General features: G+C 36.2%; 1 protein-coding gene and 1 pseudogene across 4 annotated transcripts; both read left to right on the top strand.

Annotated features, from left to right (window-relative positions):
- Window positions 1-125,755: 125,755 nt before the first annotated feature.
- On the top strand, window positions 125,756-267,951 carry PPP1R12A (protein phosphatase 1 regulatory subunit 12A). 4 transcript variants are annotated; one of them, XM_088025280.1, is made up of 26 exons: window positions 125,756-126,225; window positions 170,794-170,924; window positions 192,003-192,121; window positions 199,536-199,695; window positions 203,781-203,925; window positions 210,212-210,286; window positions 210,944-211,032; window positions 211,184-211,341; window positions 215,807-215,928; window positions 223,496-223,612; window positions 224,004-224,219; window positions 226,119-226,213; window positions 226,643-226,747; window positions 227,648-227,815; window positions 228,207-228,383; window positions 235,164-235,254; window positions 236,413-236,613; window positions 236,850-237,018; window positions 239,070-239,191; window positions 247,626-247,691; window positions 252,380-252,396; window positions 253,418-253,553; window positions 255,642-255,746; window positions 260,503-260,550; window positions 263,181-263,231; window positions 265,766-267,951. In XM_088025280.1, the coding sequence occupies exons 1-26, from the start codon at window positions 125,989-125,991 to the stop codon at window positions 265,850-265,852; spliced, it is 3,207 nt and encodes a 1,068-aa protein (XP_087881406.1). In that variant the 5' UTR covers window positions 125,756-125,988; the 3' UTR covers window positions 265,853-267,951. The 4 variants fall into 4 exon arrangements, with proteins under 4 accessions (XP_087881406.1, XP_027961316.1, XP_027961317.1 ...); XM_028105515.2 differs by lacking the exon at window positions 223,496-223,612 and having other exon boundaries at window positions 125,757-126,225; XM_028105516.2 differs by lacking the exons at window positions 223,496-223,612; window positions 228,207-228,383 and having other exon boundaries at window positions 125,758-126,225.
- A 7,336-nt stretch (window positions 267,952-275,287) lies between these two features.
- On the top strand, window positions 275,288-278,696 carry LOC114211028 (large ribosomal subunit protein uL15 pseudogene; annotated as a pseudogene).
- Window positions 278,697-288,358: the final 9,662 nt, after the last annotated feature.

Raw genomic sequence — 288,358 nt, 5'->3', positions numbered from 1 at the left:
GTCTAACACAAAGACAGGCCCACAAAACTTGCTGAAAAATTGTGATTTTGCTGTTTTCATTCTTGTTACACATTTCCGTAGATGACTATTTTTGAAAAGTTACTTAATCCAAGTAAATTTTAAATTATGCCTAATGATTAAATCATAATTATCATATTTCTCATCTCTATCATGGATTGAGCACATAGGATTTCTCACATGCTGCATTTAGTGCTATGTCTGTATAATTTCATTTTAATCATTAAAAGCACCCTAGAGAAAACTGATACAAAAAACTTAAAGTAACTTTTCAAAGTCATAGGTCCTAAGGGATGGAACTGGATTTGAATGCAGAAGCTCTTACCCATTTCAAATATTTTCCCTTTTAAAATCAGAATGTTTCTTAAATTCTCTGTAGGAGAGAAGTTATAATAATAACTAAAACTTAAGTGCTTGGTCTGAGCCAAGTACTGTCTAAGTAACTTGCATTGATCAATATATTTTATCCTCATAGCAAGTTTAAGAATTCAATGGTGTCTTCCTTCTGTAGGTAAAGACACTGAGCCCTGGAGAAGTGAAGTAACTTGCCCAATGTCGCCTAGCTAGAGAGTATATAGCAAAGCCAGGATTCAAATGCAAAATGTTCTTCCTCCAGAACCTGGGGTCTTAACCATTGCACAATACTGCTTTCAACCTGAGGGTCTAATTTCTCAAACTGTTACTATATAATGACAGAAGGAAACTCTTTTATTAAAGATATAAGTAGGTTTGTGACTTATTAATCATAAAATCAACCTTATATGTTTGAAAAATAAGCAAAAGTAAATGTGAAAGATACCTTGTTTATTCTATGGACACATGACCATAGAATACATGTGACCAAGGACAGTCCTGGTTTCTCCACCACTGGTTGACATGTGCTTCAAACTGAATAGAACCTGATAGAACCAGAACAACTAACCACAGCTATTGCAACTGCATGATTCTGGGGTCAAACAGACCCAGGCTTGACTCTCAGCCCCACCATTTACTAGGTATGGAATGTGAAACAACTAAATCACCTTCTAGGGTCTCATTTTTCCACCCTTCTCCTAAAAATTACTATAATGCTCTCCAGCTCACACACTTGCTGTGAGAAATAAGATGAAATACATGAAGAACCTAGCATAACAAACAATAGGTAATCCATAAATGTAGGTTCCTTACCTCCAGGAGACTCTCACTCCTTTTCCACTAACATCAGGCACCTGAAAATCAAAGCCAGCTCAAATCAGGGAAGAGCTCACCCTTTTATCCCTGAGATTTGGATTGCTGGCCACTGTCATAGCCACATTTTCACAGGAATGGTTTCTGTTCAAGTACAGTAGATCACCCCCCCCCACCAACCCCCCATCCACCATTTTGCTTTCCCCAGTTTCAGGTGGTGAACCACCGGCAGGATGCAGGTGATCCTCCTTCTGACATATCTTCAGAAGGTCAGTAACAGTTTGACGCTCCGTGAAAATGCCCGTGTCATTTCCCTCACTTCATCTCATCATGTAGGCCATTCATCATCTCACATCAGCACAAGAACAAAGGGGACTACAGTACAAGAAGGTATTGGACAGAAGGTCACATTCAGATAACGTTTATTACAGTACATTTTTATGACTCCTCTATTTTATTAGTAGTTATTTTTGTCACTCTCTTACTGTGCCTAATTTATAAATTAAACTTTATCATGTTATGTGTTATAGGAAATAACATAATATAGATAGGGTTCAGTACCATTTGCAGTCTCAGGCACCCGCTGGGGGTCTTGGAATGCAACCCCCATGAACAAGGGGGACCACTGTTTTCTAAAATTGATTGTGATGATGGTTGCACAACACCATGAATATACTAAAAACCACTGAAGTTTACACTTTAAAAGCATGCATTTTGTGCTATGTGAATTCTGTATCACCAAAGCTGTTCAATTAATTTTAAAGGGTAATTAAGTAAGTAATCAAGGCCTTACATTTCTAAATCAATAAATGATTTTTAAATCTTTTCTTTGCATTAAACCCCCAAAAAAGTGAGTTGAAGATAAGGAAAGAGAAATAACTAAATTAGACATCAATACAGCACTTGTCTATAAAGGGTATGAGAGATGGGGTTACAACTGAAGGGTGGTGAAGAGAAGAGCCATATGCCTCTTTAGAATTTTAATACAAGACAAGACATTTAGCTGTTTAATGAAACAGCTCTATTCAAACAGATCCTCAGTGTAAAAGCACACCTAGAGACAAGAGAAACAACTACATAATATTTTTAATTTTCCAAAGATTGCTTGTTTTTTTAACTAATATTCATCTTTTTATCTTTTCCAGCATTGCAAAATACACTATGAACTCATAAATATTGAGAACCACTGGAGTAGTCTTGTTATGTCATGGTACCCCTCAGAGATACTACATTTCTGATCCTGAATCCTATCTTGGCACCTAGAACCATATCACTCTCCTAGGCCAATTCTAAGACACTAGAATACCAAGTGCCACCAACTCTGGATCACCCAGTCCTGGTCTCCAGCTACTTACTGAGATAATATGACTCATATTCACCTTTTTCTTACTGTCAGTTATTTATCAGACCTATGACCGAAATTACAACTTCTCCTTCAACACCGTATTTTGTTCTCTAGGATGAAATTCCTTTGTGCACAGCAGTTGCTGGGGCAATTCTTCCAGCAGGGAGTAGGTATAATTTCTGATCCAACTCCCACCACAATCTCCATCCTATCTTAATTAACTAATCATTCCAAGAAGAACGCCAGGATCTACTTAATGAAATTCCTGTGTTTACTACTTAAACTCAAAAATTCTCAGGTATCTTGGACTCCTTATTATTCACAGTTGATCAGTGAGTTAATCACTGTGGAAGTTATTTCTTCTGGTTGGCAGTACTCAGATCTCCTCTACGCCCAGCCACACAGAACAGCTGCATTCCCCTATCTTACGAAGTGAGGCATGACCTTGTTGTTTCCTTATGTCGATAAAAATGGTAGCAAAAGTTACCTTGCAATAGAAGTATTTAATTGCTAGTGCTGGACTTTCTAGCTCATTCCTCTCCTGTCACAGTGATCATAAAAGTGCTTGTTGATATGGATGAGTCGTAATATCAAAGAATCTTGTAATGCTAAGCCAATACATGCAGGACAAGGGCCCTGAAGAATCACCGACATCTGCAACATGCCTAAACAAGAAATGCATATTTGTTGTAGCAGGTACCTGAGACTTTAGGTTTGCTTGTTAATGAAGCATAACTTGGCCTATCCTAACTGATATAGTCACCAAGTTCTATTTAACTGAATATATACAAGTATATTTATTGCATATGTCAGTAATGATGAAAAACTAGAAACAACTTCAGTATCATTAGCAAAGGGTTGGTTTAACAAATTACAGTACAATGGAATAGTGTGCAGTCACTGTAAGGAAACATGTAACGACACTGAAAGATGCTCAATACAAAAATACAGATTCAAAGGGGTACAGCTCCCGGATGTTTATAGCAGCTTATTAATAATAGCCAAACTATGGAAAGAGCCCAAATGTCTATCAACTAATGAATGGATGAAGAAGATGTGGTTTATAGATACAATGGAATATTACTCAGCCATCAAAAAGAATAAAATCTTGGCATTTGTAATAACATGGATAGAGCTAGAGTGTATTATGCTTAGCAAAATAAGTCAGTGAGAGAAAAACAAATACCATATGACTTCACTCATATGTGGAATTTAGGAAACAAAACAGATGAATACACAAGAAGGGGCAAACAAAGACAGCAAAACAAACCATAAGCAACTCTTAAAGATAGAGAACAAACAGGGTTGACAGAGGGAGGTGGGCGAGGTGATGGGTATTAAGAAGAGCACTTGTTATGATGAGCACTGAGTGTTATATATAAGTGATGAATCACTAAATTATGTTCCTGAAACCAATATTACACTATATGTTAACTAACTAGAATTTAAATAAAACTTTGAAGAAAAAAATAAAATTAAAAATAAAATAAAAATTCCAAAAAAAAGAAAGATGTCCAAGATATACTATTAAGATGAAAAAGAAAAGTCAGTTACAAGGCAGCATATATAATGTGATAATTTTTGTAAAAGGAAAATGTTTGTACATAATATGTATAAAATAAATAAAATATGTGCATGAAAGTATGGATGTAGGCTATATTCTATTCATGCTACTATATGCAGAGGGAAAATCTGCAAGAATATTTTACAAACTGAATAGAATTACAGGATACTTTTGCTCTTTAATATGTTTCTGTATTGTTGGAATTCTTTTATAGGGATCACAGTTTACTGTTTTTTTTAAAGATTTTATATATTTGTTTGACAGAGAGACACAGCGAGAGAGGAAACACAAGCAGGGGGAGTGGGAGAGGGAGAAGCTGGCTTCCCATGGAGCAGGGAGCCTGATGTGGGGCTCGATCCCAGAACCCTGGGATCATGACCTGAGCTGAAGGCAGACACCTAATGACTGAGCCACCCAGGTGCCCCCAGGTTACTCTTATAAATAGAAAAATATATAATTTTTTTTAAGTAAGCTCTAGGCCCAACATGCAGCTTGAACTCAAGACCCTGAGATCAGGAGTTGCCTGCTCTACTGACTGAATCAGCCAGGAGCTCCTATAAATGTTTTTTAATATAACATTCATGTTTACCCTCCTCTTTATCTCACCACCTTCAAGAGTTAACACATTTCCCATAGGCTTAAAAAAAAAAAAAAAAAAAAAAAAAAAACCTAAGTAAGAACATATAGTGTTTTGTGTTTTTTTTCCTTTTCATTCCATTTGTTTAAAAATACCTATTCACCAGCAGAACAGACATAATGTTCTACTTGTTTATTTCCATCCTTGAATTCTATCAGACAATTCAAAATTACTTTGTTGATATATTTAATGCTTTCATTTTAATGCCACCTTATTTAGTTGTTTGGCTGGTCTTCTTGAGAATTCTTTTCTAGACTATATGAAATATATGCATTCCTGTGTGCTTTTGGCATCCAACATTGCAATGCTTCTGGTTAGTGTTTTAATTAGGAACAACTTCAAGCAAGAGAGGACTTCACTACACAGCTGATTGTTCATTGTGTCCAAAGTGAATGTTTAAAAATGCAAATTTTTGGGGCGCCTGGGTGGCTCAGTCGGTTAAGCGTCTGCCTTCAGCTCAGGTCATGATCCCAGGGTCCTGGGATCGAGCCCCACATTGGGCTCCCTGCTCAGCGGGGAGCCTGCTTCTCCCTCTGCCTCTGCCTGCCTGCCTGCCTGCCTACTTGTGCTCTCTCTCTCTCTCTGTCAAATAAATAAATAAAATCTTAAAAAAAAAAATGCAAATTTTTAACAAAATACTAGAATAGATTTAATAAAGAACAATTGACTCATTTAATTTTCTGTGTAACTTTGATTTGCCAAATTTATGTAGTTCTCTTTTATTAAGAATTAGTATTCTCAATTACTGTCAATTTAGCAAATAGGAGAAATAAATGCCTTTTTATATACTTCATTGGCAGAGATGTTTTCAGTATTTTAACATAAAAAGTAACACATGGGAGCCTTATTTAAGCTACTAACTATGTAAGAAATGCAAATTGAGAAGGGGTCATTAATGGGACAGAAAAATTTGTTTACTTGTCCATATTGGTCCAACCAGTGAACTATTTGGGGAAATTTCTCAGGCTAGAGTCACAAGAACAGGCTCCACAGTCAAATTGCCCGGATTCAAATTCCAGCTCTGCCATTCACGGACCACGTGACCTCAGGCAAGCTACTCCATTTCTTTGTCTGCGAAATGGGGATAAAACTAGTACCTAATCACGCGGTTATGGTGCAGATTGAATGAGAAAATCCAGATAGAGCAGTTAGCATGGTGCCTATCATTTGGCAACAACTCAATAAATATTAGCTGCTGCTAGTTAGTATAGTGGATAACGACATTGATACTGAAATTGCTGATGCTTTATTCTGTTATATGTTGATTTTTTCCATTGGAATATTTCTCTTAGTGGTATTTCCATCTAGTAAGAAACTAACAATATCAGTTAAAAGTCTAATTTTCTGATCCGTTTTTTTTTTTTTTGGTTTTCTCACTTAGACAAATAAAGTCGATAATGATCCTAATAGAAAATCAAGACTTGAGTATCTTGCTAAATGTTTAAGAGATGGTACTGAAGATTCATTTTACTCAGCAAATCTGAGTTTACTCTTGGTTTATTAAATTCAGTAACAAGAATCAAAACTGAACATGATAAATAAGAACTTTAATAAGTCTTTAAAATGCTTAAGAATGATACCTGCACTATACCTAACATCTCCTTTTAAAACTGCTGGAATATCGTCTTTGTAAATTCATGGCCATTTAGAAAATTACATCAGCTATAAAATGTCCATAATCAGCAACATTCTTTCCAGGAAATCCACTTTATACATTTTTTTCCTTCAAAGTGTGCATTCTTTTTCTGCTCCACCACACCTTAATGACTAGCAGACATTTTCATAAATGTGTTCATAAATTTTAATAAAATGGATTTAAAGTACATCTATAGTATTGGAAGGGAAAATTCTGTAAATCATTTTTTCTCAAACTCATCCTTGGGAGTTTTTTCAAGGGCCTGAGAGTGCTCTGTGGATATTTTCCTTAATGTCCTGTGTTCAGTTTGATGTTCAAACAGCACAATTAAAAAGAGATTGTGGAAGGTTAGAATAATCTTATAGCTGGATATTGTCACTCACTTTTAGGGCCTGTGTTGGTGCCTGTATTTATGAGTCCACCATCAACAAAGGGCACTGCTTTAATTGCCACTAGTTAATGAGAAAAGAACAGAGATCGACTTAATAACTAAATGATGAATCTGTGCCAAGTGAAGACCAAATGCTATCATGGCATGCTGTACAAAGATTTCTTTATAGCCCGAATTATAAACATGGTGACAAAATGAAGTGATCCTAAAACATGTTATACTACAGACAGAGCAAGATCGGCAGAGCCTGTCCTATTAAATAGTCAGTATTCACATAACAAGGAACAATTTCTTTTCAGCAAAACTTCATCCATCACATAAAATTAATATCACTAATATATATTTTATTGGTTTGGTAGTTTTGTACATGAGTGTTAGTTTTGTTGTCATTTAAGAACCGTAAGCATTGGGAATTTATTTATTTATTTATTTTAGCAGTGGGAACTTAAACCTGGCTTCAGATTGATACATATTTAAATAATGAGATAAAAATAGTAAACACTAAAAAATACTGAATTTGAATTTTTTATTTATGTTTGAGGATATTTAAAAATACTGGTAGTTAATTTGTCTTAAAGAAAATGAAAACTTGGGGCGCCTGGGTGGCTCAGTCGGTTAAGTGTCTGCCTTCGGCTCAGGTCATGATCACAGGGTCCTGGGATTGAGCCCCGCATAGGGGCTGCCTGCTCCACAGATAGCCTGCTTCTCCCTCTCCACTCCCCCTGCCGTGTTCCCTCTCTCGTGTGTGTCTCTCTCTGTCAAATAAATAAATAAAATCTTTAAAAAAAAAAAAGAAAATGAAAACAAGTTTTATTGATTCTTATATTTTCTTCCTGATGTTTGAGTTGAATCTAATATACACATAAGAGTATTCATAGCACCTATATTAAGTTGAGTGTTAAATGTGCATTTGTATATTGTTAGCCATGGTGGAAACGAGTAAGTAAAGCAAATAGGAACATGTCTGCTTTCTTCTTTCTTTGTAAATGTAATTAACACAGAAATGTATCAAGTAGAATCTATCTTTAGCAATTTACAATTACTTAAACAAATTTGACTTTTGATAGCATTGCCCCCATCGTTTAAAAATAAGTGATCATAACCATACAGTTATATATTTTTCTTATTTAGAATTAAACCTTGGGGCACATACATGGCTCAGTTGGTCAAGCATCTGTCTTCAGCTCAGGTCATGATCTCGGGGTCCTGAGATCAAGCCCCACATTGGGCTCCCTGCTCAGTGGGGAGTCTGCTTCTCCCTCTCCCTCTGTCCCCGCCCCCGCTCCTGTGCTCATGCTCTCTGTCAGATAAATAAATAAAATCTTCTAAAAAAAAAGAATTAAACCTTGTTTGTACTTTCAAAAATCTATAAAATTTTGAACGTGATCCAAAAGGATACAGTTTTGCAAAACTGATGGCCTGTTTTCTTAGCCAAAAATAATATTGGCCACATCTAATATAGTATATGTAATGTTCAAGAATTAAAAGTTTTAACCACTGCAGGCTTATAAGAAATTTAATATGGAGACTGTGCTCATTTTAATGCTGAAGTCTCACCTTTTATCTTTAGTAAGAATGACTTACAGAGAATTAACACACACGATACAAGGGAAGCACAAATAATTTAAATGATTCAGTAATCTCTTTGTACCAAATGGCATACATCTATAAAAGCAGAATTGTTATCCTGACCTATTAAAAATAAAATACATTGTTTAATTAAGGAAAGCATTTGAGTATTATTATCCAAAGATAACAAAACACCACCGTGTTTTTAGAAATATTTGTGTGAGTATATATACATTGATGGATTAAGTATGTTCCTCTTCTCAAAAAGAGATGAATAGAAAAAATTTTTCATTAATATCATTTCTGGTATTCATTCAAAAATAATTTGAAATAGCTATGCATTCACAAAATTTCCCAAAGGTTGAATTATCATTATTCTTTAATTCCAGTAAATGACAGAATATTCTTCCTTTCTTTTGGCTGTGACAAATTTATAATAAAATTGACATTTTATCATGGGTTTCTTTTTTTTGCCTTTCTTTTTTCTTTGCTAGTAACTATAATCACAGTTAATAAAACAAATTAATAGAATTATTGTAACAGCATATTTAAGGACTTTTTTATAGTCTCATTTCTCTTATTCCTACAACCCTTTCTCATCTTTATTATCCCTATAAAAACAAACTGTAAGGACATTTATGATGCACTTAGAACACTTTGTACCTTTATACATGGTTTTTATCAATTATGTCCAACTTAATCTTGCCTTAAGATCATCCATTATGCATTCTTTCATTCATTGCAGAGCACAGTTCCAGGTAAGGGAGATCCACAGTGAATATGACACCTTCCCTCCCATTCTCGCTGTGATGCTATCTCAGTAAAAAACAATAATAACCACAACTTATCGAGCACTGATAGGTGAAGTTCACTGTGAGATGTTTTTGTTTTTAATTCCAGTATACAGTGAGGTGTCTTTAATAGAATTATCCATTTAATTCTCACAAATTGACCTGGCAGGTAATAGACAGTATGGTAGAGTTCCACTCAACTTCTAGGTCTGCCATTTACTAGAGATGTGCCTTGGGTATGGAACTTACCCTCAACTTAACTAGGCCTAAATTTCTTTTCTTTTCTTTTCTTTTTGTAAAATTGGGATAATCATAGTATCTTCCCTTTAGCTATGAATCAGGAATAGTACATAATAGCACCTAGCACAAGGAATTCTTGTGACTGTTGCATTAGTTCATGTATATTAGGTGCATAGAATGGTGCCTGGCTCAATAAATATGAGCCATTATTATAGTTGCTGTTCTGTCAACAAGGAGTCTGATGGATTTAAGTTACCTGAACATAAGTGGCACAACAATCAAAAGACTAAGGCAGGATCTCAAAACCCTGGCCTGACCCCATGGATATCCAAGTGAAGTTATAACTGTACCAACTACCAATCTGCAACAGATTTTGTGCTCTCAGGAAAAATGAAATATATAAAAAAAAGAAACAATTACCCTCAAATGAAGCTGAAGAAACAAGAAATTCTTTCAAACAGTTTAGTTTTCTCAAGTACAATAGTGAGGAAGGTACCAAAGATTCTCAAATAACTTATTGAAAGGAAGAGAAGGAATGAAAATGACAGAACATTTAGAGTTACAACGAAAGTGAATAACATAGTGGCAAGAAATTCCTGTCATTCGCTGTTTACTGCTTTGAACACAGGTAATGTTAGATACCTATCACAACATGCAAAATTAGAAAAGCAAAATCATGAAATCATGGACTGATCAACAGACACAAGTAATTCAATCTACACAAAAACAAGCATGGTCAAAGCCTAACTCTGGCTTTTTGTCAGTAAAGCCGTCTTGAGCCAGTATTTTAGCATTTAAAGAAAATGAATCAGTCACATATTAAATCAATTTATGAAATTTATCACTTCTTACCAGTTCGTAGAATCACAGTAAATGTGAATGTTAAGCTTAGTTTTAGAAGGTGAAAAGTGATTTCATTTTTCACTTTCACTAGAGCCATGTTATTCTACATTATTCCTATAGAAAAAGAATTTATGGAACTCTGAATGTTGACTGCTTATGTATTACATCACAATGCCTCTATATATGTTTTTATTTGAGTATAGTCGCTGCACAATGTTACATTAGTTTCAGGTGTACAACTCAACAAATGGACAAGTTTGTACATTATGCTATGTTCACAAGTACAGCTACCATCTGTCCCATTACATCATTATTACAGTGTCATTGACTGTATTCCTTACACACTGCTTTTTATTCTCGTGACTTACTCCCATGCCATAACTGGAAACCAGTATCTCCCTTTCCCCTCACCCATTTTGCCCAACCTCCCACTCCCTTCCCCTCTCGCAACCATCAGTTTATTCTCTATATGTATAGCCCTGATTCTGCTTTTTGTTCATTTACTCATTTTTTAAATTCCATTTATGAGTGGAATCATAGAATATTTGTCTTCTCAGTCTAACTTATTTCACTTGGCATCATACCCTTTAGATCCAACCATGTTGTCTCAGAGGGCACAATGTCATGCTTTTTTATGGCTGTGTAATATTCCATTATGTATATATACCACATTTTCCTTATCCATTTATCTATTGATGGACACTTAGGTTGCTTCCATATCTTAGGTATTGTAAATAATGCTGTAATAAACATAGGGATGCATGTATCTTTTTGAATTAATGTTTTCGTTTTCTCCAAATATCCAATAGCAGAATTATTGGATCATATGGCATTTCTGTCTTGAATTTTTTGAGGAACTTCCATACTGTTTTCCACAGTGGATGTACCAACTTACATACCCATCAATAGTGCAAGAAGGCTCCTTTTTCTCCACATCCTCGCCAACACTTACTTCTCGTCTTCTTGATTTTAGCCATTCTAATAGGCATTAGAATATATCTCATTGTGGTTTTGATTTGCCTTTCCTTAATGATGAGTGATGTTGAGCATCTTCTCATGTATATGTTAATCATCTATATGTCTTCTTTGGAAAAATGTCTATTCAGGACCTCTGCCCATTTTTAAATCAGATTGGTTTTTGGTTTTTGGTTTTTTTTTTTTTTGGTGTTAGTGGTATGAGTTCTTTATATATCTTGGATATTAACCCCTTATTGTATATATTATTTGTAAATATCTTCTCCTATTCAGTAGGTTGTCTTTTTGTTCTGTTGATAGTTTCCTTTGCTGTGCAAAAGCTTTCTATCTTGATAGATTCCCAATAGTTTATTTTTGCTTTTGTTTCCCTTGCCTTAGGAGACATATCTAGAAAAATGTTGCTGTGGCTGATGTTAGAGAAACTATTGCCAGTGTTCTCTTCTAGGATTTTTATGGTTTCAGGTCTCATGTTTAGGTCTTTAATCCATTTGGAGCTTATTTTTTGTGCATGATGTTAGAGAGTAGTCCAGTTTCATCTTTTTGCATGTGGCTGTCCCATTTTCCCAGCACCATTTATGGAAAAGACTGTCTTTTGCCCTATTGTATATCCTTGCCTCCTTTGTCATAGATTAATTGACCATATATATGTGGATTTATTTCTGGGCTCTGTTTTTGTGCCAGTGCCATTCTGTTTTGATCACTATAGCTTTGTAGTATAACTTGAAATCTGGAATTGAGATACCTCCAGTTTTGTTCTTCTTTCTTAGAATTGCTTTGACTATTCAGAGTCTTCTGTGGTTCCATACAAATTTTAGTTATTATTTGTTCTAGTTTTGTGAAAAATGCGTTGGTATTTTGATAAGGATTACATTGAATCTGCAGATTGCCTTAGGTAGTATAGACGTTTTAACAATATTTGTTCTTTTCATCCCTGAGCATGGAATGTCTTTCCATTTGTTTGTGTCATCTTCAATTTCCTTCATCAGTGTTTTATAGTTTTCAGAGTACAGGTCTTTCACCTCTTTGGTTAAGTTTATTCCCAGGCACTTAATTTTTTTGGTACAATGTCTCTATATTAAGGTAAAGCCTTCATTCTCAACAAAAGATTATTCTTTCCCAAGAGGTTAAAGATCATAAACTATGTATTTCTAGAGCACTTACTTAAAAACTACTTACTATTACATATCTATTAAATAAGTCCTGAAGATCTAACATACAATATGGTGAACATAGACAATGATATTATATAATCATCAAACTTGCTAAGAGACTCTAGACCTTATTTCCACAACAAAAAAGAAATGATAATTGTGTGATGTAATACAGATGTTAACTCTCACTACAATGACAGTCATATTACAATATATAAATGTATCAGATCAATACATTGCACACCTTACCTACATAATGTTTTATGTCAAATGTATTTCAAGAAAAATTATCTATTTTTTTCTTTATTGGTTTTTTTTTTTTTTTAGAGAGAGAGAGAAAACGCAGGTGATGGGGGCAGGGTAGAGGAAGAGGGAGAGAGACTCTTAAGTAGGCTCCATGCCCAGAGCGGAGACCTATGGGAGGCTTGATCTCATGACTCTGAGATCCTGAGCTGAGCCAAAATCAATAGTTGGACGCTTAACCAACTGAGCCACCCAGGCACCCCAAAAATTATTTATTTGTTTGTTTGTTTATGAGGAGTCCCATGGAAGAAGAATAAAACATAGATGATTTTGTTCCCTGCCTTGATAAACACAAGAGTAGGAATGGATGTCTTGGCAAGTCTTCACTTGATAAAATGGGTAGAAGAGACAACTGGATCATGAGTGATGCAAGAAGTAAAAAGTCAAACACATGAGGATATTATTCGGGCCATTTTTGCTTGCATATATTCACATACCATTGCAGCTGGGTAATGCTGGGCTTTAACTTATGCATATCTGTGGGATAGAGGAATCTCTCAAAGAATGAAGAGAGACTTTATTCAAAAGCATACAGTGGAAAATTAATCCTCACAATGGGCTTCCTTTATAGAAAACCACTGGGTTAGCAGTATGTATTCCATCACATGTGATTTTCTAGGGTTTGATTCAACTGGGCCAAGTAGAAATGACAATTAGAGCACTGTGCAACAATCATTGCTTGCTGTGGCACTGAGTACTTGCTGTGGCACAGAGCACTTGCTGTGGCACTGAGCACTTGCTGTGGTACGCATCACTTGCTGTGGCACTGATCACTTGCTGTGGCACTGAGCACTTGCTGTGGCACGCATCACTTGCTGTGACACTGAGCACTTGCTGTGGCACACATCACTTGCTGTGGCACTGATCACTTGCTGTGGCACTGAGCACTAGCTGTGGCACGCATCACTTGCTGTGGCACTGAGCACTTGCTGTGGCACGCGTCACTTGCTGTGGCACGCGTCACTTGCTGTGGCACTAATTGAAGCAAAATCCCCACCCCACCTCATGGAAAGATGTTTAAGAAAAAGGATGTGGCTATTAATCTTTAAACCATGTCCATGAACAGTGTTTAAACGTGGGCAAATGGAACAACACAATAATATAGCAACTTCGAGCTGATATGCCCATGCCATTTGGATAAGAAAAAAGAGGACAAAAGCACATTTGAAAAAAATTTTACTCAGCCCAAGATTCTACTTTGGGGGTAAATGAAGGAGATAACATTTTCAATTAATATAATAATAAATTTTAAGACAGGAACAAATGAAAATATCTCCATACATATAAAAATTAATTCTGGGTAAACGGTGTATATAAGGGATATGATCAATAAACAAAGAAAACCTTTCTATTCTACTGGGAAAATAATAGGCTTATTTTGGACATATAGGATCTGAAGCAGTCAATCATTAAGATAAAATTAGTTGGAAAAATCATTGGTTAGTGTCTATTAAAACCAACATAGGGCGCCTGGGTGACTCAGTTTGTTAAGCATCTGCCTTCGGCTCAGGTCATGATCCCAGGGTCCCGGGATTCAGTCCCGAGTAGGGCTCCCTGCTTGGTGAGTCTGCTTCTTCCTCTCCCTCTGACCCTTCCCTCTGCTCTTTCACTCTCTGTCTCTCTGCCTCTCTCAAATGAATAAATTAAAAAATTTTTAAAACAACAACAAAGAATACATTTTTCATGAACCTCCCTGCAGGACTAACTTAGAGCTAATTTAGAATATCTTCCATGTTTTGCTATACAGTATAATCATAATGAAAATCTGCATTGGACTCCCTGCTCAGTGGGGGAGGGTCTGCTTCTCCCTCACCCTGCTCTTAAGCTCTTGTTCATTCGCTCACTCTCTCTCTCTCATTCTCAAATAAATAAAATCTTTTTTAAAAAGAATTTATAAATATATTGGTTCACTCAATATATATTTGTTTTATTGTGTGCCAACAATGTGCAGGAGAATGTATTGGACATTAGAGATACAACAGTCCTTATCTTCCTTAGCATTTATAATGCAGTGAGTATGATAGACTAGAACGAAGTAGTCACACAAACAACTGCAAAGCTATAACTATGTCAAGAGAAGTCAAGATTGCAATGTTACAAAAATTGAAATTAATCTAATGGATGAAATGATGTGGTCAAGGAGGTCAGGGAAGGCTTTTCCTTCTCTGAAGATGGGAACTTTGACAGAGTTCCAAAGGATGAAAAAAGAAAAACTCGCCTGGCAAAAATAAGAGCCTATAAGAGCATTCTGTGGTGGGAGGTTGTGTGGTATGTAGGAAGGACTGAAAGACCAGTTTGCCTGCAGTGGAGTGAGCCCAGAGGGGCTATGACGTGATGAGGGGGCAGCAGAAGCTGGACCATGCTGGGCTCCATGTGCCATGTTAAGGTGTTTGGTCTTTTCCTTCAGAGAAATGCAAAATACTAAAGGGTTCTAAGCAGAAGGAACCACAATCCAATTTGTAGTAACTCCTAAGTTTAACATCGATTACATTTAGATTGCCAATATATTATTCACTGAATTATCTGTGGAATAATATATGTGTACAGGCCATCTGTACCTTTTACTTCATACTATGTCCTTAAATATAAAGAGATATTTTGAAAATTAATTTTGATCCCATAGCCATTTTGAGAATGAGTAATTAATTAATTAAATTGAATTTATTGAAAAAATTAAAATAGCTTTGCTTTTTAAATATTGAAACAATCTTGGCCAATGAAGGATTTTAAGAAGTGAAGATTAGTATTTTGAATGTAGATTAATAGAGGGTGAGACCAAGGAACAGAATGATGAGAATGTGTAGAGGAGAAAGTGAAAAATAAAAGATTAAGCTTGGGTTTCAGAAATATAAAAAGCATAAGTGTAGGTCTGGGCATTAAAAGGTGATGTTTAGTCTGAATGCAAAGGAGATACTTGGAAAGTAAAATAAAGAAGACAAGTGACATGCTTTTGAGTTTTCCTTTTTATTCATTTTGTCAGCCCTGCATCTCTTCCTTTTGGATAAAGATTCCTACATACACTGTTAGTCCATGTGGTTTGAATGGAATCTATTCCACCCATCGGCTCCAGAGTTAGCCAATCAGAGTATCCATTACCTGGGCCACATGACTGAGTTAAGGATGGACCTGTGATCCAAGAAGATAAATAGGAGTCATTTTTGTAATAATTTCTGAACCTAACGGAAAAGATGTGCTCTCTTTTTGAGGGGGATGGCTATGTAACAATGGATTAAGATTCAAGTATTCTCCTTTGCCACCAATAAGGAAGAATTTTCCCGAAAAAGAAGACAACAGAGAGGAAAGCAGAGTCAGGAACTAAAGAAAAAGACAATGACAGTGGTTAACCCCTTGGAACCAGATATACTTTGAAATTTCCAGTTATATGGCCTGATCAATTTTCCTGTGGGTTTAAGCTGGTTTGAGTTGGGTTTTTGTCATTTGAAGCCATGAATCTTTCCTTTGCACCAAACTTTCAAAAAACTCGTATCTAGATCACTCTAATCATCAATCATCTTTATACACCTGGGATCTTAAAAATAATTGTAGAGTCCTTACAAGAATAGTTTAGAGTTGCAAAGTTGCAAAGTACTGCTGGAGATTACATGTGCTCGCTTCGGCAGCAGATAAACTGCTGGAGATTACATGAACTAATACGTTGGTGCCATGGAACAGTCATGGTTCGCAGCAGAGTTGGGGCCTCAACATTACTTGGCAATATTTTTTTTCTGTATCTCTGGTTACCGTGACTCCCATTTTACTCAGCAGTTTTATTTTAATTTCATTTTTTTAAATCTCTATCTTACCAATTCTACCTTTACTCTCAGCAGATGATATGTTGCTTTTTACTTCACTGAGAAAATTGAAACCATCCGGTGATATTGTCTCCCTGCCTATCAATAGCTCAGAATCTGCACTCATCCTTTCTTCTTTTCCTCTTGGCACACAGAAAGAAATGTCTTTACTCCTGCTCAAGATAATTCTCTTTGTGCTTTGGTTTCCATTTTCTTCACCTCCTTTGGGACCTCACTCTGTTGATCTTCCCGTCTCCTGGGTTATCATTCTCTGTCTATTGGTTCTTTATGTATAGTTTCACCAATTAAAAATAATCCTTAATTTTATATCCTTCTCTTCCTATGGCCCTTCCTTCTTTCCTTCCATCCTTCCTTCCTTCCACTTCTTAAAAGAGTTAGTTACATATCTCCATTTCCTCACCTCTCCTCTGTGCTTTGACTTACAACAGTCTGACTTCTGTTTCTACCTTGGTTCAATCCGCTCAGATGGAAGTCACCAATGATTTCCATATTGCCAAATCTTTGCTCTTCCTGTCTTCCTTGAGCTCTCTGCAGTATTTGACATTGTTGATGGCTCTTGCTTTCAAATGGTCTTCTTCCTTATCTTGTGTGCCCTGAGGCTTCTTTCTAGTGATGCTCCTGTTAGCTCTTAAGTTTTTTCTTCTATAGCTCACTACTTCATGGCAAATTTATTAAATACTTATTTTGGGCCAGGCCTATTAGCATATGTAATTGTAGGCACTATTTATGTTTTACATAATTATTAGATAAATAATTACATAATTATTATATTTCCAATTTTACAAATTGGAAAGTTGAGGCTAAGAAGCACCCCTATTTATAAATTCTTGATATAAAAAATAAACTCTTTTCAGTTGATTTCTTAGCTTCCCAAGAAAGAAAGACTATACGATAAACTAAAAGAATTTTTACTGAGTTCAAGATTTTATTTTGGGTATAAGAAGAATAATAAATAAGTATTTACTAACATTTATTTTCTAAACATTGGTTGTTTGCATATGTTCAACTAGATTTTTTTCTAAGCCCTTTGAGAGACAAAATGATGTGACATACTTGTCTTCTGTCCAATATCACCAGGGAGTTATTCACAATAGAAAAATAAAAATTCATCCATAATGAAAATTCTAGACTTTGGTCACTACTTAGCATTGTCTGATTTATATGCAGTATTATTGTCTATTTGATAGCAGATGTTATATGTATCTTGGCATCTACATTATTGTTTACATATTACTGATTCTCCATGAAAAACGTCTCTTCACCTTGTACCCTAGAGGACTCATTATCTCTCCAGGGGCAGATGGAGATTTATATATAAAAATTGATAATGACCCTCTCTGCAAAATTAAAGATGTTGGCCAACTCCTCCTTTGGCAGCTGTCCAACTTGCATAATTGCATTTGCCTTTCTAAATTTCCCCTGAAGCTTCAGTTGAATAAGGTGTTCTTTTAAATTTGCATTTTAAAAAGGCTTAATCATGCAGCATTATCCAGCTGCCCCAGCTGCAGTTCAGACCTGGTTGGTATTGGTGAACTTTGTGTGTTAGCAAATACTTTGAGAATTTTCCAGTCAAATGAAAGCCATTAGTATTAGTGCACTTGTATGAACAAAATGTTTAGATTTTGTGCAATGTCAGTTAACTGCAGTTAACATTCCTAAGGTAATTTTCCTACTGTACTCAATCAGAGTTAATAGCACATTCAACAGACTTGCTTATTAAGGATTTGCTTAAAATGGTACTACACATAAGAGTCAGTAAAGAGAAGGATGGGTAAATTTGATTCCTCTTATATCCACCAAAGACCGATCTAATGTCACCTAATCTCTAATGTAAATAAACTAGAAGTCTAACCTGGAGAAGAGGTTCTCAGTCTCCAAGACCAGTTGTACCCACAGGCACCTTCTAAGAAAGCAATCACATGTAACTTCTAATTCAAGGTTGGTTGGGGTTGGTTGCATGTGATTAGACTACATATACCTCAACCAATTTCCTCCCCAGAAGCAACTGATAGGATGAACTAAGAGCCTGGAATAAAAATTTTACATGATGGACTCCATATTGAATGGCAACTAATAATCCAGTCAGGTGTTCTAGCTTAGGACATAGTTATTCATTCAACAAGTATGTATTGAAAACATACTCTGGGCCAGACAGTACACTAAGTACAGCAGACTTCAAAGAATGGACAGTGATTTTCTGTACTCATGAAAGTTACTAATGGAGAAGTCAAATAGTAGTCAGATAATCACATTAATGAGTATACATTTACATTCTAACACATGTGCTAAGAAGAATTGCCTGACCCAATATGAGAGGCTTAAGGAAGGCTTACCTGAAAAAAATGAGGCTTGAGCTGAAAAATGGAGAAGAGCCAACAAGCTGAAAAATGAGAGAGGAGTATTATTAGTAGAGAGAACAATATTTTAAGACTCTTGTGAACCCACTAGAGAAAATTAAAAAGTAAATAATAAATCAGTGCCCCTGGAATGCAGGGACTGAGGATAAGAGTAGGTTGAGGTTAGGCTAGAGACACAGATAGGCACCAACCACAGAAGCCCTTGAGGGCTATATGCATTATTTTGGTCTCTCCCTAAAACAACAATGTTAAGTCCCTCAAGGTATGGATTTCAGGCATGGAGAGCAGGTAACATATTCAAAATTGAACTTGAAAATATTGCTCTGGTTGCAATATAATAAACTGATGAAAGAGGTAGAGTGGATATGGGAAGACCAAACGGAATGACTTTGCAGGAGTTTAGCCTAGAGAAAATGATAGTGTGAGCTAGAGCAATAGCAGTAGAAAAGGAGAGAGGTGAATAGATTCACAGAATATTAAGATCTGTTATGGGATTTAGACATACTGAGCCTGAGAACTCTTTGAGACACTCAAGTAGAGATACTGACTAGGCAATTCAGTGTATGGTCTGGTCTGGTCTGGACTGAAAGTATAAATTTGAGAATCATTAGCCAATAGATGAAAATGAACCATGCATACAGAAAATACTGTCCAAAGAGAAAATATGTGATAGACACGAAGATATATCACTCACATCTCCCAACAGATATTTTTCAGCTTTCAGCTCCTTCAGCATCTTCTTCAGCTAAGAGAATCTCCTTGAAGGACCTCATGTCTTTTCTGGGCACCTCACTTCTGGTGAATGAGTAAGGCAGGTGTATGAAGGCTCAGCCATTTCAATTTAATGGTGGGTGAGTCCATGATTCAGAATGCCCCCATACTCATTCCTAGATTGGCCAAAGCTTGGTTGGGACTGTGTCAAGTTCAACTTCTTTTTCACATCTCTGCTTTCTTTCCACAGATGTTGGTTCGTAATGAACAGCTTGTACCCCAAACTCTATCACAACAACATCTGATCTAGAGAACCTAACCTACAACAGAATATAAAGTGGAAAAGGAAAAGTGCTCAGAACACACTAACCAGAGAAGGGTGTATCTTCAAAGTAATAAAGAAGGAGATGCTAGAAAAGTAAGAAGGAAAACCTGGATAGCATTGTGTCCTGGGAGCCAAAATTAACACAATACAAAAAAACTCAGAGTGGACAAGAGTGCTTAGAGATCAGAAAAAAATTACTGGAAAACACCCATTGGATTTAATTTATGGAGGTCATTTGTGGCCTTGGCCGCATTTGTTCTGGTGCAGAGCTAAAAACAACTGTTATAATGGAGAAAGTTGAGGAGGTGAAAAAATGGACTCACCAAATAATGAAAGCTCTTTAGAAAATTCAGATTTAAAGAAATGGGAAAGATTGAATGGAGTTGGAGGGGAAAGTGGGAGTCAAGAAAAGGTGGTTGTTTTTAAGATAGGAGAGACATGAACAAGTTTAAATGTAATTGGAAATAATCCAACTGAGAAGGATATGTTGAATACATAGCAGAGTAGAGGTGATGAGGAGGAATGGATAATGTAGGTCCCTGATAAGGCATGAAGGGATGAAATCCAAAACACAAGTGGTGAGATTGGCCTTAAATGAACCAAAGAGGGCGCCTGGGTGGCTCAGTTGGTTAAGCGACTGCCTTCGGCTCAGGTCATGATCCTGGAGTCCCGGGATCGAGTCCCACATCGGGCTCCCTGCTCAGCAGGAAGTCTGCTTCTCCCTCTGACCCTCTTCCCTCTCGTGCTCTCCCTCTCTCATTCTCTCTCTCGAATAAATAAATAAAATCTTTAAAAATAAAAAATAAAAAAATAAATGAACCAAAGACTACATCCTATGCTAAAATAGGAGGAAAAGAGAAGAACATGGGTACAGATGGAACTGTATGAATTTGGTAGCAGGAAGCTGAGGGAGTTCCCATCTGATCCCTTCTATTTTCTTCAGGAAGTAGGAGGTGAAGTCATCTGCTGAGACTGAGGAGGAGCTAAGAATATTTGAGGTTCAAATAGAGTGTAGAATGTTTAAAACAATTTTTGAAAATAGAGGGAGAGAATTTACCAGGGGAAACAAAGAATTGGCAGACTTAAAGGGCCCAATGTATTGGCACAAATCTGCCCTGATGGGTGACTTTTTGTGACAGTGCCAGGTTGTTCAGTCATAGGCATAGAGAGAACATAGATGCATTCATTCAGAGTTTGGCTTTTATCACATAAATGGGGGGAAATGCTTAAGAGACAAAGGGACAGGGAGTTAAGACTTGGTGAGAGTGTCATTCAAATAATGGACTGTGGGATCTAAACTAAATAATGACGGTGAAAGAATGAAAACAAATGAGAAGGTGGGAGCAGAAGGGCAGGGAGAAAGTTAAGCAGTTAGCGCATTGGAGAAACACTTCTCCAGATCTGAGGATCTTGTTAGTATACAGGATATGATTCAAGTCTGGAAGGGGGATATGAGATTCTGCATTTCTAACAAGTTCTCAGTTAATGCTGATACTACTGGGCTGAGGACCAGACTTTGAGTAGCAAGGTATTAGAAGTTCAAATAAGATCCAAAGTAGTTTTGAATTTGAGAATGAGAGAGAGGAGAGAATAGAAGTAGGCAGAAGCAGTAGGAAAAAAAGAACAGTGGACAATGAGTCAGAAAAAGACAGAAGCAGAAATTAAGGAAGGCTGAGACATAAGAATTTGAGAGGAGCAATGGATGCCCACTTCTGAGGGCAGGCAAATGACCAGGTCACCAAAGATGCTATTAGATCACTAGAGCTACAGTAGCTGGATGCTGAACAATGACGAATGGGATCTCATGAAGGACACCATGTTAAGGTGTTCATCCCCGCATGTCTTTACAAAATATCCCGATTTTTGTGAGGTTACCTGAGTGACCCTGTGTCTTGGCCACCTGAGAAGTCTAACTAAAGGAGATGCCTGGTCCTGATCAGGTAGGTTGTAGTTCAGTATGAAGGGTTACTCACACTATTACTAGGAAAGCAGAAAAGGCAGGGCTATTTTTTAAGAATAACTCTATTGCAGTTGGAATTTTAAGATGAACTTCCAACACATGCCAGAACCTCAAAAGACAGGGTACCCCAATCTGTAGAGTGATTTTTTTAAAAATATATGGAGGGCTTTGAGCTTGAAACATATGTGAACTGGGGTAACTGGGTGACTTAGTCCGTTAAGCATCCAACTCCTGATTTTGGCTCAGGTCATGATCTCAGGGTTATGAGCTGGAGCCCCTTGTGGGGCTCTGTGCTGGGACTGAGCCTGCTTAAGTTTCTCTCTTTCCCTCTCCCTCTGCCCATCCCCCACTCCCCCCTCCAAAAATATGTTTACAGTAAGGTAGGGAAAAGGAAATTGTTAGAACTCCTGGAAAGAAAGAGCTTACTCTGACTTAAGGGAGACTCTTAAATCTAGATAGCTCAAACAGGATTACCTAGTCTTAGGCTCAGGTGATATAGATAGATCCACAAAGTCCATTTTCCTACCCATTCTATGAACCATACCTTCCCAAGAAATTGCAATATGCCTTCTAATTCCTAAGCAAGCAGTTAAAGATTTCCTCAAATGTTGAATGAAATCAACCACCAAGACTTGTATTCAAACAACAAAATAATAAAAATGATAAATGAAAACATTTGTAATTCAAGGTAAATTGATCCAACTCAATTTGAGGAGAAAAAACAAACTTAGATTAGACAAATATTAATAATATCTAGTTTTATTGCTCACTTTTGTGCTTAATGTTTGATTCTCTTTAAATCTTGTCCATGTGACTCTTCCTTGGAAATGTAGAGATTAAACAGTAAATGTTTTGAAGGAATTCTAACTTTTGGAAGGGAAACAACAGTTGAACAGAAAAATCAACTACAATTATAACTTCAAAAACATACTTCAAAAATTAAACTATCTGGACCACAAACAAGCCCCCTTACCGAGGCACAGGTAAGTATTAAGTAAGTAATAAGTAAGTATGTAAGTAATAAGTAATAGGGTCATTAAGTCTTCTGGCAGAGTATTCAGAAAAGAGCAAGTAGCATTATGTAAACCACCCTTGCAAACTTGAAATCTGTAATGACATGACAAATGGCACAAACGTAAGAGGATTTATTTGCTGCTATTCAACGATAGCTTCATTACATCAACCTGAATAAATCAGAAATATTATCTTTTCAACACCTGACTCACTGGCAGGGAAAGCATGAGGAGCAGTAGGTTTTTCTGGTATTCTACAAATCACATAAATTAGGCAAATGTCCATTCCATGGTTACTCTTGTACAAACTTGTACATTTGGGGACAGAAGATCACTATTCAGTATAAATCAGAAATGTATAATTCAAGAAGTATAAAAATGCTTTTTATATTCTGGGAAGAATATCTGCAGTAGTTGGGCCAAAAGAACTGATCACCTAGATTCTTGTATACATGAAAAATCTGTTTCTCATAACTACTCAGTTCAATTTAGGAAGGAAAGCTTGTCAGTATCATCCCAAAAGAGTTCTTTCTTGAATTGGAGAAATCTTATAGACACCTTACATTCTCAGTGCTGTGTTAGTCACTGTGTAATGGCATCACTCAATTCCAGGGTATTCCCTGATACAGAGTTTTAGCCAAAAGAAATTTATTTAAGGGAAGAAGTCTGGCCTAAAATGGAAAAGTTGCAGGTTTAGTAGGCTTGGAAATTTTGGACTGGAAAAGACTTGCACTAGGGAGAAAAAACATAGAATGCTCTCTCTCTCTCACTCTCTCTCTCTCTCCCCACTTCACACATACTATTAAAAATAAAAAACGTGTTTTTGGTTTTGGTGGTGTTTAGTTTTTAACCTCTTAATAAATTACCTGATGCTTTAGCTCATCCTATACCCAAAATAGCAGTCACAAATTAAAATGCCTACAGGGGTTAGGCAGATAAGGTAAAGGAGTGAAATCATCTCTATCAAGTTTAAGAAAATGTGCAGTGGTGAGAACTTGGCAACCTGTAAAGTACTTGACCCACTGAAGGGTCTTAGTATTTACTTACCTCCACTCAGTTGTCTTATGCAGAAATGTAGACCGAGCGTTGCCAGATGTTACAAATTTTCAAGATAAACTGTAAAGCTGAATTTTTATTTGCTATCTCCTAGATTTTAAATTTGGCAATAATTTGAACATTGTTTGGAAGTGCGTGGGGACTCTTAGTCAAGATGGTTTAGTGAGTTCATAAATTACCACGACCTTTCTGTTCCAAACCCTCAGCCATGATTGGAAATGTATACAAAGATAAAAGCCCAATGACATTAGCTGGGTACAGAATCAAGATAAAAATCTCCATGGACCAGAAACAGAACAGAAAGGCAATGTAGTGAGCAAGGAAGGCTCAGGCAGTTGAGTAGCCAGAAGCAGGCATCCTGCCTGAAGCTGCAGCTGTGTTGGGACCACCATGAGCATGGAGGAGGCTTAAACAACAATTCACTTGATGATAGGGACTGTGGTTTATTAGGAAGTTGTGGACCTGAGAAAGTAGGAGAAAAAAATACAATCTTAAGAACAGAATTGATCCAAAGACCCCCTAGCACCATAACTATATCAGCATTATCTCCAACATTACCATGGATCAGGAGCCCCCAAACAAAGCAACTTTAGAGATTTTATAGATGTTTTTTACCAAACCACTATAATACCTAATCATGCAAACTTTTTCATTAAGCAACTCAGTTATTTACTCAACAACTATTTATTGAGCTGAACTACATGCCAGGCAGCATCCTAGGTGCTGGAGAAAAATGAGCAAACAAAACAAAGTCCCTAATGTATTAAGGTTACATTATAGTTGCAGGGATGGGGAAAACAGAATGAGAAACAGATCACAAATAAACAAGAGAATGCATAGTACTTCAGAGGATAAAAGTCCTAGGAAGAAAAAATAAAGTAAGGAGGAAGAAGAGCACAGAAGTGGAAGGAAGGATGCTATTTTATAGACAATGCCAGAGAAGACTTAGTGAAAAGGTGTTATTTGAGGGAACCAGCCACATAGATATGTAAGGGACAAGTGTCCCAGGCAGATGGTACAGGGAGTTCAAAGGCTTTGAGGCAGGGGCATTCACAACACATTTAAGGAACAGCAAGGAAACAGGAATGGAGTAAGCAAGAAGAGTAGTAAGAGCAAAGTCAGAATTGTAGCAGAAGGCCAGATCACACAGAGCCCTCTAGGCCATTTTAAAGTCTTCAGCTTTTACTCCCTATGAGGTGAGAAGCCACCGAAGGATTTTGAGGAGACAAGAGACAAGATGTGACTTACATATTGAAAAGATCATTATGACAGCCTGTTCAGAAAAGACTGGAATGAAATGTGAAGAGCAAGGAAAGGGGCAAGGAAACTAGTTAGAAGTCTATTCAAGTAGTCCAGGCTAGAGATGATGATGGCTTAGACCAACATGAAAGCAGTGGGGGTGGTAAGAAGTGGTTAAAATGTGAATAGAGAGAGAGAGAAGAGGATTACTGTTAGATCAAATGGGGAGTGTGAAAGAAAGGGGAAAGCCAAAAATAACTCCAGACTGTTTGGCCTCTGTAGCTGGAAGAAAGATATTACCATTTACTGAGACTGGAAAGTATGTGGAGAGGTCAGGTTTGAGGTTGGAAGTTGGGTGAGATTCAGAGTTGGAGGTTTGGGACATGTAAAGTCTGTGATATATAGAAGATATCTCAGTGGAAATTTCAAGTAGAAATTCCAAGGAAGAGGCCCAGGCTATGGATAAAACTTGAGAAGTCATCAGTGGAATCATGAAATTTAAATCCATGAGACTCAATGAGATGAGCAAGGAAGAGCACGTAGACTTACCCATCAGTCTAAGGAGCATACTCCAACCATATAACTTGAGAAGAGTCTAACAAAGGGTCATTTAAATGGTGTGGCAGAGTTTAGGGTAAAACATAATGGGGTAGATTCACTACCCCAATAGCAGGAACCTAAAGGGGTAAGAGGAGATAGGAGTTCCTGAGAACATAGAGGAGGTGGCTGAATGGAGGGGGCTCCCTGACAAGAGCTATAATTTTTAGTCAAGGGAAGCAACACAGCAGTTAAGAGGCTAGAGGAAGAAATTGCCCAACTTCACCCTCTTCCCAATGACCAACAGGAAACACAAGAACAAAGGAATCTGTTGATACAGTGTACTCAAATCACCTCTTAGGGCACAAATCAAAGAAGAGAAGGGAGAAAGCAAATGTGGAGAAGCAAAAGATATTCAGCATAACAGACAAAGGGACACAAGAACTGACTCCCGAGTCATTACAATTTTAGAGATCAGACAGATAAGGAGTACAGTAGACATAATTATAAGATGGCTCCTATGATTTCTACCTCTTGGTGTTTCCTGCCCTGTAGAATCCCCACTCTTCAAGTGTGGGCAAGACCTGTGACTTGTTTCTAACCAATACGATATGGCCAAGGTGAAGGTATTTTGATATGTAATTTTAAGGTCTCAAATCAATCTGTTCTAAGTTAATCAAAAGCAAGACTATCCTGGTGGGCCTACTTAATCAGGTGAAACGTCCTAAAGTAAAGAGGGCTGAGGTCAGAGACTCTCTTCTGGGTCTTGATGAAGAAAGCAGCCTTGTTAGAGAAGCCCATATGGCAAGGAATTGTGGTGGTATGCAGGATTAGAGCATGGTCTTCAGCTGACAGCTAACAAAAAGCCATGACCTTCAATCATACAGTCAACGTAGCATCCCAAAACTGAATTGAAAATATTTCAAGAAGGGAGTTATCATTTAATCAAATGCTTCTGAGAGTTCATGTAAGATGATAACAGAGAGTTGATCATTAGAATTTAACCATGTGGAGCTAACTGGCAGCTTTAGTGGCTAAATGAGGACAAAGCCTGATTAAAATGGATCCAAGAGGAGCAATTGTGTGGCTCAATTGGTTAACTGACTCTTGATTTTGGCTCAGGTGATGATATCAGGGTCATGAGATCGAGCCCCACATGGGGATCCACGCTCAGTGGGAAGTCTGCTTCTCTCCCTCTGCCCCTCCCCTGCTACCGTTCTCTCTCTCTCTCTCTTTCTCTCAAATAAATAAATCTTTAAATAAAATAAAATGGATCCAAGAGAGAATGAAGGAAAAGATGCTGGTAACCATAAATAAATTTTTCAGTAAGTTTTGCTATCATGAGGAACAGAGAAACATGGTAGTTGCTGGAGATGAATGTGGGGTCAAGGGAATGTGCTTTCACAGTAAGAGGCATTAGATCATTTTGAATACTTATTAGAATTATCAAGGAGATAGTAGAGAGGAGAAAATTATTAATGTAGGGAAGAGAGGGAGAATTTGTCAGAATTAAGTCCTTAAGTAGGCAGGAGAAGCTAGGAATTAGTGCTAACGTGGAATTAGATCTGAAGAGAAACAAAGACAGTTCATACATAAGAGAGAAGTCAGATGATTCAGGTTCAGATACCAAAACTAAATAAAGACTGTGTAAGAATAGAAAAGCAAAAAACAATTTCACTCACAAACATCTATGCAAATATCCTGAATTAAATACTAGAAAGCTAAATCAACCATGCCTTTTTTAACATTTTTTAAGGAGATGTAATTCACATATCATAAAATCCACCATTTTTAAGTGTATAATTCAGTGGTTTTTAGTACGGTCATAAAGTTGTACAACCTTTCCAGAACATTTTTATCACTCCAATAAGAAATCCCATATCCCTTAGCAGTCACTTCCAGTCCCTACCCCCTGCACCTAAAAGCCACTGATCTAAATTTCTCTCTGAATTTTCCTATTCCAGACATTTAATGTAAATGGAATCATATGATACTGATCTTTTGTGAATATCTTCTCTCCTTTGGCATGTTTTCAAGGTTCATCCTTATTGTAGCATGTGTCAGTCCTTCATTCCTTTTTATGACTGAATCATATTCCATTGTATGGATATACCACCTTTTGTTTATCCAGTCATCATTTGATGAACATTTGGGTTGTTTCCACATTGGGGGTTTTATGAATCATGCTGCTATAAATATTTGTGAACAATTTTTTTGTGTGGGCATGTGTTTTCAATGTCTATAAACCTAGGAGTAAAATTGCTGGATCATATGGATCATATGGTAACCCTTATGTATAACTTTTTGAGGAACTGACAAACTCTTTTACAAAAACGCTGCACTATTTTACTTTTCCACTAGAGATGTACACATGCTCAAGTCTCTCTACACCCTTGTTAACACTTGTTATTGCCTATTTTTTTAGTATAGCCATCCTAGTGGGTGTGAAGAAGTATCTCACTATAGTTTTGATTTGCATTTCTCTAATGACTGATTTTGAACATCTTTTTAAGGGCTTGCTAACCATTTGTGTATCTTCCTTAGAGAAATGTCTTCAAATCTTATGCCCAATTTTAATTTTTATTGTTGATTTGTCAGAATTCTTCATGTATTCTGAATCTAATCCCTTATCAGATACATGATTTGCAAATATTTTCTCCCATCCTGTGGTTTATCTTATCACTTTCTTGATAATGTCCTTTAAAGCTCCAAAGTTTTTAAGTTGTGCTGTCTCTTTAATTTTTCTTTTGTTTCTTGTGCTTTGGGTGTCATATCTGAGAAACCACTACCTAATTTGAGGTCATAAGATTTATTTCTGTGTTTTATTCAATGAGTTTTTAAACATTTTTAGTTAATTTTTGTATATGTTGTAAGGTAGGGTTCCAGTGTCATTCTTTTACATGTAGACATCAGTTGTCACAGCACCGTTTGTTGAAAAGACTATTCTTTCTTTATTGAGTTGCATTGACACTGCTGTCAAAAAAGCAATTATCTTAGGGACACCTGAGTGGCACAGTTGGTTGTGTCCAACTCTTGGTTTTGGCTCAGATAGTGATCTCAGGGTCGTGATCTCAGAGTCTTGAGATCAAGCCCCACATCCTGCTCTGTGCTCATCAAGGAGACTGCTTAAGATTCTCATTCCCTCTCCCTCTGCCCCTCCCTCTCTGCATGCCCCCTCTCTCTCTCTCTCAAAAAAAATATATATATATGTATATATATATCTTTAAAAATAAAAATAAATAAAAAATTTTTAAAAATCAATTGATCTTAAATGGAAGCATTTATTTCTAGATTCTCAAGTCTATTCCATTGATTTATGTATCTATCTTTATGCCAGTACCACAATGCATTAATTACTATCGCTTTGTAGTAAATTTTGAAATCAGGAAATGAGTCCTCTAACTTTGTTATTTTTCAAGATTGGTTTGACTAGTCTGGGACCCTTGCATTTACATATAACTTTAGGATTAGTTTGTCAAATTCTTTTTTATAAAGGCAGCTGGAATTTTGATAGGGATTATTTTGCATCGGTAGATCAGTTTGAGGAATATTTCCATCTTCATAATAAGTCTTCCAATCCATGAACAAGAGATATCTATTTATTTAGATCTTCCTTAATTTCTTTCAAAAATGTTTTTTAGTTTTCAGTGTATAACTTTTTTTAACCTTATTCTTAAATATTTTCTTTTTGGTGCTACTATAAATAGAATTATTTTCTTAATTTCCTTCTTAATTGTTCATTGCTGGTATACATAAATACAATTAATTTTTGTATCTTGATATTGTACCCTGCAACTTGGGTGAATTTATTAGTTCTCATAGTTTGTGTGTGTGCATGTGCACACATGTGTGTATGCCTGTATGAATTCCCTGGGATTTCTTTTTCCCCCCCTAGGATTTCTATATACAATATCATGTCATCTGTGAGTAGTTCTATCTCTTCCTTTCCAATCTAGATGTCTTTTTTTTCCTTTTTATTAACATATAATGTATTATTTGTTTCAGGGGTACAGGTCTGTGATTCATCAGTCTGACACAATTCACAGCACTCACCATAGCATATACTCTCCCCAATGTCTATCACCCAGCCACCCCATCCCTCCCACCCTCCACCACTCCAGCAACCCTCAGTTTGTTTCCTGAGATTGAGTTTCTTATGGTCTGTCTCCTTCTCTGGTTTCATCTTGTTTCATTTTTCCCTCCCTTACCCTATGATGCTCTGCCTTGTTTCTCAAATTCCACACCTCAGTGAGATCATATGATGCTTGTCTTTCTCTGACTTATTTCAGTGAGATCATATGATGCTTGTCTTTCTCTGACTTATTTCGCTTAGCATAATACCCTCCAGTTCCATCCACATCAATGCAAATGGCAAGATTTCAATTTTTGATGGCTGCATAATATTCCATTGTGTGTGGGGGGGGGGTGTGTATACACACCACATCTTCTTTATCCATTTTTCTGTTGATGGACATCTAGGCTCTTTCCATAGTTTGGCTATTGTGGACATTGCTGCTATAAACATCGGGGTGCACATACCCCTTCAGATCACTACATTTGTATCTTTGGGGTAAATACTCAGCAGTGCAATTGCTGGGTCATAGGGTAGTTCTATTTTCAACTTTTTGAGGAACTTCCATACTGTTTTCCAGAGTGGCTGCACCAGCTTGCATTCCCACCAACAGTGTAGGAGGGTTCCCCTTTCTCTGCGTCCTCGCCAACATCTGTCTTTTCCTGACTTGTTAATTTTAGCCATTCTGACTGGTGTGCAGTGGTATCTCATTGAGGTTTTAATTTGTATTTCCCTGATGCCGAGTGATGTTGAGCACTTTTTCATGGGTCTGTTGGCCATTTGGATGTCTTCTAGATGTCTTTTATATCGTTTTCTTGCCTAATTGTCCCAGCTAGAACCTCCAGTACAATATTGAATAGAAGTGAACCATGTATTTTTAAAAACTCATTATGAAATATGACACCTTGGGAACTTAAAAGCTATTCAATATAATAATATAAATTAAAGTAATATACTGAATGAGAAATTTCAAATGAGCAATTCGATCTATTATATAAGGAACATTTATATCGTGCCTGCTGTGTATCAGATAGTTTTAAGCATTTTATGAGTATTAATTCATTGAACCTTTACAACAACCCTATGATTAGGTGCTATCATCCCCTATATTACACATGAGAAAATCGAGCCAGGGTTAATGTATCCAAAATAATACAGCAGTATGTGACAGAGCTGGAATTTAAACCCAGGTAAGTTGGTCCAGGGTCCTTGCTCGTAACTATTTGGAATGCTCTTCATCAAGTAGCTTAATGATGAAATTTGAGAAGCATTCTTTTAAATGTCAGGAAAAAAGACAAGAACACCAGCTATCACTACTTCTACTGAACATTTTAGTGTAGGTTCTAATAAATGCAAGCCAATAAAATTATTTGGCATAATAATTGGAAAGAAAGAGTCCTAACTGTCATGTATTTGTGGAAAATATGGTTGTCCACACAGAAAATTTAATAGCCTCTAAATCCAGCCATTTCAATTTTAAAAGAGTCAACAGATTTATGTCTAAAAGGGCTACGTACAAAAACCGATGGCATATTCTTTAAGTATGCAAGTTTATTTTTTTATTATGTTCAGTTAGCCACTGTACGGTACATCATTAGTTTTTGATATAGTGTTCAATGATTCATTAGTTGCATATAACACCCAGGGCTCCTCACAACACATGTCCTTAATACCCATTACCCTATTACCCCAAACCCTGCTCTCCATCCCCGCTCCCTTCTGAAACCCTCAGTCAGCCAATGGCATATTCTTAAGTACCAGTAATAATCCACTGGATACCATAACAGAAAAAAACATTCCACTCAATGCAAATACCATAATATACATAAAAATATGTCTAACAAAAGATAAACAAGTAGGAGAATGAAGAGTTGAAAAGAAAAGAAAAGAAAAGAAAAGAAAAGAAAAGAAAAGAAAAGAGAAAAGAAAAGAAAAGAAAGGAAAAGAAAAGTAGACCAGTGTAATGATTGTATAGGGTTTCTGCAGGGAGGGTTCAGAATTTGGCCAGATTAAAAAGGCTTGAATATATACTCCACAGAAGGCTTTTAAGCAAGGAAGTGTCCAAATTAATGTAATAATTAGAGAAATTCATTCTGACACCAGTTAAATAGAATCCATTAGTCCAAGCAGGCCAAAAAATGTGGTGCTGGCATTCAGTTAGAACCACCTCCCCAGCGGAGATTTTTATAACTGGACCATTCTCAATAAAAAGCAACATACTGCTACTGGCCCAAATAAAAGAAAAACCAATATTTTAGAACTGACTCTCTTTTTCTGTACAGTAAAACTGAAAAGCAGAAAACACTGCTTCAGTGCTGCTTGTCAGATAAACTCTGTTTGGCCCTCATATTTTCAATATGAGGTCAAATGATGGAATCTTGAGTCATCCAATGGCCTGGTTGATGACCAGGTCTTCTATCTAATGACTTATGTTGGCATTCAGAAAAAAAGACTAAAAATATAACTGTGATCATGGGCAGAATTCACTTATTTAAAAAATGAGACTCCAGACTAGTTTTATAAAATTGTAATGAAACAATGGTAATAAAAGACAGTAACTCTAAGGGTTAAAGCACAGAGTAAGATTTTCACATCAAGGTGGCACCTGGGTGGCTCAGTCAGTTAAGCATCTGACACTTGATTTCGGCTCAGGTCCTGATCTCAGAGTCCCGATCTCAGGAGGTCCTGATCACAGGGTCAAGAGATCGAGCCCCGAGCCTCTCAAAACAAAACAAAACAAAACAAAAAAAATTCACAAAATTTCATCAAACTCTGATATTAGTTTGGCACTAGATGGGGGGTCTCAGTCCCCAACTAACCTATTCTTGCTAAACATAAGTAAATATATTCAGGCCCTTATCTTTTCTGACTTCCCATAACATTTTCTTTTTTTTAAGATTTTATTTATTTATTTGACAGAGAGAGACACAGCGACAGAGGGAACACAAGCAGGGGGAGGGGGAGAGGGAGAAGCAGGGTTCCCGTGAGCAGGGAGCCCGATGCGGGGTTCGATCCCAGGACCCTGGGATCATGACCGGAGCTGAAGGCAAACGCTTAATGACTGAGCCACCCAGGTGCCCCTGTATAACATTTTCATTCACCAAATATTTATTGGGCACCTGCTATGTATGAGCTACTGTGCTAAGTTTTCCCTTGCCTCCCTCGTCACAGTCTCCTTTTGTGGCTCCTATCAGTTGCACCTAATCCTCAGCTCCCCTCTCTCCCAATATTCTTCTAGAGCAATCTCATATACTTCCACTTTTTACTCCATTTATCTAGCATAATTATATATATATATATAAATGTATATATCATGTCTATATATGGATTTCATGTACATGGATTAATACATGTGTAGATGTGCAACCTTCTGCCAAGCACCATTCTAAACATTTTGCAAGTATTAACTCTTGCAATCCTCATACCCATCACTGGAGGTAGGTAATACCCTTTTTCCCATATTCCAGATGAGGAAGCCAAGGCACAAACTGATTAAGAAAGTGGCAGAACCCGCATTTGAACTGAGGCAGACCGTGCCTTAAACCACTCTGCCACGTACACTTCCATGACCTCAGACCACATATCGATGTCTCCTTCATGTAAATCATTAAATCAGAACCTTCCATATTCAGTTTCTTTTTCTTACAGCTCCCAGATATCTGGACCTGAACTTTTCTCAGACAACTCCGAATCCATGCATTCCATTTCTCAAATCGCCTTTCCTTCATGCTTTTACTGTGTTCAGGTTCCTTTCCATTTCCTCTTAGAACAGCCCCCTAACAGGTTTGGTTCCCCAGCAGTTTCAAGGAATGATCCAATATAATCCGGGAGTACCTGAGACCATTCCCCTGGGCTCACAAGGTCAAAATTATTTTCATAGTCATACTAAGATGCTACCTGCTGTTTTCACTGTATTGACATTTGCACTAATGCTGGGGAAAAAATGGTGATGGTACAACCACTGACAACTCCGTGTGAATAAGGCAAGGGCAGCAAGCTAGGCTAGAATACTACTGCATTCTTCACCACCATTACCGAAGACTATCTTTGATGAAGCAGTAAAAATTCCTAATTTTTCAAAATCTTGACTTTTGAGTACAAACCTCTTAAGGATTCTGTGAGATGAAATGGAAAGTACACAGAACGCTTCTGACATATTGAAAAAAATACTTGTCTCAAAGAAAGGCAATTATGTCAATGTTTGAGTTGCAAATTGAATTTTCAAAATCTTTATGGAATATTAGAAGAGCATAATATTTATCCAAATTAAAATATTAGGAAAATTAGAATTTTGGAAATCTGGTATCTGATACTGTAACCCTGACTGTTTCCCAATACTTGATTATTTTTCTGTTGAGGTCAGTGACGGTATTAACAAAATTTTTAATATTGTATATTGAAATGTATCCATATTTGGAATATTTACACGGCTTAGGGAAACAATATTTTTCGATGACCAATCTATAATGTCACAAAATCATACATGGGTGCAGGATTCCTCCAAAATGCAAGATAGACCAATTGTTTTTAGTGCAACATAGTAACAAATATGGGTACCGTTTCTACCTTGCAACTAAGCTTTATGAAATTACTATTTATTGAGTTTTGATTTTCAATCAAAGAATATTGGGCACCGTAAGCTTAGAGTTCCTCAGCCATGACACAAGCCCACTGCACGCGGAACACCCCCCTGAGCCCCTCTGCATCCCCCCACCAGGGGACTTCTGAAGTGAGGACAACCAGTGCAAACATGAGGCTCATGCTTTTTGCTGCACTATAATGACCCAGGAATGTCATGTCTTCTGCCAGCATCCATGAAGTAGTGGTAGGCTAATCTGTTAGATTGCAAGTGAGGTAAAATCTCAGACTCCTCACAGTTCTTGACGTACACTGAATGATGAGAAAAATCTTTTAACTAAGTGAAATGATCATGTGAGGCGATCCTGGGGAATAGATGAAAATGATTAGGATAGAGATGATCTGAGAAGGACCACGATCTACAGATAATAGGCAGCTTCTGATAGTGTTTAGCATAAGTAAAACATGTCAACATGTGACTTTAATAAGATTACTGTGACAGTGGTATGCCAACTGTCAGTGTAGAGCTGGAACTAGACCCAAAAATACACAGCCACAGAAATTAACATTTACTGAGTGCTAATCGAGATAAAGGTGTTGTGATACAGATTGTATTTAATCCAGTTACAACTGAACAAGGTCATTATAATAAATATTAACACTTAGATAGTACTTGTTACGTGAATAGCTTTAAACACGTGAACTCACTAAACATGCATCACACACAACCTTACAAGATAGACCTACCTTTACCACCATTTTACGAATAAAGAAAATAAGACATCTGAAGGTTAAGTAACTTGCTCCAGGTCCCAGCAAACCACAAACAAGTTCTGTAAATCCTGTAGAGGCAGAATTTGACCCTAGAAAGTCTTTTTTCCAGAGACTATGTTCTTAACCATTAGCTTATACTACCTCTCAGGTAAGTCATGTATACTCATTACACATATTTTAAAGCTGTGTAAAGTATAGCAAAATAAACCAAAGCAATAAGGCCAATAAGTGGTGAAACCAACAGAACTCTGCTTAATACTAGAAGATGGAGGCCATGTACTCAATTATATAAGTTCAATTCATACTTATTTAGGTTCTTTTAAACTAATCCTTTGATTGATTCTTTATGTACACAATATGATTACTATGTAGCATGAGCTAGTACCTTTATCATGTCACATAATTATAATTCCTTTTTGTGTTGAGAACAGTTAAGGACTAGTCTCTTAGCAACTTTGAAGTTTACAGTACAGTATTGTTAACGATGATCACTAGGTTGTGCATTAGATCTCCAGAACTTATTTATCTACTAGTTGCAAGTTTGCCCCTTTAAACAACATCTCCCTAATTCCCCCACCCCATGTTGTCATAAGTGGCAGGATTTCCTTCTTTCTCTGAATAATATTCATATATACACACAACTTGTTCTGATTTAAAGGGATTCCTTTGAAAATTGTTACAGAAAGGAGCCCAACCTACACTTAAATGGGACCGGCAGTCATTACCCTGCTGCCCAAAATAGGGAAATGGGGTAAGCAATGTCTCACAGGATGGCATCACCTAACTTAGGACTCTTTGACTAAAGAGGATAATTCCAAAACTCAGGGTCAACAACAAAGGGAACTAGGTCCTCACTCTCCCTCTGTCTCTCTCCCTTTGGTATCTCCTCCTCTCTCTGACCATTGCCATCATTCTCACAATCAGATTTTCTCCATGAAGCTGAAACTATGGATATTAGCACCTCCATGCTCACATCTTACTAGCTTCACCACCAAAAAGAGAAAAAAAATAAATCCCCAATTCCAGTTCAAAAGATACTCAGGAAAGTACTCTGTCTAGCCTGACCAGAGTCATTCCCTAATTATGATTGATCCCTGTGGGCAAGAGGGTGATAGGCTGGAATAACCCAGGTCGCTTACCCATCTCTGGATGGGGGCAGGGTTGGGAGAGTATAAAGAGCAAGTCAGGAAAAAAATGATCGATTGTCCCTCCCACAGCCATGTGACTGTAGCTGAAGAGCTACTCTCCAAAAGAAGTAGGCAGAGAGGGTGGACAGTGATCTCAGGCAACCAGGGGCAATAGATCTTCACAATATTGGACAGGCACTCTTTCTACTTGGCTTTGGCACCCTTTCCATTTGAAACACATTTTGGAATTCAGTACATAATTCAATTCAGTACAAGGCTGGGTATCATTGCTTTATTCATGGATATCTTGATTTCTCTAATGAGATAACAATCTCCTTGGAGAAGGAGACTGAGCCCATACTGGGTATCTCCATACACTTAGTAAATTCCTGTTGAAACAATGTCCAGCCAACCTTTGTTGTCACACTATAAGTATGAAAACCTTTCTTTGGCTTATAGAAGCAGTAGTTTTAGAAAGACTAGTTGTTTGAAATTCTTCCTCTCTGATGTGCAGCTGACACAAAGTTTTGCTCCCAAAGAGATGGTCCACACATTATTTTGTCTTCATAGCACTAACAGCTCACTGTCACTAACAGTTCAATGTAACCAAATTAAATGCCCACTGATTTGACTCTGTGATGGTACTTAACACGTTCCAGTTTTTTCAATGTTTATAATACACTCTTAATACACTCTTAACACACCCAGTTTTTAAACTTAAAATAGCATCTACTACTTTTTAAGTACTTGGTTTGGTGTTTTTATATATCTTAGCTGATTTGACAAAGAGCATTTACACACACGTGCACATACACACAGTTAAGAGGATCAAAGAAGCTGAGGTCTAAAGAGGTTAAGTGATGTACGCAAACTCAGGATCCTTGTATGTTATGCAGCTAGAGATCCCATCCAATCTGTCTGATTTGCAAGTCTGCCTTATGGCACTATGTGGCCGGAAAAATCACATCCTACTTGCATCCCCACCTATTCCACAGATATGTTTCCTTTGAAAAAATTCATGTACATTCAGTCCAAGCAAAAATGTTCACCTCCTAACATAGTGACACTTTCCTCTCCACATATCCAGCATGGAATTTCCAAACATTCATAATCATTTCATGTTAAGCTACTTATTTAGAGAAGTCCTCATCTTGAACACTTTGGGCTGTCAAGAACAAGGACAAATTTGTGTTCTCATGGTACAGAGATGATTTTCTAAAATTATCTTCAGAAACAAAATCACCACAAAGATTTTGGATGGTGAGGGAAAAACTCTTTTTTAAAAAAAAAAATTGTTTGTTTTCTCTCACCAAAGATATTTTCCTCACATATTCTAAAAACCTCATTTGGGGCAGAAATCAAACAAAGCCAGCTTCAGTCAGGGAAAAAAAAAAAAAAAAAAAGGAGGGGAAAAAAAAGATGTGAGCAATACAACTGCTAGCTAACGGCCTTAACACATCACTTATGTGTCAACACCCTCCCCTTCAGGTAGCCATCTTGGTACAGTCACCAAGAGAGGAAAAAGAAAAAAATCTTAACTGAGGCATGTGAGCCCAGCAGGGACTGAAGAGAATGGCAAAATAGTGTTAGTAAGTGGGATAACTGTGGTTAAGAAGGGGGCCATGTGGTCAAACACCAAACTCTATCTATTTCACTACAATAGCTCAGAATTATGTGGGATAAAATACATTGGTTACCAAAAGGGAAAATGTTTCTCCTTTCTTAATTATAGCATAAACTGAGTAAACATAATCTGAATCCAATAAGATTATACCACAGAGAGAAAGAATTCCCTAAATTTTTCTCTGAAACTAAAGGAACCCAAGGAGTTTGAACAATGCATGTTTTGGTTGTTGGGTTTTTTTTTTTTTTCCTTTCTTTTCTTTTCTGAAAGAAGTTAGAATTTATCAGCTGATGTGCCTGACATACCTTGAGGAGGGAGAGGAGATAGAATTTTAAAAAAGGAAGTAAATTTAAATTGGCATTCTCTTGCCCTTACCAGCTGGCTGAAAAAGTATTCTTCCTAATAAATTGGAGACGATTCACAGCCTACCTGTAATGAAAGGAAAGCCCAGTGGTAGCTTAAAGAAATGTACAAATAATATTAATGTGATGATTTTGATATTGAATCCTTATATTTATCTGAATATTCAAGCCCATAGACTAACATGTTGTCTGTATGTTGTGTATAAACATATATATTATAATAACTTTATTTTTTTAAAGAGCTATTTATTTATTTGAGAGAGAGAGCAGGGGAGGGATAGAGAGAGAATTTTCAAGCAGGCTCCAGGCTGAGCACTGAGCTCAACGCAGGGCTCAATCCCACGACCCATGAGATCATGACCTGAGCCGAAACCAGGAGTAAGACACTCAGCTGACTTGAGCCACCCAGGTGACCCATACTCTAATAACTTTAAAAATAACTTTATGTTTTTTGGAAAGAGAGAATTTGTTATATATATGGTTTTGAATTTGGGATGTCTGCATGTGTTTGTAAGCCATTCTTTTTTTAAGATTGATTTAATTATTTTCGGTGGGGAGGGGCAGAGGGAGAGAGAGAATCTCAAGCACACTCCCCACTGAGTGAGAAGCCCCCATGCGGGCTCGATATGACGATTCTGAGACAAAATCAAGAATCCGACGCTTAACTGACTAAGCCACCCAGGCGACTCTGTAAGCCATTCTTTAAATCAAAACTTTCACATATCCACACAATAACATGTTAGGAAATACAATGAAAGAAAATCACATTTATAATAGCGACAGTGAAAGAAAAAGTTCAAAGGAATAAATATAAATAAAATTTGCAAGATCCACATGAAGGGAATTTTTTAAACACTGAAGAAGAGGCCTAAAGAGGACTTGGACAGTTGGAAAGCCATATCATGTTCTCAGATAGGAGCACACAGTGTAATAAGAATACCAATTTTCTCTACTATAATTTAAAAATTAACACAACCTCATTAAAATGGATGTAGGATTTTTACAACTGGACAAGCTCATTCTAAAGTTAATATATAAAATAAACATGAAAGAACCAGACAATTCTGAAAAAAAAAAGGCATAGAGTGGAAGAAATAGCCTGATTAGATATTTAAAACATATTATAAAGCTGTAATAATTAAAACAATCTGTACCTGCCCATGACTAGACAATGGAAGGCTATGAAAAGCCCAGAATTAGGGTCAAATACATACCAGAATTTGTATGTAATGAAAGTGGCATTACAAATGGTGGGGAAAAATGGATTAATAACTGATGTTGGAAAACTGGGTAGTCATCTGGAAAACAAGTTTATTCTATCTGTAGTACCAGTAACACAAAATAAATTTTAGACGAATTAGAAGAAATTATGGCGCATTTTTAAAAGTACAACCTTAGAGTGTGGGAGACTTTCTAAGTATGACTGAAAACCTAAAAGTATAATTGAATGAATAAATACAACTCTAAGAAAGTAAAAATTTCTGCATAGCAAAAACTATTATAAACAAAATGAAAAGACAAATGATAGACTTGGAAAATATATTTCAACAAGTATTACAAAGGGTTATATTAAGGGTCCACACAAATCAAATAGCAAAACCATCTACCCAAAAGAAAAAAAAAGTAGGAAAGAATACAAATAGACAGTTCATAGAAAAGGAAATAAAAAAAAGAGAGAAATGCAAATAAACTTCACATTGAAATATCATTTTTTACCTATCAGATAAGCAAGACCCAAATGATTTATTGCATACTGTGCTGGCAAGCATATTGGGAACACACACTCCCATGCATGTTGAGTGAGTATTGGTAAAACCTCTTTGAAGTATAATAAAGTCTGTCAAAGCTAAAAGTATGCATACTCTTTAGCCTAGCAAAGATGGTCCTGAAGATATACTTGTGCATCTGTGTGAAATATGAAGGCATAAGATTATACATTGTAACTTTTTTAAAAAGATTTTTTATTTATTCATCTGACAGAGAAAGAGAGAGCACAAGCAGGGTGAGCAGCAGGCAGAGGGAGAAGCAGGCTCCCCACTGAGCAGGGAGCCCAATGCAGGACTCAATCCCAGGACCCAGGGATCATGATCTGAGCAGAAGGCAGACGCTTAACCGACTGAGCCACCCAGGCGTCCCTGTAGTTTTTTTTTTAAATAGCAAACTATTGGACAGCTTAATATACTGCTATAGGGACTGGCAAAATCAAAGTTGGTATTGTCTACTTTACTCTGCTAACTTCATACAATTCCAAACAACAAAGAAATAAGCAAAACACAGGCACAACATATTTATGATGACTCAAAATCCCAGTTTCTTTTTTTTTTTTCATGAATTTTTATTTGTGAGATCAAAGTCCCAGTTTTTAGGGCAGCCTGTATTCACACTTTTTGTCCTGGTAGTCCATCCAATTAGCACTGCCTTCTCCTCGAAAAAGTGGCCCTGTCTGTGTGAGAAATGATTCAGTTGCCCTAAGTGTAATTCTTGGGAGTGAGGGAAAGGAATAGGGGTGAGGTGTGGAGCAGAATATGGAACTGGATGAAAAGGAAAAGAAGGCAAAGACAACTTGATATTCCCCAGGCAACCCAGTCTTACTACTCAATTCTCCTTCTCTTAGCCCTTTCAATGCTGGAGCCAGGTAGCCTGAGTTCAAATCCTGACTCCACTACTTTTAAGCTTTATGACCTTGACAAATGCCTTAATCTCTTGCTGCCTCAGTTTCCTTACCCATAAAATAGGGACACTAGTCCCCATCTCATCAGATGATTGGGAGGATTAGATAAGCTAACATATATATAGCACTCAAGGCAGCTACCGAGTAGTACAGACAGATTTATATTACTGTGATTCATAATGCTTCTGTGTGGCTACTGCAGCTAGACCCTGACAAAGCCAACACACAGACTTAACTCGGAGAGTAATCACATTTAAGATCTAAATATAAATGGAATTCACTCATTGAACAATTTTTCATTGAACACTTATATTTAAGGCTCAGAGCTAAGCTCTACGGGAATGAAATTATGTAAAATTATATAAACACAGTAGAAAAATAAAATGAGTTGGCATGTCACCTACATGTGTAAGATGACACTGTTTTATTATAAGACTTATTGATGATAGCTTTCACTCAGTTAAATTCAGCAAAATACAAATGTTCTAGTTCCCAGTAATTTGTTAATCTCTTGATTATCTGGCAATCTTCATAAAATTTCAAAACAGAACACAAACTTAATAATATAGACCAATTAGCTATTACCAAACAATAAATGAGGATTTAAATGTACTCTCATGGTCAAAAACTAGACCTTTGGAACCAAGATTGACTCAGGCTTAAAACTGGTTCTGCCACTTTCCATGTGCAACTTTGGGCAAGATACTTTCTATCCCTTAATTCTTCACATTTAACATGAGTAACTCTTTCTACCTCCTTCTAATATAGCTTTGAGGATTAAATGTAGAGCATTTACCTAGTACTTAACACATAATAGATGCTTAATAAATATTCACTAGCATCATTTTTATTTCTCTGACTTTAAATAAACAGCACTTACTCTTCTATCTACATTACATATTCTCTGCCTGATTTGACTCCATTTATCCTAAGCAAAAGAGACAAAAGAGAATTTGTTCTTGTTAGAGTATTCAATATTTTAAGTGTATTTTCAAAAACCAGCGACTGGCTGATACTTCTCATAGCGGGAGTATAAACCAGCTCTCCTCCTGGGAGTCACATTTGTTTAGGTGATTTCTAGATTTCCTATTTAGGCAAGGCCTTCATCGGCAGACATACTTCTTCTAATCCTGCTCTGAGTGATGGAGCTATAAAGACTCCCTCCTCCTCCCGCACAAATCATGTTATCTGCAGGATGAGGACCCAGATAGTGGGACTTCACTTGTAAAACACACCTGTGAACCACTTCTTGCTTCAGCACCCAACCGTAGCACCAAAAATTTTCAGCTACACACCATCTAACTTATAATTACATTCTAAGCCAAAAATTTTGCTAAGTTATTTGTTTATAGGCATTTAATTTATCATGTTGTAGTATTAGTACGAAAGCAACTTAAGATTATTTGAAGATTGAAATAGAAAAAAAATTGATGAATTACTGAAATGATTACTAAGTGCATCTTAGGAATTTTAATGTCACATGTTCCAACAGGAAAAAAGCATGTTTGAGATCCAAAAAGATTAACTGAGAACTGAACTCTGAGGCAGGTATTTTTAGGAATCTTTGGTAATGTTTTAATGTCAGTTAGCTTAAGAAACAAAGTGTTTGTTTCTTGTAGTTGCTAGGCAACATATTGCGTTTGACTCGGTTTCTAGTCATTTTAAGTAACAGTGCCATGATTATAATAATAATAAAACAGACAGTATCACCTTCTTTCTCAATTTTATATTAAAATACTTAAGAACAATCAGCTTTGGGGAAGTCATTATTACTTAACAAATTTTTTTTCATTGTTTTCCAAATCCTTATTCCAGAATTCTGGAACCACACACTGTACTCTTAAAAGAACATCTTAAGTTCCAATTATGCATTAGGCTGTATTTCTATTTTAGACTAGAAATTCACGTAAAATTCAAGATACTGAACTTTGTAAACTTTCCTATAAATTTCTACATACTCTAATCATTAAATTACTGAATCATCAAATAGTTTCTTGTTAAGGTGAAGGAGTGGTATTTCAATAGTTGAAATGTTGCTATTGAAGCAGGATAAACTTCAGACATTTAAAAATGAACCCACCTATACAAAAACCTAATACTCCAACCAAACTGCAAATATTAGTTGTCATTATTAATGTCACTATGCGTTTTTAACAGAGATGACATTTTTTGTTTTCTTATAAAGCTAATATACTTTTTAATTATTTAAAAATCAGACATTATAAAGTAGTATGAAACGAAAAGTACCATCCCTCTTTTTACTCCTCCTCAAGTTCAATCCTACTCCCCAGGAATCATCAGTACAAACATTTTGTGACTATGTTTTTAAATTCTCCTTGGAAACCAGCATTTTAGATCCTGACACCCAACTCATGTATTGTTAGAGCTTGAGTGTAGTCTTTGTTACCACCCAACCAAGAGTTTAAAAAAAAAGAAAAGAAAGAAAGAAAAAAGCAATTTTTGCCGAAAAAAAAATGACATCTCTGGACCCAAACCTTTCCCTTCTGGATCATCTCTGAGAGCACCACTTTATCCCCCTTCCATTTCTGGACAATGTGCGCACGCAGGCCAAGGACGCAGCTAACTTACCCTATTGGATGGGAATTTCTGGGTGTGCGTTTTTAAAAGATTAATGTTCCTAAAGTAGTTTCCCAGTACTTAGCTTGGTCTAAGTTTAAAGTAGCAAACAATCTCTCTCCCTCCCTTCCTTTCCCCGCCTTTCCCTCCCTCTTTCTCTTTATCCCTCCCCGCCCCCAGCTCTGCCATTTCTCTATTTCTATTCACTTTCTTTTGTTTGCATTTTTTATCTCATTTTTATTTCACAAAAAAGTCTGGAGGGCTTGAATGATCCAGGTCCCTTAGAGCTAGAGTGGATTTCCTCTAGAGGGACAGGTACAAGTTCAAGCTGCATGGAACTCTTAATAGCACTTGTTACACAGGCACCCCTGACATCCGATGGCTTTTGCTCTAGGTCCTATCCTCCAGGTTCAGTTTTCTGGGTAGTCTAAACAATTTCCATCCTCCAGCCCTAGGACAACCTACTGTTCTCAGACCCATTTTTGGTATCTGGAAGATTAGTTTCCTTCCTGTTTAGGTCTGGCTTCTTCTATAATGAGAATTCTGTATTCTCCTCTCTCTCTCTTTCACACACACGCACACACACACACACACACTTTGGAACCTCTACCATAAGCTGTTTTTCCAAACCGTTCCTCGGCAACCATACTGTGAATTAAAACCGCCCTAGGCATTCGGCTTACTGCCTGTCATCAACACATTTTAAGATGCTTGTCCAGCTCACGCCCTCTGCTCTGAGCCCTGCATCTCTGTACAGTCCCAGCAGTTTATACCACACAACCTCACCCCAGCTTGGCCAGCAGCTGATTGGATCACCGGTGGACATCTGACCCCTGTGCTGGGTCCCACCAGATCCCCTCACTTGAAAACTTGAACTAAGAGTTCCCAGAAACTGGGAATCAGCTAAAATTAAAAAGGTACTGTCATGTCAGGACCCAGGGTGGCCATTTAGATGTACTTGTACTGATGAAGAAGCAGAAGGAACTCGATTTCAGAGAGAAGAAAGTGAAATAAGAGACATTCAGAAACAGGCAGAAACATGAGGCCACATGACAAGAGAAAGTGAAAACAAGACCAAGAATACAAGACAACAAATCTTTCTTAATTACTGACAACTTCCCATTTCTTCATGAAACAACAGATATATTTTCTGACCTGGGATCCTTTAAGATAGCCCAGAATTCTTGGAATAAACTCACCTTGCTTTAAGCGAGCTTAACTGGGCCTCTGTGTCTCATAACCAAAAAATATCTCTGATTATGATCTCCCTTACTCTCTTTTCTTCTTCTTCTTTTTTTTTTTCCCTTATCTTCCTTAGTTTTCCCTGACCCAGTGGATATTTTCTCTTAATCTCTGAATTAGGCCCAGAAATTGCATGGCAAATAATCAATAAATGTTGATAGACTTTCACAGCATTGGAACAGAAATGGTAGGATCAATTGTACAATACAACCTAAGCTTCCATTTCTTAGTGCGAAATTTGAGGCATAACAGTAGGTACTTTACAGTCTCTTTCTTTTTTTTCTTTGTCCTGCTTGAAATACTTAAGTTACTTTCTGTTCCTAGGACTTCCTGATATCTGAGAGGTAATCTAAGAAATAACTCTAAAACACAAAATCAGAGATTTAACATTTGGATGGAGGATTAGACACAGGGAAAAAAAAACGTATTGGGTATGATATAGTATAATGGACGGTCTCAGGGTTGAGGAAAGGTTTTTAGAGACAAAGGACACTTCAGTATACCTGAGGGAAGATATTGGAAAAGAAAGAGGAAGTTTGAAAATATATGTTAAGTATACAGAATTTCAACTACTTATTCGCCCTGAAATCAGCACATTATGGACACCTTATTTAATCGGGATGCGTACTGCATGTTATAGCCAAAACCAGAAACTTAAATCCGTCAAATACTGTCACTTTTTTTTTTTTGGCCTATAATGTTATTTTTTTCTTGGTGCATAAGTACTGCTAGTAGAATCTAAATGTGTTACACAAATATAAATGATTCATTATTGTTATTACTATTATATTCCATATAAATGTTTGAACTCAACATTTTTGAGACACTCATAAGATATTGGCAATACAGGGAATTAGTCATCAACTCTTCTTACAGCAACCATTCAAGGTGAGAGGTACTGGGCTCTTTTATAGATGAGGAAATAGGAGTCTGAGAACTATATAAAAATAATACTACCCAAGGACACATGGATAACATGCTAGAGTCAATGTTGTAACCCCAGTTTTTCTGACTCCCAAATAAACTCTCTACTACACCAAGTCCATATATTTCCATATACAAGTGACCCTTGGACAACAGAGGTTTGATCTGTATAGGTCCACTTATAAGTGGATTTTTTTCAATAAATACAGTAATGTAAATGTATTTTCTCTATTTTTGTTTTTCTCAATATTTTCTTTTCTCTAGCTCACTTTATTGTAAGAATACACTATATAATACGTATAACATACAAAATACATGCTAAATGACTGTTTATGTTATCAGTAAGGCTCCTGGTCAACAGTGGGCTATTAGTAGTTAAGTTTGGAGGGAGTCAAAAGTTATATGTAGACTGCATGGGGGGACAGTGCCCCGAACCCCTGCATTGTTCAAGGGTCAATTATATTTTGTTTTTAAATGCAATATATAGACTTAAAGAACCTCCATCTCCCATTAAAGTGCTCACAAAACTTGGACAAGAAATGACAAAACCAAGAAGTCTTCAGTGCTCTTGGAGCCAAAGAAACAATGTTGTACACAGCAATAAAAAACAAGCAATGAATGAGTTCTGTACAATTTCCTCAAGATGAAAAAGTTTCTAGCTCATGCTATAGAGGACATTAGGGTCCATGTTCATAACCACTGTGCCACACCACTCTTTGTCTATGTAAACTGTAAATCTATTCTTCAGTGTGATTCTAGTCATTCTTAATCCATTGTTTTGTCATTATTAGTTTTAAGTTTAAAAGAATGAACTCAGGGACACCTGGGTGGCTCAGTCGGTTAAGTGTCTGCCTTCGGCTCAGGTCATGAATCCTACAGTCCTGGGATCGAGTCCCACATCGGGCTTCTTGCTCAGCAGGGAGTTTGCTTCTCCCTCTGCCTGCCGCTCCCCCTGCTTGTGCTCTCTCTCTCTCTGTGTGTGTATCTTTCTCTCTCTGACAAATAAATAAAATCTTTGGAAAAAAAAGAATGAACTCATTCTTAGTGTTGCTATAGGTCATATCTGGATCTAAGTTGGCTCCATTTGACATTTGTAGACTGATGTGGTTGCCACTCTCTGCCTTTACTACTCAAAACTTGCCCCTCATTCATGACCACAGGACCTGAATACAAACCAGAGGCAAGAATTCCTTGCCTTTAAAGAATCTTTAAAATTATTCTAGCCCCGCTTCTGGTCCTTTCTCATTGTCACTGATGACTATACCTCATTTTTAATTCATGCCTGTTTAGACCTTTCTAGGTTCATTGGGGAGGGGTGGAGGAGAGGTGGTGCAGGGGGAAGACATAGGTAGGTAGGTAGGTAGATAGATAACCTATCTAGGTTTTGGACTATCTTCTGAGCTTTGGCAACCAACTTTTGGCTATCGGATTTGAGTTAGCAGTTAAGTTTCAGTTCCATGGACTCTCAGTTTTGTTATAAGTCACTAATTTTGTGTGTTTTGGTTGGCTTGATTTCTATTTTCCGTACTTTCTGTTCACATATGACCCATTCTTCCATTTAGACAGCAGTTTAGGCAGTTTAGAATAATAAACAACAAAAGTGTCAAATTTTGTAACTTTTTAGTTTCTAGGACCTGGGCTTTATAACTTCAAAAGTAGCTAAATAAAGAGCTTAGGGGATAAATATGTGCTATAAATATATCCTTGTGAGATCATACTATCAACTAGAGGCAGTGTTTATGGCTCACTTTGGAAATCAGGTCTGAGGAAGATAATGACTCAGAGAACGGAAGACAAGAATGTGGATTCTGGGTCTCTACAGGAGTCTCGTGCCCTGACATTACCCACAGACCAAATCCAGAATTTGTGGCAGAGGAGTGAGGGAGATAGATAATGAGAGATTCTCGGAGTTCCCTTTCTCAGAGGTTACACGGAGATGCTGAGATCCAGGGCTCAGTAAGGCGCAGCACCAGTGGAGTAATATTGGCCACAGGGAATGTAGGGGCAGAGAGAGGCTGAGAGAACTTGTAGAGATCCCATGGCCACAGAGGGGACAACTAGCCACCAAAAGTTTCTCTTTCCCACTAGACCATGATGAGCAAGAGATAGTTTATTTTTTCGTTTGTTTCAAATTTTTATTTAAATTCTAGTCAGTTAACATACAGTGTAATATTGGTTTCAGGAGTAGAATTTAGTGATCCATCATTTGCCTACAACACCCAGTGCTCGTCACAACAAGTGCCTTCCTTCATACCCACCACCCATTTAACCCATCCCCCACCCACCTCCCTCCATCAACCCTCAGTTTGTTCTCTATAGTTAAGAGTCTCTTAGGGTTGAGCAAGGGACAGTTTAGCTGCAACCTGCAAGGATTGTTGAACAGGACCAGATAGATAATGTCCATCTCGGCATATTCCTGGGTGAATCGGTCAAAACAACCAAGGCAAGATGTAAAGTATCCACACTGCTGGACTCATACTCCATAAACCATGATAGAAATTGGCCACAAGCTTGAGGAAATGATGGTGAAACCTTGAATTGACTTAGATGATGTTTCAGCTGCTCTGTGTAACCAGCCCTCAAAATGGATATTAATTTCAATCAGAGAAAAATGTTACAAGTTCTATTTCTTACCCACATGTACTTGTGACCTGTTGCTGCTACCCTGCTAGCTCATCTTTTCAGTGCATGCCTTTATGAACTGTGAGTACTCTGGGGCACTACTCCCCCCACCCAACTCCTGGATCTAACAAGCATCCACTGCTTTACCACAATTCCAAAAGAAACCAAGCAATACTTTTAGTCTTACTTCTTCGAGTATTCCTGAAAATCTGGTATCCAAGAATGTCCACCTATTCTTTTTTTTTTTTAAGATTTTACTTATTTATTTGAGAGAGAGAGCAGGGCAAAGGGGCAGAGGGAGAAACAGACTCAGCACTGAGCAGGGAGCCTGTTGTGGGACTCGATCCCAGGACCCTGGGATCATGACCTGAGCCGAGGGCAGACGCTTAACCAACTGAGCCACTCAGACACCCCTGTCCATCTATTCTTTACTAGTCCTAAGACTAAGAATGGATTCTAAAGAAAAAATATAGAAAAGTGAACTTTTATTCAACTGCAGAACATCAAATATTTGCATATTTCTGCATCATGAAGTTATAGCCATTGTTTGCATTTTAAATGCATAGGAAGGAAGCTATACAGGGGTTAAGAAAATTTGCTGTGATTATAAACAACAAATTTTCAACAAGATTAAGATTTTTTTTTTTAAGATTTTATTTATTTGACAGAGAGAGACACAGCAGGAGAGGGAACACAAGCAGGGGGAGTGGGAGAGGGAGAAGCAGGCTCCCCGCCAAGCAGAGAGCCCCATGCGGGGCTCGATCCCAGGACCCTGAGATCATGACCCAAGCCGAAGGCAGACGCTCAATGACTGAGCCACCCAGGCACCCCGAAGATTTTTATTTTTTAAGATAGACTTTTGTGGATGGTTATGTGGTACACCAGACCAGAGGAAGGTCAATTAAGGCAGCCTTCTGGATAAGGTGATCTCAATCTACTACATATAAGGTCGAATCAGAGGGTGGGGCATGCCCATGGCAGACCTGGGGGGGTTGGGATGATCTTGTTCAAAGCCCCGAGGGTAGACTGGATTACCAAAAGCCAGCAGGTTGTCTAAAATTGTCTAAAAATGTCTAAAAGGTCAAACACACACACCAAATCCAGGCTTCTAATCCGCACACCAAGCCTAGGGGTCAAGGGGGTAGTTGTACAAGAAGACAAGTTGACCCAGCCAGGAGTTGAGAAAGGAATAATGCCAGTCAGATTGGATTTGGGCCCACTCTAAGGATTTCATTTTAACTTAACCACCTCTTTAAAGGTCTCATCTCCAAATATAGTCACAATCTGAAACACTGGGGTTTAGGACTTCAACATATGGATTTGGGGAGGAACACATTTCAGCCCATAACATGGTCTTCTCTAAAATTAGACTACCAGCAATAACCAAAACAGAATGGGAAAAAAAAAAAAAATCACAGTCCCTTAAGAAACGGATCTTCCTATGGTTGATAAAGTGTTTTAGGAAGCCATACAGAATCTTTTGGATTAATGGTCTCCTATAGAATACACAGAAACATTATATCACACTATCTGAACTAGCTACACAGCTCCCTAAGAGTTCTTAGAACCACAAAATGCTATATATCTTGAAACATCTGTATCCTTTAAAATCATGCTTGCTTTGAACATTGTACGTTATGAAATTCGGTATGTGCTTTATAATATAAGCTCTCCTTAGCTCTCTTTTGCCTCTTAGCCTGTTTTACTATTCTTTCATTCGTTTTTGCCTTGGGCCCCAATTGCGAGGAATGGACTGCTTTTTCTAAAACATATGCTCTCTTCCTCGGGGCTAATAAAGGTTGACTGATAGAGAATGTGCTCTTTCATATTCTCTGCTTGCTCGTCAATTTATGATTTCTTCAAGGCCAAATTCTTGTCACTGACCTCACTCCAGTGAAGGTCAGCCCCAGGGAGAGGTTCCATGTATCCAGAGAGGTCGTGACAAGACCGTGGCATCCACATTCTCTTTTCTACACTTAAAAACAATCTCAGTGCCACAGGGCATCAGTGTAGTCAAACCTTTGTTAGAAGACAGATTCATTTTGTATAAAAGCATTCACTGGAGAGTATCGTTTCACTTCTTTTTCCTCCAAAAACTTTTTTCCCCATTACTTCTGATAGAAAAGCAGCTATTAAAAATGATTATGTTTTAAATTCTTAATGCCTCACTCCATGTTTCATGCTATTTAATGACCATAATTCCATCAGAATGCATATTGATATTGCATAAAGGATCCATATACTAAAGTCATAATTGTTTAAAATATAAATAAAAGATTCTCACCAGGCATCTGACATTCTACATAGTGAAATGGAAATTTAACCTTGTAATTCTCAGTGGTCCCTGCAGTTTTTATAAACTACTTGATAATTTAATTTACTTTTCTCATCGTTAACCATGCTTCAGAAAAGTAGACTATGGAGGTATAACATTAATATATTTGGGCATTGTCAACACTGCTGCAAAGGAATGATACTGTACATATTTAAGGCCACTATCCAAATATTCTGGAAAGCTGAACCACATAAATATAGAACACTTTACACCAGTCACTACATAGTTGGGAAACTATGCATCAGTTAAACAAAGAAATTAAACACATAGGGCCTGCTACATTTAAATATTTAAGTGCCATATTTTAAACAAATCATATTATTGTAGGCCAGAGGATTTCCAAGGCAAAAAGTAAAGTCTGAAACTTTTATAGAACACCTTTTTTTTTCTTGAGATTTTGAACTTCACACAATAATGCTTTTCATTTCTGTACTTTCTCCAAATGTTTTCAACTTCTTAGAGGCTACATTGTTTTGTAAGAATAAACTGTAGGTTTTCCAAAGAGCCTCTCTCTCCCACTCAACTGCCCTGAGGGAATTAGAGCCTGTGCGCACAACTTATTTTAATTTCCCTCACCCCAAAAATGATCAAATAAGGACTGTTTCCTCACCAACATTTCTAGGGTGAGAGGCTCTAACAAGTGCAACCTTTATCACCACAAACATCTCTTCTCTTTCCTGCTCTGGCACGTCCAGAGAAAAAGGGTTTTTAACACACACCAACCGTGTTAGAATCAGGGCCCCGACAATCACAAAGACGCGAAAGGTGAATATACAGCTTTAAGCCTTTGAAAAGTGGATCTGTTGAGCATCCTTGGAACCCTGCCACTAACAACCGGGAAAGTTCCAGCAATGCAATAGAATCAGTGCGGTGTCTTCAGAATCTGCCCCTGCTTGCCACCAAAATAGACACTTGCTGGCTGCACAATTCTCAGCATCCTGGTTCAAATAAGGATACTGCATATTACATATTCTTTACTATTTTGGAGTTGCCATGGCAGAGAAGAGAAGAGATATTTTTGTTGATGGAATGTCTCTTAACAGAGCTCCTTATTTTGGCCTGCTTGACTTTCTGACGCAGTTTTCAGATTTACTTAAAAATCCTTCTATGACTTTCTTTAAAAAAAATATTTGAAACAATCAACATTCCAGCATCCCAGAAAGTAGAAGATACATGGTTAAACCTGCAAACAGGCAGATGATTGGGATTTAAAGATATGGAGTTCAGATGAAAAGAATGAATAATCTGTCAAAATTTTAATGAGCTCTTTAACTTTCAGTCCAAACTCCTGGTCCTTTCTCAGCTTTCCTTTTCCTTTCTCTTTCCATTAACTCTTGTCTTCTAGTTATTCACTGCTGCCTTACCATTTAAAAACAAAACTGGTGTCTCAGATTGGACGAGGTTATGCTTTAACTTGAAAGAGAATCTTAATGGCTTGAAATAACAAGTCTTATTATTTTTTCACATGCCGGAAATCCTTTGCAGATCAGTTGGGGGCTTTGCTCTGTGCTATTCTCCCCTGGGAATCAGGTTTATGGAGTAGCCTCCATCTAGAACAGGGACCAACAGACGATGGCCTATAGACCAAATCCAGCAATTTGGTAAAAAGTCGTGAACATATGAATTCATAATGAGTTAGTAATGATGCTTTTAAAAAAGGTGGGAGGAACAGATGGACAGTAAAATAGAACTCATTAGATACTGTGGAAATTTGTAAAAGCACCGAATCATTACTCTGTAAATTCATAACAAAAGGGGTGTAATTATGCATTCTATCCTGCCTTTCTTGGATGAATTGTATTTCAGAGTAATCAAGTATCTTTGGTGGATGAGAACAGGTCATTCTATTCATCAAAAATACCAGTTAATAAATGCAGATAAAATGATGGAATTAGAAACTTGCCATTTACAAATCCTATTGAACTAAATGATGCAGGATATGGTCATCGATGGAGGTAATAACATTAGATTAATCGTTGATGGGAAACTACGAAATGAAGGGATCAGGCTATGACCACTTGCACCTATAGAGCAATCTTAATAATATCAAAGTGAGATGACCTCGCATGATATGTCATCTGATGTGATGTAATAGGAAATTCTACATGTGTCAGAAATACACAGAATTATCTATGGTGTTTCTGGCCAAAATAATTTAAAACTAATTCTAAGTTTCCACATTTAAATTCCATTCCATAGGATGGAAAAACAAGTTAAGGACATCATAGGAAGAAATGTGCCAAATGCAGAATTCCTCAAGACACCTTATCCAGTTTCCTTAACAAGTCAATAGCATGAAAAACCAAAGGAGAGAGGACCATTCTACATTAGAAATAAACTAAAAGATCTAATAACCAAATATGGTGAGAGTAGCTTGCTTGGATCTTAATTCAAATCAACTGCAAAAGAACACATTTTTGGAAAATTGGGGAAACTTGACTGTGAACTGAATATTAGATCTTAATAAAAATTATTTATAATTATATAAGATGTGATAATGGCATGGGGGTAATGTGAGAAAATGCTTTCCCCTTTTTGAGCTGCATATTGATATATTTAGGGATTGAAGCGATACGGTTCTGGGACTTGCTTTGAAATACTTCAGCAAAAGTAATTAGATGGAGGAGGAGCAAAATGGGGGAGGAGTAGGAGACCCAAATTTTATCTGGTCCCAGGAATTCAGCTGGATAGGGATCAAACTATTCTGAACACCTACAAACTCAACAGGAGATAGAAGAAAAGAATAGCAGCAACTCGCTGAACAGAAAGGTGACCACTTTCTGGGAGGTAGGATGTGCGGAGAAGTGAATCCGAGGTGATATTCGGGATGATAGACAGCAGGGAAGGAGGCCTCCATCAGCCACTTCTGGCAAGTGATAGAGCAGCAGAGCACAAAATCAGAACTTTTAGAAGTCTGCTCCGCTGAGGGACATTGCCCCAGTGTGGAACCCTTGCTGGGACAGTGGTCGCAGAACCCTCAGGGTCACAGGAAGACCGGGGGTGCCTGAGTGCAGCAGAGCTCCCAGGTATCGGAGCGGGGAAGCCGGCTGCATAGACGGAGCCGAGGCGCGGGCTCTCAGCTCGGGGTTGCCATAAACCGTGATCCGCAGCACAGTTGGGCCACTGCTCCTCCAGCAGGGACCCAACAAGCGACAGAGCTGGGGACACTCCCCTTCCTCCCCCGGGAGGAGCGGCGCGGGAGCGCACCGCAGGGATCTGCTGGGTTTGGAGACTCCACACCGAGTCGGGTGGCAGAGATAGAAACGCTCGGTCACAGGCCGGGTGAGCACGGAATGCGGCCAGAGACCGGGGAGACGGGAGTGATTGACTGCTTTTCTCTGGGGGTGCACTGAGGAGCGGGGCCCTGAGTTCTCAGCTCCTCCCAGGCAGAGATTGGGAGTCCACCATTTTCACTGTCGTCTTCCAAAGCTGTACGGAAAGCTTGCAGGGAACAAAAGCTCCCAAGCAAACCCGAGCAGATTACTTAACCCGGACCAGGCAAGGGCGGGGCAATTCCGCCTCCGGCAAAGACATTTGGAAACCACGGCAACAGGCCCCTCCCCTAGAAGATCAGCAAGAACAGCCAGCCAAGACCAAGTTTACTGATCAATGAGAATGGCACAACTCCAGCACTAGGGGTGTACAGCAACATAGAATTCGTGGCTTTTTCCCCCTGATTCTTTAGTCTTTCAAAGTTAATTTTTTTAATTTTCTTTTTTCTTTTTCTTTTTTTTTTGAATTTTTCTTTTTCCCTTTTTCAACCAACATCTTATCAATCCCTTTTATAAAATCTTTTATAATTTTCATCTTTATACTCATCTTCCATCCCTTCATTGTATTTACCCTTATTTTTGTACATTGTAAGTTTTTCTTTCTTTAAAATTTTGGGAGGCACTTTCTTCTAACAGACCAAAATACACCCAAAATCTAGTGTGTGGCACTGATCTATTCACCAGTCTGATCATATTTGATCATATTCTGTTTTGTGTTTTTTTTAATCTTTTTTTTTTCTTTTTTCTTTCTCTCTTTCTTTTCCCTGGGCTTCAGGTCTCTTCTGATTTGTTTAGTGTATATTTTTCTGGGGTCATTGTTACCCTGTTAGCATTTTGTTCTCTCATTCATCTATTCTCCTCTGGACAAAATGACAAGACGGAAAAAACCCACCTCAAAAAAAAGAACAAGAGACAGTCCCAAATGCCAGGGACCTAATCAATACGGATATTAGTCAGATGTTGGAAATAGAGTTCAGAATACTGATTTTAGAGATACTAGCTGGGCTTGAAAAAAGCATGGAAGATATTAGAGACCCCTTTTTGGAGAAATAAAAGAACTAAAATCTAACCAAGTCGAAATCAAAAAGGCTATTAATGAAGTAATCAAAAATGGAGGCTCTAACTGCTAGGATAAATGAGGCAGAAGAGAGAATTAGTGATATAGAAGACCAAATGGTGGAAAATAAAGAAGCTGAGAAAAAGAGAGATAAACAACTACTGGATAACGAGGGCAGAATTCAAGAGATAAGTGATACCATAAGATGAAACAATATTAGAATAATTGGGATCCCAGGAGAAGAAGAAAGAGAGAGAGGGACAGAAGGTATATTGGAGCAAATTATAGCAGAGAACTTCGCTAATTTGGGGAAGAAAACAGGCATCAAAATCCAGGGGGCACAGAGAACCCCCTCTCAAATTCAATAAAAATAGGTCAACACCCCAACATCTAATAGTAAAACTTACGAGTCTCAGAGACAAAGAGAAAAACATGAAAGCAGCTCAGGACAAGAGATTTGTAGCCTACAATGGTAGAAATATTAGATTGGCAACAGACTTATCCACAGAGACCTGGCAGGCCAGAAAGGACTGGCATGATATCTTCAGAGCACTAAATGAGAAAAATATGCAACCAAGAATACTATATCCAGCTAGGCTGTCATTGAAAATAGAAGGAGAGTTAAAAGCCTTCCAGGACAAAAACTAAAGGAATTTGCAAACACAAAACCAGCCCTACAAAAAACATTGAAAGGGGTCCTCTAAGCAAAGAGAGAGCCTAAAAGTAACATAGACCAGAAAGGAACACAGACAATATACAGTAACAGTCACCTTACAGGCAATACAATGGCACTAAATTCATATCTTTCAATAGTTACCCTGAATGTAAATGGGCTAAGTGCCCCAATCAAAAGACACAGGGTATCAGATTGGATAAAAAAACAAGACCCATCGATATGCTGTCTGCAAAAGACTCATTTTAGATGCAAAGACACCCTCAGATTGAAAGTGAGGGTGGAAAACCATTTACCATGCTAATGGACACCAAAAGAAAGCTGGGGTGGCATTCCTTAGATCAGACAAATTAGATTTTAAACCAAAAACTATAAGAGATGAGGAAGGACACTATATCCTACTTAAAGGGTCTATCCAACAAGAAGATCTAACAATTGTAAATATCTATGCCCCTAACATGGGAGCAGCCAATTATATAAGCCAATTAATAACAAAAGCAAAGAAACACATCAACAACAATACAATAATAGTAGGGGACTTTAACATTGAAATGGACAGATCATCTAAGCAAAAGATCAACGAGGAAATAAAGACTTTAAATGACACACTGGACCAAATGGACTTCACAGATATATTCAGAATACTCCATCCCAAAATAACAGAATCCACATTCTTCTCTAGTGCCCATGGAACATTTTCCAGAATAGATCACATCCTAGGTCACAAATCAGGCCTCAAATGGTACCAAGAGATTGGGATCATTCCCTGCATATTTTCAGACCACAATGCTTTGATACTAGAACTCAATCACAAGAGGAAAGTCAGAAAGAACTCAAACACATGAAGGCTAAAGAGCATCCTACTAAAGAATGAATGGGTCAACCAGGAAATGAAAGAAGAATATAAAAAATTCATGGAAATCAATGAAAATGAAAACACAACTGTTCAAAATCTTTGGGATGCAGCAAAGGCAGTCCTAAGAGGAAAGTATATAGCAATACAAGCCTTTCTCAAGAAACAAGAACGGTCTCAAATACACAACCTAACCCTACACCTAAAGGAGCTGGAGAAAGAACAGCAAATAAAGCCTAAACCCAGCAGGAGAAGAGAAATAATAGAGATCAGAGCAGAAATCAACGAAATCGAAACCAAAAGAACAGTAGAACAGATCAACGAAACTAGGAGCTGGTTCTTTGAAAGAATTAATAAGATTGATAAACCCCTGGCCAAACTCATCAAAAAGGAAAGATAAATTGACCCAAATAAAAAAAAATCATGAATGAAAGAGGAGCGATCACAACCAACACCAAAGAAATACAAACAATTATAAGAACATATTATGAGCAACTCTATGCCAGGAAATTAGATAATCTGTAAGAAATGGATGCATTCCTAGAGAAGTATAAACTACCAAAACCGAACCAGGAAGAAATAGAAAACCTGAACAGACCTATAACCACTAAGGAAATTGAAGCAGTCATCAAAAATCTCCCAACAAACAAAAGCCCGGGCCAGATGGCTTCCCGGAGGAATTCTACCAAACATTTAAAGAAGAATTAATACCTATTCTTCTGAAACTCTTCCAAAAAATAGAAATGGAAGGAAAACTTCCAAACTCGTTTTATGAGGCCACCATTACCTTCATCCCAAAATCAGACAAAGACCCCATCAAAAAGGAGAATTACAGACCAATGTCCTCGATGAACATGGATGCAAAAATTCTCACCAAAAAATTAGCCAATAGGATCCAACTGTACATTAAAAGGATTCTTCACCACGACCAAGTGGAATTTATCCCTGGGCTGCAAGGTTGGTTCAACATCCACAAATCAATCAATGTGATACAATACATTAATAAAAGAAAGAACAAGAACTATATGATCCTCTCAATAGATGCAGAAAAAGCATTTGACAAAGTACAGCATCTTTCTTGATCACAACTCTTCAGAGTATGGAGTTGATCACAACTCTACAGAGAACATACCTCAACATCATAAAAGCCATCTATGAAAAACCCACAGTGAATATCATTCTCAATGGGGAAAAACTGAGAGCTTTCCCCCTAAGGTCAGGAACACGGCAGGGATGTCCATTATCACCACTGCTATTCAACATAGTATTAGAAGTCCTAGCCACAGCAATCAGACAACAAAAAGAAATAAAAAGCATCCGAATCAGCAAAGAAGTCAAACTCTCACTGTTTGCAGATGATACCATACTTTATGTGGAAAACCCAAAAGACTCCACGCCAAAACTGCTAGAACTCATACAGGAATTCAGTAAAGTGGCAGAATATAAAATCAATGCACAGAAATCAGTGGCATTCCTATGCACCACCAGCAAGACAGAAGAAAGAGAAATTAAGGAGTCAATCCCATTTACAATTACACCCAAAACCATAAGATACCTAGGAATAAATCTAACCAAAGAGGCAAAGAATCTGTACTCAGAAAACTATAAAATACTCATGAAAGAAAGTGAGGAAGACACAAAGAAATGAAAAAACGTTCCATGCTCATGGATTGGAAGAACAAATATTGTGAAGATGTCAATGCTACCTAGAGCAATCTACACATTTAATGCAATACCTATCAAAACATCATCCACTTTTTTCAAAGAAATGGAACAAATAATCCTAAAATTTGTATGGAACGAGAAAAGACCCCAAATAGCCAGAGGAATGTTGAAAAAGAAAAGCAAAGCTGGTGGCATCACAATTCCAGACTTCGAGCTCTATTACAAAGCTGTCATCATCAAGACAGTATGGTACTGGCACAAAAACAAACACATAGATCAATGGAACAGAATCGAGAGCCCAGAAATGGACCCTCAACTCTATGGTCAACTAATCTTCGATGAAGCAGGAAAGAATGTCCAATGGAAAAAAGACAGTCTCTTCAGCAAATGGTGTTGGGAAAATTGGTCAGCCACATGCAGAAGAATGAAACTGGACCATTTCCTTACACCACACACAAAAATAGACTCCAAATAGTTGAAAGACCTAAATATGAGACAGGAGTCCATCAAAATCCTAGAGGAGAACACAGGCAGCAACCTCTTCGAACTCAGCCGCAGCAACTTCTTCCTACAAACATCGCCAAAGGCAAGGGAAGCAAGGGCAAAAATGAACTATTGGAACTTCATCAAGATAAAAAGCTTTTGCACAGCAAAGAAACAGTCAACAAAACCAAAAGACAACCAACAGAATGGGAGAAGATATTTGCAAATGACATTATCAGATAAAGGGCTGGTATCCAAAATCTATAAAGAACTTATCAAACTCAATACCCAAAGAACAAATGATCCAATCAAGAAATGGGCAGAAGACATGAACAGACATTTTTCCAAAGAAGACATCCAAATGGCCAAGAGACACATGAAAAAGTGCTCAACATCGCTCGGCATCAGGGAAATCCACATCAAAACCTCAGTGAGATACCATCTCACACCAGTCAGAATGGCTAAAATTAACAAGTCAGGAAATGACAGATGTTGGCGGGGATGTGGAGAAAGGGGAACCCTCCTACATTGTTGGTGGGAATGCAAGCTGGTGCAGCCACTCTGGAAAACAGTATGGAGATTCCTCAAACAGTTGAAAATAGAGCTACCCTATGACCCAGCAATTGCACTACTGGGTATTTACCCCAAAGATACAAATGTAGGGATCCGAAGGGGTACATGCACCCCAATGTTTATAGCAGCAATGTCCACAATAGCCAAACTATGGAAAGAGTCAAGATGTCCGTTGACAGATGAATGGATAAAGAAGAAGTGGTATATATACACAATGGAATATTATGCAGCCATCAAAAGGAATGAAATCTTGCCATTTGCAACGACATGGATAGAACTGGAGGGTATTATGCTGAGCGAAAGAAGTCAATCAGAGAAAGACATGTATCATATGATCTCACTCATATGAGGAATTCTTAATCTCAGGAAACAAACTGAGGGTTGCTGGAGTGGTGGGGGGTGGGAGGGATGGGGTGGCTGGGTGATAGACATTGGGGAGGGTATGTGCTATGGTGAGCACTGTGAATTGTGTAAGACTGTTGAATCATAGACCTGTACTTCTGAAACAAATAATACATTATATGTCAAAAAAAAAAAAAAGAAGAAGAAGATAGTAGGAAGGGAAAAATGAAGGGGGTGATCGGAGGGGGAGATGAACCACGAGAGTCTATGGACTCTGAGAAACAAACTGAGGGTTCTAGAGGGGAGGGGGTGGGGGGATGGGTTAGTCTGGTGATGGGTATTAAAGAGGGCACATTCTGCATGGAGCACTGGGTGTTATATGCAAACAATGAATCATGGAACACTACATCAAAAACTAATGATGTAATGTATGGTGATTAACATAATAAAATTTTAAAAAATCAAAAAAAGTAATTAGAGGATTGGTGAAACAAATATGTCAAAATGTTGTTGTTTGTTAAAGTTGGGTGGTCGGTAATTTTTCATAATAAAAGTTTTTAAAGGAAACAGGAAGTCCTAATGTCACAAATGTGCCAACATCTACAAATTGGTTTAAAAAGTCAAAGCTGGGGCACCTGGGTGGTTCAGTCAGTTAAGTATCTGCCTTTGGCTCAGGTCATGATCCTGGGGTCCTGGGATCAAGCCCTGGAGCTCTGGGAGAGCCCCTGCTCAGCTGGGGGTCTGCTTTTCCCTCTCCCTCTCCCTCTGCCCCTCCTCCTGCCTCTGCTCTCTCTCTCTCTCTTTCTCTCTCAAATAAATAAATAAAATATTTTTAAAAAATAAAAATAAAAAGTCAAAGCTATGATGATCAAAATCCCAAATGGGTTCTTGATAGTATTTGACAAAAATCACTTTAAAATTTATATGGAAGCTCAAAGGGTGGCATAGAGAAAAGACAGGCCTAAAATTAATAATAAGATCAGAGAGACCTGGGCGCCTGGGTGGCTCAGTCGTTAAGCGTCTGCCTTAGGCTCAGGTCACGATCCCAGGGTCCTGGGAGTCCCGCATCAGGCTTCCTGCTCCGCGGGGAGCCTGCTTCTCCCTCTGCTTCTCTCTCTGTCTCTCATGAATAAATAAATAAAATCTTTTAAAAAAATAAAAAAATATAAAAAGAAAAGATCAGAGAGACCTACCTACAAAATCTAGAAATTTCTTATAATGTTGTAGTAATAAAGACAGTGAGATATTGGCACAAGAAAAGACAAATACACCAGAGTGAAAGGACTAGATAGATTCCACATGAAAATGGATTCTCAATTTTTGGCAGAGCAGACTTTACAGAAGGCTGTGAAAGGAGGACCATTCCATAAATGCCACCAGGATAACTGGTCATCTAGTTATACACAAAGTCAAATCAAATCCAGGTTAAAATCTTAAAGGTGGAAGACAAAACTACAAACCTTTTAGAAAGACGTATGTCATGACAAATAGATCATTGTTTGTTTACCTAAGGAACCCCCCAGGTATTTCCAAATTCCTGAACAAACTGACAATATTTCGTGGCAATTTTTCTCTTTCTAGTTTTAAGATGTGGTGTTCATCTCTGAGGCCATACTGGGGAACCCCCAGGTCAGATCTGGAATGCACCAGGCAGCAAGATACCCTGTCTAGCAAAGAGCAATCCAGTGCCTACAGTAGTTTCAGCGGCGGAGACATAAAATCTGTTCTTAAGTTCTAAAAAATTTGACAACTACTACAATTTTTATGTAGGAAAATAAAGAAAATCTCTGAGCTTTTCTTTCTTTAAAGTGAAAAGAAAATCTGTAACTATGCCTTTAAATGGTCTTTTCAAGAAACAAATTGTCATCTATCCTCTTTGCATGTGTTTTGGGCTTTGATTTTAAGAGCTGCACAAACAGTGACATGTGCTTAAAATTTTTCAGACTTCAATTTAAATATCGTCTCTTTATGTAGTTATTCCTTTTTTCTCTTCCCTGTCCTGACCTAATCTCCATGCAGGATTAATATTACCATAATTCAATTCATCAGTCTTTTCCTTTGTGACTAGTGCTTTTCATGTCTTAAGAAACTCTTTCCTATCTTGAATCAGAAAGACATTCTATTATATCGGAGGTCAACAAATTTTTTATGTAAGGGACCAGAGATGAGACATTTTGGGCTTTACAGACCATTCAGTCTCTGTGGCAACTGCTCAAATCTGCCATTGGGACACAAAAGAGCCATAGACAATACATAATGAATGGGCATAGCTATGTTCCAATAAAACTTTATTTATGGACACTGAAATTTGAACTTTATATAATTTTCATATGTCACAAAATATTATTATTGGGTTTTTTTTCTACCATGTCAAAAGGAGAAAGACATTCTTAGCCTGTGGGCACACAAAAACACGTGGTAGGCCTGATTTGGGGTAAACCATAGAGTTTGAAGGATTGACCATAGAGTTTTACATAGAGAAGATAAAGGAGCCATCCTCTTTGGCCTGAGAAATTATAGGGAGAAGATTGGGGAGGAGAGGAGAGTGAAGTTATCAGATGTACGTTTCTCAATTTTTCTCTCTTTAAGCTCTGACTCAGCGAATGAAGAGGAGTTGTTATGTAAATGACCTAGGCCTGTGTTTATTGCCTCAGATCTCCAACTGAGACTCCATAAAGCAGTCCCTCAAAGCTTCCCCACACCAATAGGGCCCTCCTTAGTCAGCCTGATGGTACACAAAGAAGAAGAATTAAGACTCCTAGCCCAGCCTCATTTCTCATTAGGAGTAAATAGATAAGTACCATGGAGAACAATAAAGCACAGAAGATGGATAAGCTGTGTGAAGATGATTGTCATTTGAAATACAATGTCAGGAAATTTTTCACTGGGAAAATTTTGAGTAAAGGGAAAAAAGAACTGTCAAATGTCCCAGGAAAGAAACAAGTGTTTCAGCTCTGAGGTGTCTGGCATGTTCCAGGTACAGTAGGATGGCTACTGTATGGGGGCAGAGTGATCAGGGGGGAAAGTAGAACGAGATTAGCTGAAGGAGATAATGGGGGCTTAGACTGTTGTAAGGGGCCTTGGGTCAAAGTAAGAACTTTGAATTCATTCTATAAGAGATGGTAAACCATTGGAAGTTTTTATGCAAAGAAGTAATACAATCTAACTTTCATTTTTACCAGATCACTCCAGCTGCTATATTGAGAATAGACTAAGTATCGAGGACAAATTCCAGAAGACCATTTAGCAGGTTGTTTCAATAATCCAGGAGAGAGATGATGGTAACCTGGATTGGGGCAGTAGTGTGTGGTAAGAAGTAGTTTAGTTCTGGGTATATGTTGAAGGCAGGAGCAATGGGATTTGTTGACAGAATAGATACACGTTGTGGAAGAAAGATGGAAGTCGAAGACAAATCCAAAGTCTCAACCAAAGAGCAGCTGAAATTTGGAATCATTATTTTAAGCATCGATTCTTGTGTGCCAAGTAGTGATTCCTTCGATGCTCACTGAGACAAGTAGGATGTTTTCTACTCACTGACTTAACCGAATACTTCTATATCTGATGAAGCCCCTGCTTCTGCTGCCCACTTTCTCTGCATAGTGATTCTTCTTTGGATAGCCATCTTTCTTCTTAACTTCTTCTAACCTGGTTCATTATAAACATAGAAAGGGCTAACGTTTAACAGAGGACACTAGATAGCCTGCTTTGTGACATTTTTAAAATGGGATTTTACAGTTCGAAAATAGCAGGCTCTGTGTCAAGGGTGGCTCACTTTTGTTAGCCTCTCTGCAAATTAGGGAACTTTGTTTGGTTTGCTGCTGTTGTTTGGTTTCTAATTTATTTCTGAATTTGAAGCTGGGTTCAAGATTACTAAGGGTATTATAAAATGAACATGAGAAATCAGGGGTGCTTCTGTATGTATTTATGTACATTAAGTATGTAATGTAGCTCCACTCCCTTCATTCTCTTATCCTCATTCCTAGCTCTTAGTCCTCAAATATTATATAAGATACGTTAGGTGTGGTAAAATTTAACACCTACCTGATGGTTCTCAATGGTTCATATACATGCAAATCATTTGGAATGATCAATAAGATGCAGATTCTCAGATCTCACTCCTAGAGATTAAAATTCAGCAGATTTGTGGTAGACCCCAACTCCCCAGACCACTCTGCAGCAAATGGAAAATAGAGCACAATCTGGGAAACAGATATAGGCCATGCAGTCAAGATGGTGAGGAGCAGTATTGGCCCAGGATGACAGAACTGGAAGGAAACACTGAAGAAGGCCAGAGCAGGCTCAGAAAAAAAAAAAAAAAAAATGAGCTTAAGGTATCACCTTTGCATGCAACAGTTCTATCTAATATTGAATATGTTTATACTTTATAGTTGGACTGTGTTACGTGGGGACTTGGGAGTCTGCTTGACCTCTGTGTGAAGGTCTAAGAAGCCTACCAATTAATTATCACTATCTAATCTTGGCCAAATTACCTCATCCCTTAGACCTCAGTTTCCTCATCTGTAAATTGAGAAAAAAATGTCCAACCTATTGTTGAATAGACCATTTAACTGAATTAAAAGAAACAATATAAATAAAGCATTTACAATTCTACCCAACACAGAATAAACATTCAATTAAGGCTGATTATTATTATTAGAGGGTATAAGTAATACCTGTATAAGGTATTTAAGTATGAGTAAATAGCTTGGTGTACACACATACACATATTCATCCAACATTATGTAATTCTGTTCTCATCATCAGACACAGCACTGACATCTAAGGGTCTTTTTATAGATTAAAGAACTTTTTTTCAGTGCCCATATTCTCTAGTTTGTATTAATTTATAAAAATGGAAAATTTCTTACAGTTCCATCTGTGATTACAATCTCCTAAAACAAGGATCAAGGTCTACATGGATCTCTTTATATAGTACATTAGTATGTACTATTTACAATAGGGAACTTCATGAACGCCTTTGATAATCTTCATCTTCTTAAATACTTACAAAATGTGCTGTAATTGGAGTTATTTTAATAGACAAGCTAATTTGAGCAACTGACAGCAAAAGAGGTCTGACTCTATATTTCTAATTCATATCCTAATGGGGATAATAAAAAAGGTGAAAAAGCCAAGCAAAAAACATAATTGATGATTTGGTCATAGCGTTTAAGTTGACACATTACTGCAGCCTTGAAGAATGAGAAATTTTTGAATGGTGATAAAAGGGAAAAGAGTAATGACTTGCTTGAGATTATTCTTGGTTTTGTACTAAAAGTTCCAAGAGTCACAACCCAATTTATATTATTTCCGATGTCCAGAGCCCCTCACAAAATTGGAGGGAAAATGGTGTTGAAAGGTTGTAGGGAATGGGCTTTAGAAACACATCCCATAAAGCTGAGGAGTGCAGGGGACGAACACTGGAAAGCCTCCAAGGAGTGCCTGTGATGGATGAGTGCTGATGAAAGCAACCTGCAATGGGTTGCTACCTACTATCATCCCCACAGAGGTCAAAGGATGGTGCCAAAAGTACAAATTCCTAAGCCTATGAGAAATAACCCTGCTACTACCATACACTTACTTATAAGTGGCAGTATTTTATTGAGTAACATTTGATGTACATGAGCCTGATCTTCTCATTTTCCTTCCTCCCATGACAAGTGTGTTTTCCTTCTTCAGCACATCCAACGCCAGTTCTCAAAATAAACAAAGCCAGTTTATCAGGCCCCTTCTTCATCACCTCTCATCCTCAATCCCTCATCCCCATAAAGCTGGCTCCTAAACCCTTACTAAGGAGCCCCTAAGAAGCTGCTCTTTGCTATTTAATCAATAGCCACACCTGTGATGCCATGGTGCCTACTGAGGTTTGTGTTTGTTTGATTTTTTTGTTCAAGTATAATTAACATACAGTGTTTTATTAGTTCAGGCATACAATATGATTCAACAAGTCTATACATTCCTCAGTGCTCATCACGAGACATGTACTCTTAATCTACTTTATCTATTTCACCCATTCCCCCACCTACATCCCCTCTGGCAGCCACGAGCTTGTTCTCTATATTCAAAGGTGTATTTTTTTGTTTGTCCCTCTTTTTCTTTGTTCATTTGTTTTGTTTCTTAAATTCCACATACCAGTGAAATCATATGGTATTTTTCTTTTCTCTGACTGACTTATTTCACTTAGCATTATACTCTCTGATCCATCCATGTTGTTGCAAATGACATGATCTCATTCTTTTTATGCCTAGGTAATATTCCATTTTATATATGCCACAACTTCTTTATCCATTCACCTATCAATGGATAAATAGGTTGCTTCCATATCTTGGATATTATAAATAACGCTGCAATAACTATAAGGATGTATATATCTCTTCAAATTTGTGTTTTTGATTTCTTTGGGTAAATACCCAGTAAAGGAATTTACCAAATCATATGGTAATTCCATTTTTAATTTTTTGAGGACCCCCATGCTGTTTTCCACAGTGGCTGCACTGTGGCTGCACCAATTTGCAATCCCACCAACAGCGTGTGGGGGTCCCTTTTCTCCACATCCTCACAAATATTTGTTTCTTGTGTTGTCGATTTTAGCCATTCTGACAGGTGTGAGGTGATATCTCATTGTGGTTTTGATTTGCATTTCCCCAATGATAAGTGATGTTGAGCATCTTTTCATGTGTCTGTTGGCCATCTGTATGTCTTCTTTGGGAAAATATCTATCCATGTTCTCTGCCCATTTTTAGTTGAATTATTTGCAAGATTTTTTGATGTTGAGTTGTATGAGTTCTTTATATATTTTGGATATTAACCCCTTACCAGATACATCATTTGCAAATATCTCCTTCTATTCAGTAGATTGTCTTTTTGCTTTGTTGATGGGTTCTTTCACTGTGTAAAAGCTTTTTATTTTGGTGTATTCCCAATAGTTTAATTTTGCTTTGTTTCCCTTGCCAAAGTAGACATAACTAAAAAAGTGTTCCTACAGCTGATGTCAAAGACATTACTGCCTATGTTTTCTTCTAGGAATTTTATGGATTCAGGTCTTATATTTAGGTCTTTAAACTAATTTGAGGTGTGTGTGTGTGCATGTGTGTATGGTGTAAGAAAGTAGTCCAGTTTCATTCTTTTGCATGTAGCTGTCCAGTATTCCCACCACCATTTGTTAAAGAAACTGTCTTTTTCCCCTCATATATTCTTGCCTCCTTTGTCATAGATTAATTGACCATAAACTTACTGGTTTATTTCTGGACTCTACTCTGTTCCGTTGATCTATGTGTCTATTTTTGTGCAGTACCATCGTTTTGATTACTAGATCTTTGTAGTATATTTGAAATCTGAAATCATGACATCTCCCATTTTGTTTTTCTTTTTTAAGATTGCTTTGGCCATTTGGGATCTTTTGTGCTTCCACACAAAATTTATGATTATTTGTTCTAGTTCTGTGAAAAATCATACGGTCTTCCTATTTTTAATTTTTTTGCAGAAGCTCCATACTGTTTTCCACAGTGGCTATACCAATTTACATTCCCGTCAACAGATCCCCCCCTCAGCCTGCATCCAGGCATTGTCATAATTCTAATTTTATTTATTTTATTTGTGCTTATCCTTCTGGGATCTCTCTTTTTCCATACTAAACAGTATATTAGTTAGCGTGAGGGACACACACACACACATTTTCTTGGGTTATCCTGAAGAGCTACTAACTTCCAGCGAACTTATTCTCTGTCCACCTGCCCCAGCTCCATTTTCAGGGAAGCATATTTTCAAAACCAGAGAAGTGTTCTTTGCCCACACATCACACCTTCACTTTCTTTCTGTAACTAGAAATAGTACCAGATATTTGTGGATTCCTAAAACTCTGAGGAATCCCCACATAGCTCAGTTAGAAATTTAACACCTGTTTCTCTTCCCCCTCTCAACTTCCCTTGAGTCTACAAAGTCTTCTTGCATTTACATCTTGCACACTCACACTTAGAAACAGTACCTTTGGCTTAGCACCTGGTATAGGATACCAAAGGAAGGGACATTGACAACTGAATTCTGTTATTCTTGCCATTTGCACTCTCTTCAAAGAATATTTCAAAAGGATCATATTTGCCTGGAAAATGAATACAAATGATGTCTTGATCTATTGTTACCTTGTTGCTAATAGTTTTTATGGGAAGAGGTGTCCTCCTAACTTCACTGTTAGCACCTGCTGATATACTTTCTCACACACACACCAATGTCTGGAGAGCAATATACATAAGTCTCCTTACTTCACCACAAGGAAATCTTATTTAGAAGTTTGGACAAGTTAGTTGAGCTTTCATTTCTATATCTGCAAAATGGAAATAGTGATTCTTACCTCACAGGGTATTGTAGAAATTACCAAGTGGATGTGAAATTACTTTGTAAAGTAAACACATCATAAATTCAGGTAACAAAATTTTAATTGGGTTGGCAGTTCAAAGTCTCCCAGTTGGATGCCCTTGTTTTCTTAGTTAGGTCTCACTGATTACAAGCAACACAAACCACATGAACCAGATTAAGAAAAATGGGGAAATGTTTTATAAAAATGCCATAGTGTCAAAAAACAAACAAACAAACAAACTGGAGCAGAAAAACAGCAGAGCGTTGGAAGAGACTAAACCCTGGAATTGGAAGATCTCTGGTATTCTCTCTATCTTGTCTCTTTGTTTTATTAGTTCAATTTACCTTATTCTTCTCCAATAATGTCCTTAGGACCAGGCAAGAGGGACATCTGCCCTAGACTCGGAACTTTAGAAGGTCCCATGACCGGCCTCTCCCTGACTGTGACCTTCCCTAGGAGGCAAGTAGTCTGCGAGGTTCAAAAATATGTTCCCACATGTGTAGAGCCTCCCCTATGTACATGTGGGGGCAAGAAGTATATAGAAACTCTCTCTCTGTACCTTCTGCTCAACATTGCTGTGAACCTAAAACTGCTCTAAAAAATAAAGTCAATTTTCAGTGACAACAACAACAACAAAAACTGTGCCTTTCCAGAGTCCACACAGTCCCTTCTAGAACATGGTGGGGACACATGAGGCCCCAGAATTCCCTCCCTCCACTTTCAGTGGGCCTGAGTTTATTCCCAGAACCTGCAGCAGCCTCTTTCCTGGGTCTGTCTTCCCAAGGACAGACTCTTCTGCAAGTTCGCCCCTCTAATCCCAAGCAGGGTCAAGGCAGATGGTGATTAAATGATTTCCTGGAGTGTCCATGTCCATGCACTATATGGACACTTGGTGGAAAAAGGAGAGGTTACAGACCAACTGTCCCCTCAAAATCAGTTTTCCTTATAGAATTCTGAGGAGTTTTAGTATTTTAAAATTCCAAACCTCAACCCCCAGGTTGTTGTAAATTATATTTGTCAAGAAAGGAAGATAGAAAATATCTTATTTAATAATTTGTTTCTTTAATTTATGCCTTTCCAATACTTAAATACATGATATGAGAGCCGCCATTTGTACTCTTGCTCCTAGTGCCATTCATGTTAGGGATAAGCCAGTTCTTTCCCAAAGGTAGGCTGCATGCTCCAAAGTAACAAACAGAAGCCTTAGTCACAAGAGAGAACAAATTCCAGTCTCTCAGCTCCAACTCCAAGTTGAGTCTGATTAGCTCAGCTCACTTTAGGGAGGGGAGGAGGGCTGCAGCCTCTCATCTAATCATTTGAGTATTTTGAAAGTGAGACTTTCCATAGAAATACGACCATGAGAGGAGGAGACATCCTTGTGGTAGAATGCGCAATTCCTAGAGAAATTTAACTGGGTGGATTCCTCACCTAGTATCCAACTTCCCAGGTAAAATAAATTCAAGTTTTACTCCTTTTATTCCAATAGAAAAAATTGGCAGAAAATATGGAAAATCAATATAGTCCAGTTGGAAGACAATTCTACCGTGCATTATTAGTCTTTTTCATGGTTAGCTTTAATAGGAATAATTAATATGTACTATAGTACAGATGACATTTCTGTTAAATAGAAATTAAAGTTTTATTCAAATGATATTCAATCACCATCCTCATATATTTTAAAAAGGTGGTCAGTGTGCTAATACAAATCTAATACATTTTTCCTTATTAGAATATCAAGCTAAAAGGTTTTTAAGGCATTCCATTTATTTATTCTTCCCAATCTCCCTTCTTAAAAAAAAAAAAAAAAAACAGTAACAAACCTAATAAGGTATACAATGTTTCATTAGAAAACACTTGCCAAGCCTTCAAGCTATAGCAGAATGAATACAGTTCATATTTGGGAACTCCAATAGTCCTATTTGAAAAAATACAAAGGACTGGATACTAGTATTTGCTTTGGATACATGAAAAGCATCTGGAATAACAATTTTTCAGCAAGATTATCTCCATGTGACAGTATCAAATATGGAAGGAAGGAGAAAGTATACTTTCAACCTCTTCTGCAAGAAAAGGAAAGCTCATCCAAAGAAGAAAAAAGACAAGCATACATTGTTAGTTTCTTTTTTTCTTCACCTCAAATAACCTAATATTACTGTTTACACTTAAACTGAAAGGCTCATAGTTCTACCCAAGTTTGAAGCTTCACTTCACTGACATTAAATGGGTTGGTTTTTGTTTTTTTTTTTTCCCCTATAATCACAATCGTCTAAGTGTTTCATTACAAGTCTTCTGGTTATCATTAGTATTAGTCATCAATTACTGTAAAGATCATAAAGTATTACACATTTGCACTATGCTAGGATTGTAGGTGGAAGAGGGATAGTGAAAGAAAAAGTAGCAAAGGAGAAGTACAATGACTCTTGGCCATGGAGAAATTCTCAAGTAATTGAGTTTTTAGAAAAGATAAACATGAAAGTTTAAGATCTATAAACTGGCCCTCTTAAATTTATATGGGTCCAGGTACCCACAGGGAATTCTTCCTGTGCCCTAGGGATTGCACACCTTGGTTTAAGGATCTTTGAGCCAGATTAATTTATCTGAGGCTATGTTTACATAGTAAGCACATTCTTCTTACATAGATGGTGTGTGTGAATCGATAAACAGTAAAAGTTTTGTAATAATGCTTTTATTGAACATTGGAAAAAATGTATTATTATTTTTCTTTGGACTTGCTTGAGAGGCATGGTAGAGACTCATAAGGAACTGAAACCAACTTTTTGCCACTCCTGCTGCTCACAGCCACCTTTTATCACTGCTACAGTTTGGCCTGCAGAAGCAGTTCATTCTTCCAACCCTTCCTAAATTACTTCATGCCTAGTCAACCTAGATTGCTGGTCCAGGTGGAGAGATCTTCTCTTAGGAAAGTTGTATTGCCTTCCGTTTCTGTGGATCATTGACTCAATCCAATCTGAATCCATAACTGTCTTGAAAATTTTGCTGAAGGAAGTAAAGAAACAACTAATACATTCCGACATCCTGATTTTTTTTTTTTTACCTTTTCTTTTAGAGCTTTGGTCTCCCTAAGCATTTGGTCCACTTTTCAAGTGATTGCAGATGACAGCTTTCCAAATATTTTTCCACGGTGTAATATGGAAGCCAACTTTCCAGAATGCAACTGTGTTTTTGTACCACTCAGCCAATGCCTACTTTGAAGTAACAAATTTTGCATCTTTTAGAGTAGAGGTTCAGGTACTATAATAAAAGCCAGAATAATAGTGGTTTAAACAAAATAATCTGTCTTCATGTAGCAATCCAAGTTTTAACAGAACTGGGCTGATATGGCAGCTCCATGGTATTAGGAACCCAGGACCCAAGTTATCCTGATGCTCTGTTGTCCTAAGTAATTGCTCTCATCAAAGAAGTCTCTGTGTTATATCCATATCTCAGACAGCAGGAGGAGAAAGGAGATGCAGGGAAAAAGATGCTTCTTCCTTGCAAGACTCAGAAGCTGCACACATTACTTATGCTCATATTCATTGGTTTGATCATATGACCACACCAAGTGTCAAGGGAGGCTGAGAAATGCAATCATTTGGTAGATGGTCATGTGCCCCAACTAAATATTCAACCACATAGAAAAGAGAGGGAACTGGATATGGGCACCACTAGCAGGCCCTGCTACAATGTTTACCGGAAAAGCTGAGTACATATGTATACAATGACAAAGGAGTCATTCAGACCCCTTCTCTGGGTTAGCTAACCCTGGGTTAGCAATACCATAGCTGCCACCTGATCAGGTCATGTGAGGTTATCTGATCAATGGTTGTTTTCTGACTGATGGTCTGAGAATTATTAAAATAATAATTCAAACTGTGTAGGATTTATATTACAGCAAAAGAACTGCTGAGAGCAAATAGATCAATATTTTCTCAGAAGAACCATGACTCTCTTAAAAGGACACTGAAGAAAATTTTCCTCACATTAGGGTTGGTTTTTTTTTTTTCATTTGAATGTTATATCCAGAAAGAAAATTTCTTTCCCTTCCTCCTTCTTTTTCTCTTTCCTTCCATCTTTTCCTTCTTGGATTCATATTTAATAATTAATAAATATTAATATTTAATAATAGGTAGCTATAAACTACCTTATATATGCCAGGAACTTACACACACACACACACACACACACTATATAGATAGATAGATACATACACACACACACATATATATATACTCCTTAAGCATAGTGTGTGTGAATATATATATTCACACAACCACTATACACACACACACACACACACACACATATACATATATATATCCTCCTTAAGCCATACAACAATTGTATGAGGTAGATATTATCCTTAATTTATAAATGAGGGAGGGTGCCTGGGTGGCTCAGTTGTTAAGCATCTGACTTCGGTTCAGGTCATGATCCCAAGGTCCTAGGATTATGCCCCACATCAGGCTCCCGGCTTGGCTGTCACCCAAAGACTGCTTACTGTCACCCAATACAGTTCATTCCTTCTTCCTGAATAACAGAACCTCCAGTTTCACTGTGCACAAAGCTTCCCTCTCACCCTACGTATGTCCAAGGTAAGCAAAATTTTTCTGTACACCATATAGAAAGTATCCTTGAAGGAAAGGGGCGTAGCCTCCTTCTTCCTTTACTACTTCTGCAGGATGGAATGTAAATATGATGTTGGAGCCTGTTATGGGTTAAATTGTACCTCCCTGAAAACTAAGATTTGTTGAAGTCCTAACTTCTAGTACCTGTGAATGAGACTTTATTTGGAAATAGGGTCTTTGCAGATTTAATCAAGTAAAGATAAGGTCATGAGAGTAGGCCTTAATCCAGGGTGACAAATGTCCTCATAAGAAGAGGAAACTTTGAACACAGACATACAGGGAGAAGCCATGTGAAGATACATCAGCAGGCAGAGAGGGAAGGCAATGTAGAGACACCCAGGGAGAAGACGCACGTGATGACAGAGGCAGAGACCAGAGCGATGCATCTACAAGCCAAGGAACATCAAAGAATGCCCACAAACAGTGGAAGCTAGAAGAGGCAAGAAGGATTTTCTCCTACATTCTTTACAGAGAATATGACCATACTTCTTAATTTCACATTTCTAGCCTCCAGACTGTAAAACAATCAATTGCCATTGTTAAGCCAGTTCATTGTACTTGGTTTCAGCGCCCTGGGAAGCTAAGACAGTGCCTAAGCAGTCATCTTGGATCATGAGATGGCTTGCTACGAATGTCAGAACAGCAAGACAGAGGAGCCTGGGGCCTTGATGACTTTGTGAATAGAGTTCTGAACTACCTGTCTGTGGAGTTTTACAAGATAAAGAAACAAGTTCTAATCTTGAAGCAACTGTTGTTTTGAGGTTTTTTACTTACGGATGAACCGAATTCTGATACGAACCACATACCTCTCCTTCTAAGACGTACTACAAATCGTTTTGGTGTCTAATACCAGCCTTCACTGAATGTTCCGGTTCTCCACCCATTTTCTCAGTGGAAATGGTTAGGAGTGTGATAAAGCTAATTATAGATTCTAGCTTTACCAAGGAAGATGGTGAAATTAAGGTGGTTCTTTAGAATTGCTAAGAAGCAAACGGCTCCAGGGTTGAAATCATGGGTTATTTGGATTAAATATGATAGTAGCATAGCACAATGGTAAAAGAACAGACTGTGGCCTCAGGAGTCTTGGAATCCAACTCCAACTGCTACACCTTACTAGCTAGCAACATGTCTTTAAGTAAGTTATTTCACATCTGTACTCCTCAGGTTTCTCATCTGTACTATATATAAAAAAAGAGACATGTTAATGGTTGGCTTAACTCATGAAATCAGGAGTGAGAAGATAAGAATGACTTTATAAGATTGTTCAGGTTAAATGAGAGAAACACACAAAGTGCTTAACACAGTTCCAGACACACAGTAAGTTCCTTCCCACCACCACGTTTTTGCAGGTGTAGTTCTATTTCCATGAATTTTTCTTACTGTCATTAGATTCTAGTAAAAATACACTCTTCATCTGATTAATTCACATTCTTGCATTAGCCTCAGCTCAGACTTCACCTCTTCAGAAATCCCATCTTGTTCCCTTCTGCAACTAAGTCACAGATAATTTTATGATTTTTAATCAAAGCTCTTAGTAAAATTTGATCTAAGATAATCATTTGCATTATGAGTTGATTGATTTCTGTCTTCCCTTCTAGACTGACACTACCCAAAATAGGGTCTACTGGCCAGTGCTGGTTTGCAAACTACTACTCATTCTCCAAGAGATAAATATAGAAACTAAGATTAAATATTTAGAAACTTTTATAGCAATTTGATATAGTAATTAGGGCTTATATTTTTCATGTTTGATTTTTTGTTGTTTTCCTAGTAATTCACATTGATTTTTTAAAATTGTTTAACTGACCCTACAGAAAATAACTAACAAAATGGTAATTATAAAGTCTTCCCTATCAATAATTACTTGAAATGTAAATGGACTAAGTCTCCAATCAAAAGATGTAAAGTGACTAAATGGATTAAAAATTAAGACCCAACTACATGCTGTCTACAAGAAAGTCATTTTAGATTTAAGGTCATGGGTATTAAAGAGGGCACATATTGAATGGAGCACTGGGTGGTTATACTTTGCAAACAATGAATCATGGAACACTACATCAAAAACTAATGATGTAATGTATGGTGATTAACATAACATAATAAAATAAAATAAAATAAAAAATTTTTAAAAGGGGAAAAAAAAGAACACATATGAGATGAAAATGAAAAGATAGGAAAGTCGGTATAAACAATAACCAAAAAGGAGCATGGGTGGCAATATTACATCAGACCAATTAGACGTTAGTGAAAAATAGTCACAAGAGACAAAGAAGGACATTATATAATGATAAAAGGAAAATACAATAATTAGAAATATATATGTGCCCAGTGTCAGAGTACCTAAATATATTTAGCAAACATTAACAAAACTGAAGGGAAAAATAAGCAGAAATACCACAATGGTAGAGACTTCAATTCTCCATTTTCAATAATGAACAAGAACATCTTCACATAAGATCAATCAATAAATAAAAGGCTTGAATAACACTATCGAGCAAGGGGACCTAACACATATACAGAACACTCCACCCCACAACAATAGAATACACATTCTTCTCAAGCACACACAGATCTCTGTCCAGGTTAGATGACGTTAAGTCAAAAACCAAGTCTTAACAAATTTAAGAAGATTGAAATCATACCATGTATCTTTTCCGACCACAATGAAATGAAACTGGAAATCAATAGAAGGAAAATTCACAAAAGTGAAAATAAACAACCCTTGAACAACCACTTGTCCAAAGAAGAAATCAAAAAAGAAATTCCTGAGACAAACAAAAACAAAAACACAACATACCAAATTTATGGGACTTCACAAAAGCATTACTAAAGAAGAAGTTCATAGTGATGCATGCCTACATTAAAAAAGAAAAAAGATCTCAAATAAACAACCTACATTTACACCTCGAGGACCTGGAAAAAAAAGAACAAACTAAGCCCAAAGTTAGCAGAAGGAAGGAAACAACAAAGATAAGAGCAGAAATAAACAAAATAGAAAATAGAAAAACAATAGAAAAAATCAACAGAACTAAGAGTTGGGTTGCTTTTTTCGAAAAGATAAAATTGAGAAACACTTGGCTAGACTAAGAAAAAAAGAGAGAAGCTCAAATCAATAAAATCAGAAATGAAAGAAGAGACATTGCAACCGATGGCACAGAAATAAAAACAATCATAAGAGTCTACTATGCACAATTATATGCCAACAAATTAGACAATCTAGAAGAATGGATAAATTCCTAGAAACATACAATCTACAATGACTAAATCATGAAGAAATAAAAGGTATGAGTAGATGTATAACCAGTAAAGATATTGAATCAGTAATCAAAAATCTCCCAACAAAGATGGCTTCACTGGTGAATTCTACCATTTAAAGAATTAATGTCAATGCTTTTCCAAAAAAATTGAGGAGGAGGGCACCCTTCCAGCTCATTTCAAGAGGCCAACCTTACCTTTCTACCAAAGCCAGACAAAACGCCACAAGAAAAGAAAACTACATGCCAAATTCCCTGATGAATACAGATGCAAAAACCCTCAATAACATACTAGTAAATCAAATCCAGCAGCATATTAAAATAATTACACAATGTGACCAATTGGGATGACTTATCCCTAGAATACAAGCATGTTTCAACATACAAAAGTCAATTAATGTGATACACATTAATTGAATGAAGAATAAAAATCATATGATCTGATGGACATTGGGGAAGATATGTGCTACGGTGAGTGCTGTGAATTCTGCAAGACTGTTGAATCACAGATCTGTACTTCTGAAACAAATAACGCAACATATTTTAAGAAAAAAGAAAAAGAAGAAGATAGCAGGAGAGGAAGAATGAAGGGGAGTAAGTCAGAGGGGGAGACGAACCAGGAGAGATGATGGACTCTGAAAAACAAACTGAGGTTTCTGGAGGGGAGGAGGGTGGGGGGATGGGTTAGCCTGGTGATGGGTATTGAGGAGGGCACATTCTGCATGGAGCACTGGGTGTTATGAACAAACAATGAATCATGGAACACTACACCAAAACAAATTATGTAATATATGGTGATTAACATAACAATAAAAAATTTTTTAAAAAATCATATGATCATCTCAAAAGATGCAGAAAAAAACATTTGAAAAAATCTAACAATGCTTTATAATACAGACTCTCAACAAACTAGGTATAGAAGAAATATACCTCAACATAATAAAGACCATATATGACAAGCCCAGAGCTGACATCATACTCAATGGTGAAAAACTGAAAGCTTTTCCTTTAAGATCATGAACAAGGCAAGGATGACCCATGCTCACCTCTTTTACTTGCCATAGTACTGAAAATCTTAACCAAAGAAATTAAGCAAGAAATGGAAATCAAAGGCATCTAATTTGGAAGGGAGGAAGTAAAATGGTCCCTGTCTGCAGGCAACATGATCTTACATATAGAAAACCCTCAAGACTCTATCAAAAAGAGAAAAAAACTATTAGAGCTAATAAATAAATTCAGTAAAGTTGCAGGATACAAAATCAACATACAAAAATCAGTTGTGTTTCTATACATTATCAATGAACTATCTGAAAAGGAAATTAGGAAAACAATCCTATTTATAACAGCACCAAAAAGAATTAAATAACTACTTAGGAGTAAACTTAATGAAAGAAGTGAAAGGCTTTTATACTGAAAGCTACAAAACATTGTTGAAAGAAATTAAACAAGACACAGCACAAAGAAAGACAGAAAGATATCCTGTGTTCACTGATTGGAAGAATTAATAGTGTCAAATGTCCATAATACCCAAAGTGCTCTACAGATTCATTGCAGTCTCTAACATGGAATCTACAAGGGGCATGTGATGAATGGCTGAGCTGAGGTTGAAGAGCATGAGTGACAGGTGGCAATGATCCTGAGGGCAACAGTTTCTAGGGCTGAGTGTCCCAGGCACATTAGCCTGGAAGGAATGATTGTTAGATATATCCAAGCTACTTTCCTCTTTAAAAACCTCTGATGGTAAGGGGACCATGATTTCCGTTTCAAAGCCGCTCTAGGTCCACTGAGTAGACACCATGAGCAAAAATCACCCTCTTGAGTCGAAAAAATTTAAGGACAAGAAGTTAGCATTGAAATTGAACAGTAGCAGACCTGTCCAAGGAATACAGAGGGGATTCGATCTCTTTACGTGTTTTGTGATAGATGAATGTGTGATGATCACAACTCGGGGTGACTGAACAGCATTGGAATGTGGTAATACAGGGAAGCGGTGTCATCACGTCAGAAACCTTGGCGAATCTAGAAATAATGGCTGTGTTCAGCAGAGAAATCAATCATTTCTGTGTGTCCCCTCTCCAAATGGCCTGCTTCACCGAGATGTAAAAATTCAAGTTGTGAACATTTGCCATATTAAATTCTTAATTTTTTTGTTTTGAGAGTGTGAGCGGGGGTGGGAGAGGTGCAGAGGGAGAGGGAGGGAGAAAATCTTAAGCAGACTCCATGCTCAGCGGGGTGCTGGAGCCCAACCCAGGGCTCCATCTCCCCACCCTGAGATCATGACCTAGGCCAAATCAAGAGTCAGACGTGCTTAACCTACTGCACCACCCAGGCACCCATCATATTAAATTTTTATTAAAACCGAAACATCCAAAACGCTGCTAAGATCAGGTCCAAAATCCTCTGACTGACATAAAATTCTCCATCACTTGGTGCCAATCTACCTTTCTCATCACTTCACGCCAGCAACCCTTTTCCAATATGTATTGTCCCAGAGCCACACTAGGCCGTTCACGGATTTCCTCAGCCCGCCTGGCCTTTCCACAACTCCATGCCTTCGCTCTTGCTATTCTCTGCCCGTAATGCCTGTCTTTTCCTCTCCATCCAGCAAATTCTTATCCCCATTTGAAACCTGTTTATCCCCATTTGTGAAGCCTTCACGGCTCACTTACCTGGATAGTTTGTCTCTCATTCCCCTGCATTCGCCATTGCATTATATTCCAATTATTTGTTTGCATGTCTGCTTTTGTGCTGAGACAGGGAGCTCCTTGAAAGCCAGTTTTAATATTCTGGTGCTTAAGCAGAATTGGGAAAAATGCAAATAGCCTATGATTTTGCATTTAAAGCAATTATAGCAGTATTTTTTCCTGCATTCTTCCTTGTGACACAATTTCTTTTTTTGCACTTACCCCTTCCCAGCTGAATCTTTCATTTTGCTACTCTCAAGCCCAAATACAGGAGAAAACATCTCTCCTTGCAAGGTTAATAAGTTTATCTATAAAAAGGGCCAAATAAATGTTTCAATTGTGTTTTAAAATTAATGAATACACACACCACAATATTCCACAAGGAGAACTTTTCAATCCCAGGAGCATTTTCAGGGAAATGTAACTAGCATGTTTTAACTGACATTTAACTTACCAACAGAATGTACTTTCAGTTGTTATGTTCCAAATGGAACGCATTTCCTTAGGAAGACAAGCTTTCTATTTTCTTTTTTTTTTTATTTTTTTATTGTTATGTTAATCACCATATATTACATCATTAGTTTTTGATGTAGTGTTCCATGAACATTGTTTGTTCGTAACACCCAGTGCTCCATGCAGAATGTGCCCTCTTTAATACCCATCACCAGGCTAACCCATCCCCCTACCCTCCTCCCATCTAGAACCCTCAGTTTGTTTTTCAGAGTCCATCATCTCTCATGGTTCATCTCCCCCTCTGACTTACTCCCCTTCATTCTTCCTCTCCTGTTATCTTCTTCTTTTTCTTTTTTCTTAAAATATGTTGCGTTATTTGTTTCAGAAGTACAGATCTATGATTCAACAGTCTTGCAGAATTCACAGCGCTCACTGTAGCACATACCCTCCCCAATGTTTATCACCCAGCCACCCCATCCCTCCCACGCCCCACCACTCCAGTAACACTCAGTTTGTTTCCTGAGATTAAGAATTCCTCAAATCAGTGAGGTCATATGATACATGTCTTTCTCTGATTGATTTATTTCACTAAGCATAACACCCTCCAGTTCCATCCACGTCGTTGCAAATGGCAAGATCTCATTCCTTTTGATGGCTGCATAATATTCCATTGTGTATATATACCACTTCTTCTTTATCCATTCATCTGTCAACGGACATCTTGGCTCTTTCCACAGTTTGGCTATTGTGGACATCGCTGCTATAAACATTGGGGTGCACGTACCCCTTCGGGTCCCTACATCTGTATCTTTGGGGTAAATACCCAGTAGTGCAATTGCTGGATCGAATGGTAGCTCTAATTTCAACTGTTTGAGGAACCTCCATACTGTTTTCCAGAGTAGTTGCACCAGCTTGCATTCCCACCAACAGTGTAGGAGGGTTCCCCTTTCTCCACATCCCCGCCAACATCTGTCATTCCCTGACTTGTTAATTTTAGCCATTCTGATGGGTGTGAGGTGGTATCTCATTGAGGTTTTGATTTGGATTTCCCTGATGCCGAGCGATGTTGAGCACTTTTTCATGTGCGTGTTGGTCATTTGGATGTCTTCTTTGGAAAAATGTCTGTTCATGTCTTCTGCCCATTTCTTGATTGGATTATTTGTTCTTTGGGTGTTGAGTTTGATAAGTTCTTTATAGATTTTGGATACTAGCCCTTTATCTGATATGTCATTTGCAAATATTTTCTCCCATTCTGTCGGTTGTCTTTGGTTTTGTTGACTGTTTCTTTTGCTGTGCAAAAGCTTTTTATCTTGATGAAATCCCAATAGTTCATTTTTGCCCTGGCTTCCCGTGCCTTTGGCGATGTTTCTAAGAAGAAGTTGCTGTGGCTGAGGTCGAAGAGGTTGCTACCTGTGTTCTCCTTTAGGATTTTGATGGACTCCTGTCTCACGTTTAGGTCTTTCAACCATTTGGAGTCTATTTTTGTGTGTGGTGTAAGGAAATGGTCCAGTTTCATTCTTCTGCATGTGGCTGTCCAATTTTCCCAACACCATTTGTTGAAGAGTGTCTTTTTTCCATTGGACATTCTTTCCTGCTTTGTCAAAGATGAGTTGACCATAGAGTTGAGGGTCCATTTCGGGGCTCTCGATTCTGTTCCATTGATCTATGTGTCTGTTTTTGTGCCAGTACCATACTGTCTTAATGATGACAGCTTTGTAATAGAGCTGGAAGTCCGGAATTGTGATGCCGCCAGCTTTGCTTTTCTTTTTCAATATTCCTGTGGCTATTCGGGGTCTCTTCTGGTTCCATACAAATTTTAGGATTATTTGTTCCATTTCTTTGAAAAAAGTGGATGGTATTTTGATGGGGATTGCATTGAATGTGTAGATTGCTCTAGGTAGCATTGACATCTTCACAATGTTGGTTCTCCCAATCCATGAGCATGGAACGTTTTTCCATTTCTTTGTGTCTTCTTCAATTTCTTTCATGAGTATTTTATAGTTTTCTGAGTACAGATCCTTTGCCTCTTTGGTTAAATTTATTCCTAGGTATCTAATGGTTTTGGGTGCAATTGTAAATGGGATCGACTCCTTGATTTGTCTCTCTTCTGTCTTGTTGTTGGTGTATAGGAATGCCACTGATTTCTGTGCATTGATTTTATATCCTGCTACTTTACTGAATTCCTGTGTGAGTTCTAGGAGTTTTGGGGTGGAGTCTTTTGGGTTTTCCACATACAGTATCATATCATCTGCAAAGAGTGAGAGTTTGACTTCCTCTTTGCCGATTTGGATGCCTTTGATTTCTTTTTGTTGTCTGATTGCTGTGGCTAGGACTTCTAATACTATGTTGAATAGCAGTGGTGATAGTGGACATCCCTGCCGTGTTCCTGACCTTAGGGGAAAAGCTCTCAGCCTTTCCCCATTGAGAATGATATTCGCTGTAGGTTTTTCATAGATGGCTTTTATGATATTGAGGTATGTAGCCTCTAACCCTATACTCTGAAGAGTTTTGATCAAGAAAGGATGCTGTACTTTGTCAGATGCTTTTTCTGCATCTATTGAGAGGATCATATGATTCTTGTTCTTTCTTTTGTTAATGTATTGTATCACGTTGATTGATTTGCAGATGTTGAACCAGCCTTGCAGCCCAGGGATAAATCCCACTTGGTCATGGTGAATAATCCTTTTAATGTACTGTTGGATCCTATCGGCTAGTATTTTGGTGAGAATTTTTGCATCCATGTTCATCAAGGATATTGGTCTGTAATTCTCCTTTTTGTTGGGGTCTTTGTCTGGTTTTGGAATCAAGGTAATGCTGGCCTCATAAAATGAGTTTGGAAGTTTTCCTTCCATTTCTATTTTTTGGAACAGTTTCAGGAGAATAGGTATTAATTCTTCTTTAAATGTCTGATAGAATTCCCCTGGGAAGCCATCTGGCCCTGGGCTTTTGTTTGTTGGGAGATTTTTGATGACTGCTTCAATTTCCTTCGTGGTTATAGGTCTGTTCAGGTTTTCTATTTCTTCCTGGTTCAATTTTGGTAGTTGATACATCTCTAGGAATGCACCCATTTCTTCCAGGTTATCTAATTTGCTGGCATATAGTTGCTCATAATATGTTCTTATAATTGTTTTTATTTCTTTGGTGTTGGTTGTGATCTCTCCTCTTTCATTCATGATTTTGTTGATTTGGGTCATTTCTCTTTTCTTTTTGATCAGTCTGGCCAGGTGTTTATCAATCTTGTTAATTCTTTCAAAGAACGAGCTCCTAGTTTCGTTGATCTGTTCTACTGTTCTTTTGGTTTCTAGTTCATTGATTTCTGCTCTGATCTTTATTATTTCTCTTCTCCTGCTGGGTTTAGGCTTTATTTGCTGTTCTTTCTCCAGCTCCTTTAGGTGTAGGGTTAGGTTGTGTATTTGAGACCTTTCTTGTTTCTTGAGAAAGGCTTGTATTGCTATATACTTTCCTCTCAGGACTGCCTTTGCTGTATCCCAAAGATTTTGAACAGTTGTGTTTTCATTTTCATTGGTTTCCATGAATTTTTTTAATTCTTCTTTAATTTCCTGGTTGACCCATTCATTCTTTAGTAGGATGCTCTTTAGCCTCCATGTATTTGAGTTCTTTCTGACTTTCCTCTTGTGATTGAGTTCTAGTTTCAAAGCATTGTGGTCTGAAAATATGCAGGGAATGATCCCAATCTTTTGGTACCGGTTGAGACCTGATTTGTGACCTAGGATGTGATCAATTCTGGAGAATGTTCCATGGGCACTAGAGAAGAATGTGTATTCCATTGCTTTGGGATGGAATGTTCTGAATATATCTGTGAAGTCCATTTGGTCCAGTGTGTCAATTAAAGTCTTTATTTCCTTGTTGATCTTTTGCTTAGATGATCTGTCCATTTCAGTCAGGGGGGTGTTAAAGTCCCCCACTATTATTGTATTGTTGTCAATGTATTTCTTTGCTTTTGTTATTAATTGCCTTATATAATTGGCTGCTCCCATGTTCGGGGCATAGATATTTACAATTGTTAGATCTTCTTGTTGGATAGACCCTTTAAGTAGGATATAGTGTCCTTCCTCATCTCTTATTACAGTCTTTGTTTTAAAATCTAGTTTGTCTGATATAAGGATTGCCACCCCAGCTTTCTTTTGGTGTCCATTAGCATGGTAAATGGTTTTCCACACCCTCACTTTCAATCTGGGGGTGTCTTTGGGTCTAAAATGAGTCTCTTGCAGACAGCATATAGATGGGTCTTGTTTTTTAATCCAATCTGATAGCCTGTGTCTTTTGATTGGGGCATTGAGCCCATTTACATTCAGGGTAACTATTGAAAGGTATGAATTTAGTTCTATTGTATTGCCTGTAAGGTGACTGTTAACTGTATGTTGTCTGTGTTCCTTTCTGATCTTTGCTGCTTTTAGGCTCTCTCTTTGCTTAGAGGACCCCTTTCAATATTTCTTGGAGGGCTGGTTTTGTGTTTGCAAATTCCTTTAGTTTTTGTTTGTTCTGGAAGCTTTTGATCTCTCCTTCTATTTTCAGTGACAGCCTAGCTGGATATAGTATTCTTGGCTGCATATTTTTCTCGTTTAGTGCTCTGAAGATATCTTGCCAGTCCTTTCTGGCCTGCCAGGTCTCTGTGGATAGGTCTGTTGCCAATCTAATGTTTCTACCATTGTAGGTTACATATCTCTTCTCCCGAGCTGCTTTCAGGATTTTCTCTTTGTCTCTGAGACTCGTAAGTTTTAGTATTAGATGTCGGGGTGTTGACCTATTATTATTGATTTTGAGAGGGGTTCTCTGTGCCTCCTGGATTTTGATGCCTGTTTCCTTCCTCACATTAGGGAAGTTCTCTGCTATTATTTGCTCCAATATACTTTCTGCCCCCCCCCTCTTCTTCTTCTGGGATCCCAATTATTCTAATGTTGTTTCGTCTTATCGTATCACTTATCTCTCAAATTCTGCCCTCGTGATCCTGTAGTTGTTCCTCTCTCTTTTTCTCAGCCTCTTTATTTTCCATCATTGGGTCTTCTATATCACTGATTCTCTCTTCTGCCTCATTTATCCTAGCATTTAGTGCCCCCATTTTTTATTGCACCTCATCAATAGCCTTTTTGATTTCGACTTGGTTAGATTTTAGTTCTTTTATTTCTCCAGAAAGGGTTTCTCTAATAACTTCCACGCTTTTTTCAAGCCCAGCTAGTATCTTTAAAGTCATGATTCTGAACTCTAGGTCCGACATCGTACTAATGTCCATATTGAGTAGGTCCCTGGCTGACGGTACTACCTCTTGTTCTTTTTGCTGAGGTGATTTTTTTCGTCTTGTCATTTTGTCCAGAGGAGAATAGATGAATGAGAGAACAAAATGCTAACAGGTTTACAACGTCCCCAGCAAATATACTGTATACAAATCAGAAAAGACCTGAAACCAGGGGAAAAGAAAGGGAAAGAAAGAAAAAAGAAAGAGAAAAAAAAAGAAAAAAGATAAAAACAAAAACAGAACAATACAAAAAAAGCAGAATATGATCAAATATGATCAGGTTAGTGCATAGATCAGTGCCACACCCTAGATTTTGGGCGTATTTTGGTCTGTTAGAAAAAAGTGCCTCCTAAAATTTTAAAGGAAGAAAGACATATATGTACAAAATAAGGGTTGATACAATGAAGGGATGGAAGATGACTGTAAAGATGAAAATTATAAAAGATTTTATAAAAGGACTTGATAAGATAAGAAGTTGTTTGAAAAAAGAAAGAAGATTTAAGAAAACAAAGAAGGAAAAAGGGAGAGAATGTGATCAGGCAGGAGACTAGAACAAAGCCATACACTAGTGATTTAGGGTATATTTTGATCTGTTAGAAGAAACTGTATCTCAAAATTTTAAAGAGAGAACAACTTATATATATATATGCCAAAAATAAGGGTAACTACTATGAAGGGATAAAATATGACTCTAAAAATGAAAAATAAAAAATGCTTTTTTTTAAAAAAAAGGGATTAATAAGATGTTGGTTGGAAAAGGGAAAAAGAAAAATAAAAAAACAATTAACAAAAATTAACTTTGATGAACTAATGAATCATGGTAAAAAAAAAAACCATGAATTCTATGTGCAGTATTCCCCTAGCACTGGAGTTCTCCCGTTCTCCTTGATCGGTAAACTTGGTCTTGGCTTGCTGGCTGTTCGTGCTGATCTTCTGGGGGAGGGGCCTGTTGCTGTGGTTTCCAAATGTCTTTGCTGGAGGCTGAATTGCCCCGCCCTTGTCGGTCCAGGCTAAGGAAGCTGCTCGGGTTTGCTCTCAGGAGCTTTTGTTCCCTGCAAGCTCTCGGTACAGCTTTGGAGGACCAGGGCAAAAATGGTGGCCTCCCAATCTCCACCCGGAGGAGCTGAGAACTCGGGGCCCCGCTCCTCAGTGCGCCCCCAGAGAAAAGCAGTCACTCCCGTCTCCCTGGTCTCCGGCCGCACTCCGTGCTCACCCGGCCTGTGACCGAGCATTGCTATCTCTGGCACCCGACCCCGTGTGGAGTCTCCAAACCCAGCAGATCCCTGCGGTGCGTTCCCGCGCCGCTCCTCCCGGGGGAAGAAGGGGAATCTCCCCGGCTCTGCCACTTGTTGGGTCCCTGCTGGAGGAGCAGTGGCCCGACTGGGCCGCGGATCACAGTTTATGGCAACCCCAAGCTGAGAGCCCGCGCCTCGGCTCCGTCTCTGCAGCCGGCTTCCCCGCTCTGATACCTGGGAGCTCTGACGCACTCAGGTACCCCCGGTCTTTCTGTGACCCCAAGGGTCCTGAGACCACACTGTCCCGGGAGGATTCCACCCCCTGCTTAGCCACTGGAGCGACGTCCCTCAGCCAGCCAACTTCTAAAAGTTCCGATTCTGTGCTCCGCGGCTCTATCACTTGCCAGAAGCGGCCGGCGGAGGCCCCTCCCCGCCGTCTATCCTCCCGAATATCGCCTCGGATTCACTTCTCCGCACGTCCTACCTTCCAGTTAGTGGTCGCTTCTCTGTTCAGAGAGTTGTTGCTACTCTCTTCTTTGGTCTCCTGTTGAGTTCGTAGGTGTTCAGAATGGTTTGATCCCTATTCAGCTGAATTCTTGAGACCAGACGAAAACTAGGTCTCCTACTCCTCCGCCATCTTGCTCCGCCCCCCGCTTTCTATTTTCTATCAACAGGGTGTTGTTTTGCCAACTGAAACTTGAAACATAATAATAATAATATTAATAATAATAATAATAATTAAAGTGAATTTCTAGTTTCTTCAAAATAAGTTTTTTGAACAAATGTAGCAGAGTTCAGGGACTCTAGGTTCGTATCATCAGGGGACTACATGGAACCCAGCCTTTTCTTTTTTTCTCTCTCTTTCTCTCCCCCTTCCTCCCTCCATTCTTTCTTTTTCTTTCTTTCTTTCTTTCTTTCTTTCTTTCTTTCTTTCTTTCTTTCTTTCTTTCTTTCTTTCTTTCTTTCTTTCTTTTCTTTCTTTCTTCTTTCTTTTCCTTTCCTTTCCTTTCCTTTCCCTCTTACTTGTGTCATGTAACCATTGTGTTATTGTGTTGTGTCATGAAACAGTTTAATATCATAATAATATAATGTTTTAATTTATCATAATAAAAAATATTTTTAAACTATTTGAGGTAACATTGAACACACTCAAAAGTTGTAGTGCCAAAATGAAAGAGTTTGAATGTTGCAGTTATATAAACATCCTTCTGAACCTGACCTTTTGACATTTTATTTCATAATAAATCTTGAAGTAGACTCATTCTTCCCAAGTTTTTCTCACATAGAACAGTTACCAAGGTACAAGTTTTCCTTTTGTGAGTCTGACCCCCTAAACAAAACGACAACTGTGATAAGTGGTACTAATTTTCAAATGGACATGTTATTCAATGATTTCCTGAGCAAGATACTATGTTGGACACAGAGAAAGATAACAAAAAGTTAGTTTCATATATCTTGAGAATCCACAAGATAAGGTCAAGTTAACAGCAGGGAAATAAAGGAGAGGCTCAGCTCTGATAACAGGCTCATCCATGGGAGTGGAGCAGACATTTGAAAACAGATTCTGAGAGCAAGCCCAGCAAGAAGACAACACTGGTATCTGAAACATTGCAACAAACAGTAGGGGGTATCCTGGGCAAGTAGTCCAGCAAGTCACCTTTACAAGGAAGTAGGAACCCTCTTAACCATGACATGCCTAATGAGTACAGACCAGTCCTCCAGGAGCTTAAAGGAAAGCTAAGAGAGCCAGTTAAGTCAAATCAGTGGTAGACAGAATTGATGCGGTCACAAGCTAAGTCTCCAGGACCAAGCAAGAGTGAGGCAAATTGTCAGACATTCAGGGTCAAATTATATACAGTGACTTGGGCCCCAGGTTTTAAGGTGGGTGGCCCATTATTAGAACTGAGGCACAATGTTAGAAATCAATTTGGAGAAAAATCACAGCATTGCCTTGCAGAATTCTTTAGATTACTGTTACATCTCCTCTGTATTGGTCCTGAAGGGTTAGGGTGAAGTTGCATATGCTTTGGGGTTCAAGTGCAATCAGCAGTAGGGAGGAAAGTACAGCAAAATACAACAAATGGGGCTGGGAATTGGTCCCTGACCTCATGACTTACACTGCAAGAACTGAGAAGGGAACAGGGAAGATGGTACCCAAGAGGAAACATGAGTTACTATTTTACCAGAGGGAGAGTTCATAGATACTGAGTTGGCAAAACAAGAGTTTTTTCCTACTGTGAGTTTCAACATGAATAAAGAGTAGGAAGACTAAGGTACATATTCTGAAAGATTTAGACTATAGATTGATCGAAAACCATTAACTTCTGTGGGATTCCTGTGACTTTAATATGTTGGAAGGATTAAAGCCCTTACAGTTTGTTGCAAGTTCTAGGAGAACTTTGGACTGATGACTGAACCTCACATGTGAATGAAGTGTTGAACTTTGTTCTCTCTTAATTTCCTTCTCTCCAGCTATTGAAACCTAGAGTTATATTGTTATAAGCAGATACTTACAGCTCATAGTATGCAGCAAGTGCTTCAAGAACTTGTGACTATTCTCTCGGGTACTGTAAGGTCAATCCAGCTAATTAGTGACACCAAGAAGGAGATAACAAATGGAACCCAGGGTCATTGCCTACCTAGCTGAGGAATAGAAAGGGGTTGATTCAATGATAGCAACCACCAAAGCATCTGGGAATATGATCCCCAAATAATCCCCAGCTTCCTTTTATAGCAATTATGGGTTTTCATCATTAGTCAATGATATTTTTTTAAAAATCCTGCCTTTTTTTCTAATTGTGAGTTGAGACCCATAAGTGGGTTATAAAATCATTTCAGTGGGTTGGGGCTAGAGTTTTTAATTATATAGAAAATAATTAAAAAACTGAAGCATAGAGAAGATAAGCAAAGAGAAGAAAAAACTTTTAGTTATGTGTGTACGTGTGTGTGTGTTTTGAGTCCCAGTATAAAATACATTTCTTTCTCTGGCTTACAGTTTAAAAACTAGGTACAGACATAGGCCTAGATATGGATATAAATATGGAGATAGAGATATATAAAAGAAATATCTGGCAACGTCTCTCCAAAATGCTATCACCAACCCCATCGGAGGCACTCTCCACCATAATATTTATTGGCACTTACAAAAATACAATCATAATCAAATAGTTGTCTTTGGCAAAACCAAGTATAACAAAAACTTAAAACAGAAAGAACAAGTTACTTAAAGTTTGGAAAGCAAACTTCAAACTTAAGCTTAACTACTCCAAACTTAATTCTCTCGCGTTAAAAAAAAAAAAGTCAGGGTTGATTTAAAGAACATCTAGGCTCAGAATACTTGTCTATTCTATTCCATTTTTGTGTTCTGCCAACCCCCAATCTGAGTGTTGTCATTCACTTTCACCCAATTCTAATATGGAATATTTTTCACACAGAGTATTTATGATGTCTTCCTTATTTTAAGAAAACTTCTTTTTTCCACTATGGTATGAATTCCATTCAACAAAGAAAATGTAGAAGGAAAATCACTCTGGGGTCTAACGTTTAAAGCAAATAGTGAAGATTTTTGTAAGCAGTATAAATTATCCAATACTTTCAGAAAGATTTGCATTAAACAGCAAGAACAAGTTTAGAGATCACATTATATAGGGTCTTCTGTTTGACCTATTTTAAATATTTGAGTTGTACAGACTTATGCAAATGTACTTCCTGAGAAAATGAAGAGCAAGTCGGTATAACACTGCAGGGTCAGCCTTTGCACTGGCAGAAATACCCACTGATATTTTGGAGTGGGGGTGAACACTGGAATTCCTTTTAAACAGAGTACCAGCTGCATAATTCTCTGATCTCACACCCACTTGTGCTGATCTTCCTTTCTCCCTGCCCAGACACGGAGTGGAAAGAGATCAGAACAGCATTCTTACAGGGAGGCAGTCTGACCCTCCACTCCCATTCTGCTCGGACTCCAGTTCAAAGATAGAAATGAAATCCAAGCAGGGTGTGGTGACGCTGGGGGATGTGAGTTTGGCCAGAGCCCGAGCATTGTTATCTCATCTGTTTTACCCAATCCCTGAGCTTTCAAAGTCCTATCTCTGATTCATTCTTTCTCAACCCTCTGAACCTTGAACAGAAAAATCTGACATTTTAGAACGGGATCAGAGTGACAAGTGTCACCTAAATCCAGAGGCCTTACTGTGGTCCATAAGATGCTTCACCATCAGGCCTCTGTCTGCCGGCGACCCCCTCTCCTGCAACCCTCCCTTCCTTGCACTTCCTATCAGGTCTCCAACACTTCCAGATTGCTCCTGCTGCACATGAGTTTCCCTCCGCCTGCAAAGCTTGTCCTTGGGTTTCTGCCTGGCCTAATTCAGATCACTGCTCTACTTCTGGGACTCCAACTTTTCGGGTCCCATCACTCTGTATCCCATACAACTTGCTCTATTTTTCCTCATAGCACTTAAGTGCTTAGCGCGATTTCTTCTGCTACAAACATGGCTAAGAATCTTCCCTCTGCCCTTGCTCTGATCCTTAACAAATTACATACTCATACCTCTTGTTCTCCTTTCCCTTATTGGTAAAAATGAATTATTGCATAGTTCAAATGGAATGACATGTAGAAGCTCTGAACTGAATGCCTCCACATTAGAATGACATAGGATTTGTAGGTCTAAAGCTGGACTTAAACCTCCAAAACAGTACCAAGAATTGGTTTAATAAATATATTTAGAAAGAAGGAAAGGAAAGGAGAGACAGGGAGAGAAGGAAGGAAAGGGGACAATTATGTGCTCAGTCAATTTTAATTTCTGATCATAGTTACTTACTTTTTTCCATAAAGTGTCTCTGAAATGCTTCTATGAAAGAATACATGTATGATAAATGAATATATACCTATTTTCCTAATTCATAAGAGGTCCCACCTTCCTTCTTACCATCTGACTCCTTAGTGTTGTTCGGTCCTTATTTTTTAACATACCTGAAAACCAGCAAATAAAGTAAAACATGAGAAGTAACCTACCGAAGTTAGGATAGTAGTGCTCTAAGTCAGAAAGGTAACAGTTGGGACCCAGAGTCTAGCAAGACCTACCAAGGTAGGGCAGCCCATATAGCTAAACAAAATCCTGGAAGAAGTCCAGGCAAGCACAAAATCAATGTCAGGGAAATCTAACAGAGGTCCTCTGGTCAACTGTGAGCTTCATGGGGGCAGGGACTGTCTCTGATTATTCTCTTCCGTATCCACAATGCCTCACTAACTCCTGACATGTTGTGCATCCTCAATGATTGAGGTGTTCAGTGAATCAATTATGAATAAATTAAGGGTTTTTTTCAGTTGAAGGTAAAAAACCCCAACACAAATTCTCTTAAACAAAAAAAATAACAAACCTGAGGAGTCCAGGTTTAGATTTTACTTCAGAAGCAGCCAAATGCAAGGCCCAAATACTATCATCAGGATGCGCAGTCTCTCTTGTCTTTCCATTCTCAGACCACCAGCACTTCCCAGGGCTACATGCTTTCTGAGTCTCATCCAGCAGGAAAAGGGAGAAGTCTTTCACGTACATGAATGAGGGTGGGAGGGGGAGCATACAGCATTGCTTCTGCTTAGAACACACACCACTTTTGAGCCAATTACTGGAGTTAAAGGAATGCAAAGTGCTGAATGTCTGAAGCCTCTTTAAGAAGGGCATAAGGTCAGCTTCACAGTGGCCACCTGTACTGACAGAGATGGAGGGGATTCACCAAAGGGAAATCTGGTTAAGGTTATTTCTTAGAACAAGTGTGAGTGAGTGTTGGGCTCCATACACAACACATGTCCACACTGAGGCAGCAGGCCCAGGCATGAGTGGGCCGCCTTTAGTCAAGGTAGTCTTGCAGCAGGGACCAAAACATGAGGTCTAGACAAGGCTCCAGTCCCTGGGAGCCCTGATGGGAGTAAAGCAATGCTGGTGGACTGCAAGTACAGATTGGGGTAACCACAGAAGTGGGACTCAATCATGAACCAGCATGATTAGGAATTGCTACTAAAACTAAGGGGAAGGGCAAGACTGTGGGTGAAATTAAAATGAGACCAGCCTCAAGGCTGGTTTAATATGAGGCTCTCAAATACTTCCTTCAAATGAGATCATGGCTGGTTTTGGTGAAACCAAGGAGATGGTAGCATTCAGTGATGACTTATAGGATGTAGGAGTATTTAAGATGTTAGATGTATAAAGATCAGGATGATAATAAAGTTCAGAGTATCACCACCATGGGGCCCCATTTATTATCCTCTTACTCAACTAGGGCTTAAATATCTCCTCCAGAGATATTTGGATACCTCCTCCACTGGCACTTTACCTTTAGGCATGTTTCAGGCTCTTATATTAAACTGTATGTTGGACATTATCTACAAAGTGCCACAGGTACCCCAACTTCAACTTCCTACTTTAACTCCCACCTCTCCTTGCCTCAACCAGTACAATATTTTCCTCCAAATCTGGCTCTTCATCTATATTGCCTTCATCTAAGCCAGAAATCTATCCACAATCTTTATCTCTATCTATCTATCTATCTATCTATCTATCTATCTATCTATCTATCATCTATCTATCTATCTTTATCTATATCTCTACCTCTATTTCTCCTCCTGTCTAATCAATCATTAAATCCTGCTTCTCATATTTCCTATTTATTGCCACCTCTATCCCCTTTCCTCTAGCCCAAAAACTCTTGCCTGAATCAGGCCCATCTTTTGTGAAAAGTATTTCAATTGCCCCCTTGCTGGATTCCTTACCTTGAGATACACATTTCTGAAAACCATAGTCCACATTTCCTCTGTGTTCCCATAGCACTCTGTGCCTGCTTCCAACGTAATATTTATAATATCATATGTGGTTATGGGTTTATGTGTCTGTCACCCTTACCAGACACTGAATTTCTTAAGCATGAGAGTTCATCTTTGAATCCTCAGGACCTAACAGTGTCTATAGAAGTAGACCCAATCATTGAGTATTTATATCCTTAAAGACAAGACTGGATCAATAGATACTTCCAACTCTCTGTTAATCACATGAGCATATACACGAGATCGACAGTGGCTTGTCTTAGAACCATTGGGTAAAATAATTTTCCTTGGCACTTAGAGTGCAATCAACCAGACTGTTTTTTAGGATTGGTAGACAAAATTCTACTTTATTGGAATCTTTTGCTCTGATGACATGATTTACTTTCACCAGCAATTTGCAGATGCAATGGCCTGTGATTCTGTAATATGCATATTATATCTTTGAAGATGAAAGAAAACATTCCAACCTTGGGCTGTCTCTCTCAATTATAATTATAGATAGCCTACTTTGTACCATCATTCTGGATAAGATACAGAATATCTTTGGGCATCAATTTGAAAACTCTACTATAATAATCTAACCTCATCTAAATAATCAATCTAAAACTCCAAGTAGACATAGGGACATAAAAATCTTATCATGAATAATGAAATTTCTTCTGAATTTATCAATTAATAGATTGAATTATATGTGATCATTTTGGCTCACCAACTTAAATGATGCTTTGATTATATAAGATAGTGAAATTTTTAATCATGTTTCTAGGTTACCACATTTGTTTATCTTTGTTTTGATTGTGATATGTGACCTGCTTTAACTCTTCAGACAAGAGATGTTACATAATATGTTTATAGGCATATGCTTTATAGTAAAATTGGTTAGATGAATCTATGATAGGCTTTGATTCTAATAATGAGAATTTTTTGTAAGTGCCTTCTTCTTACTCTTCCCTGCAAGAAAGCTCAATTGAAAATTAAAAACTGTATCACTTTTTTATAAGATTTTATTTATTTATGTATTTATTTGAGAGAGAAAGAGAACACAAGCTGGGGGAGGGGCAGAGGCAGAGGGAGAAGCAGACTCCCCACTGAACAGGAAGCCTGACACAATACCCGATCCCAGGACCCTGAGATCATGACCTGACCTTAAAGCAGACGCTTAACCATCTGAGCCACCCAAGTGCCCCCAAATTTTATCACTTTTAAGAATTAAAGGTACTTATTGATATTTATGCATTCTTAGATACCATGACCAAGTTCCCTTCTTTTAGAAAAATAAGTGTCATATTAGAAAACATTTATCTTATAACTCCAATGAATAACTCAGAAGTAACACTGATGAATTTGCTCAAGACACAGCCTTAGTGTTGCGTGATGAAAAGGCTCTAGGTGACAAATGCTTGCAGAAACAAGTGATCTAAAGTTTAACCACAGTCAAAGGCAAAAAAAAAAAAAGGCACAAATTGGAGATAATGTTATTTTCCCCAAAAGTAACTAAATATGCAAAATTCATTGTCCAGTCATTCCAAAAGATTTAAAGCTTGGGTCTTTGAAAATAATACATAGCCTTGTGTTTACTTAATAAACACCCACTGGGTTATTTAATGATTTATGATTTCAAATAAGTAAAAATGCTTACTTTAAAAATGCACAACCTCTAACATATTTAATAAGCACCTGAGATGATGACAATTCTAAACTATACATACTCAATAATGAGAAAACTCACTATTCTTCATCTTCTGCTCAATATGCATCTTTTTAATTTATAAAAACAAGCTCATTCATTCATGCCAAGGACTGCCTGCTTCTATTCATGATCTAGGCTGTGCTAGCATGTACGAAGTTAAATGAAGATAAGAACAGTTGAGGCAAGATCACTTCCAAATAGCTGCTCTAATAAGTTCTGGAAGCTCTTATCATTTAATAATTTACACATGGGTTATATTAGATGTATTAGAGTTTTATTTGTAGACATATGGACCCTGACCCTTCAGATTTGTAATTACACAGTGACTTCTACCAATGCATATTCTGTTTCACAGTGCCTCGTGTGTGTGTGTGTGTGTGTGTGTGTGTGTGTGAGTGTGTGTGTGTGTGTATGATGAAAGAGAACAAGAGGTCAGTTTTCTTTTCCTCAGTGAGTCAGTGGTGTTGGGCCAGTAAAATTAACATACCTATCTCACTCATTAAGTGGAAATAAGTTCACATGTCAATGGGTGTGTGTGTTGATTATGGTGAAGCCTTTGCCCAAAATATATACACTAGTTTTCCTAATAAATACTCAAAAAAATTAAAGTGTGAGTTTTTCCTTATTTTTTATAATAACATGTTTTTATGTGCATCTGCCATTCAATGTCTTATGTGGCAGAGAAAGACAGATGAAAATACCACAATTTGGGGTTAAAATGAAGAGTCATAAATTGGTAGATCACAAAACTAATCTACCCAACAGGTATATTTTATTTGACAAACACAATGTTTCTAAAAATTATTTAACTCCCTGCATTAAGTGATTGGGAGATTTTGTAAAAAAAAAAAAAAAAAAAAAAATCTACACTGGAGTTTCTCTTGACAATCAAAAGATCTAGAAATTTTGGAATTCTCGTTATTATGTGAACTGAGTGGAGTACTGCTACTTTCTTTAGACTGGGTGTGAATCTTCAGCTTAAGAATTTTCTCCATGCTATACACAGTCTATTTCATCATTCATGTTATCTACCTGGCTCCTGCAAACATTTGAGGTTGCAAGTCCTGGTCTCCTTAGATAGTATAATTTAATTATCTGGTAAATAGTTTAATTAAAAATTTATTTTCCCTGTTTCCTTCCCACCCTATAGTGAAGGATACTGATATCTTAACTAAAGTATTCTGTTTATTAGCTTCAAAATGATTCTTTGTAAGGGCCTTATGATCCTTTAAACAAAATGAAACAAAACAAAATCTTTTACATTGGTTGTTTTAAAACCAGAAAGTCAAGTCTTTCTACTCAATGGATTACCAGTTTTTGTAAAAATGTATTTTTATAAGTTCAGATTTCTATACAATTATTTACCCCTTTACTAGAAAATCAGTCTTAATGATAGTTGACAAGCAACATTATCTTCTTATACAAAGCATGACATATGTCCATGGGGGTAGCCCAAGATCAAGACACTTAGCTGTCAGCTTGTGGATTTATTTACTGACTTTTATTTCTTTAAAAGTGTTATTTTTAGAAAAAGGTTTTTCCTGAAAGCATGTAGGAGAGGTTCTTGGTATTAAATGATGATGAGAAATTATTTTTAAAAAGTATTTTTCCCACTGACATTCATTATTATTATGATTATGACCACCATAAACTTTTCCTATTTGTTCAAATATTAGACAGGGAAAAACTGAGTATATGAATATTCCAATACATTACCCATATTTATAGTAATTTTAAACTCACAAACTTTAGGAAAAGTTCTGCTGAAAGATACATTGTTCAAGTTTTACCTTGAGGCATTTTCCTAGAGCTGAGCTAGGAACAAAGTTTTGCATGGATGGAAACATTGAGGTATCTTAGCTGATAGTGGATGCACCCTGATATATTTAAAAGTGAGGCATTTAACTTTTGTCTCTTTATATGGATGCAAGAGATTAACCTCCAAATTTTTTTAATATCTTCAAAATCTATTTAATGTGCACAAAAAGAGAGCTACATGTTTACGTGCTGATATAAATATTTAAATGAACTAATTTTACCAAATGAAGCATTTTAGAAGTTAAACAACATAAAAATTATAACAGCATTAACTTAAATTTTACTAATTTTCCTTGAGAAATTATTATGTATTTTTCTTCATAAAGGTAAATTTGCCTGAAGAAAACCCCCACAAAAACAACAGCTCTCTATACCAATTAAAACTTTGGGAAAGAATTTGAGAAATTTATCATTTATTATCTACTACCTCCTACAAAGATGGTTCTACCACCCACTCTCACTGGCCTTCAGCTATTCATCCAGAAATAGAGATGAACGTATAATGATCTACCAACCTTCCCCAGTGCCCCATTCCACCTGATACTTGATGCCTTGGATTGTGAGTGGGATGTAGACTGTGGCCAAGAACAAGAATAATTTATCCCATCTCACTAGGGAACTGAATCTGTGACAGAACTCCAACCAGCTGAGTCAACAGGGTAAGGACAGATAATGCTATATACACACAAGGTGCATAATTTAAATTTTCCTCTCAAACTGGATCATCCCAGTTCTCCTACCATCTCTCCCACTATTTCTCAATGCTCTTTAGTAGGTTTTATTTTCTCATAAAATAGAATGGGGTCTTCTTTTAATATTCTGAGTCTTTTTATTTATTTTTTTTAAAGATTTTATTTATTTATTTGAGAGACAGAGAGAATGAGAGAGAAAGCACATGAGATGGGGGGAGGGTCAGAGGGAGAAGCAGACTCCCTGCTGAGCAGGGAGCCCGATGCGGGACTCGATCCAGGGACTCCAGGATCATGACCTGAGCCGAAGGCAGTCGCTTAACCAACTGAGCCACCCAGGCGCCCCTGAGTCTTTTTAAATACATTATTTATTTATTTATTTATTTTTAGTTTTTTCAAGTTTTTATTTTAATTCCAGTTAGTTAACATACAGTGTTATATTAGTTTCAGGCTTACAATATATAGTGATTTAACAATTACATACATCAACTGCTGCTCATCACCACCTTAATCCCCACCACCTATTTCACCCATCCCCCCACACACCTCCCCTCTGGTAACCATCAGTTTGTTCTCTATAATTAAGAGTCTGTTTCTTGATTTCTCTCTCTCTCTCTCTCTTTTTTACCCCCTTTGCTCATTTGTTTCATTTCTTAAATTCCACATATAAATGATGTAGTATGGTATTTGTCTTTCTATGACTTATTTTGCTTAGCACTACACCCTCTAGGTCCATCAATGTCATTGCAAATGGCAAGATTTCACTTTTTATGGCTGAATAATATTTCACTGTATATATATATATATACATATATATGTATATACATATATAACTTCTTTACCCATTCATCAGTTGATGGACACTTAGGCTGCTTCCATAATTTGGCTATTGTAAATAATGCTGCTATAAACATAGGTGTACATGTATCCCTTTGCATTAGTGTTTTTGTATTCTTAGAGAAATACCCAGTAGTGTGATTGCTGGATCATAGAGTCGTTCTATTTTTAACTTTCTGAAGAACCCCCACAGTATATGGGTGTTCCTTTTTCTCCACATCCTCACCAACACCTGTTGTTTCTCGTGTTACTGATTTAGCCATTCTGACAAGTGTGAGGTAATATCTCATTGTAGTTTTGATTTGCATTTCCCTGATAATGAGTGATGATGAGCACCTTTTCATGTGTCTGTTGGCCATCTGGATGTCTTCTTTGGAGAAATGTCTGTTCATGTCTCCTGCCCATTTTTAATTGCATTATTTGTTTTTTGGGTGCTGAGTTTTATAAGTTCTATATATCTTGGATACTAAGCCTTTATCAGATATGTTATTTGCAAATATCTTCTCCCATTCCATAGGTTGTCTTTTAGTTTTGTTGATTGCTTCCTTTGCTTTTCAGAAGCTTTTTATTTTGATGAAGTCACAATAGTTTATTTTTGCTTTTGTTTCCCTTGCCTCAGGAGACGTATCCGGAAAGAAGTTGCTATGCCCGATGTCAAAGAAGTTACTGACTGTGTTCTTTTCTAGGATTTTTATGGTTTCAGGCCTCACATTTAGGTCTCTAATCCATTTTTCACTTATTTTTGTGTATGATATAAGAAAGTGGTCCAGTTTCATTCTTTTGCATGTGGCTGTCCAGTTTTTCCAACACCATTTGTTGAAGACCCTGTGTTTTTCCCATTGGATAGTCTTTCCTGCTTTTCAAAGATTAATTGACTGTATAATTGTGGGTTTATTTCTGGGTTTTCTATTCTGTTCCATTGATCTATGTGTCTATTTTTGTGCCTGTACCATACTGTTTTGATTACTACAGTTTTGTAACATAACTTGAAGTGTGGAATTGTGATGCCTCCAGCTTTGCTTTTCTTTTTCAAAATTGCTTTGGCTATTTGGGGTCTTTTGTGGTTCCATATGAATTTTAGAATTGTTTGTGCTAGTTCTGTGAAAAATGCTGGTGCTTATTTTGATTGGGATTGCATTAAATCTGTAGATTGCTTTGTGTAGAATAGACATTTTAACAATATTTATTCTTTCAATCCATGAGCATGGAATGTCTTTCCAGTTCTTTGTGTCCTCTTTAATTTCTTTCATCAGTGTTTTATATTTTTCAGGTCTTTCACCTCTTTGGTTAGGTTTATTTTTAGGTATCTTATTATTTTTGGTGCAATTGTAAATGGTTTTGTTTTCTTAATTTCTCTTTCTGCTGCTTCATTATTAGTGTATATCAATGCAACAGATTTCTGCACATTAACCTTGTATCCTACGACTTTACTGAATTTATTAGTACTAGCAGGTTTTTTTTTGGTGGAGTCTTTCAGGTTTCCTATATATAGTATTGTGTCATCTGCAAAAAGTGAAAGTTTTACTTCTTCCTTACTGATTTGGATGCCTTTTATGTCTTTTTGTTGTCTGATTGCTGTGGTTAGGACTTCCAGTACTATACTGAATACAAGTGCTGAGAGTGGACATCCGATTTGTCTTGTTCCTGATCTTAGAGGAAAAGCTCTGTTTTTTACCATTAAGGATGATGTTAGCTGTGGGTTTTTCATATATGACCTTGATTATGTTGAGGTATGCTCCCCCTAAACCCACTTTGTTGAGGGTTTTATCATGAATGGATGTTATACTTTGTCAACTGCTTTTTCTGTGTCTATTGAAATGATCATATCCTTTCTCTTATTGATGTGATGCATTACAGTGATTGATTTGTAGATATTGAACCACCCTTGCAACCCAGGAATAAATCCCACTTGATCATGATGTATGATTTTTTAATGTATTGTTGAAATGGGTTTGCTAGTATTTTGTTGAGAATTTTTGCACCTGTGTTCATCAGGGATATTGGCCTATAATTTTTTTCTTTAGTGTTGTCTTTAGCTGGTTTTTGTATCAGGGTAATGCTGGCCTCATAGAATGAATTTGGAAATTTTCCTTTCTTTTCTAGTTTTGGGAATAGTTTGAGAATAATAGGTATTACTTTTTCTTTAAATGTTTGGTAGAATTCACCTGTAAAGCCATCCAGTCCTGGACTTTTGTTTATTGGGAGGTTTTTTTGATTAACTTTGAAAAGATACATGGGATGACTTTGATCTTCTTGAATTTGTTGAGGCTTGTTTTATGGGTTAATATGTGATCTATTCTGGAAAATGTTCCATGTGCACTTGAAAAGAATGTATATTCTGCTGTTTTAGGATGGAATGTTCTGAATATATCTGTTAAATCAATCTGTGGCAGTGTGTCACTCAAAGCCATTGTTTCCTTGTTGATTTTCTGCTTAGATGATCTGTCCATTGCTGTAAGTGGGGTGTTAAAGTCCCCTACTATTATTGGATTATTATCAATTAGTTCCTTTATGTTAGTTATTAACTGTTTTAGGTATTTGGGTGCTCTTATGTTGGGTGCATAAATATTTACAATTGTTCTATCATATCTTCTTGTTGAGTTGTCCCCTTTATGATTATATACTGTCCTTCTTTGTCTCTTATTACAGCCTTTGTTTTAAAAGTCTACTTTTTCTGATATTGTACTCCAGCTTTCTTTTGACATCCATTTGTATGGTAGATGTTTCTCCATCCCCTCACTTTCAATCTGCAAGTCTAAAATGAGTCTTTTACTCTTAATCTCAGGAAACAAACTGAGGGTTGCTGGAGTGGAGTGGGGTGTGAGGGTGGGGTGGCTGGGTGATGGACATTGGGGAGGGTATGTGCTATGGTGAGCACTGTAAATTGTGTAAGACTGATGAATCACAGACCTGTACCCCTGAAACAAATAATATATTATATGTTAAAAAAATAAATTAATTAAATAAAATGAGTCTCTTTTAGGCAGCATATAGATGGTCACCCAATGTCTTTTGATTGGAGTGTTTAGTCCATTTAAATTCAAAGTAATCATTGTTATATATGTATTTATTGTCATTTTATTTATTTTATTTATTTATTCATTTTTTGGTTGTGTCTGAAGATTTTCTCTGATCCTTTCTTGTCTTTCTCACTTTCATGGTTTACTGATTTTCTTTAGTGATATATTTGGAATTCTTTCCCTTTATTCTTTGCATATTTATTAGTGGTTTTTGATATATGGTTACCATTAGGTTTGTACATAACATCTTCTGCATATAGTGGTCTATATTAAGTTGATGGTTGTTTAAAGTCGAACCCATTCTTTACTACTTTCCTCCTCATATTTAAGGTATATGTTGATATATTTACATCCTTTTATTTTATGAATTTCTTTGACTGTTTTTTTTTTTACAGAAATATTCATTTTTACAACTTTCGTGTTTTCTACCTTTATACTGTCACTTTTGGTCTCTCCACTCAAAGAGTCCCTTTTAATATTTCTTGCAGAACTAATTCAGTGGTCATAACTCCTTTAGTTTTTGTTTGTCTGGGAAACTCTTTATCTCTCCTTCTATTCTAAATGATAGCCCTCCTGGATAGAGTATTCTTGGCTGCAGATTTTCCCTGTTTAGCACTTTGAATATATCATGCCACTCCTCTCTGGCTTGGAAAGTTTCTGCTGAAAAATCCCCTGATAGCCTTAGGGGTTTTCCCTTGTAAGTTACTGTCTTTTGTTTTGCTGCTTTTAATTTTTTTTTAATCACTATATCTTGCCAATTTAATTACAATATGTCTTCTTGTGAATCTGCCTTTGTTGATTTTGATGGTGTTCTCTGTGCATCCTGGATCTGGATATCTGTTTCCTCCCCCAGATTAGAGAAGTTTTCAGCTATTATCTCTTCAAATAAATGTTCTGCCCACTTTTCTCTCTCTTCTTCTGGGACTCCTATAATAGGAATATTATTATGTTTGATGGAGTCACTGTTCCTTAAGTCTATTCTCATTTTGCATAATAATTTTTCTCTCTTTTGTTCAGTCTGATTACTTTCCATTTTTCTTTTTTTTTTTTAAAGATTTTATTTATTTATTTGAGAGAGAGAATGAGAGAGAGAGCACATGAGAGGGGGGAGGGTCAGAGGGAGAAGCAGACTCCCCGTTGAGCAGGGAGCCTGATGCGGGACTCGATCCCGGGACTCCAGGATCATGACCTGAGCCGAAAGCAGTCGCTTAACCAACTGAGCCACCCAGGCGCCCTACTTTCCATTTTTCTGTCTTCTAGGTCATTAATTTGTTCCTCTGCTTCTTCCAGCCTGCAGTTCATTCCATCAGAACTGTTTCTCATTTGGTTTATTGAGCCCTTTTTACCTCTGTTATGTTATTCATTATATTTGTGTTAAGGGTCTCACTCTTGTCTTCCACTCTTTTCTCAAGTCTGGTGAGTATTCTTATGATCATTACTTTCAATTCTCTATCAGGCGTGTTACTTATATCTGTTTTGCTTAGATCTCTGGCTGTGGCCTTTTCCTGTTTGTTCATTTGGGATAAATTTCTCTGTCTTCTCAATTTCCCAAGTCTTTGCCTATTTCGGTGTGTTAGGAAAGCCAACCACATCTCCTGTTCTTGAGGATAATGGCCTTATAAAAAGAAGTCCTCTAGTGCCCTGCTGTGTAGTGTCCCCTGTTCCCAAGGGCCTGATGCTTCCAGGAATGGCTCCGATGTGTGCCATGTGGGCTCTGCTATTTTATCCTGGCTGCCTTATCCTTCAGGCCTCATCATCAGAGGCTCTCTTTGCCTGTTGTGGGCAGTGTTTGGTCCCTGACCTAAATGTGGTGTGTTTTAACTAGGTGTGCTCTGGTCTGTTTGTGAAATAAGAGCTGTTGCCACCGCCACCAGATCTAAATCTCCACAAAACTCCTGCACCAGGAGACATGGTGTGAACAAAAGTTTGGGCTGATCTTCTTGTGGGGGCATGAGGGACTCACCACTCTGGGATTGAGGCATGTATGACTGGGAGGGGTGGTTCCACTGGAACACTGGGGATGGGGCTTGGTATAAGCAAGTTAGGTAGTAAATGTCACTGCTGCGCTGGTTCCCATAGGTGGCTTTGTGCTTACACTGAGGAGCAGGGGAGAGAAATGGTGCTTGCCAGTTCTTTTGTTTCTGGAGAGGTTTCTCTGTGAACATTATCTCTCTGAGACTCCAAGATGAGCTAATAACCTCCCCACTGTGTGCCCCAGGTGCTCTTTGGATTTGCTTTTTCCATGCTGTATGTCTGCAGGTTGTTTGCCTGCCTTCCCTCCAAGAACAGTGCAATGCCCTCAGGGCCACATCCCAGCCAAGTTCCCTGACCTTTAACACTCCATGTTTAAGTCTTATAACTTAGTCTTCCTCTTCAATCACATCAGGAGCTATTTTTTTCTACAAATACCTATGTCAATTTAGCCTCTTTGCCATTGGTTAACATGGTTCATTCACTCATACCTATAGACTCTAGCCTGGGAACAAAACACCCAGAAGTTGGGAAGACAGATTACAATAAGTGCTTGTTATAGCTTTATGTGTAAACTTTGTTCTTCCTATGTACCATATTACCACCTCAGGACAAAGATTCCTATATTACTTTTTTATGGACCACAGTACACAAAAGATGCTTAAACATGTGTGCTGACTTAATAAAGGAACATAAGGACTCTCATGGCTTCAACTGGTTCCCAAATTTTAGTATGCATAAGAAATCGTCTGAAGGGTTTATTAAAACACAGATTCCTGTGCTTTGTCCCCAGAGTTTCTGATTTAGTAAGTCTGGGTTTGGACCCAAATTTTTGCAATTTTAACCAGTTTCCAGATGCTGTTGATACTGCAAGTCTAGACATTACACATTAAGAACTATTAGCTTAAACCATAAGCTATTGTAAGACTATAAACTGTTCTATTCATGTGTGCAGTAAAGTAACCACTTTTCAACCATTAGCCTAGCTCTTATACTCATATATACAAGATAGAAGAGCTACCTAAAGTTTAACATTAATGTAGCAAGACTATAAAATAAATTGATTTCTCTAAACTATACAAGAACATGCATTTGATTATTATTTAATGGTAATGATGTGTGCTAACCAGTAGGGGAAGAAAATAGCATAGTTCAAAGAGGGGAAACTGAAGGGTGTTTCTGGGAGCAACAAGGGTGGATTTCCCAGTGGCAAAAATAGGGCAGTTGTGCTCAGAAGCTATGCTGTGTGGCAGCTCCAAAAGGGTGAGCCTGAGGTTTCTCCTCTCTCAAAAACAGAATGTAATGCTCTAACATCTCCCAATTCTCTCTCCTCTGAATCAAGAAGAGCTCATAGTCTAAACTCTCTGCATTCTATAGGGAAGGAAATGAATTGTGTGCTTCTCTGCCATTTCACCTAAGCCTAAGTATAACCTAAGAAAGGTGATTTTCAATGCCATTCACTAAGTCCAAAATGTCATAGCAGTGTAACAGCATCAACAAGAAAATGATCTAGTTAGCAGTCTAAAGAGCATTTTAAAAATCAATGTTAGAGATTAATTTGCTTTCATTGCAAAGAAGGCAAGTGCACATTGAACGAGAACTTAATGTAGCAAGCAGCAAAAAGGGATCAGCAGAACCAGGCAATCAAAATGCCCGTATTTAGACAGGAACAGTTTCTTCTTTTATTTAGAAAAAGGTCTCTGATTCTCAGTAAAGCTCACGGTTTCTTAAATTTGCATTGCTTCCTCATGTTAAAATTGGAGTTATTCTTCTAGATAGCATAAAATTATTCCTTTATATTTGAATAAAATGCTCAGGCCAGTAGCATTAACATGTTATCCTTATGAACAAATAGGGCTTTCAATAAAAGCCGAGGGAAGCAACCTCTGCTCATCTACCTTCAAAACCAAAAGGTTTTTCAGGCTTCTCTGACCAAATGGCATACAAAATATTGTAAATTAGTGATTTGACCTGCCTTCTGGTGTCACTAAATTTGTTCTTCTTCTTTTTTTTTTTTTTCTTTCTCTTTCCTGTAACCGGATAATTGGATCTAAAAACTTGGTTAGATTTAGTTTTAACATTTGTGTCATACTGACACTATAATCTTGTGACCACACCCAGAACCACATACTTCAGCTTGTCTATTGTGACACTAGGTTTGATAGCCATGCTAAGTGATCAGGTGTCTCCACCGTAAAAGCAAGGGGTTTTTCCCTTTACAATTAAGATGTAATTTAAGGACACACTCTGCAAATATATTCTTTTTCATCAGATTCTCACTTAATGATTTTGGCTCTATTGATTATTTTTGCCTGAATCAACTTTCCATTAAGGGCTCCAAACGGTGATTTTCCTAATTCTACTATTTCTTCCATATTAATGAACAGGCATTCTTTTGTTTGAGAAGTGGGAGAAGTTTTGGGACACCTGGGTGGCTCAGTGGATTAAGTGACAACTCTTGATTTTGGCTCAGGTCATGATCTCAGGGTCGAGAGATCCAGTTCTGCCCCAGGCTCTGCACTGGGTGTGGAGCCTGCTTACAATTCTCTCCCTCACCCTCCCTCTGCCTCTGCCCCTCCCCCAACCCCCTCCCCGTCTCTTTCTTTCTTTCTCTCAAAAATTAAAAATAATTTTAAAAAGAAAAAAGGAAAAGTGGGAGGAGTTTTTACACATTAACTGGTTTCAACACTGCTTTCAAAAAAGACATGATAAACAATTTCTTAATCTATTTCCAGAGTAAGTTGTTGATAATAATGTCACATCCACTGGTGGCACATGAGCCTCTCTCTCTCTCTTTCTCTCTCATAGCACATTATTAATATCTGCCGCTATATATTCTTAAAGTGATGTTTCTACTTGCTCATCATCTGTTATATAATTTTTTCTGCCCAACTATTTCCTCACAGTCACATTGCTCATTGGTCATTGGTCATATTCTGCTTTCTCTTCTTCACACATTATTTCTGGACCACCTGTGCCAGAGGCCTGAAACCATCTTCACTTGAGCTCTGAGAATCTTAAGAAACCAATTTATTCAACTCTACATAGCCAGCACCTAGAACTCCATCAGGGTTAGGAGACACTCTACAAATGTTGCTTAAATTGAATTGAATCCATTTAAAGGAAACGTGGCCTCACCAGTTGGGAATGTGTTAGCAAATTCCTTCCAGCCTCAACTTCCACAAACCACAGAACTTCTAATAATCTTTGGGTCCTTTAAGAAATTAAATCATGATGTTACAACTGAGTTGATAGATTTAGCAAGTAAAAATACAGGACACCCAGTTAAATTAGCATTTCAGAAAAATAAAATTTTTTACTATAAGTATTTCCTGTGAAATACTAGGGACATACTTATCCTAAAAAATTATTTATTTTTATCTGAAATTCAAATTTAATGGGGTATCTTATGTCTTACCTGGCAACCCTACATGGTAGGTACTTTATCTTTGCTTACACTTAATGTTTACCGATTTGTGTCACATGTTCACTATTGCTTCAAGTGTCTATCACAGTAAGTGTTTTTTATAGTGAAAATCACCAGGCTTTCCTCTTAGACTTACATACTATCTAAGCAAAGCTAACTCTGCCTATAAAATGGAGATAATAAATACTTTTGGTGTCTTTTTTGTATTTATGGAGATTAATGTGCAAATTTCATAATTATTTTTATCTCAGCATTTCTAGTAAAGATTGTTGGTTGGCTATGAAGTTTATTGTTCTCAAAACATGCCCTGTACTTCTTTAATATGAGTTTTCATTCCCCGATATAAAGAGGTAATTCTATTCTAAGATACACTGGGAGACTCCATCAGGTACAGGATCTCAAAATCTCAGCGGTACCAAGGCTTTGCTAGGACAAGGGAACAAAGTCCTATTTCTTTCACACAAACAATTTAGCTCCTGGCTGCTCCATAAGTTAGCTTATATAAGTGGGCATTATTTTCAGGTTTTGGGGAAGAGAGATATTTATAGTTGCACCGCAGAATCTATTTAATTTTATTTTTTCACATATTCTCTAAAAAATGAATAGAAGTTAATATGCTTTCTATAAAACATAAGATACTACTTTGTCATAACTTACATTCTTGAAATAGTGAATGTGAGTTACTGAATGCTATTCAGACCGTTTGGACCACAGCAAATTCAGTCATTCAAAACTCACTATCTAGATTACAAATTGGATTTCCATCAAGCTGCACATACACAGAGAGTTTGTTTACAGTATATAGTAGACATCTTTAGTATTGCCTGCCCAATCTTTCATGTTTCTTTTAATAACAGCACCCTGACTTTTGTTGGGAAGTCACCCTCCCTGCATTGTCAGTCCTGTGCCCACCCCCAATCCAGCTATTAGTTCTAGGAGAGGACAAACGCCCTAGAACTGACCATTCAGTGCACAGCATGGGAGTAAGGCGATACAGAATTGGATATGTTACATTTGAGGTACATGGAGGACAAATAGATGGGAATATCAAAAAAGGAGATGACCACAGGGAGAAACCCGTCTTACTAGCATGTGTATCCCCAGCATCTAAGTACAAATAGTGCCCGACATACTCATTCATGCATGCATTCACTCAAAAACAAAAACAAACCAAAACAAAAAACATGTATCATTTGAAATACCAGGGGTGGCGGAAGTGGAAAAGTGCAGAAGTTGAGGGAATTTGTGCAAGAGAAACTACCTGCTCTGTGAACAAGGCAGACTGGTGGTTTGCCAAAAGGAAGAGGGCAAGAAGCAAAGGAAGATGAAAACAAGAAAAGGGTTGAGTCACAGAAGGGGTTGTGAATGTCAGAATACTTAGAAAGGAAACTGAAGAAGCAGGTGGATCAGGGCGTAAAATCTGAACGTCAAGGAGCACTGGAAGGGAAGCTGACACTGGATGCCATATTGTCATGGCAACAATCCCAGTGATTGCTTTTCTCCATCACTGATCTCCCTTTCACCCAAGAATTATGCCTCTGTGTCCTGCCTTCCTGTAGCAGTGCTCCCACTACTCCTATAGCATTTGTCAACATTTTATTATAGTTGGCTAGTCTATCTACCCTCACACAGTATGAATTCCTCATCTTTGTATCTCTAGCACCTGGCAGAAAGGCCTGCCACAGAGTAGGCATGCAGTCAGTGTGTGTTCAACAGAATTGAAGACCTAAATTGAATAAGTAACTCTCCTGCAGATTGTAATCTGAAAAACAAGCTAATTAAATGCTTGTTTTAATGGGAGTATTAAAATGTGTTTTGAGGGGAAACAGTGAGGTTTGACATGGAAAAGCTTATGAGTCCAGTGTCATCCAACAGTGACAAACATGGCAAACACCTAGTATTATAGATTGCTTGGATCAAGCTTATGAAAAGATAGAATTAAAGACAAAGCTTTCTGGACCAAGTTGCCAGGTTGTTGCTTTTTGTTTTCTGCAGCTGCACTTCCTCATGAGATAATCATCAGAGTCTGTCAGTGTCTGTTTCTTGTGTAATGCCAAGGTTTCAAAAAGAAAAATGGGTTCACAGTAGAATTGCAGAGCTGTAATCATTCAAAATGTTTGTCACTTCTTGTGACCTATCTAAAAATATTTAAAGCTCTACGTGGTTGGGCAGCTCCTCTGTGGAAATTCTCAACTCTTCTGTTGACTCCAGAGAGCAACCTAAGACTAAACATCTTAGTTATCTATATGTTCATGAATGTAATGGGTGAGATGGTGCAATGAAAAGGATTGATCCAAATCTACCAACATTAAATAAAAGGTTTTATAAATAAAATTTAAGTGGCGTTTTTAAGGAGGTTATTAGGCAGAATAAAAGGAAAAGAACACTCTAGGGAGGAAATAATGCAAAGACACCAAACTGTCCAGGAATAGAGGAAGGGGTCATTAGCTTCAAAGTCATTGATTAGGCCATATTTGATAGTGGGTGGGATACCAAGTGTGAAATATCAGATTGTAGGGGCTCTGTCTGATTTGCTTTCTTCCAGGTATCAGAGCATAAACACCAGGGCTGGTCCAGAATGTCAGAGGCATGATTAGCTAGCTTACCTTCTCTCTGACACTTATTTTTGTTCCATGTGACCAGAATAAGATCTAAAATGTGAGTCTGAGGGGCACCTGGGTGGCTCAGTTGGTTAAGCATCTGCCTTCGGCTCAGGTCATGAGCTCCGGGTCCTGAGATTGAGTCCCGCATTGGGCTCCTTGCTCAGCGGGGAGCTTGCTTCTCCCTCTTCCTGCTGCTCCCTGTTTGTGTGCTCTCGTGCTCTCTCTCTCTCTCTCTCTCTGACAAATAAAGAAATAAAATCTTTAAAATGTGAGTTTAAGTATTAAAGGTATTTTGGCCTAAGGTAATTTAAATCCAATTAGATTAGAAAAATGGTTGCGCCCGTAAAACTATTATTCAGTTTATCCTATTCCTCTGCATTGAGTTTAGCAGCCAAGGTGCTAACTTTGCTTTACTTCGTCACGGTTTCTTTTGCATATTCCTGCCCCAGGAACTTCTTAGAGGGTTAATTGGAGTAGGAGTTGGGTATTTGTGCCTGGCCGAAACACCCTAAAAATATAACAAACTTTTAACAACTAATTGTTTTTAAAAATTGAAATGCATTCTCCTGGGCATTGGTTTAGGCTGTGCAATGTTACTGAAATTAATCTCCTTATAGGTTTGTTTCCTCCATTAGACTGTTAGTTTCTTCTGGCCAAAAACTGTTTGAGTCTACTTTACATTCCTAGAGTATAACACAGAGCCAGGCACATGGTAAGCATTTAAATTGATTGAGAGGGACCATTTGTCCAGTGCCAGTTGTATAATTAGAATTTCTTTCTTTCTTACAGAGTTAGGAACAAAACTGCAGTGACCTGCTGCTATTTTGAGATGCTGACTATCATGGAAATTTTCCCAACCTGCTTTGTTAGGATAGCCCAGCCACAAGAGCTCTACTCAATGTAAAAACGGTACCAAGTATCTTTTGTAAAACCTTGGGGCAGTTAGTGTGAGGCTATGCAAGGAATACTAAATTGGAAGTGCTCTAATCTTGGCTCTGTTACTTAATCTACTAACTGTGGGAAGGCCACTTCATCTCTCGGGGGCCTTAATTTCTTCCTCTGTCCCTTAAAGGGATTGTATTAAATTATCCCTAAATTCCCTCCCAGCATTAACATCTGCTTAAAATTCATCTCTATTCCTAACACAATGCTGGACACATAATATGAGCTTAATATTTATTAGTTGAATTAGGTTGAAGTGCTAGGGTGTCTGATACTTTATAATGTTTTAGTTTAAAGCTAACATTGCTTTCAATGTTAAGTTTAACATTAAAATTGGAATGGTCTCAAAGAAAAGTTCATTTTCCTCTCAATTTTCCTTTATCCAGCTTATATAAAAAATACTCACTTAGTGAAAAAAGTCACAGTAAGTCAACCTGTAGTTTTTAAAATCCTAAGTTGACAAATTTTGCCTTTCTGAGTACAACATCCTCTAGGAGAATGAGATTTTAGGGGGAAAATGTTTTAAATTACTTGTGTAGTTTGTGCAGTGACCTTAAGAAGTTTTGATAGCACACAATAACTTACTAGCAATCTATAAGTGAAAAAGCACGAGTTTTACTTTTACTTCTGAAACATAATGTATTCCCTCAAATAACTTATTGAAAACCTTTAGTTTACTTATGGTTATTAAATGAATTTCAAAGTAATATAGCTATCTTTACTTAAAAAAATCTGTAATTCATGTCTTTTACTAATTCAGCCTTTTTTTCTAACAATCAATAAAATTATGTGATTGTACATATTTTACACACCCCAAATCATATAGAACCCTATATGTGGAATTAATTTTAATGGTCATTGTTAATTGGTTGAGGTTGCATGCTCATCTCTCAATAGTAGTAATAGTTACCTGCTGAAGGTAGAGTGTCGTTATGATTCTAAGAAGGAAGGATTGATTTTTTTTTGACTGCTTATCATATGAGAGTCACCTTGCATTATCTCATTTTGCCTTCTCAATAACTTTAAGATTATTATCATCTCCATTTTTAAAATGAGAAAACTAATGCTTAAAGTTGTTGCTTGCTCCAGAGAAAACAGTAGTATTCCACCCTAAGTTATCAAATATCAAAGCCTATGCATGCTCCTAAATACCATGCTATATTAACTTTGTTATATTAACTTCATCACATAATTCTTTCAAGAATTCATGAATTTGTCTGACTATAATTTCATCAAGAAGCTTTCTCTAAAACTCAACTCACTAGTCATTTAAGCGTAAAAGATCAATATCTCCCCAAGATCCTTGAGTTAACAAAAAAATTTTAATTTCTAGTATGAATTTACCACTTCCTCTGATACGTGATAAACAAACTACAGTTATAAAGAATCTACCTATCACTAACAGGGAACATCATTAATGCTTAACATCACTGCGAGTATCAGCCACAAAAACAACTGTGATTTAGTAGTTCCCTGTGGGAGATAGTGATATCAAGACTTTGGTAGTTCTGTGTGTATTGAGTTTATCCAAAACTTTAGACCAAAAAAGTTCTCAAAAGTTTCCTTACTAAATAGTCATTTCAAAGTACTTGTCAGTGGAGCTATTTGGAAATACCTCAAAAATATACTTTTATGAAACTCCTTCATCTGCCTAAAACATTAACCATTCCAAATTAGCTAAATAATATTTGGGTCCCTATAATCAGTCATATAGTCTGATGACCAATCAGTAAGTATTTACTAATCTCATGCTTGGAGCTCAAAATTCTGTTATGCAACTACATTTCAAGGAATTTTTCCTTAAGAAGGATGAGTCAAAGATATTCAGTTAAGCATTTTTTTATAGTAGGAAATTGTAAAATGCCTGAAAAGTCATCAAAAGAAGACTGATTAAAATACAGTACATTTATATACAGTAGGCCTATATTCATTGACATGAAAAGATGTTCATGATGTATCGTTAAATGAGAAAGATGATTATTAAATTCTTTGTAAAGTGATCTCGTTGTTTTTTAAAAAATAAACCTGTTCTTGAGAGCACTGGGTGTTATACACAAACAATGAATCATGGAACACTACATCAAAAGCTAATGATGTAATGTATGGTGATTAACATAACAAAATAAAATTTTAAAAAAATTAAAATAAATCTGTTCTAAATCAGAATGAGATATCACCTCATACCCGTTAGGATGGCTATATCAGAAAATCAGGTAATAACACGAGTTAGTGAGGATGTGGAGAAAAAGGAACACTTGTGCACTGTTGGTGGGACTATAAATTGGTGCAGCCACTATGGAAAACAGTATGGAGGTGACTCACAAAGCTAAAAATAGAACTACCACATGATCCAGCAATTCCACTTCTGACTATTTATCCAAAGAAAACAAAAACACGGGGTGCCTGTGTGGCTCAGGTGGTTAAGCGTCCGCCTTCAGCTCAGGTCATGATCCCAGAGTCCTGGGATCAAGCCCCTCATCTGGCTGCTGGCTCAGTGGGGACCCTCCTTCTCCCTCTCCCTCTGCCTCTGCCCCTGCTCATGCTCTCTCTCTTTCTGTATCTCTCTGTCATAAATGAATAAATAAAATCTTCAAAAAAAATACTAACTCAAAAAGATATATGCACTACCATGTTTATTGCAGAATTATTCACAATAGCCAAGATATGGAAACAACCTAAGTGTCCATGAATGGATGAATGGAAAAAGAGAATGTGGTGCATACACACACACACACACACACACAATGTGGTATATATATGAATATATATGTAGTATATATAAAATGGAATATTATTCAGCTACAATAAAGAAGGAAATCTTGCCATTTGTGATAATATGGATGGATCTTGAGGGCTTTATGCTTAGTGGAATAAGTCAGACAGGAAAAGACAAATACCATGCCATTTCACTAGCATGTGGAATAAAAAAAAAAAGCTCATAGATACAAAGAACAGAAGTGGGGATTGGGGCAGGAAATACGAATGAAAGCGTCAAAAGGTACAAATTTCAGGGGCACCTGGGTGGCTCAGTCAATTAAGCATCTGACTCTTAGTTGTGGCTCAGGTCATGATCTCCTGGGTCATGAAATCGAGGCTCAAATCAGGGTCCATGCTCAGCGGGGAGTCTGCTTGAAGATTCTCTCCCTCTGCCCCTCCCCTGTGCTATTTCTCTCTCTCTCTCTCTCTCAAATAAATGAATAAATTCTTTTTTTAAAAGGTACTAATTTCCAGTTATAAAATAAATAATCACCTGGGTGGCTCAGTCAGTTAAGCATCTGCCTTCAGTTCAGGTCATGATCTCAGGATCCTGGAATCCAGCCCTGCCACGGGGCGGGGGGGGGGGGGGCCTCTGCTCAGCAGGGAGTCTTCTCCCTCTCCCTCTGTGCATGCTCTCTCTCTCTCTCTCTCAAATAAATAAAATCTTAATAAATAAATGAATAAGTTACAGAGATATAATGTACAATACGGTGATTATAGTTAATAGTACTGTATTGCATATTTGAAAATTGCTGAGAGGAAATCTTAAAAGTTCTCATCACTAGAAAAATATTTTGTAACTATTTATGGTAATGGATGTTGACTAGACATATTGTGGTCATCATTTCATAATATAATATAGGTTGTATACTTAAAACTAATAGAATGTTATATGTCAATTATACCTGAATTAAAAAAATTTTAATTAATAGGGAGGTGGGTGGGGGATGGGCTAAATGAGTGATGGGTTTTAAGGAGGGCACTTGTGATGAGCACTGGTGTTGTATGTAAGTGATAAATCACTAAATTCGCCACCTGAAACCAATTTTACCATATATGTTGACCAACTAGAATTTAAATAAAAACTTGAAACAAAAAAATTAATAAATAAATACATATGTGTATGTATTCATGAATGTATTGAAAGAAAAAATCTGGAAGATACTCTTTTCTTCTTTATATGTTTTATTGTTTCCTGATAATTTTGCAATGAGAATAAATTAGCTTTATAAGCAGAAAACAAAAACTATTCAAAATAAGTCTGATGAACATTTAGGGGGAAGTTTAATCTGTGGTCCCTGAGAAATGATTGCAATGCCCATGTATGCAGCACATTTGAAAAAAATGTATTATGTTTTCCAACAGCCCCTGTTGGAAACTCCTGTATCACTCAGTTAATCAATCGTAAGCATTTGTCAAGCATGCATAACATAAGGGACATAATACTTCACAGTGTGAGAGAATAGAAGAAACTGAATGTGCCTTAAAGGATCTTAGAACTAGCTGGAGAATGAAAACATATCTACAGGAGCCATTTTTACTATTAACTAGTAAGGAGTCTAAAAACTTGCTAACTTGTGTTTATGGACAGAAGGAAGTTTATCTTTGAACCAGTTTAATGCTTGTGCTCAAGATGAGGTTGATGCAGACCTGTACTGCTTTTTGTATCATTTTAAATTTCTAATTTTAAGGGCATTAGTGTCTTAGGATCTGTTGGACTCTACTGTACCGAAAGCTGAATTTATGAATTTTTTTCCTACAACAATGGAAAAAATTAAAACTAACAGTTGGGCTTTATTTAATATAATTAACTTTTTATTAAAATCATCTGGAAATGTGATATTCCTCATATCTTAAATTTTCTTCATGTCCAGGGCTTACATTTTAAGGGTCACACTTTTTAATGTTTTACCCAAATAGTCACAACGTACATTCTTGCCTTCTTAAATAGCTAAATAAAATGTGATATTTCTCCATAATTTATTATAATGAATATCCTCTATTATATAAATTTGTTCCAGACTACCGAAGAGTATATGACTGTGCATTTGTTGATTGGGTCCATGCTGTTGTGTTTTCTCAGGTCTTGTGTCTGCTTTTTGTTGTTATGGTTGTTAAACAATATAATCTTTCACTCTTCGGGTGTCACCTGTCACTTGCTGCCAAGAATTTGACTTGAGCAGCGTTCCTTTTTTTTTTTTTTTCTTTTTTTTTTTTCCTAACTTACTGCAGGCTAAGAATAAGATTTGGAGAGGAAAAGGTAGGAGCTCCCATAGGTAAAGTAAATGGGTTCATGGACTTTGAGACATTTACATTAGCTGTTCTGAGGTTTTCCTATCTTCCTGTTTCTCAATACTGCCATTGATTTCTGAGGATCTCATAACCTCCACATTTCTGAGATGTTTTGTATTTCAGAAAACTTTGATGGGACCTTTTAAGTTGACTTTAATCATTAAGCTGATCCTAGAATCTTCATAATATTTTAACTTTGAAGACAGGTATCCTTCAGAAGAAAAGGGCAAAGAAGATAGAATAAGTAATGAGAGATGATGCAAAATAAAAAAAGAGACAGATACATAAGGAAAAGGAGGGGGAAGTGGAGAAAAAAGAAGGGAGGGAAGAGGGGAAGACGAGAAGGATGGAAGGAAAGGTGAGGGTATGATGGACAGAGAGGGAGGGAAAGAGAAATGGGAAGATTTAGAAGGGGGAAGAAGGGATGCAGAGAAAGGGACAAGAAAAGAGGAGAGAAAATTAAATCAACAGTGGGGAAAGGAGAAACTGAGGGGTGGAGAGAGAGAGACAGAGAGATATGGGAAGAAGGAGGTATATGAATAGAGGCATAGAGGCAGGGCAATAGAGAGATAAAAAGAGAGATAAGAAGGGAGAGCTATAGCACCTGACAATGCCAGAAGGTGGGACTAACTGGGGGCCATCTTGGACGTGGACTCCCTGCCACACTTAGTTAACCAGTTTGATAACTGAAGTTCAAATTTAAACTTCTGAAGAATGACTAGAGGGTAAGATGGCTTTTGAGAACTTAACTGTTTTCTTCCAGTTTTAAAGAGAGTAATTAAGCTATATTGAAGATTAGTAATATTTACTATCATAACAAGAAAATTATTATAGGTTATAAATAACTTTATGAACATAGCATAATTTTTTCTGGCTGCAACACTGACAGTCTTAGAACTTAGGTGGTTTCTCTCTCTCTCTTTTTTAATGAGGTGTAATTTACCTATAGTAAATTTCACTCTTTTTCATGTACAGTTCTATGATCTTTGACAAATGTTTACCATTATGTAACCATAACCATAATCAAGATAGAGAACAGCTTTATCACTTCAAAATATTAGTACTCTCTTTTTCATGTTCTTCCTTTTCTTCCCTTACTCAGGACAGAGGAAACATTTGTCTTCAGAATTAAGTCAATAACATACCAGATATCTTATAATAGAAAAAAAGACACTATGTCAGAGTTCATCTCTAGAAATGAAGTAAACAGGGTTGAAGTGTGATAGAAGTAACGGAGATAAAGGAAGCCCGAAAGAGTGCCATAGTAAGCATGGAAGAATGCTACAAAAGTACTGGACCAAGGCTATAGGGACAGGTTTTCAAGCTTTTATTCCATGCTGAATGAATCTAATGCCACACCAATATCACCTGTACCTGAAGAAATAGAACATTGCAATAGTCTTTATGAAAACATGCAGAGGAATGGACTTCTCATCTACTCTAAGGTTTGCTTTTAACCTATGCTAAAAGAAAAGTGAAAATTAGTTACCTTCCCAGGTAGAAATATCTTAGCTCATTGCCCACTTGGATATAAATTAATTAAGAATAAAGACATTCTCAGGGCCCCTGTGTGGCTCGGTCAATTAAGCATCTGACTCTTGGTTTGGGCTCAGGTCATGATCTCCTGGGTCATGGGATTGAGCCTCAAGTCGGGCTCTGTGCTCAGCGGAGAGACTGCTTAAGATTCTCTCCTTCCCCCCACTCATGCACACTCTCTCAAATGAATAAATAAATTTAAAAAAAAAGAATAAAGACATTCTAGTGATGAGCACCCGCTGATGGGGAATTGTTGATTCACTATATTGTACACCTGAAACTAATATAACACTATATGTTAACCACCTGGAATTTAAATAAAAACTTAAAAAATAACAAGAATAAGGACATTTTCATTCATAATTTCAACCTGTTTGTTTTACGTATCTATACATACATGGCTAATATAACTTTTATCCCTCTCAGCACATCTTTCATATCTTCTTTTACAACCCTAAGTGTGAATGGAGCCTATATAGTCTTCTTTATTCCTAGTTACTCAGATAACTATGTAATAGGTACCAACAAAGCAGAAAAGAACATCAGTTACAGAATTTTACCTATAAAAACAACTTGCAAGGAGGAATCTGAAATAGGATTAAAGTGAAATAAATTAAGATAACTTGAGAAAAAAATATCAAAGGAGGGGCGCCTGGGTGGCTCAGTTAAGTGACTCTTGGTTTCGGCTCAAGTGGTGATCTCATGGGTGGTGGGATGGAGCCGAGTTAGGCTCCTTGCTCAGCAGGGAGTCAGCTTAAAGGATTTTCTCCCTCTGCCTCCCCTCCCCGGAAATAAATAAATAAATCTTTTAAAAAATAAATAAACATCAAAGGAGTTACATGTAATTTATATATAACAGGTGAATTGGTGTGTGTGTATACCAACAGTAAGAAGGATGAAGAGTCAGAGGTGAAGATATGTACAATAGGTGTAATAATATTGGAGGCTTAAATAAAATTCGTATAGCTTGGGGAAACTAGAAGTATCTAAAGCCCAATATATATATAATAAGATATATTCCCTCTTGCTGAATGAAAGGAAATTGGAGGGGTTAAAAAGTAGAAAAATAGATTAGGTTAATGTGGAAGATACTTAAGAAAAATGGAAAGCTGATAGAGTTGGAGAAATTGTTCAGACTAAGAAATCCAGTGTCTATCATGTAGTTGTAAAGTCAAACAGCTTTGAGAAGCTATAAATTGTAGCTACTCTCTCAGACTCTACATCATCCTGACTTAGCCTCACATTTTTAACAAAACAAACAAACAAGTAGGTGACCAATAAACCAGTGAGCTTAATTTAGCATGGCTCATTTTCCAAGAGCCTTTAGTTGTGCCTAGTAATCACCAAGCTCTTCTCAAAGCTTCCATTCATTTTGTTTTTTTTTAATTGAGGTATAATTGACGTATAACATTATATTAGTTTCAGGAGTACAACATAAGGATTTCATACTTGTATATACTGCAAAGTGATCACAATAAGTCTAGCTTCCCTCTACAACTCCATTCAAATTCACCTACCAAATAGAAAAAAGGCATTGTCCATTCTGATCTAAATATATGACAGTTCAGGTGGCTTGTCATTGCACTGATGATTTCTCAGTCTTTGAGAATTTTCTTTTAAAATGAGATAGGTCATATTTTAAGCCTTAATTAGCCAAGATCTTAATTCTCAGCTTATGCCAAGGATTGATTAACTCTGCTAATAGCAAGAATGAGTCATAGGACAAATGCTTGAGGAGGAGAGAAATGTTTCACCGATAAATTAAGCCTCCTTCACATTTTATCTAAGCTATCTGAGCTACTCTGAATAATTCTGTGTGACCCTTTTACAAATCCTTCAATCATCCCCACCATTTTTATGGCAAATATGTCCCCTTGTTTGTATATAAGATCTTCAATGATAAGGTTATTATTCCTCCAGCTTTGTATCTTGTTTTGACTTTCTCGATGTTTTGTGTTCTGGTACTATTAATCTGTCCCTCTTTCTGCCTTTATGCATGTAAAATTCCCGATCCCTACACCACCTCCCCTACCTCCTTCTCACACACACATCATGTTTGTGCCTAGTCAATTTCCATTCTTCTTTGAGGATGAATTACCTTCTCAAAGATTTCCCTGATAGGCCATGCCTATCTGCCTTTCCCCTCAGCGCCCACTAAAATACACTCCTCTATGCTTCAAGAGTATAGATCTCTATCCCTTCCCTTACCCTGTAGGATGATATATATACATAGTGCTTAGAATGGGAATAGGCACTTAGTAAATTCTGTATAAGTATTAGCTCTTATCATCATAAAAATTACCTGTTTGAATAACAATTTCCTCCAGTAATGTGTAAACTCCTTGATCTACCGGACAATATCTTATTCATTTCCTTTAAATTAGTTCTTAGATTATAGGAAGTGATCTGGGAATGTTCATTGAAATGTAATATGGTAAGGGACTATTATTTATTGTGCCCTGTTTCAAGCAAGATTTATAAAATAGTCCCAAGGAGATGTCCCCGCTTTAATCCCTTGGAACTTATTTATATGATGGGATATCACCCCTGTGATTAGGTTTTATTATATGGTCAGTTGACCTTAAAATAAGGAGATTAGCTCATTTCAGCAGCTTTTAAAAGCAGACACCTCTCTCAGGTTGGTGGCAGAAGGGGAAGTAGAGACAGGAAGAAAAGCATGAGAGCCAGCATTGTGGCTGGCTTTGAAGATGGAAGGGACCAGGCCTAAGAAACAGAGAGGACTCTAGGAGCTGAGAATGACTCCTGGTCTACTGCCAGCAAAGAAATGGGACCTCAGCCCTGCAACTGCAACTTGTATGAGCAACTAAGAGCCTCCAGATAAAAGACCAGCTCAGCTGACACCTTGCTTTTGGCCTTGTGATACCCTGAGCATAGAACCCAGCTGAGCCCACTTGGACTTCTGATCTACAGAACTATGAGCTACTAAATGGGTATTGCTATAAGGTGTTACATGTGTCATAATTTCTTACTGCACCAGTAGAAAATGAAGTACATGTGAACTATATGCAGGACTCTTTACACAAGTATTGGGAATGAATCTCACTTAAAGACTCCTCCTCTTTTCTAATTTTCTATAAAGAACTTAATTTCAACCTCAACACCTGGGAACTCTATATTGGTCCTTGTTGGTGGTCTTTCACCTCTACCAGGGTTGTGTGTGTCAAGTTTCTGAGATGACAGTACACAGTGCTACTGTGGTCATTAGTCATATTTGTACACTAGTTTGCACACATGTTTGCATACTGGAACATCTATCCTAGCCTGTATGATCTCTTCAGGTGTCTTCCTGACATTCAAGTCCCAGCTAGGGGTAGGTTTACTGTCAAACTTCAGGGCCTCTCACTTAACAGGTCCCTTCCAAGGCCCTATACTTGATTGTTTGAAGTTGTCCATCTTTTTTCTTAGAAAGGAATCACCAAATTGTATAAATGTGAAGCACCACAAAACCTGGATAGTCCCTCAGCTCAGAACTTTCCTGATTAACTAATTAAAGTATTCCCTTCTTCACTCTCCACCCCCACAGTTGCCGCTAACTTCAGACATTGTCTTTTAGTTTCTCTCTCATCTGAACTTTTTTCCTTCACTACACTTTGCAATATGTGAATTTATTTGTTCATTTAAAATGTGTTCATTTTCTGTCCCTACCCACTAGAATGGAAGCTTATTGAAGGCAGGCACTTCATTTATTTATTCCTATATCCCCAGAACCTAGGATAATGATTGACTGATCGACTTCAGGTCTACCAAACTGCTACTGGTTTAGTCTATTTGGGCTGCTATAACAATATACCATAAACTGAGCAGTTGAGAAACAACGAACATTTATTTCTCACAGTTCTGGAGGCTGTACCTTAAGATTGTATCTTAGGGTTGAAGTACAAGAGGACTCAGTGTCTGGTGAGAGCCCTCCTGGTTCATAGACAGTAATATTTTCACTGTGCCCTCTCTTGGAGGAAGGGGCCAGGGAGCTCTCTGGGGCCTCAGAGAGCACAAATGGGCACAAATGACCTAACCAGTTCCTGAAGGCCCTACCTCCTGATACTATCACCTTGGGGGGTAGGATTTCAACATATGAATTTGGGGGGGGACACATATTCAGACCATAGCACCTGCCAAGTTTGGGGCACAGCTATGTTTGGCTAGGGAGAGTTCCAGGCATAGGCTCCAGCCTCTCTGGTGCAGCCATTCAGCCATTCATTCTCAGATCCTGTCACATTCCAGGGACACTTCCGGGGATCAGGTAGCAAATCCACACTGCTCTAGAGACCCGCCAACTTCTTTCTCATCCTTTTAGCCCAGGCATCACTTTATTCTCAGTGAGGTCCTTTTTTCCCATGACAGAACCCAAGGGTAGATTAGGAAGACCTCTCTGCCTGGTTCCCCCTTCTCCACCCTAAATGAAAATAATAATTCATGATAACTATGAATTAACACTGTTCAAGGGAGGATAAAATTTAGAAAAATGTTTCTGTTTGTATTGACCTATAATACTATGTAAATGTGGCTTCCATAAATCTCACAGCCACCTCGTACACTACTTCCAACCAGATTACTAGCCTTAAAGTCTTTTAAATAGTAATTTGGGGGTGGCCATTTCAAGCGAGGAAGGAAAATGTTTTGAAAGCAACTTCTGCTTTCCTCCCTGCCACAAACATCCCCTGAAGCAAGGAAGCAGAGTGCTATCAGCTTAAATGAGGGAAGGAAAAAGGCAAATACAAGAAAAGAAACAAAATCTCAATTTTTTTCTTTCTTACAAACATTATTCATTTAATCTGAAAACCAGCACATGAAGCTGATATAGTATTCCCACCTGCCACAGCTGAGCAGTCATTACCAGTGATGCTGTGTCTGTGGTCACTGCTCATGTTCATTCTCACTAGTAATTTGCTCTATACAGTTTTTTGCACTCTGGTTTCTGGAGGAATTTAGAAACTTTTGCTATGATTTGAGCTGAAGGACATTTGAATAAATCCCTCAACTAAATGCTAGTGTTCCAAGATGGAGCTCATGAACCTAAACTCTCCTTCCAGATGTTGGAGCAGAATTTAGTTGCTCTTGTAATTTCATTGCTATGGAGGATGACACTTAGCTATGAAGTTTCTGTCATGTTTTCTCCCGGAGCTCATAGATACTCTTATATAAATAGGCCTTCTAATGGCATTGCCTTGATGTCCAGAGGAGGGTGTGTCATGAAGGCCCTTCTTGTAATCCTCATAAAATTAATTATAATTATTATACATGGTAATTAAAGTCAGCCAGTGTTCCCCAAAGTGTAGGACATGTAGAATGGTAGTACACGAAGTAATTTTAGATGGATGGGACATTCAAACACCAGTGAAGCACTTAGCAAAAAGGCTATTCTCTTTTCAATGTACTTTAATCTTTGTGATTATGTAGAAAAATAACAGGTTGATGTTAATATACCCAACACTTGCCAATCTTCCTTTTTTAACAAATTGAGAAGAGGCCTTGGGCCTGGAACCTAGATAGGTAACATAACTAGTATAACATTTTGTTTTCATTGCATTTGCTCTTAAGGTCTTCTTTTATTTATGTCAGTTGGAAATGTTTTCCACCTACAAAAATGACATAATGTTTCCTTTAAAATAAATCTATCTTAAAAAATAAATCTAAGTTTTTTTTAAAGGTTAAAGGAAACATTTTAATAGTATTTGTGGTTTCTGGATCAGGCAAAAATCATGACAAAGTTTGGGGAACACTAAATTAAGAAATTCATATGAATGGCCATGTGATGTTCCGACACTGACCATGATACAGGTTAAGTCATGTGCATTAGAGGCAAGTCCTCATCTTTTTAGCACTATTTCTGTACTTTGAATTGTTGCCAGACATTCATCCGATTGCCTATTTATGGGGACCAGGGGAGCTTCGTGAGAATATCAGCCACAAGTAAATGTATGAGGGTTAGGTTTTTGGGATGAAGCCAGATGTGACAGAGCATTTACCCTGAAGAGTTAAAAGCAAGATGACTTACAGAGTAGTGGACCATTGGGTCTCGGGGTGAGGCTGACTTTGTAACCCAGAGTCAAGGCAAGGGCTTAGATGCTATGATCTAGAAATCAGGGTTGTTCTAAAAGTAGAGTCTGAAGCAACTTAGGGTGATTCAGGGTTGGTCCCAGTCAACAATCTGGGTGGGACTGAATATCTTTTGATTCTAGCAGATTGTAAACTTTTCTTTAGGTTCCTAAAAACAACATTTGGAAGACATTGTTACACAGGAGAAGAGAGGCTAGCCCAGGTGTAGAGTACAGGAGATAAGACCAAACTGCCTTGTTGACTCTCCTATTCTCTACTGTATAAAAGTAAATTAGAATTTCAGGTTTCAATTAGGGATGAGAACTTAAATGTATGACTTTTCTTATTATCTTACATACACTTTGTACCAAAATACATTTCCAACTGTATAATAAAAGTTAACATGGAAAAAGATTCACTGAACAGAAGTTGGTTTTTGGAAAATTTTAGTATCCTACATTGTATTACTGAGATATACCTTCAGTATTACAAAGATTATAAAGGCTGGCAAAGCAGTGAGCTATCAATTAAGCAAAGAAACAATGTGGATCCCAAGAGTTAACTATTTTTTTTTAAGATTTATTTATCTATTTTGAGAGAGACAGAGACTGTGCAGGAGGATCATCAGAAGAAGAATCTTCAAGCAGACTCCCTGCTGAGTGCAAAGCCCTAAGTGGGGCTTGACCTCACCACCCATGAGATCATGACCTTAGTTGAAACCAAGAGTCAGATGCTTAACTGACTGAGCCATCCTTAACTATTTTAATAATTAGAGATTGACTTCTTTTGCCATGTAAAAAAGCTTTTTACCATCTGGCAATTGACCAGTCTTTTACCGAACAAAAGGCTAATTCTCAAATTTTTATTTTTTGCTTGGGTTGACTTTAAAATTTTCCTTTTCTCGTTCTGTGTTCACATATTACAATATAATTGAATATATTTTCAAGTTTAGATTCATTCATAAGTAAATAAACAAATCTCCACATTGTATAGGTTGGTACTAAGTTAAGGCCATACACACACAAGCTTTTGTGCCTATATTACTACATTCTCTAGTTGTTCTTCTTTTTATTTATTTGTCAAAGTGAGAGAGAGAGACAGAGCACAAAACAGGGGAAGCAGCAGGCAGAGGGAGAAGCAGGCTCCCAACTGAGCAGGGAGCCCAAAGCGGAACTCGATCCCAGAACCCTGGGATCATGACCTGAGCAGAAGGCAGACACCCAACCGACCTGAGCGACCCAGGTGTCCCTCTCTAGTTGTTTTTCTAATAATAAACTTGATTATAAGTGTTGTATCATATTATTGCCGGATTCTCTCTCAGAGAGAGAGAACAGAAAAATATCTAAGCTTCATGTGTGTAAACATTTAAAATAAGTTAATGATTTAATTAAAAATTTTTCAAATTGATCATAATTAACAACTAAATTAATGGTTAGTAGGGGATATCTGTGATGTAATTAGGCTTTTAAAAACCTACATATTCTTGGGATCATCTACCTGGCTCAGCTGGTTGAACATGTGACTCTTGGTCTTGGTGTTGTGAGTTCAAACCCCATGTTGGGTATAGAGATTACTTAAAAATAAAATCTTAAAAAAAAATACATATTTCCTTTTGACAACTTCCTGCATGTAATTAAGACCCCAACATGACTGATGATTTGCTGCAGCAAAGAAAACCAGTTAGCAAATTAATATAGTTCAATTTTTATTTTGTATTTTAATTTCTTCTTCTGCTTAAAGTTTGAAGTTCACTCAGCTACTAAAGTATTATGAAGTGATTAGCTTTGTATTGTTGTTTTTTAAATAAGAAATTTTGCCTCTTCTGGAATTAGCCATAGGTCTTCAGTATTTATTCAATAATATCATTTAAAAAAAAATCCTCCCTACAAGGCACAGCAGGGGTGCAGTTTAAGACTACTTCCAATGAGATTAACATGGAACTTGCTGACCCTTAGAGCTGGGGAAAGAAAGCTAAACTCAGTGAAATTTGCATACAATAGCCCAGGTGGGTTTTTGTTGTGTTTGTTTTGTTTTTGACTGCTAGCCTTTGGTAACTGATACTTAGCTATTTATGGTTTATTAATAAACTGTCATTTTATTAATTCTACATTTTGAAGTACTTGAATCCGAAATAGCATACTTCCCATCAAACTCTTGTCCACACGAAACCTTGAGATACCAATCTGTATTTCAGAGGACTTTTAAGGGCTACCAAATCAACCATAACATTCTTGGGAAACAGTAAGGGTAAGTTTGTCAGTTTTTCTGGGTAGACAGAAAAGCTGACAAGGCAGTTCTCAGATTCCTTTCTCTTACTATAAGAGCTATATTCTGGAGCTCTTAGAGTGAATAGAAATTTTATTATTTTAGCATTAACAGTTCTTCAGCTCCTAACACCATCATTATTCAAAGGTCTGATATTACCATTGGTGCATTTTATGCATGTTACACTCACTTTCTATTTCTACAATATTTCCAGTGGAAATATTTTTACCCTAATTTGGGTTCTATCATTATCCTAGTTTTTGCATTTCAGAAAATTCATTCTTACAGGCAGGTGGCTTCCTACTTGCTTTTTACTCAATTATTTTCTCAGTATGATAGGCTGCAGTGTAGTCTACTGGAGGATAAGAAAAGCTTAATTGTTCACTGCTGCATCCCCAGCATCTAGAACAATGCCTGCCCAGTACAGGTGCATAATACTTGCTGAAGGAATCCTAATCCTGCTGCTGAGTAAAATTAATTAGTTCTTTGGGGAATCAGTCTAGATGATCCCTAAAATTCCATTTAATGGTAAAAAGTAATGACTTTTCTTACTTTGGCTCTAAATGTTCTAAAAACCTGTAGTGGATGAAAACAATGGAGTGTTTAAAAAATCTATCAATTGGTGGAGACTGCAAATAGATGGCTTGAAAGGCTTTAGCTATTGTTACAAGTCTTGTATGTGGTGTCAAACAAGACAAAGATAAAAAGCTTTTTTTTTTTTATGATTATAACGATTTACAAAGTCTTTTTTTTCCGGACACGTAACCTCAAAAGGTGGTTTAAATATCTCATTATGGTCAATGGATCGCCAGTGCCTAGAACAATAACCGGCACATAGTAAATATTCAATAAATACCAAATGAATTAACTGCGTAATATTAACATTCCTTTGAACTCTGGAAGCAGCTGGGTCTTTACCCATCCTCAGAAAGCAATGGAGTAGGAACCAGAAATCCCTTAAAAGGTTAGGACCAGTAACAAGGCTGTTAAACTCACTGGTAGTACAAGGCAGGCTTAGAGCACTGAAGAAAGGGTAAGAGGACTCGAAATACGCGTGAGAGAAAAAGCAAAACAAAGCAACAAAAAACAAGCATAAGAGGAAAGACGTTTCTACAGTGGAGGTTGGCAGGAAGCCACTGCAATTAACCGCAGGTCAACCCTTGTTACCAGGCGGTCACCGAGGACTGAGGTCTGGGATAACTGACACCAGAGCCCTCGGCTACACAGATCCCACTTTTAAGAGCTTATCAATACTGACATGCCCAAGTTCATCCGAGTTCCTCAGAAAGAGAAATCATAAGCGCCTAATTCACGTCCTATCCTCCATTCCATTCAAATAACGCAGCCAATAGGAAAATCCTCCGCCCTGAGCGAACGACTCTGCGGAGCTCAGACAGCCCTGGAGGCAGGTCGGCCCGGTAGAGGCGGCGTACAGCCCAACTGTCGGCCTCCGGAACCCCAGGAGCCCTCAGCCAGGCGGGACAACCTTCCTTCCGTGTCTCCGCCCTTCCAGGTTGGTCCCAGCCCCCGCAGCCCGGGCGGCCTGGACCACACCCGCTTCCCTCCGGTGGCCTAGCCGCCCCCGCCGCAGTTCGCGGGAGCGCTCTTCCTGGGGCGGGCACAGGCCTAGGGCGCATGCGCACTGGCCGAAGGGCGCCTCCCTGTCCGGATCTCGCGAAGTTACGTTAGATTGGCCGCCGGTGACGGGTGGCCGGGCCGGGGGCGGGAGGGCTTCTGGGGTAGGAAGGGAGGTCCGCTCGGCCGGGCGCGCCGCCCCAGTGCTCTGTGGGATACTGGAAGTCTCGAGCTTCTCCTCCGGGTTCCCAGCCCTCCTCTGGCCCGCACTCATAGAAACAGTCACACACCCCCTGCCTCCCCTCTCTTCCCTCTCCGCCTCCCCCTTCCCCCCCTCGCGATAAGAAGACCCGGCGGCAGGAGAGGGGATGAAGATGGCGGACGCGAAGCAGAAGCGGAACGAGCAGCTGAAGCGCTGGATCGGCTCCGAGACGGACCTCGAGCCTCCCGTGGTGAAGCGCCAGAAGACCAAGGTGAAGTTCGACGATGGCGCCGTCTTTCTGGCTGCTTGCTCCAGCGGCGACACGGACGAGGTCCTCAAGCTGCTGCACCGCGGCGCCGACATCAATTACGCCAATGTGGACGGACTCACTGCCCTGCACCAGGTCTGTGCACCCTGCCGCCGGCTCTCCTGACTCTGCGGGTTCTCGTCGGCCTCCCGCTGGGGCCTTCTCTGCGCTCTCGGCCTCTGGAGGCTGGGGGCGGCGGGAGACTCCCTGCTGCGGGGTGAGGGGGCGGCTTCCCGAGAGGGAGGGGGGAGAGAACTGGTGGTGGGAGGGCTTCTGGCTTGAGGCCCCCTTCAGACTAGTTGATGCTGGAGTTGGGAACCGGGTGATTTCCGGGGAAGAGGAAAAAGGGACTGTGATCAGCTTGGGGCCCCAGGGCCATTTGTAGACGTGTGTCTGGGATTTGGGGTCGAGACCGGGTGGGGTGTACTGGGGTTGTACCTGGGCCCGATGTCAGTGATATACTTGGACGACGGGGTTGCTAAAGAAAACGACCAACAAGAGGCATTAGGGACACTTGGGCAGATGGACGTCTTTGGCTTGTAGATGGGCATTGGATTTGCTCTAGTTTTTAGGACTTGATTACAAATTATGATGATAATAGTAGTAATCAAGAGCCCTAAGTCTAGTGCCTGGGCGACGATTTCCTGTTTTCTCCTTTATTACTCTTGGTCATTGGGGAGGGGGAAAACGGGATGTAATTAGCTGATCTGCTCCGGGTGAAAGGGAAGGGATGGAGGTGGATAAGGTAAGGAAGCGTTCAGAAGGGCTTGCCCACCGCCGGACCCGATTGTACTGAAGTGTCTTTCGGAGAAGAGTTTGCCGCAGTGTCAGAGATCCTCGAGCCTCACGTCTTGGGGTGTGCACTGGGGTTAGAAAGAGAAGAATAAACACGGGGCACGCTTCTCAGAGCCGATTACCAAACTCTGATTTTCCTTTTGGGGGTGGAAAAAAAGAAAGCTGTTCACAAACTTTTCTCAAAATGGATGCTTTGTGCATATTAAAGTTTTATAGTAGTCTGATTGGGATCTCTCAATGTTAGCCAAATAAGGAGAAACTATTGGCAATCCAGAGATAATGTTGCTTTGCCTTTAACAGGCCAGAAGCAACACAACCACGTAGAGTTCTGCATAAAAAGCAATTTTTAAGTGATGGTAATAGGTGACAAGACACAGACTCTTTCCATTTTCTTAGTGGGCAATTTGGAATTACTTAGAAAACGAGTTCACAGCAATAGCTTCCCCTTAAAATGAAAAGATTTGTAAACTGTCTCAAAGTTGCCTTAATTATACGTGGAAGATCATAGCTGTATTTTATTTAATAGTGTAACAAAAACTTGTTTGAGAGGTTGAAACTTAAGGCTTTATATTTTATGAATATTGCCTTGCTGCCTTTTTAAAAGGTGTGTGGTGGCATTTTCCTTTTACTGCTTCCTGTTTGGTGAATGATGACCGTTTTAAGTTTTATTTAACTGAATTCTCGTATCAAACTTGGCTTATAGCCTTTGTTTACAAAGTTGACTTGATGGATTGAAATCACTGACAAATTGCAGGACAAATCTGGAATTCAGAATGTGGCACCTAGTAAAAATACAGCGCGGTCGGTAGTTGTTTTTCTATTCCGTAAATTTAGAGTCTCTAAAGTATAGCATACTTTTTATTTGGCTGAGGTTTATTTTAAAGCATAGCAAACTCTAGATTCTAAAAACATGGCATTGAGCATGAAAGAAACTTTAGGCACTAAAAATGATAATGTAGTTATGTAAGATGAAGGATCGTTCAAGTGTAATTTGTATGTTTTAGTAGGGAATTGATTTTGAAAGACACAGTTATTGTATGCTTAGGTCAAGGTACAGTTGGATAATGGTTTACATCAATATGTTTTATTAAAATTGTCAAGTAGAAATTTAAAATTTTCACACTTGTGGAGGGACCCGATTGTATTGACTTGGAGGAAGAGGAAATTTTCTAATGCTTATATTGGTGTAATATTGGCCTCGGTAGGAGAAAATACATGTAACAGACTCTTAAAGGGTTTTTTTCCCCTCTCAGTTTGGACATGTTGCAAGAATCAGCAGATTTATCAATATTTTCCTGATAAACTGAATTCAGTAGTTAGTTTGGCACCATATAGGTATAGTCTTTATTGGGTATTTTGTTTTAGTTGAGAAGCTTTTAAGCAGAAGTTTCAAAGTTTATGCATAATTATTTGCATAATATCTTTTTGTAGTTTATGTGCACATTCCTTAAGTCACTGACGCTAGTCTTTAAAATATCAAGTACTAAAATTTTTATCATGTTTTCTCCACTCTCATTTCTTTTTTATCAACTCTTGTACTTTTTTCCCATTGTGACTGTGAGAACAAGGAGTTTGCTTTGGGCAAATTCAGGACAACAGATAGTGAAAGGTGATAAATAAAACTTTTTAAAAAAGAATCACAAGAAAATTTTAAGCTTTTAAGAAATCTCTTGAGTGCTGCTTGTTTTAAATACTTAAGTTATAAAACCTAAAATTGACCCACTGATTTAATGACCCTTGAATAGTGTTTTTTTAATTTAACCTTTCAAAAGATCATGTGATACCTAAAATCTTTTTGCTAGTTTAATTATTGATTAGTCTTTTGGAATATTCATTTACCTTTTTGGTTTTAATCAAGTGTCTTAAATTTCACTGTCAGAAAAGTTTTAGAAATTTCACAACCCATAAATATACTTAATCTAATATTTTACTTACATTTTTAATGTAAGCAGCTTATATTTAAAAGTTTATTGGTTGAATGTGCCTTTTCATTAGAAGTTACAAAAGCTACTTAATTTTCAGCTATTCTTTTTGTATAGAAGTATGTCATCCATACTGGAGAAAAAGCAGTGTTCTTGTCAAATTTCCTGTCTTGGTCTCTAGAATAGCCTCCCTCCCCCTGACTCCCATAGCTAGAAAACAATACTGAACAGTATTAAAGCTAAAGTAAACTTCTCATTTTCTGCAACTGAGGTCTAGGGTAGATTTTCATTTTTATTGGTGAGCATTAATCAGTTCTGATTTTATAGGTACCTGGTTGAGTTTTCTGCCTTGTGATCTGTATCTATATTTTAGTATACATTTATAAAGATTTTAGGAGAGTAATAGGGGTTTCTGTAGAATGCCTTATTGCTGATTACTCCTGATACTGGTATGCATAAATGTAGGACTGAGATTTCTTCAGTGTTGAGTTTAACCTTTGATTTTACTTTAAAATCTTATCTGCTTCCTCTGTGCCAGTAACTTCCAAGTCAGTTTCCAGTTCTCACATTTCTGCAGCGCTCCAGTGCCTCATTTCCATTTTTCTGGTGATGATGTATTGATTTAAAATGAAATATTATTCACTACGTTGTGATTTTATATTTAAAAACGTATATTTAAGTAGTAATATAGTAAATAGAGGTTAACCGCCTCTGCCATAGAATAGCAATTACTGCATTTACATTTAGCTTTGTGATTTCTTCAAAGGATTCTTATTCAAACATGAATCTTCATAGTTATAAATCAGTTTTATACTCTACTTTTATCACTTAACAGTTTCGATGCACATGTATATATGTTTTCATATCCTTAGACTTTACCTATATCCTTTTTTCAGTCTAAGTATTACTCAGTTAGTTTTACATCATTGTCAGGAATTTCTTTGAATTCAACCTGAAATAAAACTTAAATCTTTCTTCACCAAGCCTGCTCTTCTCATTGATACCTCTGATTCTTTTAATGATGTCGTTTAGTCTCTGGATCAAGCTTTAAGCATCCCAGTTATTGTTTATTCATCCCCTTGTGTATATATATCCAATCAATCTTCACAATTGCTTTTGCATCAGTTCTTTTCCTTGCTACTCTTATTATCAACCTAGTTCATACCTTTATTATTTTATCCGAGTATAGTAGTAGGTTAATTGCTTTCTCTGCCTTTATTCTCTCTCTGGTCCAATCCAGCATTCATATTGCTATCAAAATAATTTTTTAATAATATCACTTTCATTGTGTCACTCCTCTCCTTAAATTTTAAGTGTTTCATCATTTAGCTTGTAACTGGTGTATCTCCATTTGTTCTGTTTTTTTTACTGTTTACCTTTTTATTAACATGCCTATGGTCATGCTTTTTCTGCCACTAGAATATCCTTCCTCCCTTCTTCGCCAGTCAAATCTTAGTTATTCTTCAGAGTTCAATGGAATTGCCAGCCAGTAGGGATCTTTCTGTCCTTTGAATTTGTGTAATATTATGGCACTGGAGAAACACTCTTCTTCTGGGGTGCTCATTGTGTCTTATATTTTGCCTCTCTGCTGCTATTGAAACGCTTCTTACTGAATAGTGTTTGTTTTTAAGTTTGTCTTTCCTAATAGAGTATAAGCGCCCAATTTCCCACATGTTTGTATTTTCAGAGCCTGGCACATATTAGGTGCTCACTAAAGATTTATTGACTTGTATCTTTTACCTTGTATTATAAGTGCAAAGTTTTATACTTTGTATTTATAATATTTATAATTTGTATATTGTGAGATAAATTTTAAAGCCTTCACATCCAGTACTTAACTGTTTTTACACATAGTAGAACTTATCTGTTCATAAAACAAATGAAAATCTTTGTTGTGGATCTTCTGTGTAGATTTTTTTTAAAATATCTTGAGCTTTTAAAAAGTTCTTGATAATTAACTTCCTTCCTATTAAAAAACCCTAAACCAGTTTAAATCTTGGTTAAGTGGGAGAAAAATATTTAGTTGAGTCATCAATTAATTTGCCACCTTCTTTATGAGAGTCTGAGGTAGGTCTTATAGAGGAATACAAAGTAGAATTAGATCCATGTTCTATGCTATTATAGTTTTAAAATAAAGTTTTCCTTTTACTTTTCAATAGAGACAGACTTGCAGATAAGTTTAGTATTCAGTCCTTTTGCTCTTAAAATACAAATTTTATCAACTTTAAGGGAGCCATTTGAAGCTTCTTTGTAAAAATATGCAGTTCCCCTCTTGACAGTAAAAGGAATACTTTTGTGCAGTCTTTTCTTAAGTGCTTAATCTTCTCAGCCAAGCCTTTTTCACTGAATCTTAATCTGAAATGTAACTCTCTTTAAAAGTATTCTAATAGGGCTACTTAAAGTGTTTTCCAACCAAAAGGAGGAGAGATTGGAGTGGTTGATATTGAGTCTCTTGTTAGAGAATAGTGTAATTGCTATATATGAGAAATCTGTTTAAAACTGAATATAGAGTTTATTGTTTATTTTTGGAGGGTGAGGGATTGTTAAGATCTTAGAAGAATCTACTGAATCACTTAAAAATAACAGTAATATCTGTTTAAAAGAATGTGCGGTGTAAATTATTCTCTCTACATAATTTTTTTATTTGAAAGACTATAACACTTTATGCTGATGGCCCTTAAAACTCTTTGTTGAAACCATCCTAAATCCATTAAAAGGAAAAAAAAACCTAAACAAACAAAACTTCTAACCCCTCCAAACTGGCCCCTCACTTCCTGCAAATAAATGGACAACCCTAGCCATATATGGGGTGCCCTGGTAAGGCACCGGTGCCCGCACTGCTGCTGTTACAGTGTCTTCTCTGCAGTTGCTGCCTTTGTGCTTCCTGGCAGCAGTTTTGTGGTCTGACTTTCAAGTGTCATAACCAAGACCATCTTTCATGTACTTCAGCTAGTGTGATTGCAAGCTGTGACTGAGCATTTTCTAGTACAACCAGCTAGAAGCACTAGATAGAATAGAAGAAATTTGTTACCACATTTTACAAGTACTGTTCACATAAGAAAAGTACTTGTACTTAAAAAAAAAAAAAGTCTAGGAGCTCCTGGCTGGCTCAGTTGGTGGACCATGCAACTCTTGATCTCGGGGTTGTAAATTCAAGCCCTGTGTCGGGTATAGAGATTACTTAAAAATAAAATCTTAAAAAAAAAAAAAAAGTCTTGTTAGGTGATTTTTTTAAAGATGACTAGAAAGATGACTTATATGGGGGTTGGGGAGTATAGAAAATTATTTTGTTACTGCTATAACATATTACTTCTTGAGGGTTCCTGAAGTTGGTTTTCATTCCCTTTCTGCCTGAAAAATATTGCTGTTTTTACCCCCACTTTTCTTTTGAAATTTTATGGGGTTCCACAATCATGTTGAAAAGATGGAGTATTGGCATTTTGGTATACCTCTTTGAAAGATTGAGGACCTCCAGAAGTCCTTTTGAGTTTATTCTAAGTTGGAGTTGGATATTAGCCATGACTTATCAGTGTTTTATAGAGAAGTGAAATTGGCTGGTGAACATTTGCTGAGGACTTGTTATATGTGGAACACTGTGGTACATGCTTTTACAACCAGTATCTCATTTAATTCTCACAGCATGCCTTCTTTCGTGCTCAGCATTACCAAGATAATAAACAACAGAGCTGGATTCTAACATGCAGGTCTATCTGATTCCAAAGCCAAAACTCAACACCATGCTAGATTTCTTCTTTTAAATCTGAAGAAGTATTCTTAAATCTTCAGTCATTATGGTTGATGACTAGTAGTTAGAGATTTCTTAGTTAATCAGCTGAGAATCGAATGAAACACACACTACACACACACACACACACACACACAATTTTTTCTTTAATTTTTCAAGATTTTATTTATTTATTTGACAGAGAGAGAGAGACAGCGAGAGAGGGAACACAAGCAGGGGGAGTGGGAGAGGGAGAAGCAGGCTTTCCGCAGAGCAAGGAGCCCGATGCGGGGCTCGATCCCAGGACTCTGGGATTACAACCTGAGCCAAAGGCAGACGCCTAACAACTGAGCCACCCAGGCGCCCCACACACAGGTTTTTCTTCATCTACGTTTGTTTTAGCTAGCCAACCCCTTTATGAGCTTTCTGTGGTAACTGAAATGCAGTAGTACTATATCTAAATTAATCTCAGAATCTGCCCTAATTTTTAGGAACTGCCAAAATTGTTTTTGACTGGTCATTATGTGCAGAATATTTGATGGAGTGCTTTGGGAAGTTGCAAAGGAAGTTACAAAAGCAACAAAAACTCCTTTTTTTAGGACATAGAATTTAGTCTTTAACCGTCTCTATTTTCCTTCATCCTAATAATAATTTATATTGCTTTAGGCATTTTTAGGTATGCATTTATAGTACATGCTTTGTTTATATATTTACACACACACTTAACTTTTAATGAAGAGATGTTAGAGAGATAAGTTATGATACTCATATCAGTATTAATTAAAAAAAAAGAAAACCTTGAGTTTGTCATTACCATTTAATCTGCAGTTTACTTCTTGAACAGTGATTATATTGGTATTTATAATTAGGACTTGGGATAATACATGAAATGCTAATAAAATTAACTGAATTAACTTATAAATTAGTAAAACAAACTTTTTAATGTTAATCATGTTTGATTTTAATTGGAAGCCTTGTGTTAGTAGGAATATCCAAGTTATAAAAATATTTTTTAAATCATTTTGCAAAATTTAGCCAAATTATGTTTTAGATCTTAACTTGGAAATGGCAACAGAATTTTTTTTCTTATTGGTAATAAGTGAGAGCATCATTTGAAATGTGATTTACTTGTTGTCCATTAAATCACTCATTCCCAGAATTTTAACATTTCATGCACCTGTAAAATGTTTGCTTACGTTTCACTGACTAAAAGAGGATAGCCTACTTTTTATTTGCCAACGTGATCACCTTATACTATCATCACCGTTTTCATAAAGAAAAAATACTTTAACAACAAAAGGCTATGGTATCCAAATAAATAAAGTGGGGATTCATGTCAGTCTATAACATTATTACTGTATTGACCAGAAATTTTCTTGATAGTCTTTTCATGCAAGTAGAGAGAATATTTGAGGATGAACAGATTTCATGAATGACTGTATTCCCTGTGTCCTCCTTTTGGTAGAATATGATGGCACTCGGGTGGTGGCAGGCCAGATCATTAAAGTACAAGTGCCTGGCCCCTGATTACCCAAGATGGAGCAAAAAAGAACTTACCTAGAGAGATTCAGAAAACCAGTGAAAGTGACCCACCAGTTCGTATTTTAGGAACCATGAGTTTCATATTTATATTTCTGTAAGCCTTTGCACGTGTAATCTTCCTCTGGAATGTATTTCCTAGCTTATTTATATTAAAGCACATCTCAAAGCACGAAGTGTAGACTTGCATGACCACTGCACACAGTGATTCTCTAAATTACTGTTTAAACTCTAAGTTTGGCACCCAAACGTTACCAGCTATTGTTAGTATATCTTATCTCCAGACAAAATAGTGGATTCCTTCAAATAGGGATTTTGATTCATTTTTCTTTAAATCCTCTTTGGTATTTGAATTTTATTTTAGCAGGTGCACAAAGTTTGTTGGTTAACAAAAAAATTGAACACATTGTAGACCAATCTTGTGAAGGGCTGAGATCATAGAAAACCAAATGATGACAGTTTGTGTGAGTAAACACAACAGAATTAACAAACATTAAAGATACTGTAATAAAAGTGCTTATACCAGTAACTTGCTTTTACAATGCTTAAAATGCAGAGGTGGCCATTGTTATAGTCAAAATTTAGCAGGATCTTAGATTTATTTTTGAAATGGAATATATTCCTGATTACCAATATAAGCAGAATTTTGCTCCATTTATGCAATATATTTTAAAAAATGAATTTTTTTCAGACAAATTGTTGGTTGTTGGTTTAGGAAAGGAGTCCTTAGTATACTGGCATTAGAAGCTAATTCATATTTTCAAATGATTTTAATCACAGTTTTGTTTTGTTTTTTTCTAAATAACACTTTCACTGTGGATCACTGTATGCTGCTAGTATTTTCTGACCTTATTTGTATTTTGGTTGTTTATCTTTTCATTGTTATGCTGACTAACCATAAAAAGACAAACTTGAGCTCTGTGTTACTGCCGTAAGTGTGCTTGCTTGACTCGAATGCTCTTTCATGGGTGGAGACATTCCACATTGTCATGTGTTGTATAGGCATTTCTGAAATGACATTCGGTAGAAACCATGAAAAGAAATGAAGGCATTCCTCAGCTGTCACCTTTTTAGTAATCTTTTTAAATGCCTTATGTGCATTGAGTGAGATATTCTGCAGGGAGAGATTCACTTAAAAAGCATTACTTTAGCTTGATTATTAAGTCATATTTGAGCTGAAATTACATTTTTTGTTAGTTTAACATGTTCTCTAACAAAAATATAAGGTTATAGAAAGTTTGTGTCAGTTTCTTAAATACTTGCATAGTACAAAAGAGAAATTTTGTGAGAATGTGAATTGATACCCTCTTAGAAGTTAACCATGTGGAAAAGTATATTTTCCTGGATTAATTTTCAAAACACACACATACACGCATACCAGTTACCTTTATAGGAAACATACTAAAGTGTGTACGTTTTATTTAGTCTTATTTTAGATGATTATAAATGTATTCCAGTGTTAATACTTTTGTTTGGAACATTTCTGGAACTCTTCAGCTCCAGGATGCTCTTTCGAATATCTTCAGTACTGAAGTGTTTTGGTTTTTTTTTTTCTTTTCTTTCAGGAGAGTTTAATTTTGAAACGGATAGTTATTTGGTGACCAGACCATATGCCTGGTGAACATGGATAATCATATTTAATACCATCAGTGATTAGATGATATTTTAAAAAATGCTTATTTTTAATTGGAATATAATCATATCGAGGCCGTATTGGATTTTATTTAAGTCTTTTTACATTGGACTTATATATGCTTCAGAATTTCTTCATGTTAACCTGGTGTACTCTTTGTGTTCTAGACTTTGTGTGAAATAAGTCAGTGTTTTAGCTTGTGATTTGAACATGGTGTTTCTTTGTAGATGTTTGTTTTCCACAAAAGATTTTGATGCTACTATTGCCAGATCATGACACTGTATTTCGTTAAGAGCTATTGTTTTTCTCAGAAGTATGTTAATTTGTACAGTTTTTCTTAAAAGATTGGAACAGATGACATGTTCAGCAATCTGTATATCCTTTCCAAGTACATGGAACAGTCTGCATAAAAACTGTCTCATATTCAGGTTTTTTTTTTTTTTTCATTACAAAACGTCTGTTGCTACTTAACTCTTTTGACCATCATTTTTTTTTACAATAAAATGTCTTTAAATGATCATCTCCAACACTTTTACTTATCCTGTGATAGACATGAAAAAGCCTTAAGTAATTACTAAGCCTTCAGTGTCTTCTACTCTTGCTTTTTTGTCCTCCCCATCTCCTTTTTACTTTAGAACATGGCTTACTTTCAAGTTTGTTTATCATTCTATATGTATTTTATCCCAAATAAACATTTAAGAATAATTATTTAAGTAAAGTATCATAGAAAAACATAAAAAAAAAAAAAGAAAAAAATACTGGGATGCCTGGCTGGTTCAGTCAGTACAGCATGTGACTTTTGATCTCAGGGTCATGAGTTCAAGCTCCATGTTGGATATGGAGCCTACTTTAAAAAAAAAAGAAAGAAAGATTATTCAGATTTTCAGGCCTGAGGCCTTACTAAACCTTAGTAAACTCTACTTTATCCATTTTTATTCAGTATATAACTTTCTATAAATGGGATTCTATTTAATTTTCTGGTTTATAAACTTCTTTTTAAATTAAACTTAAATTAAACAAAATACTAACACTTGATAAAACATAGATGAATCTTAATGACATTATGCTTAAGTAAAGGTAGCCAGTCACAAAAGAACACATTGGATGATTCCATTTATATGAAATGTTCAGAATAGGCAATATATAGAGATAGAAGATAGATTAATGGTTGTCAAAGGCTAGAGGTGTTGAGGGGAAATGGGGAGTGACTGCTAATGGGTATACCATTTCTTTTTAGCATGATAAAAAATGTTCTAAAATTGATTGTGGTGATGGTTACACAACTCTGAATATACTAAAACTGTTTCAGTTCTATACTTGAAATGGGTTATTGTGTGATGTGTGAATTATATCTCAATAAGCTATTAATATCTTTATAAAAATGAAATTCTCAATTTGTGTTCACCACTAAGATTGAGGCATTGGCAGAGGCTGTAATTACCTTCTCCTAGTCCCCCCAACTCCCTAAGCTTAGTGGCAGAGAGGATGGCCAAACATTATCCTTACCCTAACACAGCTTGCAGCGTACTGAGGTATGTAGATAAATATAGAAGTAATTATAAATTTATGTCAGTCATGTGTAATGATATATAATGGTAGTAGTACAGAGTGCTGTGGAAGTTTGTGAAGGCACGTCGTACCCAGAATTGGGGAGCAGGAAGGCTTCTTGGGGAAAGTTGATGTTTGAGCTTCTGAGTGATGAGTAAAAGCCAGGGTTGTGAGGGACAGAAAGATGTAGAAAATTATTTCAGAGAGAGGGAATAGTATGTTCAAAGAGAGCTGGAGGTGAACAGAAGTGTTGAAAGATTTTAATCAGGTTAAATGAGACAATAAAATTTTCTCTTTAAGAAAAATCACTTTGGCTGCAATGTGGAGAATGTACTGAAAAGAGAACAAGACTGGGGGCAGGGAGACTAGTTTAGGAAACTGAGTAGTCTAAAAGATGAACTAACTTAATGGCAGTGGAGTTGGAAAATAGTAGATGGACTCAAGACATATTTAGGAAATAGAATTAGTATGAATTGGAAGTGGATTGACCTGAGGGAATAGGAGTCCGAGATGTGCGTGCACTTGGCTTCTGGTTTGGAGTGGAGTGAAGGTGCTTTTCACAGCATATATTCTATTCAGTAAATACTGTGTGCTTACTGTATAGGTCAGAAGCAGAGTATATTTGAATGCTATTGGGGGAGACTGGCAGTAAACAAGAAATTATAATGAAGTGCAAAATGTATGCAAAAGGATATACAAGTTCTTGAGCCAGCATGGAGAAAGGGTGGCCTGACGATAAATAATAAGTCAAAATCTTGTTTGGAGGTTTTTTTGTTTTTTTTTAGTCTTGGACTTAGCCTTTTTTCTTAGATCTCCGTGGTTTTCTAGAAATGTGGATACCAAATAGAAAATGATTTATGAGGCTATAGAGAAACCAGAGGATAAGGATTCATGGTTAGACTTTTTTTTTTTAAGATTTTGGTGAACTATCTAAAAATAAATGCAGAATTTTGTGTTTGTTTTTCCTGTGCCTTTCAAGTTCAGAAGAGTTCATTAGGAACTTAGAAGTAAAGCCAGATTTACTTTTATGATATTGTGGGGGAGAACAGAGTATGTGTTTTTAGGGGCTTCAGGAGGTGGAGCACAAAGCTGTTAGGAATAAAGTCATAGTAGTAGTAACAATCTAAAAGTCTTTTATTCCTAAAATAATGCATTGTGAAAATAAGGTCAGATTAAAATGAGAGATGAGATTATATTTTTTTCAGAGCATGTTGGATTTTGCTCACAGTGGTACAGTTAAAGCATTCAGTCAACAATCTAACTTTCCTCAGTTTCTAAATTTACTAAGTTGTGTTTTCAGGGAAAGTAAAGATAAAATATTAGTTATAAATAAGAAACTTACAACCTGATATATTTCTTTTGTCTAATACATTTTTTATTCAAGTATAATTAACATATAGTGATATATTAGTTTCAGGTGTACAATATAATGATTCAGCAATTCTGTACATTTCTCAGTGCTCTTCAAGATAAATATACTCTTGATTCCTTTTATCTATTTCACCTTTCTCCTCACCCACATCCCCTCTGGCAACCACCAGTTTATTCTCTATTTAAAGTCTGATTTTTTAAATTTTTTTTCTTTTGTTCATTTCTTAAATTCCACATGTGAGTGAAATCATGTGGTATTTATTTGTCTTTCTCTGACTGACTTATTTCACTTAGCATTATACCTTTTAGGTCCATGCATGTTGCTGCAAATGTCAAGATGTTCTTTTTTTAATGGAAGAGTAATATCCCAGTGTGTGTGTGTATACCACATCTTCTTAATCCATTCATCTATCAGTGGGCACTTGGGTTGCATCCATATCTTGTTTATTATAAATAATGCTGCAGTAAACATAGGGGTGGATATATTTTTTTAAATTTGTGTTTTTGTTTTCTTGGATGAATACCCAGTAGTGGAATTTACTGGATTATATGGTAATTCTATTTTTAATTTTTTGAGGGACTGTTTACGGTCCACAGTGGCTGTACCAATATGCATTCCCACCAATAGTGCGTTAGGGTTCCCTTTTCTTCATATCCTTGCCAACATTTGTTATTTCTTGTCTTTTTGATTTTAGCCATTCTGGTAAGTGTGAGGTGATATCTCACTGTGGTTTTAATTTGCTTTTCCCTGATGATTTCCCTTATTCTTTTACCTAATACATTTTAAAGGTTTTTTGTTTTGTTTTGCCCAAAATTTTACTAGAGTTGCTTTGAGTATTTGTGACTTTTTTGCATTTTAATACTTTTTTAAGTTGCACATTTAATGAGAAAAGTAGCAGTTGTACAAAGGTTATGTGGATTATTTTGACCTTGAAGCATTTTTAGACTGGTTTCAGCTTAGACAAAATAGGAAATGGTATTATATTTTAAACTTTAGTGCAGAATTAACATGGTGTCTTTTCCCTTTTCAACCCACCCTTGACATTTAAAGCTAATCTGGGATAGGGGGTGGTGGGGAGAGATATATGTGTTTATGTGAAAAATGGATTGATAGTACATAAATTGTTCTCTTTCAAAAAATATTTAAGTATCAAAAAGTTAGTTTCTAGACTGTATGGTATGATTCCATTTTGGGGGAAAAAGTTGTTTGCATAGAAAAGAAATCTGGGGAAATTACTCCCAACTGTTAACAGTGGTTATCTCTGGGAGGGAAATAGAGCAGATTTCTAATTATGTCATTTTTTAATTCTTTTAAAACAAGGAGAAAAAATGATGAAGATGAATCTGAATTGGAAAAGAATGCTTTAATGACTACTTCCAGTAATGTATTAAGGATTAAATATAGAGATATTGATAAAATTTATGGATATTTGTTTGCTAGTCTTTGGCCACTCAAGGAAGCTGGTGTTGATATTTATTTCTGCACTTATGCCTGCCTTTTTTCTTAACCTTTTTATTTAAAAAGGAAAGACTGATTGGCAATGTGTTGGATACCTTGGGAGAGTTTTAAAAACAAGTAAGAAAATTAATCAAGGGGTTAGTTAGATATATTTTGAAGCTTTTGGCAAGTGGACTACAGAAAATTCGGAGAAAAGGTAAGCATAATTCCCGGAAAGACAGCTAGTCTTTGAGGAATAAAGGGATTTTAAAAGATAAAATTTGGATTTCAGAATTTTAAATAATTCCAGTGGGAGAAATGTAGAGAAAAGATCTAAAAAAGCAATTTGTATACAGTGAACTCTTGCCTTGTTTATATGAAGAGTAAAAACACTTAATGATAAGTATGTTTTAAGAATGAATTGGAAAATGGCCCCAAATCTCTAAGAGTAGAATCAGGAATGTTGAAGCTCAGAGTTACATGAATTTTGTGAAAATATTTTTCAAGACAGTGAAGAGAGGCCTTAAAATTTTGTTGTTGTTGTTACTGAAGTGTAGTTGACAGACAGTGTTATATTGGTTTCAGGTATACAACATAGTGATTTGACAATTGTATATGCTATACAATGCTCACCACAATAAGTGCGGTTATCATCTGTTATTTACATTATTATAATATGATTGACTACATTCCCTATGTTGTACAAAAAGAGGGCTTTTTAAGAGGTGTAAACTGGAGCAAGAATAGGAGGAAGTAACTGATGGCGTGGCATTTAAGTTACATGTTTTTACATGTATAAAGTGGTCTTCTACTCTGGCAAAATTCTGATATCCATTATTAAACATTGTTTTAGAAGAGATTGTGTTGATCATTAGATGCCAGATTGAGTTTTCTGAAAACTAAGTTATGTCGATCTATCTTTAACTTCCTTTTTTGACAAGGTTGGTAAATTTAAATGAGGGAAATGTTGCGAACCACATATAGCTTGATTTTTTAGTAAACCACTTGGACAGGCTTTTGTTAGATCTTTGTGGTTAATGTGACAAAAATGTGGCATGAATATTAGCAGGATTAGATGGATTAACTGCTGGATGAACCATCATATGCACGTCAGTGATTAATCAATCACTCAGTGGCAACCAAGAGAGAGGACTAAAGTGGTGGTCCTTGCATTCTTAATTTTGACCCTATCCTATTTAACATTTTAGTAGATCAAACTGTAGGAGCTGAGAACTTCAAAAACATAAAATAGTTTGGTTTTAAACAATAAGATGAAAAGATACTGGGTATTAATGTAAAATATCTGTTAATATAGTTGGTATAGATCATATAGGTTGGTAAAGATCATCTTTGACAAACATGAAAAAAAGGCTACTAAAAGTTTAACAGCAAGCCTCGTGTCTGACAACAGTATAATAATTTTAAAACATACTAAATCATTGTAAAGCTAAATTAGTGTTTAGATTTTTTTAAAAAAATCTGTTCCTCTGTACTGTGAGATCACATCTGTAGAACGGTATCTAGTTCTACAGTTTGAGATTTGTCTACTATTTGAGTAGGTATTACCAGCTACAGCCTTCTTTTGATTACCCCCCAGGAGCATGGCTTTGTGTAACAAAGTTCTGCTGAGAAAAACCTATATTCCAATCCATTTTCTAGAATTGTTAACAAATTTATACATAATTACATACACATACTTGCAGTTCTTCATATGGTCTAAGATACCCGCCCCCTAAACTATCAGCTCAGCTATTTTCTTTTGCACCTCTTGAAAAAAGAAGGGAGCTAATTTTCAAAGGCATATACCTACTTAACCACTAGTAGAAAAATGTTAGAAGGACCTTTTGCACATATTAGTTAGGATTCTTTAAGTAAGAAAAGAACTAGCCTAAATAAAGTAGAGCAATTCCCTGTAAGATTAGAGATATCTCATAGAATCTGGACTTCTGGAATGAATTAGAACCAGCAGCTCTCTGCAGCCCAGGAAGTACTCTATCTAAATTTTTCATCATTGTTTCTGACAAATCCACTTTATTTTTTTGTACAGCAAACTAGATTTCTTGTTTTCCTGATTCAAAAGGCAAAATATAAGGACACCAATAATTTTAGAGTTTATATTCTGGTCTAGATATCTAGAGAGAGATCTTTATCTAGATCTTGGTATCTTGATCTGAGTTTAATCCCAAATTCCCAGGAAAGGGAACAATTGATCCACCTTAGGTTTATTCATGTGTCCCCATCTTAGATCAGCAGTGGCTGGTGGGGCTGGGTCCCCTTTAACAAGTATACCTACTCTTAATTATAATTCTAATTGTAATGTATTTTGAGGAAATGAAAGAGACCTTAAATAAGAATTAATGCATTAATTTTAGTTTTTTTATTTTTATTTATTTATTTTTTTTAAAGATTTTTATTTATTCATGAGAGACAGAGGGAGAGAGAGAGAGGCGGGGGGAGAGAGAGAGAGAGAAGCAGAGGGAGAAGCAGGCACCCAAGGAGCAGGGAGCCCGATGCGGGACTCGATCCCAGGACCCTGGGATCATGACCTGAGCCGAAGGCAGACGCTTAACCATCTGAGCCACCCAGGCGCCCCTAATTTTAGTTTTTTTAGAAGTGAAATTCTTTGTAGAATAAACTAAATTTAAAGCATTTTAGTTTTATGTAGCACTTACAAGATCAGAAAAAATTTTTAAGAACAAAGTAATTTCACGGAGATACACTTTTAAGGTTCATTTTAATTAGATGTCATAGTTAACGCCCCATTCTGTTCTGGTTAGGTCTTTTAGACTAACTTACATAAACCCTTTTCTTACCCAATAAACTCTTCTCTTCTTTACTCCCTCCCCCAAACGATTAATACTTGTTGTCAGTTACAAAATAATTCTTCCCCTTTTTATTGTGAAAACAATATGACATAAAGAGACAGAGTAGTTAGGATATAGAACTTTTAGTTTATAACAGATTCTTATACCAAGTGTGGGAATTAATCTCTCTGCATCTTCAGAAGGACCTATTTCATTGGAATAATAAACAGTAAATTAACACATAATAGTGTTTATATAACAGACACTGTTTTAGGCAGTCATATTTTCTCACAACGATCATACGAGGTAAATATTTTTAGTCTTACCATTCCATTATACCAGGGAAGAAAACAAGGTAACAGTTTTAACTACAAGGACACAACATAAATTTCAGAGCTGGGAGTTGAACAGGAGCAGTTCGACTCAACACTGTTAAATACTAAGTTATACTGCCTCTGTACTACTTGAATCTTCAGATTCCATCCATATGCTATCCTCAGGAATCCCTAGAACTAAATATAGGACACTAGTCCAGAACAGATCCAGTAGGTCAGTTAATTCCTGAAGCTGTCATGGTGTGTTCCAAGAAACTTTTTAGATACAGCCAGAGAAATCAGGGTTTAGCTCTTGCCAGCTAACATGCTCTACCATCCCAAGGCTCATTGTTTATGATTGTAGTGATATTTGAAAAGGAATTTAGGATCCTGTTGGGTATGGTTAATTTCTGTATTATCAGCCCTTGGGTCTAAATACCTTACCTGAAAAATATTAACTGAACATATAATGCCTAACATGTAACACAGAATTAGCAGGTCACAGGTCTTATGTTAGTATTTTATGTTTTCATTAAGTTCTTTAAAATGTTCCTTTTGTTGGAAGATATTATGCAAAAAGCTTATTAAGTGCTTCTTTCATTTTTAATTTATATATATGGGATTATATACCTGCTTTTCTCCTAGCTTCTCTTGTATTAAGTCATTTTTTCCATTACTAAAAGCTTGTTTGTTTTTATTGGCTAATCTGTTCCAACTTTAGAACTTCTACTTTTTACAGACTGTGGATGACATAAAAAACAAAAAGACTACAAGAAAAGCAGTTCCTAGTTTCAGCAAAAAATTCAAAGGCATCTCCTTTTTTGTTTGTTGTTTTTTTCTATTAATTGCTCTCTTCCTATTTTGGAAACTAGAGCCTCATTTGGGTATGGTAATTATCAGTATCCTCTTTGAAGATCTGAATAATTAAATATAATACTTTAAATCATCACCCTGTTTCAAATAGAAGTGACTTTTCAGGAAAGATTCTACTCTTTAATTACTCTGTAAGGTACTATAACATTTAACATTGATTAAAGAAAGCTTTATGTAGAAGAAATGAATTATGAGTTAGTATCCTAACTGAACATTTACTGTCCCAGAGATCCATTTATATGAAGAAATTTTCTGTTTTTTCAGATACTTACTGTGGCAAGCAATCTAATTGCTCCTTAGGCTAATAATGAGATCACTCCATTTAAGATAGTATGAATCCTTGGTGACCTATACAATATAAGTATAGCAGTCTTCCAATTTTTTTAAAGATTTTATTTATTTGTTTATTTTAGAGAGCACACACACAAGCAGGGGAGAGGGGCAGAGAGAGAGGAGAGAATCTCGAGCAGACTGTGCGGAGCTCGGAGCCTATTGTGGGGCTCGATCTCACAACCCTGAGATCATGACCTGATTGAAATCAAGAGTCAGATGCTTAACCGACTGAGCCACCCAGGTGCCCCAGCAGTCTTCCAGTTTTTAAAGAAAATAGATTTAATTTTATATATTTAGTTTAAGCCCACCATTAAGTGAAAATAAACAGTAGTAGAATGACTTTCATCTTCCTTTGAAGGCACTTGCTCTGCTTACCAGTTTCTTGTTTTCATCCCTTCCCAAGGAAATACTCTACATTTTTTGCTTTATTCTTTTTTTTCTTTTTACCTTGATCTTTTTGTTAGTATAAGCTAAGTTTTCTTTGGGCACTTAAATTTTTTTTCCTCAATTTTGAGGTTAATTCTAGATTTGAGTTTTATGTTTTTAGTTGTCTTTGAAAACCAAAGTATGTTTATTGTACATTAAAAATATGGGCAAATGAGTTCAAGTAGAACTAAGGAAAGGATTAGGACTTGTCTTAATAATCTCCTTGGATAATTAGAAAGTTTATCAAAATAATCTTAATTTTCTTTTTAATCTTTTTCACAAGGGCTCTCTTTTAGATGGCAGGGACACTCCACTGATCTACCTTTCTCTCTCATACTAAATCACCTAAGGGACCGCTAAGTGAGAGGAACCAGAGAATTATATTTACATATTAATGAAATGCATTTTAGAATTTAATTATGCACAGATAAAAAGAAACATCAAGTACAATTAGTTTTATATAAATAAGCAATGAAAAGCAAGCTGATTTTTTTTCTACTGATACTTGCTAAATGTTCAAGGTTTTCAGCTTTTTTTTTTCTTTTTTAATGGTTAAATATCTGCCTTAAAGAAAACTTGAAAAAATGAGAGGGAGAGGAAGAGAGAGAAGGAGAAAGAGAAAAAAGAGAAACTCTACCTTGCATAGGTGTATGTCTGTGTTGTGTGTATTTTTCTGTATTTGTGATTGTACTATAGATACTTTGGGGGGGGGGCAGAGGAAGAGAGAGAATCCTAAGCGGGCTCCAAGCCCAGCATGGAGCCCAATGCAGGGCTCCATCTCACACCCCTGAGATCATGACCTGAAACGAAATCAAGAGTTGGGACGCTTAACTGACTGAGGCACCCAGGTGCCCCCATAGATACTTTTTTTATCCCACTTACTGTATAGTTAATTTTTCTTAATTTTTGCCACTGAATAATATTCATTTGATGTTTATAATTTTCTTAACCATTCCAGTTCTGTTTCTGGGTTTTCATTATTCATAGCTCACTCATTCTTTCATTTATTCATTCTATATTTTGATGTTCATTTTAATGTGTAAGAATTTTTTCTGTGTAAGTAGGGTAATTTCTTAAGTATAGCTTCTCAGAACTGAATCTTCTGGATCAAAATTAAGGAATATTTGAAAGCACTTATATACATTACCAAATTGCTCTCAAAGGGTTGCACCAGCCCTATTGCCCACTTGAAATAGGAGTCTGTTTTACTGGAGCCTTTCTTGTTTTGTACACATATCATCACCCCCTTTCAGTTGAATGTAATGGCATGGATAATTCTTAGCATTTAAATATATTATGGTAGGTTATGTAAATTTTTAAAAATCTGTATAAATGAAATCTGTTTCATAATTTATTTTAGTGATTTCTTCTATAGGAAATGCTTGATTCAGAATCATAAGTAAAAATACATAAACTCGGGATGCCTGGGTGGCTCAGTCAGTTAAGCATCCAACTCTGGATTTTGGCTCAGGTCATGATCTCAGGGTTGTGAGATCGAGCCCTGTGTCAGGCTCCGCACTGGGCTTGGAGCCTGCTTAACAATTCACTCTCTCCTCCTTCTACCCCTCCCCCCCTTAAAAAAAAAAAAGAATGAAGCAAAAACCTACATAAACATGTACCAGATAACAAATAATGAGTCAAGTTTAACACTGCAAGGAGAGGGATGGTAGCTGGAAAAGAACACTGGTTCTGTCTTAGGTATAAATCTTTCCTGTGCCATTTATTAGCTCTCTCTTCTTATATAACTCTTCTGAGCTTGTTTCCTTTTTTATAAAATGTGGATGATGTAAGCTTGGAAAATGATTGTCGGGAAGTCAGGGAAGAAGATTTAGAATACACAGGTACTGTATGCCTCTCCTTCAGAAAAAAAAAAAAAAGAGAAAGGAAAAAGATACTAGGATAAAATATTTGAGAAACTTTATATAGCTCTGGTTCTCAATTATTGTTACTGTTTTTGTGTGTTATTAAGCTCTAGTGATGCTGTCTTTGAATTGGTGGGCTTTTCAATTTTATTTTGTTAGAATGTTTATATAGAATTTTATGTAACAGCCTATAAAAAGTTGTTTGAAAGCGTTTTAAGTATACTAAGCAGGAAAATAATAGCTATGGTAAAACATGAATTAGTAAAGAAAGATTATTTTAGGAACATGGCAGCTGGATGAAAGATTAGCCAAGCCATCTGTGAATTGAATTGCAGTAGAACATGTTAAAGTGGATTTTCAAACAGAATTTTGCTATTTTAGGTTTTTAGAAATGTTTTTGTATTTATATTTGAACTTTTGTGTGATCTTGGTATTCACTTCAGGCAAAGTGAAGATGCTTCAATGTGTCTTGAAGGGTCAAACAATAGTTCTCTCACCTTGCTTTCTGCTTTATTTTTATACCACATAACTTTTGTTTGGCCCCTTTAAGTATCTAGAGCTCTTCTTGCCTTTCAAAAAGTTGAATGTGGAACAAGTGATACCTGCAGATATTCAAGTTTATTAAACAGCCAGTTGCTTAATAAAATGTTAGAGTGGTGTAGGTGTTTAAGAGCTAGTAAAATGTAAAGGGAAGAACTTCTATCCCTGGAATGAGCTACTTCATCTGTCTGAGGCCTTTCCCCTTCAGAGTCTGTTAAGCAAGAATAATATTCTGCAGCAGGGTTCCCGGGATGAAATGAGATGGTATATGTGAAAGTACCTACCACAGCCTTTCTCACCAAAAGGGAAAGAGAGCTAATTATTTGAGTAACTACTCAGTTTCAGACCTTGTGTTAGGTATTGGGGCACAAATGGGACGTATCTGTTTTGAGTTTTTAATCTATTTGGGGATACAGAGTGAATGTATCTGAATGACCTTAGTCATTCAGGAACATTCTTTCTATTTAATTACTACATAGAAATGGTATTTTATTATTGTCCAGGAGAATTGGGAAGAAACAGGAAGAACTTTTACATAAAAGTAATTACTTCCCTGTTTGTAGATGATAAACACAAGCAGATTTTTAGGGGAAAAAATCTAATGTTGCATGGGAGGAGAGGCAGAGTTTTTGAGTAGAGGGGAAAATGACTTAGCTAGACAGTAATAATCGGTAGTGTGGTTTTACATTCATTATTTTGAAGAACCGTGAATCAGTGATTGTGTTTATATTTACCTTACTTTTCTCAAAGAGTTAATTATAATGAGCAAAATAGATAAAAGATAGCATATATGCATGAAATTTGGGCTGAATTTATCAAGATCCAGATTGTCGCATTTAGAATAATACAAAAATTTTGGTTCTGTTTGGTATTTTTGGTAGAGTCAGTTTAAATGACTTCATAAGTTAAAACAGCATGGAAGCAAGACTTTCAAAAATAGTTACTTTGAAAATTCAACATTTTTTTATGTCTTTGTAAACCCATCTTTTGAGTATCAGGTAAATAAATGCTTGCTGAATTGAATTTTGTAATTCTAAAATAAGAATCATGCTATTTTTTTTCAATTTGAAATCAAAGATTTCAAAAATCTCGTATTTGCTTAAAAAAGTGGACCAATTTATTGTATTAAAGGAAATACCAAATGTATAAAAATGATGTATGGGGCGCCTGGGTGGCTCAGTCAGTTAAGCGGCTACCTTCAGCTCAGGTCCTGATTCCAGGGTCCTGGGATCAAGCCCCACATTGGGCTCCTTGCTCTGTGGGAAGCCTGCTTCCCCCTCTCCCTCTGCCTGCCTGCCGTCCCCCCTGCTTTGTACTCTCTCACTATCTCTTTGTGTCAAATAAATAAATAAAATATTTAAAAATAAAGAAAATAAAAATGATGTGTAAAATACAACTAACAAAAGGGCTTAAGAGGAAATGTCAAATTTTCACCTTAAATGTTGGTACTGATATTATCAGTAACAGTTGAAGTCAGAGGAAATGATGTTCTTTGTTAGACTGATTTGCTTTGAATTTCTCTCTCTCTCTTAAGTTTCAGGAATTGTCAGGTATATAAAGTAGTTGATCCAAGCTAAACGAACTTGGTAGGGAAGAAAATCTCAAGATCTCAAGATCTGTTGACTTTTATAGTCTCTTCCCCTTGTCCATCTGTATTCTAGCTACACTTCCTTCAGACCCTCAAATACGCGCACTAAGTTCTTCCATGCCTCCATCCCATTAATGTTTTCCCTTTGCCTGTAACAGTCTGCCCACCCCTTGGCTAACTCCTGTTCATTAAGCTTTGTGACTTCCTGATGGAAACCTTCACTGACTTTCTTACTTTCCTCAAACCTATCTCTCCCTATTAGCACCTTGTTCTCTCATACTTCTCTTAGTGTGTGATTATGCATTTATTTGTTTGTCTGCCATTGAAGCCCAAACATTTATCGCATATCACAGTGCCTGGTTCATAGTGAATTCTCAGTAAATAATTGTTGAATGATTGAATTTAAAAACTGAGTAGCTTCTCTTTAGATCTTAATCTAATTTTATTTTGTTCCTCTTTCTTACTCTCTTTTTTGGCAGATTCAGATAGTAAATAGCTTTTATTATCACTGCATGGTAATAGTTACCTTTAAGGAAGCTATGCAGTTATCCCATATATATATATATGTATTTATAGTAATGACTCTAAGAAGTGAGGAGCATATTAAAGCAAGCTTACTTTTTGTGTTTCTTCAAGAGAAATGAAAATATATGGTTACATAAAAACCTGTGTACAGATTTTTATAGTGGCTTTATTTATAATCACCAAGAACTGAAAACAAACGAAATGCCCTTCAGCTGTCATATCAATAACCCAAATGTCCTTCAGTTGTCCCTCAGTAACTGTAGGAACCCTCCTGAAGAGGATCAGTTGCTCTAGAGAAAACTGGCTCTTGAAGCATGACTGCTACTGAGTTTTTCCTTCAGAGATGACCCCTATTTTTCTAGCTCATGCAATTAAGTATCTCGGGCAGTCACTTCTGCCAAGAAGCTTATCCTAACTTTTTCCTGATATAGAGCACTCTTGGGTCTTGTCCTTGACATCTTGCTTTTTTTCTATAGCAGTTCTGTAATTGTTTATCTACTTCACTGTCTCTTCCACTAAAATATAAGTCCCCTAATTTTGTCTTTGTAGCCCTAGCACCTAGCACCTAGCACCTAGTACCTGGGATACTGATTGCTAGACATGCAGGAAATGCTTAATGGTCTGAGGAATTCTTTTCACAATGACCCATTTCAGAGACTTCATCTTAAGGTTTGAATAGAAGTGAACATTTGGAAATCTCTCTCCCTATTTTATTTGTTGTATAGATACACAGGTGAGTAGTTACATTAAGATTTTTAATAGGTGGGCAGTCCTTCTATATACTAAGGTACAGGAAGGACATCTCATTAATTGCCAGCTTGATTTGGTACATCTCCAGTGACTATTCAGGAGCCGTCTTCTCTTAAAATTCAGTGTGTATGCTTCCTGGAGTCATATACTTAAGTTAAAGAAAATAACCATTTCAGATTGTGGGAAGATAAACTTTGGAAAATATTTTAAAATCCCAGATAGAAACCTAAATCTATGTCTGGAAGGATATGTTCATGGGTGTTATGGTTAAAGCTGTTAAAGCTGTAGCTGTAAGAAACTTTATTCATTATGTAAGTTCACTGCTATTAATTTAAAAGGCACATTTATGGAAATGTGTATGTTGTGCATGTTCAACATAAATATTTTCCTTATGTATTTGTGTTCCTGTTATGCGGTAGGCATAGGCACTATTCTAGGCACTAGGACACATCATTGAACAAAGCAGACAAAAATCCCTTCACTTGTGGAGTTTTTATGGAGCTTACATTCTATTTCTGTATGTTTCCATATGTTTGTGTCTAGATGTGACACTGTTGTGGATAATCAACATAATAAATGTTTTAAGGTTGCTTCATAGTTTAGCAGAGGACTAGGATAAAATTGGAGGGTATCAACCCTTGATTTTCTGTAGCCTCATTTCACAGATCTACCTTTTGGTGGTTTTTTTGTTGTTGTTGTTGTTGTTACTATTTTTTAATGGCTTATCCAGAACAGGAAGGACAAAGAAATTTTATTAAGCAGTTCAGTTAAACTGATACTTGTTCCAACATGTGCAGAGCACTCTGCTATAAACACTGTAGGGGAAAAAAGAGAGCTAACACCATTTGTAACCCCAGGAAGTTTATAGTCTAATAGCAGCAAGGCAAGTACATACATAAGTAATATTATATAGAATAAGATGCCAGTTACATTAAACAAGATGTTACCCCAGTGAGTGGCTAAATGAATAAAAACTCACATCATCAAATGTTGGTGAGGATGTGGAGCAATTGGAACTCTCATTGGTGGAGATGTACATTGGTACAATTACTTTGGGAAAATGTTTATCAAATTCTTATAAAAGTAAACATACACCTACCCAGAAATTCCACTCCTAATGTTTACCCAAGAGGGATAAAAACATATGTTCTAAAAAGACTTGTACATAATGTTCATAGCAGCTTTATTCCTAATAGTTGAAAACTGGAAACAGTCCAGGTAGTCATCAGTAAAGGAATGGTCAACTATGATGTAGCCATACAAGGGAATACTTACTTGGCAGTAAAAAGGACGAACTACTAATAGCCACAGCTACATGAATGAATCTCATAAACATTTTGCTTAAAGACTTTCACAAAATAAGGATCTACTCTAGGACTCCATTTACATGAAATTTAAGAAGGGCAATAGCTTGTTTATGGTGGGGAAAAAAGCCAGAATAATGGTTGCCTCGGGGGGTTGGAGAAGCAGTTTGACTAGAAAGGGACATGAAAGAAGTTTCTGTAGTGATGATGTGTTTTAAATCTTGATAGAGGTTTGGGTTTCACAGGTTTATGCATTGGTTAAAACACAGCAAGTGTACATTTAAGATCCCTGCATTTCATAGTATGTAAATTTTGTATCAGAAGAAAACTAAACAATTATTGAACTCTACTTAATGATACACATGCTGAACTATTTAGGAGGTAATTTAGTAATTATCTATACTAATTTCTATGGTTTACTTTTTGGTACATTTCAAAGTAGCTGGATTAATAGATGAATAAAGGTAAATAGTTACGTGCCAAAGCAGGTAGTAACATGTTAATAGTAGAATTTAGATGGTGAGTGCATAGGTATTCACTGTAAAATTCTTGGGGCGCCTGGGTGGCTCTGGGTGGCTCAGTTGGTTAAGCGACTGCCTTCAGCTCAGGTCATGATCCTGGAGTCCCGGGATCAAGTCCCACATTGGGCTCCCTGCTCAGCAGGGAGTCTGCTTCTCCCTCTGACCCTCTTCCCTCTCGTGCTCTCTGTCTGTCATTCTCTCTCTCTCAAATAAATAAATCTTTAAAAAAAAATTCTTTCAACTTTGCTCTGTGTTTGAACATTTTCATAATAAAATGTGGAGGAAAAGAGGGAGAGTGTTTTATGTGGAAGGTAGTATGAAGAAATATTTTTAGGTTTTATGTAGCTTTTAGGATCTAGAGGAATAGAAAGGATGTGGGGGTCTTCTAGGCAGAGGTGTAGGGAAAGCATGATAGAAGAAAGATGTAGCATTAGAAGAAATACCAGGATAAGAATTGGACTAGTAAGTAGTTCACTTCGGCTGAAGCATAGGGTAAAATATTGAAAAAACATGAACATAGAAAAGTGAGAAGTGTGAGAAGTCATTAGGAATTTTGTTTAGGAATGGTAAGACATTTCTTCCTCCAAACCAAAGGAAAGAAAGAGGGGTGTGAAGATGTAGGAACTTCTAATGTGAAAGGAGTACTATCTTTAGAAAATTGCCGTTGACCATTTCAGTTTCCTCGATAGTATAAGTGCGTCATGGAGCAGTAGGATTTAATATCAATGGGATCTTAAGGAGACTGGAGAAGATTTAGAGTGGTAAATACAACCAACATGACAGGAATTCAGGCAAAAGACTGATCTGTTAGTGAAACATTACAGTGAGGGGTTAGGGTGACGTTGTAGTGGACCGTATCAACATGGCTTCATGATTTTTATAGCATTGCTCCAACAGTGTCTGCATTAGAGCACAGAAAGCACAGGGATGGTATTGTTCAGCCCTGGAGATTGACGAGAGTTATAAGGAATACCTGGGTGGTGAATGGATAGTTGAAATAGAGAATAGGCAAATAAAGCCTGTGAAGGTGGACTGGAAAGAATTAGAATGGGTCAAGAATCAGGAATTCACAGTGAGGACCAAAAAAAAAAAAAAGAGATTCAGTCAAAAGTGGGAGAAAGTGATGGAGGGTGGGGTAGTGTACTCTTCCTGGGAATTTCATCATTCTGAGATCTTAGAGGTGACATTTGGAAGTGGTGGCATCATTCTCCACCTCATCCTATCAGCCAGAAATTTAGAAGGCATTCTTAAAACTCTTCTTAATCTCTATCTCAACAAGAATGTTTCAGTTCTTGAGTTTTCGTTGTGAAGATAATCTAAACTGTATGAACATGAGTAACTAGATGTGTAGACAAACAACTATCTTGCAGTTGAATACTGCTTCATTTTAGTTGCATACATTTTATTTCTTTTGGATTTGGTGCCAAATACAACAGATTTAACAGTCGTAGACAAATGAGGAAAGATCTGGATGGATTTAATGAAAATGTCATGTTTGTAATGGGTGGAGGTCAATTTCCAACCAAATGACATCACAGCCTTCTTTATAAACTAAAGAAAAAAGTGGTGAGAAAATACAAATTTGTTTTGGCTTATGTATGTACCACAGCATGTATAAAGGCCTAGGTTTATGTCTATAGCTGTTTAAATAGCATAATAAAAATAAATTCAATTTTAGGGAAGTCCGTGTGAATTTTTTTCCTTTTAGTGGGATTCCCTTATGTTACTCATTTTTGACAAATACTGTTGTGCATAGTAAATTTAGTCTCCTTAGCCTGGTGTATGAGGCTAGCTATAGTCTCCCCCTCTCATTTCTAGTTAGTGCTCCCTAATCACCTATCATCCCTTATACTCTGTGATCCTTTAACAGTACCAAATGTTCTCTATCCAGTAGGCTCCTTCCCCCTTTTAGGAAAATTGTTTTGGCCTTCCCCATTTCTTTACCCTTAAAAACATAGATTAGGTTTCTCCTAGAAGCCCTGACTCCTCTAGGCTATTCCTGTTTTCTGAGATCCTAGAAAATACGACACTTACCGTATTAAATAAAGATCATCTGGGCACCTGGGTGGCTCAGTCATTTAGCATCTGCCTTCGGCTCAGGTCATGATCCCAGGGTCCTGGGATGGAGCCCTGCATCGGGCTCCCTGCTCAGTGGGTAGACTGCTTCTCCCTCTCCCACTCCCCCTGCTTGTGTTCCCTCTCTTGCAGTCTCTCTCTCTGTCAAATAAATAAATAAAATCTTTAAAAACAACAACAAAAAAGATCATCTTATTTTCTGTTTGGATCCCTTAAAATCATCTATTTCATAACCATCTATATTAAATGATCTTCCTTTGTATGCCAAAGGATAAACATCATTGTACCTAATGATGTTCAGTAGTTTTGGAAAAGATCTGAATAGTGTAGCAGTGCTGGTGAGGGGTATTAAAGTCCACAAACTGGTTTTGGTCTTCTGAAAGATGTTTTCTGGGAGAGGAAGTTTATTATCGTGACAAAATAGAGCTTTGGGGTTTAACTACATGTCTTATTTATGTAATCTATTCTCTTATTAACATGAAATAGCTGTATCAGAAAATACTTCCGTATGTATCAGCCATGAGTGTTCCACTGAGGTTTGCATATTGCTAAGTTCTATAAAATGAACTACTTCTACTTTTCCTTTTTTTTTTGTTCTTGAATTCTTGAAAATTAAATTGCAAAGTAAGTCATCGTACATTTTATTCTAAAGACATGAGCATGCAAAGTTGTAAATAAAAGATAAATAAGAGAAAAATGAACTGTTATCTCAGGGTCTTTGATCATTTTCTTGGGGTCACCACTGTTTTTTCCAGGAGCTCTGAAATGATCAGCACTAGTTGTGTCACCTGATTGTTCTTTTTAATCACATCCATGCAAAGAAAACATTGCCAGTAACATTTATCAGTTTTAGTTTTTTCCAGCAGTTGTCAGTTTTGATGTCACTTGGTCAGCCCTTCTACATTTTATAGGTAGGTCATAGTTTCTTCAATATATTTTTTTCATATTGGGAACTTTATGACATAAAAAAACTGGAAAATAAGCATTACTCATAAAACTGAAACAGACGTTGCAGAATCTACACACTTAAGCATGAGTATTTTTATTTTACTAAGGAGAAGTCCTCACACAGTTTCTATGTGCTCTTATTTAGGCTCAATTTTTTTTTAGTGTTTGGCGAATTAAGAGCTACAAATTAAAATGAAGATAGGAAATTATTAGATAGTTTTAAGAGGTGATAGATAAAAGCAAGATAGAAGGCAGATACCTATTAAAAGCAAAAATGATCCCCATAAAGCATTTTAAATATCATTATAGCTGCATAAACTATTGGCTACAAGGACGTTGTTGTGTAACATCAGATTTTAACAGTTGATATCATAATGGGTTGATAGAGAAAAATAAAATTACATTTTTTGTACTTATTTAAAATGATAAAGGAATGTGTAACAGACTATAGGAAGATATCCATCAGAAGTATTTTTTAAGGAAATTTCCATGATTTATATATACTCTTTTTTTTATGTTTTAACTGTGAATTTGATCATAATGTTTTGCAGGAACACTTTTAGGATTATCTGCAAGAATATAAGTGAAACTAGAAAAATAAAGTAAGAACCCTCTCATGGTAGCTTAGTACCTATGTTTCATGTATTTTAGGGTTATTAGATTTGACTGTTGCCTAGGCATTTCCATCCATGGGAATCCCAAAGCCTTATATGGTCAAGACTGAGCTTTTAGACTTTCAGTGAAATGCAAGGCACCACTCCAAAAAAGAAAGGGGGAAAAAAAAAAAAACAACTAGCTGGCTTTCACTTTGTCTTCAGTACTGTCTTTTGGCTGCTTTTATTACCACAGTAGCTAAATTACTAAGAACCTTATGTGCATTGGGAGTCTGTCTTACTAGTGGAAGGAATTCCTTTTGTGGCAGTAGTTTTATGCTAGAATGCTAATGTTATTTTAACAAAACATTGCATGCTATTGGTTATATAATTTTGGGGTTTATTTCTTTGTGTGTGTGTGTTTTAAGGAAACTTAAAAGCAGTTTTGGTATATTTTATCTCACTACAGAGGAGGGGAGGGGATCATATATGCATGTGGTGCAACTGGAAAGTGTAGGTTTCATTAATGACAGGTATTAGGGAAGTGAAAATGAAGTTATTTGCTTGGAATCTTCTTCCTTGGAACTCCTGCTATCTGATTAGGGGACATGGGTAAAAAGGTGTGAACCTTCAAGGTCAGCAGTGATGGCCAACGAAAGGGCTGCTAAAATAGTACCTTATTTCTACACTGGTATGATCTTATTTAGTTCTAATCATCTTTTTTTGCTTTGAAGAAAGTGATGTTTCTGAATGATCATATCATGATCATTCAAAGTTTAATACTTTATAGATACCAGAACTCTTAGTATCAGTTACACATTTTTCGTGTATGAAAGGGGAAGGTATTGGGGCACCTGAGTGGCTCCATCGTTAAGCGTCTGCCTTTGGCTCAGGTCATGATCCTAGGGTCCTGGGATCCAGCCTCACATCGGGCTCCCTGCTCAATGGGGAACCTGCTTCTCCCTCTCACACTCCCCCGGCTTGTGTTCCCTCTCTCGCTGTCTTTCTCTCTGTCAAATAAATAAATAAAATCTTTGAAAAGGGACGGTGTTATTCCCCCTCACATAAGAAGATTTCAAAATGTTTTGCAACTGCTCTTCGTGTAGTATTAATTTCTCTGGTACAGTCAACTACAGGTAACAAAGAATCAGCAACCTATTTCTGAGTCCTACCAGTGAAGCTAAATCATACTTGTAGGTTCCTCCATTTCACATTTGATTACTGTCTGATGTATTCTAGATACTGTGTTATGAATACTTAATGGAATCCTTGGTTTTGAGAGCTCATAGTATAGTGGAGACTTGAGAGGAAAGTGAATATAGAGATAGTACATATGGGAAAGTAACTGTAACAGTATTTTCAGTATGTTAAGACAGGTTTATATGCTACAGAAAATGGGAGAGAGTGATTTAACTCTAGTTACATTAACATAAGCTGGGGAAAGCATAAAAAATAAGGCTTAAGATGGTTAAAAGGAGACTAAATTGAGGAGCAATCTATAGGATCCAGCAGTACCTCAGCCATTACTCTAGGGGTACCGTTTATCTTCCAGAGAAGTTATAAAGTCCCAAATTGCCTTAGTTAAGTCTTATCAAAAAGAAATGAAATTTCATCATCAGGTTACTTTTTCTTGGCGCCTGGGCTCAACCCCCTCCTGTCAACCATCTTTTTTTGTGGTGGCACCTAAGAATATGTTTCTTTAGGATGGTTAGTATTGGGTTTTATCCAAAGACTCTTTAGTGTCATGTTTGCCTCAGCAAAGTTTTGTAGCCTCTGGTCTTTCTGTCAGAAATACCCATGTGTCAGAGTCTTTCAGATAACTGAAGAATCATCCCCAAAGATGAAAATCTCATTTGTAACGTATTGAGTCAGCCATGTTAATCATTGAATGTCTAGTATAGATAAATAATAAAAAGATATTTCAGAAGTTTCTTGGTTCCATGTAGTTTTTGGTGCATAAAATCTGCATACAAAGTTTTCGGCCTAAAGATGCAAAATAATATAAAATTATGAAAATACTAATTCACTATTGATTAATTATATCTGAGGGGCTCTTGGAATTTACAGAGCAGTGGTACACTCATTTATTGTATTTCAGATGGATTGTATGGACAGTAGCCCCACACTGAATGCCACAGCTTGGACATAAAAATAGATTTTGGTGATAAAAATGGATTTTGTTGGGAAAAGGGACTTGTTGACAAGTACTAGTAAAGAAAGGTTTAATCTAGTATTTCCTAAATTTTTAGAAGTTTTTAAGAACATTTTTGTCAGAAACCATTTATTAACTTTTTTAGTTTAGTAGTTTCATGGAAACAATTTGGGAAATACAACAGTAAATTTTTGTGATACAGTGCTTTCAGAAGGGCTCCATACCGACAGTTGTTTCAGGAGGCAAATTGAAAATTTAGGTATTCTTATTTCTGCCTTGTTATTTTCTCTTGACTAGATAGATATCTGCATTTGAAGGAATACAAAAACTTTATTTTATGTAAATGTAAAAGTACCAGCATCTTTTTATAACATTTTGGGGGAAATTATTTAATGAATATATTATACAGTAGAAAATCATACATTTCCCTTTCCCTCAATGCAAAGTAATATATAAAAACTGATTATTTTTCTTTCTGCTATTCATATGCCCTCTCAAAAGTAAATGTTGAAGGAATATTAGGGGTTTTCAAATTTATTTATTAAGATAGTTCTACTTAGTTAGAAGGTTATTCTTTTGTACCTTTTGACTCATCAAACTTGTACTCACTGGTACATTACCAGGAGATTGTTACTTACTTATTCTGAAGTTATAATTTCAGATTGTTCTGGCATATTCAAGAAATAGAGGTGGTCCAGTTTGATTAAAGCTTTGACTTTGTGGAAATGGAAAGATAGGTCTAGATAATTTAGATAACTCTTCGGGACCACTTGATAGCATTTAAAAGGAGTTGAAATATAGGAGAAATGACAAATTAGAGATTAAGTAGAGAAGGGAGCATGATGTTTGGATACACACAGGCTAAAGCAGTGAAAATTGATATAAATGCCTCTTACTTTCATCCCATATCTGGTAATGTAGCCACTGTTTATTGCTGCATAACAAATTACCTCAACTTAAAATAATAAACATTTATTATCTCATATTTTCTATGATTCAGGAATTTGAATGGGGCTTATCTAGGTGCTTCTGTCTCAAGATACCACATGAGATTGCCCTCAAGCTGTTGGCTGGGATTGCAGTCTTATCTGAAGGTTTAACTGGGCTGGGGGGTGGGTAAGTAGAGATCTACTTTAAAGCTAACTCACATGGTTATTGACAGGCTTTGCTTGCTTGCCACATGGGCTTCTTAGCAGGACTGCCTCTTGACATGGCATTTGTACGCTCCCAGGTTGTGAGTGATCCAAGAGAGGACAAGAGAGTACATACCTGACATCCCATCACTTCTACCATGTTCAGTTTGTTGGAAGCAAGTCCAGCCTACATTCAAGAGGAGGAATTTACACAAGGTTGTGACTACCATGAGGCAGAGATCTTTGCCATCTTAGAGCCTACCTACCATAACAACAAACTAAAATAAAATAATTTTTGTGGCATTTTATATCCCTCAATTTATATTAGTAAATATTTAACAATTGCTTCCTTTTAGTACGTGCTTAACTACTTTGCTTACTAGTAACTGTTTATTCTCTCTTACTTTTCAGCAAAGTACTTGAAAATCAATTACATCTTTGCTCATTTGTTTGTGTTTATCCCCCTCTGCTCTCCATTTGAATGTTTGGTGACCCTCTTATTTTGTGACTTGGAAATATTAACTCCTGCTTTGTTAACCCCGTCAGTGGTCCCAGAAATATAGAATAGCTTAGTAGTCTAAAATGGAAAATAATATTTGATTAAAATAACCAAATAGATTTTTTTCATTTTCTCTCCTAGGATCAGAATTATATATTGTTAACGTCATCTTTGATGTTTTTTGCCAAAGCATATCCGAATATGGCAGAACAAGTATCAGATTCTCAGCCTGTCAGATAATATTTTTGCTCTTTGCTTTCTGAAAGGGATCCAGGGATATAGTTTCAAGACCTAGCCTATTTCTTTCCCCCCCTCCCATCTGTGACATGGGCATGACAAAAAAATCTGTTTCTCTTCCCAAACCTCTCCCCTTTTCTTCAATTTGAATTCATTTATATACATAATTTTTAAAATTTCAACATTTTTGAGGTTTCATAAAAGGTATATACTAAAGTAATCCATGGATACTAAAATACAGAGGAGAATTTGAGATTTAGAAAGGTTATGTCATTTTGAGATTTTTATCTATGCATTTGTTTATTTCTGATTAGACTGAGTTGCAGGCAGGATTTGGCTCTTTAATTTTGAGCCAGGCACTGTGCTGTATGCTAAAAAAAAAAAGAAAAAATAGTAATAATTGCCCAATGGATGTTAATTATCCATAACTAACCATCATTTAGGGAACATTAACAGACCATTTGACATACTTTTATTAAAAAGGACATGTATTACATATAATTAAAAAGTGTTAAATTTAGTTTTGCTTTAATTTACCAAAGAAAACAACTGAAGACCAAAGTAATGGTTGAATTTTAGATTAAATTTTCTTTACAACTAGAGGGAGTATCTCCTTAAATGTTCCTTTAAGATTAAGAAAATAGTCTATGAATACGGTGACATAAGATTTTTTTTTAAAGACCACATTCCAATTTTAGAAAGATTTGACTATTCTGTAAGAAAGATTAGCATATCAGTACTCATCCATTTTTGTCTTCTCTCCCCTCATTTCATTTTTTAGCTGTGTTAATATTTCTACTCTGTTAGAATTTATAATATTTAGATTCTTTTTGATTTACTTATGAGTCCTTTGATCATCCTGTCTTGATTTCTGGAATATATTTTGTTTATTTAATTGGTTGGATTTTATTGTTAAATATGGTTTATCATCTTACCTTTGATTTCATGTTTTATTTAGTGTGTTATTAAGGAGCACCAAAATGTGGGGCATTTGGCTTGTCAAGTTGTGTTTTCTCCCATACTGCCTTCTCTTTCTGGATTTTTGCCTACTAACACATTTTTTTCTTTCCTTTTATTTTGTCTCCCCTTTCTTAAATACTGATGGTCCTCCAGTTTTGACATAGGCTTTTCTGATCCCATTGTATAAATGGCACTTGTGCATTGTTTATCTCTCTAGCTGGAGTTACCCTGGATATCAGAGGTTTTCAATCTAGTCTGTTTTTACAAATTAGATGGGGAATTTCTTTAAAGTGGAAATTCCAAATTTCTCCTCTTTCTCCCAAATTCAGGTTAAGTACTCTAGTTACGTGTATAGCGTTTATTATACCTCTTTCTGCTATTGTTTGTTTAGTTTTCTGTCTTGCCTGCTCGACTCTAAGCTCTATGAGTACAGAAATCTGGTCTATATACTTCACCAGTATATTTCTAGCAACTAGCATAGTGGCTGAACTGGACACTCAGTAAATACTTTGAGTTAATGAGGAATCTCCTGCTCTTTATCGGCCACATAATTTGCTGGACACTGAAGAAACTCGTCAAGAAAAATAACAAGTATGTGAAATTTTTTGTTTTGTTTTGGAAAGCCATAAGAATTTTATGTCCTCACTATAGAGACATTTTTGGAAAATAACTCAATGACTTTGACTTCTGTTAATTAACATTTTGGCACATATTCTTCCAGACCCTTAATTAGGTGTATCTATGGCAAGAATGGTATCATGTTATACATATTTTTGTAAGCTACTCTTTTAATTTAATAGAAATATTAAGTAGAAGCTTTTATTTCCTCTCCTGAAACTAAATTATTTTCTTCTTAGTATATACATTGATTAAACCCCTCCAGGTCAGTGTGTGACCACTTCTGATGAAAGACTACAAGGAAAACAGCAACCTTTAACTACTTTCCTATCTAGTGCTCAGACAATGAAACCTGGCCAAAGATTTATTTACTCCAAAAAGTTTTCTTTAACTCATCTCTACTCCCATACTTTTTCTTGATTTATGCTATATTTTTAAAATTGCTTATTATTTTTCTGTTTTGTCTGCTTATTTTCCTAATTATAGATTATAAGGATTCTGTTTTAGCTCATTAACAAAAATTTATTGGGTGGCTCTGTTAGGTATTGGGTATGTAAGGCATTTCCTATTCTTAAAGAACTGTCATCTAGTTAGGAGAAAAGACTGGAACACATAAAACAATAAGAAAGGCAGCAAGTCTCGCACAGTACTTAGCACAGTTTTATGTACACATACACACACTAGGTAATAAATGCCTACTTATTAAGGAGAAGTTAACATTTTGTTTTGATTCATTTTATATGTATTTATTATATAGTTCCTGTGTGCCAGTCACTGTGCATGAAGGAAACGATATATTCTTTAGTGTTCTTCCTTGTATTCACCAGAATGCATTATATATAGTAGGCAGTCAATAAAAATTATTAACGAGAGAGTGATCCTGAAATTCAATTCTTTTTAGATTCCTAAGGATTTTAAACTCTAGAAGAAATGCTCTTCCCTTACTAAGTTCCCAAATAAAAGTGTTGGCCTCTAAAGGTGTACTTACTTATTACTTCATAGATCTTTATCAATAAAGGAAATAACAGTGTATAAGAGGATAAGGCTATATTTCAATATTTGAATATTTATAGTTTCCAGTTTTTAGTGTTGTCTTTCAGATACGTAGTACTTGTTGGATGAGGCATGAATGTTCAAGCAATACTTAGATTATTTTTCCTCTAGAAACTTTTTTTGGTCTCAAAAAAACATTTTTTCAGATGTTTTATATAGTCTTTTTGCCATGTCTAGTTCATTGAATCCACAAATATATATTGGATCTTCTCTTTGTCAGATATGTGTCTCCTTTATTCTCTCTAGGATACCATATGTACATAAGCCTGAACTTTTCTTAATCCAAATGAAGAATTTCCCATGTTCCAGCATTGCGTATAATCTGTGTTTTAAATGTATTGTCCCAATCATTTTTTCATTTGAATATATGATTTATTATGAAGACAAGTTTTTATTTTTACATCTAGATTTCCTACCTGCTTATATGATAAGAGTAGAAAGGCAAAAATATTTTAAAGTTAATGCAGTACTGGGGGAGCATGGGTGGCTCATTCAGTTGAGTGCCTTTGGCTCAGGTCATGATCCCAGGGTCCTGGGATTGAGCCCCACATTGGACTCCTTGATCGACGGGAAGCCTGCTTCTCCCTCTCCCTCTGCCTACAGCTCACCCTGCTTATGTTCTCTCTCCCTCTCTGTTAAATAAATAAATAAAATCTTTAAAAAAATAAAGTTAATGCAGTGCTGAACTTGTTACTTGATTTCATAACTAATATACTAGATGACTCCTAAGATTATACATGCTCATTATTTGCCCATCTTAATGCAAGACCAGGGTATTTATTTTTTTATTATTCAGTATGAGAGTACTGCTTAGAGTTCTTCATTCTTTTTCTTGTATAAACCTCCTTTGATAGTCCAAATCCAGTTTTCTTTAAAATAGACAAATACTTGCTTGGGTATCTTTAGTTCAGTTCCTCTTTAAGCATACTCACTGACATGTGTGTCAATCTGAGTGCTTAGAGCATGGACTACTTTCTAGTATATCTACAAATTTCTGTTACCAGAAGTTGAGCAGAACCAAGTTTTTTTCATTAGTAAGAGTCCTAAAGAATTGTTTCCAGGAAGTGAAAATTGATTTAGATAACTTCCATATTCAAATTGATTTGTCTGTTAATTGTGTTACTAATGATTAGGCACAGATTGTAAACATTTCAACTAATTGGTTATGATTTCATTTAAACTTAAGTTATCTAGTGACATTTATACAACTAAATCTTTTTTTCTTTCCTGAGTCATATATAATTTGTATGCATGAACTTATATAAAACTTTTATATATAAAAGTTTGAAGGAAGTTTGAAATCCTGAAGATTTCCTTAGTGCATCTTTTAAAATTTAATCCTCCTCCCACCCAATAATTGTGGGTGGGACTTTTACCAAAAATGGTACTAAAAGTCTCCAGCATATAACCTTGTTTTATAGTTTATAGAGGGACGAGAAAATAAGTTTTAGTTAAGAATATAAAAAAAGAAAATTTTAAATGGAGGTGATTTAGCATGGTGATTATGTAGTAATACAAACATAAAAGCACTTAATATTTGGCAGGTACTACTCTAAGTGCTTTCGATATTAATTCATATACTTCGCATAGTAAACTTTTGATAGTACCCACCTATTATTACCCTCATTTTCCAGAGGAAACTGTGGCACACAGGATGTTAAGTAATTTATCCAACAACACCTGGCCAGTAAGTGGCAGAACTGGATTAATCTCAGACAGTGTGGCTCTAGCGTATGTGCTTTAAACAAAACCAGTTTCATGAAAAGGAATATTACAGTGTTAGAATTTATTTCAAATGCTACTAATTTTGTAATTGTGATTTTACTCAGTTGAATTATGTAGTTGCTTAACACATTTGTTTTTGTTTCTCTAGGAATGAAATTTAATGATTTTTCAAACTATACAGGCCCCACCCAAAAGTTGTCATTAGGCCATTGATTCTGTCTACATTCAGCCAATGTTGTGTAGTCCCTTTATTCAATTGTTTGTTGTTAAATTGCAGCTTTTTTCATCAAAAGTGTGGGAAACAAAGCTTGTCCTTGAGCTAACTTGCTGAGAAAAATAACTAGGTCTCCTTTTCAATAAAAACAGATGTTTTATTTACCTGAACTGGTTTGTTGAATTAATTTACAGCTCAAGTTGACAAAGCTGACTGCGCCAGGAATTAAATGACAAATGTGTCTTCACACAGCCATTTATTATTGGCAGTAGCTCTGTATATGTATTCATGAAACACTTAAGATATACCTACCCCCAAAATCTTATCTAACATAGTTTGAGTCATTGTTTCTTTCCATATATGGCTTAATTAACTGACCATATTTAGTCACATATTTTTTTCAAAGTAATGTTTTTATTATGTTAATCACCATACCTTACATCATTAGTTTATAACACCCAGTGCTCCCTGCAGAACGTGCCCTCTTTAATACCCATCACCAGGCAAACCCATCCTCCCACCCCCTCCCCTCTAGAACCCTCAGTTTGTTTCTCAGAGTCCATAGTCTCTCATGGTTCGTCTCCTCCTCCGATTTCCCCCCCTTCATTTTTCCCTTCCTGTTATCTTCTTTTTTTTTTTTTAACATATAATGTATTATTTGTTTCAGAGGTACAGGTTAGCAAGTCACGTGTCTCTTAATGTGCTGCATGTTTTAGCTTTCTCTTAGCAACAATATTTTTATGGGCATGCCTTGCCAGTTTCTTGTGTATGCTTTATAAATGTTTAGGAGAACACTTTGAACAACTTAGACCACAAACTTGAGATTCATATGTAATAGATATTTTGTGACAACATTTTTAGCATTTAATTTATATTAAAACGTTTCAGAAACTTACTACAGCTATAAACAAAGGAACAAGCAGGTTTAGCATTAACTGCTTTAGGTATTTTTATATTGATGTTTTTTAAATTATACTGATTTAAAAACAAATATTTTAAATCAGAATCAGCAACATTTCCTTTATTGGGAATTAGCTATAACTATAGGTTAATTTTTTCGAAGAGTCAGGGGGGATTGCCTTCCTAGACTTCAAAAATTAACCATTCATCTTGAAAATCTTTTCAGTGTCAAAGATTTACTCATAAGATGGCAAATAAACTCTATTCTAGATCCTGCATACTTTATCCTCACTATATGTGACTTTGCATCTTCATACACCAGGAAATGTTTGTCACTTGTTCATCTGTTAAGCTCTAGTGTAGAGCCTCCTCCAGGAAATATTCCCAGGCTCTCATCCACCATTCCTCCTAAGTTCTCCTTTTCTGAGCTCCCACAATAAGTAGTGCACAGCCCTATAACTATATCATATTCCTTTTATTTTTTTTTTAAGATTTATTTATTTATTTGAGAGAGAGCGAGAATGGAGAGAGAGAGAGTACATGAGAGGGGGGAGGACCAGAGGGAGAAGCAGGCTCCCCGCTGAGCAGGGAGCCCGATGTGGGACTTGATCCCGGGACTCCGGGATCATGAACTGAGCCAAAGGCAGTTGCTTAACCAACTGAGCCACCCAGGCGCCCTCATATTCCTTTTAATATAATCATCTGTTTGTGTATTTATCTTCTGTTCTGGGTGGTAAGCTTCTTGAGAACTTTCTCTGTGACTGAATAAAATACCACAAATGTCTTTGTTTTCCAAATAGAATATACAGATCATAATTTAATCTTAACACTTCTCTTAATATTTTCAGAATCACTCCTCTACATCCTCTCCCCAAGGGATTTCAAGCCCCACGTTAATGCAGATAATTCCCAAATTCATGTTTTCATTTCACATTTATTTTCAAAGCTCTAGATCTGCATATCCAGTTGGCTACTGGATACACACGGTTAGATAGGTATACAGACACCTGTAAATTCAGCATATCCAAAGCTATGAAATCATCTTTCTTTCCCCAGCCTGCTTCTTGAACCTGTAGTGTTTATTTTCATGAATGGCTTCTTCCGGTCCCTCACCTTATGTATCCAGTCTTTAAGCCTTGCATATTTTCTCTTAAGTTTTTCAATATAGATCAGTCTGAATAACTGCTAAGGCTCAGTTCAGGCTCTTCTCTTTTCGTATTGCTTCCAGTAATCTTTCTGAAATAATGATCTGATCATGTCACCCCTCTGCTTAAAACCTCTGAAGAGCTCTTTTCAAAGATTATCTTCTTAAAATTATAAAATGTTTAGTCCTACTTTTCTCTACTGTTGAATTGAGCCAGTATTACTGATGGATTGAAAACCACCAGGCGTATCAAATCCACTCATCTTTGCATTATATTCAGATCTTTTACCTGGAATATACTGAGACGTTTTAGCACATAGCCTTATCCTGTTTTATGACTTAACCAAAACTCTATATACCACTGGATGATTTACTTACTTTATTCCATGCATTTTGTTAATCACAGTGCATTTGCCCAGTGAAGTTATTTCCAGTCATATTGCTAGTTGAATAACTCTTATGTAATCTGTAAAACCTTGCTCAAATGTATACTTTTTTTTTTTTTTTAAGTAAACTCTACCCACAGCATGGGGCTAGAACTCATGACCCCAAAGTCAAGAATCACGTGCTCTACCGACTGAGCCAGCCAGGCGCTCCTCAGATGTCTATTTCTTAATGAAACCTATATGGACCATCTTAGTCACAAGAAGTTATCTTTATGTCCCATTGATATTTTAGTAGTTTTCTGGCCACTGCTGTTATGCTCTTATAAGATCATTGTTATTTATTTATGGACAAGCCAGTGTGATCCTTCCCCTTCCCTATATTACTAGGGCCTTGGCTGATACAGTTTTTAGTATATATAATGTGAAGAGTAGCTGAAGGAAATTTGACATAATTAGCCTAAAAAAGAGTATTTGAGAATTCTTGGTGTGGGGGAAATTCTTAGAATCCTTCTCAGTTAAGAGAGGGATTTTATTTGATTTTGGAGTGTCAGGGACTGGGGGATAGAAATTAAAGGAAGATCTATTTTAGCATGTACAATTTAGAGAAAGATAAGTAAAGTGTCTTATACTGGAGGTAATACATAGAGTAGACTTTCAATAAATGGTAGCCTATTACTTTTTTCTTTTTAATTTGAGGTATAATTTACGGTAAAGCTGTGTAAATACAGCTTTGGATTGTGCAATTAATGAATTTTTATATATGAATATGCCTAAGTAAAAATCAGAAAAATAGGAAACATTTCCAGTCTTCTAGAAAACTCCCTCATGCTCCTCCCTTCATTTCCCCAAAAATTTACCTATGATTCTGAACTTCAGCGCCAGAGATTAGTTTTGCTTAGAAACTTATAGTATATATCCTTTCTGTCTGCCTTTTTTCACTCATCTATGACTGTGAAGATCATCAGTGTTGTTGAAGGTAGCAATGGTTTGTTCTTTTTGTTTGCTGTTCTTTTCTCATTAAAGATCCCATTACATGAATAGAATCTCCTCACACACATACACTCCATTCTATTTATTTATTTACTACTACACTTTATTCTATTATACTTTATAGTATAATATTCTATTATACTATTACACTTTCAAATGGTTTTCTGAAGGGGTTGTATGAATTTTACACTTTCACCAACAGTTTGGTTGTTTCTCCATGTTAAAATAGGTTTACTATTTCTCTTTTTAAGAATCAAGTCTTGGGGCACCAGGCTGGCTTAGTTGGTGGAGCGTGTGACTCTTGATCTCTGGGTTATGAGTTTGAGCCCCACATTGGGTGTGGAGATTACTTAAAAATAATGTCTTTAAAAAAAAAATCAAGTCTTAAATTTTCTTATATAAAATGCCTATCATTGTAAACATTTTGGAAATAAAGGAAAATTTAAAGAAAAAAATAAAAATTTTTCTTGGTCTCACAACCAATGATAATGCCTATTAACCTTCAGTATATATTCTGGGGTTTTTTTGTGTACTTTTTTAAAAATTTTTTTTAAAGATTTTATTTGTTGGACAGAGAGAGAGACAGCGAGAGAGGGAACACAAGCAGGAGGAGTGGGAGAGGGAGAAGCAGGCTTCCCGCTGAGTAGGGAGCCTGGGGATCATGACCTGAGCTGAAGGCAGACATTAACGACTGAGCCACCCAGGCGTCCCTTGTGTACATATTTTTTTAGGAGCCACCCAGGTGCCCCTTATATACATATTTTTTAGTAAAATTGAAATCATATTAGGTAAACAGTTCTTACATCCTTTTTTACAAATTTATTGTGAGCATTTCCCATATCCCTTTATAAAGAATCATTTCTTTGCTTGACATTATCTTTCATTTTTTTAAAAATGATAATCAGATTCATATTAGATGGATTTATCAAATAGAGTTTTATATTTTTACATCAGTGATAAAAGTCAGAATACTGTTAATGGAGCCTGTACGAATTAAAGCAGATTGAGTAAAAGGGTAATAGAATTAAATCAATCTTTTAAAAAAAAAGTATTAAATCAGTATCATTTCTCAAGGAAAATTAATGATTAAGCCTATAAATAGATCTAATATTAATCGATGCCACTGTGAGTCATTAGCAATCTTAAATAACATTTTATAGACTACTTTCTAATGTAATAGTATTTTGACATTTCTTCTTTGTTTGTTATTAGATAGCTTAATGGTTCTCAAATCTCTCCAGCCCTTTCTTTAACCACTGCTTCTTGAAAATGGTTCTTTTCCCAAGCAATATATACTTAAAGTCCATATGAATGATACTTATATATTCATTTACCATCTGCCATGTGTAAAATACTGTTCTGACACTATGGGACCTTGCCATCCAGATTGCTTATAACTTGTTCCAAGGAGAAGAATCACAGATACATAAGAATCTTAAACATGTTAGGGAATTTTAGAGATACATAACCCACCAGCTTCTTTCCTCCACTTGAAAAATAAGGACATTAAGCCTCAAAAGATTAAATTACTTGTCCATCACTACAAAATTTGTGGCAGAACCAAAACTAGAGCCTAGAATTAAAAGCTATGATTCCCTGTCAGTATTTTTCCCCTTTGTACTTTGTCCTTAGTGGTTTTTATGACACTCATTTTTTTCCCTAAGAAAATGCTACCAAAAGTGTTTTCTTTTGCTTCTGGGATAGGTAAAGAAAAATTGGTTTCATTCATACAACACTTTGTAAGTGCCTAGAACTTAATGATATCCTGTTGTAGAGACTACAAATAGGTGAGAAATATGTTGATAAACTAGGACTATGTGTGGAAAGCAGTGTTAAGTGTGGAAAAGGGCTTATTCTTTTGGAATCTAAACATCTGTTAGAGTGCCAGCTATCATCTCCCACCTGTCAGCTTATTCAAGCTACTTAATCTCTTTGAATCTTAGCTTTCTCATTTGTTCATCCGTTTATTAAGCCCCTACCACATGCCAAGAACTGTGTAAGATGCTGCAGATACAGCAAAATTCCTGTTCTGAGGGTTTATGTGAGGACAGTGTATATAAATCAGTAAAATAGGTAAAGTACCAGTCATACTACCTGCATAAAGTAAACAAAAGTCCCTTCTTAGTTACTGTAGGCTGCAGTTCTCAAACTTTTTTGTCTCAAGACTGCTTTATACTCTAAAAAATTATTGAAAGACCCCAAAGAACTTTTGTTTCTGTGGTGTGTATATATTAGTATTTGATAATAATAGAGGTTAAAACGAGATTTAAGTATTTCAATTCATTTTAAAGCAGCAATACTGTACCCATGTTACATAAATAGCATTTTAAAATTAAAATAATTCATTCATTGCTCTTAAGACTTGAATTCATCATTGACAACAAATACCGTTTTTCTTTTGAAATGACAAACTGTTCATTTTTAAGAAAATATATGCCAAAAACCCAAGTTAGACTAAGTATAGTTTCTCATTTAAGTAAAAGTTGTATTCCATGGGAAAAGTGGTTAGTTCAGCTTGCATCTTAGTTGCACAAGTGCTTTTCCTTAGAGCAGTCATTATACTTGGAAGAAGTGTTTTATCCATACTTCCTATCTTGTTCCACAGAATATTAAAAAGATGTGTATTCAAGGGTCAAAATTTAATAAGACTTAGAGGTTTTACTACTTTGTCAAGGACATTCATAAATAAAAATAGCTTTAAAAAAAAAAACTATGACTGCATAGTGGAAAATATAGTGACTTAGAATTTTTTTGACCATTGCCTTGATTTGTGCTTAGGCACAAGCAAGTTTTGCCACTGGTGCTTTCTGGACCCTCAAGTGCACCTGTCAACACAGTGAAAAGGGGAAATACCATCTTAGTATTATTTTGAGAACAGTTTTGACCTTGTGAATTCCTTGAAAGGATCTCTCCCGCCTCAACAGACCACATTTTGGGAACCACTGCTATAGAGGATATTATTGGTACTTATATAATGTCTTGATTGTTATTATAATATGTACTTATTTTTATCACAGTTTGGCATAGTCTAGTCACATACAGTACTGTTGTATGTGCATCTAAGCAAGGACTCTTACAATTTAGTTGGTACCATTAGCCTGTTTGACGACAGTACAATCGAGATAGCAGCAGACTAAAAGAGAATATTTATGTTATAAAAGCTGTTAAGTTTATTAGGAGCGTTGATTCAGATTTTTTCTAATTGTGCTTTCTGTTTTGTTTTTAGGCTTGCATTGACGACAATGTTGATATGGTGAAGTTTCTGGTTGAAAATGGAGCAAATATTAATCAACCTGATAATGAAGGCTGGATACCACTACATGCAGCTGCTTCCTGTGGATATCTCGACATTGCAGAGTAAGGCAGTTCTGTGTTTACTTTTGTCCAAATACCCAAACACTGTTTTAGATACCTGAGATTTTATAGAAATTGTTGTTACAGATAAATTAGTGAGCTCTTATATTACCTTAATTCATGAAAAGTATTCTTCCCAGGAAAAAGAATAAGCAGTTCTTGGGAATCCATATATCAAGTCTCTCTTTGGGAAGGTCATCTTCTATCTCCCCACCCTCTTTGGCTTTTGGTACTTTGTATTAATATGAGTAATTGTACACTTCTCCATTCCTATCTCCTTTTCTTTGAGTACATGTAGAGCATTGTCAAATGATTCAACGTTAATACTTAGCAGTCTAGTCTATCCTTATGTAATTGTGAGTTGTTAGGGGAAATTAACAATAACTCAGGTTACTTTGCTATAGGGAGAAAATACGATACCTAGTTCTGTAATTAGTCAAAACATTTATACTTAGTTATTAAGATTGTTTTCTTTTTTTTTTTTTAAAGATTTTATTTATTTATTTGACACACAGAGAGAGGGAGAGAGCACAAGCAGGGGGAGCGGCAGGCAGAGGGAGAAGCAGGCTTCCTGCATGAGCAGGGAGCCCAATATGGGACTCGATCCCAGGACCCTGGGATCATGGCCTGAGCTGAAGGCAGCGGTTTAACCAACTGAGCCACCCAGGCGCCCCTAAGATTGTTTTCTAAAAATATGTTTTTTAGAAAATTAGATGACCTTTAATGGTAGTTCCCAGGAAAATCTGATTCTTCAAACATTTAACAAGGAAATATAGTTTCCTGACAAAATAATTTTTTCACTAAATTATTTCACTTTTTTGTTACTATGTATCCAGTACCATAAACAGGTTTTACTATCTGCTCACATCAGAGCTTATCAATGGTAAATATTGAAAATGGGAGTTCTACTCTGTGAATCTCTCTTAGTAAGCCTTAAATATTGTTATTTCTTTGTGTATTTCATTTCTCCCCCCATGTGTATTGGAACTGTGATACATCATATTTTTTTAAAGATTTTATTTGAGAGAAGAGATTGAAATTATGTGCATGAGCAGGAGTTGGGCAGAGGGAGAGGGAGAAGCAGACTCCCCGCTGAGCAGGGAGTTCAGCTTGAGGCTCGATCCCAGGACTCTGAGATCATGACCTGAGCCAAAGGCAGATACTTAACCTACTGAGGCGCCTAGATGCCCCAATACATCATTTTAAAGGGGAGGCAGTGTTTGGTAAAATGAAGAGTACTCTGGTCTAGGAATAGAATGTCTGAGTCACTTGAGTTTTATTACTACCTGTAACACTAATTACATTTCATCTTTTCCTTTTTAGGCCTTGATTTCTTTTTCTTTTCTCTTCTTTTTAAGATTTATTTATTTATTTGAGAGAGAGAGCACTCATGAGTGTGAGAGCAGGGGGAGGGGCAGCAGGAGAGGGAGAGAGAGAATCCTCAAGCACACTCCCCACTGAGCACAGAGCCCAACACAGGGCTCGATGCCAGGACCCTAAATCATGACCTGGGCCAAAATCAAGTGTTGGACACTTAACCAAGTGAGCCACCCAAGCACCCCGGGCCTTGATTTCTTTATGTATAAAATGAGGTAGTCTTTTGTCATTGCAAAACAGTAGTGGTTGTTCATAATTACAATCATGGTTCTCAACTTCCTTACTCCTTTCTGTTCTTTTCATGCTCAACAGAGGCCTTGAATCTCTTCTTCATAGAAAAAATAGCTAATGTGCATTTATCTTTACCTGCCCTTAAATATTTTGTACTCAGGTTTTGGAGTCAAACGATGTGAATTTTGAATGCTTCCTCAGCCACTCTCAAGGGGTATGACCTTAGGCAAGTTGTTTAACTTGTATATGCTTCTGTTTTCTCCTCTGTAGAAGGGCAGTAGTATTTCTTAGGTTTGTTATGAGGGTTAACTGAGTGATCCATCAAAGTACCTGGCACATAGTAAATACTCAATATATATTAACTTTCAACTATTATCTTGTTTATCTTCTCTTGGGAAATGAAAACTCAACCTTTTTCTTCAAATGTTTAATCCTTGTGTTTCCTTTTTTTAATTTATGCTTCTGAGTTTGAAAAGACAGTAATAATTATACTGAATAATTTCTTCCACTTGATTGATAACCCATTGTGTATGTTGGGATGATTTTATTTTTTTTAATAGCTTTTTTTTTTAAGATTTATTTATTTATTTGAGAGAGAGAGAAAGAGAGAATGGGAGATAGAGAGCACGAGAGGGAAGAGGGTCAGAGGGAGAAGCAGACTCCCTGCCGAGCAGGGAGCCCGATGCGGGACTCGATCCCGGGACTCCAGGATCATGACCTGAGCCGAAGGCAGTCGCTTAACCAACTGAGCCACCCAGGCGCCCCTGTTGGGATGATTTTAGCTGCAAGTACCAGTATCAAATTTAAAATGACCTAAATGACCTAAAAAGTAAGGGTCCTTGTTTTACAGTATATAATCTAGTTTAGAGGAAGAGCATTCAAGTTTATTAAACTGCTTCAGGGGCCTGGGATCTCTCAGTTTTTTTCTTCTGCCTTTCCCAAATATGAACTTTATTCTTAGCCTTGTCCCCTCCTGGTCACAGGATGATTGCTGCAACTCCTCAGTTGTGTTTTTACATATGCACATCCGAGAGCAAAATAAAAAGTGAAGTGGGGAATGGAAAGTATCTTCTCCATATCCTATGCATGTCAGAGAGGGGAACTTTTCCCAGAGAGTCTTCTGAGTGCATCACATTTCCCCTTCAGGGATTTCGTTGGCCTGGGCCTGGTCACTTGCCCATGTCTACCTTGGGAAAAGCAAGTACTTAGCATATTCATTGTTTTACATGTCAGTAAATAAGTATGAGGAAGGGTAAGCAGTCTGATGCAGGTGTTAATATTTTCAGTAGAATAACTACAATTTTTCATTTTTTTTTTTAGAAGGTAGGCTATGGAACAAAGTACTTCGTAGGACTTACACAAACAAAAGTGACCTGGTTTGGCCAAGGTTGAGTAGAGTTTTGCTGATCTAACTACCTTTCTTTAGGCAGTTTGAATTCTGTCTGTGGTATAACCTAAGTATTTAAATTCATAGTGTCTTTGAACAAAATTAAAATTGGAAGAATGATGACTTTTTCTTTTTTGCTCTTTCTGCTTTTTTTTAAGTAATGGGAATGTTTACAAAAGACAATTTAACGCTGATATATATTGACTGGGTTATTTGTTAAGGTGATGATAGTCCAAAACCATTCCAAATACATGATTATTTTTATCAGCATCAGCTCTTTCACCAGCTAATCTCATTAATGAGAGAAGTTAATGAAACCCTAGTTTTCTTTGGTCTAGAAAAGTATAGCATGGTGGCTTAAGAGATAGGGTGGAGATATCCCCCAAGACAGAGTGTTCATAGGGTAAAAGAAGGCCCTGTTAATAATGATGTAGAAATAATATTTGTAAACCAGGAACAACCTAGGAAAATTGGGTCACTCTGCTAAGTGAGATATTTGGAGTTAAATTGTTATAAATCCTGGTTCTGCCATTCACTGATTTTTTGCCCTTGGCCAAGCTACTTTGCCTCAATGATTAATATTATTTATACAATAGGAAGGATCTGGCTTCTACCTACCTCTTATTTCTCTTACCGCTTTCCGTATTTTTCATTCTCTCAATACTGGACTACTTTTAATTCTCCAAACTTTTACTGCTGGTTCATATTAATGAGTTTTTGCTTATATTGGTTCATTTGCCTTATTTCTTTACTTGACCAGCTCCTGCCAAAATCTCAAATGCAATTACATAAGGGTCACTTCTTCCAGAAATATTTCTGATATTCCTGGCTAATTCTTCATCATCATCATCATCATCTCCACAACATATCAGATGTTTACATGCTTTGATAGGAACTCCATTATGCACAGAATAGTTCTCATTCATCCCTATTGAAATGAGAGATGAAACAAACAGTGAAGCACACATAGTTTACTCTAAAGTTTTGAGGATGATTTGGATACAATGACTTCTAAATTTTTCATCCTTAAGGGCACCTGGCTGGCCCAGTCAGTGGAACAAGCAACTTTTGACCTCAGGGATGTGAGTTTGAGCTCCAAGGAGATTATCTTAAAAATAAAATCTTACCAAAGAAATAAATAAATTTCTCCTCTGTTGGACATAGAACAGAGAACGTGAGATTACAGTTTAGTTTCTAGACATTAACAATTTCACATCTGGTTTGTAGCCTAGCAGAAGCCAAGTGAATAGATGGATGATGGCTCTTCATATTCTGGCTCAATTATCTCACCTTTTCACCAAAATAATTATTCTCAACCTCCCTGCTTTGAATAAGGTAGAAGTCTTAGGAAAAACTAAAAATAGAGATTGTTTAATAATTCCCCTTCTCCAGAGTGGATTAGAGGAACAGTAAAGGAGGTTTATGGGGAGTATGATGTTAACTCAGCATGTGCATTGTTTTAGTAAATACTGATGGGTCAGGTATAAAATGTATGCACTAACATCATTCTCTTCCTTCAGTGTGCGGAATTGTGTCTGTACATAATTCGTATGTTGAAGGTCTAACCCCCCAGAACCTTGGATCATGATTGTGTAGATGCAGCCCTTAAAGAGATAATTAAGTTAAAATCAGGCCCTTAGGGTAGGCCCTAATTCAGTCTTACTGGTTTCCTTATAAGAAAAGGAAATTGGACATGTATCATATGATCTCACTGATATGAGGACTTCTTAATCTCAGGAAATAAACTGAAGGTTGCTGGAGTGGTGGGGGGTGGGAGGGATGGGGTGGCTGGGTGATAGACATTGGGGAGGGTATGTGCTATGGTGAGCGCTATGAATTATGTAACACTGTTGAATCACAGACCTATACCTCTGAAACAAATAATACATTATATGTTAAAAAAAGAAGATAGTAGGAAGGGTAAAATGAAGGGGGGGAAATCGGAGGGGGAGATGAACCATGAGAGACGATGGACTCTGAAAAACAAACAGGGTTCTAGAGGGGAGGGGGGTGGGGGTTGGGTTAACCTGGCGATGGGTATTAAAGAAGGCACGTATTGAATGGAGTACTGGGTGTTATATGCAAACAATGAATCATGGAACACTACATCAAAAACCAATGATGTATGGTGATTAACATAACATAATAAAATTTTTTAAAAAATAAAAATTAAAAAAAAGGAAATTTGGATGCAAAAAGAGACACCTAGTTCGTGCAAAGAAAAGACCCCCAGAAGCTATGCTGTTAAAAAGGTAGCCATCTGTGACCAAAAAGAGAACCCTCGGAAGAAACCCTTTAAACCTGCCAACACCTTGATCTTAGACTTCAAGCCTCTAAAACTATGAGAGAATAAACTTCTGTTGCTTAAGTCACTTAGTCTGTGGTATTTTTTTTTTTAAAGATTTTATTTATTTATTTGAGACAGAGAGAATGAGAGAGAGAGAGCACATGAGAGGGGAGAGGGTCAGAGGGAGAAGCAGACTCCCTGCTTGAGCGGGGAGCCCGATGCGGGACTCGATCCGGGGACTCCAGGATCATGACCTGAGCCGAAGGCACTCGCTTAACCAACTGAGCCACCCAGGCGCCCTGTGGTATTTTTTTTTTAATGCTATCTTGTTATGGTAGCACTAGTACACTAATATAGGCAGTATAAAATTCTTACTGTCGTATCAAGGTATTCTTCCCTAAAAATTATAGTGTCATCATTGGGTTGTGGTTTAAAAGTAAAATTGAATAGTATGGCTTTGGACATATTAGAAAAGGCAAACAGTTACAGAGCCCAAAAAACTATGTATTTAATTTAGTGCTCCAATATATAAGTTCATTTAAACTTAGCTCTCTAACCATAAAGTATAAATTATATATTGAAATTATTATGTACAGGGGTGCCTGGGTGGCTCAGTTGGTGAAGCATCCATATCTTTATTTCGTCCCAGGTCATGATCTCAGGGTCATGAGGTTGACCCCATGTCAGGCTCCTCGCTCAGCGTGGAGTCCTCTTGAGATTTTTCTCTCCCTCTCTGACTGCCCCTCCCCCTGCTTGTGTGCTCTCTCTCTAAAATAAAAAAATAAAATCTTCTTAAAAAACTAAATTGTTATACACAAAGCATTGAAAACCAAGTCCTCTGACTGAAGAAATAATTAAATGAAAACATAGGAGCTATACAGTGGCAGCATTTTAATTTTGTCATTCTTTTTCATTTATTAACTGGAATATTTTTGTAAAAGAAACTTCCTCATATTTATTTAGTCACCCCTAATACAAGTTTTATAGAAAAGAGAGGATATAGTCTTTTTTCTTTTCCTCTGTATACTGATTTTTAAAATAATGAGTTGGTTTACTAGTTACCTTCAAAGAGGACTAATAGATTTTTTGAGGGATAAGCAACTTCAGGAGCTCTTGCATTTAAATATACTTAATGTGCTTAATACATTGCTGTTACTGTCATTATTGATTAGTAAATTATACGTCTTTGGTTATCAAGAGTCTCTTCATGTTGGCTTCTAAGACCTTGGGATATGAAGAAATGAAGTGATCTTTAAACCTTCCTTGCTATCTAGTATTACAAGATGTTCCAGACTTTTTTTTTTTTTCCCCCTGCCCTGGGTCTGGAATTGCCATTTCTTCAATGAGCCCTGTTCCTTGTAATGGGTGTTAGAAGTGCTCATTGCTACTGAGTTGGTCATTGTTTCAAATTCATAATTGGCACCAAGGTGTTTTCCTTTACCCTTATCTCATATCAATATTTCCTTTCTCCCTTTATTTCATTGCCAGGAATTGTAGTGTTAAAGTAACACATGATTGCTAATTTGCTTCATTATATATTACACATACATTAGGCTACTTATAACAACAATACCACTAACAATAACAATATGATTACTGAAAGCAGTTTGAAGTTTTGTGTGGGGGGCATATCTTTTGGTCTTTAAGGTATCCCACTTCAGATATACCATCAAATTACTGTGTATTGAAAGCACTTGAAATAGTTTTTTTCTGTGTGGTTATGCCACCAACTAGATCTACTATTAGGTTCATTGTTTAATTTTATTTATTTTTTAGAGTTTGCTTTTTTAAATTTAATTTTGTTTTATAATCTACATGAAATACTGAGTTCTAATGGCAGTCCCTTCTGTCCTGTTTCCTTTTACACTATTTTGCAAATTTTATATTTTATCGCAGTTTGTTTTTTAATACAAGTATCATTGAAAATATTTTCCCTTGTAGGTAAATGGTAGAATACCATACCATATACATATTTCTTCACTTGCTTTTTTCACTCAACAGTCTATTCTGGAGCTCATTATATAGTGGGATATATAGAGCTATTTCTCATTGTTCTATTTACGTTTTAGTACTCCATTGAATAGTATGTCATTGTAGTTTATTCAGTCTGTCCTTGGTTGACCAAAGAATGCTGTCTATTTGAATGACTCTAGTTTTAGCCTTGGAATTGTCTTTTCATTTTTGCAAATGATAGGAATTTTTATGTTTATGTGAAAAAATTTTGTATTTGAATAATAAAACTTAAACAATTTGTTTCATTAATGTTTTGGTTATTGATGTGATTATTATTCTGATATCTTTTTATATTTTAATTTCATCACCACTTTTCCTTTTTAGGTTTCTACCACAGATGTTTAGGAGTGCCTTTTTTTTTTTTTTAAGATTTTATTCATTTATTTGAGAGAGAAAGAGAAACTGCATGTGTGAGCAGGGGAAGGGGCACAGTGTGGGAGGGAAAAGAAGGAAAGAATCCCAAGAAGACTCAATGCTGATCAGGGCCCATGGGCTTGATCCCATGACCCTGAGGTTATGACTGAGCCAAAATCAAGAGTTGGAAGATCAACCAACTGAGCCACCGAGGCACTCCTAGGAGTGAGTGCTTTTATCTTGAGTAGCTTTGGTGCTTGCCACAAAATTTTTCAATAGTAGAAAAAATTAGCCCTGTATAAAGCCAGCATTATGTAGTGTACATAGGATGGAATAGTGATTAATGTGTATGTTTAATGCAGTTTTCTTTGTGTTTGGAGTAGTTTCAAAGCCACTACTATGGAAAACTTTATATCGGGGGACCCTGGGTGGCTCGGTCAGTTAAATATCTGCCTTCGGCTCAGGGTCCTGGGATCGAGCCCCACAATAGGATTCCCTGCTCAGCAGGGAGTCTGCTTCTCCCTCTCCCTCTGCCCCTACCCCCCCCACCCCCAGCTTGTGGTCTCTCTCACTCACTCTCTCAAATAAATAAAATCTTAAAAAAAAAAATGCTAGTAGGATTACATTCAGTGACATTTTCATGGTCTTATTTACAACATGGAAAAAGTTTCATGAGCTTTGTCACTTGATCATTAAAGAATCAGCTATTTAAGGATATGATAACTTTTAAATATTTGTGGTGGCTTATTTATGGCTTGGCTTTTCTTCTTCATTATAGCTTTATTCCATAAACATCCAATATAATCCCCAACAGTTCTCTTGGCTTACCCTTCAAAATATATCCAGTATCTGACTATTTTCATCACCTCTTTAATTTCTTCCTGATCCTGGACACTGTTGTTTTTCACTGGAATTATTATAGTTGCAACAATTCTAATTATATTCATCCCCTTACCACCTCCCCCCATCTGTTTTCCACACAGCAGCCAGGATGATCCATTTAAAATATTACAAGTGGGATAACATCACATTTTTATTCAAATCCTTCCAGTGGATTCATAATGCATTTCAGAGTAGAAGCCAGAATTGCTATTAACTTTAGGCAGATTGGCAGCTTCTCTAAACCTGTTTCCTCATCTCCCTATTCTATAAGATTATTTTGAAGATTAGATAATGTATATAAGACACTTGGCACAATACACAGCATATTTAGTATTCAGTAAATGTTAACTAAGTTGATATTATTCAAAAAACTGTATTTGGTCATTACTTTTAGTGAAAAATAGCTAAGCTCTTAGTTCTCCTGATTATAAAGAAAATTATCATGTCATTTGGTGTGATGAGAGGAGCAGAGGATAGTAAAGTAGTCATATGTCGTACTTACTTTGATATGTGTATGTTTGAGCTTCAAGAAAAGTTGGCAAATCCATGAATTTTGGTTTTATTTACATATTTCTTATCAAGAATGATACTTTATTCGTCTAAAGCAGACTGTATTTTGATTAGGAGTCTCAGAAAGCGAAACTAAGTCTAGGATCCTATGAAAATATTAAAATTTTATATAAGAGATACTTATATCTTACTATAATAATAATAAGGTGTGTTTGCTTAAAACTATAAAGATCATTTTCTCATATACATTCTTACTGCTTTTTTAAAGAACACTATGGGACTGTTTGCTCTTACTTCCATTTTACAATCAGAACTGAACCTCATTCTCAGGACTTAAATTCTGATGTTCTTTTTGTTATATCACAACTATCTCCTACAGTAGCGTTAAGCATTGTGAGATATAATAATGGCTATAACTCCGTTCCTAATCTCAAACTTACAGATACATGTGAAGTTAGTTAACTAATACTACATAGAATAAATGGACCAAGAAATGTACAAGGAACACTGAAGTGATTGATTTTGATTAGGCCAGAGAACGATCCTAGAGGAGATGACATTAACTGTTATCTTAAACAGTGAGCAGGGTTTATGGCTGTGAGAGTTGGGAGCTATCTGAACAAAGTCATGTTATGCATGAATGAGAAATAATATGTGGTAAAGCTCTTTTAACTGGCCTCCACTGTATTGAATAACATTTGCTTTGTTAAAATATAATGACCGATTCCCATAAAGTTGTTAAAACTGAACATTGCAGCAGCACATAGGCTACTTCTACTAAGCTTACTCAGTTCTGTTTCACTGATTGATTTACAAGCCTACCAAAAATTATTGTGTGTGTTCTGAACTTGTTATTATTTAATTAGGTAGTCCAAAACTGATGAAATGTGTACAAAAAAGAAAATTACTATTGTAACAAAGCTAAATACTTCGAAAGACTTGATAAAGGCAAGGCCTTAAAAATATAATTGCTGATGGGATGCCTGGGTGGCTCAGTCAGTTGAGTGTCCGACCCTTGATTTAGTGTCAGGTCATGATCTCAGGGTTGTGAGATTGAGCCCTGCATGGGGCTCCACTCTCAGCAGGGAGTCTGCTTGATATTCTTTCTCTCCTCTCCCTTTCCCTCTCCCTCTGTCCCTTCCCCTGCTTGTACTCACTCTCTCTAAAATAAATAATCATATATATATAATTGCTATTTAAGTAGATGTGGTTGTGATAAGTGAAAGGTTGAAAGTAAAAGACCTAGAGGGATTGTGTACTCTGCTCTCCTGTTGACTTCAAGTTTTTGCTTTATTTTAATGACACTTGGAAGTCTTAGGAAATGCATTATGAGTGTGGTTTATGCAAGAAAGGTAGCATAGGTTTAAGTCATTGGAGACATTCTCTAGCATCTTCTGTGTTGAAATAATTATCTTATTTACATTTAATTATTTTCATATATATATTATGTTTTATGATTCCCTATTTTTATCAGCTTTTCTGGTTAACCAAGCAAATACTGGTTCTGATTCCATTGGATAAAAGTAGTTTTTTGGAGCCGTAGTTTTTGTTTTGTTTTGTTTTTTTAAGATTTTATTTATTTGAGAGAGAGAGAGACACAGTGAGAGAGGGAACACAAGCAGGGGGAGTGGGAGAGGGAGAAGCAGGCTTCCCGCGGAGCAGGGAGCCCGATGTGGGGCTCAGTTCCTGGATCCTGGGACCATGACCTGAGCCCAAGGCAGACGCCTAATGCCTGAGCCACCCAGGTGCCCCAGGAGCCATAGTTTTTAAGAAAGAAGAGCATTAGTGGTATATGGAGAGTAGCAGATCCAGTTAGGAAAATGAACTGAGTCTACAGCATAAAGGAATTTGTATGCCTTGCTAAGTTTGACCTTTATGGTGGTGATTCATTTTTAGGGACGTGATGATCCTCACTCTGTATTTTAGGAAGACTATTCTTCACAGATTAGTATTGTTGGACAGGAGAGCTAGGGCAATGGCAGTGAAATTGGAAGTGGGGCAGATCTGAGAGAAATTGGAAAATAGAATTGATAAGGCTTGGTTGTGATTCACTGGATCTAGGTAGTGAGGTAGGAGGAAAAATCAAAGGTGGTGATAATGCCTGATAATAGCTAATGTTCATTGAGTGTTTAATATGTGTTAGTCACTGCTCTAAGTCCTTTATGTAATTTCAGTCATCCTAACAATCACATGAAAATATGTTGCTACCACCACCCCACAGGCCTATATGCACAGTTACAAACACCAAAAACTTGGAAAAATGACAAACTAATTGTAAATTTGGGTGTAGGCTCATTTGGCAGCAAACCATGACCTAAACTGATAGGAGGCTATTTATAGTCTTTGTTGATCCCATTTACTGTATCTTTATTTTTTGCAGAAATATTAATGTGTTTGGTTATAAAGTGCTGCCTCAGATTCAGTGGGGGTTTTATGTAATCTGCAATATTATCTTTCTGAAATATGAAAAATTTTGAAGTTTGGGTTTGGGTGAGTGATGGTAGACCTATATGATAATTCTTTTATAGATGAGGAAACTTGAGTCAGGGAGTAATCACACACAGTAAGTGGCAGAACTGGGATGTGAACCTAGTCAGTCTAACTTTTCAAGTCTGTACTTTAGACCAGTACACTATTCTGCCTCCTTGTCTAACCTTTGTAATTAGTAAAATGATGCCTTTAAACTTATTAAGAAACCTAAAGAGCAAGACCAGGGGAAGCAGAGAAGAGACCATAATGGAATGTGGTTTTAAATATGCCTACTTGAGGGTGCCTGGGTAGCTCAATCAGTTAAGTATCTACCTTTGGCTCAGGTAATGAAACCCCGGGGTCCTGGGATTGAACCCTGCATTGGGCTCCCTGCTTAGCAGGGAGCCTGCTTCCCCTTCTCCCTCTCCACCCCCCGACTTGTGCTCTCTCTCGCTCTGTCTCAAATAAATAAATAAAATCTTAAAAAAAAAAAAAAAATAGGCCCTATTTGAGATGCTAATGGAAATGGTGCTGTAGGAAGCCAGGAATATATTGGGTGTGTTTATAAGGCATATATTGGATTTCATGAAGTTTATCATGCCCTTGTTGTAACACAGTGTCATTATTTTGTATATCAATTTTAAAAAGGTTAAGAAAATGAAACTGTGATACTGTGTGTGTGTTTGTGTGTATGTTTAATCACCTAGATTTTTTTCACACAGTATTATTTTCTGTGCAATTTAGAGTGTCATTGATGCAACATTACTAAAGAATGTTCTCTTATTGCCTTTGGAATTTTATTTTAAGGCATTGGTATGCATTCTGCAAGTTTTGATTTTGATGCTTTCTTGATCTTACCGGAAAGTATTGACAAAAAGTTTCAGACGACATCCAGGAAGACATTTTAAGTTCAACAAATAAGGTACCAACAATGCACATAAGTTGACTGAAGTGAAAACGGTATGAATAGCTGTGACCGAGGTCACATGAGGACAGATAATCACAACCATGTTGTGTTTGCCACCTGGCCAATAGCCATTGTAAGGCATCATGGATTGTAACATTCATTGACTGTAGAAGATTTCCGTGATTTTAAAATGTGAGGGAAATGTACATTTTAGAATTGTTGCATAATAAGTAGCATTTTTACCTCTGGGAATTGAAAGTTGCAGTAATAAAGTAAGACAGTAGTGCATATAATTGATTTTAATAAATAAGCCTTTTCAGGAGTTAGTGCCTCATCAAAGAAGTATAGAGTCACTGTTCTGGGGAGTAATTGAGAGAAACAGGAAATGCTAAAGACAGAACCTTGAGGATTTCCTATATTTAAAAGGTGGCTTTACAAAGAGAATAAAGGAATTTAAATACTTTCCTACATTTTGAATTTGTCTGTTTGTTTTTGTTTTTGTTTTTTTTACAAATGATAATCCACGTTCCTAGACAACTGGAAAATAGACCCCAGGTTCACAAATAGATTCATTTCTCTCACAAGTATTAGCCTGGTCTTTGCTATTGGCATAATTAATTATATCTGTGACATAATTGTGGAACCATGATGTCAGAAATTAAGCAAAGTATTTGGCAAGGTATCAGGACTAACAGTTGGACTAACAACATGATTTATATATGAAGATAATACTTTTGCTTGTAGGGTCTTGACAAATTAAAAAAATTAAGGTTAAAATTGCTAATGTTCTACACATTGAAATTTGACAATTAAAAAAGAGAGAATTTCTGCTTCTGGGAAGATAGAGTAGACATGGTTTTCCCTATTCCTCCTGCTAAGAACTACTAAAAACCCTGAATGTTATATATTAAACATAAGATTCTGAGAGGTAGAAAGAGGGCATGATGGCTAGGCATCATAGGACCCAAGGAGTGTGTTTCCTAGCTTTTCTTTTTTGCCTCATAATATCTTTGAACTGAAAACACTGATAATCCAAAAGTACAAATGGGCACACCAAAAAAAGAAAAAGTCCCAACAAAAGCCTGATCTTTTTAGCCAAGTACTGGGAGAGGGGCACCCTAGCAAGACAGAAAACTTAAAAATAATAATAACCACTCTATTTAACCAGGCAAAGTCCACAGGAAAAAAACCTTAGTCTCACCAGCAAAGACTATGTAGGGAGTGTAGACCTCCACCCTTCTTCCCAGGCTATATTGAGGTGCACCAACAGTCCTGCACTGATGTCAGTTTAGACCAGAGCTAGCCAAGACTTTAATCCCCATCAGATGGTTAACTAGCTTTCCCCCCGACCTGTAGTAGATACTAACCAGCTCCTACTCCTCTTTCCTTGGGTATGTCAGAAGAGGCCTAGTGGAGAGTGAATACTTTCACCACCACCTACCAGTAAAGATGCCTACCTTCCTCCCCTTATTGTCAGTGGAGGCCACATGGGAAGTAGTAATGAAGCACTCATACCCTTCCCATCCAGGGAGATACCAGTGAAGGCTTGGTGGTAAGCTAGAAGTAACAAGGAGCCACCACCCCATCTCTGGTGTCAGAGACTTCTACCCCCACCTTGTGGTAATGAAATGGCACCTCCACAGCTTCCTCTGCTACAGCAGAGCCAAACAAAGCCCGCTAACTTGGAAGGTTTAAGCAAGATCTAGAGTCCTTTAACATAATACTCAGAGTGTCTAGATTTCAATTAAAAATGAATTGTCATACCAAGGAAATTCCCAAATTGAATGAAAAAAAAAAACAACCAGTAGAGACCAACATGGAACTGACAGATACTACTCTTAAAATTATCTGACAGATTATAGAGCAGCTATCATAAACATGTTTCAACAAGCAATTATATGAGCATGCTTGAAACAAATGAAAAAATTAAGTCTCAGCAAACTTTGCAGACTTTGCAAAGACATAGAAGATATTAAGAAGAATGAAATGGGAATGACCTGAAAAATCTAATAACCAAAATAAAAATGGGCAGACTGGAGTAGAATGGAGGGGATAGAAGAAAGAATTAGTCAACTGAAAAATAGATCAATGGAAATTACCAAATCTCAGCAACAGAGAGGAAATAGACTAAAATAAAATGAATAGACCCTCAAAGATTTGTGGGACTATAACAAGTACCATTAGAGTCCCAGAAAAGGAGAAGGAAGACATGGCTGGAAAAGTATTTAATGAAATGATAGGTGGTTGGCAAAAGATACCAACCTACAGATTCAAAAAACCTAGCAAATTCCAAACAGGATAAAACAAAGCCCTCCACACCAAGACATCTCATATGCAAACCTCTGAAAACTAAAGACAAAAGTCTTGAAAGCAGTGATAAAGAAACTGTATTTTAAGGAGGGAAATTTGACTGACAACAGATTTCTCATTAGAAACCATAGAGACCAGAAGAAAGTGGCATAACGTTTATCAAGTGCTGAATGAAGAACTGCTGTTTTTAATAAAACTTTTCAGAGGTTCCACATCAGAGCTGTTGTTTGGATTCCTACAGCTGTTTTCAACTATTTTTCATCATGGTATAGAACTTCAAGAATGAAATAGCAAAGTGCATTCCCGCTGAAGATGCATAAGGTTGTTTATAGTTATTTTAAGATTTTTGTTGCTCAGAGACTACCAAAAGAAAATAGCATATATTTCTTAAGTTAATAGTGTAATGTTCTACTTACCCATCTTTGAAAAGTTCAGGTAGTTCATAATTCTGTGTCATTATATGGCTTTGAGAAACTCATTTTGGTTTTCAAGAAACAACTATTTCAGTGGTATTCTTCTTTCTGATTAAAAAATATTATTGTAAAAATCACATAATATTAAATTTACCATTTTAACCATTTTTAAGTGTATAGTGGCAGTGTCAAATATATTCACATTGTTGTGCATATCTCTAGAATTTTTCATCTTGTAATACTGAAACTCTATGTGCTAAACACTAATTTTCTCTCTCTACCCTCAGCCGTTGGTAACCAGCTATTTTCTGTTTCTATGATTTTGATACCTTTAGATACTTCATATGAGTGGAATCATACAGTATTTGTCCTTTTGTAACTATCGTATATTGCTTAGCACAGTGATCTTGAGGTTCATCTGTGTGACAGAATTTCCTTTTTTCAAGCTGTACTGACTTTCTGGTTTTTAAAGATTCATGTATTGAGTACATGAAAGTTCGTGTATTGGTTATAATGATTTCTTGATACTAGTTTTTACAGTGAATAAAAAAGTCAGTATACATTAAATTTGGACACTAAATATATTCAGCTCTTGCTGATGGAATTTCTTCTTCCTTGTCTCTTTGATCATTGTGTTCTCATTAGCGTCTACTTTAAAGACAATTTTAATTAAAGGATCAAATTCTTTAAATGAAAATTGTTTCCCTTTCTCATAATCTCTTCTATGGATTGGTTTTTAACAGAACTCATAATCCAAGACAATAGAGACTGTCAAAATTTGTCTTCCATATTCAATTAACATTGAATGATTCTAACCCAGATAGAATCCTGCAAATTTATCTAATATACCATATCCAAGGTGCAACCAATAACTTGGTTAAGAACTTTACACCTTTTGTCAGATTTTTAAATTAGGACATGTGCAAATAATTTTGTAAAAGTCCATTTGGATCGTGTCTTGATTTTGAGGTCAGTTAATTTATCCAAAATTACTTATTGAGCCAAGGTGCTAGATTATTATAAATCTCAATAAACCTAGTGGTTTAACATTTTTCATTTCTACAATTTATAAAGAATTTCATCATTTATAGTCATCTCCTATGTTGGCCTCATTTGTATCACTTGAAATCATTAACCATTGTTAAGGCAGTAAAACCCTGCTAAAAACAACAACAACAATTCTAAAGCATACAAAAAAAAAAAAAACTAACTCATCTGAGAAATGGCCCAATCTTCTTTCAATTTGGGATATTCTGTGGGAAATCTTTGCTTTTTTCTTTCCAAGAAATCTTAAATATGTTTCCTAATTAGCAGTCACATGAGCTGCTTATAATATCCTAGCTTTTTTTGTTCTGAAGGAAATATAGCCATCTGTTTTCAGTATCTGGAGGACCCCTCAGAGTCAATTTCTGGTATTCCAGATAGTCTGTACTATTTTATTTACATTATCTTAAACATTGCTTTCTAAATGTGATGATTTTGCATGATGGGATAAAAAGTAGAATTTTATTTTTAGACTTTAACTTATTGAAACTTAACATAGACTTGTAATTTTCCTGTAGACTGGGCTTCCAGTGTTCTAATGAATGTCACACAGCTGTCAAGAGGCAGAGTTGAGAGCCTAACTCAAAGTCTACAGAATGCAGACGTTTGTGCTTTTTTTTCACACAACCAATCTTTGAATGGTTTTTGAGATTATTCATTGTAGCTAAGAATTAATGCCATGGGACTTTATTTCTTTATTTTTATGTATCTTTTTTAAAAATTTATATTTGCAAATGATAGTCCTGGAGTGCAGGTGATTTTTGTGAATTATATGAGTACATACATGTACCTTAACTTTTGGCTCAGGAATTGCTCCAGGCTCTGTTTCCTGCCAGTAGTTTTGGAACTTTACTCTTGTTCGTTTCTCTTAACATCCTTCCTGTTTATAAAAATTTTGGATTGTCTGTATTTGGCTTTGACCTGGTATTTCCTTGAGACTCTGCTTCCCATGTAGTTCCCCCTGCTGCAAGCACTGGAGCTACTCTGAAGTACTCCTTTTATTCTCAGTCTTTATATCTTATGAGTGATTTCTACCTGAGCAAACTAGAAGTGGTTTCATATAAATATGGCTAACTGGTTGATATTTTGCATAGCAGATTATTTACATATTCTCCTGGAGCATAGCACAGTTTATTATACTACTTATATCTTTTTTTTCTGTTTTGCTCCAGACTCATTTATTTATTTGTAGTATGTAAATGTTCTCATTTAGTTTTATATTATGTTTTTTAAAACTCTTGAAACAGAAAAAGTTGCCTCAATTCAAGTATGACTTCTTGGTATAAGTCCCATGAAGATCATAAAAATGAAATATTACCTTATATAGGGAGAAATGTTTGTAATGTATTATTAAGTGTAGTGTAAAAGCATCAGGCTGCAGAATAGTATGGTAGCCATTTTTGTGGTCTGACACACATACACAAAATAAACTTTCTACAGAAAATCTGGATAACAAAAAATCCCCCCCAATAAAACTACTAATAAAAACCCCTTCTAATTACCATTTAGAGATAATAATCACTGTTAACTTTATAGTGTATATTCTTTTATTCTCCTCCATGTATGTGTCTGTAAAAGTTACATCTCCACATAGATACATGTAATAGGAGGGTAAAAGCCTTCTTAAAGCAAAAGATTGACAGACCTGCCTTTATACAACCTTTAAACTTAGTAAGATACAAAATACTGTAAGAAAAGTTTTTTGTTTCTGTTTTTGTTTTTTAAAGATTTATTTATTTATTTGAGTGGGGGAGAGGGACAGAAAGTCTTAAGCAGACTGCACTGAGCACAGAGTCCAACGTGGGGCTTGATCCCACGACCCTGAGATCACAACCCAAGCCAAAACCAAGAGTCGGCCACTTAACCCACTGCACCACCCAGGTGCCCTGAAAAGTTTTTTTTTTTTTTAATGCAGTTACAGTATGAAGAAATATTTGTAACATAGCTGTTAGATGTAGGAAATAACTTCATTTTCTCTATATCATTAATTAGTACCATCATTCATCACATCATACAAGTCAAGAACTTCAATTTATCTTAGACACCTTCCTCACCCTCACTTCTCATATCCAGCTGATCTCCCAGTATCCTCTTGGGTATCTTTGGAATTCATCCATTTCTTCCATAAAATTCAAGCTTATAACATTTTTTTTTTTTTACTACTGCAGTAGCTCCTTAACTGATCTGCCTACTTTCATTCTATTTTCCATACTGCACAAAGTGATCTTTTTGAAACATATTCCTGATCATATAACATCTTGGAAAGTAGACACCGTGTGTGTGTGTGTGTGTGTGTGTGTGTGTGTGTGTGGATTGATCAGTTCTTTCAGGAAAATGAACCGGGACATATTCCTGATCATATAACATCTTGGAAAGTAGACACTCACCGTGTGTGTGTGTAAGACAGATACACATAGAGATTGATCAGTTCTTTCAGGAAAATGAACCGGGCCCCTGTGGGCCATACATACTTACTGTCACAGGGTATATGGTACCTTTTGTTTTCTCTTACCTGAAACACACTTTCCTTCCATTGTCTTTGTTAGTACTTACATATTCTTCAGAGAATCCTTTCCTGACCTAACTGAATTAGATTATCCTATTATTCACTTGTAGAGACCCCAAAATTCTCTGTCATAAGACTTACCAAATTTTACAATAATCTTAACTCTTTGAATAATCTAACTCTTACTAGACTGTAAGCTCTTGGAGGGAAAGGTCTGTGTTTGTTTTGCTTACCATTGTATTCCTGGCATATAGCATAGTACTAGGTACATACTAGATACCTGTCTTAGCTTTGCCTGGGATAACAAAATACCATAAACTGAGTGACTTAAACAATAGGCGTTTGTTTCTCATAGTTTGGGAGACTCAGGAATTAAAGGACGAAGGTGCTGGCCAATTCTGTGTCTGGTGAGGGCCCTTTTCCTGGCTTGCAGATAGCTGCCATCTTGCTGTGTCCCTTATGACAGAAAGACAGTGAGCTCTAGTCTCTTCTGTAAGAACAGTAATCCCATCATGGGTGCATCACCCTCATAATTTCATCTAAGCCTGATTACTTACCAAAAGTCCCACCCCCTAATAACCCATCACATTGGAGGTTAGGATTTCAACATGAAATTTGGGGATACAAACATTCAGTCCATAAAAACATCCCCTAAGTATTTGTTAAATTAATGAACACATTCGAAGTACCAACAAAAGATGTAAATAAGTTCATAAGAGGAGAAAATACAAATGCCAGTAAACATATCCAAATATTTTCAGCCTCTCATGTGATCAGGAAATAAAGTTTTATCCCCATCATGTTGGGAAAATTTTTAGATTGATAATGTCAGTTGTCCATTTAAGAACATGTCCATTAGAAGAATAGTATGAAATAAAAGTATGATTCAGCCATACTGTGGAATATTTTTCAACTATTATAATGCATTGCATTCCTGTACTTTGAAAATAATCTCATTAATTTTTGTTTCACAAAAAAAACCTCAAAAGTGACTGTGTACATAGGTTTATGTACACACATAGAAATTCATAGCAAAGTTACTAGGAAGATATTGTTGGTAATGTTTATCTCTGGGGAGGGAACATAATAGTAGAAGAGGTATAAAGGTGTTCTTGTTTTTTTCTTTTTTTTAAACTCTGGACATTTTTACTATTTTTATAATGAGAATATTTTTATGTAGTCTATAAAAATATATAAATAAGAGTTAAGTTGGTTAGGGACATAGAGGAAAAAAGCCCATTCTTTACATATGCAAAAGTAAAATCAGGAATGCCAAAGGAGCATGGGTTAGTCTGGCACACTATAAGCATAGTTCTATATTGTTGGGGCCGAAAGTGTGATACAAGACAGAAGAGAAATGAGGTTGAAAAAGAAGATAAAACCAGCTCATTGAGGGCCATGTATGTTTTCTCTTAGTATGATAACAACCATGCAGAGATTTTTAAGTGGGAAATTGACTCCAGTCATTTTAAATGGGAGATTCTGGGAGATGTATAGTTGATGCAGTGAAAGAGATTCCTAACCTTTTTGTATCTGGATCACTTTGTCAGGTTTGATGAAGCATGTGGATACTTTCTCAGGATTGTATTTTGGATATATAAAATAAAATACAAAGTACACCAAAAACCAGTTCTATTGGGTTTCATTTTCAAAACATTAGAAAAACACACTTATGGTATAGTTATATATGTGCTTCTTTAGTAACACAATAAATAAAGAGACGTAAAGGTTCATCTAACAATTACTTTAATTTCAAAACAGTGATGATCATAAACAGTATTTTAAGATATCTGCATCAGTTGAATGACCTTCTGACTTTAGTCCATCAACCCCAGGTTAAGAACTATTGCATATGGGGCACCTGGATGGCTCAGTCAGTTGAGCGTCTAACTTTTGATTTCAGCTCAGGTTATGATCTCAGGGTCCTGGGATTGAGCCCCCCATTGGGCCCATGCTCAGTGGATTCTCTCTCTCCCTCTGTACCCCACACCCACATTCTCTCCCTCTCTCTCTCTCTCAATAAATAAATAAATCTGAAAAAAAGGAACTATCACATATGGCATGAGACTGGGAGCATGGAGATCAGTTAGGAAACCAATCAGTGTGGAGGTAATGAAAAATTTAGTGGAGACAGTCTGAAATGATCCTATGAAAAACTTTCTAATTACCATTAAATAACATTTTTGTATTAGTAAGGCAATGTATGTACATTATAGAAAAATTAGGAAATACAAATTAAAATAAAAAACGTGCTCTACTTTTTTAAAACTTAAATTAATGCATCTATCCTTGGTTTTTAGTGTTGCTCTTACGTAGGAGTTACCTCATTTGTTATGCCTTTAGTCTTAATGATATCGTCATTTCTTAACTGTTTTCCCTTTCATTTTACAGATTTTTGATTGGTCAGGGAGCACATGTAGGAGCTGTCAACAGTGAAGGAGACACACCATTAGATATTGCTGAGGAGGAGGCAATGGAAGAGCTACTTCAAAATGAAGTTAATCGGCAAGGTAATGTAAAAGCATCCTAAATGGGAGAAATGTTTAAAACTGTTTTAGAAAGAATATGATGCTTGACTTTTTCAATAAAATAATTGTTGGTACTGAAGGGGAAATCATAATTTGAGTGGAAAAAAATCACCTTCCATAGCAATATGTGTAGCATGAATCTTGAAAAATATATATGATTCTCAGTTCTACATCTTTTTAATATTTTTAAAATTGAAAGAAGAATCATAAGTTGTAGGATCAGACATAAAATTATGTGGTAATAAAAGCTTTGGAGAGAAAATAGGCAAAGAGGATAGGGAAGTGCGCAGGATACATGAGATACGTTGCAAATTTAAATAGAGAGGTAGTGGTATTTAAGCTAAGATCTGAATGAGAGGAGGGGATGAATCATGCATCTGGGGAAAGAACATTCCAGACCGGGAGCTACAAGTGCAAGGATGGGAGGGTGCATAGTTTATTCAGAGAAGCAACAAGTAGACTAGTGTGACTAAAGTATGCAAAACAAGGAAGAGGCTGGAGGGAGATGATGTCACAGAGGTAACAGTGAACCATACCACATCAAGGCCTTGTGGGCCGTTGGAACGGCTTTGGCTTTTGGGCAGAGAGAAGTAGGAAGCCAGTGGAGGAATTGAGGTAGAGGAGTGACATGATCCGACTTACTTTAGAAAGGATCTCTGTGGCTGTTGTGTTGAGAATAGATTGTGGGAAAGTAAGGGCAGAAGTAGGTGGTGGTGGACAAAGTGATGAGAAAAGGTTGGATTTTAGATATATTTTGAAGGTTTGTTCAAGAGAATTACTGAGTGATTAAGTGTAGGGTATTCAAGAAAGAAGGTGTAAATGAGATATGAATATTGTGGGAAAAGTAGGTTTTGTGGGGAAAGTTCAGGGATTTATTTTCAGATATGTCAAGTTTGTTTTGCTGATTAGATATTTAAGCTGTTGAATCTGAATCTCCAGGTGCAGGCTGGAGATACAAATTTGAGAGACATCAGTTTATAGATGAGGAATAATTGTTTATGGGTAGAGTTTTGTTTAGGAGAGATGAGTATTCTAAACTGATGGTGGTAATAATAGTTTTACAACTCTGCAAATATACTAAAAACCACTGAACTGTATATTATAAATGTATATGAATTGTATCTTGAGATATATATATAATACATATTTACGTTTTATGTGTCTAACAGTTCTTTTTTGGGGGTACATACTCAAAAAGTTAAAAGGAAGGTTTCAAAAAGATACTTGTACACCCATGTTTATAACAGCGTTATTCACATAAGCAAAAGATGGAGGTAAACCAAATGTCTGTCAGTGGATGAGTGAATAAACAAAATGTGGTATGTACATACAATGGACTATTATTCAGCATTAAAAAGGAAATTCTGACACATACTGTAGCATGGATGAACCTTGGGGACATGATGGTAAACAAAATAAGACAGTCACAAAAAGACAAATACTGTATGATTCCACTTACATGAAGTACTTGAGTCAGATTAATAGAGAAAGTAAGTAGAACAATGGCTGTCAGGAGATGGGAATGGGGGTTTGTTTAATGGGTGTAGCATTTCAGTTTTGCGAGATGAAAAGTGTTCTAGAGATGGGTTGCACAACAATGTAAATGTACTTAGCACTACTGAAATGCATACTTAAAAATGTAAGATGATAAATTTTATGTTATGTGTGTTTTACCACAATTAAAAATTAATAATTAAAAATTAATATGTATGATAAATTAAAAATTAATATGTATAAATAAATAAAATTATTCTGTATGATTTCCACTATATGCCATTATGTTTAGGCAGTGATTAAATGAGTATTATCAGAAGAGAACTGTTTTACTAAGGTGTTAAAAGATAAAGGAAAGGTATGGGATATTGTTTTAGAAGGTAGGTACTTACTGAAGTGTGATTGATCAGGAAATAGAAGCAAAGGAGTAGAAGCTAAGTTAGTACCTTGAAAAGAGATTTTTATTCCTGGGATTAGGAAAATTCATAATGACCACTAAATGTTTTTAAAAAAAATCTTAAGGGGTGCCCGGGGGCCTCATTTGGTTAAGTGTCCGACTCCTGATTTCGGCTCAGGTCATGATCTCAGGGTCGTGAGTTCGAGCCCCACGTCAGGGCTCCATGCTGAGCTTGGAGTCTGCTTAAGATTCTCTCTCTCCCCCCTCCCACTGCCTGTCCCCTCTCCAAATGTGTGCGCACTCTCTCTCTCTCTCTCTCAAAAATAATAATAATAATAATCTTAAGACACTGAAGCTGAGAAGATATTTTAGTGCCTAAACAGGGTTGAGACATTGTAACAGGTAGTTAGAAGGTCCCTGAAGCCCAGAGAAACAGTGCATACCTTAGAAAAGTAGTTAAAAACTGGGGCTTGGATAAGTACACAGAAGAGCTTTTAACAGGAATGTTGTAGGCAGGCATTTTGGAATAATAGGATAGTCAAGACTTGAGGAAGCTGGAAGAATAGATATAAAGCATCCCAACCTAGAAAGAAGACTGCCTTACCTGCCCATATCTTGCTCTGATGAAAGCCTAGATAGATAGCTAACCATTTCCTGTTAAACACTAGTTAAAATAAATCTTTTTATACTGCCTAATATTAGCAATTATTATGTGCTAGGAAGGGCATGGAGATGTACTGAAAACTTCTTGCCTTTGGTTTCCTTGTATATAAAGGAAGCTTTTTGCAAGACTGATTTTAATTGTAATGATTCATTCAGTATTGGTTAATATGCCAGCAAATGCTCCGAGTGCTGGGTATGGAAAAGACAGAAAGGAAGAAAGAAGATAATCTTTATTCTTAAGGATTTCACAGCATATCAGAAGTGGCAGATATATATAAACAGAGCTTCACAATGCAGTGCTATGTGCTAAAATATAGATAGGAACAGAAGGTTGTGGAAGAACAGAAAAGGCTATGACTAACTGCTTCCAATAGTCAGTAAAGGTTTCAGAATGATGACATTTGAGAATGAGTTTGCTTAGCAGAGAAAGGAGGTGGTGGACAAAAAAGGTGTATCAGGCAGGGGTGTATCAGCATGTGCAAAGAAAAGGAATTGGAGACATAGCATATGCGGAGAACTCAGAATTGGAATCGAAATGCAAAGTCAAGATAAAATTAGTAGGAGGGTGAGACCTGAAAAAATTAGGCTGGAGCCAGATGGTGAGGGACATCCATTTTGTAGACATTAGATGCAGCAAAGATCTCCAAGCAGGAAATGGACTTGATTGGATTTGGTTTTTAGTAATACAGCTGATGGCAATTTGGAGGATGATGTAGAATGGGGAATACACAGTGGCATATCTTCCTTGAAGAAGGCTCTTAAATTATTGCAGCTGAAAGATAAGGACAAAACAATTACATTTAAGATAGAAAAGAACAGGGCTGTCTTGAGGAAGTATTAAGGTAAAATTAAAACACTTTGATGAATAATTGAATGTGGAGATAAAGGAAGAATTGAGGCCAACTATTTGCCTTCTGAAGTTTCCAGTTTAAGAATTAATGATGTCTGGGGTGCCTGGGTGGCTCAGTTGGTTAATCATCTGACTTCGGTTCAGCTCACGATCTCAGGATCTTGGGATCGAGCCCCGCATAGAGCCTTGAGCCCCGCATAGAGCCTTGAGCCCCGCATCAAGCCCCACGCCTGGCATCCGGCTCTGGATTTTCTTAAGCATAAGAAATTTCCCTTCACACATACTTTAATTTTAAACATGAGCTGCTTGTTTTTACATATAATTTATATGAGCATGATTTGGAGGCAAAAGAGGGTAATTGCTTTGTAATTAGATAAAGAAAATGATAATGAAAATGTTAATTTAATTAAATTTTAATGAAGATGATAATGAAACTAGGCAAATCCAGAAGTGAGAAGTATATATTTTTTAATTTCAGGTCCAGAGGAAATTTAGAATAGTAAAAGATAATAAAAGTAAGAATATTCAAGATGGTAAAGACAGAAAGCATAATGATAATAAAGAGGTCTATGTTTTAAAAGACTTACAGTAGGCACCTGGGTGGCTCATTCATTAAGCTTCTGCCTTCAGCTCAGGTCGTGATGCCAGGGTCCTGGGATCGAGCCCCGCATCAGGCTCCCTGCTCAGCAGGGAGCCTGCTTCTCCCTCTCCCACTCCCCCTGCTTGTGTTCCCTCTCTCGCTGTCTCTCTGTCAGATAAATAAATAAAATCTTTAAAAAAAAAAAAGACAGTAAAATATAAAGCGTAATAAGTCTGAGAAAAATCATTTAGTAAAAAAGTTATATTTAATGTATTACAATTATAACTTTATAATTTCTTTTATGAGTAACATTAGAAGTCATCTTAAATAATATGAGATGATTATCTTTTGGTAGGAAGTCTTTGATAATATAATTGATTCATTATGAAGTGGTAATAGTTTTTAAATAACAGTCATAGGTTTTGTTCATTACACGTATATAGTATATATAATGGATTTTTATAAAGTCTTTTTGGGAAACCTTTTTTTTTTTTTTAATTCACTTATTCACTTGAGAGCGAGAGAGAGAACACGAGTGGGAGAGGCAGAGGGAGAGGAAGAGAGAATCTCAAGTTGAGTCCGCACTGAACGTGAGTCCCACTTGCAACTCAGTCCCACGACCCTGAGATCACCACCTGAGCTGAAACCAAGAGTGGGACACTCAACCGATGCACCACCCAGGCGCCCCCTTTTTTGGGAAATCTTATTGCAAGTTTCTTTCAGATGTGATAATGTGATATAACAGTCTCTAGTTTGAAGATGACTTTACCTGTACTTAGTGTAATTTGGGGATTTTAAAAATGTTTTCAATTATGGTCTGCTTTTTAAAAGTTGAGCTTCAGTTGAATGGTTTAGTTGTGTCTTGAATAATTGGTAATTTGCTTAGGCAAGGGAAGGATAACAGTCCGTGTAGAACATAATAGCTTGCACAACAGCACACAAGCATGATGTATTTGGGGACCTTGGTGGAGATCTAGATGGTAAGAACACTGGCTAAGATCTGAATGAGGGGAGGGGATGAAACATGCATCTGGGGAAAGAACATTCCAGACCGGGAGCTACAAGTGCAAGGATGGGAGGGTGCATAGTTTATTCAGAGAAGGGTGAATAAGGGTGATGCTATAAGAGAAAGAGTAGAGGTTAGAAGTGTATTGAGACCAAATCATATAAAAGGCTTTGTCTCTTACACAAAAGAGCTTGAGTTTTGTCTTACAGGAGATGAGCAGCCATTAACAAATTTATGTAGAAATGTGAATGATTATATTTTGATATGGAAAAACCGGGCTGGCAGTGGTGTGGGAAATGAATCAGAAGGTTCTGAGGTTGAGTGAGTAAAGGGCCAGTAGTAGTAGTAGTTAAAGTGTGGGATATAGGACATGAACTAGATGGTGATGAACTATGATACCATCAAGATGACAGTCTAGGAGATGGCATTTCAGAGTCTGTGAACTAATTGGATGAGGGCTGGGAATAAAGGTAAAGGGAAGGGTTAAGGATGTCTTCCAGGTTGCTGGGTAAGTAGTGGTACCTAGTACATTAAATACAAGACAGACAGCAAGCTGACTGGCTAGGAAAATTGAATTAAGATTTTAGCATTAAGTTTCAGATACCTGTGGCATATAATTTTATTGTATTATTTGCCCAGTCTTGACTCTTTTCCATTCTCCAAGCTCAGATATCCAACGGACTACTTGATATCCAGTTAATAGACGTCTGTCAGGGCATCTCAAACTTCACATTTCTCATGAAAATTTAATTTTTCCAGTTGCTCATGCTGAAAACCTTTGATTCATATGTGACTTCTCTTTTTCTCCTACATCCATACTAACAACAAATTCTGTTGGTGTACCTTGAAGAATCCAGAATTTAATCTCTTTACTACCTTAACTACTACCCTAGTTTAAGCTACTATCATCTCTTGTCTGAATTATTATAGTAGCCTCCAATTTGATACCTCAGTTTCTTTTCTTAACTTTTCAGCTTAAGTCAGATTGTGTCACTCTGCTCATTGTTCTCACTACTCTGTAGATACCCTGGCCTTCTAAACAACATTTCAAGCAGGCTTCTACCTGAGAGCCTACTACTAGGACTTCCCTATGCCTGAAATGTCTCCCAGATTAGAGTATGACTATCACTCTATTTTTTGCTGTAATGTCACCTTATCAAAGAGACCTTTCTTTACCAAACCATATAAAACAAGTTTTTTTTTATCATTACCCTCTGTCCCTTTACCTTGCTTTATTTTTCTTCACATATGTATTATTTTCTGCCATCTAATAAGTTCACTTCTATACCCATTGCACCTTATAAGAAGTACCTGACATCCAGTAGGCACTCAGTACATATTGAGTGGGTGGGTGAATGGATAAATGGATGAATGAAAGAAAAAAAAATCCTGACCAGACAGTTGGGTACGTGGATATGAATTATAGAGAGATCTTAGCTGAGAAGATGTGTGTGTGTGTATAATTGTTTTTACTTATGTATTCATTCATCATGTAGTTAGCATACATTTACTGATTCCTTTTACTCTGTATAAGGTACTCATCTAGACAGCGGGGATACAGGATAAAAAGCAGTATCTTTACCTTTAATAAGTTCATAGGTACCTGGAGTAAGACACACTATATAATTGCATTGTGGTGTATGCTGTTCATTAAATAGCCAGCAGTTGAAGCCGTGAGACCACATGAGATCATTTACAAATTTCAAGATTATCTTTTCTACTTTAATTTTTTTCTCAGTATTTCGAGCTCTTTGAAGGTAAGAAAGAGGTAGAGTGTCCTGTTCCTTTTTTTTTTTAATTCTTCCCACTCTTACCATCTCAACCTAACTCAGTGCTTAATAAATGCTTTTAAGTGAATCTGTATGACTTATTAAAAATTACAATGCTGGTACTAATAGTGAAGAATGTACTATGTTGGAAAAGGAAAGAGTTCGGTAGAGAATCTGTTTGAAAGTCTGGCAAATTTGAAAGTCTGATAAATTTTGGGTCAAAGTGTTCAATAAACATTTCTACCTAGTAGGCTAGAGTTCAGAGAACTGGTCAAAGCAGTTAGAAATTTAAGACTTAATTACATTTTGTTTTGTCTTGTTTTTAAACTAAAGGATGATATACCTAAGGAAATAACCAAATTGTTAAAAACAAAAGGATTTATCAGAAAAGGTAAAAAAAGAAAGCCAAAATAATATTGTGGGGCATAAACTAAGTAATCAGTAGAGAAGGCTAATAAAAGAGCTGCATTATTCCCACATTTCGTTATTGAACCAGCTTGTTATTAGCAGCCCATTTTTTAAAAATATAATTTCACTTTTAATTTTTATTTAAACTTGAAATGTTTTGAATAATTTTATTTCCCAACATAGAACATTTTCTATAAAGAAAAAATAAAAGCAATTTTTATTTTATCAGGGGTTGATATAGAAGCAGCTCGAAAAGAAGAAGAACGGATAATGCTTAGAGATGCAAGACAGTGGCTAAATAGTGGTCACATAAATGATGTCCGGCATGCAAAATCTGGAGGGACAGCACTTCACGTTGCAGCTGCTAAAGGCTATACAGAAGTTTTAAAGTAAGTGTTGTTTTTCACAGCCATTTTTCTAATTTGGTTTATTTTCTTTATTTCCTTGTTCCTTTTCTTAAGATACCTGCAGACATTATTTTGAAACAGTTTATAAAAGTTATTCAATGTCTATTTATAGGAAAAAGAGAAAACTACCTTGAATATTAGTGCTTTATTTCTAAGGCTCTTTCTTTACTCTTGAATTTTGATTATTCTTTTCTTTGGTTGCAATTTTCCACTAAGTCAAAGTGTCAGACAACCATTATATGTTACCATCTGGGTTGGTAAATTACTACAAAGTCATTTTGAGCTTCCCAGATTGGCTAACTCTGGTTACCGAGACTAAGAATAGTATTCTATATAACATAATCATCAATTTCAGAGAGCTTGATTCCTAATGAATATTCATTTACATGTAATTTATCTAAAATGCAGTTTTCTTTTTACTACATAATGCTGGGACTCAGAGTGCTTTTAGCATAATAATAAATATCAAGCCATAAGCAACTGAGACTTTATAGGTCTATGTATTGATCCACAAATTTCCTTGAAACAAAGCTCTTTTACATCACAATAAATTTTTTTCTTTTACTTATGCAGTGCAAAGGTGTTGGCAGCCATATGAAAAACATAATTCAGTGTATAACTTTTGTTATATGTATGTGAAAGGAAATAAGACTAGCCCTCAGCAAAATCTTCTGCACCCTTTATATTGTTATGTTTCACTGGAGCTTCTAATATCAAACTGTTCTCTTTATTTCCTCTTCTTAGTAAAAACAGTTAAGTTTAACTGGGTCAACTGTTCCCAAGTTTTCTCCTTTTTTCAGTCCCTATTCACTTCAATAACTGAAGCCTTCTAGAATAGTCCAGTTAACTTTTAATTACCTCTTCTTGTCCTCTGTGTTTCTCTCTTTAATCCAAAACTTAGCAAACTTTCAGACCCCATTAGGTCACAAATGAACTTAGTAACTTGACAACAGCATTTTTTTTTAAAGAAAAAAATTGAAATATTAGAGAATTGCATATGGTAAAGGTAATATTTTTTGAGTACTAGTTGCACTGTAAAATAGTTTTCTAGACAGCTTCCAAGTGGTCTTTGTAATTAGGTTATCTAGGCTCTTAAAATTCTTTAGTAAGATTCTCAGTGGGGATTGAGATATATTTTAAACTCCTCAAATTAGTACATAAGACCATAAGTCATCCTCTTTTAAGCTAAGCTGCTACCCTTGCTCCTCAGGCATGCATTATTCCAACTATATATATATATCTACTTGAAGTTCTGTCATGATGTCTTAATGCCTGCTTTGTTTCTGTCTAGATACCTTCATTCACCATCTCTTCAACTTGGAGGCAAATTCCTTTCGATCCTTTGACTCAGTTCAAGGCTCTTAAGCCTATGAAAAAACATGTTCAACCTTATTCATAATAAGTGCAGATAAAGCTACAATGAATTACCATTTTCATCTGTCATATTGGCAAAAATTGAAATGTTTGGCACACTGTGTTGGCAAGGTTGGGGAAAAGGCACTCTTTTACATTACTGGTGAAAGTATGACAATTGAACAGATTCTATCAAAGTAACAGTTACTCTTTGGCTTAGCAGTTAGTTCTACCTCTAGAAATTTTTTTTTTACAGATATTCTCACAGGAAATAAGGTATGTGGTAACAGCGTTATTTATAATAGGAGTAGGAGAATGTTGAATAAATTTGATACCTCCTTTCACTGAATACTCTTGTAGCAATTAAAACACTGTATGTAGATATGGAAGGAGCACTAGGATGTATTAACTTTAAAAAAAACAAGGACAAGTATTCATCATTTGTGTTTATATTTTAAAATTTTAGGGGCATCTGGCTGGCTCAGTCGGAGCGTACAACTCTTGGTCTCAGGGTTGTGATTTTGAGCCCCATGTTGGGTGTATAGATTACTTAAAGATAAAATCTTTAAGAAAAAAATTTTTTTAATTGTATTTGCTGATATATACATAAAATCTCTCTAAGGATCCAATCAAAATTAGTAGTGGGGTTATATAAGGGAGGGGAAACTGGTTGTCTAAAGGTCAGCAGTGGAGTGTGACCTCCCTATATAGCCATTTATTCTTTTTTATTTTTGAACTTTGTAAATATATTACTTATGAAAATAAGTAAAAATATGTATGAAGTGAAAAATAAATAGAAGATACTGGTTTCGAATGTTACTTCTCCCCACTTATTACCCCTATCCCTTTCCCCACATACACAGCCCCTTTCAATTGATTTTCATGCTTTTCAACTCTGTACTGCCATTGCATCTCTATCACAGAAACTGTCTTTGAGGGTTGACTGTTTTACTTGACCTTTGTCCTCCATTTGAAGCTCCTTGAATATAATAAGCACTGTCTTATTATTTTGAGTATTGTGTGGCCTGTCATAGAGAGAGCCATATGTTTATTGGGCAAAAAAATTTTTTCTACCTTTCTGTCTTGCCTCTCCACATAGACTCCCAAGTACTTATAATTTTTGTCACTCAGAATATTTAACATTATATGGGGTGCCTGGGTGGCTCAGCTGGTTAAGCGACTGCCTTCAGCTCAGGTCATGATCCTGGAGTCCCGGGATCGAGTCCCACATCGGGCTCCCTGCTGAGCAGGGAGTCTGCTGCTCCCTCTGACCCTTCCCCCTCTCATGCTCTCTCTCTCTCTCATTCTCTAAAATCTTTAAAAAAAAAAAATAAAGCTTTTTTAAAAAAAAAGAATATTTAACATTATAGTTCATATTTTCTAATGGGGATATATTTTTTATCTTTTATATATTTTATATCTTCTAATATTATTCTCTTTATTAAACTCTTAATAAAGTTTCTGATAATATATGTTAATGGATGTATTTTTTTTTTAACTTTCAGCTGTTAGCTTGTTCTTTAGATTGGAGGCTCTTAAATGTTGGTCTTCAGGCAGGTAACAGGACTTACTAAAAATATAAATTGGCAGAGCCCGTCTCCCAGTATGCTGCTTAATTCCATAGGACTGTGGTGGAGCTGGGGAATCCTTTTTTTTTTTTTTTTTTTTTTTTTTTTTTAACAAGCTCTTAAGATGGTTTTGTTTTGGATCCAGAATTGGAAACGGCTGCTTTAGATATTCTTAGGAAATAGGGGATCAGTTCGTGAAATATAAATAAATGAAGGGTTATGTATTAGCTATCACTACCACCTCCTGTAGGTAAAAAGAAGCCCTTCTCAAGCTCAACTTCTTGGAAAGTAAGGTAAAGGTCAACCAGATTTCATGAGTTATAAAATATTCACTGTCCGCCTGTGTGTGTGAGGCTGTGCTATGTGCAATTTATAGACCTATTCTTTGCTCTCTGAGCTTAATTTCTAAATAAAATAAAGGTTAATGTCAATATACAGTGAGGAGGGCATACTAACAATTTATACAGTTCTTTGCATTGTATTAAAATGTATTCCTCTTTTCTAGCTGCTTTCTACTGCTGCAGAAAAGTAGAATCGACCCCTCGAGTATTTGTTTTGCTTTGTTTTGTTCCTAACAGAATGTCATTTTCCTATGAAAATTACCCATGGTAGATCATTAAGGTTTGTGAAAGTTTTCACAAACTAGTTCCTCAACTGCAAGGCAACAGAAAAACTACAAAATAAATTTGTTTGATCCCAGTATATTTTTAGAACATATTTAGCTTGCGATGATATATGGACACCTGAAGACATTCCCTCAATAAATCAGTTTAACATACAAATTGATCCAGGAGTTTTTGAGTTCACATTGAAAAATTATTGGCTTTACTATGAAAATTTCAACTATAATTCATAGTAACAAGAATTAATAAATGTTACACCAAACCATAAGGCTTATTAGTCATTAGGAATTAATTAAAGCTGAATGCATTATTATGGCAGTAATTCAAGATCCTCATTGCCAGTGTTTTCTGAAAATTATTTTCTTTTGTCCTAGTTAATTTATTGAAGGGAAGGGAGAAGATGTGAACTAGGAAAAAAAATACATCACAAATTTTTGTTAACTTGCATGGTATAAAGCTAATGATTATGTTTGCTCATTTTTAGATTTATTAATGATTATCTAATTCACTGTAATTTCTTTAGACTTTTAATACAGGCAGGCTATGATGTTAATATTAAGGATTATGATGGCTGGACACCTCTTCATGCTGCTGCTCACTGGGGTAAAGAGGAAGCATGTCGAATTTTAGTGGACAATCTGTGTGATATGGAGATGGTCAACAAAGTGGTAGGCCTTTTAAATGTATTTTAAATATTTAAATTTTTAGAAATATCCAGTATGTATTTTAAATATTTAAGTTTTAGAAATAAAGGTTTTAGAAGTCTCAAAAATGTTGGAATATAAATTCTATAATTGTATTAAGTTGTATGAACTGTATAAAACAACATTTTATCAACCATTTATTGATTTTTAATTAATTGTTTAAGTCTTTCTCAGCTACATGTGAGGTGGTTTTGGCCTTGTTCCTCAAAGAAAGAAGTATTACTCTTTGAGTAATCATATTACCATACATGATAGATTTGAGTACTTGGGAACTCATAAATTAAGAAAATTTTGCATTTCTCTGTGAATGTTTGCTCCCATCACTCTGAGTTAGAACACATACAGAAGTATATTTCTATTTCTCTTTAGCTGATAGTCTTTTAACAGCTTGCTTATAGTAGCTTTTTATTAAATAACATAGATAGTGGGGTCTTACAGCATGTGAGACTAGTAAAAACCATAAAGTTTTATCCCAAATAAAATAATTGAGATGCAACATCTAGTCCTAGTTTTGTGATGAGAAAGCCATTTATGAGGTAAAAGATTTACTTAATATCACCCAGTTTGACCATTTACAAGGATTGTATTAGTTTTGCATAAAAAAAAACATCCACTTTGGTAGAGGGAAAGAAGGAGTGAATGTCATATAAGTGTTTTTTTACAAAATCATGAACAGATTCAGGTTATCAGATTCCTTATTAGATCAGATATTTTTTCCTTTACTCCCTTCTAATCACCATCAGTCAGTTACCAGTGTCACCAGTATTCCTATTAGTTCCTCCTATTCTGTGTTCATGATTCTTATCTACCAACAGCTGCAGAGCTTAAAACACATCTCCTCTAATGAGCTTGATTACCCTTAACTTCCATAGAGTATCCCCTTATATATTGCATTTTATAAGACAACGTAGTAAATTAAATTACTTAGCAGAGGTTCCTAAAATGATCTCATCTTTATTCAGATGGCACCGTCTGATTCTACTGTGTCCATTAATATAAGTGCTGGTGCTGATTACACTCTGATTAACTGCAGTTTCTAATTGGGGATCTGCAAAGGGAAGAGAACAAATGTGATATACCATATGCCCAGTATTTTCCTGTGGATGTTTTGAGGTTGAGGTAGTAGTGCAGATTCATGTCCTAGTTGCTGGTGTAAAGTGATAAAGAAGCCCTCTGAACTCCTTTGCTCTTTCTGGAGCATTTCATGTATGTATTTATAAATGTGTTTTAAGTAAGAAATATGCAGGCAAGTTAAAGTCCTAGAAGTGATGAAAATCTTCAGGAAAATCAAGATAAAAAATGTTTGAGAGTGATCCAGATGTTTGAGGGTCTAAGTTTGCTTTTATATAAGTGTTAAAAGTCTTTAATCTAATTCTGTAGTCAAAACTTTTGGTAATTTGCTTTCTCTATTTTTTATTATAACAGTTTTCTGTTTTGTAATCAGCATTAGAAGACAAATGTTGATACTATTAAATTTTAAGTTAAAAAGCCAGCTAATTTTAGCTTAACAATTCATACTTCCTCTCCTTAGTGTAGAAATTCCCCCAGGAGTTGGGATTTTTCTGAAGAAATTAGTAAATACGTCTTATGTTCTAATGTCTGTTCTGCATTCCTGTCTCTCTCCCAGACAGTGTCCCCTAAAGGCCACTTGTTCATTGACATGGACAGTACTGATAATTGGTTCATTCATTGGTAGTGGCCTCCAGATAAGGACCAGAAGAGAGAAGTTTATTAATGGAAATGGTTTTCCAAAAATATTGTATCATTTTCCAGTTTAAACATGTTATGTTTTGGTAGTGATTCATAGACAATATATAATATGTATGAAAAAAATTATTTTATCTTGTATCTGTTCTATAATTAATTCCTATGCCATACAGTTCATCATAATTATGCTCTAGGAGAAAGACTGCATATAAATAATTTTGCTTTATCTCCTTTTGTTTCTCTCTTACTATAGTAGCAGTTTTTTGTGTCATCCTAAATTTTTGTATCTTATCCCCTCATTTCATCATTTCAGTATATCTTTATAGGATCTTAAAAGCATTATGCCTCATAGTTCCTTAGAATTTTATAGTTTTCAACTTGTTTTCACATATATTATCTAATGCTATCCTTTTAACAACCCTACAAAGTTGTCATCAGAGTTATGCAGATTTGAGAACATGATCAGAGAAGTCAAGTGATTTTCTTAAAGCCCTAATAAATAAGTGTAATTAATTAAGAATAATTCCTTCTGGGGGCGCCTGGGTGGCTCAGTCACTTAAGTGTCCAACTCTTGGTCCTGGCTTAGGTCATGATCTCATGGGTCATGAGATCGAGCCCTGCACTGGGCTCTGCGCTTAGCTGGAAATCTGCTTGAGATTCTCTCCCTCTGCCCCTCCCCCCACTCATGTGCATGTGCTCTCCCTTGCTGTCTCTTTCTAAAATAAATAAATCTCTTAATAAAAAAGACTATTCTGCGAAGTTCCTCTGCAGATTTTTCTTAGTTTTTGATTTCTGATGTTTTATTTTTCTAGATACTAACTCATAAGTTGTAAAAATATGATTTTAAAATTTTTATCAAAATTGGATTTTTCTTTTAAAATATCAGGATTTTAAAGACATCTTTTAATAGCAAGAAGCAAATAATGTATATAGCATTCTAAAGGCCTTCATGCCATAAGTATACCAAAATGCAAGCATTTTTGTTGGGAGGGAGATGTATTCTATAGTAATGGAAGATATTTTTTACAAGACTTTTAATTTTTAAAATTTTAATTTTTTATTTTGCCTGTGTGAGTTAGTCTTTCTGTTATCATTGGCTGCATTTTTAAAAAATATGTCATACTTCATGTCAATCAAAATTAGTCTTTATTGTGTAAACCTGCTTAAGTGAATTTATCTTGTCATTTGATACCTTCAGTACTTGTAGATTGAAGATTTTTAGTAAATTTCTTTTAAAAACGATATCATAGGGTACTTACAGAACTTTCAGGATTTAGATGAATTCTTTACAATATAATTTTGGTAAATGTATACTACAGAAAATGCAACAAATAAAGAAAATTTGAAAGTCTTTCTACATAAAAGTGGGAGAAGTGTTCTTAAAGTAGAGATTTGGTCTTGTTTCTTTAATTTGTTGTAAGACATTTGCTGTCATTTTAACTCATTATTATAAATTATGTGATACAGACTTTAAATAATCAAGATTTTTATTTTGTTTCCTTAATTAAAATAATTGTTTTACTAGAATATACCCAAATATTGTCCCTTTTTAAAAAGGGGACTTATTAACTTAAGATGTTTTTATAATTGGAATTTTCTTTTAATGCAATATGACAATGATTGGTAGACAGCTTTTTAGTTTGATAGCTGTTATTACAAAGATTTAAGTGAATAACAAAACTGCTTCTGCTTAATGGGCACACAGATTTTTTTTTCCCCTGCTTTTATCTGAGCCTTTTCTTATTTTCTGTAAAGACAGTGGAGCAGTAGAGACTTAGATTCTATTCCTGCTTTCCCTTCATTGCCTGCATGACCTTGAGCAAATGCCATACACTCAGCCTAGGTTTCCTCGTCTGTACAATGAGAATCCTAATGCTTGTCCTGACTACTTCACTGGTTGTTGTGAAAATGAAGAGAGATCACACCTCTAAAAGCAATTCAGTTAGAATAAGTGAGGAAGGAATGAAGAGTCTATGAGGTTAGACTTAAACAGTAGCTCTAGTGTGCTTCTGGTAATTTACAGATATATTGAAAACTGATTTTTTTAAGCAGTAATTTTTTTTAAGATTGTTTTCTTGATTGAAAAGTGTTCTTATTTTCTCATACCTCAGCATTGTACCCCCCTCCATTATTTCTTGGTTACATTGAGTGATTCTGTTTATATGCCCTACTGTATTAGCATCCCATTAACAAAGCATAGTAGCCTTACAGTAATTAAGAACTAGGTCATGTTTATAACTTTACAATTGGCTACCTTCATAACTGTCCTATATATTGTTTAATGAGCATGGTTAAGTTGAGGGTCTGCTTTTCTGAAATTAGAAACTTTTCTCTGCTTATAGCCTGCATTTTACTCTAGTTTTTATTCTCTATCAGCTGCTGTTTGCAGAGTAGACTCATTTATCAAGGGAGAAAGTGAAAAGAAAGGTTAGTAAGGTGATCCAATTTCTTATTCTTATAAAGGAAAATTCCTTGGTTACTAAAATAACCCCATTGCATTTAACCACTGCTAAAATTTAATTACAATTCAAAAAACTTTTTAAGGTGCATTATTTCATTCATGAGAAGGGTTGATAAATGCTTAAAATAATACTTAAAAAGAAGCCAGTGAGTTATTTTCACTTAACATGATCTTGAAAACAATTTGCATAACAGCATGTGTAACATTATAAAACTAATTATACAAAGACACTATGATATAGCAAAATGGATTAACATGTATTTCTAATCTAAAGGGCACCTTCAAATTTTGAGCCAGTTATTTTGTTTCAGAGCCACTTATTCTTCAGGAATTTAATTCTTAGCATTTAATACTGAAGGTTGAAATGGGGGGAAAGGCTTATTAAAGCCAAAACATTTTCTCTTGGACTGAATGGGAAAGGATAGATTGGTTCTTAAATTCTTGCTGGGAAGCTTTTCTAACAAGAAAAGGCAGATATGTAAGTGTTTTTGAATCCTGTAAATTTTACATACATACATTCCCCTATCTTGATAAAGTAGCATTTCATGTATTTTAGGATACATTTCATAGACCATATATTTTATTTTATAAACAGACAATGGAAAAACCAGCTCAGATATTGGGTAGCTTATATTTCATTTTGTAGTGCTGGGAAATGTAACTCCTGTCCAAGTAGATGGCAACATCCTAATATTGGTCTAGAATTGAGGGTTTTAGATTTGTTTTTTAATGGAAGAGTTTGTGTGATTTTAGAAGTCATCATTATCTACTCATCTGGCTTTTTTGTAGCTGAGATGCCTGCTATGAGAGAAATTTGAATTGCCTTTCAGAATGATATATTTTCTAGTTGAAAAAAAGTAGAATTTTCTTCTGAGAAAGGATCATACACTGGCCAACATATAAAGTAGAATGTATTCAATAATGAACTTTTTTGACATTCTGGAAACCTGTACCAGTAGGGTTATTATAAGGACAAATGCAAGCAACAGGAGAAAACCTTAGTATGTTTGGTCACCAGCTCTTTGAAATTTTCTTTTCCACAGTGAATAAAAATAGATTGACAGGTGTTCACCTGAACTAATTTTTGAAACTGAGGCATACCTGTGGCTGGCTGAACTTTAAGCAGTTTAGAAATAATGTATTTTTATTTTGTTACTCTATTAAGACTTTAGTTAATTTTTGTGGCTGTAATAAAAAGAAAAATGGCCTCAAAAGGTTAAACACGGAGTTACCACATGACCTGGTAATTTTACCTAGAACTGTATCCCCAAGAAAACGAAAACAAATGTTCACTCAAAAACTTGTATACAAATGTTCATAGCAGTATTATTTATTATATATAACCAAAAAGCAGAAAGCAAGAGCAAATATCCATCAACTGACGAATAGATTAGCACATGTGGTATGTCAAGCAATGGACTGTTATTCGACAATAAAAAGGATTGAAGTTAGTGCTATATGTGGCAACATGGATGAAACTTGAAGACATTATACAAAGTGAAAGAAGCTAGTCACAAAGGACCACATACTGTATGATTCCATTTATATGAAATGTTCAGAACAGGCAAATTTGTAGTAACAGTACATAGGTTAGTGGTTGCCTTGCCTTGGGCTGGAGGGTTGGGAAGGGAGATGAGAAAAGTGGGGAGGTCATTTCTTTTTGGGGTGATGAAAATGTCCTATACTGTTAATGGTGAAGGTTGTAATACTCTATGAATATACAGTTGTACACTTGTTATGTTAGTAACCATACAATACGTCATTAGTTTTTGATGTGGTGATCCACGATTCATTGTTTTCATATAACACCCAGTGTTTAAATGGCTTTTTGTATGGTGAGTTTTATGTCAATAAAGCTGTTACCAAAGAAAGTAAGGGTAAGTGTATCAGCTGCATCTCTCACATGGATTTCTCATACACCTCCCTTAAGTCATATACTGTTGTATTACTGCATACATAACAAACTACATCCATAACAAAATGTTTTCTAACTTCTTTTTGTATAATTATACAGAATCACCAAAGGTGTTTTATAGTTTATTGACTTTTTACCATCACCAACCCACTTTGTTTCCTACCCAGGGCCAGACAGCGTTTGATGTAGCAGATGAAGATATTTTAGGATATTTAGAAGAATTGCAAAAGAAACAAAATCTGGTATGTTTGATGACTGTCTAAAAATTGTCTGTATTAGTGAATTTTCCTAATAGCTTTAACTTTCAGACAGTTGAAAAAGTATTTTATACTTTTTGGTTTTAAGTTATTCCTGATAGTCAAACCAAATGACAGTGAAAGAGAATAAAGGAATAGTGGTAGTGTTCAGCCTTTTGTATTGCTTGTCCCCATTTCTCTTATCTCCTCTTCACAAAATGAATACTTCTATAATGTACCTACTCATGTTTTTGTAATTTCATAATAAAGTTTGCTTAGAAGGTGGAGACTATAAAATCTCAGGTTTCTAAAATAGCAGGCCCTGGATGAAGAAGAAGTTACGTAGGTAGGAAAGAGATTTTTAAGTAAAAAATATCAGACATCCTAAGTGGCTAATGGATCCTGACTTTGTCAGTGATCTAAAGTTGGAGGGATGTAAAAAATCCAACTTTGTCCTTCACCTAGCTTTTTAACTATTTAGTCCTCTTTATTCTTTATCCAAGCCAGCCCCCCCCCTTTTTTTTCAGGAAAAACTTAAATTTTGTTTTGTTTTAGTTTTGTTTTCATGTTTTGAAAACTATTTTGTTATTATTTCAAATTCTGTATTTTACTCATTAATACTATTTTAATAGTATTATTTTCCTTTGCATAACTTTTATAAAGCTGCATAGTGAAAAACGGGAGAAGAAATCTCCACTAATTGAATCAACAGCCAATATGGACAATAATCAGTCACAGAAGACCTTTAAAAAGTAAGTAAAATATTAAAATAGGTTTTGTTATTATGAATGAATTGGCATGATGGCCATAGCCATGATTATTAGATTTTATGGATCTGAGGAGAATTAGTGTTTTTTGGTCTTTTGTGTTTTTAATCATTTGAAAACTATTTTCCTTTCACAGCAAAGAGACACTGATTATTGAGCCAGAGAAAAATGCATCCCGTATTGAATCCCTGGAACAAGAAAAAGTTGATGATGAAGAAGAAGGAAAGAAAGATGAATCTAGCTGCTCTAGTGAAGAAGATGAAGAAGATGACTCAGAATCAGAAGCTGAAACAGGTAAAATTTGAAGCATAATGGAATTTTCAGTGAATTTTGATGCATTGTAAAATAAGATAAGATCAGGCTTTAATTTTGAAACTTTACTGACTGATTTGCTACTTGTTCAGATACCTTCCAAGCCAGTAAATTATCTTCCGGGGAGTATTAGAAACTTGAGTATAGTTGTGAATTTATTGTTCTCTAATGACCTGGAGGTCCTTACTTACCTCTGTGTTTTGCTAAACTGTATTTTTAGGTTTGAAGAAGGTGAAGATTCCCTTAGGATGGTACAGATAGGGTATGAATGGGCTCCCAGAAATTCAAGAATGCTTCTGATACTTTCTGGGGCCCAACAATCCAGGAAGTTGGTTCCAGTATCATCCCAAATATTCCCTAAGCAATAGTAAAATTTTAGAAAGTTGAGGTTGAATCAAGATACTTTCCTGTGGGGTGTGGAGAAATTTGTTTTGTTTCGAGAAATTTTGAAGATACAGGAAAGTATAATAGACCTTCAGAGGTGCCTGGGTGGCTCGGTCGTTAAGCATCTGCCTTCGGCTCAGGTCATGATCCCAGGGTCCTGGGATCGAGCCCCACATCGGGCTCCCTGCTCTGTGGGAAGCCTGCTTCTCCCTCTCCCACTCCCCCTGCTTGTGTTCCCTCTCTCACTGTGTCTTTCTCTATCAAATAAATAAATAAAAAATCTTTATAAGGGTTTTTTTTAAGATTTTTTATTTATTTATTTGAGAGAGAGAATGAGAGAGAGAGAGAGCATGAGAAGGGAGAGGGTCAGAGGGAGAAACAAACTCCCTGCTGAGCAGGGAGCCTGATGTGGGACTTGATCCCGGGACTCCAGGATCATGACCTGAGCCGAAGGCAGCCGCCCAGCCAACTGAGCCACCCAGGCGCCCTAAATAAAAAAATCTTTAAAGGAAAAAAAAAAATACACCTTCATATTCCACCTACCAAGAATGAACAGCTGCTGACATTTAGTTATATTTTCTTCCAATTTTTCTTGTAATAAAATTTTAAAAAATTACAGTTGTCTTCTTTAACCATGAACCCTAGTCGGCTTCCCTTTCCTTTCTTCCCAAAGTCAATCACTGTCTTGAGTTTTTTCTTTTACCTTCCAGTCCATTTTTATACTCATATTTTATACATTCAGAAGTAATATATAGTAATTATAGGACAGTTTTGTGTTTTCATTTTTATACCTAGAAGTTGTTAGGCAACTTGCTTTTTTTTCCACTCAAAAGCTGTAACTTTTAGGTTTGTTTACATCTGTCTGTATCTTTACCTACATAACTTAACCCTCTAGTCGTTGTATATTATTCATTAAATACATCTGTTTCCCTTCTGATAAAAATTTATCTTATTCCCATTTTTCACAAATAATACCATTGTGATCATTTGTGCACTTGTCTCCTTATATACATAGGTAAGAGATATTCTACTAGGTATATACTTAAAAATGGAGTTATTGTGTCACATTTTCAGTTTTCATGGATGTTGCCAAATTTCTTTACAAAGTCACTATCACAATTTACATTCTTTTCCTTTTTATTATCAAGGGTATGGTTTCTGCATTGCTTCATCTAGCCCACATGGTTTTATACATTTTATTTGCCAGAGTGCTTTTATTAAATAACATTTATTTTCTTACTCTGCATCAGTTAATCATTTACATCTTCAGACCAATGTGAAATTCCAGTATTGCCATCTTTGAGTTGTATAACCTGATATTTTAACATGTAAATTTATCAGGAAAAATAGTCCATTTCCATTAAGATTTTTGATCAAAAAAAAAAAATTACCAGGACCAGTATGGTGGTCATCAGTAAATAGAAATGAAGCCCTAGAATTTCTTGGGCTCCCTGTATTTTCTCTAGATACAACAGCAGTTTTGGATCATTTTATTTTTACTCACTCAGCAAAATATTTCACCTAAGAAAATGTGGGAAACTAAAGTTTACTAAATAAACACACATCGAAGAAGATAGTGGTTATCTGTTTCCCATTAAAAACAAAATGTTATTAAACAGATAAAGGGCTAGCTTTGTTGCCAGGTACTGTGTCTTAAGTTCCTTTGTTTTTTTGAAGCTTACTAATCCTACAAGTAAATTATTTTTTGGTAAAACACAAAGTGTTTTTGAGATATGTGAATGGCTAGATTCTAGTCACCAGGGATATAATTTTTAATTTATTACTGTCATTGCTGGTCAGGTGAGTCAGCATATCTTTTGTCTTGGTGAGAGTATAGGTAAAATTGGAAACTAAAGCAACCAGGTAGTCATTGAATATTATAACTCTTTTTTATGACATGCTGACATGCTAATTAAAGTATTTCTAATTATAAAAGTAAATTATATAAGAATGAGCATGCACAGTGTTTAAGAACACAGACTGATTCATGAATGTAATTGTATTTGTGGTTAATTTATTTAATCTCAGATTTCTCAGATTTTTCCTGCTTTAAATGGGTACTATATATAGCAAATATTTAAACCAAAAGGAAAAAGGAGAAAATAAAAGGAGAAAAAAAATCTTGAATTTTATCTTGTTTATTTATTTTTCCTACTAGACTGTAAGCTGTATGCGGTTAAGATATTTTGGTTTTTCATCAACTGGTATATCCCCAGTACCTACCTAGGACAGTAGGACGCAGTACCTAGTACTTGAAATATGGAGACATTTAAAAATATTTGTTGAATTACTCTCTCCAGTTAGACAGACTGTTTTCCAGGATGATGGTCTAAGAGATTATGCATGATTTGTATTTAAACTGTACTGAATAGACTTAGCTTCTATTGAATGAAAAGAGGTATTGTTTAACAATGAGAATAAAGTTTATTAGACTGTGGTTAGCTCATTCAGTTTATTCAAAAAGCTAAGATCATAGTAATGTGCCACTTTTGCCTTGTCCTTTGGTATGGTTTGAGATACTACGCTTTTCACCGTATTAACATCTTGTGGGTATTTTCTTAGTCACAAATAGAATTGAATGAATCAATTCAGAACTATTTGGTGCTTATACATGTATATATATAGCCCTAAAGATAATTATATTTTAATATTGTGTACTTACAAAGTGTAATGGCATACAATAACAATAAGGTGGAAAATTATTTTGGAAAACTGACCTAAGGGAGAGAGAGAGGTTTAATGAATATGAGTATAATGAAAATGAGTTTTAAAGTTTTAAAGTAATAGAGTTTTAAAGTACTATACTTCTTCCCGAAAGTGTAGAAGAATACCTGTCCTCCCTCATTTTGAAACCAAAGGACTATTTTAAAACTAGATAAATGATCTTTGACCATTTGAAAAGTAAGCCTTTCTGGCCCATTTATAAATTAAAGTTAATTTATAGATTTAAATTTATAGGTAACTGTTTTTGCTAAAAGCCAGTCTGATTTCTATGTTCAAATATAGGGGCTCCTGGGTCGTGCAGTCGGTTAAGCATCTGACTCAGGTGGTGATATCAGGGTTGTGAGATCAAGCCCTGTGTCAGGCTTTGTGCTCAGCGTGGAGCCTGCTTGAGATTCTCTCTCCCTCTCCCACTTGTGTGCATGTGCTCTCTCTCTCTCAAATAAATAAATCTTTAAAAATATGTATATATGTTCAAATACAGTCTGAATCTTTTCTGGCATCGATATTTTCAAAAACGTTTTTCCAGGTGCTTCATTCTTAGTTGGAAATTGTCTCGATACATTGTGAAAAGAGATTTAATCTTAAATCAACTGATATTCTGGTTTAAGATTAGACTTTTTAGGGGTGAGCAGATATGCTCTTTGTGACATTTAAGCATGCTATTTGACAGGAATATAAGCTGATTATTGACAACAAGCACTTTTTAGATTTCCTGGAATAAAGAGGAACTATGAGTTTTAAATAAGCAATGTAAATTGTAGATCTATTAGAAAAATTGTATAGCTCTTGTAACCTTTTTAGTTGCACTGTGTTCATGCATTCAGCTTTTATTTTTTTAATTTTTTTAAAGATTTTATTTATTTGTCAGAAAGAGAGAGCACAAGCAGGGGGGAGTGGCAGGCAGAGGGAGAGGGAGAAGCAGGTTCTCCGCTGAGCAGGAAGCCCGATGGGGGCCTTGTTCCCAGGACCCTGAGATCATGACCTGAGCTGAAGGCAGACGCTTAACCGGCTGAGCCACGCAAGCATCCTGCATTCAGCTTTTAAATATTAATTTTTTTATATTTCTATAGTGTTAAAAGTATGAAAATCAGATTCTGCTTTTGCTTTTTATTCTTAGAAGCTTTGTTGTGTCATCATGTTCTGTTATTTGTTTCGGCATGCATATTGAGACATTTCTAGAAACTCCTTGAAAAATTCACTTGTTAAAAGGGGAAAAAAAATGGAAGAGACTTGAATTAACAAAACCTTAAACAGAAATGAATATAAAATACTATTTTTCTAGACATTGAAACAATCCATACTGAATCTTGACTCAATGTTTTTTGTGTTTTGGTAATAGATAAGACAAAGCCCATGGCTTCTGTAACTAATGCCAATACTTCCGGTACACAAGCAGCTCCTGTAGCTGTTACAACACCTGTGTCATCTGGTCAGGCAACACCTACATCACCTATGAAAAAGGTAAGCCAAAATTGTGTTTGCTAAAAATACATATATTCTGTTTAAGTACTAAAGCATTAAGACAGTTCTTAAATTTTTATAGTTTATTCCAAAAATATTTAAGATTTTGAATAAGAATATATTTTCTTTTATAATTTGAGATTTCCTTTGAACCACATTCTTTTTAAAAAATACTTTTTAAAGTATTAGTTTGCATATGAAAACTAATCATAATGGTCATGGTAGTTTTTATTTCTGTTAAACTTTTGAAAAACACGGGTTTTATATCCTTTATCCCTGGTAAGTAAAGGCGCATTTTGGTAATTTCACAGTTAAGCACAGAAAATACTATCATAAGTCAAGGAGAGAGCTAGCATCTAGATTTTCTAACTCTGTACAAAGCACCAGGGCATGCAAGTATGGTGTGCCAGTAAGAGCATGATCTCTGATGTGAGACAAACCAGAGATCTACTCCTGACCCCACCTCTTATTAATTGTAAGGACATTGAGCAAGTTACTGTCTTCCTTACCTGTCAGGGAAAGGCAAAACAAAAATAATAAACAGAAAGAGAAAGTAAATTAGCATTATAAGCCTTGGTTGAGAGAGAGAGCCTGGCTAGTGACTAAGTGCTCTCAAAATGTTAGTTTTATTTCTTCCTCTTCTCCCTTATTCTGTTCCCCGATTGTTCTCTGTCCTTCTGCTTCCTTTTCTCCACCAAACAGTGCTTCCCAAGAAGTGTGTGTTGATTCAGAATCTGTACTTCTTTTAACTCAAAGATTATAGGTTTTGTTTTGTTTTGTTTTGTTTTGTTTACCACTGGTCTCTTTTTAAAGGCTTCTCCCCACCACCCTTACTTATCTTTAATGAGCATACTCATTTCCCTCTGTGTACACACACACACTTTTTTGTGGAAACATTTAAGAATTGAGTGCAATCAACATAACACTTTACCCCTAAATACTTGAGTATGTATCTCCTAAATACAAAAGCATTATCCTTCATTCCCATACTAAAATGATCCTATTTAGGATATTTAAGTTTCATATAATACTGTTATCTATTTTCATTATATACAAACCATAGTCAAGATTTTTTCAGTTGTCCTCCTACTAATGTTTTTCTGTTTGTTTTTTCAAATCAAGAGTCCACTGAGGGATTGCACATTGTGTTTAACTGTCTTGTCTCTGCCTTTGGGCTTCTTATTTTGTTGCTTATCTGACATTATTTGGTTTGCATGGGTTTGAGGACTGATTTTAAATCCCCATAGTGTTTCTATTATGTTGTCAGTTTTGTTAATCTTTGGATTTGGCTCCAAGGGGTCAAAATGTGAATCTTTTAGAATAATAAACTAGAGAAGTTTTTGAAACTCCATACTGCTAGTAATAATCTTCCTCTAAAACTCTTGCTAAGGAAAGTGATAATGTGGGTTCTCAGTGGTAGAAATGTATGGATTTCACTGGTACATTTTGAATATCAGGGAAATGTATGAATGATTTACCTTACCTTCTGTATTCCATAATTGAGGGCTCTCTGAATTCCCCTAGAACCTGCATTCGTATGATAATAATTATATATGCTTAAAAATGCAGTTCTCTGGGGGTAATTTGTCTGCAGAATTTTAAAGATGATTATCATGCTATAACTGGAGTCACCATAGGCTGTTTTAAACTTTATTTAATTCTAGAGCCCTTGTATACTTCTTCAGTGAGTACCAAACTTTAGCTCTTTTGATTTACTGTTAAAATTAGACGATTATCAAAAGTTCCAAAAGCTTCATCCCCTGAAATATCTAGCCACAAATAACTGGCTCTCATTCTTTTGAGTATTTAGCTAAGCGATCTCTTTCCTACTATAGTCAAATAATTGCAGTAGACTCCTTTGGATCAATTATATTTTTCTTAAGCATAGCCCCGATTTGATAACTTAATTGCTCTTAATAACTTTTAATAATTGTTTAATAATAACTTAATAACTGTTAGAGTTAGGCCTGTAACCTCTTTCCTGTAAAAATCCTTATTCAGAACTACTTCTGATTCTGTAATTAAATTGATCTAATAACAACTATCTGCTTCTGTGATTTGCATTTGTAGAAACTCCATCTTAGTTTCAGGTATCATAACTTACTTTGAAGATCACATTTATTTAGTCTTTGTTCTTAAGGTTTTGTAACCAAATTTTATTTTAATCAATAAAGTAGTGTACAAATAATTTGAAGTATTATTTTAATGGATAGAGCAATCTTATTTATTTTGTATGACTTTTAAAGCCCATTATGTTCAGTGATACATTTTATGTTAGTTTAGCATTTTAATGTTTTCTAAGTTAGTTTCAAGAATTTCCCTTTAACTTAGAGTCCTAACAGATGAATTTCCTTAGATGAATTGTTAATCTGTAAAATGCGTATTAAAAGATTTTGTAGTTTAGAGTTCTGTTTTTAGGTTCCCACTCACTACTCTGGTTTTGATATATAGACAAAGGTATCTTAAGTTTTTTGCTTCCTCCACCAGTTCATAAACTGTATAGAAAGACACACACAGGGGCACCTGGATGGCTCAGTCAGTTAAACATCTGCCTTCAGCTCAGGTCATGATCTCGGGGTCCTGGGATTGAGTCCCACATCGGGCTCCCTGCTCAGTGGGGAGTCTGCTTCTCCCTCTCCCTCTGCCCGCCACTCCCCACTTGTGCTCTCTCTCTGTCAAATAAATAAATAAATAAAATCTTTAAAAAAATAAAAAAGAAATCACACATGTGCATACACACACACAGCAAGAAATAGATCACAAAACAGGAATCTCTAAAACAATATTAAATATCACTTATATTCTCTAATAATTCAAGGTAGCTACAGAGAAATGTAGATATAGTCTCTTTAAATGATCTTCCCTTAAGTTCTTAGCTCTTTAGCTAAGATTAAAGAGAGACCAGGCCTATGATTTGTGGAGATGTTTCCTATAAAACTCAGTTTGATTTTATGATTTAAAGTTTTAACAGTAGGGGCACCTGGCTGGCTCAGTCAGGAGAGCATGCAACTCTTGATCTTGGGGTCATGAGTTTAAAGCCTGCAATGGATGTAGAGATTATTAAAAAAAAATAATTAAACTTTAAAATTTTAACAGTAAGTTTATATACCTCTCTTTAATCAAAATAAATATTGTTGGGATCTCTGAAAAAGATTACCTACTTTTCTGTATGCACATAAATTCTGGTAAGTGTAAGCTGTATTTACTAGATGGTAAAAATTCATAATTTTTTTGGAATTAAGTGTTTTGGTTAATTGAATCCAATTATTAAGTGTAATTAGTAATTTAATAAAAAACTATGTACTGTGGCCATATGTATGCCAATAAAAGTGTACAAATACAGAATGACGGTTTATCTTGGGAAAAATATGGAAGAGATTGTATTTGATTTGAGGAAATAAAATTAGAACATTTGAGATCTTGAATGAGTAGGTAGTATTTCAACTAACAGGAGAGTTTGTACAGTTTACTGAAAGGAAGAGAAGAGAAACAATGTGAGCAAAGTAGGGATAATGTGAAATATTTTGCAGGAAAAATAAGTTGTGTAGTTTGGTTGATTTATAGGGTACATATACAAAGTAAAACAGGAAAAGTAAAGCCAAATTATGGAATGTCTTCATTTCTATGGTAACATTTTTATAGTTTGATAGTAGAGAACCTTTGAAAATGTTTGAACAAGGCCATGAGAGAATTATTCTTTATAGAATATTATTTGGGCAGCAACATACAGGTGTATTTGAAGGGAGGCTAATTGAGAGAAGACTGAATAGAAAGTTTTTTTAGTGATTTCATTTCATATTTTTTTATGTAGTGTTCCATGATTCATTGTTTGCATATAACACCCAGTGCTCCATTCAGTATGTGCCCTCCCCAATACCCATCACCAGGCTAACCCATCCCCCCACCCCCCCTCCCCTCTAGAACCCTCAGTTTGTTTCTCAAGAGTCCATAGTCTCTCATGGTTCATCTCCCCCCCCTCCAATTTCCCCCCCTTCATTTTTCCCTTCCTTCTATCTTCTTTTATTTTTTTTAAACATATAATGTGTTATTTGTTTCAGAGGTACAGGTCTGTGATTCAATAGTCTTACACAATTCACAGCACTCACCATAGCACATACCCTCCCCAATATCTGTCACCCAGCCACCCCATCCCTCCCACCCCCCACCACTCCAGCAACCCTCAGTTTGTTTCCTGAGATTAAGAATTCCTCATATCATGGGGTGCCTGGGTGGCTCAGTTGTTTAAGCGACTGCCTTCAGCTCAGGTCATGATCCTGGAGTCCCGGGATCAAGTCCTGCATCAGGCTCCCTGCTCAGCGGGGAGTCTGCTTCTCCCTCTGGCCCTCCCCCCTCTCATGTACTCTCTCTCTGTCTCATTCTCGTTCTCTCAAATAAATAAATAAATCTTTAAAAAAATAAATAAAGCAAGCAATCAGTTTCAGGGGGAAAAAAAAGAATTCCTCATATCAGTGAGGTTATATGATACATGTCTTTCTCTGATTGACTTATTTCACTCAGCATAATACCCTCCAGTTCCATCCACATCATTGCAAATGGCAAGATTTCATTCCTTTTGATGGCTGCATAATATTCCATTGTGTGTGTGTGTGTGTGTGTGTGTGTGTGTGTGTATACATACATATATATATATATATACACACACACACATCACATCTTCTTTATCCATTCATCTGTCGATGGACATCTTGGCTCTTTCCATAGTTTGGCTATTGTGGACATTGCTGCTATAAACATCGGGGTGCACATACCCCTTCGGGTCCCTACATTTGTATCTTTGGGGTAAATACCCAGTAGTGCAATTGCTGGATCGTATGGTAGCTCTATTTTCAACTTTTTAGGAACCTCCATACTGTTTTCCAGAGTGGCTGCACCAGCTTGCATTCCCACCAACAGTGTAGGGGGGTTCACATCTTAATATATTATCTATTTGCTCCTAGAAAAAAAAAAGTTATTGAAGTTGCCCAAGATGATAGACTAGAGGAGTGGCAGTGGTCTTATAACGACAAATTGGCACCTAATTCATAAATGGGGGGAGATAACTAAGAAGTCTAACAGGACTATGAAATTTCAAATATAGGGAATTGAAGAAATTTATTGTGCTACTAACAGAAATAGGGAACTGAGGGAGAGCCAGTTTGGAAATAAAGGTGTTTGATTTTAAATATGTTGAGTTCCAGTTGTAGTTCTAGATAGTTCATTCTCTAGGTAAATAGAAGTTCAGGACTGGCTGGGGCGCCTGGGTGGCTCAGTCGGTTAAGCTGCTGCCTTCGGCTCAGGTCACGATCCCAGGGTCCTGGGATCGAGCCCTGCATCGGGCTCCTTGCTCAGTGGAGAGCCTGCTTCTCCCTCTCCCTCTGCCTGCCTCTCCTCCTGCTTGTGCTCTCTATCTCTCTCTCTGGGTCAAATAAATAAATAAAATCTTTAAAAAAAAAAATTCAGGACTGGGAATTTAGGAGTCAGACTGAACTAGAGATAACAAATTTGAGAATAAGCTGAGTACTGTTAATATTTAGCCTGAGGAAGTATAGAAGACCCTATTCCCGCAGGAGAAGAAAATAGAAAGGGAAGGTGGAAGATAGGAGATCTGAGAACAGAGTCTTGAGAAGCTTATGTTGCAGGACTGTGCTAACAACAGCAAAAAGACCAAGGAGGAAGGTGGTCAGAAGAGTAAGAAAGGCAAAACAGTGTACTGTTTACACAAGTCAAAAGAGTTTCAGGGAATGGGTATAATTGAGTATTTTAGAGATGTTCATTTATAGACCAAGTAAAATTGAAAGGAGCTTTGAAACATAGAAACCAATAAATCCAAATTCACATTAGGCATAATGGAGATTTATCAGTCATTATAGTACAACAAATGTCCATTTCAAAATTGATAATGCTGGTTGCACCCATGTGAAGGACTTTTAAGCTTAAAGCCTGACAGGAGCAAACATCTATTAAATGTTAGCTTCTGTTGTACCATTCAGTAAATGGTAGGTTACCTATTTTGTCCTGGAGGAGTAACTTTATTTCCAGTTTGGGGGAGGTTCTAGGTGAAGGATTGGCAAACCATGGTCTGTGGGCCAAAAGCCGGCCCACTACCTGTTTTTGTACAGCCCACATGTTAGAATGGTTTTAATATTTTTAAATGGTTGGGAAAATCAAAAGAATGTTTTGTGACACAAATTCAGATTTCAATGTACCTAAATAAAGTTTTATTAGAACATAGCCACATTCATTCACTTATGTATTACCTGTGGCTACTTTGGTTCAACATCTACAACATTCATCATTTGTAGATGAATAGTTAAAACAGAGACCCTATGGTTTGCAAAGCTTAAAATTCACAATCTGGTCCTTTACAGAAAGGTTTTCCAACCCCTATTCTTGGATGCTACGACTTTAGACTCAGAAATCAATAACCAATCATCTCAGTGCCTGTATTATTGTATACAATGTTTACAGAAGTCCCTGGATTTTCTCAGTCAGTGGAACCCTTAATGGTTTATTAATTTTTTTCACAGTGCCTCTTGGCCAAAGAAGTACCTCTTCGTTTCATTCCTTAAGTAGTTAAGTGCAAGTAAGTTAACAATGGCAGTTTGTGCAGCGTCCAACAGGTGTCACTGTGCTTTCTCTTAAAACTTTAAAATACCCCACAGTCCCCTTGTGATTTTATACTGGCACCCTAGAATTCTTCAGTGCACATTTTGGGGACTGGGGAATGCTGTGTATCTTGATTCTGTTTTTTTACCCTATTGATAGGAATTACTCACAGGAGGTATCAGAAGTATCTTACACAATAGTGTAAGTCTATGAAGTAGCCCTTTGACATCCTGGGTGCTTTAATAAGCTCTCTTAAACTGCTAATGATAGCAAACTTTGGCAATAAATATGGGAAAAAGTGTTTTTTTTTTTAATTACCCATATCCTGTAATTATAGGAACTTGTTAGTTGCTATATTCATCCATCTATTCTTAACTGCGGTTAAGTATTTAAACTCTGAATTGATGAAATGAAATAGGTAAAGATAACAGATGTTTCATTTTTATGGCTTTTGGAAAGCCTTGAAAATGAAGTACTTGTATAAAAAATTAGTTTTTAGTTGAAATGTTTAAATTAATATTTTGTGGTAAAATCAAATAGTTTAAGGCTATGATATTAAAAATATTAATGAATTAAATATCATAAATGGAAGATATGTCAGTTATTACTTTTTGTTGATTATGCTGGATTAAAAATGTTTTAACCCAAGTATATAAATGAATCAAAACAAAATTCAAGTGCAGTCAGTTTGTTCATTCATATACTATAACATCATCTGCTCCATGTGCCTTTAACTGCTTTAGAAATTTCTTTATTAGATTCTTTCAGAATCTCTCTCTCATACTAAAACTAGAACTTGTTCCCAGTAACTTAAGATTGGATCATTACCCAGTTATTGGGCTTTAATTTGCTATAAAAACCTTTTTTTTTTTTAAAAAGTATGTTTTGTTCATAACTTCCTTTTCTGTTTTTATGCTTTCAATCTTTATCTCTTTACCTGTCTTATTTTAATTGGCTTTAGTATGATTTCATTGCTCCTATCATGCCTGTGGTGGAATCAGTAGATCCTGCATCATGGAGGCAGGGCTTGCGCAAAACTGGCATTGTTCTTGTGCCCAGTAAGGGTGAAAAATCTATGGTGAGGCATTTCTATGTGCAAGGATTTATATTAGGTTACAACATAACAAGTTTAATATAAATACTGGTGCCAAAGATGCATGGTTTTAAAGTCCTTATGGTGTGCTTATTTCTGTTCTCTGTATTTGCATCATAATTTTTCTGTGTGATATAAAGTGTGGAGTGTGTTTTATTAAATCTAACTTTTGGAAAGGTAGTTCTTTTTTTTTTTTTTTCAGTTTTAGATCTTTACATTTTTTACTAAGACATTAACCTACTTAGTAAAAGTGTTTCTCCTGAAACTATTAACTGTAATTTGACACATACTATCTGTAAACTTGTCATTTCCAGCTTAAGGGTTGATCAGTCTTGATAATTATTTTTTCTTCTCCTTAAAAATAAAATAAAAACAGTTTCCAACCTCAGCTACAAAAGTTTCTCCCAAAGAAGAAGAGAGAAAAGATGAGTCTCCTGCATCTTGGAGGTTAGGACTTAGAAAGACTGGCAGTTATGGCGCACTTGCAGAAATCACAGCATCTAAAGAGGCTCAGAAAGACAAAGACACTGCAGGTGTGATGCGTTCAGCTTCAAGTCCCAGGCTTTCCTCCTCTTTGGATAATAAAGAAAAGGTAATCTGTTTCCTAATCCGGTTTCTATCAAAACTCTAATTTAAATTTGTTTTCTAGGAACATCAAATCTGATGGATTTTCTACTGTGTATCATTATTAGATCTGTGTATCAACTTAATTCACCTGACTTAATGAATTGCATGATAATACAAATATAACTACCTTAAACAGATGTCAATATGGAATTACAGGCATATGTCGGAGATATTGTGGGTTTGACTCCAGACCACTGCAGTAAAGCAAGTCAAATGAATTTTTTTGTTTCCCACTGTATATAAAAAATATATTTATACTATACTGTAGTCTCTTAAGTGTGTAATAGCATTATGTCTAAAGAAAATATACATACCTTAATTAAAAAATACTTTATTGCTAAAAAATGCTAACCATAATCTGAGCTTTCAGCAGGTCGTAATCACTGATCACAGATTACCATAGCAAATGTAATAATAATGAAAAAGCTTGAGGGTGCCTGGGCAGCTCATTTAGTTAAGTATCTGACTCTTGGTGTTGGCTCAGATTATGATCTCAGGGTCATGAGATCAAGCCCCTCATCGGGCTCTTCATTCAGTGTAGAGTCTGCTTGAGATTCTCTCTCCCTCTCCTTCTGCCCCTCCCCCTGCTTGCGTGCATGCTCTCTCAAAACGAAAAAAATAAATCTTAAAAAAAAAAATTGAAATATTTTGAAATATTGTGGGAATCACCAAAATGTGACACAGAGACACAAAGTGAGCAAATGCTGTTGGAAAATGGTGGGGATGTACTTGCTTGATGCAGGGTTGTAACAAATTTCAATTTATGAAAACCACAATATCTGTTAAATGCAATAAAATGAAGTGTGCCTCTGTAAGTGTTGGGAAAATCAGGTGTATTCGCCAAAAAAATAAATTATGAGATTATACTCGAATGCCTTTACCTACTTGAGAGCTTACAATAAAATGTATTAAGGGGCATTTATTCTAGAATTTATTTATTCCAGAATGTAATTATACTCCTAGGTTGCATTTATCCAGTGTCTGCAATTTTTTTATCTGCTTTTTCATCTGATACATCAAAAGCAACATCCTTCTAATGAGTAGTTTTAATAACTATATTTGGAAAGGTAGTACTAAATTATAAATTACATCAAATAGAATGTACCACAGTTCATTCAGTGATATTTTATATAGCTGGATTATTTATTTTCTGTTGCATTTTCAGTGCTTAGACTTTTTTCCATATAGTTTCCTTCCTCTGTTTAAAAGTGTTTCTTTGTATCAGAAATTCAGAAATGGAATTTCTCATCAAGTAATTTTAATGTTTTTTTGTTTTGTATAAATTGACTGCCCAATTATTTTCCAAGTACTTGATGCCAGAATAGTGGGAACGTATCAGAAGGCCTTGCTACTATAGTTTCAGCCAGATTTGGATAAATATAATTTATGTAATTTTTGTTCTGAATATTTTAATGTTATATCCAAGTAGTAAATAACTTACATAACAAATAATTGGGACTTACCAGTCAACTATATTTGAGCCTTATTTCCCTGGAAAAATAAGAATATTTTACTTTATTATACTGCATTACCTTATATAATCTGTTATAGAAATTTAGAAAAAGTCATTAAACTGTGGAGGGATTTTTTTTCCTTATGTTAAAATATTGTCTAATTCTAGATTAAAGGAGAAAGAAAAGAAAATTGGTTTAAACAGGTTGTCCTTTAGTGTTTATAGTACTAAAGATAGACATTAATTTTAGAGTATAGCTAGGAACTTTGGAAAAATACTGTCAACGATGATAGCTGTGTAATTGTACACTGTTGAATACTTTTTCCTTAATACTTCTAGAAGCTCCTATAATCATCACACAGATTTATTTTTATTTTATTTTTATATTCATTTTTTTTTCCTTTTGTGTAGGAGAAAGATAGTAAAGGAACTAGGCTTGCATATGTTGCACCTACAATACCAAGACGACTAGCCAGTACATCTGACATTGAAGAGAAAGAAAACAGGTGATTCATTATGATTTGCTCTATGTTTTTACTATGAAATCTTTTTTGGGGAGCCTGGTGACAAGTGTCCAACTCTTAATTTCAGCTCGGGTCATGATCTCAGGGTCGTAAGATTGAGCCCCGTGTCGGGCTCCGTGCTGGGCATGGAGGCTGCCTGGGATTCTCTCTCTGCCCTATCCCCTCCCCATATTTTGTGATCATAAGTAAAACTTCAGTAAACGTCTTAATTTCCTCCCCCTTATAATTAGGATTATACCCTAGGGATAGAATCTTAGAACTGGAATTACTTTCACTTCTTAATAAATATGCCAAAGTGTTTTCCCAAGGGGTTTTACTAGTTTCTGCTTCTACTAATGTTTATTAATATACAGCTTTCTTAACGCTATTTTAAAATTATATACCAGAATTTGAAGGATGTTCTTTTCACAGAGATTCTTCAAGTTTGCGAACAAGTAGTTCTTACACAAGAAGAAAATGGGAAGATGATCTCAAAAAGAATAGCTCAATTAATGAAGGATCAACTTATCATAAAAGGTAATATAATTCTTGAGTAACTTTCATGTCTTTTATAAAAATATGAGGCAATTTGTTTGGAGCCCACAGTTTAATATCATTAAGAAAATTGCACTTTTATAAATAGGTCTTTTGTTGCTTAAATAAACCATCATTTAAAGACCCAGAATATATATTTAAAGATGGGTGAAAATTTGCTTCTACTTATGCCTTCCTATTATATATATATATATATATTTCATTAGATTTGATTTATTAGGAAGTATCTTTTAGATTGTAGCATATGTAAAAGGAACTCCTTATATAATTAACTAGAGCAGTTGAAGTAGATCAGTGTCTTCATTGATCTGGTCATTATTTAGTGACCTAGAAGTTTCTGCCTTTCTCAGAACTGAGAGATATGGAAATGTCTGTAATAAAATCACAATGGAGAGGAGAGGGGAAAAAACCTTTAAATATTTTCTCTGCTAAAAGCAGCCAAAAAGAAGAGTAAAAGATGCACAAGTATAATATAGGCATGGGTCATTCCTAAGGATGTGACTCATTGCTGAAACACTTTTCTTCAAAAAGGTCCATCTTCACTTTCCCTGAGTAAAACTAAACGTAAGTGTTTTTCTCAGACCCAGTCTGGCATGACCATATGGTCTGTAACAGTCCAGGAATGAAAAATACCAGATCAGATCATCTTTGAGTCCTACTGAGGGAGGGGGGAGGCAGTAAAATGATACACTACCAAATTAGTGAAATCATCCAGACTCCTAGCAAGTTGTAGTTGCAACTCTTGGTGCTGGAGCCGGTGGTGTATTTAGGAACACAGTTTTTTAGATTTTTCCTAGCCTTGTGAATCTGTATAATATATAGACATTAACTATAGAATACACATACAAACACATCCTATATAGATATGACTCTTTCCTTTAGTTGCTCCTTTGGTAGAAGACCAGATGATTTGATTAGTTCTAGTGTTCCAAGCACCACATCAACACCAACAGTTACCTCTGCAGCTGGGCTTCAGAAAAGCCTGCTTTCCAGCACAAGCACTACTACAAAGATTACAACGGGTTCTTCCTCAGCAGGCACACAAAGCAGGTGAGTCACATACATTTTGTGTTCAGGCCTACTGTGTGCTTATGTATGTGCATGCATATTTGTTTAGAAGATTGTGGGGCTCTGGATTTTTTCATTTACCTCATTAAAATTATTTACAATCAAAAATTGGTTCCAAAAAGAGGCAATTATGCATGTCTGGGGAAAAAATTAAGTTCCTGAATTATTAACTGTCCTTGAATCAGGCTGCTTAAAATGTAAATTTCTCCTTTGACAGTTTTGGGTGAGCTTTTTGGTTCATAGTTGAAAGATGTCTTGCCTTGTGTTTTAAAAAAATCCATCCCTGTGGTCACGTTTCAGCTGCTAGAAAGTGCTTTCATTGTTTAGCTGTTTTCCTTTTCTCTTTTTGTGTTGCTGCTTTATGATGCGATAGTACCTCAAATCGTTTGTGGGCTGAGGATAGTACTGAAAAAGAAAAGGACAGTGTTCCTACGGCATTGACCATCCCTGTTGCTCCAACTGTTGTAAATGCTGCAGCCTCAACCACAACCCTGACTACAACTACTGCTGGCACTGTCTCCTCCACATCAGAGGTCAGGGAGAGACGCAGGTGTGTAAAGGTCCTCACAGGACTGCTGATCTGTCTTGCCCAGTGATGAAAGTTGTTTGTTTTGCTTTTTAATCTTGTCCTGTTGGTGACCGTCTCTTGAGTAGGTTAATAAATGAAATAACCTGTATCAGCTCAGAACTGTGTAGATTGATATAATGGGCAATTATTAGCATTTCGGCTTGGTGACTCCCTCGGACAGAATTGATGTTTTCATTTCTAGGCAGTGAGCCAGACACTTGTCTTCTTAGCCATCTTCATTTTTTTAATGGTTGTTTTAATTCAAGACGTTTTTGTGATGGAAGATATAAACATACCCAGTCAGACTTATGGAAGACTAAATCTGACAAAAACATATTTTTCATTATTCTCTATGTTTAGAGAATGTTATTAAATATTATTTAATAATATTATTATTAAAAAAATTTGATGGATGTTAACTGTTTTTGTTCTTGTAATTTTTGAGATTTTCATTTTAAGATTCTCTTAAAGATTTCTTAGGCATACATGTAAGCCAAATAATTTTTAAGTACATTGAGTACATTCACTTAGTTTTAATCCTAGCACATAAAAGGCACTTATTAAATATCTTAAAGGGTTTATGAATTTATTTTGTGTGCTTAAATGTTATTAAGAGCATTGCTTTACTTCTTCCTGCTGCTGCTAATTGGTATGGAATCACAGATGTGGAAAGGAACTTACCTGTGGTATCTTTGCTTTACAGAAGGAAACTAAGACCCAGAGATATTAAGTGACTTTTCCATTTTTATACAATTAGTGTGAGAGCTAACCAAGGTTGTAGGAGAATCAGTCCAGCTGTTTTTTCCAGCTATCATGCATAGTTCCTAGCTTTGAATTTTGTTTTTCCTCTTGAGGAAAACAAAAGTCTTAGGAAACAAAATGTGACCTTTTCTATATTTTTTCTATTATTTTCTAATATTACAAAATTAAATTAGCTGCATGACTGGTATTTTTTTCTTTTAACAAAAATACCAACCAGATTAACTTTGTCTTATTTCTGACATGTAGTGTTCATATGCAGTCTTTGTCTCTGGTGCCTAGCAAAGTGCATGGCCTGTAGTAAGTATTAATATCCTTGCAGTAATATTTGTGGTGAATATATGAAAAGTAACAAGACATTAAACTTTTAAATGTTAAATATTTTCTATCATTGCATCTTTTATTTTCTACCAATATGTTTATGTTTTATTTCTATTTTTATGATGAAATTTACTGATACGTCTATAAAACCATTAAAGCAGTTAACATTTTGTGATTTGAATACCAGTATAGGTCATACCATAATTTAATTCTTCATTTTTCTATAAATTTAAAACTAGTTTTAGGCTTTTGAGGTGTTTTCAGGTAAGGCCATATAGCCAACAGAAATTAGAGGATCGTAGGCTTCCATCATTCTTTTCTAGTGAAAATAAATTTGAGGACTTTGCTTTTATGGTATAGGGGGAGTGAAGGAAAAACGGTCAGGAATCCTTAGTTTTTTACTCCTTGCTGTGCTTTAATCCTAAGGTTAGCATGCTCGCAAGGTCAGAATTTCTTCTTCTGTAAAATGAGGTATTTGATTTATATAATTTTTAACTTCTGGGATACTTCCTATTTCTAGGATTCCATGCTTTTTAAAAATGTTCCCAGTGACAATTAAAGCCTAATGAATATCTTCCTGGAATCATCAGTTGTTTCAGAACAAACAAATTATGATTCTTAACCTCAGATTTCTTTATTTTAAAGTTGTTGGAGAGAGTTGAGTTTCAGCTTTTTGGAATTAATCCTGGAAGACATTAAAGATTGAGAATTAAATATTTGGAGATATTAATAGGACAGAACAGATTTTAAATGCATAAGAAGCGAAATGTATATGAAATTTTTCCTGGTATATATTACAGAAATTTTGTTTGTCTTACTCTGTTTCAGTGAAGTTTGCAGTAATAGTAATGTTTGTGTTTTGTTTCACGTCAAGTAATTGTTCGCAATTTTGAATACACTGTTGGCCTCTTCTGTTTGTCTTTCAATTAAATTTCATTAATGGTTTTGAAATGTATATGGTTGAATATTTGTCCTCAAAATGTGTATATTAGGATTTAAATATATATTGTGGATAAAAAAAGATAAGTTAATATATTTATGCGATTTTAGGTAAACTTACATTTATATTTTAAGATATTATGTAAAATTACCATACTCACTATTAAATTTCACAGTACTCTTGAATTTTGGTATTTTAATTGATCAGGATTGGATGAGGATTTTCTGTTTTTATTAGCTAAGATTTCCAATGGATTAATGGTGGTGGGGGGTGGGGAGTAGAGAAGAGAAGCCAGCTTTAAATTAGGATGGATCATGGTAGCAAATTCTTTCATTTTTTAAATATTTCTAGTTCTTCAGTCTTTCCAAACTGCAAAACAGTATCTTACTAATAAGTTCATATTTGTAGCATGAATTCACATGGAACTGTTGCTTTGTATAAATGTCAGTGAAATTGGGGCGCCTGGGTGGTTCAGTCAGTTGAGCGTCCTACTCTTGATTTTGGCTCAGGTCATGGTCTCAGGGTCATGAAATCAAGTGCCGTGTCGGGCTCCCCCACTCAGCATGGAGTCAGCTTGGGATTCTCTCTCTGCCCCTCCCCTCCTACACCCTCTCTCTCTCAAGTAAATAAATCTTTTAAAAAAAGAAAGTGAGTGAAATTAAAAATAAATAGAGTAATTGGAATTATTGAAAAATTCTTAATTTAAAAATGACAACCTTTCAGTTGCTTAGAAAATAATAAGCAATCTGAGACTACTAAGGACTAAAATTGTGCACCCTATATAGTTACAAGAAAGAGCTCAGTATGACAGTATGATATAGTAATGATTAAGGCAGCAGTGGAATTCGACTGATATATTCTTTTTGATGGTCAGCTCTTTTTTTTAAGATTTTATTTATTTTTGCGAGAGAGAGAGAGAGTGAGCACAAGCAGGGGGAGGGACAGAGGGAGAGACAGACTCCCTGCTGAGCAGGGAGCCCGATGTGGGACTCGATCCCAGGACCCTGGGATCATGACCTGAGCCAAAGGCAGATGCCCAACCAACTGAGCCACCCAGGTGCCTTAGTCAGCTCTTTTTAATTAAAAACACATAAAACATATGAATTAATTTTCTTCTCTACATTTTATTCATAGAGGTCTGCTCTATACAGGAACCCCAGGAGAGGAGAAAGGAACTGAATACCAGACGGGGTCTCTTAAAGTAGTAGGAAATACATAGTGTATTACAAATTGATAGGCTAGATTTTTATGCTAATTTGGAGCAAATGTATGGAAAATTTAAATGAACAGATATTGTAAGTCTTCCATTTAGTAATTTTTTTTTAAGATTTTATTTATTTATTTATGAGGGGGAGAGAGAGAGAGAGAAGCAGAGGGAGAAGCAGGCTCCCAAGGAGCAGGGACCCCGATGCGGGCCTCGATCCCAGGACCCTGGGATCATGACCTGAGCCGAAGGCAGACGCTTAACCATCTGAGCCACCCAGGCGCCCCCATTTAGTAATTTTTATCCCCTTAACCTATCTATATATGTTAAACAAGATATGATAAATATATTTAACTTTTATGGCAACTTGAAACTGTTGAAAAGAATTGAGGCTGTTTTGAAGAGAGTGTGATGGTTGATTAGTTCTGTTTGCCTTGGAGATTAAAAGGGCAAATGGCAATGCAGATTTCCCTGTTTTAAACTAAATATGGGAATTTTGACCATTACATAGGGAAGTCAGATTCAGAGAAGTCCATGTTCATTCTTCCTTTCAGAGAAGCTCATGAAATACTGAAATGATAACGTGCAGCCATCTAAGCTGCTATAAAGTTTTCTGTTTAACCAGATTCGCTATTACATTGAGGTTTCATCTCCTTTTATTTTTTTTTTCTTCCCCTCATCTGGGAAGTGTCCAGAAAGCAATAAATTGCATAGGGGCAGTAGATGCATAAATAAGTATTAAATGAATGGCTAAAAAAATAGCCATTGGGACAGAGTTTTCAAGCTGATGTTTCACAGAGCGCTTTCCACATGTAGCAGGTGTACCACAAAAGAAAAGTATTTTCTACTTAAATAATCATGGGAAATGCATAGTTAAACAAGATGAAACAAGTTTCTTCCTTCGGTTCTTCTCAGAGCCTTTAACATGTTGTGATTTTCCCAGAGAAGGTTAAAATGTATAGCATTTTCCAAATACATACAACCAACTTCTGCCACAAAGAAATTCCTCACTATATTCCAGAATTAATTTTCTTAAACTGAAACTATAATAACAAGTTTATTGTTATTCTCTTTCACCTTTTAAATTACTTGTCCCAGAAAAATCACTAGAGTTGTTATAAAAATAGGAAATATCTGTTATATCTGTTTTAGTATATGTTATATCTAAATAAAAAGCTTAAATCTCACAGGAGTTGATACATAGACAAAATGAAAATTATAAAACAGTGGGAGAAAGAGAAATATCAAGCTTAGTGTAGCTTGAGCATCATGGACCATCAAGAGGGCAGGTATCCTACCAATCTGATCATCTCTTTGGATCTATGCATTGATGCAGATGAAGCCATGTGTTGCTGAATCTCTAAAAGAAAGTCAAACTAAAGAAATGTTGATAACTAAAATATTTTGTTTAGTGAATTTCTTCCTTGTCCTATACGTTTAGGAGGACAAATTAAAAGTATCAGAAAACAGGGGCTCCTGGGTGGCTTAGTTGGTTAAGCGTCTGCCTTTGGCTCAGATCATGATCCCAGGGTCCTGGGATCAAGCCCCATATCAGCCTCCCTGCTCAGTGGCAACCCTGCTTTTTCCTCTGCCTGCCGTTCACCCTGCTTGTGCTTGCACATTCTCTCTCTCTCTCTCAAATAAATAAAAATCTTTTAAAAAAATAAAAGCAGAAAACAAATAGACATTTAATTTTTTAATTAAAATTTTAAGTTATAAACTTAAATCTGTACCAGTATTCTAGTAGAAACCAAATCTAGTAAGATAGAGCTCTTCTAATACTTTGTGAGGTGTGCCTGATTTATGAGATAAATACAGTGCTACTATAATAGCAACAAGAAGTAATCTTTCAGAATACTCTAGAAACCTAGAACTGAAAACATGATAGAGAACATATGGATAAAGGGAAAAAAAGTCAATTATATCATTATGAAATAGTGCCATGAGTTATTCATCCAAGCAGAGAGATCAGATGATATTTTCTCAAACCATCAGGTGATAAAAACAACTTAAGTCAAAAAAAAGTAGGGAGAGGATTTTCATCTTTCTCTAAATTGTTGGATGTCTCAATCAAAAACACCCTCTAGAGAAGTTCTTGACTTACCTTGCTTAAAGTTTATCTGTAATTAAAGTAGAAGCAACACAGAAAACCAGTCTTCTAGAACTAACTTTAACCAATAAGTAAGAGTTAATTGATGGAATTGAGGCAAGTAGATTTTGGATGACGAGGTGAATCCTAGGAATAATGCATCATGTATTCTAGTTTTAGAGAGACAGATTTCTAAAAACTAAAGAGTGTGAAGGAAGAGAAAGATAAATCAAAAGGAATGGGGCTCTCCAAAAGAATTCTGAAAAAACTGTAAATTATTCTAAGGAGCTTGAGATATGTTATACTCTCTGAACGTAGAGCTTTAAAGGGCACGTAGGAAAAATAAAAGATAAGGCATAAAACCAAGAATAAATTCCAAAGTTTGCCATGGATATATGAAGAGTTTTAGGGAGTTTAAAGAGCAGAACGAATTACCAATTGGAAAGCATACTAAAGCTGAAAAGCCTTTTTAAAAAGTAGCATTTGGAGGGGAGGGGCAGGGTGGTATAAACTAGATAAATTTGATAAACATAGAAAATAGGGATACTCTACTTCTGAGTGTTCTCTGAGAAATGTGAATTAGATGGTAATATTATAGCTACATAAAGTATTAACAATTGAACATCCCAGGTAATATTGATCATTGGAAGGAAGTTTTTTTGTTGTGTTGCAGGGCTCTGTCTTATCTTTGCTTATTCAGCCCTTTAATTAATTAAATACTAATCTCTTGACATAGATTGCTTGCTTTTGAAATGGTGCATATCCTGTGACAGGATGGAACATAGGCTTAGATGTGTAAGATGAAATGTAGTGAAGCTAAATATTAAGTCCTCTTTATATCAGAAAATCAGTAACCAGAAATAAGATGCTGATTTTAAAGCAGTTTATGTATAAAAGCACTTGACTTTTTAGAGAACTCAAAGTGTGAACAAGACTATATCTGCCAAAAACATCATTAATAAATGCACAATGGCAGGAATTCAGGGAGTGTTGCTTGCTGACTAGTCATCCCATATGTTGAATGTGGCCTTCAGTCCTAACCATTCTATCATAAAAAGACATTGACAGTCTAGAGTTTAGCCAGAGAACGTCACCTTTCATCTAGCATGGTATTGCAGGGAACCAAAACAGGGGCTAAGAGGACTGAGGTCGCATGGCTTTAAAAAAAAAAAAAAAAAACTAATGATGTAATGTATGGTGATTAACATAACAATAAAAAATTTTTAAAAACCTGTAGTTAGGAAGAACTTGAAAAATATAAGTTAATATTATTTCCAATCTAAAAATTTATCAGATTGTATTGCTGAATTTTCAGGGTAGATGTAACCATTTTTGAAGACTTCTTAAAACCCATTAAAATGCTTAACTTTGTAATCATTCACACATTCATATGTAATTATATTCACAGATATTATATCTCCAACTAACAATTTTTACTTATTACTGTAGATCATACCTCACTCCTGTTAGAGATGAAGAGTCTGAATCCCAAAGAAAAGCAAGATCTAGACAAGCAAGACAGTCTAGAAGATCAACACAGGTATATTTAATGTGTATAATATATAAAACTTAAAAACAAATTACCTCTCTTTCACTTCTCTGTGAAAATACTGATGTCATTGGTGGTGCCTTGCTGGCTCAGTTGGAGATCTGGGGTTATGAGGTCGAGCCCCACGTTGGGTATAGAGATTATTTAAATAAATTTTTTTAAAACCTTAAAAAAATTTAAAAGGGATCAGTGTCAGTATATAATGTGGGTTAATCTTAAAAATAAAGATTGCATTAGCAATCCTGCCCTAGCCTTTTGTATATGGTCACATTTGTTAATATTATATTTAATCCAATTAGCATATGCCTTTGTATGTCTTTGAATTTTTTTTTTGTTGCTAAGATGGTGTCTGGCACAGAGTATTCAGTGTTAATTAATCAATATGTCTGATAATTATTAAAGAATTCTATGAATATTTGGAGTTGTGGGGAATAGGTCTATTATGTTAGATATTTCAGACCCCTGATGTGCAAGTATGAGGAGAACGTCACTGAGTCTAGTTACTGTCTCCTTCACCTCCTTGCCATTTTAAGTATATCTGATATATCACCATCCTTTTATGCTGTGCCTGTCCTTTCCTACAGTTGAGGAGCTTCCGACCGGATTCAACTCCTTGATCCTTACTCTTACTCACATTTCAAGCTGAACCATTTGCTAAGATCTTAACATATTTTTTCTGTCTTTGTACCTTTACTCCTTGAAATCTAACCTGTTCTTCAAGGCTTATCCTTCAAAAATTATTTTTTTACTGAAATTTTCTCTGCCAATAAATACATAAAAACAAATACATATAAATTCAGCATATAAACAATATTTATATCAGTTTTTCCTTCTTTTCTGAACTTCTTAGGAGTTCATGTGTTATTTCTGTCATCTCCCCTTTGTTTTTGTTAATTTCTTGAATATATAGACTATTTATTACACATACTTTATATCTTTCCCAGTACCTGTTATTGTGCTTGCTCACGATGATTCTTCATAGAATGAATGTGACTTGCCAAGTAGAAATTCTGTTTCAATTTCCAAGCCAATTCCAAACATGTATATTTGACTTTAATACATTCATATTAAATTTGTCTACTTATAAAATATTCCTTTGAAACAAGCTATAATGCCTCTCATTATTAAATTTACCTTTTTTGTGTACAGGGAGTAACATTGACTGATCTTCAGGAAGCTGAAAAAACAATAGGAAGAAGTCGTTCTACCCGAACCAGAGAACAAGAAAATGAAGAAAAAGAAAAAGAGGAAAAAGAAAAACAGGATAAAGAGAAGCAAGAAGAAAAGAAGGAGTCAGAAATATCAAGAGAAGATGAATATAAACAGAAGTACTCTAGGACATATGATGAGGTAATAGTACACCAACGACACAGCTGGGTCAAATGGTATGAATAGTTCTTGTGACTCAAGTACAAGAGATTTACATACCAACAACCATATACAAAATACTCAAAAGGATTTTAACTAGAAATCTGAATTATTTGGAGATGATTAGAACATTATTTTTCCTTTAAAATGAATTTAAGTGTTTATATGTTTTTAACTATTTAATATTTTAGATGGGTATTAATTTTAATATTTCACAGACTTACCAACGTTACAGACCAGTATCGACTTCAAGTTCAACCACTCCGTCCTCTTCAGTTTCTACCATGAGCAGTTCACTTTATGCTTCAAGTCAACTAAACAGGCCAAATAGTCTTGTAGGTATAACTTCTGCTTACTCCAGAGGATTAACAAAAGAAAATGAAAGAGGTAAGAAGACCAAATTTTGAAAACACTGTTTCCTACAAATAATCCTTTGAATCTTTTTTTTTTCTTTTGTAGTTCAACAGAAAAGGAAACAGCATTCTAAACTGGGAATCATTCTGCCATTCTTTCAGAAAGAATATGATGGATGGGAATGAGAATAGTAGAAAATAAAAATAGAAATTATGTAGTCTGGCATTGATACACATATCTTTATAATTGAAGACTTCACAAAAATTTTTATGTCCACCAACAAAGGAAAAAAGTCAATATAGAAGAACTGATGGGAGACTGTTTCTAGGAACAGTATATTAGTGCCTTAAGTTATTTCTTACCTATTGTGTGGATCATAGTTCTTAAATCGTAAATTCCACACCTATTGTGTGGAATTGTTTTAAACTAAAATTACCTACACACGTAATGTCCTTGCTAAAACAAAATTGTTTTTATGCTTGCTTCTTGAGAAATTTCTTTTTAAGATATACGGTGGCATATTGATGATCACTATTAACATTTCCTATCATTTCATATAAACTTCCTATTTAAATTTTAATAATTCCTACTTTAAATCAGAGGTAGGTACTACATAAAATCATTTCTGTATGTAGGCATTTTATATTTTAAAAGAAAATCTCATAGTATTAGTCATGACAGTAACAATCATCATATAGGATAAACTTCAGAAAATTTTTTCTTAATTTTCAGCTTTTTTTTTGGTTAGAAATATTTGTTGTTTTTTTTTTTTTAAGATTTATCTATTTATTTGAGAGAGATAGCATGCATACATGAGTTGTGGGAGAAGCAGAGGGAGAGAGAAAGAGAATCACAAGCAGCAGACTTGGCTGAGCACGAAGCCCAATGCAGGGCTCGATCCTACAACCCTGAGATCATGACCTGAGTCGAAATTAAGATTTGAAATCAAGAGTCAGAGGCTTAACTGACTGAGCGCCCCCAGGCGCCCCTTCGGTTCTTTAAACCACTGAGTGTGAGGCCCACATAATGTTTGTAAAAATTTTGAGCCAATGAAAGTTTAGATTTTCATCTTCTACTGAAAAATTGGAAGATTTAGCAACAGTGCGTCTAAAAAAATCTCACCTATCAACAACTGGCTAGAGCCAAATAGCAGCCCCGCATGACTTGGAATAGTGCCCTCCTGACCAGTTTTATCCATTTATGTTATCTGGATGGCCACTGTAGACATTGGAGTTTGAGATCATTGCTGTAAGCCAATTCCAAAAACAACTCAAAAACAACTCGAAAAAACCCTCTTAATACTATAATTTTGGAATTTCTTTTGCTGTAACTCCTTGCTAATGACACAAGGAGACTTTTGAAAAATAATTTTTAACATTACTTTGTTCCACATAGATGTCTGCTTTTTAAAACAGATTTAAAGGGCCTAATATCTTTTTAGTATATAAGTCTGAAGCTATTTTAACTTCCCTAGGAAGGAAACAAATTTTGAGGCTATATTTTTTTATATTGGTTTGTTTTTAATAAAATATAAATTATTTTTTTCCAGAAAAGGTTTGTTCATAGATACTATTTAATAGAAATGGAATGAATACTGTATTTATTTTCTTATATTTATTTATTATTTATACTGAATAGGGGACTGGGAATAGTAGAAACAAACTGATAAATTTGGATGCCTGCTAGTTCTTCCCTCACTAAGAACTGGTTTCCTTGAAGTGTTAACTTTGGGTTTAGTAAGTATCTCCCTATCAGACATTAATAACAAGTCCTATTCTCTTCATAGGATTCAATTATTTTCTATCCAGCAAATAGTGTGTCTTTTAGCAAAAGTTTTGTATTAGGCGCTAGGAAAATGAAATAATTAAAATTCTTGTCTTGATCAAGAACCTATCCAATGGGAGATACAAATACATGTTTAAACCAGGTGTTTTATAGGAGCACTGAGAGGGACAAAAAATAGTTGATTGGAGAATTTTAGAAGGCTTCATGAAGGAGATTGACTTTGAATTGTTACTATATTTTTCTTATAAAATACCATCAAGACACATTACTACCATGTGCTTCATTGTAATCCTTAACAGAGGGAGAAAAGAGAGAAGAGGAAAAAGAAGGAGAAGATAAATCACAACCTAAATCAATCCGAGAACGGCGGCGACCGAGAGAGAAAAGGAGATCTACAGGAGTTTCATTTTGGACACAAGATGTGAGAACCTATTAACATATAACTACTTGATAGTATACTTAATTTTTCCAGAAGTACATGCTAATAATTTCTTACATACCTCAGATTACATATTCTTTAGGTCATCACTATGTGTTTTGAGTCAAGTTACTAAATCAGAAAAGTTCTTCTTTATAAGGATAGTTAATGAGTACTTAGATTTTTGGTATTACTGAAAAGCAAGAGTTCTGTCCCAGTTTTGGAATAAAAATAATAGCTAATAGCTACAGATCAGGAAATAAACATAGAGAGAGAGAGAGAGAGAGAGAGAATAGAGAATTGTATAGTGGCTAAACTGTTTTACCTTAGAGATTCTTTGAAAGAAAGATGCTTTACATATTTTATTATTATTATTATATATTAGTTTCAAGTATACAATGTAGTAATTCAACAGTTACATACGAAATGCCCACTACAATAAGTGTAGGAACCATCTCTCATTATGCAGTTATTACAGTATTATTGACTATATTCCCTATGCTGTACTTTTCATTGCCTTATTTTATAAATGGAGGTTGAACCTCTTAATCCCCTTCATCTTTTTAACCTGTCTTCCCATCCCTTCTTGAAACAGTTTGTTCTCTGTATTTATGAATCTGTTTGTAATTTTTTGGACTTTAGAGTCCACATAAAAGTAAAATCATGTGGCATTTGTTTTTCTCTATTTGACTTATTTCACTTAACATAATACTCTCTAGGTCTATCCATGTTGTTGTGAATGGCAGGATTTCGTTTTTTATGGCTGAGTAATATTCCATTGTATATATTTCCACATCTTCTTTATTTAATCTTTATTTAATCTGTCGATGGATACTTGTTACTTATTGTAACTTATTGTAAATAATGCTGCAGTGAACATGGAGATAAATCTGTCTTTAAGGATTAGTGTTTTAGTTTTCTTCAGGTAAATTACCCAGTAGGGGGATTACTGGATAATATGGTATTGCTTTTTAATTTTTTGAGGAAGCTCCATACTGTTTTCTTTTCTTTTCTTTTCTTTTTTTTTTTTAAAGATTTTATTTATTTGACAGAGAGAGAGACACAGAGAGGGAACACAAGCAGGGGGAGAGGGAGAAGCAGGCTCCCCACTGAGCAGGGAGCCTGATGTGGGGCTCGATCCCAGGACCCTGAGATCATGACCTGAGCCGAAGGCAGACGCTTAACAACTGAGACACCCAGGCGCCCCTCCATACTGTTTTCCATAGTGTCTGCACATATTTGCATTCCCACCAACAGTGCACAAAAGGTTCCCTTTTCTCCACATCCTCACCAACATTTCTTATTTCTTATATTTTTGATGCTAACCATTCTGACAGGTTGCAAGATAATATCTCATTGTGGGGTGTTTTTTTCTGCATTTCCCTGATAATTAGTAATGTCAAGCACCTTTTCATATATCTGTTAGCCATCTGTGTCTTTTTGGAAAAATGTCTTTTTGATTCTCTTCCTATTTTTTAATCAGACTTTTTTTTGAGGGGGTGTTGAGTTGTATGCGGTTTTTATATTTTTTTAATATTAACCCCTTACCAGATAATATTATTTGCAAGTATCTTCTTCCATTCAGTGGGTTAGCCTTTTCATTCAGATGATGGTTTCCTTCATTGTACAAAATCTTTCTAGTTTGATAAGTCCTAATTGTTTATTTTTGCTGATGTTTCCCTTGCCTGAGGGGACAGATCCAAAAATATACTGCTTAAGGCTGATATCCAAGAATTTACTGCCTGTGTTAAATGGTCTTTAATCCATTTTGAGTTTATTTTTGTGAATGGTATAAAAATAGTCCAGTTTCATTCTTTTTCATGTAGCTGACTGGTTTTCCAGCACCCTTTTTTTAAGAGACTTTTTCCTTATTATATACTATTTTGCTCTGTCGAAGATTAACCATATAAGCAGGGGTTTATTTCTGGTTTCTCTATTCTGCTCTGTTGATCTGTGTGTCTGTTTTTGTGACGGTACCATAGTGTTTTGATTACTATCACTCTGTAGTATACTTTGAAATCTTGGATTGTGATACCTCCAGTTTTGTTAAGATTCTTTCTCAAGATTGCCTTTGCTTTTCAGGGTTATTTGTGGTTCCATATAAATTTTAGGATTATTCTAATTCTGTGAAAAATACTATTGCTTTTTGATAGAGATTGTATGAATTTGTAGATTGCCTTGAGTAGTGTGTACATTTTGACAGTATTTTTCTAGTCCCTGAGCATTGTGTATCTTTTCATTTGTTTGTGTCATCTTCAGTTTCTTTCATCAATATCTTATCATTTCAGAGTACAGGTCTTTCACCTTCTTGGTTATATTCATTCCTAGGTATTTTATTCTTTTTGATGCAGTTGTAAATGGGAATTTTTTTTAATTTCTCTTTCAGCTAGTTCATTATTAATGTGTAGAAATGCAACATATATTTTTGTGTATTGATTTTGTATCCTGCAACTTACTGAATTCATTTATTCTAATAGCTTTCAGTGGAATCTTCAGGGTTTTCTCTATGTGGTATGTCATCTGCAAATAGTGACAGTTTTACTTATTCCTTACTAATTTGGATTACTTTTATTTCTTTTTCTTGTCTGATTACTGTGGGTGGGACTTCCAGTACTGTGTTGAGTGGTGAGAGGGCATATCCCTGTCCTGTTTCTGATCTCAAAGGAAAAGCTTTCAGCTTTTCACAGTGGAGTATGTTAGCTGTGGATGGGTTCGTCACCTGTGGCCTTCTTTATGTTGACTTATGTTTCCTTTAAAATTTTATGTTGATAATTTTTATCTTAAAAGGATATTGAATTTTGTCAAATACTTTTTCTGGATCGAGACAATCATTTTTATTGTTCATTTTGTTAATGTGTTATATCATATTGATTGATTTATGGATATTGTACCTTTGCATTCCTGAGATAAGTCCCATGCGATCATGGTGAATAATCCTTTTAATATATTGTGTATTTGGTTAATATTTCATTGAGGATTTTTGCATGTATGTTCATCAGTGATCTTTATCTGTAATTTTCTTTTTTTGTGTCTTTGTCTGACTTTGGGATCAGGGTAATGCTGGCCTTATAGAATGAATTTGGAAGCATTCCTTCCTCTTCTGTTTTTTGGAAAATTTGAGAAAGATAGGTATTAGTTCTGTAAATATTTGGTAGAACTCACTTGTAAAGCCATCTGATTCTGGACTTCACTCTTTGCTGGGCATTTTTTGAATACTGATTGAGTTTCATTACTAGTAATCAGTCTGTTCAGATTTTGTTTTCTCCCTGATTTAATCTTAGAAGATTATATGTTTCTAGAAACTTACCCATTTTTTCTAATTTGTTGGCATGTCGTTTTTTATAGTCTCTTATAATTCTTTGTACTCCTGTGGTGTCCATTGTAACTTCTCTTTCATTTTCTATTTTATTTATTTCAGTTCTCTTTTTTTCTTGAGGAAGCTGGCTAAAGGTTTGTCAGTTTTGTTTCTTTTTTCACAGAACCAGCTCTTAGTTTCATTGATCTCTTTTTTGTTTTTTTAGTCTATATTTCATTTATTTCTGCTCTGATCTTTATTATTTCCTTCTTTCTGCTAACTTTGGGCTTTGTTGTTTTTCTAATTCCTTTAGGTATAAGGTTAGATTGTTTGAGATTTTTCTTGTTTCTTGAGGACAAGAAACTTGTCCCTTTTAAGACCATAGGTATAGTTGATTTTGTTTTCTAGCAAATACTTTTGTTTTTTAACCTTCATATCCTAGCCAGTGTATTGCTATAAACTTCCCTTTTAAGACCATAGGTATAGTTGATTTTGTTTTTTAACAAATACTTTTGTTTTTTAACCTGCGTATCCTAGCCAGTGAAATTTTTTCCTTTTATAATTTTCTTATTTCTAGTTATGGCCTTCTCTTTTCCACTTACAGAAGTCTCTTTAACATTTCTTCTAAGGCTGGTTTAGTGGTGATGAAGTCCTTTAACTTTTTTGTCTGGGAAACTCTTTCTCCTTCAATTCTTAATGATAACCTTTCTAGGTAATCTTGGTTATAGGTTTTTTTCCAGAAGATTGTAGGTTTTTTCTGTGACAGCCTTATGTCACACAATCTCTTCTGGCCTGCAAAGTTTCTGCTGAAAAATAAGCTAAGCCTTGTAGGGTTTCCCTTGTACATAACTAGTTGATTTTAAGATTCCTTTTAATTTCTGACATTTTGATTAATATATATCTTGGTGTGGACCTCCTTGGATTCCTCTTGTTTGGGGATCTGTACACTTCCTGGATCTGGTTGTCTGTTCCCTTCCCCAGGTTAGGGAAGTTTTCAGTTATTATTTCTTAAAATAAGTTCTCTGCCTCTCTCTCTCTTCTCCTTCTGGGACCCCTATAATGTTAATGTTAATATACTTGATGTTTGTCCCAGAGGTCCCTTAACCTGTTCTCATTTTTTAGTTTTTTTCTTTTTGTTGTTCACCTTCGATGCTTTCCACTAACCCTGTCTTCCAGATTGCAGATTCATTCTTTTGCATTATCTGATCTGCTGTTGACTCTAGTGTATCTTTCATTTCAGTTACTGTATTCTTCAGCTCTCATTGGTTCTTCTGTTTTCTTTGTTGAAGTTCACCCTTAGTTCATCTGTTCTTCTCTCAAGTCTGGTGAACATCTTTATGACCATGACTTTGAACCCTGTATCAGGTATATTGGTTATTTCCATTTCATTCTTTTTCTGAGGTTTTGTCTTACTCTTTCATTTGGGACATAGTCCTCTGTTTCCTCATTTTGTCCTACTCTTTGTGTTTGTTTCTCTGTATTAAGTAGGTCAGCCATGTCTCCTGGTCTTGAAAGTAGTGGCCTTGTGTAGAAAGGGTTTTGTGGTGCCCTGTGACACAACCCTTCCCCCCACCCTATCAACAGAACCAGGCACTCCAGGGGTGTCCCCTGTGTGAGCTGTGTGTACCTTCCTGTTGTAACTAGGCCATGATCTGGGGGCACTGGTGGGTGGGCTGGCCCTCAGCCCTGCTGGCTGCAGTGACCAGCTGCGACTACTGCAGCTGTACTGGTGAGCAGTGCTGGCCCCCAGTGCAGCTGACTAAGAAGCCTGGCTGTAGCTGCTGTGGGTAGGCTGGTGGGTGGGACTGGCTCTCCCCTTCCCCAGGACAGGAGTAGCTTTGAAAGTAGTCCAGTCCCCACTAGGGCTGCCTGCTAGGTGTGATGGGACAGTAATCATTTCCTGGGGCACCAGTCCTGACCAAGGCTGCCCGCCAAGTGTTACAGAGCAGGAGCCACTTTGAAGGGGTGCCTGTCAGTGTGAGTGGATTGCGCAGGGAGCATCCACAGGGAGAGCTGGAGTGGGGTGAGCAGTGCTAGGAAGGTAGATAGAGGGTGTCAGAACTGGAGCCTGTGTCTGGCCAACTAGGCAGAAAGGGGTTGGAAATGATGCTAGCTAGTACCTCCTTTCCCAGAGAAAGCTCCTACAGCACCTCAAGCACATGCCCTAAAATTAGTAAGTAAATCTTCATGTCTAACCCAGCTGCTTTTCAAACTGCTGCCTCTGTGCAGGGTCCCGAACCAAATGACATAGTACAATAGCCCTTTGAAAGTGGAGTGTCCATTTCCTATAGCCTTCTGTCTCTTCCAGAGTTAAGCCCCATTGATTTTCAAAGTTCCTGGAGTTAAGTCCTGCTTATTTTCAAAGCAGGATGTTATGGGGATTCATCTTCCTCATGCAGGTCTGGGGACCTGCATGGTAGGGGTTGCCCAATGTGAGGCATGATTCCCCTTGCTCCTTGAGGAGGAGTTCTGTACCTGTGATACACCTCTCATTTGTGGATTGCCTTGTGGGAGGTTTGGTACCCAACTGCCTTTCTGCCCCTCCTACCCTTCTCCATGGAGCTTCTGTATGTTTTTTAGCAATGGAAGATCTGTTCTACTAATTTTCAGGTTGTTTTCAGAGAAGTTACATTATATGTGGCTATTGCCTCAGTGTGTCCATGGAAGGAGATGAGCTCAGGATCCTCCTACTTCACTATCTACCCAGAACTCCTTAAGATGCTTTACATTCCATTTTCATGAATATGATTATATAATATACATAACACGGTGTTTGATAGAAGCAGTGCTTTGGCTTATCAAATTATAACAATTTAATCATACAAAATTTTTTTTTCTTATCCCTGTTTGTATATATATCTGCCTAACATTGCTATTCATATACAGGAGAAAGAAGAACTATAGCATAGCACAATTAACATGAAATTTATGCTATTTCAATAGAACATAGAACTATAGAAGGACAAACATAATCTGTTTGGGTCTTTTCAGCCTCTTGGGTATTTTTTTTCCATTTTTCTTTTAATTTTTAATATAGAAGGTTCAAACGTACAAAAGTAACAGAGAAGTATAATGACCCCGCTCCAGGTATCCATTGTTTAAGCTAAATCCCTACCATCTCCCCAACTCCCATATTATTTGAAGAAAATCTATAGAATTTCATCTAAAAATTTTAGTATGTATTTTTAAGAGGAAAGGATTCCTTTTTAAAAATTACTAGAATTGTATTTTTTAAGTAATAAGTAGTCACAATGTGTATGTGTTACCATACAACAAATGATTACAATACCATGATCACATTTATTGTTAAGTAAGTTAACAGTAAATCCTTAATATTTAATATCCAGTCAGTTTTAATGTCCATTGATTCATATATGCGCTAAGTGGTTTGTTGTACTTTTATACTTTGCTGGTTTGGTTGGAATGCAGTAAGGACTATGCATTATGATTCATTATATCTTTAAAGCCTTTTTTAATCAGTTTCTCCCTCTCATTTTTTTCCTTACAATTATTTTTGAATGAACTGGGTTATCATACCCCAGAAGTGTTGTTTAACACATTCATGTGGTTGTTTATATTTCCTATAAATTGGTATTAATTGGTAGCTGCCATTATACCAATTGGTAACTACCAGGTAGAGAACTGATCCCATTCTGGTTCAGAAACTCTTTTGGCAAGGTATGTTTGTTCATCAAGAAGTATATGATATCTGGTTGATTTTAATTGATTGCTCATTTACATTTTAATAACAGTAAAATAAAACCTCACAGTCTTAGTTAGCACCCTAACATAGTAACTCTTTCTTGTTACTTAAAATTATCTTTTTAATAAGTCATATGCGTTAGGAGATTCATAGTCAAAGCTGTTTTTATTAGATAGTATTTATTTTTCCTGAGTTTTACTCAGACCAGCTCTCCCTTCAGAACTTCACTTTCTGGAATACCCTTAACTTGCATTGCAAGGATTCTTCCTGGGATTCATATTGGCAGTACTCATCTTTTTAACTTGACCCTGCCTTGAATTGTGTTCTAATTAGCCGCCAGAGCACAGGTCTTCTTTCCCCATCTTAGCCACATTTGAACCCATATCAGACAACATACAAAAAGAACCAAGAGCTCTGTCAAAGAAAGGGTGTTATGTAGTTAAGCAGCTTTTTTAATCTCTTGTGTTAGTAGGCTCCCCCCCTTTTTTTTATTACTACTTTTAGGACCTCTGAACCTCCCCACTTTTTAAATTTCCAGTTCCTATGTTTTCCCATGAAACTGCAGTTTTTAAAAGCGATCATTTCATGATGTGGAATTCATATTTTTCTATTAACATTTATATTAGTAAATAAAACTAGCAACAGCACCATTGATTTCACGTGATTTCTATTTAGTGTGCTATAAACTCCCAAGAAATTTCCAGATGTTGATAAACTACCTAAATATAATTGGACTTTTGCACAAATCTTGCCAAGCTTATAGAATCCAACTTTTCTTGCTTAATATAATGAATTTCCTATTTTTGCTGCCCCATTATAGTTGAGTATCTAAATAGTACATTTTAAACTGTTAAAGTACATGCAGTATCATTACAGTATAAAATGTAATACCTTCTTCTGCTAAGCCTCCAGTTTCCTCATCCCCACTGTGAATGTGTTTCCTAAATCATGTTTTTAGGTAGATGGTCTTTTTCCACCATTGTTAAGCTACTTAGATTGTGTCATGCAGACAAAATAAGGTTTCCTCAAAATAGGGTAGAAAAATTCCCACTTAAGAATCAGTTTTCCTTTTGATTTATTTCCTGGTAGATTTTTCTCAAGGGTCGTTTTAAATTAGAAAGCCCTGAGGCGCCTGGATGGCTCAGTTGGTTAAGCGACCGACTCTTGATTTCCACTTAGGTCATGATCTCAAGGTCATGAGATTGAGCCCCACATCAGGCTCCCTGCTCAGCCCAGAGTCTGCTTGAGTGTCTCTCTGCCTCTCCCCTCCCCCACCCCACATACCCCCCCATCGCTCGCTCATACGCATCACACACATTACTTGCATCTCTCAAATAAAAAAAATTTTTTCTAAATTTAGAAAAGCCCTAAAATATTTAAGTATCAAGTGTTTGAAATTTATTTTTACCTTTCTCAAGTAAATTGACAATATATTTTAGAGCGATGAAAATGAACAAGAACAACAATCAGATACAGAAGAAGGATCCAATAAGAAAGAAACTCAGGTAAAAAGCATTTTTTGTGTTTAGAAGTATTCATATTTCTTAAGGATTACTGTTTGCTTGTGTTTAAATTTATTCATGCAAGACAGTTAACTGCACGCTGTACCTGCATGCTGGGAATAGACTCGGTGTCTCTCTGGGATCAGGGGTAAAGGGACTGGAAGGGACACAAAGAATATTTTAGAGGCGATGGAAATATTCTGGATCTTGATTATAGTGGTGATGTTCTGGATATATACAGCTGTCAAACTTACCAAACTGTATACTCTAAGTGGATAGTTTATTATATGTGATTTAATCTTCAAAGTTGAAAAGAAAAAACAAAAGTATCTAAGGGATATCGAGAAGTAGTGAAAGGCAAAGTTACCTTCTAGAGAAGACAGTAGGTCTTTTTAACTTTCTTTGCATTTGTTTAGAAATTTAGTGCTCTAAAGAACTTTCATATTATCACAACTGATTGTACCAACAATCTTCTCCAAAAGGGAGAAGATTACTCAATAGTAATAAACTAAGGCAAGTTTGAATGACTTAAAAGGTTACATAACTAGCAAATGCTGAAAGATTCTTCCCACTATTTTCCCCCCTCTATTCCCTATTGTTTGGCTGTGGAGAAAGTGGACATCATTTAAAGAGCTCTATTCGCATAGGGGTAGAGCTGTATAATATGAGTTAGTTGTAATCTTCTAAGCTTAGCAGTATCTAACCTGAAATGGCATTCTGTCATATCATCTTTATTTTTGACTTGGAGTTCCTAAATAGAGCTATTGAAATGCTTTTCAGTCAGCAAGGATCTACGATAATATGAAGTGACCAGAAGTTGGTTACCTGTGCTATGTGACTGTGGAGGTTACTTTTAGGGCCAAGTTTCTATTTTGTCCGGAAAGGTACCTTTATTTTATAATTAGGTACCCAGACAGATACTGAAGAATTAATTACTTCCAACAGTAAATTATTTGCAGGGTAAAGTTTTATCACTTTTAGACCTTTTGCTTCTCAGTTGTCCGCACTTCCCCAGTTCCCCTATGTCTCGTGTTTATTATATTCGGTAAACCCAACCGTTGTCTTCCTTTCCCAGTGTTACCCTATGAATTCCCATCTTTCAAGGAAAAAATAATAGGTAAACAAAAGGAAATGGGTTAGTAAACCATCCCTAGTTGGCACTTCTCACTGCCTTATCACATAGACCTCACCCATCAGGCTGGGATAGAAGGGAAAAGATTTTCTGACTTCAAAGTTGTGACCTTGAAGCATATTGATACTTGTATTTAAGTTTTACTGTTGAAATTATATATGAGATACATTAACATTGAGTAGAAAATTGTTTCTAAGAAGAAACATTTTCTTAGTTCCAAACAATTTAAATAGGTTTTGTTCATTTTAAATAGGGGGCTGTTTAGCTCTTGATTTTGTGCTAGCATTCAATTACAAGTAACAGAAAACCCAACTGAAACCGAATTAAACGAAGAGAATTTATTATGCTCCAGTTGTATTGCACAACCCTCTATGTCAGCTTCATCCTGAAGCAGGTTTACCTTAGGTGTCTGAGATTATAGTAATTGGCTTCGGCCAGACAAGGTCCACCACTAGGATATTGCAGCCATTTTGCTACTAATGTTGGCCATATACCATCTCACCTAAACCAAGTGACTGGTACACCATGAGGAAAAGGAAGAATGGAGGTTAACACACTAACACAGTGTCTTCTACAATAAACAAGAAAAGTGTTTCTAGCCATTAAGTATGCCACTCTTTTAAAAACTTGTAGCAGCAGCCCTTTTTTGTGTAAAAGTATTAGCAGCAAAATTCTTCTGTGCATTTTCTGAAATAAATAATGTCATCATCACCTCAAAAGTGTGTTTGACAATAGAACACCTGAATCCAAGTTAACCACATTAAAAACTGGCATTGGGTCATGTACTTTTTTGCTTCAAAGTAAATTGTATAATGTCAAAAAGTTCCGAATTGCATGTGAAGCTCAAGCTGTCTACCTTCAGGATATAAATTAAAAGAAATTAAGATTAAATTTTGTTGCAGAAAATTATATATTATTGGAATCATATATTATTATAACATTCATTATTTCTAAAAATGGGGCTTCTGTTGCTTTGGTTATTGTGATTTGCTTTCATTAAGTTATTAGATAATAAAACTTTTACCATGCAAAGGATACTAATAATAAACCAAGAATTTAAGTATGACACCAAGGCAAGAAAAAGAAAAGATTAAAAGATTTGATTATTTAAACATAGAAAACTAAAATATGACAGAAACAGTACCCTTCTTAAAGTTGAGACACATTTGCTGAGTTAAAAGTGAATAGTCTTAGCCGTCTTTTATAACATTTAAAAGATTGGTATTTATACTTTGAAAAGGCTCAAGGAAAAGAAAGTAGAGACAGAATACATGAAATTTATAAATTTTACAAAAGAAATATAAATGGCCAGGAAGCTTGAAAATGCATTTAATCTCATTAATAAACCAAAGACATGACAGTTAATATAAAAAGTGAAATTGGCAAATGCTCAGATTTGGTATGATCACTATTGAAATAGTATTTTTATATAAGATTTGGGGACTGTAATAAATTCATCCTTTATGGAGATTAGTTTAACAGTACAAATCAAATTCATACATGGGTATGTATTCAAAAAAGGTAACAGTTATCTAGAGGGTTGGAGGCAGGGGAGTTACAGAGGAACTTTTTATGCTGTGGTACTTTTAGATGAGCTTATAGTATTGTAATTAAGTGTATTTTTACTTCGGAAAAATAATTTTAAAACATGGGGAGCAAGAACATTGCTATATGAAATAAGGACATACGCTAAATGAAATAAGCTAGTCACAAAATAGACATACTGTATGATTCCACTTACATGAGGTATCCAAACTATTCAAACTCTTAGACAGTAGAATTGTGGTTTCCAAGGGCTGGGGATAGAAGAATATAGGGAGTTGTTCAATGGGTATAAAGTTTGTTTTGCAAGATGAAAACATTCTAGAGAAGTGTTGCACAACAATATGAATATAGTTAACACTATTGAGCTATACTCCTAAAAGTAGTTTAGATGGTAACTTTTATGTCATGTGTTTTTTTATTACAATCTTAAAAATGTAAAAAATACATGATTTTTTTAATTTATGTGTTTTTGTTTTATTTTAGCTTTTTATTTTATTATGTTAGTCACCATATAATACATCATTAGTTTTTGATGTAGTGATCCACGATTCATTGTTTTCGCGTAACACCCAGTGCTCCATGTAGTACGTTAGCACCATGATTTTTAAAGACAAAGAAATGAAATTTGAGTGATTTCTGTGACTGCTTGGAGTTTTTATTTTTTCTTAAATTTAAATTAGTGAACCAGAGTACAAACTATGAGGTGAATGGCGATCTTTTCATTTGATACGCACACATTTTATTTCATACTTGGATATTTTTCTGAATTTGAATAGTATCTCTTGGGTTTTTTTTATTATGGTTTTTTTTGAGATATAATTGACATATAATATTGTATTAGTTTCAGGTGTTCAGCGTAGTGATTCATTGTTTGTATATATTGAAAAATGATCACCACAGTAAGTCTAGTTAACATCCATTCCCACACTTAGTTACGTTTTTTTCTCTTGTGATGAGAACTTTCAAAGTCTCTTAGCAATGTATGAATTTGAATCTCTTGAAAGTTGAAATTTAACTTCAGAATTGTTAATTGTCATAAAACTAATGAACAAATCAATGAAATAAAGCATTACATCAAAAAAATAGGAAGCAAGTGCAAAATTAAAACTGGTTTTGCAAAGGAAATTTAAATAGACTTTAGTAAGGCATTTTTAGTCCAAATTAGACTTAAACAATCCCAAAGGAACCCAATAATTTTACAGTGCATTCAAAGATAAATGTAGTGGAAAAATACAAATACCTACTTCAGAAAGTTAACAAACCATTTCTGAATAGTTGCCTTACAGAGAAGTGTAGTTTGAGCAAGAGCTTCAATAGAAAGGGAAGGAGCTAAAGATGACCAACAAAAAACAAAAATACTTGGTCCCCACCTAAGATTCTTTTACCCTATTAATCATTTCACCATTTAGGTAAGAAGAGTTATGAAACATTGATAAAGTATACCACTTGCTTGAGAAAATTAAGTCTCCAGTTGCTAAACTTTGACGGAATTTATAGCTGGGTTTCTGAAAGTAAATTTTAAACAAAATTATGTGTATGTTATTGTACATAAAATACCTTAGGTATTCATTTGTTTGCCTCTCATGTTACTGTCTCAAAAACAGAAAAATGAGAAAAATAGTTGCTTTGGGATGTCACATAGTAAACTTGACATTTCTTAACATAAATAAACCTATTACTTTCTCCTGAGTAGGTAGAAGTAATAGATTTTTGTTCTGGTCCTCTTTTTTTTCTTCTAATTAAAAATACTGTATGGTGGCATTTGTAGGAATTCATAAAAGTTGACCATAAATTGCCAAATGTAATTATATGGTTATTGTGCATGAAAAATGTGTAATGACTCTGTTTTAGAACTAAGAACAATCACATTAAAGTTAAAACGTATATATAGTAAATAGATAAGTTACTTTAATAGTGTGAACTGTATATAAATGTTAAATTTATTTCATCAATCAAGTTACTTTAATGAGAGTATAAAAATTTAATATGCCTATGTTTTTCTCTTTCTTTCTAGACGGATTCCGTATCTAGGTATGTTTTACATTTTTACTGACTTTTTTCTTATTTTTATTCTGTGTTGCTTAATAAATATTTAAGCAGTATTACCGGCTTTCTTTGTCAAAGCCTTTACTTCTAGTTCAATAGTCATAGTAAGTCACTATTTATAAAAAAGAAAATTTTTGTAAGTCCTTACAACAATGTTAACTTTTTAAATTTTCCTAAGCCTCCTAAATTACTTCAGTATTAACTATGTCACTATTAACAGCAGGGGCTGATGAAACCCACCAGAAATTTATTTGATTAGGTATTCTGAATCTTCTCTCTGATCCCTGCTTTAGATAAAAACAGTGAAGACACAAAAAATTGTCATCTGTCTCAAAATTATTCACCTTTTAGAGAACCTCCACAGTGTCCTTAAGTCTAATCTCCATTGCATTTCTCTCACTCGTAATAGTTAACTAAAACCTTGTAAAACTAAGAACAAATTTTTATGTACTGATGATTCTTTTGAATTGAATGTAGAGACAATAGCATCTATCAGGAAAAGGTAACCTGAATTAATAATGAGATAATAAGAAAATTCTCATGTACAAATGAGATAGGTTCTTTCTGTTTAGGGCAGACCTCTGTCTATCACTTTGGATAGAGGAGTTTATCAGATCTCAAATGTTATTAATTTTTAAACAATTACATGCCACTTAAAGGAAAAGTGCTACCAATTAAACTATAATACACCATCAGTTATAAGCCATGTTCTGATTTCAGAAATTTTAAAATGTAGAAAAAGTGTACAGCTTAAAATTGTTGAAATAATTTATCATGATGTGAAACCAGTTCTGACTTTTTAGATGTATTGAATGTCTCCTCAAATAATAGAAATTAATAGTATTATAAATAACTTTCCATTTATTATCACAAATACAGATGATAACAGATGAAAGAGAATGTCACCTACTACTTGGAATATCAAGTTAAAATGTACTAGGATGCATGTAAATGGGAGCTGTAAAAACCTGTAATAAAGATTTTGACTTTAACTCATCTTTTAAAGATATGAAACCAGTTCCACATCAGCTGGTGATCGATATGATTCCTTGCTGGGTCGCTCTGGATCATACAGTTACTTAGAAGAAAGAAAACCTTACAGTAGCAGGCTAGAAAAGGATGACTCAACTGACTTTAAAAAGGTAATTGGATTATTCAACTGTATTTCATTAAAAATAATCTTTTGTCTTAATATATTTATGTTTGGATATTATTCCTAGAAACTCAGAATGAAATCAGTATCTTGAAATAACTTACTTTAATTTTCAGTTTGGGGCACTGAATGGTAGGGAGAATATAAATAGCTGTTTGGGGTTTTTTTGTTTTTGTTTTTTAAAGATTTAATTTATTTGTCAGAGAGACAGTGAGAGAGGGAACACAAGCAGAGGGAGTGGGAGAGGGAGAAGCAGGCTTTCCGCCGAGCAAGGAGCCGGATGCGGGACTCAATCCCAGGACCCGAGCCGAAGGCAGACACTTAACCGACTAAGCCACCCAGGCATCCCTAGCTGTTTGTTTCTTAAAGGGAAGAGACTTTATTTCACACTTAAGTGTCTCAGGCCAGTACTGTGATACTGTGATTGAGCTGAAAAGAGGCATGGGAGCGGGGGGGGGGGGGGGTTGTGTGTGCATGTACACTCACACAAGCATGCACCTACACCTTACCTATTTGTCAGTAAGAGGCAGCCAGAGAACAGAGCTTTTCCTAGGAGAATATAGCTTTTCCTAGGTAACTAAAAAACTTGTGATAGTTGTAAGTGCTATTATGTCTTAAGGATGGAAGTGTTTAAGAAGTAAGTCCTGGAAACTCAACAGTCTAGGATTATGACTCTCATAATTCTTAATATTATGAGCTTAGAATAAACCTGATGAAGTTTATTGGGGAAAAAGAAGGCTTGTGATATTTGTACATGTTCCCCCAGGTAGTTGGCAGCTATTTGAAAGTTTCTTACAAGCCAGGTCAGCAAAAGAAGGAAGGTGGGGGGTCAGTTTACATTATGTATAAGACTGTCATTCATTCAGTAAAGAACTGAACACTGAACTGTCCTAAGTAGTGAGCTTCTGCTCATAAGGCAGTAGAGTTAGAGATAACTGTCCTTGTTCTTGTGGACATCTTCCATGTAGTAGTAGAGACCAACATGATCATACAGTCATATTAATAAATGTAAAATTTAAAAATTGAAACAATTATCTGAAGTAAAGAATCCATTTCATAAGAGTGTATAACAAAGGAAAGTGACAGATAGATTTCCTAAAGAAGTGAAGCTTCAGAGGCGAATCATAGAAGGATGATTATTTAACTGGCAAAATGGGAGAAAAAAGTTTTCTGGATGGAATGAGATATAAAGACACAGATGTGGTGGCAGAAAGGCACGGGATGCATTGAAGTGATTAAATCTTCAGTATAGCTAGTAGGGCAGAAGAGATGGTCTTGTGAGGTTACACTTAGATGTACAGGCCAGGGCTAGACTGTATGGTGCTTCACAAGCTATCCTAAGGGGATCTTTGTACTGAGAATGCCGGGAAGCTATTTGGGGTTTCTGATGTCCGGGTTAACGGAGTGGTTGGCATAAGAAATTGAGATTGTCATTTTAGAAAAAGTTAACTCTTGCTCCTATGTATAGGACAAATTGGAGGTCAGGAAAACAATTCTAATACTAGAATAGTCTAGATAAGAGATGATTTTAAGCATCTATACTCGTAGCAGGAGAGATGGGGGAGAAAGTAGTAGATTCAAATGTTAGGAAGTATTCAAGAAATAGTTCACTTACCTTCAAATTTTAGTAGAAGCAGTACAATTACAATGATAAATACAACTGATGCTCCATGTCAGTGTCAGGAATTCAAGGGAGAATGTAGGCAGAAAAGCTCACAGACCCCAGATGAAGATCACAGTGGCTCCTCAGCTGTAGCTATAGTTGCTCTGTGTGGTTCCTCTTTACCATATAACTGAAGATTTGTTAATGGAAATAGAAAAGTTAGATTTTTCAGTGAAGTCTTAAATTTTAAAAACTGGAACTAATGTGTTAAAGAGTTTACATGGGACAAATACCTGCATAACCAAAAATTTTTGCCTTGCAACCATAAAGCATTGAAATATTTTTAACATATCCTTTAATGGCTCATATGTTACATTAATCTTTCTGTTTTAATATTGCAAGGTAATCAGTGAGAAACCTTAAAATATTAAGAGAGCAGAAAAGTAATTTGTTGTTCTACCCTAATTTTTATAGCTTTATGAACAAATTCTAGCTGAAAATGAAAAACTGAAAGCACAGCTACATGATACAAATATGGAACTGACCGATCTTAAATTACAGTTGGAAAAGGCCACCCAGGTTTGTACCTTTTTCTCTTTGTTACCCTGAAGGTAATGGTTTTGATTTATTCTGTCTAAAAAATTAGATTGAAATATTCTCAGGTGTTTCTTTGAAACATAAGTTTGGTTACTGATAATAGCTTATTACTAAGAAGGAATCAAAATAATACATAACTTCATTTACTTCTTTCTAGAATAAATTGAAATATAGAAGTAAAACCTTATAATGGAAAATTGAAGTATTTTTAAGCCAAAAATACCTATGTTGTGTTACATAAAGGGCTTAAATGCTTATTTCCAGCATACGAAATGTAGCAAGGCATTGAAAGCATCTATATGGAATCTTCTTAAAGCCATTAAAAATTTTATAATTTATAATCATTTTTATTCATTATAAATATTTCCTGTTTATTCCCAAAATTAATTTGATATACTAAAGCTAGAAGATAGTTTGTCATTAACTCTTTTTACTTAACTTCTGTGCAACAGCCTACAGGAGACCGTTTTAGACAAGAAAATTGGGATAGCCAAACAAAATTCACAACCATATACATATGATCTAGGCTGTGTATGATCTAGGAATTGTTTCCCAAGCTTTTTCCATGGAATACTAATTGTGGGAGATAGTAATAGGCACATTCCTTCCTCATTCTCCACCTGTCCCCCTTCAAAGAAAAGAGTTTTGTGACCCAAGTATTTCATGGGAAATACTATATTACATCTTGGAGATTTTACAGGATACTATTCATGTGTTAAAAGGCTCTAAGCAGTCTTGTAATTTTTAAGAAAACAAATTTGTTTAATTTTAACATGAGACTTTGTAGCATAAACACATTTCTACAGTTCAGCGTTTGGAATCCAGTTTGAAATCACTTATCTAGAAATGACATCTCTGGTTCCATAAATGAGACTATACTTTCTTTGGTCATTCTTTTACATTCATCTTTTTTATAATCTTTTAAAAAGTTAATTCTCTATGTTGAACTTACACTTGTTACCAGGTCCCCCTTTTGTTGTTGTTAACCACTATTACATTGTGAAGCAGTTGTTTGTGCACAATGGAGGCTTTGCTAAAATTCCAGGAGTTAAAGCTAAAAAAAGAAGATAGCAGGAGGGGAAGAATGAAGGGGGGGAAGTAGGAGGGGGAGACGAACCATGAGAGACGATGGACTCTGAAAAACAAACTGAGGGTTCTGGAGGGGAGGGGGGTGGGGGGATAGGTCAGCCTGGTGATGGGTATTAAAGAGGGCACGTTCTGCATGGAGCACTGGGTGTTATGCACAAACAATGAATCATGGAACACTACATCAAAAACTAATGATATAATATATAGTGATTAACATAACAATAAAAATTTTTTAAAAGGCTCTGCAGATTCCATCAGTTGATGAGGGTTTACTATAAAGATACACAGAGAAGTAAGTCAGAATAAGAACACGTTTCATAGTGAGGTGTCATAAAAACTTGGAACGTCATTCAAGTTACAACTTGCTAGGGTAACTTAGACGTCATGGTAAACTGGAAAGTCATCATTCTCTGGGTTGTATTAGTAGCTTCATGAGCCTCCTCACACAAAAATACCATCACTAGTTTTCTGAAAATAACTCTAGCTTGAGAGATTGGATCATAACGTTTTCTAAATAAAAACGTCCACTGCTTTCTATTGCTCTGTCCTGTCAGTACGGTGAGTCAGCTAATCGATGTTTCTACTACTTACTACCTTCTCTGTATCTCTGTTCTGCCTACCCTGTTGTCGTTTAATTCTTCCTAGATGTCTCTCATTCAAAGTCTGCAAGAAAGGGGATCTGATAGAATTAGCCAGTTATTATCAGCATGGAGCAGTCCTGTTAGTGACTATTTCATAGGACACTGGACAACCTTAGAGCAAGTTGCCTTTGGGTCGTGTACCAATTTCTGATCCTATGGATTGTGGCCAGAAAAACAAGTTACTATTAACTGCCTTAGCAGACATTCTGAGTACCATGCCCAGTATACTGAATGAATAATGGAAAGGGTAATTCGGAGTGTAAGATACTGGTAAATATTCAGAGTTAATATCTTAGTTGGAAAAACTATGTAAATGTTTTTAAAATTTAAGAGTACATGTAAAAGCAAAACTGATAAGCATTAAACTTTTTGTTCAATTTTAGAGTATTTATCCTGAGCATTTAAGTCTACCAAGAATCATTCCACCTGATTTTTATTTTCTTTTTGGGGCATTACTCCCATAACTATTCATGGGTATACATAGTGGTAGCAGTTTGACAGTTGCATGGAGTTTTATCCAACTATCATCCTCTTAATAGTGTGTTTAATAATACTTGGCCAAGGGACTTAGAATTCTTTTTTTTTTTTTTTAAGATTTTATTTATTTGACAGAGAGAGACACAGTGAGAGAGGGAACACAAGCAGAGGGAGTGGGAGAGGGAGAAGCAGACTCCCTGAGTCCCACGACCCTGGGATCATGACCTGAGCCGAAGGCAGACAGTTAACAACTGAGCCACCCAGGTGCCCTGTGACTTTAGAATCCCTGAATCCTGCCTGCGTCCAGCCACCCTCCTTCCTGTAGTCTCCAATGGAGGGAAATAGGCTGATTTACCAGAAACTGGTTTGATGAATAGTATTTTGTCAAATGCCAATTCACTAGATTCACTAATAATGATTTTAGCAGCTTTAACTAGAACATTAACCAAAAATATTAACTCAACTTGATTTCTTAACTTAAGAAATGAGCAGATGAATCATAAAATTGCTAAAATGTTCCTATATGAAGAAAAATCCTCAAAAAATGCTAATTTTCCATCTAAAATTTTATTAACTTGTATGTAATGGCATTGTTTCAGCTGTTTCTGAATTCTTTGGGGTGCTTTTGAATGTCATTTTTAAATTTTTCAGTCTTTTTTTTTTTCCCCCAAGTAATCTCTACACCCAGCATGGGGCTCAAACTCATGACCCTGAGATCAAGAGTCCCATGCTGTTCTGATGGAGCCATCCAGGCATCCCTACATTTTTCAGTCTTTATTTAAAGCGGTGTTTAGGATTCATTTGCAAATCTTCAAGGGGCATATTAGCCTTTGTTCTGCATTTTTAGCAGTTAAATATAAATTTAAATTTAAAAACATCAAAAAAATCAGAATTAGCTGGAAACTCTCCTCATACTTGAAATTCTGAATTTGATTTCTAACAATAAGTAATTAAAATACGCCAACTTTTATTTTTCCAGAAAGAGTAAGCACAAAAGCATAAAACCATTTAAAACAACAGAGAAAAGGAAGGACACCTGGCTGTGATTAGATCTTTACATTTTATATACCATAACCATAAAAAAGAAATTGTGAAAAGAAGATCAAAAAGTAACTTAGGTTACAGGCCTTGAGGAGACTAAAGTATGAATGCTGAAATGGTTGACAGAACAGAAAATTACATAAAGAATCGTTTAGGGCGCCTGACTGGCTCAGTCAGTAGAGCACAACTATTGTTCTTGGGGTTGTAGGTTCGAGCCCCATGTTGGGTGTAGAGATTACTTAAAAATAAAATTTAAAAATAAAAAGAAAAAAGAAACAATGATGAAATATATTTGTAAGTATATTTTGTGGTTAATAGTCATAAAAGAGCATTCTTGTTAAAGTTGTGAAAAACCATTTTTGGTAAATTGGTAAAATAGATTATTCAGCAAATTCACTTTTGAGAAATGAGTCATTTGATGGTTTTTATAGCCAACTGACCAGGAATCCCAAGGAAGATATATGTACAGAAGTTAGTGTAAGAACTAGGATACCACTTGTTTTTGTTTTTAAGATTTTGTTTATTTACTGGAGAGAGAGAGTATATAAGTGGGAGGAAGAGCAGAGAGAGAAGAAGACTCCCTGCTGAGCAAGGAGCCCAGCTCAGGGCTAGATCCCAGGACCCTGAGATCATGACCTGAGCAGAGGTCAGACAACCAACCAACTGAGCCACCCAGCACACCTAGGATACCCCTTGTTTTTAACTGGGCCTTTACTCAGGATCCACATGCAGAGCCCTCAGGTGATAGCTATAACATGTGGCTTAAAACCACAAGGGTCTTTTCCATCTCCCAAATCTCAGGATTTTGTCAACTTTGAGTTGTGATAGCATAATACAGGAAGCAGGAAAAAGGAGAGCCCTAAGCTCACCAAGAGAAGAAAAGCTATATAGCTAGGATTTCTTTTAAGTGGCAGGGGGTGTGAACTTTCTTACCAATTTTGGAACATGGATGTTTGGAAAAGAAAACTCTAGATAGAGAGTGAGCAATACTGAGCTGTGAGAGACAACAGAATTCAGGCCAGTTTACTGGCTTGGCTGCACGGGTACTCACTCGTCCTGGTCCCAGCTACCTTTCAGCCAGGGTCCTAGAATCTGGCCGTTCAGATTAGCCGCTCCTCCTAGTGGCGTGTAAGAGAGTGCTTGAGCGTCAGAGAAGAAACTCTAGGGTGTTTGTGGTTTTGCTCCACAGTACTGCTCCACACAGACCCATCCTTAGCCCCTACTATACTGTGTAAAGACCTGAGGAAAAGTCATGGGTTAGACCATGAGAGCTGTGGAAACCACTCTATTTCTAAGTATTCCTTTAACTCTAAATTTATATTGTTTTAATACAAAATTGTTCTCTCTTTTCTTTATTTATACCTGTGTATTACTCTACCTGAATATTGTGATTTATTTGAACACCACTAGAGGAGTTACTGTGGTCCTCCTTCACCCCCCCCACCTTTACTGCACTTATATCCCTTTTTATATTTCTTTCTTTGTTACAGAGACAAGAAAGGTTTGCTGATAGGTCACTATTAGAAATGGAAAAAAGGGTAAGTATCCATTTTATTAATTAATCATTTCCCCCTTTATTGTTTTACATAAGCAATAGTAGGTTTTTTTGTTTTCTTTTAGTTTTATCTTTATGAATGGTAGTTTTTGTTAGTGTAGATTAATACTAATTTAATCATGAATGTTTTCTGGCTTAGCTTCTTTATACAGTTCTGTGGGATCTCTCTAGATGTGAAATTACCTTACCTCTAGGTATTAAGACTTCATTTACCATGTTATTCTTTCAACAGATTAAAAAAATCTTTGCCTTGATTCTGAAATGTACACATTGTGGTAGTGAATCTGATGTTTTTGAAATGCCATTTATCTCTTTGGTTTTCTGTGGTGGTATACTTAAAACATTTTGATCGTGTATACATTTAGTTTAATTCTTTGGAAAATTTAAATCCATTCTTAAAGTTTGTAGAGATTCTAAAGATATCAAATTCTCACATTTCTTTTAAAGTTAATGATACTTTATTTAATTTTGAATTTAAATATTTAACTTATTAATAGTATATTTTATTTTTTTTTAAAGATTTTATTTATTGAGAGAGAGAGAGAATGATAGAGAGCATGAGAGGGAGGAGGGTCAGAGGGAGAAGCAGACTCCCTGCTGAGCAGGGAGCCTGATGCGGGACTCGATCCCGGGACTCCAGGATCATGATCTGAGCCGAAGGCAGTCGCTTAACCAAGTGAGCCACCCAGGCACCCCGAAATAGTATATTTTAAACAAAAAAATTGATTACTAGAAAAGCCTTTTGCCCTTTTATGTCTTTCTATAATTTTTTATTTGGCAATAATATATTCACTTGTATTTCTCCATTTATTATTGTTATTGCTCAGAGGTCTGGCAGTGGCTGTGAAGAACTCTGCAAGTTTAGTCTGAGCAGTTGAGAATGTATAAATGATCAAAAGTTAAAGGAAAAGAGTGTCTGTTAGTCCCAAGTGAGCAGTGGCTAGACCTACAAGGTCTCAGCTGGAGGAGAAAGCACATCCTGGGTAGCTAGGTCAAAGAAATAATCAGGAGCAGTTAATAAAACATTTTCTTCCATCCCATTATAAAAATAGCCAATTTACCTTTTTTACCAAAAAAAAAGAGTGTCCTTTTTTATCTAGGCTTGTGCACACATAGTACACATGTTCATACTCTGACATTCTCACCTGACCTCCTTTGTCTGCCTATCAAATGCAAATAAACTACAAAGTAGCTAATTTACTTTCAATTTAACAAATATTAGTAATCATAGTATTGATAATAACTGCTAACATTTATTCAGTACTATAATGTACCAGGCAGGCACTGGGCTAAGCATTTTACATGTATTTTCTCTTAATCATATTTTCTGATGTTGGTAAGTTTGTCAAACAGAAGAAATTGCCTACCACTTTATAGATGCTGCCTTGGCAACAAGACAGTTTGGTATAGTGTTCTTGTCTTGCTTTACCAGAAAGTAGTTAAAAATCTTGAAGGTACCTAACAAAATTGAGGATGATGAGGGCAGTAGGAAATATGCATGCTATTTATGAGATTTCACCAAGTTATGAGGATCAGATATGACGCTATATATCCTAGCGTTTTGGGAAGTGCAGTGGTTTTTATGAATTAGTCATGGCCGTATTACTAACTAGGAGAAAATTCTGTTCATAGAAGATAACATTTTTGTCTATATAATAGTGTTTAAACAAGCTATTAATAGAATAACACGGTACTTAAAAGACTATGAGTAGGATTCCATCTACTTTTTACATCACATAATCTAAAAAACATTAACATTTACAATAAATGTACTGCTTTACTAAATATCAACATTAATTATTAATCTGGGAAAGAATGTCTTGGAAATTCATAGTGATTAAACTAAATTTAAATGGTTTGTATCTGAAAGGTGACCGGCAAGAGTCAGTATCTTCTGGGCGGTATGACCTAACAACCAAAGTTTTACAGCACATTAATTACTGCTGCTTGCTTTTTGCGTAACACCCTAGAATGCTTATTATTTAAGGGAGAATAAAACTGTACACTGCAGTAATGTATGTTGCCTTTGCCTGTCACTCTTCGAAAGGAGGTACTTTAAAATAAGTGCTGCAGTTGCTTCTTCGTTAGATTCACTGCGTTAATGCTGCACACAGTATCAACCTAAATACAAAGCTGTAAAGTCAATTGTATAAATGTGGGCTAGTAAACATTATAGGTGGAGGAGATGAACTTCTCTTTGATCCTTTTGAAATTTAGGCATGTTTGCTGCTTGCGTTTCTGCTTCTGTCACTGTAGAATAATTGCATCTATGTGTGTTTTTTTTTTCTTTTCTATATAATCCTCAGTCTTGAATACTGGTTTATTCCTCAGTTTTATGTGAACTAAAAAAATAGTTTGAACATGTTATGTAGCATCTTACTAGAAAGTCAAAGCTTTGAATAAAGAGCTTATAGAAATTAATAAAAATCATAATCTTCATATTTACTTCTCTCAAAATTTAGAAAGCTCTTTACACATCACTGGCATCACATCTTTTTCCACACTGCTCCTGATTTGATTTTTAACTCTAAAGTATCACTTCTTTCACAATTTAGAAGAAAATTAAGAATATAATAATTATGTGATTAATATTGGTACCTTAAATTGATCTAGGAACGAAGAGCTCTAGAAAGAAGAATATCTGAAATGGAAGAAGAGCTCAAAGTAAGTAAACCATACTTCTGCTTATGAGAGACAGTGCTGTTTATCAACTCACATGTTACAGTACTCTTATAGATACTATGTTTACGTTAATTGTTCTCAATACTGATTATGTAATTTGTGAGTTATCTATATCTTGTGCTTCTCTTTCTTCCTAAGTCCAGGTTTTATGTGAGCTAGGAGAACGTTTACAATTCAAATCATTTTGTTGATTAGTTTTTTTGGCTCTTTTGATGTTCAGGTATAGAAAAAATTAGACAATAATGAATATAAGGTTGGGGATCTATTAGTTATTCTTCACATTTCACATGCTCTGTTTCTTGGAGAGTAAATGGTGGTGGGGGTAGCCATACAAAAATATTTTCCTTTGAAAATAAAGGACATTACAGTAGTAGACGAGCAGAACTATGTTTTATTGAACTCTGAATTACCTGTAGAAGTATCTATTTGTTTTGAATGTTGGAAGGAACCCTCTTTGCTAGGGGAAAAAAATAGCATAGTTTATTGTATTATCTTGCATAAAATATGTTTATCACATTATGAATTAATGAACTGATACATAGGAAAATGTGCCCATAAAATTAGAATTTCAAGATTTAATTATTACCAAATTTGGTTCCTTATTAAAACATTTTGAATGGCTTTGGAGACAAAGTTTTCGATTTTGTTATGTATTTTGTTTGATATGGAATTTTAGGACTATTTACCTTTGCAGATTTCATGGAATGAATATCCTTATAGTCAAGACTCTTAATTTTTTCTTCTTATATTCGTTATCTGTGATTCTTTGTGTTTTTATTGTACTCTTTTCCATTTTCTTATTTTTTTATATTTTATTTCTTTATGTTCTAATTCCTGCAGAACCTGCACCAAATAAAGCAAATTCAAACTCTGAGAGAGTTAAATGAGCGACTGCTGACTGAGAATAGGGCCTTGACAAGAGTGGTAGCCAAGCGCTCAGGGTTCTGTAGGCATCTGCAGTCTGTGAACCTATAATTTATAGTTTCATCATTTCTTCTTGGTAGAGCCAGGCAGGTGTTTTTGTATTAGTAAGCGTGTCTTAAGCTCACTTTTACAAATTAATGCCATTGTGTCTGAAGCTTATCATATAACTGTTAATTATGCATGGCTTCTCAGAATGTTAGAAAGTGTCACTAATTGTATATTCTGACTGATAAACTACAATAAATTTAGGAAATGATTTAGGGATTTAAAGACTTGTCTGCACTTTTGCAAAGCTTATGCACATTTTTGGCTCTACAAATATTTTAGGGATTAAATATTTAAATATAATTTTAAAATTCTTTACTAGAAAGAAAATGGAACCATAAGCAGTATAAAATGTTTTACATATAATTAATATGTTGAAGATTAAGCATGCTTTATCTATTTTTCAAAAATAATACCATTTTCAATCAGAACCACTTTAGTTAATATATTCACTTAGTTCTTTATTACAGAGGTATCCTAATACATAAACTTCAGATTACTGTATTTTATATCCATACATTGTGAACACAAGAATTGATTGGTTCCACATAAAGTTAAACTCTTCATAAAGCTTTTGTTTTAAGTAATTTTGCGAAGAAGTTTTACTTTTATCTAATTTTACAACCTAGTACATTTTGATAGCTGAGAAACAATACTGAAAAGATATTTAAGTTATCTTGGAGAGCATGTTTTTTAACATCCAAAATATAAGCTGTCCCACTTCCTAGCAAACAAATCTGGCAGAGCACATCTGATTTAATTCATTCTTAGTGGAAAATCCAGTTTACTGATAACATTTCTACCCCCTCCTTCAGTTTGTCTGTAAAACAGAAAATAGATTTGCTTTGAGGATGTGAGGATGTGTTTTTCTGTTTGCTCCCAATACTGGTGGTTTTTTCAGTGCTTAGATATTTTCATAAACACAGCCTGACTACTTTGGCTTATAAATTATTTTATACTATTCTAATAATAGTAATAATTATTCTAATTTAATGAGCCACCTATCTTGGATCACACATTGTACTACATGCTTAAACTTGGTACGACAGATGAATCCTTTAAGAAATTTTAATAATTTAGAACAAGTCTAACTTCCTCAAAACTTTGCTAAATAGGCTGGTTTCCTTGTGGAATAATAGTAAGTACTGTGGTTTGAGGTCTGATGTAAGTAAAGTAAAAGGCCTCGGTTTAGGTGCTGACAGGAAGTCTTAGAGGAACTCCCTTTGAGAGCCCATCCTAACAAAAACAGGCTTCATTTTTTTGGCTGCTCTAATATGGTGTGCTTGTGAGTCATAAATAGCAAGTGATTTAGTACATTCCAGTTGATAACTTTGGGAGAATAAACTTTTAATTCCATCATTTATTAAACTAATTAGCTTCACAAATCAAGTTTTTTCTTTCTTTCATATACGTTTTAGCCACTAGAAATTTATATAACTGACAAAGCTTGTTCATGTGTCTTGTGGTGAAAACATAAAATTTATTAAGAGTAACATTGTATCTTCTTATTGAAGTAAAACTTTTTCTTTAATTTCTCCCCCTCACAGATGTTACCAGACTTAAAAGCAGACAACCAGAGGCTAAAGGATGAAAATGGGGCCTTGATAAGAGTTATAAGCAAACTTTCCAAATAAAAAGCAGCAAATAATGGAATTGCACATATTAGCAACCCAGTGGACCATAACTGACAGTCACTGGAAGCCTGGGAAGAATCCTTGGAGACTGTCATTTTTGGATATCCTGCCAAATGCCCTCTTATCTAGGAATTTTGTTTTGTTCAATTTTCTGGTTTTTTTTTTTTCTTGTATCAAGACCATTGTTTCATGTTAATGCAGCTGCTGAGAAGATTTTTTTTTTAATGACTGAGAAAACTTGTTTACAGCTCCAGCATATAAGGAAAGTGTTCAAGGCCAGATATGCCTCAGATACTTAACCAGTAAGCCTTAGTTGTACATAAATACTTTTGTGTCAACAAAAACTTTCAGCTCTCACAGAAGACAGTTATTCAACATTTTTTGATGTGCCACAGTTCCAGTTTTTCGATATTTAATTTTTTGCTTTACATCTAAGTTTGGGTTTGTATTTTTTTCCTTCTAACTCTTCATGTGGCAGACTCTTCTATGTTTTCACAGCTTTCTCATTTACAGAAAAGAACACTCGTTCTTCTGATATCGTTGTTATGTATTAGGCTAATGCTGTGTTGTCTTCCACCTGGAACTGAATTGCTTGGTGGAACATTTGCTTTCACTGTTTGTGCAATATGCATTTATTTCTTATATGAATGCTTTAAAGTCAATTGAGATTAGGTTCTTTTAAGCCCTATTTTCTGCCTTCATTGGTCACTTTTTGTTTTTGTTTGTTTTTTATTATTGTAGTATAAGATGTTAGATTCTGTAATCTTCACGTTCATTTTAGCAGGTACTGAGTGATGCTGTATATATAAATAAGTGTATTGTTTTGATTTTTAGAACACCACATGGTATGCTTGACTATTTCCTTATTTCAAATGTCTGTTAATGCAAAGTAGGCTACTCCATAATAGTGTTAAAACAAAATTTGCTAACAATGTGATATAAAGACTTTAAAAGTAACACATTATATGGAGCCCTATCTTTACAAAAGTTTTCTACTGTAAAGTGCTTTTACTTTTATTTCCAGTTTTCATTTGGTAGTATTCAACCACAATTAAAGTTGCATAAGATAATTGCTTCACATTTCACATACCTATATTTATCTGAGTGCTGTCTAAAACTGTTGTGCTAGCCAAAGTAATGCTATGAAATCATTTGCAGACTTAACCCGTGAGTTAATGTAAAATGCACTGTTATGCCATGTGAAGAGGCATTGACTTTGATACCACCATCATGTTCAGACCATTTTATACATTTCAGTGGCCTTTTTAAAAAAAAAAGAAAAGAAAAAAAAAAGCAAAACCAAGTACCTAGTGAAGATGGCTTTTCTTTGGACAAATAGCTTTTATATTTTCATCAAACCATGCAAAAAATACTACATCTTTCTGGCACATAACTGTCTCCTTAACCACTGAACAGTTCAGCCATTTGAATAAATTGTACATCATAAAGCTTATAGTAGCTAATTGTATTATTGATTGTATTGTATACTATATTAAATGTGAATTTGTACCCCTTCATTTTAAAAGGTCATTGTGTTCTACTGCCTATTTTAGATTACTTTGGGGCTGGGAAAGGGTGTTTTGGTAAGCAGGATTTTAAGTCCTCTCTCTCTTGATTGGTTTTATGAAGATATAAGGTTATGCTCTTACTACCAAGCTCAGGATTCTTGATTTTTAAAGGTACAAGGATAGTTATGGGAATTTTATTTTTGGTTATATTTGAACTGTATGAATGGTGGGTCTGAATATAGAGAATTTCCATGGTCTTATGTGGACGTAAAATATACAGATAATTGATCAGTTTGAGTGACTGCAACATGTTCTGGTTGCACAACAGTTAGGCATGCTAAGGATTATATTTGTGAAGTTTGGATGCCTGTGAAGAATGATTAAATACATGTTTCTAATATTTTAGTGTTTTGTATTTAGGTTATTTATTCTTTGTATCTAAAACTGAACAGCTACTGTGCTATTATATTGGTTTTATTGGTAGTATTGAGCAGACCTTGTTTCTGCATGAAACTAGTTGCAAAACCCACTATTTTGGAAATAAAAATGTATTTTGACATATACAAATAAAATGAATAAAACTATTTTAAATGTGTGACCTTTTACTGAAGACATTTAAATTTTGTTCTGAGATATTTAAATTCTGCATGGGTATTTTTTCACTAATTGCTTTACTTGGATTCCAATTTGAATAATTTCTGAAATTGTAATATTGTGATAATTTGCACAACATTGTACATGCACATCTGTAAATGCAATCTTAATTGCCATATTTATGCAATCTGTGTACCAATTTGGACAAATGTTTATATATTTTACATAAAGCTGTCTGTATGCAGAATCTGAGAACTAGTTTTTTTATGATAATAGGTGGGTAAAAAATAATAACAGTGAGTCTCAAGATAGTAGCTTTGTAGCACAAGATTTCATTTACATAAACATTTTGTGGTTTCTAAATTAAACCTGTGCTTTTTTCTTAGCTGCACACATGGGGTTGGGAATGCATATAAAGATAATATTCCATTGAGATGTAAAATATTAGATCATTCTTCAACCTAGGTTTGTCCAAAGTTCAACCCCCCCATCTACTTACACATCTGTAACTGTAACTCTCAAGGAGGCACTTTCAGCTTCGGAACTTTGGTAGAGGACTTGTAGTAAGCCTATGTTTAAATACAACAAGAATTGAATTCTAGTTCCAGTACTTTACCCTGTGCAAGCTCACAGAACGAAAGATATTACTGTTGTTTGTCCTACATAAAATAAGTTCACATGCCAATACTTCAAAGCCAAATGAAAAGCAGCTGTCAAGCTGTGTTGAGAGTATTCATATAAAAGGTAGATACTCACCAAACCATTAGGCTACTTTGCTCTTTTGCTTAAAGGTTTATTATCACTTAGTCTTTCGGGCCAATCTGAAACAGTCACAACTCTGAATGTCCACATTCACTGAGTCTGTTGTCTTAAGAAGCAGATAATCCAGAAGGCCAAATTCTCTCTAGACTAGGACCATGTATTTCCCATAGGACATAATAGCCCTGTAGTTTGTCCTTCACTTGTCATGATAAGCAGAATACAGAGCAGACCCCATTAACAATTATTAACTATCCATCAGTGAAAACCTTTGGCTGCAAAGATGAAGGCTGACTGATGAGCAATCTTTTCTCTGATGTCCATGTTGTATACTGTATGTGAGTGATCTCTGTGTGTGAGTGTGCACGTACAACAGGTTTACAGGATTGGGTATAGAATGAATTGCTTTTCCTATTTATCACATATCTCTAATTAAATACATTTCTTAACTTTGGAAAGGTTCTCTGGGGTTAAGTGCCCTGTAAACAGATTGCTCTTTCTCTGAGGTAAGTGACACACAGTGTCATATTTCTGTTCCTTGCCTACAAAATGACCAGATGACAAAGTAATAAATTTTAAAACATAGGAGTCAGAAGTTTAAGATTCTATAATAAGGTAACATAAATAATTCTCTAATTACCATAACTTGAAATTTTATTACAAGTGTTTTAAGGTTTATTTTAACTAAGCTTTTTTGAGCCAGGCTGTCACAACTTGTCACTACATGAATGCCAATAAATATATAGGTTACAAAAATTCACTAGATTTTCATTTTAAAAGGCTAATGAAAAAGAAGGGGGAAAAGTTTAGTATAAATATTAGTAGATTTTGTCTTGAATAATATACAGTTAATAGGACCTGTACTTTGTGTTTTTAGTGTCTGGGAGACTGGTAGTAGAAAAGAGAAGAAATTACCTTCTCTCCCCTTCATCACAGTCTGTTTTTCTTACAGGTCTGATTTGATACAAATCCACTTCAGTAGGATATCTCATTTGATCTGTACAACAGGCTGGGTAAATAAAGTCTGTCTCCATTTTATAGGTGAGAAACCTGAGATTATTAACTGATTTTAACATTCCAAAACTAACAAAGCAGAGCTCTTACCCAAAGTTAGTTGGAGTTGTCATTGTTTTTCCCATCTCTTAATCCCGGACTTTTTCTACTATTATCAGTTAGTTAGTTTGATGGTTTATTTGCATGAAATTGCATAAGTTACCTATGAGCCTATTTTATATGTCTAGGCTTAAGATAAGGATAGCATTTCTTGATTTTTTTTTTTGCATTCTTTTCTAATTCTACATCCTCGCCCCCACACTCAACTAAATATCTCCTCTCCTTAAAACTTATTACTAAACCATTTTGCCCTATAATGGGATTTTTTTTAGATGAATGCTTTAATGCTCAAGCAGCTAGTTGATTCCCTGATGCAAATTCCAACTGTATCCAGTAGATCAAGTATTTAAAGATATTTTCACATACCCACATGCAAAAGAACTGCATTCTTTTTTTTTTTAAAGATTTTTATTGGGTGATAGACATTGGGGGAGGCATGTGCTATGGTGAGCGCTGTGAATTGTGTAAGACTGTTGAATCACAGACCTGTACCTCTGAAACAAATAATACATTATATGAAAAAAAGGGGGGGCGGGAATTGGAGGGGGAGATAAACCAAGAGAGACTATGGACTCTGAGAAACAAACTGAGGCTTCTAGAGGGGAGGGGGTGGGGGGATGGGTTAGCCTGGTGATGGGTATTAAGGAGGGCACGTACTGCATGGAGCACTGGGTGTTACATGCAAACAATGAATCATGGAAGACTACATCAAAAACTAATGATGTGATTAACATAATAAAAAAATTTTTAAGATATTTATTTTATTTATTTATTTATTTATTTGATAGAGACACAGCGAGAGAGGGAACACAAGCAGGGGGAGTGGGAGAGGGAGAAGCAGTCTCCCCGCCGATCAAGGAGCCCAATGCGGGGGCTCGATCCCAGAACCCCAGGATCATCACCCGAGCCAGAGGCAGACGCCTAACAACTAAGCCACCCAGGTGCCCCAACTTCTGCATTCATAAAAAATAGACATGTTTGGTTGGTGATTGGAGCTTAATTCCCAAGAACTTTTTTATTCCCAAGTAAGATAGGCAACATTAATAGTGCTGTGGTTTTAGCAACAAATTTTTCTCCCCAATGGAAATTTGTGGAATGTCAATATATAACATAAAAATTGTATTTATGTTAACTCAGATATGACCTCACCCCAAAAGAAAGTACTCAAAAGTCCAAATAGGCCTAAGACAGTAGCATAACAACAACATGATTTTTTCACTTGTTACTTATTCTATGTTTTTAAACACCTGACAAGAAAAGACTTTTGGATTCAGTCAGATCTAGATGTAAATCTTAGTTTCACCACTTTTATGATTGTGTGACATTGGTCAAATTACTTAACCATTTGGGCTCAATTTCTCTGGGTAAATGACATATCTGTATAAAGTGCCTTGAATACTTCCTAGAGTTTAGTGGATAGATGCTCAGAATTGCAATTATTACTTTGAAGAAATTACATTAATTTGTGACTTTGTAAAAGTACTAATTTACTTTGGAATGTAATTTATTATATCCAAAGAAGCTTGTAGCATTTTTTTTTAAGATCTATCCATTTATTTTAGAGAGTGGGGGAGGGGCAGAGAGAGGGAGAGAGAATCTTAAGCAGACTCCCCACTGAGCACAGAGCCCCACGCAGGACTCAGTCAATCTCATGACCCTGAGATCTGACTCAAAGAAGCTTGTAGTATTTAAAAATTTTAATAGTTTCTCCTTAGACTATTAAAACAAAATTTTGGAACAATTTACCCAGTTACCATAAACATCTAATATTTACTCTAGGATCAGTAAGGGAGAAATACATAAGAGGTGGATTTTGAGGACTTCCTTCAACCACTGAAAGAAGGAAAAGGTACACCTCTATAACCATGCCACATCTGTGCCAACAGATTCCATGGACACTGGCTCTAGTGGTATGAATCTAATCCATTTATGGATCCCAGTTGCTGTTAACAGAGGAGAGATGGGGAAAGTGGCAGAGAATTTATATATGTGACATAAAATTTATTTGCCATACAAGAGGCAGGTGGTAAGTATGGGCTAGTAATTGTTTTAATACTTACTGGTAATAATTGCTACTCAATATTTCTTGTTTTCATTAAGATTTATAGTTGTTGGAATGTCAGGATCATCACTAATTTTGGATGCTTTTAAAGTTTACATGGTGCTTCTCGTAAAATATCCTACCACCCTCTTGGTTGTTTATCAGCCTGCAGATCAGACTAACCTTGTTACATAATGATGTTCCACATAAGAGCTTTATTACCTTATCTATTCTTTTGTCTGAAATTTATAGTCCTGTCTCTCATTCTTACTCCATACTAGACTGCACATCTGTCTAGGACTTACTTTACTGTAACCAGCAGTAGAAAACCAGAGGGAAGGCAGCTAAATTTTACTATTTTCTGTGTACCACACCCTATATATCTTGGTGTTGTAGTTTTAAAATTTTTTTTTAAGCTGTTTCTTTTACTGTACTGTGAACCCCTTGAAAGGACAGGGTCATTTTCATTTTTGTTCTCAGCACTTAGCCTAGTGCCTTGCACATGGTAGGTGTTTGCTGAATTTTTAAAAAAGGAACAAATTAACCCAAATAATTAAATTCTGATATGTACACTTTGTGGAAGAAGAAATCTTAGCTGGCTTCTAGATTTAAGTTTTTTAAGCTACTGAATATAAACATTCCAATTCCTGCAAACTTTATTTCAGTCATTCAACAAGTTCTTGTTAGCACTTACATGCCAGACGTTGCCCTCTGTGGTGGGTACACACTCAGAAGCAAAGCAAGCAACAATAAAATCCTTGCCTTGTGGAGGTTACATTCAAATAGTGGGAAGATTGGAAATAGGCAAATACATTATGGTAGAAGACAAGCTCTATGGAAAAAACAGCAGGATAAGAGATTTCAGGGATGGGGGTGGGGGGAGCTGGTTAGAGAAGGCCTTACCGAGAAGATAACATTTGAGTGGCACTTGGCTGGCTCAGTCAGTAGAATATGTGATTCTTGGTCTCAGGGTTAAGTTCCAGCCCCATGTTGGTTGTAGCGATTACTTAAAAAAAAATAAAATCTTACACAACAACAAAAAAAAGGATAACATTTGAGCCAAAACTGGAAGAAGGAGAGGGGAAAAATACCACAGGTATCTGGAAGAAGGGCATTTTCAGAGGGAGCAAGGAAAGCAAAGTCCCTGAGATGCAGATGTTCTCAAGTGTCTGACACCCAGGCTAATGTTGCAGCCACGTGAGCAAGAAGAGTAGGAGAGATCAGAGAGGCAACCAAGAGCTAGATGAGCTAGACTTCGTTTAGAAATGTATTGGCCCCATACTGTGCACTATCCTTGCCCCTGAGTGACAGACTTGCTTCTTCAGCAACCTTAGTACTTTTATCCATACCCTTTTGCCAACAGTAACTTGTAGCTCTTTATAATAAAAGCCTTGTATACTATTTTTTATAAAAAAGAATTGGATTATAAATCTTGAATTAGGAAGAATAATTATACTAGAAAACTTAGACTTAGGTCTCCTAAGGGGAAACTTAACTAAATGTAAAACATTCGCCAAGAGTCCTGACAAACCAAGTTAGAAATGGAAAAACATTATTATAAACATCAATACGATATAAAAGAGCATATCAGTTCTTTGGGCAAAATTAATATTTAGGTCAGTTCTCAAAAGAATTTTTCTCATTGGTTTTACCATTGGTCTGTATACCTATTGCATTGTCCTTACTTGTGGGCTTTGTTTTGGGGGGTTTGGTTTGGTTTGGTTTGGTAGTAGTATTTCTGTTCAGATGGTCATTTCTCATTTCTGCTTTCAAAAGCAAAATCTAGATTGTAAGGTGTGCTTCTCTAATTGCTAAAATGTTCCAAGAAGGATCAGATTACTTTAATCCCAGTTTGTAGTATCCACCATCTTTCTTGTCCTAGGACTGTCCCGGGAATGGTTAGCTTAATCTTTCTTCTACAACGACTCAGATATGAGTCACCTGGTGAGCTTGTTCAGACACAGTTTGAGCCCCACTCCTATTTCTGATTCAGTATTTAGGATCTTGAGTGGGACCAGTGAATTTGCATTTCTATCAAGTTAACCAGGTGATGCTGATACTGCTGGTTAGGGACTGTATTTTGAGACATATGGCATTATAATATCATTTGTCCATCTCCTGAATGGAAATAGAGAATTTGAAAGTAAGTCCCTTGTGAGAAACTAAAATGTAGGTATAGTAATATTAACAGTTAAAAGAAGATCATAGAGATAATAAACCTTGAGTAACACCAGTGATAGTTTAAAAGATCATGTGTCCAATCGTAACACATACCTGGGCTGAGGAAAAGGACACGTGCAAACAAATCAGATACAGTTTGCCAAGAAATCAAAACAAAAGGATTATTTTTCATAATGAGACAAGCAACTTGACAACAGTCCCATACATTTGGTCAGGAAAAGGGTAACCAATGCCCTTGCTAGAGAGAGAGATAAAAAGCCTAAAACTCCAGGTGGAGGGAGGCAAATGTCTTAAAAATCTAGCTCTCTTGCAAGCTTAAATCAGGAAAGCCAACATGGGCGCCTGGATGGCTCAGTCGGTTAGGTGACTGCCTTCGGCTCAGGTCATGATCCTGGAGTCCCTGGATCGAGTCCCGCATCAGGCTCCCTGCTTGGCGGGGAGTCTGCTTCTCCCTCTGACCCTCCCCCCCCCATGTGCTCTCTCTCTCTCATTCTCACTCTCTCAAAATAAATAAAATCTTAAAAAAAAAAAAAGGAAAGCCAACATAACTACCTTCTTACCTTTAAAACCCAAGCTACCTGCATTACGTTAAGTGCCTCATAAGCAATGCACAGCATGCTACAGGGACTCTACTACGTCTAAACATGCATCCATTTTTCCTGCATGTCCTAAGTGGCTAGCTTTATAGGACTGCTAACTTAATATAGCTAAACTTTGGGGCGCCTGGGTGGCTCAGTTGTTAGGCGTCTGCCCTCAGCTCAGGCCATGATCCCAGGGTCCTGGGATCGAGCCCCGCATTGGGCTCCCTGCTCCGCAGGAGGCCTGCTTCTCCCTCTCCCACTCCCCCTGCTTGTGTTCCTTCTCTCACTGTGTCTCTCTCTGTCAAATAAATAAAAAAAATCTTTAAATATATATATATATATAGCTAAACTTTTTTGGATTGAGTTCAGATAGATATAGATGTGTAAATCTCTATCAGAGTTCAAATTGTCATCCTGAGACCAACAGTGTCAGCATCAACTGGGAATTTATTAGACATGCAAGTTCTTGGGCCCCACCCCAGACCTAATGAATCAGAAACTGAAGATGAGGCCCAAAAGTCTTCTTCAACAAGCCTTCCAAGGGATTATGATGCAAGATAAAATTTGAGAACTACTGGTCTAAAGTTTTTAAATCCAGATAACCTGAACTGAAATTGAATTAAATGTTTAAAAAATATTTTCTCTTTAGACTTTATCGATGGAGAGTGAAAAGAATGATCATTACAGAGTAAGAAATCTCTAGCTGTGTCGGGAGCATGCTGCAAGTTTCACTCCCTCAATCTGAAAAATATTAGGAAACATTTTACCCTTGAAACTGGATTGGGAAGGGTCATAATCAGATGAATTAATCTGAAGTAGAGCAGATCCACCTCAAAGGAAGAAAGCATTCCCTTTAGTGGATGCCTTCAAAAGGAACCCAACCAGAAATTTTTGTTTGGGGAAGGATATGGGTATACTATAAAACGAGTTTGTTATTCAGTGCTTATAAAGTTCCAAGTACAGTCCCAGTCTTTGGCAGAGACAGCACAAGCAGGCAGAGCGGCAGACAGAGGGAGAGGGAGAAGAGGGAGCCCGATGCGGGGCTTGATCCCAGGACCCTGGGATCATGACCTGAGCCAAAGGCAGACGCTTAACCGACTGAGCCACCCAGGCACCCAGTATAGTCCCCGTCTAATAGAGGTTTCCTACCTCAAGGTGATGTTCAGAATCACTAAGAAAAACCACACCTCTGAGACCAGAAATACAAAGTCTAAGGCTGAGGCTGAAGCAGAATGACAGGAAGCTCCTCTGGCCTCTCTCCACCCTCCCCACCCTCCCAACAAGCATCAGGTAACAAGTATTAAGTAACAAGCAACAGAAGTCTACTGTTTGGGGAAGGGACAAGAGCATGGAGAGACCCTCTCTGAAGCACAAACTCAAAGAGAAGATGTAAGGGAAAAGCAGAACATTGAGAAAACCAATTCCCACCCTAACCACAAGAAAAATCCAGTAGAATTTAAAACATGGGACCTGGAAAGTAAACACAGCAGCAACAAAAGACAAACCCAGCTCAATTCCAGCTGTATTGACTCAACCCTCTACAAGCCTAGCAAAAAAAGGGGTGTCACTTCCAATAATAAATACTATTTGCCTCAGTATCTACTGTTCTATACGTTATGTGCAACAAGCAATCAAGTACAAAATACAAAACATAAACTTTTTAAAACCCATCATCAAGAGACAAAGCCATCAGCAGAACCAGACTTAGATAGGAGATGGATGGAATGATCAGATAGGAAATCTAAAATAATTATGATTAATATATTAGCCTAAAGTGGAAAAGGTAGGGAACATAAATAGACAAGGAAATTCAGCAGAGATATGGAAGCTATAAGAAGAGTCAAATGGGAAAGGGTAGTCCAAGATGAAGATGTAGGAAGGTCCTGAACTCACTTCCTCCCACAGATGTAGCAAATCTATAGTTACTTATGGAAAAATCCCCTCTGAAAAAGCCTGAAAACTAGCCAGACAGATCCTCCACAACAAAAGAAAAGGGCCACATTGAGACTGGTAGGAGAAGCAAAGACATGGTCTTACCAAAAAGCCCACCCCAGTGCAGTGACCCAAAATCATTAGGGATATCATGAAGCCTAAACTTCTCCCTGAGGACTGAGGGTTCATGCCCCACACCAGGTACCCCAACCTTTGGGACCTTCACTAGAAAGTTGAGCACCCCAAATAGGGCTACTTGGGATCTTTTGTGATTCCATTAGCCAAACTGGCATTGAGAAAGACAAAGCTGGAGGCATCACACTCTCCTATTTCAAACTGTATTACAAAGCTTTAGTAATCAAAATAATATGGCACTGGCATAAAACCAGACACATAGATCAAAAGAACAGAATAGAAATCCCAGAAATAAGCCCATACACATATGGTCAATTAATTTATGAAAAAGAAGGCAAGAATATACAATACAGAACAGTCTCTTCAATAAATTATGAGGGAAAACTGAACAGCCACATGCAAAAGAATGAAATTGGACCACTATCTTACACCATATACAAAAATTAACTCAAAATGTATTAGAGTTTTTAAAAATGTATTAAAGAGTTGAATGAAATCCTGAAACTGTAAAACTCCTAGAAGAAAACATAGTCAATAAGCTCCTTTGCATCAATCTCAGCAATGATTTTTTGGATCTGACTCCAAAAACAAAGGCAACAAAAGCCAAAACAAATAGGATTATATCAAGCTAAAAGGTTTCTGCACAACAAAGGAAACCATCAACAAAATTAAAAGGCAATGTACTGAATAGGAGAAAATATTTGCAAATCATATATCCAATAAGGGGCTAATATGCAAAATATATAAACACTAATACATAACTCAATACCAAAAAAATCCCCAAACTCCAATTAAAAAATGAGCAGAGTTGGGGCATCTGGGTGGCTCAATTAGTTAAGCATCTGACTCTTGATCTCAGCTCAGGTCTTGATCTCAGGGCTGTGAGTTCACTCTCTGTGTTGGGTGTGGAGACTACTTTAAAAAAAAAATGAGCAGAGGATCTGAATAGACTTTTCTTTCTTTCTTTTGTTCTTTCTTTCCTTTCTTTCCTTTCTTTCACAAGCTCTACACCCAGTGTGGGGCTTGGACTCAGGACCCTGAGGTCAAGAGTTGCATGCTCTACCGACTGAGCCAGCTGAATAGACATTTTACTACAGAAGACATACAGATGGCCAACAGATGCATGAGAAGATGCTCAACATCACTAATCATCAAGGAAATGCAAATCAAAATGAGGCTTTTTGTGTGTCCAATTCGTTGGTTGTGCAGGCCGCGAACCCTACTCATGTTGCACCCCAACCCACCTTCCCCCAATCTTGGCCCAGTTTTCCAGGCCACTCATGGCGAGCCTCAGGGCAGGGTGGCCAGCATGGGCCCCGTAGTCTGGGGCCACGTGTTCTGCCCGGGGTTCCGATCTCCGAGACACGGGAGCCCGCGCGCTCAGGCGCCACCCTGCTGAGGCCGCATGGCCCTGGGCCAGTCTGTAACATCACCTTTGCTGAATGTGACCTGAAGCAGATCCTTGACCCCCCCGAGCCTACAGACCCTTCGTAGACGGTCAAATTCACTCTCTGTCCCACCTCCCTTTCACCTTATCACCAAGCACCTTTTTCCATACAGCTATCCAGACTGAGGACCCAGAAACTTGGGGGCGACATGAGCCACGGCCACGGCCACATCGGCAAGCACCGGAAGCACCCAGGAGGCCGGGGTCATGCTGGTGGCATGCATCACCACAGGATCAACTTCGACAAATATCACCCAGGTTACTTTGGAAAAGTTGGTATGAGACATTACCACTTAAAGAGGAACCAGAGCTTCTGCCCAACTGTCAACCTTGATAAACTGTGGACCTTGGTCAGTGAGCAGACACGGGTAAATGCCGCCTAAAACAAGACTGGAGCTGCTCCTATCATTGATGTGGTGCGATTGGGCTACTACAAAGTTTTGGGAAAGGGAAAACTCCCAAAACAGCCTGTCATCGTGAAGGCCAAATTCTTCAGTAGAAGAGCAGAGGAGAAGATTAAGGGTGTAGGGGCGCCTGCGTTCTAGTAGCTTGAAACCACGTTGGTGGGGGGGGGAGGCGTTCATTAAATGCTTACAAGTGCTTTTCAAAAAAAAAAAAACCACAATGAGATACCACCTCACACGTGTTAAAATGGCTATTAAAAAAAAAAAGGAAAGAAAGAAAAGGAAGTATTAGTAAGGATGTAGAGAAAAGGGGACTTTTGTGCACTGTTGGTGGGAATATAAATGGTACAACCACTATGGAAAACAGCATGAAATTTCCTCAAAAATTTTTAAATATAACTACCATATAATTCAGCAATTCCACTACTAGGTAATTTATCCAAAGAAAACAAAAACACTAATTCAAAAAGATATATGCACCCTGTGTTTATTGCAGCAACAGCCAAGATATGGCAACAACCTAAGTCTCCACTGATGAATAAGTGGATAAAGAAGATGTCATATATATACACACAGTGGAATACTGCTTGGCCATGAAAAAGAACAAAATCTTGCCATTTGCAACATGGATGGAACTTGAGGGACTTATGCTAATGAAATAAGTCAGAAAAATGCAAATACCATTTATATGTGGAATCTAAAAAACAAAATAAACAAAACTCAAAGATACAGACACTAAAACTGTGGCTGCTGGAGGGGAGCGAGTTTTGGGAGGCAGGCAAAATGGGTGAAGAGGGTCAAGAGATATAGACTTCCAATTATAAAATAAATAAGTCAGGAGGATATAAGGCGCAGCACAGTGACCATGGTCAATAATATTGTAGTACATACTTGAAAGTTGCCGACAGTAAATCCTAGAAGTTCTTATCAAGTGAAAAAAAAATTATAACTCTGTATGATGATGAATGGTAAGTAAACTTACCATAGTGAGATCATTTCAACAGAGTATACAAATATTGAATCATTATGTTGTATGCCTGGAAATAATATAATGTTATATGTCAACTATACTTCAATTAAAAAAAGAAATTAAAAAAAAAGAACATTGGGATGCCTGGCTGGCTCTGTCAGTAGAGAATGCAACTCTTGATCTTGGGGTCATGATTTCAAGCCCCACATTGGGCTTAAAGCTTAATTTAAAAAATAATAAGAATAACCCGCAAAAAAAAAAAAAGCTCACATGTAAATAATGGAATGAAAAACTATGGTAACAGATAGGAAGAATGCCTCCTGACTGATGTGAAGAAACATCAGTAATTTGACACAGCCAAAGAGTGAATTGAAGATAGGTCAAAAGAAGTTATCCAAACTGAAGCTCAAAAAGAAAAAAAAAAAAAAAAGCAACAGCACACCACACCAAAGCTGTGGGACAATATTATATAGTCTACTATATGTGTCATTTGAATCCCACGAGGAAAAGAGAGATGAATGGGATAGAGGAAATATTTGAAGAGATAATGGTCAAGAATTTTTCAAAATTAATGAAACATCAGAGCACAGTTGCAAAAAGCTCAGAGAATGGCAAAGATTTTTTTTTTAATTTTTTTAACCTAGATACACTATATTCAAACTGCTAAAAAACAAAGATAAAGAGAATCTTGTAAGCAATCCATGGGGAAAAATACGATATCTGTATACAGAACAAAGATGAGACTAATGCAAATTTCTTCCATTTTATATAAAGTGCTATAATATTAACTTGTAGCAGACTGTCATAAATTAAGGATGGATATTGCAATTCCTAGAGCAGAGTTCTTAACTGGGGCTCCATCTCTGCAAGATGTTGCTAAGGGTTTTGTTAGAGATCATGGTTTGATGAAGTGCCTGAAACAAGAAAAGGCCAAGATGTATTAAATGTTTGGCTCAGCAATGTGCAAGCCCAACAATAGTGGAGTGACATCTTTAAAGTGCTAAAATTAAAAAGAACTGATGGCTCTAAATTCTAAGCGCAGCAAAACTATGTTTGAAAAAATAAGGAGGGGCGCCTGGGTGGCTCAAGTCGGTTAAGCATCTGCCTTCGGCCCCAGTCATGATCTCAGGGTCCTGGGATCAAGTCCCACATCAGGCTCTCTGTTCAGCGGGGAGTCTGCTTCTCCCTCTCCCTCTGTGCTTCCTCTCTCTCTCCCCCTCTCAAATAAATAAATGAAATCTTAAAAAAAGGAAAAAATGCTTTTCAGAAAAAAAAATTGGACAAACTCAATAGATCTACACTACAAAAAAGTGTTGAAGTTCTTGAGGTAGAAGGAACAGGATATGAGACAGTAGTTTGGATCTCCGCAAAGAAATGAAGATTCGAGGAAGCACTTAAAATGTACATAAATATAAAGAACATTGTACTTCTATTTACAGTTCTTAAAATAATTGATGGCCTAATCAAATATACGAACAATATATTGAGGGTTTATAACATATGTAAAAGTAACACACCAATAACAATAGTACAAAAGACAAAGCGTATCAGTGTAAGATTCTTAGACCACATGCATTAGTTACTATGTGCTTTAATATGTTCTCAGTTCTGGGTTGAACTTAAGTACAGATTTCATTTTCACCTGAAATAAATAAGCCTGTTCACACATGTAAGGATTTGAAAACTGTAGTAAGTTGTCCTTTATTTTCCTATGAATGACAGAATATTCTTTTTTACAGAAATACAAAACTTGTCTAGAGGCAGATCAGTAAATTTCATCTTTAGTGGACAATCAGCCTGCATCTCACAAATTCTCAAGCTGAGTGGAAGAGTTAGAGAAAGGGAACTTCCTTGAGTCACACTTGCATTGGAAGGGAGGGTGAATGCTGTTCAATTTTGTTCTGCAGTTCTTCCATGTGGTTTCATAAAACTGGACATTTGGTGATACTCCTTCTCTTTCTCAAACCCAAGCAGCAGTGGAAACATTTCAAAATTTCCTTTTGCAATATTTTTCCAAAAATTCAATTTCCTTTAAAATCCAAGAAACTTGTCACTTGAAATCAAAACCTGTTCTATGGTTCCTGCAGAGATTTGTTCAACAAGTTCATAGGATTAAAAAAAAAAAAAATGTCTACTGAGGGGGCTCATTTCCGTAACCCTTCTTCATTTCAAAGTCGTGAGCAAACTCTAGTCCTCTATTTTCCTGAAAGTACCCATAAGTCTCTTTTAACCTCAAACAGTATTGAGAGCTCTTCCTCTGCTAAGCCCCCAGGTTTCTATATGTAACAAGGGATTTATGCACTCTTTTTCCCAGGTTTTGAAACAGTTCCAAAAAAACATTCTCAAGTAAATTAGCCTTTGTTTAATAAAGGTAACCATTTTTTGTAGCATCTTTCCAAATTTCCAAATTTCAACTCTTAAGAGTTTTTGACACAAACATCTCTCTGTAAAGAAAACAGTGTATTGTGACATTAACACCTGGATTTTTTTTTTCTTAACAGGAGCCTGCAGCCAACACAAGTTCCTTTAAGATAGACCTTTTGTTTCCAGATATGAAGACAAACATAATACATCTTGGCCTCTGCTTGTTTCAGGCACTTCATCAAACCATGATCTCTAATAAAACTCTTAGCAACATTTTGTAGGAACCTCGCTCCAATGGAGCCCCAGTTAAGAAACTCTGCTCTAGGAATTGCAATACCCATCCTTAATTTATGATAGTCCACTACAAGTTAATATTATAGCACTTTATATAAAATGGAGGAAACTTGCAACACTTTATCTCATTTACCACCCTCTATTCCTTGTGGTATTGCTATCATACATTTGATATCTACTTATTTATAAATACCACAAGGCTATGTTATAATTTTTACAATAATAATCAGCTGCCCTTTATGTAAATTAAGAGAGAAAAAAAGTTGGTGTGGTCAGCAGAATGATGGCCCCCCAAATATGTCAATGCCCTAATGCCCAGAAGTTGTGAATACGTTAGGTTACATGTCAAAGGGGGAATTATGGTAGCAGATCGAATTAATGATGCTAATCAATTGACTTTAAGATAGAGGTATTATCTTGAACTATCCAATTAGGCTCAAAATAATGTCAAGTGTCCCTAAAACGGAGAAAGAGAGGCAGAAGAAAACCAATAGAAATAGCAGCATGAAAAGGATTCGGAGTGATATTGCTGGCTTTGAAGAGGGGGCCACAAGCCCCGGAGTGCAGGGGGCCTCTAGAAACTGGAAAAACAAGGAAACAGATTCTGCTCTAAAGCCTTCAGAAGGAGCATAACTAACACCTTAATTTTAGCTCAGTGCAGCCTCTTTCAGACCTCTGACCTCTCAAGTTTAAGACAATAAATTTGTCTTGTTTTTAGCCACTCTGGGGTAATTTGTTACAGTAGCATAGGAAACCAATCTAGATAGTATTTTGTATTTACTTTTTCAGACGCTGTTTATTTCTTCCTGTAGATAGAAATTGTCCTATCATGTCATTTACTTTTAACCTAAGGAGCATCTTTTTTGTATTCCTTGGAGTGGAGGCCTGCTGGTGATGATTCTCTCAATTTCCTTTTATCTTTATGTCTTTACTTACCTTTCATTATGGAGATGATTTTCTCTGGATATGGAATTCTAGTATGACTTATTTTTTCTTCCATTCAGCGCTTTAAAGTTGTCATACAGTTGTCTTCTGGTCCCCATTGTTTCTCACGAGAGAAATATTTTCTTCATTTTCCCCTTATATATATATATATATATATATATTCCCCCCCCTTTGGTTAAGATTTTTCTCTATTTTTGGTTTTCAACAGTTTGGTAGTGCATAAGTGTGATTTTCTTTGTGCTTTCGCTGCTAGGAGTTCACTGAAATTTTTGGAACTGTAAGTTGATATTTTCACCAAATTTGGGAAATTTTCAGCTATTATTGTTTCAAATATTTCTTCTTCCCCATTACATAATTTCTCTCTTCTCCTTTTGGTTTGCAACTGCACACATGTTAGGCTGCTTGATGTTGTCTAACAACTTACTAAATCTTTGTTCTATTTTCTTCTTTTTTTCTTTATTCTTCAGATTCCATATTATTGTTGATCGTTCTTCAAGTTCACTGATACTTTTGCCATATCCAGTCTGATGTTAGACCCATCCAGAGACTATTTCATTTCAGATATTACGCTTTTCAGGGCTAGAATTTCATTTTATTTTTTTTTAAATAGTTTTCATTTTTCTCCTGAAATTCCTCCATTTGCTCACTCACTATGGCTATCTTTTCATGTAAGTCTTTGAAAATATTTATAATAACTGCTTTAGAGTCCTTTAAAATCATATGGATCATCTCAGGGTCTGTTTCTGTTGAGAACTTTTTCTCTAATCTTGGGTAATGTTTTCCTGTGTCTTTACATGTTTCATTTAAAAAAATTCTTTTTAATTTTTTAATAAGCTCTACATCTGAGCATGGGGCTTGAACTCACAACCCTGAGATCCAGGGTTACATGCTCCACCAACTAAGCCAGCCAGGCACCCCACATGTTTAATATTTTTTATCCTAAACATTGTAGACAATACATGAATTTATCTTCTTCTGAAGGATTCTGATTTCCATTCTAGTAGGCAGCTAAGTTCCTAATAACTTTAGTGGCTGATGACTTTGAACTTGTGTAAGCTTACTTTTATATTTTTAGGATGGATCTATTTCAATTTTATTCTTAGTTTTAGAGCAAATCTTTAGTCACAGGAAATAGTCTTTACCCCAAAGGTGTAGCCCCTTTTGAGTTTTGATTAAAAGCTTGAAATGTTTACCAAGCCCCTCTGACTTGGTAGGACAATGGTCTCAATGTCTGTGTTCCCCCCATATTCACATATTGTAATCCTAACACCAAATGTAATGATGTTAAGAGGTGAGGCCTTTTAGAATTGATTAGGTCATGAGGATAGAGCACTCATAAATGGGATTAGTGCCTTTTTTTTATTATTATGTTATGTTAATCACCATACATTACATCATTAGTTTTTGATGTAGTGTTCCATGATTCATTATTTGCATATAACACCCAGAGCTCCATTCAATACGTGCCCTCAATACCCATCACCAAGCTAACCTATTCCCCCCCAACCCCCTCCCCTCTAGAACCCTCAGTTTGTTTCTCAGAGTCCATAGTCTCTCATGGTTCATCTCCCCCTCCGAATTCCCCCCCCTTCATTTTTCCCATCCTACTATTTTTTTTAACATATAATGTATTATTTGTTCGGACAGCTCTGTGATTCATCAGTCTTACACAATTCATAGCGCTTACCATAGCACATACCCTCCCCAGTGTCTGTCACCCAGCCACCCCATCGCTCCCACCCCCTACCACTCCAGCAACCCTCAGTTTGTTTCCTGAGATTAAGAATTCCTCATGTCAGTGAGATCATATGATACATGTCTTTCTCTGATTGACTTATTTTGCTTACATAATACCCTCTAGTTCCATCCATGTCATAGCAAATGGCAAGATTTGGGGGGGTTTTTTGATGGCTGCATAATATTCCATCATATATATATATATATATATATATATATATATATATATATATATATATATATACCATGTCTTCTTTATCCATTCATCTGCTGATGGACATCTTGGCTCTTTCCATAGTTTGGCTCTTGTGGACATTGCTGCTATAAACATTAGGGTACACGTATCCCTTCGGATCACTACATTTGTATCTTTGTGGTAAATACCCAGTAGTGAAATTGCTGGGTCGTACAGTAGCTCTATTAGCTCTATTTTCAACTTTTTGAGGAACCTCCATACTCTTTTCCAGAGTGGCTGCACCAGCTTGCATTCCCACCAACAATGTAGGAGGATTCCCCTTTCTCCACATCCTCGACAATATCTGTTGTTTCCTGACTTGTTATTTTAGCCATTCTGACTGGTATGAGGTGGTATCTCATTGAGGTTTTGATTTGGATTTCCCTGATGTCGAGTGATGTTGAGCACTTTTTCATGTGTCTCTTGGCCATTTGGGTGTCTTCTTTGGAAAAATGTCTGTTCATGGCTTCTGCCCATTTCTTGATTGGATTATTCTTTGGGTGTTGAGTTTGATAAGTTCTTTATAGATTTTGGATACTAGCCTTCTATCTGATATGTCATTTGCAAATATCTTCTCCCATTCTGTCGGTTGCCTTTTGTTTTGTTGACTTATCTTGATGAAGTCCCAATAGTTCATTTTTGCCCTTGCTTCCCTTGCCTTTAGCAATGTTTCTAGGAAGAAGTTGCTGCAGCTGAGGTTGAAGAGGTTGCTGCCTGTGTTCTCCTTTAGGATTTTGATGGACTTCTGTCTCACATTTAGGTCTTTCGACCATTTCGAGTCTATTTTTGTGTGTGGAAATGGTCCAGTTTCATTCTTCTGCATGTGGCTGGAGAATTTTCCCAACACCATTTGCTGAAGAGACTGTCTTTTTTCCATTGGACATTCTTTCCTGCTTTGTCGACGATTAGTTGACCATAGAGTTGAGGGTCCATTTCTGGGCTCTCTATCCTGTTCCATTGATCTATGTGTCTGTTTTTGTGCCAGTACCATACTGTCTTGATGATTACAGCTTTGTAATAGAGTTTGAAGTCTGGAATTGTGATGCCACAATTGAAAAGCTTTGCTTTTCTTTTTCAACATTCCTCTGGCTATTTGGGGTCTTTTCTGGTTCCATACAAATTTTAGGACTATTTGTTCCATTTCTTTTTTAAAAAGTGGATGGTATTTTGATAGGGATTGCATTAAGTATGTAGATTGCTCTAGGTAGCATTGACATCTTCACAATATTTGTTCTTCCAATCCATAAGCATGGAACATTTTTCCATTTCTTTCTGTCTTCCTCACTTTCTTTCATGAGTATTTTATAGTTTTCTGAGTACAGATTCTTTGCCTCTTTGGTTAGATTTATTCCTAGGTATCTTATGGTTTGGGGTGCAGTGGTAAATGAGATTGACTCCTCTTTCTTCTGTCTTGTTGTTGGTGTATAAAAATGCCACTGATTTCTGTGCATTGATTTTATATCCTGCCACTTTACTGAATTCCTGTATGAGTTCTAGCAGTTTTGGCGTGGAGTCTTTTGGGTTTTCCACATAAAGTATCATACCATCTGCAAAGAGTGAGAGTTTGACTTCTTCTTTGCTGATTCAGATGCCTTTTATTTCTTTTTGTTGTCTGATTGCTGTGGCTAGGACTTCTAATACTATGTTGAATAGCAGTGGTGATAATGGACATCCCTCCGTGTTCCTGACCTTAGGGGGAAAGCTCTCAGTCTTTCCCCATTGAGAATGATATTCAGTGTGGGTTTTTCATAGATGGCTTTTATGATATTGAGGTATGTACCCTCCATCCCTATACTCTGAAGAGTTTTGATAAAGAAAGGATGCTGTACTTTGTCAAATGCCTTTTCTGCATCTATTGAGAGGATCATCTGGTTCTTGTTCTTTCTTTGATGAATGTATTGTATCACATTGATTGATTTGTGGATGTAGAACCAACCTTGCAGCCCAGGGATAAATTCCACTTGGCAGTGACGAATAATCCTTTTAATGTACTGTTGGATCCTGTTGGCTAGTATTTTGGTGAGAATTTTTGCATCCATGTTCATCAGGGACATTGGTCTGTAATTCTTTTTGATGGGGTCTTTGTCTGATTTTGGGATCAAGGTAATGCTGGCCTCATAAAATGAGTTTGGAAGTTTTCCTTCCATATCTATTTTTTGGAACAGTTTCAGAAGAATAGGTATTAATTCTTCCTTAAATGTTTGGTAGAATTCGCCTGGGAAGCCATCGGGCCCTGGGCTCTTGTTTGTTAGGAGATTTTTGATGACTGCTTCAATTTCCTTAGTGGTTATGGGTCTGTTCAGGTTTTCTATTTCTTCCTGGTTCAGTTTGGGTTGTTTATACATCTCTAGGAATGCATCCATTTCTTCCAGGTTATCTAATTTGCTGGCATATAGTTGCTCATAATATGTTCTTATAATTGTCTGTATTTCTTTGGTGTTAGTTGTGATCTCTCCTCTTTCATTCATGATTTTATTTATTTGGGTCCTTCTCTTTTCTTTTTGATAAGTCTGGCCAGGGCTTTGTCAATCTTATTAATTCTTTCAAAGAACCAGCTCCTAGTTTCGTTGATCTGTTCTACTGTTTTTTGGTTTCTACTTCATTGATTTCTGCTCTGATCTTTATTCTTTCTCTTCTCCTGCTGGGTTTAGGCTTTATTTGCTGTTCTTTCTCCAGCTCCTTTAGGTGTAGGGTTAGGTTGTGTATTTGAGACCTTTCTTGTTTCTTGAGAAAGGCTTGTTTTGCTATATACTTTCCTCTTAGGGCCGCCTTTGCTGCATCCCAAAGATTTTGAACAATTGTGTTTTCATTTTCATTTGTTTCCATGAATTTTTTAAATTCGTCTTTCATTTCCTGGTTGACCCATTCACTCTTTAGTAGGATGCTCTTTAGCTTCCATGTGTTTGAGTTCTTTCCAACTCTTCTCTTGTGATTGAGTTCTAGTTTCAAAGCATTGTGGTCCAAAAATATGCAGGGAGTGATCCCAATCTTTTGGTACCAGTTGAGACCTGATTTGTAACCTAGGATGTGATCTATTCTAGAGAATGTTCCATGGGCACTAGAGAAGAATGTGTGTTCTGTTGCTTTGGGATGGAATGTTCTGAATATATCTGTGAAGTCCATTTGGTCCAGTGTGTCATTTAAAGTCTTTATTTCCTCGTTGATCTTTTGCTTAGATGATCTGTCCATTTCAGTGAGGGGGGTGTTAAAGTCCCCTACTATTATTGTATTGTTGTTGATGTGTTTCTTTGCTTTTGTTATTAATT

This window comes from Eumetopias jubatus, unplaced genomic scaffold, assembly GCF_037043125.1.
Source record: "Eumetopias jubatus isolate StellerSeaLion01/CBP00866 unplaced genomic scaffold, mEumJub1_p1.0 scaffold_8, whole genome shotgun sequence".
NCBI classification, from domain to species: domain Eukaryota; kingdom Metazoa; phylum Chordata; class Mammalia; order Carnivora; family Otariidae; genus Eumetopias; species Eumetopias jubatus.
This window is presented reverse-complemented; position numbering and strand designations above follow the sequence as displayed.

What these genes read in the sequence shown, in the direction of transcription:
- PPP1R12A (XM_088025280.1), top strand. Translation starts at nt 125,989, where the DNA reads ATGAAGATGGCGGACGCGAAGCAGAAGCGGAACGAGCAGCTGAAGCGC. An exon ending in TGGAGATGGTCAACAAAGTG is followed by an intron (nt 203,926 to 210,211) that starts GTAGGCCTTTTA and finishes TTTCCTACCCAG; the next exon opens with GGCCAGACAGCGTTTGATGT. An exon ending in TCACAGAAGACCTTTAAAAA is followed by an intron (nt 211,033 to 211,183) that starts GTAAGTAAAATA and finishes TTCCTTTCACAG; the next exon opens with CAAAGAGACACTGATTATTG.